Source organism: Melospiza georgiana, chromosome 33 (assembly GCF_028018845.1).
Source record: "Melospiza georgiana isolate bMelGeo1 chromosome 33, bMelGeo1.pri, whole genome shotgun sequence".
Classification (NCBI taxonomy): Eukaryota; Metazoa; Chordata; class Aves; order Passeriformes; family Passerellidae; genus Melospiza; species Melospiza georgiana.
This window is the reverse complement of record NC_080462.1, coordinates 812,028-1,017,561: the sequence shown is the minus strand read 5'-3', so window position 1 is coordinate 1,017,561 and position 205,534 is coordinate 812,028. Positions and strand designations below refer to the sequence as shown.

Below are 205,534 nucleotides of genomic sequence, written 5' to 3'. Positions count from 1 at the left end.
GCCCATGCAGTTTGGGTTCTTCTGCCACATGGTCAAATGTAGGTGACCCCGACCCCACACTCCCTTGAAGGGGCAGATCCAGTTCTGCCCCCCTGGCACGGCAGCCACAGCCACCACTGTCCCTGTGCCACCTGTGCAGTCATGAGCCACTGGTGTAAGAAGAAGATCCCCGTGGATGGCAACTTCGGGCACATGTACGACCGGGTGAACGGCTCCGTCAACAGCCTCAGCCAGGAGTTCAGCGCCAGCATTGCCTACAAGGTGGGTGCCTGGGCACCCTGTGGGTGCCCATCCCCTGTGCCCATGGCCCTGCCCTGCCCCCTGACCCCTCTGCCACAGGAGGAGCACCAGGAGATGCTGGTGGGCACCGAGGTAGCGGCGCAGATGCGGGAGGAACTGACCTCGCAGCTGCGGCAGGAAGGCGCCCGCCTGGGCCTGGCTGTCTCCTTCTTCCGCCTGCTGCTGTCCTTCACCTTCCTCTTCGTCTTCATCTCGTGAGGCTTGAGATGGAAAGGGGCACAGGGGCTAAGGGTGACACCCCTGGGATGGTCACAGCTGGCACAGGGGATGGGGGTGACACCCCTATGCCAGCTGTGGGGTGCAGAGAGGTGGGGGCCTTCTTTGGCAGCAGGTCTAGGAGGGGACATGAAGACAAGGGAGGGGTCCTGGGGGCTTCACCCAGTGCCTCCTTCACCCCAAACCTATCCTCTCTCTCCAGGGCTTTCAACTACACCAATCAGTACTGTCGCAAAATCGGCTTTGACAACTGCTACATCACCACCTATTTCCGTCAAATCGACGCCCGGCGCAGAGAGCAGGTTGGGCAGGGGGAAAGGGGTGCAGGGCAGCCCTGTCACCACCAGTGGGGTGTCCCAGAGGCTGCACTGAGACACCCTCTGCCCCTCATCCAGAACAAACAGACGTTGCTGCCCCTGCTCAAGGAGGAGGTCCCGTCTTTCGTCTTCCCGTGCAAGCTGGCCGTGCAGCGGCCTGAGCGGCGGCACATGGTGAGGGGCTGGGGGTAATCAGGGGGGTCAGAGCTGGGGACAGCAGGCTGTGACAGCTCCCCTGCTCCCTGCAGGTGATGGAGCTGCTCAGGTGCATCCCACTCCTGCTCTTCCTCCTCTTTGTCTGTGGCCTGGACCACTTCATCTTCACCGTTCTCAGCGTCATCCAGCATCATTCCTTCATCGAGTATTCCTACCAAGGTGAGCTCACAACCCTGGAAGGCCAGCTCGTGGTCCCACCATGCCCCTCAGCAATGCAGGGACCCCCTCAGCTCTCCCAGCCCCTCCTCAGCCTCCTTATCCCCCCATCCCACAGCCAGCCACCACTTGTCTGTGAACGTGATGGGCACATCCCTGATGGCAGAGCTGCTGCGGGGCACCATCGGGGCCCTCAACACCTCCTTCGAGTCCGAAATGGAGACCTCCAACCTGGGTAAGCCCCTACCAGGGATGGAAAACTCCCCCACAACTGTTCAGGGGCTGCCCTGGGGGTGCTCACAGCAGTGCCCTGTCCCCAGTTTGCCTGCCACGGCCCACGGAGATGACAAGGCAGCAGTACCTGAGCACCTGCCTGCCCCTGGGCCTGCTGGCCCTGCTCTGCGTGGCCCAGGTGTACCCGTTCCGCCTGCGCCGCGCCATCGCCGCCTTCTACTTCCCCAAGGTGAGCAGCATAAGGGCTGGGCACAACCTGGGGGTGGCTCTGGGGAGGGTTTTGCTGACCCTCACGGTCTTTACTGGCGGACCAGCAGCACATTTGGGTGACAAAATATTGGTATTACCAATATAGCCAGACGGGACGCGCCTTGGCTTGTCTGGCCCCTGTATCTGAACCAAAAAGTGGCAACTGTGGTGTTTCACCCCAGAGACACTTTTGGCCAGCTAGATGTTGCAGCTGGGCACTAGAGACATTCCAGGCCTGCAGGAGCTCTGGTGGTGCTGGGATGGAGCTTTCTCCTGTGGAGGGTTCTGCTCCTTGGGTTTACCTCTGGCAGAGAAGCTTTAAGGCGATGGTGAAGTAGTCGGTTCTGATAGAGGGTTTGGATCCAGAGCTTTATTCTCTGAATGCAGCACCAGCTCCAACAGAACTCCCTGAGCCCGTGGTTGCTGCTCCTTTGAACCCCAGGGAGAGGGACAGGGAAGGGGTAGGGAGCCACCAACCAGGTATAGGAGGGGAGGGACAAAGGGACAAAGGACACCTGGATGGCCCAGTGCCCCCCGGGGGTTAAAGGGCATCCTTTGAATCTGCCAATCACTCGATGCCCTTCTGGAATTCCAGGATTGGCAGACAGTGCTGGGAGGGGTCAGGATGGGGAAAGGAGAGGTGGTTGACACACCTGAGAGGGAATCTTCATGGGAGGGACCCGGGGTTCTGAGGTAAACCATGAAATCACACCACAACACCACCTCCCCAAGGTGAGCATCCCGAGGGCTGGGCACAGCCTGGGGGTGGCTCTGGGGTGGGTTTTGCTGACCCTCAGGGTCTCTGCTGGCACAGAGGGAGAAGGCTCGAGTGCTGTTCCTGTACAACAAACTCCTGCGCCAGAGGAAGCATTTCCTGCACCTGCAGCGCGGCCGCGTAGCCCGGCAAGCCCGGCTGCCTCCCGAGCTGGTGAGTGGGGACAGGGACACGGGGCTGCCAGGTGGGGTTGCCACTGTCCCTTGAGCCCACACAGACCTGTCCTGGCTGCAGGGGACGGTGCTGCTGCGGTGGTGCCGCCGGCGCTGGCCCTGGCTGCGCCGCTGCCTGCGCCAGAAATGCACCTTGTGTGGGACCCCCGAGACCCCCCAGCACCAGCCCTGCCCCAACCCCGACTGCTTTGCCCTGTACTGCGAGTCCTGCTGGAGGCTGATGGGGGTCACCTGCATCGCCTGTGGGCCTGCAGACCCTGACCTCGTCCAGGAGAGCAGCGAGGATGAGGAGGAGCAGGGATATGCGGGGTGAAGGTACTTGGGAATAAATGTTTTAATCCGCCGCGTGCGTGGTGTGAAGTGGGGTCTGGTGTCTGCTAGGGGGTGCTCAAGGTGGGGTCTCTGCTGCACTGGATGATGGAGGTGGAGCACCTGCTGCTCTTGGAAAAGGTCAGTTTTGAGTTAATAGCCTTTAACATTTCGGTCTCTGTGACGGTGTTCACAGGGTTCTTAGATAAGAGAAAAGGCGAAGATCTGACTCTATGTTTCAGAAGACTTGATTTATTATTTTATGATATATATTACATTAAAACTATACTAAAAGAACAGAAGAAAAAGTTTCATGAGAAGGCCAGCTAAGAATAGCAAAAGAAAGAATGATAACAAAGGCTTGTGGCTCAGACTCTCTGTCCAAGCCAGCTGACTGTGATTGGCCATTAATTAAAAACAACCACATGAGACCAATCCCAGATGCACCTGTTGCATCCCACAGCAGCAGATAATCAGTGTTTACATTTTGTTCCTTTTTCATCTCAGCTTCTCAAGAGGAAAAATCCTAAAGAAAGGATTTTTCATAAAAGATGTCTGTGACAGGTCTTTCACATCTGATCCCCACTCTGCTCCTGGGCACGGGGACAGGCACCCACAGGGTGCCCAGGCACACACCTGGTAGAGGATGCTGGCCCAGATCCTGCCCAGGGGTGCCCTGTGGGGCTGGCACTGAGGCTGGGGCAGCCCCCTCCCATGTGCTGTGACCCCACTCCCATCCAGGGGAAAAGGGAGGAGGTTGTTTTCCATCTCTGTGCAGTAATGAGAGGGATAATAATGGTTATCCTGAAGGGATAATAATGGTTATCCTGAGGTCTTTGCAGATAGAGCAGTAGTTATTGGCAACAAGTGAAGTGACTTGGGTTTGGCACTGAGTGACACTTGGAAACAACAAAAGGGAAGGAAAAGGGAAAGGAAAAAGGGAAGGAAAAAGGGAAAGGGAAAGGGAAAGGGAAAGGGAAGGGAAGGGAAGGGAAGGGAAGGGAAGGGAAGGGAAGGGAAGGGAAGGGAAGGGAAGGGAAGGGAAGGGAAGGGAAGGGAAGGGAAGGAAAAGGAAAAGGGAAAGGGAAAGGGGAGGGATGGAGGGAAAAAGAAGAGTAGAAAGAGAGAGAGAGAAAGGGAGAAAGAAAAGAGAGGGAGAAAGGAAGGAAGAAAGGAGGAAGAGAAAAAAGAAAAGAAAAGAAAAGAAAAGAAAAGAAAAGAAAAGAAAAGAAAAGAAAAGAAAAGAAAAGAAAAGAAAAGAAAAGAAAAGAAAAGAAAAAGAAAGCTTTGCCCACCCTTGGACCCCGTGATGTCCTCACCCCCTCCTGGCTGTGCTGCGCTGCTGGGATCACCCTTTCCCCTGAACTGACTCTTTTAAAGTCCCTGAGCTGCGGCCGGGCAGATCTGAGCTTTCACCGCCACACCCACGGGCTCTCCCTTTCCCTCGGGCAGAGCTGCAGCCCCGGCCCCAGCGCATCCCCTCCTGCCCTTCCCAGTGCCGAATGTTTCCCAGTCCCATTTCATCTGCCAGCCCCTCTCTGCCGTCCCCAGCCAGGCTGCCCAGCCCTGCTCTGTGCACAGAGCAGTAAATAAATCAAATACCTCGCCCTGAGCGTGAATGAACCTGCTCTGGGACAACACCACCCCCCCGTGGCTCCCAGCCTCTCAGGATCCTTCCCGAGAATTCTTCCAGCTCGGTGATTGCTGCGGCCTGAACAGAAGGAAGGGATGAGATAGAAGACAGCAAATGAGGAGTTCTGCAATGAATAACACCAACGCCAATCCTTACGGATATAACTCCCACTGACAACATCACTCCTGTTTGCATCAGCCATTTCCCCACCCTGGGATCCCCAGAGGCCACAACACCAGGACAATCCTTCGTTTCCCTTTTCCTTTCCTTTCCTTTCCTTTCCTTTCCTTTCCTTTCCTTTCCTTTCCTTTCCTTTCCTTTCCTTTCCTTTCCTTTCCTTTCCTTTCCTTTCCTTTCCTTTCCTTTCCTTTCCTTTCCTTTCCTTTCCTTTCCTTTCCTTTCCTTTCCTTTCCTTTCCTTTCCTTTCCTTTCCTTTCCTTTCCTTTCCTTCCCTTCCCTTCCCTTCCCTTCCCTTCCCTTCCCTTCCCTTCCCTTCCCTTCCCTTCCCTTTCCCTTTCCCTTTCCCTTTCCCTTTCCCTTTCCCTTTCCCTTTCCCTTTCCCTTTCCCTTTCCCTTTCCCTTTCCCTTTCCCTTTCCCTTTCCCTTTCCCTTTCCCTTTCCCTTTCCCTTTCCCTTTCCCTTTCCCTTTCCCTTTCCCTTTCCCTTTCCCTTTCCCTTTCCCTTTCCCTTTCCCTTTCCCTTTCCCTTTCCCTTTCCCTTTCCCTTTCCCTTTCCCTTTCCCTTTCCCTTTCCCTTTCCCTTTCCCTTTCCCTTTCCCTTTCCCTTTCCCTTTCCCCCTTTCCCTTTCCCCCTTTCCCTTTCCCCCTTTCCCTTTCCCCCTTTCCCTTTCCCCCTTTCCCTTTCCCCCTTTCCCTTTCCCCCTTTCCCTTTCCCCCTTTCCCTTTCCCCCTTTCCCTTTCCCCCTTTCCCTTTCCCCCTTTCCCTTTCCCCTTTTCCTTTTGTTTTTGCAAGTTTCACCCATGTTTAGGACTCCATCCATTACCAGAGCAGCCCCAAGGTTTTCTCAGCATTTTTGTTCACCTTGGCTTGGGCTCCTTCCATGGAAGCAGCAGCGTTGTGGACACAGCATTCCCCACTGGTGAATTTAATATTCCACATGTCCCTTGTTCCTTTAATCAGTGTTTCTGACTCTGATGCATTCTGCAGTGTCATCTTCACAGCCTGCTGAGCCACGGCTTTCATTCTCCAGGAGAACATCGAGTCCTGCTGCTCACAGCTTGTACTTGCCAAGCTGAATTTCCCCGAGCCTTTGGTGTCTCATTATTGCACTTCTGGCAGAGAAACCTGCTTCAAACCCCAGGGCCAAGTCATTCCCAAGGCAGAGTCACAGAATCATGGAATCATGGGATGGTTTGGGCTGGAAGGGCCCTTAAAGCTCATCTCATTCCTTCTCCTGCCATGGCAGGGACATCATTTGCTATCTCAGGTTGCTCCAAGCCCTGTCCAACCTGGCCTTGGGCACTTCCAGGGATCCAAGGGCAGCCACAGCTTCTCTGGGCAGCCTGTGCCAACCTTCACCACCCTCTCAGGGAAGGATTTCTAACCTAACCCTGCTCTCTTTTAGCCTGAAGCCTTTCCTCCTCGTCCTGTCACTCCAGTTCCCGATGAACCCTGTTGGGTGTGGGACACTGCAGGTCCCTGCTCCCACAGCTGCTCCATGGCAGGCCCAGCTGGGCTGTGCATTGTTCTCCTTCCCAGGGTGTGGGACAGGCTTTGCTGAGCTTTCTGGGACCTCTGCTCCCTCCCAAGGTGCCCAGAACTTTCCGTGGCATCACGCAGGCTCCTGCTCCTTCCCAGTGACCACACTGGGATCTGATGGAGTTTCCACAGGGCAGTGTGGACCCTGCTCCCTCCCAGGAGCACTGTGGCTTCTGCTGGGCTTTCCCCATGTCCACACAAGCCCCTGCTCCATTCTGAGTCAGCTGCAGATGTGCCCACACTCTGTCCATCCCACAGGAGCTCCTGCTCCCCCAGAATGCTCAGCGGGCTCCATCAGCAGAGCTCTGGGGGCTCTGCCAGCCTTTCTGCAGGTCAGATGGCTCGCTCTTCCTCCTGGGGCACTTCAGGGCTTCTCCTCTGCCACAGGTGAGCCCACTCTGACTCCTGGCACACCGTGGGCTCCATCAGCCTTTCCCTGTTCCATGGGCACTCCCATACTTTGAGTAGGACCCAAAATCTTTTGTGTTCCCACCTCCTGCACACCCTGGAGGGAGCTGGGGGGAACCCAGAGCCAGCCTGGGGACACCAACAGTCTCCCCCTTCCTCCCAGCACGGTGCCAGAGCCATACGGTGCCCACCACGCTGAACATCAAACACCAAACACCAAATCCACACCGAACACCAAATCCACACCAAACACCAAATCCACACCAAACACCAAATCCACACCAAACTTCCTTTATTCAGCACCCACTGGGAAGCAAGCACCACCCTCTGGAGGCTCTGCCAGCCTTTCTGCAGGCCAGATGGCTCCTTATGGCTCCTTCTGCCTCCTGGGCCACTTCAGGGCTTCTCCTCTGCCTGGGTGTCATCACGCCCACAGGTGAGTCCACTCTGACTCCTGGCACTGCCATACTTTGAGTAGGACCCAAAATCTTTTGTGTTCCCACCTCCTGCACACCCTGGAGGGAGCTGGGGGGAACCCAGAGCCAGCCTGGGGACGCCACCAGTCTCCCCCTTCCTCCCAGCACAGTGAAACACCAAACACCAAATCCACACCAAACACCAAATCCACACCAAACTTCCTTTATTCAGCACCCACTGGGAAGCAAGCACCACCCTCTGGGGGCTCTGCCAGCCTTTCTGCAGGCCAGATGGCTCCTTATGGATCCTTCTGCCTCCTGGGCCACTTCAGGGCTTCTCCCTTGCGTGGGAGTCGTGCAGGCCCACAGGTGAGCCCACCCTGACTCCTGGCACTGCCATACTTTGAGTAGGACCCAAAATCTTTTGTGTTCCCACCCTGGAGGGAGCTGGGGGGAACCCAGAGCAAGCCTGGGGACGCCACCAGTCTCCCCCTTCCTCCCAGCATGGTCAAACACCAAACACCAAATCCACACCAAACACCAAATCCACACCAAACACCCTTTATTCAGCACCCGCTGGGAAGCAGCAACAGTCCCAGGGAACTGCAGTCCCCACAGGGACCCTGTCCCCTCGTGGCTGGTCCCTCTGTGTCCCTCTGTTTGTCCCTCAGCGGTCCTTCCTGCGCAGCGGTGGGGACGGGGGGTAGTGGCGGACGGGGGGCACGTCATAGTGGCTGGGGATGTGGCTGTTCTTGGGGGAGTCGTAGTGGCTGGGGGGGTCTCTGCTGGGGGGGCCCTCAGGCACTTCAGGACAGCTCTCTGTGGGGACAGGAGAAGGCTGAAAAGGGGACACGTTGCCCCCCAGGTCACTGATGGGCACATGAGCAGTGCTCGTCCTGTGTGTGGGGACCAAGAATTCACACACTTGACCCTTGCTCAGGGCTTGGGGAAAGCATTCATGTGTCTGGGGGGAACCTGGTGCTGTAGGGGAAGTGGACAACCCCCAAACCCCCATTCTCCCACAGGAAACTCTCCCCAGGGTTGCCCAGATCCCCAGGTTGCCCCCCAAAGATGCCCTCAAAGGATGCCCAGACCCTGAAACTGCCCTCAGAGATAACCAGACCCCCAACCCATCCCTGAGAATGCCCAGACTCACCTTTTTCCCACAGGGTTGCCCAGATCCCCAGGTTGCCCCCCAAAGATGCCCCCAAAGGATGCCCAGACCCTGAAACTGCCCTCAGAGATAACCAGACCCCCAACCCATCCCTGAGCTGCTGCCACCAGGGTCATGTCCCCCCAGGGCTGTCACCAAGGCTGTTCCCTTCCTGGGGCTCTCTACTCCCCATCACTGGGATTGTGACCCCACTGAGCACCAGGGCCACCAGGGCCACCAGGGTGAGGGGATGCCCAGCCATACCCTGCTGTGGTGGCTCCTCAAGGAGCCCGATCTCGGCGTAGGACATCTCCCTCTGCACAGGGGATTTCATCTCCATGTAGCTGGCCTCGTGGGCCTTGGCAGTGGCAGGGGGCAGCTCCTTGATGGTGGCGTAGGGGTTCTCACTGGCCAGGGAGCTGGCGCTGGCCCTCAGCCCCTCCCAGGGGTGCTCTGGGGAACAAGGAGTTGGGGGTCTCCCCCATGGCAGGGAGCACAGGGGAGAAGGAGAAGATGTGTCTCAGGAAAGTCCCAGTCCCATCCCTGTCCCTTCCCCATCCCCACCCTAGTCCAGTCCTGTTCCAGCCCATCCCCAAACCATCCCTGACTCTTCACCATCCCAGCCCATCCCTGTCCCTTCCACAATGTGGCAAATTCTGTCACTTCCCCATCCCATCCCATGCCATCCCATCCCATGCCATCCCATCCCATGCCATCCCATCCCATGCCATGCCATGCCATGCCATGCCATGCCATCCCATCCCATCCCATCCCATCCCATCCCATCCCATCCCATCCCATCCCATCCCATCCCATCCCATTGATCCCATCCCATCCCATCCCATTGATCCCATCCCATCCCACTGATCCCATCCCATCCCATCCCATCCCATCCCATCCCATTGATCCCATTCCATCCCATCCCATCCCATCCCATCCCATTGATCCCATTCCATCCCATCCCATCAATCCCATCCCATCCATCCCATCCCCTCCCCTCCCATCCCATCCCATCCCATCCCATCCCATCCCATGCCATCCCATCCCATCCCATCCCATCCCATCCCATCCCATCCCATCCCATCCCATCCCATCCCATCCCATCCCATCCCATCCCATTGATCCCATCCCATCCCATCCCATTGATCCCATCCCATCCCATTGTTCCCATTCCATCCCATCCCATTGATCCTATCCCATCCCATCCCGTTGATCCCATCCCATCCCATTGATCCCACTGATCCCATCCCATCCCATCCCATCCCATCGATCCCATCCCACTGGTCCCACCCCATCTCATCCCACCCCATTGATTCCATTCCATTCCATCGATCCCATCCTATCCCATTGATCCCATCCCACTCCATCCCAATCCCAACCCCAATCCCAACCCCATCCCCATCCCCATCCCCAATCCTTTTCCCACCCCTGCCCCAGGCCCAGTTTATCCCATCCCCACCCCATCCCTGTTCCATCCCTTTCTCCATCCCACTCCCACCTTTGCTGTCCCCCTTCCTCAGGCCGTGGCTGTAGGTGTAGCTCCTGTCCAGCTGCCTCCCTGTTTAGGGGGCACATTTGGGATCCTCTCTGCCTCATCTTCCCCCCAGCATGAAGGTGACCCCATCCCAGCCCCTTCCCAGGGGACTCAGGTGCCCACCCCACTGTGGATCTGCCCCTCCACCCCCTCCTTACCCCTGGTACCCAGGGCTGATGCCCCGAGGTGTTTCCAGTCAGGAGGCAGCGTGGCATTGCCCTCGGGGCTGTAGGGTCTCTCCATGCCAGGGAACAGCTGGGTGCCAGGCACCTGGAGCCCAAAAAGGGAACGGCTTGGCCTCAAAGGAGGTGGCAGTGGTGCCCCACACTGTGCTGTGCTGTGCCACAGCCTGGCATACCTTGAGGGAGCTGCTGGCTCTGTCCTGGGCACCGGGGGCTGGCAGCGGGCACTGGGACAGCGTGTGGTAGCTGGGGTTGGAGTAGTAGTGGGCATGGTGGCTGGGGGGCACATCTGGAGGGACACGAGCGGTGCCTGAGGTGACAGCCTGCCGCCAGAGAGCCACCAGGGCTGGGGCCAAACCCCACCACGCCATGCTGACCTGGCACCATGTAGTCAGAGGTGTCCGTCTGTCCTGCTCGGTAAGCCACGGCCAGGTGCCGCCGCTCCTTGTCCTTGTGCCAGCGGTGGTAGCACAGGGCTGTGACCACCACGGCCACCAGCAGCACCACCAGGGCCACCAGGCTCAGCACCATGCCCAGGGGGCTGGAGGCTGCAGGGGGGGCTGGCTCCATGGTGTAGGGCACGTCAGGATGCCCTGGTGGGGACAAGTGTCAGTCCTGGGTGTGGGGCAGGGATAAACTGGGGCAGGGATGGGAAAAGGGTTGGGGTTGGGTTGGGGATGGGATTGGGATGGGATGGGATAACTGGGATGGGGATGGGATCAATGGGATGGGATGGGATGGGATGGGATGAGATCAATGGGATGGGGATGGGATCAATGGGATGGGATGGGATCAATGGGATGGGATCAATGGATTGGATTGGGTGGGGTTGGGTTGGGTTGGGGATGGGATTGGGATGGGATGGGATGGGATGAATGGCATGGGATGGGATCAATGGCATGGGATCAATGGATTGGGTTGGGTTGGGTTGGGTTGGGGATGGGATTGGGATTGGGATTGGGATGCGATGAGATGGGATGGGATGGGATGGGATTGGGATGGGATGGGATGGGATCAATGGCATGGGATGGGATCAGTGGGTTGGGTTGGGTTGGGGATGGGATTGGGATTGGGATGGGATTGGGATGGGATCAATGGCATGGGATTGATGGGATGGGATGGGATCAATGGGATGGGATCAATGGGATTGGGATGGGATTGGGATGGGATCAATGGGATTGGGATGGGATCAATGGCATGGGATCGATGGGATGGGATGGGATGGGATGGGATGGGATGGGATGGGATGGGATGGGATGGGATCAATGGGTTAGGTTGGGTTGGGGATGGGATGGGATGGGATTGGGATTGGGATGGGATGAGATGGGATGGGATTGGGATGGGATTGGGATAGGATCAATGGCATGGGATCGATGGGATGGGATGGGATAAATGGGATCAATGGCATGAGATGGGATGGGATCAATGGGATCAATGGGATGGGATTGGATTGCCCCAATAGCCCCATACTTGGACCACAAGGTGGTCCAACAGCCCCATACTGGGACCAGTAGCCACAGGGTGGTCCAATAACCCCTGGGGACCCCCGCCCTACTCCCACTCACCAGCCTCACAGTGGGGCCCGGTTGTGCCTGGGGCGCAGGGACACGTCCCGTTGGTGGGGTCACAGGTGGCGTTGTGGGGACAGTGGCAGAGCTGCTCACACTGGAGGCCAAAGGTGCCGGGGGGACAGGCTGGGGACACAGCGGAACCATACAGCTCATACTGGGACCACAGGGTGGAACAACAGCCCCATACTGGGAGCACTGGGTGGAACAATAGCCCTATACTGGGACCAGTCAGCCCCCAGGTGGAACAATACCCCAAACTGGGACCACAAGGTGATCCAATACCCAATACTTGGACCAATGAGCCACAAGGTGGTCCAATAACTCCATACTGGGACCAGTCAGCCACAGGGTGACCCAATAGCTCCATAGTGGGACCAGACAGCCCCAAGGTGGTCCAATAACCCCATACTGGGATCACAAGGTGGAACAATAGCCTCATACTGGAGGGATCCAACAGCCCCATACTGGGACCACAAGGTGGAACAATAGCCCCATACTGGGGCCAGTCAGCCCCAAGGTGGTCCAATAGCCCCATACTGGGACCACAATGTGGTTCAACAGCACCATACTGGGACCAGTCAGCCCCAAGGTGGCCAGGATCATGGAGGTCCACAGGGGCCTGTATGGCTCCATACTGCCCAGACCAGAACTGCCCAGGCCAGAACCACGCAGGTGACCACGGGCAGTTCTCTCTTGCTCCCCCGACCCAAACCAAGGGCACCTTGCTTCCCCCCGACCCCCCACTCACGCTGGGCACAGCGGGGCCCCCGCCAGCCCGGGCTGCAGAGGCAGGAGCCGTTGGTGGGGTGGCACCAGGAGCCGTTGGCGCAGGAGCAGCTCAGCGAGCAGCGCTTGCCGTAGCGGCCGGTGGGACAGGCTGGGGACAGAGGAACGAGCTTGGCCTGGATCCCGAAGGATCAGGAGCAGCAAGGTGGAGTTTGTGGGGTGCTGACTCACGGCGCTGGCAGCTGGGCCCGCGGAACCCCGGGGTGCAGGTGCAGGACCCGTCCTGGGGCGAGCAGGAGGCTCCGTTGCGGCACGAACAGGACATGAGGCAGCCCCGGCCCCAGGAGCCCTGGGGACAGCCCTGCTTGCACTGCTGCCCTGCAGGGAGGGGAGAGAGGGGAAATCAGGGCTGAGGGCACCATGGGCTCCTCCTGAGGAGGGGGTGGTGCAATAACCCTGTACGGGGACCACAGGGTGGTCCAACAGCACCATACTGGGACCAGTCACCCATAAGGTGGTCCAAAAATTCATACTGGGACCAGTCATCCATAAGGTGGTCCAAAAATTCATACTGGGACCAGTCAGCCACAAGGTGGTCCAAAAATTCATACTGGGACCAGTCAGCCACAAGGTGGCCCAATAATCCCATAATGGGACCACCAGCCACAGGGTGGTCCAACAGCCCCCTAATGGGACCATTCAGCCACCAGGTGGTCCAATACCCCATACTGGAACCACAAGGTGGTCCAATAGTCCCATACTGGGACCAGCCAGCCCCAAGGTGGTCCAAAAATTCATACTGGGACCAGTCAGCCCCAAGGTGGCCGAATAATCCCATAATGGGACCACCAGCCACAGGGTGGTCCAGTAATTCCATACTGGGACCAGCCAGCCCCAAGGTCGTCCAACAGCCCCGAGGTCGTTCAATAATCCACACCACAAGGTGGTCCAACAGCCCCATACTGGGACCATAAGGTGGTCCAACAGTCCCATACTGGTACCAGCCAGCCCCAAGGTGCTCCAACAGCCCTGGTGTCCCCTTTACCTGTCCAGCCAGGCTGGCAGTGGCACTCTCCTGTCTCGGGGTCACATCCGTCAGCGTGGGCACAGACGCAGCGCTGCCCACAGCCCGCGCCAAACGTCCCGTTCTGCAGCACAGGGACAGGCAGGCACTCAGCACGGGCTGGTGGCACCAACCCCGGTGCCAGCAGCACCAGCAGAGCCAGCAGCACTCACCGGGCACGGCTGCAGGCACTGAGGGCCCTGCCAGCCCGGGGGGCAGTGGCAGGTCCCGCTCTGGGGGTCGCAGGGTGCCCCATGGGCACAGTCACAGCTCCGGTTGCAGCCGGCACCCCAAGTGCCAGCGGGGCAGGGCAGGGAGCAGTCAGGTCCGTGCCAGCCTGTGGGGTGGGATGAAGGGACACGGGTGGGTGTGGGGATGGGGACAGGGACACCTCAATGCCAGCACCCAGCACATCCCTCTGGCTGTCCTGGGTGGCTGCAACCCCTGCCAGGGGGCTCAGGGACCCTGGCACAGAGCCCAAAATGCCCCTGTGGGTTTGATTATGACCTATGGAGAAAATGACCAACCTTAGATGAAGATCTGCAAGCCATGACAAATTAAGTACAATAATAGTGAAGTTATCACAGGGTGAAAAATAGATTTTTTGGGGTTTTCAGAATGGGGGTTCAGGAGGCAAGATGGAGGAATCTGGATGTGTCCAGCCTTTCTCCTTCTTCTTCTTGGCCTCCATCTTCTGCTGTGATGGTGCCACTTTTGGATTGGTTTAGAGTAGAAGCTCACTGTCTACCATAGGTGATAGGTATTGGGAAGTAATTGTAAATATTGTACACATTGGTTTTAGTATTAAAAATTAACACCACCCCAAGGGCTGGAAACAATTACCAGCTTTGTGTGAGGAGTTACAAGCCACAAGAGTTTAAGTAGAATGATAGTGAATTTATCACAGGGTGAAAAATAGACTTTTTGGGGTTTTTAGAATGGGGGTTCAGGAGGCAAGATGGAGGAATCTGAGTGTGCCCAGCCTTTCTCCTTCTTTTTCTTGGCCTCCATCTTCTGCTGTGATGGTGGCACTTTTAGATTGGTGTAGAGTAGAAGCTCACTGTCTAACACAGGTGACAGGTATTGGAAAGTAATTGTAAATATTGTAGAGGTAGTTTTTTGTATAAAGACATAACACTGCCCAGGGGCAGGCAGAGTGCCTGGACTGTCTTGCTGAGCTGACCTTGGCAGGGCAGGAGAAAATTTTTTCTAGATAAGATAAAATAAACAACCTTGAGACCGAGAAATGAAGAGCCCTGACTCCTTCTTCAAGCACCGGGCTGAGAAAAGAAACTTTGGAACTTTTCTCGGGGTCACCCTGACCAGTTTAAGACCCCGACACGCCAGGATCTGGTGAGCACCAGGACGCAGGTGCTGCTGCTGGAGGGTGGCAGATGTCCCCGTTCTGGCAGGGACAGGGGGTGGCACAGGGCATCCCCTCAGGGCAGGGGGCGAGCAGGGCCCTGGCAGAGGAGGGGAGGGCACAGAGGGAGGGGTTCTCACCTTCCTTGCAGAAGCAGGAGCCGTCGAGAGGGGAGCAGGCCAGGCTGTGCTGGCAGGAGCAGAGCCCCGAGCAGTTCACCCCGAAGGTGTTGGGGGGACACAGGGAGGAGCAGTGCTCGTCCTGGGTGTGGGGAACAAGAGTTCAGGACAAACCAGAGCCCCTGGCCAGGGCTGGGAAAGCATTCATGTGTCTGGGGGTAAGCTGGTGCTGTAGGGAAAGTGGGCAACCCCCAAACCCCCATTCTCCCGTGGGAACACCAAGCTTTCCCCAGGGTCACCCAGACCCCCAAATCGCCCTCCAAAGGATGCCCAGACCCTGAAACTGCCCTCAGAGATAACCAGACCGCCAGCCCATCCCTGAGGATGCCCAGACCCCACATTTCCCCCAGGGATGCCCAGAGTTCCATATTTCCTCCAGAGATGCCCAGACTCCCCTTTCCCCCCCAGGATTGCCCAGACCCCAAATTTCTCCCAAGAATGCCCAGACCCCCATGCTTGCCCACCCTCCAAACCATCCAGACCCCTCCATTGCCCCCAGAACTCTCCAGAGCCCAGGTGACCCCTCCAGCAGCAACCAGACCCACCTCTCCCCCACCCTCCAAACTCCCCCATTGCCCCCAGAACTCTCCAGCACCACCCAGACCCCTCCTCCAAACCATCCATTGCCCAGAGACCCCTCCATTGCCCCCAGCCCCCTCCATTGCCCCCAGCCCCTCACCGTGTAGCCGGGGGGGCAGTGGCAGTGCCCGGTGGTCCCGTCGCAGACCCCCCCGTGCAGGCAGAGGCAGCTGTGCAGGCAGCCGGGCCCGAAGGAGCCCGGGGGGCAGCTCTCGTTGCAGTAGAGCCCAGCCCAGCCCGGCAGGCAGAGGCACTCCCCGAGCATCGGGTGGCAGCTGGGGGGGCACGCTCAGAACACCAGTGCTCCCAGTATGGCACACTGGTGCACGCTCAGAACACCAGTGCTTCCAGTATGGCACACTGGTGCATGCTCAGGACACCAGTGCTCCCAGTATGGCGCACTGGTGCACGCTCAGAACACCAGTGCTCCCAGTATGGCACACTGGGGCACGCTCAGAACACCAGTGCTCCCAGTACAGGGCACATTGGTGCACGCTCAGAACACCAGTGCTCCCAGTATGGCACACTGGTGCACACTCAGAACACCAGTGCTCCCAGTATGGAGCACACTGGTGCACGCTCAGAACACCAGTGCTCCCAGTACACTGCATGCTCAGAACACCAGTGCTCCCAGTATGGCACACTGGTGCATGCTCAGAACACCAGTGCTCCCAGTATGGATCATGCTCAGAACCCCAGTGCTCCCAGTACAGGGCACACTCAGAACCCCAGTGCTCCCAGCATGGCACACTGGTGCATACTCAGAACTCCAGTGCTCCCAGTATGGCACACTGGTGCACGCACAGAACCCCAGTTCTCCCAGTATGGTGCACTGGTGCACGCTCAGAACACCAGTGCTCCCAGTACACTGCATGCTCAGAACACCAGTGCTCCCAGTATGGCACACTGGTGCACGCTCAGAACACCAGTGCTCCCAGTATGGATCATGTTCAGAACCCCAGTGCTCCCAGTATGGATCATGCTCAGAACCCCAGTTCTCCCAGCATGGCACACTGGTGCACGCTCAGAACCCCAGTGCTCCCAGTACAGGGCACACTGGTGCATGCTCAAACACCAGTGCTCCCAGTACGGTGCACAATCAGAACACCAGCGCTCCCAGTATGGAGCACACTCAGAACACCAGTGCTCCCAGTACAGGGCACACTGGTGCATGCTCAGAACCCCAGTGCTCCCAGTATGGCACACTGGTGCACGCTCAGAACCCCAGTGCTCCCAGTATGGTGCACAATCAGAACCCCAGTGCTCCCAGTATGGAGCACGCTCAGAACACCAGTGCTCCCAGTACAGTGCACGTTCAGAACCCCAGTGCTCCCAGTATGGAGCACGCTCAGAACCCCAGTGCTCCCAGTATGGTGCACACTCAGAACCCCAGTGCTCCCAGTATGGTGCACAATCAGAACCCCAGTGCTCCCAGTACAGGGCACGCTCAGAACCCCAGTGCTCCCAGTATGGATTCAGGTGCCAGGATGGGACTGAGGTGTTGGGGTGCCAGGGTGGGATTGGGATGCCAGGGTGGGATGGGGATGCCAGGGTGGGATGGGGATGCCAGGGTGGGATGAGGGTTTTGGGGTGGTATTAGGGTGTTGGGGCGGGATTCAGGTGCCAGGATGGGATTGAGGTGTTGGGGTGCCCGGGTGGGATTGGGATGCTGGGGTCGGATGGGGATGCCAGGGTGGGATGAGGGTTTTGGGGTGGCATTAGGGTGTTGGGGCGGGATTCAGGTGCCAGGATGGGATGGGGGTGTTTGGGTGGGCTGGAATGACAGGGTGGGCTGTGGGTATTGGGGTGGGCTGGAGATTCTGGGGTGGGATGGGGGTGTTTGGGTGGGATTGGGGTGCCAGGATGGGATGGGGCTGTTGGGGTGGGGTAGGATTGGGGGTTTGGGGTAGGATTGGGGTGCCAGGATGGGATGGGGGTGTTGGGGTGGGTTGGAATGACAGCGTGGGATGGGGATGCCAGGATGGCACGAGGGTGTTGGAGTGGGATTGGAGTGCCAGGGTGGGATGGGATTGGGATGCTGGGGTGGGATGGGGACGTTGGGGTAGGAAGGGGGTGTTGGGACAGGATTGGGATTTTGGGGTGGGCTGCAGATGCTGGGGTGGCATAAGGGTGCCAGGATGGAATGGGATTGGGATGCTGGGATGGGATGGGGATGTTGAGGTGGAATCAGGGTGCCAGGACAGGATGGGGATGCTGGGGTGGCATTGGGGTGCCAGGATGGGATGGGATGGGGATGCTGGGATGGGATTGGGGTCTTGGGGTGGGATGGGAATGTTCATGTGGGATTGGGGTGCCAGGATCAGATGGGGGTTTTGGGGTGGGATTGGGGTGTTGGGGTAGGGATGTTGGGGTGGGATGGGGGTGTTGGGGTGGGATGGGAATGTTCATGTGGGATTGGAGTGCCAGGATGGGATTGGGATGCTGGGGTGGGATGGGGATGTTGGGGTAGGAAGGGGGTGTTGGGATGGGATTGGGATATTGGGCTGGGCTGCAGATGCTGGGGTGGGATTGGGGTGCCAGGATGGGATGGGGGAGCTGGGCTGGGTGTCTTGGGGTGGGCTGGGGATGCCAGGGTGGGATGTGGGTGCCAGGGTGTGATAGGAATGCCAAGGTGGGATGGAGAGACCGGGATGGGCTGGGGACGCCGGGGTGGGCCGGGGATGTTGGGGTGCGATTGGGGTGTTGGGATGGGATGGCGATACCAGGTTGGGATGGGAACACCGGCATGGAGTGGAAATGCCAGGCCGGGCTCCCTGCAGTACCTGAGGCTGTGCTGCGGGTGGCAGAGGCAGCGGCTCTCGCAGTGCAGCCCGTAGAGGCCGGGCTGGCAGTGCCGCTCCTCGCAGCGGCTGCCCTGGAACCCGGCCTCGCACAGGCAGCCCCCGTCCACGTGGAAGCACTGCCCACCGTTGGCACAGTCACAGCTCTCCCGGCAGTCCTGCCCGTACCGCCCCGCCGGGCACCTCTCCTGGCACCTGCGGGGGGGGCACATGTGGTGGCACAGCCCCGCCAAGAGTTGGGGTACCCCCAGCGCTGAGCTGAGGGCATCCACATCGCTGCCTGCCACACTGGGGGTGCCTGGCACGCATGCAGGGCGTTGTGGTGGCCCTGTCCCCATGTGCCACATCCCCATCACCCATGTGCCCTGCCCTTTGATGCCCCTCCCCGTGCACCTCCATCTCCACCTGCTCCCAGAGCATGGCCCCCCTGTCCCCAAATGTCCCCTCCCCCTGCCCCCATCCCTTCGGCCTTCCAAGCCCCTGTACCCCCAATCCCCCAGCCCCTCATTCCCCTCCCCACCCCAAAATGTACCCCCAGTGCCCGCACAATCCAGGGGCCCCTCCATCCCCCATCCCCTCAGACCCCCAGCCCCATTTTCCCCATTTTCCCCCATTTTCCCATTTTTTCCCCATTTTCCCCCATTTTCCCCCATTTTTCCCCATTTCCCCATTTTTCCCCATTTTCCCCATTTTTCCCCATTTTCCCCATTTTTCCCCATTTCCCCCATTTCTCCCCATTTTCCCCCATTTTCTCCCCATTTCCCCCCGTTTTCCCCCATTTCCCCCTATTTTCCCCATTTCCCCCCATTTTTTCCCATTTCCCCCATTTTCCCCCCATTGTCCCCCCATTTCCCCCCCATTTTTCCCCATTTTTTGCCCATTTCCCCCCATTTCCCCCCATTTCTCCCCATTTTCCCCATTTTTCCCCATTCTCCTGCATTTTCCCCCCATTTTCCCCATTTCTCCCCATTTTTCCCCTATTTTCCCCATTTCCCCCCATTTTTCCCCATTTTTCCCCCATTGTCCCCCCATTCCCCCCCATTTTTCCCCCATTTCCCCCCCATTTTTTCCCCAATTTTCCCCCATTTTTTCCCATTCTCCCCCATTCTCCCCCCATTTTCTCCCCATTTTCCCCCATTTCTCCCCATTTTTCCCCTATTTTCCCCATTTCCCCCCATTTCCCCCCCATTTTTTCCCCCATTTCCCCCCATTTTCCCCCATTTTCCCCCCATTTCCCCCCATTTCACTCCCATTTTTCCCCATTTTTTCCCCATTCTCCTGCATTTTTCCCCCATTTCCCCCCATTTTTCCCCATTTTCACCCCATTTTCCCCCTGCTCACTGCTCTCCAGTGTAGCCAGGGCTGCACTGGCACTGCCCCCCGAGGGGGTCACAGTGCCCCCCATTGTGGCACCCACACCAGCCCTGGCAGCCGGGCCCAAAGCGCCCGGGTGGGCACGGCACGGAGCAGATCTCCCCCTGCAAAAGAGCGCCGGGGTCAGCGGGGGAAACTGAGGCAGAGAGCGCGTTCAGAGCGGGGGCACAGCCCACCTACCATCCATCCGTGGGGGCAGACGCAGGTGCTGCTGCTGGAGGGGTGGCAGATGCCCCCGTTCTGGCACGGACAGGAGGTGGCACAGGACATGCCCTCAGGGCAGGGCACCTCGCAGCTGTGGGGGTTCAGGGGTGAGCAGGGCCCCGCCTGGGGCTGGCAGGGGAGGGGAGGGCACAGAGGGAGGGTCCCAACTCACAGGGGGCCACTGAGCCCTGGGGGACAGAGGCAGGCGCCGGTGGAGGCGTTGCAGGGAGCCTGGTGGTGGCAGGGGCAGGACAGCTGGCAGCTCTGCCCGTAGGTGCCAGGTGGGCACGGCTGGCTGCACAGGGGGCCGGTGAAGCCGGGGGGACAGGAGCAGAGCCCGGTCAGGGGGTCACAAGGGGCTCCGTGGTGGCAGGGGCAGCGCCGAGCACAGTCGGGCCCCCAGGAATGCTCATCACACTCTGCACGGGGGAGAGAGGAGGTTCTTCCTGTTCCATCCTGTCCCATTCCATCTTGTCCCATCCCAAAACATCCCATCCCATCCCGTCCCATCCCATCCATCCCATCCCATCCCATCCCATCCCATCCCGTCCCATCCATCCCATCTCCATCCCATCCCATCCATCCCATCCCATCCCATCGATCCCATCCCATCCATCCCATCCCATCCCATCCCATCCCATTGATCCCATCCCATCCATCCCATCCCATCCATCCCATCCCATCCCATCCAGCCCATCCCATCCCATCCCCTCCCATCCCATCCCATCCCATTGATCCCATCCCATCCCATCCCATCCCATCCCATCCCATCCCATTGATCCCATCCCATCCCATCCCATCCCATCCATCCCATCCATCCCATCCCATCCCGTCCCATCTCATCCCATCCCATCGATCCCACGTCATTGCCAACCCTCCATCCATGCCCATTCAGTCCCCATCTTGTCCCCATGCCATGCCATGCCATCCTCCCCACCCCATCCTCATTCTATGTCCATTCCCATCATGTCCCTTTCTTATCTTCATCCACATTCCAATCCCATCCTCATCCCATCTCTACTCCTACCCCATTCCCATCCATCCCTACCCCATTCCCATCCTCTTTACCTCCCCATCCAAATCTCCATCCCCATCCCAACCCAGCCCATCCCGTTCTCCATCCCCATCCCAGCCCATCCCATCCCATCCCATCCCATCCCATCCCATCCCATCCCATCCCATCCCATCCCATCCCAGTCTCCATCCCCATCTCAACCCATCCCATCCTGCCCTCCATCCCCATTCCTCCCCATCCCAAATTCCATCCCCATCCCATCCCATCCCATCCCAACCCATCCCAGTCTCCATCCCCATCTCAACCCATCCCATCCTGTTCTCCATCCCCATCCCAGCCCATCCCGTTCTCCATCCCCATCCCAGCCCATCCCATCCCATCCCATCCCAACCCATCCCAGTCTCCATCCCCATCTCAACCCATCCCATCCCGTTCTCCATCCCCATTCCTCCCCATCCCATCCCATCCCATCCCATCCCATCCCATCCCATCCCATCCCATCCCATCCTATCCCATCCCATCCCATCCCATCCCATCCCATCCTCCATGCCCATCCCATTCTCTTCTCACCCAACACCATTCCCAGCCCACCCCGTCTCCATCCCATTGCCATTCCCATTCCATGCACTCCTCACCCCCATCCCATCCCCATTAACCCTTTGGGTGCCCCACCATGGCTGCCCAGCCCTACAGAGCAGCCCAGTGCCCCATCTGCAACCCCCAGCTGTGCCCACCCACCCCAGCCGTGCCCACCCACCCCAGCCGTGCCCACTCACTCCGCTGTGCCCCCCAAGCTGTGCCCAACCACCCCAGCTGTGCCCACCAACTCCAGTTGTGCCCACCCAACTGTGCCCCCCAGCAGTGCCACCCCAGCAGCGCCCACCCAGCCGTGCCCTCACCGCTGGAGCAGCTGGGCCCGCGCCAGCCCGGCTCGCACTGGCACAGCTCGGGAGCCACGCAGCGCCCGTGGACGCACTCCTGGCTGCAGTGAGCTGGGGGGACACGGCATGGAGCGTCCCCAGGGAGCTCTGGGGACACCCCGCAGCTCTGGGGACACCGCCCCAGGGCCCGCCCGAGCCCCGGCCCCACTCACGGACACACGAGTCGCGGCTCTCGTAGTAGCCCTGGCAGCACTGGTAGCGCCGCCGGTAGTCGGTGCGCACGGCCAGGCGGTACTCGGTGCGGTACTGCACCCTGTGCCACCAGGGGCCACCGTGAGAGGGCTGTCCTGGGCGCCAGGGACCGGGGACAGCCCGAGCTGGGACACCCCCAGTGTCCCTGTGCCCCTGCCCTTGGGGACAGCCTGAGCTGGGACAGCCCCCTGGCCTTGGGGACAGCCCTGATACCAGAGACTGGGGACAGCCTGAGCTGGGACAGACCCCGGTGTCCCTGTGCCCCTGGCCTTGGGGACAGCCTGCACTGGGAGAGCCCCTCTGGTCCCCTCCTGTCACCCTGGCCTTGGGGACAGCCCTCCTCCAGTCCTCCCAGGGCTTTGGGGACACCCTGTGTTGGGACAGCCCCCTTGTCCTCCCAGGGCTTGGGGACATGCTGCACTTGCACAGCCCTCTCAGACTCCCTGCCCTTGGGGACAGCCTGCACTGGGACAGCCCCCCTGGCCTTGGGGACAGCCCCCCACCCAAGGCTTGGGGACAGCCTGCTGTCCCAGACCCCCTGTCACCCTGCCCTTGGGGACACCCCACACTGGGACAGCCCCCCCAGCCCCTCTGCAGTTCTCCCAGGGCCTTGGGGACATCTGTGTTGGGATAACCCCCCTTCAGCTCCCCGTGGCCCCTTGGCACTGCCCTTGCCCAGCCCCCAGCCTTGGGGACAGACCCTCTGCAGCCCCTCCGTGAGCTTGGGGACACCGACATTGGGACAGCGCCTTGAGATTGGGGTAACCCCACTCCAGCCCCTTCCCCAGCCCCACTCCAGCCCCCTCACTGTCCTTGGGGACACCCTGGGGTGGGACAGCCCCTCCACGACCCTGGGGACACCCTGAGCTGGGACAGTCCTCCCCTCCGGCCCCTCCACGACCCTGGGGACACCCTGCACTGGGACATTCCCCCTCCAGCCTCATTGTCCTTGTCCCCTCCAGCCCCCCACGGCCCTGGGGACACCCTGCGGTCCCCGAGGGGCTCTGGGGGTGCTCCCACCTTTGCTGCGGGCAGGGCAGGGGGAGCCCCAGCCCGCCGGGGCAGGGCTGGCTGGAGGGCACCACATGCGGTTTGGTGTAGGATTCCTTCACCGGCGCCGTGAAGCTGCGGGTGGGGGGAAATTCGGGGTGACTGCAGGTTCTGGCAGACCCCAGGGCTGTCGCTGTCCCCCTCCCCTGTCCCCTCACTCCTTACCTCTCCCAGTAGCTGCACACATTGGGGTCTCCGGGCCGGAGCGCAGCCAGGAGCGCGGCGTGCAGCGCCAGCACCGCGGCCCGCAGCGGCATCCTGCACGGAGAGAGCGGCTGCACCCCGAGCCTCCGCACATTCCCGCTCCCCACCCACCGCCCCCGGGCCCAGCCCCACGTCCGAGCTCCCTGCAGGGCTGGCTTTGCATTCCTCCAGCCCAAAAACCAGCCCAAAAAACAGCCCCGCTGCTCCCCCGGCGCTGCTCTGCGCCAAAGGGAAACTGAGGCACGGCCGCTCAGCAGCCTGGGTGGCCCCTCCAGCTTCATCCCAGCATCCCGAGACACCTCGAGGCACATCTGGAGCATCACCCCGACCTGTGCCGGGCACCCCATGCTAAGGGGGGTATGCCCGGGGTGCCAGGGTGGGGCTGGGCACGGCGCCTCCAGCCCTGGCACGGCCCCGCATGGCCCCACTTCAACTCGCTCTGTGTTTATTCCCAGCTGACTTTCCTGGATCCAGCAGCTTCTTGCTCAACCCACGGAGGGTCTGGCTCTGCCGGGGCGGCTCTGGGAGCGTTTCCAGCCCGGGGCCGGGCTGGGAGGGCCGGCGACCCCCGAGGCCGCCGTGCCGGGTGTGATGTTTACCGGGATCAGCGTTTCGGGGCAGCGCTGCCGTGTGCCAAGGAGGAAACAGAGGTTTCCTGGTCAGCACAGCTGGATTTACCGGGGCTTCCTTGCTGTTCCAGCCATAGGATACCCCAAAGGTGCTCGCTGGGTTCGTCCTTCCCCCCCTCAGCAGAGCCCGCGCTGCGTTTTGGGGCCGGAGCATCCGGTTTGGGGTGGAAAAAGTGTCAGTGGGAAAGTTTCCCCCCATTTCCCTTCAGCTGCCGGCCGGGAGGAATTCATTGCTCATCCGCTGCCAGAATTGCCTCCCATGGACCCTGACAAGGGGGAAGAGCCACGGGAACCCCGAGTTTATTCCCAGCCTCATCCTCGGGGGAACCCCGAGTTCATCCTCAGGGGAATTCCGAGTTTATCCCCAGCTTCATCATCAGGGGAACCCCGAGTTCATCCCCAGGGGAACCCCGAGTTCGCCCCCATCCTCATCCCCAGGGCAACCTCGAGTTCACCCCCAGCCTCATCCTCAAGGGAGCCCCGAGTTTATCCCCAGTTTCGTCCTCAGGGGAACCCCGAGCTCAACCCCAGCCTCATCCTCGGGGGAACCCCGAGTTCATCCTCAGGGGAACCCCGAGTTCACTCCCAGCCTCATCCTTGGGGGAACCCCGAGTTCATCCTCAAGGGAACCCCGAGTTCATCCCCAGCTTCATCCTTGGGGGAACCCCGAGTTCATCCTCAGCGGAACCCCGAGTTCATCCCCAGCTTCATCCTCAGGGGAATCCCGAGTTCACCCCCAGCTTCATCCTCAGGGGAACCCCGAGTTTATCCCCAGCCTCATCCTCGGAGAAACCCCGAGTTCATTCTCAAGGGAACCCCGAGTTTATCCCCAGCCTCATCCTCAGGGGAACCCCGAGTTCATCCCCATACTCATCCTCGGGAGAACCCCGAGTTCATCCCCAGGGGAACCCCGAGTTCACCCCCATCCTCATCCTCGGAGGAACCCCGAGTTTATCCCCAGCTTCATCCTCAGGGGAACCCCGAGTTCACCCCCAGCTTCATCCTCGGGGGAACCCCCAGTTCGTCCCCAGGGGAACCCCGAGTTTATCCCCATCCTCATCCTCGGAGGAACCCCGAGTTCACCCCCATCCTCATCCTTGGGGGAACCCCGAGTTCACCCCCATCCTCATCCTCAGTGGAACCCCGAGTTCACCCCCATCCTCATCCTTGGGGGAACCCCGAGTTCACCCCCATCCTCATCCTTGAGGGAACCCCGAGTTCACCCCCAGCCTCACCCCCCTCTTCCAGCAACACGGGGGTCCCACATTGCTGGGAAAAACAGGAACCACGGGGAGATGCTGGCAGGAAAAGCAAGGAGTCCCCAAACGGGGCCGACACGTCCCATCTGCTCCTCTCCGAGGGAAAGAGCCCCCCCAAAACGCCAAAAAGCACCCCCAGACCCAGCACTCCCTCCCCACTGTGTCCCAAGAGCCCCCTGAGTGGGATGAGGAGCATCCCACGGGTGACGGGGCTGAAAGCAGCGTGTGGGGTGAGGGCAGAGGAGCTGCCCTGCCCTGTCCCTGCTGGGGACACCGTGCTGTCCCCCCGCAATGTCGCTATCTGTTCCCGGGCGCTTCCTCCGCACAGCCCCGGGGGCTGACGCGTTTCCTCCGCAGGGATGGGGCTGGGGAAGGGCGAGGCAGGGGCAGGGAAAGGGAAAGGGGCAGCTTTGGGGTCACCCGCGGGGTGTCGCGGCGCTGTGCCGCTCCCCACCCGCTGTTCTGCGCCCTCCCGTGTCCCCCAGCGCCATGGGCACCGTCCCCTCGCACAGCGCCCGGTAGGGGACAGTGGGACGGTGCCACCCACCCCGGGTGTCCCGGTGGGGACGGTGGCACTCACTCACCTGGCAGGGCCGCGGTGGCAGCAGGGGCAGGGGCAGGGCTGGCCTGGCCGGCCGGGATGGCGCAGCGCGGCCGTCGGAAGCGGAGGGAGGGCTGGAGCTGCTCTCAGGAAGTTTGGACGTGGAGTCAACTACGGAAAAGGGAAAAAAATAAAAAAAAAAAAAATCCCCTTAATTTTTTTTTCTTTTTTTTTTTTTTTTTTTTTTTTTTTTTTGGCAGAGCAGCAGCGCCGGGAGTGCTCTCACAGAGCGCTGCATGGGGAGGGGTCTGTGGGGACGTCCTGGTGCAGCCCCTCAGGGTGTCCCCTTCCCCAGGGCCTGACCCGGGCTGTGCCCCAGGGCTGGGGCAAGTGAAGGGACCCCCTGAGCAAGGGGCAGCTGCTCTGTGGTGAGGGCATGTGGGCACCAGGGCGTCCTCGGGCTTCAGGGCAGCGGCTGCGGGCAGCAGGGCAGAGCCTGGGGCTGGTGCCCAACAACCTGGGCACAGCATCCCTGCACCCCAACAACCTGGGCACAGCATCCCTGCACCCCAACAACCTGGGCACAGCACCCCTGCACCCCAACACTCCAAACATGGCATCCCTGCATCCCAGAGCATCATCCCTGCATCCCAGGGTCTCATGGTCCCTGCATCCCAACATCCCAGGATATCATTCCTTCATCCCAGGACATCATCTCTGTATCCCAGGGACAACATCCCTGCATCCCAACGCTCCAAACGTGGCATCCCTGCATCCCAGGATGTCATCCCTGCATTCCAATATCCCTGGCACATCATCCCTACATCCCAGGGACACATAATCCCTGTATCCCAGGATATTATTCCTGCATCTCAACGTCCCAGGACTTCATCCCTGAATCCCAATGTCCTGGGTACATCATCCCTGCATCCCAGGGTATTGTCCCTGCATCCCAACAACCCAGGATATCATCCCTGCATCCTGGGGACACATCATTGCTGCATCCCTGCATCCCAATACCCTGGGCACAGCATCCCTACATCCCAGGACATCATCCCTGCATCCCAATATCCCAAGAACACATCATCCCTGCATCCCAGAGCATCATCCCTGTATTCCAGGGTAACATGGTCCCTGCATCCCAACATCCCTGGCACATCATCCCAACATCCCAACATCCCTGGTACATCATCCCAACATCCCTGGTACATCATCCCAACATCCCAGGACATCATCCCTGCATCCCAGGACATCATCCCAGCATCCCAGGACATCATCCCAACATCCCAGGATATCCTCCCTTCATCCCAGGATATCCAAACATCCTTGGCACATCATCCCTGCATCCCAACACCCTGGGCACATCATCCCTGCATCCCAGGACATCCTCCCTGCATCCCAGGGTCTCATAGTCCATGCATCCCAACAACCCAGGACAGCATCCCTGCATCCCAGGGACATCATCTCTGCATCCCAATATCCTGGGCACAGCATCCCTCAATCCCAGGCACACATCATCCTTTTATCCCAACATGCCAGGACATCATCCCTGCACCCCAATATCCCAAGGACACATCATCCCAGCACCCCAGGTTCACATAAAGCCTGTATACCAGGATGTCATTCCTGTATCCCAGCATCCCAGGACATCATCCCAGCATCCCAGGACATCATCCCTGCATCCCAATGTCCTGGGCACATCATCCTTGCAACCCAGGATATCATCCCTGCATCCTGGGGACACATCATTGCTGTATCCCTGCATCCCAACACCCTGGGCACAGCATGCCTACATCCCAGGACACCATCCCTGCATCCCAATATCCCAAGAACACATCATCCCTGCATCCCAGAACATCATCCCTGTATTCCAGGGTAACATGGTCCCTGCATCCCAACATCCCTGGCACATCATCCCAACATCCCAACATGCCTGGTACATCATCCCTGCATCCCAGGACATCATCCCTGCATCCCAGGACATCATCCCTGCATCCCAGGACATCATCCAAACATCCCAGGACATCATCCCAGCATCCCAGGACATCATCCCTGCATTCCAGGACATCATCCCTGCATCCTAGGACATCATCCCTGCATCCCAGGATATCCAAACACCCTGGGCACATCATCCCTGCACCCCAGGTTCACATAAAGCCTGTATACCAGGATGTCATTCCTGTATCCCAACATCCCAGGACATCATCCCTGCATCCCAATGTCCTGGGCACATCATCCCTGCATCCCAGAGCATCATCCCTGCATCCCAGGGTCTCATAGTCCCTGCATTTCAACATCCCAGGCACAGCATCCCTGCATCCTGATATCCCTGGTACATCATCCCTGCAACCCAGGACATCATCCCAACATCCCAGGACATCATCCCAACATCCCAGGACATCATCCCTGCATCCCAATGTCCTGGGCACATCATCCCAGCATCCCAGGACATCATCCCTGCATCCAAGAATGTCACCCCTGCATCCCAGGGACATGTGGGCCCTACATCCCAATATCTGGGCACACATCCTTGCATCCCAACATCCCTGGTACATCATCCCTATATCCCAGACACAACACCCCTGCATCCCAACACTCCAGGCACAGCATCCCTACATCCCAGGGACACATAATCCCTGTATCCCAGGATATTTTTCCTGCATCCCAACATCCCAGGATTTCATCCCTGCATCCCAATGTCCTGGGTACATCATCCCTGCATCCCAGGATATTGTCCCTGCATCCCAGGATATCCCAACACCCTGGACACATCATCCCAACATCCCAGGACATCATCCCTGTATCCCAGGGACAACATCCCTGCATCCCAACACTCCTAACGTGGCATCCCTGCATCCCAGGACATCATCCCTGCATCCCAGAGCATCATCCCTGCATCCCAGGGTCTCATGGTCCCTGCATCCCACCATCCCAGGATATCATTCCTTCATCCCAGGACATCATCTCTGCACCCCAACAACCTGGGCACAGCATCCCTGCACCCCAATAACCCAGGGGCAGCATCCCTGCACCCCAGGGACAGCGTCCCTGCATCCCTGGGCACAGCATCCCTGCACCCCAACACCCTGGGCAGAGCATCCCTGCATCCCAGGACATCATCTCTGTACCCCAGGGACAACATCCCTGCATCCCAACACTCCAAACGTGGCATCCCTGCATCCCAGGATGTCATCCCTGCATTCCAATATCCCTGGCACATCATCCCTACATCCCAGGGACACATAATCCCTGTATCCCGGGATATTATTCCTGCATCCCAACATCCCAGGATTTCATCCCTGCATCCCAATGTCCTGGGTACATCATCCCTGCATCCCAGGATATCCCAACACCCTGGACACATCATCCCAACATCCCAGGACATCATCCCTGCATCCCAGGGACAACATCCCTGCATCCCAACACTCCAAACGTGGCATCCCTGCATCCCAGGATGTCATCCCAACATCCCAAGATATCCCAACATCCTGGGCACATCCTCCTTGCATCCCAGGGTCTCATAGTCCATGCATCCCAACATCCTGGGCACAGCATCCCAACATCCCAATGTCCCTGGTACATCATCCCAGCATCCCAGGACATCCTCCCTGCATCCCAATGTCCTGGGCACATCATCCCTGCATCCCAACATCCCAAGGACACATCATCCCTGCATCCCAGAGCATCATCCCTGCATCCCAGGGTCTCATAGTCCCTGCATTTCAACATCCCAGGCACAGCATCCCTGCATCCTGATATCCCTGGGAACATCATCCCTGCATCCCAATGTCCTGGGCACATCATCCCAGCATCCCAGGACATCATTCCTGCATCCCAGGATATCCAAACATCCTGGGCACATCATCCCTGCATCCCAACACCCTGGGAACATCATCCCTGCATCCCAGGACATCCTCCCTGCATCCCAGGGTCTCATAGTCCATGCATCCCAACAACCCAGGACAGCATCCCTGCATCCCAGGGACACAGCATCCCTACATCCCAACATCCCTGGGAACAGCATCCCTGCATCCCAGGACACCATCCCTGCATCCCAACAACCCAGGACATCAACCCTGCATCCCAGGACATCATCCCTGCATCCCAGCATCTCTGGCACAGCATCCCTCCATCCCAGGCACACATCATCCCTGCACCCCAATATCCCAAGGACACATCATCCCTGCACCCCACAATCCCTGCACGGCATCCCTGCATCCCAGGGACATCACATCATCCCTGTATCCCCAAATCTCAGGTGCACATCTCCCCCTCCCATTCCAGGCACAGTGTCCCCCCATCCTGGGCATGGTGTCCCCCCATCCCGGGCACACAGCATCTCCTCATTTGAGGATCCCAGAGCTGCAGGCACGAGTCACCTCTTCACCCCAGACACCCCAGGATCCCTGGCCTGTGTTCCCCTGCATCCCAGGGTCCCTGACACACACCACCCCATATCCTGGGATCACCCCCATATCCTGGGATCACCCCCACACATTACCCCCATATCCTGGGATCCCTGGCCTGTGTTCCCCTGCATCCCAGGGTCCCTGACACACACCACCCCATATCCTGGGATCACCCCCACATTACCCCCATACCCTGGGATCCCTGGCCTGTGTTCCCCTGCATCCCAGCATCTCTGAGCACACACCACCCCATATCCTGGGATCACCCCCACACACCACCCCCATATCCTGGGATCACCCCCATATCCTGGGATCACCCCCACACATCACCCCCATATCCTGGGATCCCTGGCCTGTGTTCCCCTGCATCCCAGAATCTCTGAGCACACACCACCCCATGCCCTGGGATCACCCCCACACACCACCCCATACCCTGGGATCACCCCCACACGTTACCCCCATATCCTGGGATCCCTGGCCTGTGTTTCCCTGCATCCCAGGATCTCTGACACACACCACCCCAAATCCTGGGATCACCCCCACACACCACCCCATATCCTGGGATCACCCCCACACGTTACCCCCATATCCTGGGATCACCTCCACACATCACCCCCATATCCTGGGATCACCCCCACACACCACCCCATATCCTGGGATCACCCCCACACACCACCCCCATATCCTGGGATCACCCCCACACATTACCCCCATATCCTGGGATCACCCCCACACATCACCCCCATATCCTGGGATCATCCCCACACATCACCCCCATACCCTGGGATCCCTGGCCGTGGGTTCCCCTGCATCCCAGGATCTCTGAGCACACACCACCCCATATCCTGGGATCACCCCCACACACCACCCCCATATCCTGGGATCACCCCCATATCCTGGGATCACCCCCACACATCACCCCAAATCCTGGGATCACCCCCACACATCACCCCCATATCCTGGGATCCCTGGCCTGTGTTTCCCTGCATCCCAGGATCTCTGACACACACCACCCCAAATCCTGGGATCACCCCCACACACCACCATACTCTGGGATCACCCCCACATCACCCCCATATCCTGGGATCACCCCCACACATCACCCCCATAACCTGGGATCCCAGGCCATGTGTTCCCCTGCATCCCAGGGTCCCTGACACACACCACCCCATATCCTGGGATCACCCCCATATCCTGGGATCACCCTCACACATCACCCCCATACCCTGGGATCACCCCCACATCACCCCCATACCCTGGGATCACCCCCACACCCCCTGACGGATTCTCAGCCATCCCCCACCTCTTCATCCCAAATTCCCCAATTAAATCCCCGATTCCTGACCCCCTCCCCTCATGCCCAGATCCCCGTGTCCTCCCCCCGAGCCCGGGACCCCCGCACGGGCAGCTCAGCCGCCCCCCACCCCCAGCACAACATTAGCGGCTCCCGAGGCGCCCTTAATTGCTCTGCTCGTTACAGGAACAGCTCTAATCACTCCCAACGATTTTCACATCCCAGCGAGACCCCGCTGCCCGCCCCCTCCTCGCCAGGGGGGTCTCCATTAGGATCGAGCCCACCCGCAGCTGGGGCTCCCCCAAAACGGCGCTTCCCGGAGCGGGGATGGGAATGGGGAGCGTGGGGGGCTGCGGGGCCCTGGAATGGGAGAGGATATCGGAGATGGGACGGGCTGGGGACATCCGGAGCTGAGGATCTGCCGGGGAAGTGACCCCTCCTTCCAAGGCTTTTTAAGGCGTCCCCAGGGCAAGGGGTGGGGGGAAAATATTGCTCGGGGACATTCCAGGGGCACTTCAGTGCTCAGATGCCTTTGCAGCCCCCCCGGGACCCCCAGAGGAGGAGAGGAGCGAGACCCCCGAGGGCACTTTGGTGTGGTTGGGGCTGTGCAGAGCCCATCGCTCCCAGGGCTGGGGTCCAGCTGCATCCTCAGCTCCCCCAAACCCGTCACTCATCCTCTTAGAGCAGAACTGGGGTGCCCCCAGGAGGTTTTGGGGACATTCTGAAGGGCAAACCCAACCCTGCCATGCTCAGAGCTGGTGGCACCAGGGCACGGGAGGATGGCACAGGCACTGCAGGATGTGAATGGTGATGCAGAACGAAGCAGAATCAGGCAGGAGGGGACCCCAAACCCATCACTGAGCCTTTTGGGGTGCCCTCAGGAGCTTTTGGGATGCAGTGGGACCCTCTGAAGGGCAAACCCAACCCTGCCATGCTCAAAGCTGGTGGCACCAGGGCACGGCAGGGTGGCACAGGCAGGGCAGGATGTGAGTGGTGATACAGAACAAAGCAGAATGGGGCAGGAGGGGACCCCAAACCCATCACTGAGCCTTTTGGGGTGCCCTCAGGAGCTTTTGGGGACATTCTAAAGCACAAACCCAACCCTGCCATGCTCAGAGCTGGTGGCACCAGGGCACAGGAAGGTGGCACAGGCAGGGCAGGATGCGAGTGGTGATGCAGAATGGGGCAGGAGGGGACCCCAAACCCATCACTGAGCCTTTTGGGGTCCCCTCAGGAGCTTTTGGGGACATTCTAAAGCACAAACCCAACCCTGCCATGCTCAGAGCTGGTGGCACCAGGGCGCAGGAGAGTGGCACAGGCAGGGCAGGATGCGAGTGGCAATACAGAACGAAGCAGAATCGGGCCCGGGGAGCCCCAGCCCCGCCGAAACGGGGCGAGCAGGGCCAGGCCCCGGTGCCGCTGGGGCGGCAGCCCCGCCAGGGAGCGGAGCCGTTAATTACCTCATTGCCAGAGTCCATTACCGCTCCCCCCGGAGCGCTGAAATGGAGAAACTTGGGCAGCAGGGAGGGGCTGGGGGGATCAAATCGATCGCGGGGTGAACCCTTAACCCTTCCTTGCCCGCGCTAAGGGGGAAACTGAGGCACGGCCACGCCCACGGGGGAGATTGAGGCATTGCCGTGCCATGGAGGAATCTGAGGAGCACGAACAGGGATGCCCACCCTGCTTGGCGAGGGGGTGTCACCACCACACAAGGTCCTTTTGGGGCATTGCTCTGCGGCAATCTGCAGCGCGGGGCTGGAAAAGCTCAAGGTTGTAATCTAGTTCCTTGCTCAAATTAGATAAGAGGGAGGAAAAAAGGGCCATAAATCAGCGTGGGCAGCGATTAGAGACCCCAAGGAAGCCGTGGGGGGCTCTGCCAGCAGGGCTGAGCTCCAGCAGAGCTGCCCAGGCCAGGTCCCCATTTCCCGGGGCAAAGATTTGGAGCAAAGGATTTGGAGCAAAGGATTTGGAGAAAAGATCCAGGAGAACCAGAGGGGGCCTGACCTGGGCTGAATTAAAGGCTGGCAGCTCCCATTTCCCCCAGTTGTCATCGTGCCACACCAGCGCTGGGCACAGCCTGGTGCCATGCCAGCCCCAAACCCCACCACAGCCCCCCCGACCGCTCCCAAATCGCGCCGTGCCTCAGTTTCCCCCCCGCGACCTCGCCTCCCTCGCGCTTATCTCGGGTCACGGGGGGTAACAAAGGAGCTGCCAGGGCCCTGCCCGCGCTGCCTAATGATCCAGATGGAATCAATTCAGCTCCATTATGGTCAAATCCAGGTCTCAGCCATTACCAAGGCGGCCGCAGAGCCTGAGGGGGGTGATGGAGTGGTTGCTGCAGGGCATGCGATAACCCCTGGATCCGAGGAGAGGACACGGACAAAATGGGATGTCACACTTTTGGGGGGATGGGTTCGTGCTGCCAAGCCCCATCCTCCACCTGCAGAGCCCTTGGCAAGGAGGCTCCCCGGGGCCAGGGTGTGGCACAAAATCCCTGGATTCTGCCCAAAATTATCCTCGTGGCACAGCCCCAAACCGTCCCTGTGTGTGCTGGGCATGGGGGCACCAAACACAGCGCCCCGGGCGTGTGTGAGCCTTGATGCACACCCTGAGAGGATCCCTGGCACAGCATCTCCTCTCCCCCGGCCAGGACAGCTTCCCTGATGTGAAAATCCCCCCTTTTTGCCCCCCAAAATGCCACCCCGGAGAACACAGGGGGAGTGCAGGGGTGACACAGTTTATTAGTGACTGCTTTTGCTGCAGAGCAGGTGGGCACAGGGCAATCCCAACGCCCCTGGGGTAGAACTGAGCCCCTCCAGCTCCTCCCCGTGCTGGGATCTCCCAGCTCTGCCCACCCTGAGCCAAGAGGCTCCATCCTGGCACTGCGGGAGTGCCAAGGAGCCACACAGGGGTGCCACAGCCCTCCAGGGGTGCCACAGCCCTCCAGCCCCCCTTTCCTGCGAGCGAGCTGGGAATTTGTCACTATAAATAAGATTTCAGGCTTCTCCCCCTCCTCAGGGCATCAGTCCAGGGCTGTGAGGGGCAAAGCCATGCCCTGGGCAGCAGGGCAGGCAGGGGGACAGCAGGGAGCAGAGGGTGCCAGGGGGTGCCCGCTCAGCCCAGGATGTCCAGGTACACGGGGGGTGTCTTGACGAGGGCCTGGAGGCGGCCGTGGATCTCCTTGATGGGCTGGCGCTGCTGGGGCTCGCGGTGCCAGCAGCTCTGCATGATGCCATAGACCTCGGAGGGGCACGTGCGGGGCCGCTCCAGCTGCCGGCCCTGCGTGATGCACTCGATGGCCTGCGGGGACAGGGGGGGAGATGGGAGCCCCTGCTCGGGGTACCCCTTGGGGGGGCTGTCACCATCCTCCCTGCTCTGCTTTGGGGCTGTCACCATCCTCCCTGCCCCAATCTGGGGCTGTTCCCATCCTCCTTGCCTGCTCTGGGGCTGTCACCATCCTCATTGCCCTCCTCTGGGGCTGTCACCATCCTCCCTGCCCCAATCTGGGGCTGTCACCATCCTCATTGCCTGCTCTGGGGCTCTCACCATCCTCCCTACCCCACTCTGGGGGCTGTTACCACCCTCCTTGCCCTGCTCTGGGGCTGTTACCACCCTCCTTGCCCCGCTTTGGGTGTGTCACCATCCTCTTTGCCTCACCCTGGGTACCCCAGGGGCTGTTACCATCCTCATTGCCTGCTCTGGGGCTGTCACCATCCTCCTTGCCCCACTTTGGGGGTGTCACCATCCTCCTTGCCCCACTCTGGGGGTGTCACCATCCTCCCTGCCCCAATCTGGGGCTGTCACCATCCTCCCTGCCCCAATCTGGTACCCCCAGGGGCTGTTACCATCCTCATTGCCTGCTCTGGGGCTCTCACCATCCTCATTGCCCTGCCCTGGGGTTGTGACCATCCTCCTTGCCCTGCTCTGGGGCTGTTATCATCCTCCTTCTCCCACTCTGGTACCCTCAGGGGTCTGTTACCATCCTCCCTGCCCCACTCTGGGTACCCCCAGGAGCTGTTACCCTCCTCCTTGCCCCACTTTGGGGGTGTCACCATCCTCTTTGCCCCACTCTGGGTACCCTAGAGGGACTGTTCCCATCCCATCCTCCGTGCCCCACTCTGGGTACTCCTCTTGCCCTGCTCTGGGTGCCTCTAGGGGGCTGTTCCCATCCTCATTGCCTGCTCTGGGGCTGTCACCATCCTCCCTAGCCCACTCTGGGGGCTGTTACCACCCTCCTTGCCCCACTCTGGGGCTGTCACCATCCTCCCTGCCCCACTCTGGGTACCCTCAGGAGCTGTTACCCTCCTCCTTGCCCCACTTTGGGGGTGTCACCATCCTCCCTGCCCCACTCTGGAGGTGTCACCATCCTCTTTGCCCCACTCTGGGTACCCCTAGAGGGACTGTTCCCATCCCATCCTCCTTGTCCCACTCTGAGTAGCCCCCTTGCCCTGCTCTGGGTGCCTCTAGGGGGCTGTTCCCATCCTCCTTGCCCCACTCTGGTACCCCCAGGGGCTGTTCCCATCCTCATTGCCCTGCTCTGGGGCTGTCACCATCCTCCCTACCCCACTTTGGGGGCTGTTACCACCCTCCTTGCCCTGCTCTGGGGCTGTTACCCTCCTCCTTGCCCCACTTTGGGGGTGTCACCATCCTCTTTGCCCCACCCTGGGTACCCCCAGGGGCTGTTCCCATCCTCATTGCCTGCTCTGGGGCTGTCACCATCCTCCTTGCCCCACTTTGGGGGTGTCACCATCCTCCTTGCCCCACTCTGGGTACCCTCAGGGGTCTGTTACCATCCTCCCTGCCCCACTCTGGGTACCCTCAGGGGTCTGTCACCATCCTCCCTGCCTGGTCTGGGGCTGTCACCATCCTCCTTGCCCCACTTTGGGGGTGTCACCATCCTCCTTGCCCCACTCTGGGTACCCCAGGAGCTGTCCCCATCCTCCTTGCCCCCCCAGCTCGCTCACCTCAGTGTTGGACAGCTGGTACCAGGGCTGCTTGCCGTAGGTGAAGATCTCCCAGAGCACCACGCCGAAGCTCCAGATGTCGCTCTCGGTGGTGAATTTGCGGTACAGGATGCTCTCGGGAGGCATCCAGCGGATGGGCAGCATGGTCCTGCCCCCCACCTGCCCACAGCAGGGCTGTCAGCACCCTCCTGCTTCCCTTCCCTCACCCCTCAATCCCCAGGTTTGATGTCAGGAAAGAAATTGGTCACTCTGAGGGCGGCGATGCCCCGAGAAGCTGCGGCTGCCCCATCCCCGGAGATACTCAAGGTCAGGATTTGGAGCCAGCAACCCGTTCTTTTGGAAAGCATCCCTGCCAGGCTGAGCTGGACGGCTCCCAAGCATCCTTTCCAACCCATCCCGTGGTTAAATACGGATGTGAGGAGGGAGGAAACAGCCACGAGGGAAACCGAGCGTGGCCTCCCAAGCCAAGCCAGAGCAGAGGGGAGGCGGGAGCAGCTCACCCGGTAATAGTCGGTGCTGTAGATGTCCCGGGACATGCCGAAATCCCCGATTTTCACCACCAGCTCGTGCCCCACCAGGCAGTTGCGGGTGGCCAGGTCGCGGTGCACGAAGTGGAGGGAGGCCAGGTACACCATGCCCGAGGCGATCTGCGTGGCGATGTGCAGCATGTGCCCCAGCGCCAGCGGGCCCCGCGGCTGCCCCGGGCCCTGCTCCAGGATCTTGGCATCGGGACCATGGGACCTGTGGGGCACAGGGGCTGGTTGGGGTGTGGGGAGAGAGCACAGCTTCTCCAATTTCCAAAAAATTCCCATTTTTCCAAAAAAATTCCCATTTTTTCCAAAAAAATTCCCATTTTTCCAGGGAAGGCAGCAAGCCCTGCTCCAGGATCTTGGCATCGGGGCCATGGCACCTGTGGGGCACAGGGGCTGATTGGAGTGTGGGATGGGTGGGAGAGAGCACAGCTTCTCAATTTTCCAAAAAAAAAAAATCCCATTTTTCAAAAAAAATTCCCATTTTTCCAAAAAAATTCCCATTTTTCCTGGGAAGGCAGCAAGCCCTGCTCCAGGATCTTGGCATCGGGGCCATGGGATCTGTGGGGCACAGGGGCTGGTTGGGGTGTGGGGAGAGAGCACAGCTTCTCAAATTTCCAAAAAATTCCCATTTTTCCTGGGAAGGCAGAGAGCCCCATGCCCTGCTCCAGGATCTTGGCATTGGGGCCATGGGATCTGTAGGGCACAGGGGCTGATTGGAGTGTGGGGAGAGAGCACAGCTTCCCAAATTTCAAAAAAATTCCCATTTTTCCAGGGAAGGCAGCAAGCCCTGCTCCAGGATTTTGGCGTCGGGGCCATGGGACCTGTGGGGCACAGGGGCTGATTGGAGTGTGGGGAGAGAGGTCAACTTCTCAATTTTCCAAAATATTCCCATTTTTCCAAAAAAATTCCCATTTTTCCTGGGAAGGCAGAGAGCCCCATGGCTGCCCCATGCCCTGCTCCAGGATCTTGGCATCGGGGCCGTGGGACCTGCGGGGCACAGGGGCTGATTGGAGTGTGGGATGGGTGGGAGAGAGCACAGCTTCTCAATTTTCCAAAAAAAAAACTCCCATTTTTCAAAAACAATTCCCATTTTTCCAAAAAAATTCCCATTTTTCCAGGGAAGGCAGAGAGCCCCATGGCTGCCCCATGCCCTGCTCCAAGATCTTGGCATGGGGGCCGTGGGATCTGTGGGGCAGAGAGGCTGATTGGAGTGTGGGGAGAGAACACAGCTTCTCAAATTTCCAAGAAATTCCCATTTTTCCAAAAAAATTTCCATTTTTCCTGGGAAGGCAGCAAGCCCGGCTCCAGGATCTTGGCATTGGGGCCATGGGATCTGTGGGGCACAGAGGCTGATTGGGGCGTGGAGAGAGAGCACAGCTTCTCCAATTTCCAAAAAATTCCCATTTTTCCAAAAAAATTCTCATTTTTCCAAAAAAATTCCCATTTTTCTTGGGAAGGCAGCGAGTCCTGCTCCAGGATCTTGGATCGGGGCCATGGGATCTGTGGGGCACAGGGGCTGATTGGAGTGTGGGAGAGAGCACAGCTTCTCAATTTTCCAAGAAATTCACATTTTTCCAAAAAAATTCCCGTTTTTCCTAGAAGGGCCGTGAGAAGGACAGAATCATTGGGTTGGAAGAGGCCTTCAAGATCATCAGCCCCAACACCTCAACTAAACCCTGGCACCCAGTGCCACCATCCAGGCTATAAATAAAAATAAAAATAAATATATAAAAATATATAGAAAAAATATATATTTGTATATATTTTATATCTATTTTTATATATTTTATATATCTGTGGCCACAGATTTGGTTATTAGACATGGGTGAAAGGTTTTTTGAGTGATTAGTTAATCACTCAAAGCTGTGTCTGACTGTCTGGAGATAGTATAGTAGAGAAATGTATAAAGATAAATATATAAAAATATATAGAAAAAATATATATTTATATATATTTTATATCTATTTTTATATATTTTATATATCTGTGGCCACAGACTTGGTTATTAGATATGGGTGAAAGTTGTTTTGAGTGATTAGTCAATCACTCAAAGCTGTGTCTGTCTGGAGATAGTATAGTAGAGAAATATATAAAAAGAAATATATAAAAATAAATATATAAAAATAAATATATAAAAATATATAGAAAAACTATATATTTATATATATTTTATATCTATTTTTATATATTTTATATATCTGTGGCCACAGATTTGGTTATTAGACATGGGTGAAAGTTGTTTTGAGTGATTAGTCAATCACTCAAAGCTGTGTCTGACTGTCTGGAGATAGTATAGTAGAGAAATATATAAAAATAAATATATAAAAATAAATATATAAAAATATATAGAAAAAATATATATTTTATATCTATTTTTATATATTTTATATATCTGTGGCCACAGATTTGGTTATTAGACATGGGTGAAAGTTGTTTTGAGTGATTAGTCAATCACTCAAAGCTGTGTCTGACTGTCTGGAGATAGTATAGTAGAGAAATATATAAAAATAAATATATAAAAATAAATATATAAAATATATAGAAAAATATATATTTATATATTTTTTATATCTATTTTTATATATTTTATATATCTGTGGTCACAGATTTGGTTATTAGACATGGGTGAAAATTGTTTTGAGTGATTAGTCAATCACTCAAAGCTGTGTCTGACTGTCTAGAGACAGTAATGGATTTTTCTTCAGTGTAGTAGAGAAATATATAAAAATAAATGTATAAAAATATATAAATATATAGAAAATATATAGAAAAAAATATTTAAATATATACAAATATATCTATTATATCAAAATATATAAAATATTGAAATATATAAAATATAAAAATTACAGAAATATATTTCTATATAGAAATATATAGAAATACATAGACATTTCTTTTTTCTTTTTAATATGTAATTGAGTAGGGATTAGTGTAAAACAGCTTAATAAAGCAATTGTGCACACACACAGGGAGGGAACACACACAAGGAGGGCGCACACACATGTGCACGCACAGGGGAGGGCACACACGTGTGCACATGAACAGGGGAGGGCACACACACACATGTGCACACACAGGGGAGGGCACACGTGTGTGCACACACTCAGGGAGGGCACACGTACCTGTACACACTCAGGGAGGGAACACATGCATGTGCACACGCACAGGGAGGGCACACCTGTGCACATACACATGGGGAGGGCACACACACCTGTGCACGCACATGGGAGGGCACACATGTGTGCACATGCACAGGGAGGGCACATCTGTGCACATACACATGGGGAGGGCGCACACACCTGTGCACACGCACAGGGAGGGCACGCATACCTGTACACACTCAGGGAGGGAACACATGCATGTGCACACACACAGGGAGGGCACACATACCTGTACACACTCAGGGCGGGCACACGTGTGTGCACACACGCACAGGGAGGGCACACCTGTGAACACATGTGGGGAGGGCACACACACCTGTGCACACACACAGGGAGGACACACACACCTGTGCACACACACACAGGGAGGACACACACACCTGTGCACACACATGGGAAGGACACACACCTGTGCACACACAGGGAGGATGCACACACAGGGAGGGCACTCACACCTACGCACACACAGGGAGGGCACTCACACCCGTGCACACACACAAGGAGGGCACTCACACCTGTGCACACACGCAGGGCAGAGCATTCACACCTGTGCACACACATGGGAGGGACACACACCTGTGCACACACCTGTGCACACACACAGGGAGGGCACGGACACCTGTGCACACACATGGGGATGACACGCACAGAGGAGGGCACACACACCTGTGCACACACGGGGAGGGCACACACACCTGTGCACACACATGGGAAGGACACACACCTGTGCACACACAGGGAGGATGCACACACACAGGGCAGGGCATTCACACCTGCGCACACACACAGGGAGGGCACGCACACCTGTGCACACACGGGGAGGATGCACACACAGGGAGGGCACGCACACCTGTGCACACACGGGGAGGGCACACGCGAGTGTCCACACACGCAGGCCCTGAAGAAGACAGAATGCCAGGGTGGAAGGCAGCAGGTTGGGGTGCAAGGTTGTGTCTCAGGGTGGAAGGCAGCGGGTTGGGGTGCCAGGTTGTGTCTCAGGGCACACGGCGGCGTGCCAGGGCGCACGGGCAGGGTGTGAAAGCAGCCCCGTGCGTGCAGCGGGGCGTGCAAGCGCAGCCCTCGGTGCCTTTGATGCCGAGCGCTGCTGACAGCCCGGCCGGGGCGGCCGTGGCCGGGGGCTGGGGGAGCTCTGCTCGGCAGAACCATTAATGCCAACTCCCATAACAATAATCATAAAAGCCACGTCTCAGAGCTCCTCGCGCGGCCACTAAAGCGATGCCTCTGGCAGCCCCCCCCCCCCCCGTCTAGCAGCAATACCTGGGGGGGCAATCGAAAAGTCTCTGCTTATTCCAGCTGATGGCCAATCTCTCTCTATTTAAGCCTCTCAGACAGCTAATCTAATCAATATTGCAAGGAGGGCTGCATTAGCAGGGAGCAGGCTGGCTGCGCTGATGGCGAGGCAGATGGGGGGCTCCTGTCCCCCCACCGTGTCCCACCTGAGGAAGCGGTTGAGGTCGCCGTGCTTCATGTACTCGAAGACCATGATGAGGGGCTCGCCCTCGGTGCACACGCCGTAGAACTTGACGATGTGCTCGTGCTGCAGCACCGTCAGCAGCTCGGCCTCGCGCTGGAAATCCAGCCGGGCGCTCTCCGTCACCTCCTTCAGCGCCTGCGGGGGACACGGCATCGGTGACACCCACGCCAGGGACCCCCTCACCCCATCATCGCGCCCCCTTCCTCACCTTGACGGCCACCAGCGTCTTCTCCTGCTCCGGGAGGAGGTTGTAGCACTCGGCCAAGAAAACCTTCCCGAAGGCGCCCTCGCCCAGCTCCCACTTGAGCACGATGTCCCTCCTCTGTACGTGGTGCACGCCTGGGGGGACCCCCACCCGTCAGTGTCCCCCAGCCCGGCTGTGAGCATTGAGGGGAGCACAGCGCCCAGCCCAAGCCTTACAGGCATTGCAGAAATACTGGGGGTTCTCGATGAAGTTGCTCTTGAGACCCTCCAGCTTGCTCTCAGCCGAGGACAGGGGGCTGCTGCCCAGGTTCATGAAGTGCAGGGACATGGCCAGGTCATCCTCTCGGGCCAGCACGGCTGAGCCTTGTGGGGACAAGGACAAGGCCCATCAGGGGGTCCCCCAGCTCTCCTCCTCCCTCCCCCCAGCCTGTGCAGGCAGTGCCAGGCTCTGCCGAGCATCCCCCTGCTCGCCGGGCCCCCGGGGGCCGGGCAGCCCGATCAAAACCATTTAGAGGCTGAATCCATTCCAGGAGTGAATTAGCAGCTGCTGCCCGCGCTCCCGGGGGAGCCAGCACCTCTCCACGGGTGTCCCCCCCACCCACAGCTCCTGTTCCCACGCCCGTGACCCGAGGCCGGTGCCACAGGGACGTGGGGACGGGGCTGTCCCCATGTCACAGCCCCAATACCGAGTCGCCGGGCTGGGGGCACTCACGGTTAATGCCGAACTTGGAGCGGCGCCCGCACTTGTTGAGCAGGATGAGCATGACAGAGAGGGAGAGGCAGGCGAACACGGCCAGGGCCACGGCCACTGAGACCTGCTGGCAGCGAGGACACATCAGGCCAGGTCCCACCAGGTCCCTTTTGTCACCACGTGGCATGGGGAACAAACTGTGAGATGGTGACAATCCCCAGGAGAAACTGAGGCACTGAGAGTCTGTCCTTCATCCCCATTGTATAACCCACAGACCCTGAGTGCTGGTTTGGCCACCGAGACCTGCTGGCAGCAAGGACAGATCAGGCTGGGTGCCACCAGGTCCCACAAGGTCCCACCAGGTCCCTTTTCTCAGCCTGTGGGATGGGAACAACCCCATGAGATGGTGACAATCCCCAGGGGAAACTGAGGCACTGAGAGCCTGTCCTTCATCCCCATTGTATAACCCACATCCCTGAGTGCTGGTTTGGCCACTGAGACCTGCTGGCAGCAAGGACAGAGATCAGGAGCAGATCCCACCAGGTCCCTTTTGTCACCCCATGGCATGGGGTGCAAACTGTGAGATGGTGACAGGCCCCAGGAGGTGCCACAGGGGAAACTGAGGCACTGGGAGCCTGTCCTTCATCCCCATTGTATAACCCACAGACCCTGAGAGCTGGTTTGGCCACTGAGACCTGCTGGCAGCAAGGACAGATCAGGCTGGGTGCCACCAGGTCCCACAAGGTCCCACCAGGTCCCTTTTCTCAGCCCGTGGGATGGGAACAACCCCATGAGATGGTGACAATCCCCAGGGGAAACTGAGGCACTGAGAGTCTGTCCTTCATCCCCACTGTATAACCCACATCCCCTGAGTGTTGGCTTGGCTGTCCCCAGTGGATTTGAGCCACCCTCTTGCAGGTGTCCTGGTCCCCCCATGCCACGCTGCAGAGCATCTCCTCACCCCAAACGTGTGCTCATCTGTTGTCTCCACAGGCCCCTCCAGCGAGCTGTTCCTGGTGCCTGGGGCAGGGAGAAGGTGTAGGGTGAGTGTGGGGTCCTCATCCCCCCCAAAAAATGGCCCTGGAAAGGACCTGGACACCCCAGGATGGGTGGGATGCCCAGTTTAGGGGAGCTGGGGCAGCAATCCTGGCCACTCACCCTGTGGGGACAGAGACACTGGAGCAGCCCGAAGGGAGAGAAAGGAGAAACGCTCGTTATCCCTCAGGTGGGAGCAGCCCATCCTTGGGGGAAACTGAGGCACACCAGCGTCGACAACAGGCAGGGCCGAGCACAACCCATCCTGCCCACCAGGTGTGACACGGCTCCTCGGTAGGACGGGGGGCACACCCCATGCAAGCCCTGGCACTGGCACCTACCCGGGATGGGCTCCTCGGGGCTGAAGCTGAAGGGGTTGTCCATGAAGCGCACCTGGACGCTGCGGGAGGCCCAGCCCAGGGCGTTCTCCACCACCAGGGTGTAGTTGCCGTTGTTGACGTGCGTGGGACGGTTGAGCTGGAGGCAGCCGTGGAGCACGGTGGAGTTGTGCTCGTACTCCATGATGTGGGTGTGGATGTAGGCCCCTTCCTTCAGGGTGGTGTTGTTGAAGAGCCAGCGGATGTCGGGGACGGGGTTGCCATCCACGGAGAAGGGGATGCACCAGAAATGCCGGGGGATGGCGGTGTCCAGCAGCAGGATCACGGGGGGAACTGGGACACACAAGGGCTGGGTGGGTTCCTGAGGGCAGACCCCCACCCAGCCCCCAGCCCCCAGCCCCTTCTGGGCTCCTCACAGGTGACGTTCAGCACCACGCTGTCCTCTGCCAGCCCCGCCGCGTTCTCTGCCCGGCACAGCAGCTCCTTGCGGTTGAGGTGAGAGGAGACGTTGCTGATCTCCAGGACGATCTCCCAGTCCGAGAGCTGCAGGGAACACCTGGGGTGTTGGTTGGAGCAGATGCCACCTCCCAACCCTGACCAGCATCCCCCCCGTGCCCATCCCACCAGTGAGAGGATGCTGGGGGGCCGAGCTTGCCTTGGTGACAGCGAGCAGCTCGGGTCCCACCTCGGTCACCACCCACTCTGCGGTGGCTGCTGGGCTGGCGCTGATGTGGCAGGTGAGGTTGACGCTGTCCCCTTGGCTCAGCGCCACCTCGGGGGGCTCGATGTGGACGCTCGGGGGGTCTGCGGGGACAGGAGGGTGAGCCACGAGTGTCCCTGCGTGCCCAGGCTCAGGACAGGGGACAAAGGCATGGCCAGGCACGTACCACAGGCGCGGAGAACCTGGCTGCCCAGGGCCACGGGCACGCTGCCCTCCCAGCAGAGCAGGGACTGGTTGCCCAGCTCGGCCCGGCTGCTGTTGTGCCACAGCTGCAGCCAGCGGAGCCCACAGGAGCAGTTGAAGGGATTTCCCACCACGATGCTGAGATGGAGCAGGGAAGAGAGCTCAAAAGGATTCCAGGCCCCACACGTTCGTGTGTGTCCCAGCCAAGGCTGCACTTTGAGCACTCCCAGCCTCCAGCTTTGTGTCACACGTGTCCCACGTGCCACCCTGTCCCCACGCCCGTGGATGTGAGAGCCACCATCTCACCGGGCATCTCACTGCACCCCCAGCTCTGCGTGTGTCACTGGAGGGGCACATCCCCAGTGGGAGATGCTCCACACCCACCTCCCCCTTCTCTCTCATCACTCACAGCTCCTGCAGGGGCAGATGCCAGAAGGTTTTCCAGGAAAGGCTTTGCAGAGCATTGGAGGAGAGATTCCTGTTGGGACAGCCTCCATCAGCCACCCCTTCCCGTCCAACCGAGGTGGCACGGCGCAGCCCCGGGGCTGTCACACCGTGACCAAGCAAAACCAGCTCTGCCAGGCGTGCCACCAGCCCTCAGGACCCCAGAACAGGGTCCCCATCCGTTTTTGGGGTACCCCACCCTCCCTGGTGCGGCACAGAGCTGCCGGGGGGCAGCAGCTGCCTGCTCTCCTGCCCAGATCGATGTTTTCCCACTCAGCAGCAGTGGGGAAACCGATGTGCCCGGGGGCGGTGATGGGACACCATCGATCCTGCCTGGGCACGGGGACACGGGGACACGGGCACAGGCCACCCTGCAGCGGGCACAGCCCCCGGGGCACCAACAGGGGCACGGTGTGGAGGGAGGGGACGGGGAAGGGCAAGGGGAGACTCACACGTGGCTCAGCTTGGGGGTGTCCAGGAAGGCGTCGGCAGAGATGTGCTGCAGCCCCGAGCTGGAGATGGTGCTGGAAGGAGGGGAGGGTGAGCACCTGGGAGAATCTCTGCTCTGGGGACCCTCCCCCTCCACCGGCCCTTCCCTCTTGCCATTTCCCAGTGCAGGGATCCCACAGCGGGGTATTCACAGGTTCTGCATTCTTGGAGCATCCCATGCGAGTTCTGGCAATGGGATTGAGCTCTGGGGATCCTCCTGTCCACTCCCCACATTTCCCTGTGCAGGGACCCCATCCCGGGGTGCTCACACTCTGGGAATGTCCCCTGCAACTCCTGGCAAAGGGATTGAGCTCTGGGGATCCTCCTGTCCACTCTCCACATTTCCCTGTGCAGGGACCCCATCCCCGGGGTGCTCACGAGTTCTCTGCTCTGGGAATGTCCCCTGCAACTCCTGGCAGTGGGATGGAGCTCTGGAGATCCCCCCATCCACCACAGCCCTTTCCTCTTCCCATTTCCCCTGGGGTGCTCACAGGTTCTCCATTCTTGGAGCATCCCCTGTGAATTCTGGCAATGGGATTGAGCTCTGGGGATCCTCCTGTCCACTCCCCACATTTCCTTGTGCAGGGACCCCATCCCCGGGGTGCTCACAGGCTCTTTGCTCTGGGAATATCCCCTGTGACTCCTTGCAGTGGGATGGAGCTCTGGGGATCCCCCCATCCACCACAGCCCTTCTCTCTTCCCATTTCCCCCGGGGTGCTCACAGGTTCTCCATTCTTGGAGCATCCCTGCAACTCCTGGCAATGGGATGGAGCTCTGGGGATCCCCCACTCCGTCCCACTCATTTCCCCATGCAGGGACCCCATCCCCAGGGTGCTCACACTCTGGGAATGTCCCCTGCAACTCCTGGCAGTGGGATGGAGCTCTGGGGATCCCCCCCATCCACCAAAGCCCTTCTCTCTTCCCATTTCCCCCGGGGTGCTCACAGGTTCTCCATTCTTGGAGCATCCCCTGCGAATTCTGGCAACGGGATTGAGCTCTAGGCATCCTCCTGTCCACCCCACTCATTTCCCTGTGCAGGGACACCATCCCCGGGGTGCTCACACTCTGGGAGCATCCCCTGCAACTCCTGGCAAAGGGATTGAGCTCTGGGGATCCCCCCATCCACCACAGCCCTTCTCTCTTCCCATTTCCCCCGGGGTGCTCACAGGTTCTCCATTCTTGGAGCATCCCCTGCGAATTCTGGCAGTGGGATGGAGCTCTGGGCATCCTCCTGTCCACCCCACTCATTTCCCCGTGCAGGGACCCCATCCCCGGGGTGCTCACGGGTTCTCTGCTCTGGAAGTGTCCCCTGCAACTCCTGGCAGTGGGATGGAGCTCTGGGGATCCCCCACTCCGTCCCACTCATTTCCCCATGCAGGGACCCCATCCCCGGGGTGCTCACACTCTGGGAATGTCCCCTGCAACTCCTGGCAGTGGGATGGAGCTCTGGAGATCCCCCCATCCACCACAGCCTTTCTCTCCTCTCATTTCCCTGTGCAGGGACCCCATCCCCGAGGTGCTCACGGGTTCTCTGCTCTGGGAATATCCCCTGTGACTCCTTGCAGTGGGGTTGAGCTCTGGAGATCCCCCATTCCACCAAAGCCCTTCTCTCTTCCCATTTCCCCTGGGGTGCTCACAGGTTCTCCATTCTTGGAGCATCCCTGTGACTCCTGGCAGTGGGATGGAGCTCTGGGCATCCTCCTGTCCACCCCACTCATTTCCCCATGCAGGGACCCCACCCCGGGGTGCTCACAGGCTCTTTGCTCTGGGAATGTCCCCTGTGACTCCTTGCAGTGGGATTGAGCTCTGGAGATCCCCCAATCCACCACAGCCCTTTCCTCTTCCCATTTCCCCCGGGGTGCTCACAGGTTCTCCATTCTTGGAGCATCCCTGTGACTCCTGGCAGTGGGGTTGAGCTCTGGGGATGCCCCATTCCATCCCACTCATTTCTCCATGCAGGGACCCCACCCCGAGGTGCTCACAGGTTCCTGAGGTCCCGCAGGGTCCTGGTGTCAGCTCGGCTCAGGCTCCTGAGCGCCGGCTGGTTCTCAATGACGCTGGAAGGCAAAGGAGGGGGCTCAGCGTGGCAGCCCACGAGCCCCTCATGCCCCAAAGAGCGAGGTGAGAGCTCTGCCACTCCCCAGGCTGTGCCCACAGCCGGGAATGGGGACGAGGATGGAGCTGAGCCGCCCCACCGTGCCTCAGTTTCCCCTGGGATGAGCTGGGAAGAAGGGGGGATGGCAGTGGGTGATCCCGATGGTGCTGAGCCCCCGGGCAGTGTGAACTGTGCGGGCTCAGGGCTCAGCCACCACCTGGAGCCCACACAGAACGATCTTGCTGGGTCTCAGCCCCCTAATCCTTTGGTGTCCTGCACTGTGACAGGGACACTGCTGTCACTGTCCCCCCCACCCTTTTCTCCAGGCAGGAGATGAAGAAAAGCCCCTCTGGGAGCAGGTGCAGGGCTTTTCCCTGCCCCACCCCGCCCCTGTGAACCCCAAACCACAGGGCTGGCAAATTGGGGGTTCAGATCCACACCGAGGGGGTTTTGGTGCCCTTAACCTTGGTGAGGATGGGATGAGAGCAGCTGGGATGGCTGGGGGTCTCTCGAGGACCACCATCCCCACCAGCAGCCACGCCACCCCACCCTGCGAGGCAGCGAACAAAGAGCTGGCAGCGCCTGTGGCGCAGCACGTGGGGAAACTGAGGCACGGAGACGCCGCAGCCAGGCCCCAGCAATGCGGCACAGGCAGGGCTCCGGGCTGGGGGGAACCCCAGCAATTGGGGCACCTTGGTGTCCTGCAGCACCCCGTCACCCCAGCACCCTCCTGTCTCTGCTGGCTCCAGCCCTTGCTCCCCACCACCCATCCTGCAGCAGGAGAAGGAGTGGGAGCAGAGTAGATGCCCCAAAGCAGCAAATTTGGGGTGTGCCCCCCCCCAGCATGCCCACCCACAACCCCCAGGGCACAGCAACAGCTCCAACAGGATGGGGGCAAGCGGCTCCCCACAGCCCTGCCCTGCCCAGCACAGCGTGGGTGCACCCTCAGCGTGCTGGCATCACCACAGAAGGGGTGAAGAGCTGCCCTCAGCCCCTCGTGTGCTCCCTGGGGGGATGCTGTACCCCCCCCACCCCATTTTGCAGCCCTCAGTTCCTCCCAGCAAGCAGCTGCTGTCCCCACAGCGATCCCAGCCCATCCAGGGTTCCCAGCCCATCCAGCCATCCCTGCTCCTGCCCCGGAGGAAATCACCTCCATCATCCCCATCACCACCCGGGCCACCAGCTCTGCTGCCCCCAGCCACAACCACCACCATCCCCATGGCTCCCAGCCCCTCTGCCTGCTCCCCAAAATCCGTCACTCCCGACTGATCACCTCTGTCACCCCCAGCTCCATCGCTCCCAAATCCATCACCTCCATCCCTCCAGCCTCATCAGCTCCATCACTCCCAGCCCCATCAGCTCCATCGCTCCCAAATCCATCACCTCCATCCCTCCAGCCTCATCAGCTCCATCACTCCCAGCCCCATCAGCTCCATCACTCCCGACCGATCACCTCTGTCACTCCCAGCCCCATCACCTCCATCACTCCCGACCGATCACCTCTGTCACTCCCAGCCCCATCATCTCCATCCCTCCCAGCCCCATCACCTCCATCCCTCCCAAATCCATCAGCTCCATCCCTCCCAGCCCCATCAGCTCCATCACTCCAGCCCCATCATCTCCATCCCTCCCAGCCCCATCACCTCCATCCCTCCAGCCCCATCATCTTCATCCCTCCCAGCCCCATCACCTTCATCCCTCCCAGCCCCATCACCTCCATCCCTCCCAGCCCCATCACCTCCATCACTCCCAGCCCCATCACCTCCATCGCTCCCAGCCCCATCAGCTCCGTCCCCGAGCTCTGTCACCACCAACTCCGTCGCTGCTTCAGCATCATCACCGCATCCCTCACCCTCGTCACCCCCAGTTCCTCTGCCTGCTCCCCGAGCTTTGTCACCCCCAGCCCCAGCCCGGTCACCCCCAGCTCCTCCGCCCGTTCCCCGAGCTGTGTCACCCCCAGATCGGTCCCTCCCAGCCCCACCGCGCCGTCCCATCGCTCTGCCCGCTGTCTGAGCTCCATCCCCCGACCCCCGGCCCCACTCACACGTCGGTGAAGCCGCCGCTTCCCAGCAGCGGGGCCAGGCTGCTGACGGTGTCGGGCTCCCGGCACAGCAATATCCCGGCCCCGGGGCAGCGGCAGGGCCGGGGGCAGGCACCGGCAGCGCCCGGGGCTGCCGGGGACAGCGGCAGGAGCAGCGCGGCCAGGCAGAGCCAGGCGGGCAGCGGCGGCATCGCGGGGCCGGTGCCGGTGCTGGCTCCGGTGCCGGTGCTGCCCGTCCTGGCTCCCGGTGCCGGTTCTGGTCCCGGTGCTGCCCGTCCTGGCTCCCGGTGCCGGTTCTGGTGCCGGTGCTGCCGGTGCCGCCCTCCCTCGCACTTGCCCGGCAGCCCGAGCACGGGGCCGTGCGGGGCTTTAAAAGCAACAACACGGACCGGCCTCCCGGGAGGGGCCGGCACCGGCACCGCCCCCGGCCCGGCCCGAGACACCCCCGGCCGTGATTCACCGGCACCGGGAAGGCTCCGAGCCGGGAGAGGGGGATTCCTCACGCTGGCACCGACCATGGAGCCCGTCTATGCCCTGCCCGTGCCCTGCTCATTCCCTGCCCGTTCCCTGTCTGTGCCCTGCCCGTGCCCAGCCCATGCCCTGCCGCCACCCTCCCCGCTCACTGGCACCCTACACCGGCACCCCCAGCCCCACCAAGCGGATCCATCTCTCCAAACCCCCAAAATTGCCACCAAACCCCCAAAATTCCCGTTTACACACACACACACACCACACCCGCTGCAGGACCTGGCTCAGGGCGGGCCGCAGCACAAAGGACAGAGCTTATCACCATCCCCAGGGCCACCTACTGTCCCCCGAGCTGTCACAGCCCCCAAATCTCCGGGCGTGGTGGCTTTGCCTGGATCAAGCTCTCCCCAGCACCTCGGAAGTGCAGAGATGCTGGAGGTGGGGACACGCTTGGTGGCACAGTGGCCCTGTCCCCAACTGTCCCCTCCGACCAGGACGCGCCTCATCCTCCTCCCCGAGGTGGGACAGGACAGGACACGGTTCCCCATCCCCACCCGGTCTTGTTTTGTCCCCGATCTCGCTGGGAAGCCCGTCGGGGGGTGGCTCATCCCAGCGCTGAGTTCCGCACATTCTCAGCCCCGCACCTTTCCCCCACAAGGCTCATCCCCATCAGAGGCACCCAGGGGACCCCGATTCCTTTGGGGTCACCTCCCGTGGGGCCTCGCTGGACACCCCAGCACCCCCCTCCCCGGCGGAGCTGTTGCCACATCCTCCTAAATTCCGCTGCTTTGACGTTTTTCTCTAGAAACGCCCCCGGTTTGGGCACCGCAGGGCAAAGCCACAGGACGCAGATGGGGCTGGGGATGGGGGGGGTGGGGAGTGGGAAGCCCCTTGTGCCGCCCCCCTGCGACCCCCCCAAGGCAGGCACTGCTGCAGCTGAGCTTCATCGCCTTTATTCGAGCTCCCATCGGGCAGTGATGCCCCTGCCGTGGGCCGGCGTGGCCTCTGGGAAGAGACATCAGGGCAACCTCAGGCTTGTCTGAGCGCCGTGACTCAGTTTCCCCACCCGGGAAAGGCGTGGGGATCACTGGGGTTGCTGACCTGGGGAGCAGATTGATGGGGGACCCCAAATATCAAACCCTGCTACCCATTCCCATACCCACATTATCCCACCCCCCCCCCCAAAAAAAGGAAAAATGGGTGTTCTCCTCCCAACCAGCAGCCCCCTGACTCGGAGCACCCCCAATTTATTTCCAGGGGGAAAAGCATCCCACGGAACATCCTTGCCTTGCTGCCACCCTCCTCCTCCCAAGGCACCCCCGCTCCTTGGAAGCAATAAATAATGCAGGGTGGGGGGTCCCAGCAAGCGGGGGGTGGCTGGAGAAGGGTTTGGGGTGCAGAGTCCAGCGGGGCCCGAGCACAGCCCGGGGTCAGAGCGGGGCTGTCCCGTTGGGGAGCTGCCCTGGGCTGCGGTCCCTGCGTGCGGGCAGGGGGGATGCGGGGGGCTCATCCTCCTCGGGCCACGCATCTGTCTCGGTGCTGGAGGGCTCCCCCGAGCCGTGATGGCCGTTCTCGGCGCTGTAGAAGAAGGAGAGGGTGCGGAAAGCAGGCGCCATGTGGTCCTTGATGCGCTCCAGCAGCTGGACGAAGGAGGGGCGCTGGCGCGGGTTCTGCTGCCAGCACAGGCACATCAGCTCGTGGCTGCGGAGAGAGGGGGCGCCCGCTGGCTTTGGGGGGCTCCCACAGCCTCCCCAGCGCTGCAGAGAGCAGGATTTGCCCTTGCACAGCAGGACGGGGCTGTGCCCAGCACTCACAGCTCGTCGGGGCAGTTCTCAGGCCGCTCCAGGACGCCGTTGTCCATGACAAAGCGCAGCACCTGCTCGTTGGACATGCCCTGGTAGGGCTGCTCGGCCAGCGTGGCGATCTCCCACAGCACCACCCCGAAGGACCTGCCCGGAGCGTCTCTGCTCAGCCTGGGGGATCCCCAAATATCCCACCCCCGCCCGGCTGTGCCCACCAGCCCAGCACCCACCAGACGTCAGACTGGGTGTTGAAGATGCCGTCCTTGAGCGCCTCGGGGGACATCCAGCGCACGGGGAGCAGCCCCTTGCCCCCCTTGCGGTAATAATCCGTCTCGTAGATATCCCGGGTCATGCCGAAATCTGGCGGAGGAGGAAGAGGAGGAGGAGGAGGAGGAAGGAGACAGGGCTGGCACCGCCACTGCTCGCCCACTGCTGCCCTTGGCTGAGCCAGGGATGGGGCAGCTGAGAGGTGTTTTAAAAACTTTGGTTCTATTTTGGGTGAGACAATACAGATGTTATAATTCATGCCATCACAATCAGAAAGCTAATGATTTCTTAATTACAACACACTCTAAGTGTTTCTTGGCCTATCAGCTTTAGGTACACCATGCTGTAAATGCCTTACAGCTAATCATCTAAAATTACTCTTTGTGGGTCCTGCTACAACGCATCTTTCATGATTTTATTTCTCTAAAGTATCTAGTCTTTTTTGTAAGGCTATCTTTTGAAACTTGTTTCTAGTTCAATTTTTCTCTCAACAATGTCTGTCTTATTCCATGGTATTTCTAAGTTAGTATTTTATCTTATCTCAAGATTTGTATAGAGATACACACAATACAAGTCTTCTCACGGAATTCATAGAATCACTGGGGTGGAAGAGACCTTCAAGATCATCGAGTCCAACCCAGCCCCAACACCTCAACCAGACCATGGCACCCAGTGCCACATCCAGGTTTGCTTTAAACACATCCAGGGATGGTGACTCTACCACCTCCCTGGGCAGAACATTCCAGAACTTTATCACTCTTTACATGAGAAACTTTTTCCTGATATCCAGCCCTTGGTGAAGCTCAAGGCTGTGTCCACTGGCTCCTGGAAAAGAGCCCAAGCCCACCTGGCCACAGCCACCTTTCAGGGAGTTCTAGAGAGTGACAAGGTCACCTCTGAATCTCTTTTCTCCAGGCTGAGCACCCCCAGCTCCTTCAGTGGTTGGAAGAGACCTTCAAGATCATCGAGTCCAACCCAGCCCCAACACCTCAACCAGACCATGGCACTCAGTGCCACATCCAGGCTGTGTTTAACACACCCAGAGATGGTGACTCTACCACCTCCCTGGGCAGCCATTCCAGAACTTTATCACTCTTTCTGTAAAAAACTATTTCCTGATATCCAACCCTTGGTGAAGCTTAAGGCTGTGTCCGCTGGTTCTGTCAGTTCCTGGAGAAAGAGCCCAACCCCACCTGACTACAACCATTTTTCAAGAAGTTGGAGAGAGTGATGAGGTCACTCCTGAGTCTTTTCTCCAGGCTAAACATCCCCAGCTCCCTCAGTCGTTCCTCACAGGGTTTGTGTTCCCAGCCCTTCTCCAGCCTCATCGCCTCTTCTGGTCGCACTCAAGCATCCCAACACCCTTCCCAAACTGAGGGGCCCAGAACTGGACACAAAATTTGAGAATTTTCTGCCCATTTCCAACACCCACCTCCAATCTTGACGGTGAAGTCCTCGGACACCATGCAGTTGCGGGCAGCCAGGTCCCGGTGCACGAACTTGTTGGCGCTGAGGTAGGCCATGCCGTCGGCGATCTCCCCCGCCATCTGGATCATGTCCTTCAGCGACGGTGGAGGCAGCCCGGGGTTGTTCTGCACCGTGCACACACTCAGAGATGGAGCAGAGGCACGCCAGGACCGCCCTGGACACAGGGTGAGTGTCCCTTCATCATTGTCCTGGCACCCGACCAGCTCCTCACCTCGGCTTCAGGCCTGAGTGAGCGCAGGTAGCTCTTCAGGTCACCACGCGTCATCAGCTCCATGATGACCAAAGCTGGCTGGCCCTGGGATACCACGCCGAGCAGACGGACCTGCAGGGACAAAGAGGGCTGGCGTGTCAGTGGCCAGACCCTCTGTGTCCCCTCCCTCCCCCTCAGCTGCCCACCTACCACGTGGTGGCACTTGAAGGCTTTCATGACGGAGGCCTCGTTGAGGAACTCGATGCGCTCCCGCATGGTGGCCAGCTCGTTGACTGTCTTCAGGGCCACCTTGGTCTCCTCTCCCTCCGTGACCAGCCCCAGCGCCACCCCCTCATACACCATCCCAAAGGAGCCCTGTCCCAGCTCCCGGATCACTGTGATCTTCTCCCGGGACACCTCCCACTCATCAGGCATGTACACTGTGGGGTGAGTGGGGATCGGCCCGTCCCCATCGCTGTGACTGACCCCATCTGCATCACCATCCTAGTCCCTATCCCCACTCCCATCTCCGTCCCATTCTCATCCTTGTCTCCATCTTCATCCTCATCTCCATCCATTTCTCATTCCCATCTCCAGCTCATCACCATCTTCCTCCCTGTCCCCATCCCCCTGCCATTCCCTTTCCGATCCCCATCTTGATCTTCATCCCATTCCCACTCCCATTCCCATTCCATCACCATCCTCCTCCCTGTCCCCATCCCCCTGCCATTCCCTTTCCCATTTCCATTCCCATTCCATCCCACCACCATCTTCCTCCCTGTCCCCATTCCCATCTTGATTTTCATCCCATTCTCATTCCCATTCCCATTCCATCACCATCCTCCTCCCTGTCCCCATCCCCTTGCCGTTCCCATTCCCATTCCCATTCCATCTCCATCCCATCATCTCCATTCCATCACCATCATCCTCCCTGTCCCCATCCCCATCCCATTACCATTCCCACCTCCATTCCTATCTTGATCTTCATCCCATTCTCATCGCCATCCCATCCCCATCCCCATCTCCATTCTCACCCCCATCTCCATTCCCATCATCTCCACTCCATCCCCACTCCCACACTCATCTCCATCCCATCCCATTCTCACCCCATCCCTTCCCCATCCCCTCCAGCGTGACCCCAGCACAGAAAGGGCTCAGTGGCCCTTTGGGGTGGCCCCTGTCTGTCCCCATGTCCCCACGTACTGTCCGAGGCGCTGAAGTACTCGGGGTTGACGGAGGCGTAGAGCGTCCCGCTGGGGTACCCGTCGTGGTTCCTGCCAGGGGTGGGCAGGGCTCGAAGCTGCTGCCTCCCCCCAACCCTGCCCAGGCCTGGTTTGGCCAGACCCCAGCCCAGCCCAGCCCCAAGGGGGGCAGGGGGGTCGTTATTACCTCTTCTTGTTGTAGAAGAAGACAAAGACGGCCAGGCAGGAGATGAGCACCATGAGCACCACGGGCGTGACGGTGAGCAGCACGTAGAAGCTGCTGGACTCTTCCTCGGCTGCCGGGAGCAGGTGCCCATGGATCAGGGTCCCCAGATCACATGGGACACCTGTCCCACCGCCAGGATGGAGAGGGGGAGCCTCCAGCTCCCCAGACCAGCAGCACGCTCAGACCCCTGTCCCAGAGCATCCCTCAACCTTTTTGTCCCAGTGTCCAACTCCCCAATCTCCCAAGTTCCTCAACCCAGCAGCATCCTTGGATGAAGGATGGGAAGAAGACCAGCCTGGCTGAGCAGAGGTTTTTGGCTGGAACTCAGGGAGAAAGGAGAGGTTCTGATTTTTGGAAGAGGGGGCGGAAAGTTCAGGAGGATCTGAGGGAGCTCAGGACAGGAATGAAAGTTAGAAGGGCCAAAACCCAACTAGAACTGATTCTGCCATAAGAGACAATAAAAAAATTTCTATAAATCCATTAGTACCCAAGGGAGAGCTGAGAAGAAAGTGAGTGCTGGGCACTGTTGAGGGACCTCAAATCCTGGGGTCAGTTTTGGACCCCACATGACAAGAAAGGGGGGGTGGAATGTGGCCAGAGAAGGATCAGAACTGGGGAGGGGTCTGGAGCACCAGGAGCACCTGAGAGAGATGGGGGGGCTCATCCTGGAGAAAAGGAGGCTCAGGGGGGACCTTGTGGCTCTGCACAGCTCCTGACAGGAGGGGACAGCCAGGAGGGTCAGGCTCTGCTCCCAGGGAACAGGGAGAGGAGCAGAGGAAGTGGCCTCAGGTTGTGCCAGGGGAGGTTTAGATTGGATATTGGGGGAAACTGGAAAGAATTGGAGCAGGCTGTGCAGGGCACTGGTGAAGATTTTGTCCCTGAGGGGATTTGACAGAGGTATGGATGTGGCACTTGGGGACACCAGTTAGAGACAGCCTTGGCAGTGCTGAGGGAACATTTGGACTTGGAGGCCTCTTGCAACCCAAACGATTTTGTGACTCTGTGATGCTCCAGTGTCTCAGGCCGGGATCATCCCTCAATCCCTCAGCTTCCCAGTCCAGCAACAACTCCCACCTCCAGCAGCATCCCCTGACCCCACAGGTCCATCCCAGCAGCACAGCCCAATTCCCCAGTGCGCCCCAGCTCCCCGACCCCACAGCTGCCCCCTCCCTGCCCACCAAGGTCCCTGCTGATGTCCCCGTGTCCCCTGCAGGTACCTGGCCCCAGGATGTAAAACTTGACCAGCCCTGTCCAGGAGCCGTTGCCAGCCAGTGAGGTGGCCCTGACCTTGGCTGAGTAATTCCCTGGCTGGAGCAGAGCCAGGTGGACACCCCCATACTTGGAGTAGCGGTGGCGTGAGACACAGACAACAGTGGTGACCTCCTGGAGGGGACAACGGGGGGGTGGCAAAGGGGATTGATCCCCCCCAGCCATGTGTGAGGCTTGGGAGAGGGATAGGATGGAGATGGAGATGGAGATGGAGATGGAGATGGAGATGGGGATGGGGATGGGGATGGGGATGGGGATGGGGATGGGGATGGGGATGGGGATGGGGATGGGGATGGGGATGGATGGGATGGGATGGGATGGGATGGGATGGGATGGGATGGGATGGGATGGGATGGGATGGGATGGGATGGGATGGGATGGGATGGGATGGGATGGGATGGGATGGGGATGGGATGGAGATGGGATGGGATGGAGATGGAATGGCATGGGATGGCATGGGATGGGGATGGGATCAATGGGATAGGATCAATGGAATGGGATCAATGGGATGGGATAGAGTGAGATCAATGGCATGGCATGAGATGGGATGGGATGGAGATGGAGATAGAACGGGTGCTGTGCCCCTATAACCAGACCTGGCAGGGCTGGGCAGGGGATGCCACAGGGGGTTCTCACCTCAGTCTCTCGGCTGTACTTGATCTCATACTTGAGGATGAGCCCATTGGGGTTCCTGGGCTCCTCCCAGCGCAGCAGGACACTGTTCTTGCCAGCCGGCTCCCACGTCACGTTGCCAGGAATGTTGTCAGCTTGCACTGCAGAGAGGCACAGAAGGAATCAGCTCCTGGGGGCACCCCCTGGACCCCAACCTCATCTCAACAACACCCCAGCATGGCCAGGGTGGGGTTTGGAGGGCTGGGCACGCACGCTCGGGCATGGTCCTGGCGAAGACGAAGGTGGCGGCGCTGCAGCCCACGGTGTGCGCGGCGTGGTTGCAGGCGTGGATGTCGATGCGGTACTCGGTGAAGTGGCGCAGCCGCGACAGCACCGCCCGGTCTCGCACCACCTTGTCCTCAAAGATCTGGAAGTCAGGCTTGGGCTCGCCTCCGGGGCGGCTTGGGGCCAGTGGCTCTGCTGAGGAGGTGTTGGCTGCAGGTGTGACGGCCACCACGTCCCTGCGCTGCTTTGGGGTCCTGCAGGACACGGGGACAGGATGTGATGGGGAGTTGAAGCCCTGAGGTTGTCCCCCAAAATTGGGGAGAACCCCCAGCTCACCTCTGTGGGTTCTTATTGATGGATGTCACCTTCCAGGGTGGCCTGAGACAGCGGGAAATCAGTTAAAGGGTCTGCCAGGAGCAGCCACGGGACCCCCCCACCCAGGCAGACCCACGCACCCAGCTTGAGGGAGCCCCCCAAAGCAGGGAACCCCCCCAGATGGCACCTGGGGATGGTGATGGAATTGTGGAGGAAGTTCTCAAACTTCTTCTGGAAGGACTCGGCCTCGCCCTCCATGCGCAGCTGCCCGTCAGTGGGGCGGCAGGGGCAGCACCTCTCCTCCGCGTCCTGCTCCCCCTCGGGGCCGTCCCCAAACCCGAAACGCGTGTCTGCGCTGCTGGTGGGCAGCTTCAGGCCTGTGGGCAGCAACGGGCAGGGCTGGCAGCGCCTGGCTCAGCAGCACCACCCTTGTTCTGCTGGTGTCCTCGGCTGCTGTGCTGCCCCTGGCCGGCGTGGCCTCACCTTTGTGGCAGTAGTCGTTGATGTAGAGCTCCATGTCCTCAGCCAGCTGCTGCCACAGCACCAGGTAGTAGATGATGTTGCCGTTGCGTTGCGTGGGCGGCTTCCAACGCACCACGATGTGGGAGGAAGAGTTGGACATGGAGATGACGTCCCGGGGCACCGTCGGGGCTGGGAGGACACAGGGGTGGTCAGTCATTCCTGTAGGGGTGGGGTGGGTCCACCGTGGGCATCGCCAGCCCCGTGCCAGCCCCTTACCCGCCGGCATGGTGCGGATGTAAACCACCTCGCTCTGGGCCCCGTAGTTGCGCCCTTCCTCGGCCGTGGTGAGGGTGATGGCGCGCACGAAGATGGCGTACTGGGTCCAGGGACGGAGGTTGAGCAGCGTCACCCCTGGTTCCTGCTCGCTGCTCAGCGGCAGGTCCACGTCCAGCACGTTCCAGCTCTGGGCCCCACAGGCGTCCTGCCCCACGTACTCCGACACGTTCTGGAAGGGTCTGTCCACACCGGGCATCAGGGAGGGTCCAGCAGGGACAGAGGACACCACAAGGGCATTCCCAAGTGCTCCACCAAGCGGGACAAGAGGAGCACTTACGACTCCTTGTAGTAGACGATGAAGCTGAGGAGGTCGCGGTACTCGGGGGGCCGGTACCGCTCCCACTTGAGGAAGATGCGGTCGGACTCGGTGACGTTGGAGATGAAGCGCAGGGTCTGGGTCTTGCCTGCGGGGAGGAGGCAGGGCTCAGGCAGAGGCTCGTGGCACTGCTGCTCGTCCCCATCCCCGTACTCACAGGACGCCCTGTCCCCGTTGGTGCGGGGGTTGATCTCCGCCTTGTTCTGCCGGCCCTTGGTGCCCGTCACCTCCTCCATGCGATAGATCTCGGCCAGGCACAGCTTGGGGTTGAATGCAAAGTACATCTTGCCCACGGGGATGGAGAGGATGTGGTGGCTCCAGTCCCAGAGCTGCTGCAGGTTCTGGTTGTCCAGGACGTACAGGGTGTAATTCCTGGCGGAGGAGATGTGGGTGGAGGCAGTGGGCGAGGGCACCTTCAGGGCCACAGTTACCCCCCAAACCCACACTATCCTCACCCATCCACCATGGAGTCACCACGGATCAGTTTTAGGTTCTTGAAGAAGGACAAGGAGACGAGGGCAAAGGAATGTTTGATCTTCAGGAAGCCCGTGATGGTCTCAATGAGCCCCAGGCTGCTCTGCAGCTCCGAGGCCAGGTTGTCTGGGAATGACACACTGTGTGAGCTCATGGAGAGGAGCACCTCCCCATTAACTCACCCTGCAAGGCAAAACACCCCCTGCCCTCCCCAGCAGCTCTCCCACCCAGGGTGGGTCTGGCAGGGCCAGCTCTGGCACTCACAGCCCCGGCGGATGTTGAGGATGAGGTTGCCCTCGATGAGGGTGCAGCCCCCCAGCTCCTGCGCCGCCTGCATCGAGTCGATGGTCTTGGTGCCCACCTTGCACTCCTTGGGACACAGCCCCTCGCACTTGTGGCAGAACATGCTGCGGGCAGGGCGACAGGGACAGGATGAGAGCCGGCCAGCGTGCCACCACCCCGCCAGGGCACCGGGGTGTGCCAGGGCACCGGGGACATCCCCACCTGCTCTCGTTCCTGCTGTAGCCCGAGGGACACTCGGACAGGCACTGCCGCTGGTGGATGACGAACTTGGAGGCGTCGCGGGGGTCGTGGGAGACCTTGCGCAGGCTGGCGCAGTACTCGGCCGTGACGCAGCGCCAGCCCTCGTACTCGTAGGTGCGGGGCGGGCACGAGGGCAGGCAGTGCCCGTTGAAGTGGAAGTGGCGGCAGGCGACGCAGGCCCGGCGGTCGTGGGGGCGGCCGCAGCCCCCCAGGCACTCGGGGTGGCAGCACTCGCCCGCGGCCGTGCATGCTGAGCCTGCCCCGCATGGGCACACTGAGAGGGGAGATGGGCATGTGGGCATGGGGAACGGGCTGCAGGGATTGGGATTGGGATTGGGGGGAGAGGAGAGAGGGGGAAGGGGTTGGGGGGCTGGTGGCATCCTCCAGGGGTGGGGGAAAAGGGGAGTGAGGGTGGGGTGGAGAGATGGAGGGAGGGATGGTGGGATGGATGGATGGATGGATGGATGGATGGATGGATGGATGGATGGATGCAGGGATGGATGGAGGCAGGGAGGGATGAAGGGATGTGGGGATGTGGGGATGGATGGATGGATGGATGGGATGGATGGATGGATGGATGGATGGATGGATGGATGGATGGAGGGATGAAGAGATGCAGGGAGGGATGAGGGGATGTGGGGATGGATTCAGTGATGGAGGAATGCAGGGATGGATGGATGGATGGATGGATGGATGGATGGATGGATGGATGGATGATGGATGGATGGATGCAGGGATGGTGGGATGGATGGATGGTGGGATGGATGGATGGATGGATGGATGGATGGATGGATGGATGGACGGATGGATGGATGGATGGAGGGATGCAGGGAGGGATGAGGGGATGTGGGGATGTGGGGATGGATTCAGTGATGGAGGAATGGAGGAATGCGGGAATGGAGGAATGCGGGGATGGATGGATGGATGGATGATGGATGGTGGGATGAAGGGATGGATGGATGGATGGATGGATGGATGGATGGATGGATGGATGATGGATGGTGGGATGAAGGGATGAAGAGATGCAGGGAGGGATAAGGGGACGTGGGGATGGATTCAGTGATGGAGGAATGCAGGGATGGATGGATGGATGGATGGATGGGATGGATGGATGGATGGATGGATGGATGATGGATGGATGGATGGATGGATGGATGGATGGATGATGGATGGATGGATAGATGGATGGATGGATGGATGGATGGATGGATGATGGATGATGGATGGATGGTGGGATGGTGGGATGAAGTGATATAGGGAAGGGTGTGGGGATGGATTTGGTGATGGAGGAATGCAGAGTTGGAGGGAAGGATGAAGGGATGCAGGGAGGGATGTGCAGATGGATTTAGTTATGGAGGAATGTGGGAATGGAGGGAGGGATGGTGGGATGAAGGGATGCAGGGAGGGAGGGATGTGGGGATGGATGCAGTGATGGAGGAATGCAGGGACAGAGGGAGGGATGGTGGGATGCAGGGAGGAATGTGATGCAAGGACAGAAGGAAGGATGCAGGGACAGAAGGAGGGATGCTGGGATGTGAGAATGCAAGAATGGAGGGAGCAAGGGAAGGATACAGGGATACAGGGAGGTAGGGATGGGTTGATGGAGGAGTGGATGGAGGCATGGCAGCACTGATGGAAGGGTGACCAAAGGGATGGATGGATGGATGGATGGATGGATGGATGGATGGATGGATGGATGGACGGACAGCCATGTGATGAGTGAGGCTGGCCGGGCAGGTGGGCTGATGGGTGGATGAGGGGCTGCATGGAGGGACAGCAGGACAGACAGATGGACAAGGTGGGGCTCAGCCCATGCTGAACCCCCTCTGCCCAGTGCAGCCAGGCCAGGCCCACAGCTGAGCTTGCAGCCCAGATAAGGATCTGTGTTTATAGTACATATTTCATTACCAGCTCTCCTGTTTACAGAAAACGAGCTCAGGAGGGGCCTGTATTTACCTCAGCACTGGGAAAACACAGCAGCAAGGAGCTGGCCTCTCCTCCGAGGATGATACAGCACGGATCTGGTTACCCCACCGTGCAGCCTGCACAGCACACTCCCGGCAGCAGAGGAACCACAACCACACCACCAGCACCCTCCCAGTTCACCCCACAAACCAGCACCACCCCAAAAAAGCAGCACGACCAGACCCCCGTGGCAGCGCCACCCACCTTTCTGGCAGTAGCTGGAGGTCCAGCAGCGATAATCCAGCTGTCCATTAACACTGGTCTGCACGCACGGCTTCTCCACGTCCAGGATGCCCGGGCAGACATCAGCACACTCTTCAGCCAACTTATTGCCCACGATGTAGGTGCTGTCCCCACCGTCGGGCAGCAGCAGCCCCCAGTCGATGGTGGAGAGGTGGCAGAGCTCCTGGTTGCGCTCGATGCGCACCGAGCCGCGCAGGACGTGGCCCAGGCTGTGCAGCCCCACGTCCCGCAGGTGCGGCATCTCGAAGATGACCAAGGCGTAGCTGAAGAAGAGGTTGGTGCCGCGGATGACCGAGAGGTTGGGGAAGAGGTCGCGCAGGCTCTCCAGCCCGTAGACGCGGAACAGCAGCAGGTACTCCGTGATCATCAGCAGCCGGGGGAAGCTGAGGCCGCGGAAGTCCTCGGCGCCCGTGGTGAACATCAGCAGGATCTGCAGGTTGCCCTCGATGATGGAGCAGTTCTCCAGCTTCCGCAGCTGGGACACGTCGTGGCGGATGTCCATGCTGCCGCAGACTGGGGGTGGCGAGAGGGGGGACCCCGTGGGTGGCAGCAAGGATGGGACAGATCCCCCACTCCCACACCACCACACCCCCAAACCCCCACCCATGGATCCCCCAGGGGATGCTCAGGGCGGGTTTAATATCCTGGTGCTGCCTGTCAAGCGTGGCTGGAGCTGGAGATGTGAGCAGCTCTGGCAGCAGCCGGCTCTCCAGGGCATGGCACGTCCGTCAGCAGTGATGCTAACGAGGCCTGGCAGGCTGCCCTGCCCCTTGTCAGCCCCACAGTCACGTCCCAGCCCTGGGGGAAGCTGTCTGAGGGTGCAGATGGCTTTTCCCCTTCCCCAGTTTGTGGGGAGCTGTGGGCGCTCACAGATCTCCCGACTCACAGTTACCCAGGGAGTGGCAGCTCCAGTGAGGCCTGGCAGGCTGACATGGGGCTGACATGGGGCAGGGATCATGTCCCAACCCTGGGGGAAGCTATCTGGGGGTGCAGATGGATTTTCTCCTTCCCCAAGTTGCTGGGTGCTCACCGATCTCCCCACTCACAGTTACCCAGGGAGTGGCAGCTCCAGTGAGGCCTGGCAGGCTGACATGGGGCAGGGATCACATCCCAACCCTGGGGGAAGCTGTCTGGGGGTGCAGATGGATTTTCTCCTTCCCCAAGTTGCTGGGTGCTCGTGGGTGTCCTCGCTCATGGTTACCCAGGGAGTGGCAGCTCCAGCAAGGTTGTCCCCATTAACTCGCCCTCTTGCCCAGACAGGTAATGGGGCACACAAGGCCACCACAGGTGTCCATGTGGCACGGCTCCAGCCCCACATTGGCTGTCCTGGGGCTTTTCCACCCAGAAATGGAGCCCCAGCACCTCCTGCTTCCTGATCCTGGCAGGGATGCAAGAGCCAGACCAAGCACAGAGCTTCATGGACATCATCCCCAGCCAGAAACCAGTGCCAGGTCCTGGAAGGGATCAGGTGCGTGGTTCACCCCTCATCTGCCTGCTACCAGCCCAGGCTCATGGCCATGTCCTTGTGACCTCATGCCCAGTGGTGATTTCCCCCTCATGGGCACCATGACCCCATGGGCACCGTGACCCCATGGGCACCATGGCTCTGGCAGCTGCCCCTAGCCCCTCACCCCATGTTCAGCCCCTCACTGCCAGCCCTGTCCCCTCCTCTGAGGGTCCCTCTGTCCCCCTGCAGCCCTGACCCCACTGCCACCATCACCCCCCTGACTCTGCAAATCCCCCTGTAAGGGGAGGGGGTCCCCAGTGCCACCATCACCTCCCTGACCCTTCAAAGTCCCCCCTGTAAGGTGAGGGGGTCCCCTGGGAGCACAGACAGAGGGCAGGGGTCCCAGTGGGAGCAGGCACAGCACCCTGTGTCCCTTGGGTGCTTCATCCTCTTCCTCCATCGCTCCCACAGCCCCTCGGTGACTGGGGAAACTGAGGCACGGGTGGCAGGCAGAGGGGAAGGCAGGACAAACAGACCCTGCTGCGGCCATGAGGCCCAGGACCCACGGCTGCCCCCTCCCCAACCTTTCCCACCCCAGCAGCTGCTCAGGGAGCTGTGACAATGTCCCACATCCCGCTGAGGGGCTGAGGCTCCCATCTCTGCCCAAGCCCCCCTCTCCACTCCCCTCATCCCACCCCAGCTGTAGGGAGCCCCCAAAACCGGGCGTCTGCATCATTGTGGGGCAAACCCAGACAGGGAACACCCCAAAAACTTCACCTCGGAGTTTATCCCTTGCAGACCCCCGAGCACAGGCAGCCCCCCACCCCGAAACCCCCCCCACCAAAAGCACTCACTTTCCGAGGGCGCCCACACGGGGGGCACCGGGAGGTGGCCAAGGAGCAGCAGCATCACCCCCAGCCTCGGGGCACGCAGCGGCCCCGGCCCCATCCTCGAACGGGCCCGTCCCGATCCCGCTCGCCGTGTCCGTGTCCGGTGCCCGGGGAGCGCCGGGATACCGGGGGGAGCCCTGCCCGGAGCCTGCGGCCCCTTCACTTTTGTTTTCGGCTGCCGCACACAAAATATTTAGCCTGACAACTCTCAGGGCCAGGGCCAGGGCATGTTTGGGAAATAGAGAAGGGGAGGAGGGGGAAAAAAAAAAAACAGCGCGCCCTCCCCCCCGCGCCCGAGTGGGTGGGAAGGAAGAGCTGCCTCCGTGCCTCAGTTTCCCCAGGCGGAGAGGGAGGTTCCGAGTGGTTCTGACACCGGGAAAGCAGCCAGAAACTCATGGAATAGCACAGAAGGGACAATTTAAGGGTCGCTGTGCCTGGCAGGGTGAATCGGGGGGTGCCGGGAGAATTTTGGGGTCCCCACAGAAGAGCAGCCCTGCAGTGAGGGGGGGGAAGCTGCGGGCACTCAGCACCTGCCTGGCTGCGACGAGCCGCCCTCAAGGGGAAGGAGAAGCAGGACAAGAGGAGGAGGAGGAGGAGGAGGAGGAGGAGGTGACATTTATTTTTCTCATTAGGACAAAGCAGGGAGGAGGGCAGGAGCGGGGTGCTGATGCCCCAGTGACCCCCCCAACACCACAGAACTGGAGCTGGCAGTGCCTCTGCCCCTTTGCATGGGGCGATGCGGGCACCCCAAGGCTCCTCCTGCCTTTTTTTGGAGGAGCTCAGGAGCAGCTGCTTCTCCTCCGGCGCAGCAGAGCGGTCTGGGGGCTCCTCTCCTCCTCGGGGTCGCTCTCACAGCGGCGCTGGGGGGCACAGGGGGGGCTGCAGGGCACGGCCAGGGCTTCCCCCGAGGAGAGGGCACCCCTCAGTGCACAGCACCCCACCCTGCACCATGCCCCCATCACGCTGCCCCAGCAATGGGAGGGATGCCCAAAACAGGGGGTCTGCAGCACAGGGGGCACTGCCATAGAGAGAAACGGAGGGAGACCTCCCCCAAATCCTTTCTTCCCCCAAAAACTGAAAGAGAACCTCCTCCATATCCATTCTTCCCCCTCCCCAGGCCGTGCTGGGTGGGATCTGGGGGCTCACCAGCTCCTCATCCTCCCTCCCCAGGCGGCACAGGCGGTTGCAGGCGGACACGGTGTTGTAGGAGAGCTACAAGGGGACACAGAGGGAGGGGTCTGAGGTGGGGGTCCCTGCCCAGATCTGGGGGGCTCCTCAGGGGTGCTGGGAACCCCACAACCGGGCACCTTCCACTTCCTGCGGGCGTTGAACTTGCGGAAGTTTCTCATGTTGATGGAGGAGCGGCTGCGGCTCAGCGCCTGCTTCCTGCTCAGGGGCTGCGGGGACAAGGACGTGGCACTGCCACTGCCACTGCCACTGTCCCCGTGTGCCCATCCCGCTGCCAGGGTGTCACCGTGCCCCCCAGCCCTGCCCGTGCCATTTACCTTGATCCAGGGGTGCACCAGGCACTCGGCTGCGCTCATGCGGCGCCTGCGGAACACGGGGAGGGGTTGGGGTCGGGGCTCCTGGTCCCACAGACCCACATTGGGGATGGGGAGGGGTCAGGGGCAGTGTTGGGGTCAGGATTAGGGTTAGGGTCAGGGTTAGGGTCATGGTTAGGGTTAGGGTCAGGGTTAGGGTTAGGGTTATGGTTTAGGGTTAGGGTCAGGGTCAGGGTTAGGGTTAGGGTCAGGGTCAGGGTCATGGTTAGGGTTAGGGGCAGGGTTAGGGTTAGGGTTGGGGTCAGGATTAGGGTTAGGGCCAGGGTTAGGGTCAGGGTTGGGGTTAGGGTTATGGTTTAGGGTTAGGGTCAGGGTCAGGATTAGGGTTAGGGTCAGGGTTAGGGTCAGGATTAGGGTCAGGATTAGGGTTAGGGTCAGGGTCAGGGTGATGGTTAGGGTTAGGGCCAGGGTTAGGGTCAGGGTTGGGGTTAGGGTTATGGTTTAGGGTTAGGGTTAATGGTTATGGTTTAGGGTTAGGGTCAGGGTCAGGGTTACGGTTAGGGTTATGGTTTAGGGTTAGGGTTAGGGTCAGGGTCATGGTTAGGGTTAGGGCCAGGGTTAGGGTCAGGGTTGGGGTCAGGGTTATGGTTTCGGGTTAGTGGTTATGGTTTAGGGTTAGGGTCAGGGTCAGGGTTAGGGTTAGTGGTTATGGTTTAGGGTCAGGGTCAGAGTTAGGGTCAGGGTTAAGGTCAGGGTCAGGGTCACATTAAGGTCAGGGCCATAGGGTTAGGTTTAGGGTCAGGGTCAGGGTCAGTGTTAAGGTCAGGATCAGAGTCAGGGTCAGGGTTAGGGTTAGGGTTAGGTTTTGTTTTAGGGTCAGGGTTAGGGTTAGGGCCAGAGTTAGGATCAGGGTTAGGGTCAGGGTTAGGGTCAGGTTCAGAGTTAGGATCAGGATTAGGGTCAGGGTACGGGTTAGGGTTAAGGTTAGGGTCAAGTTAGGGTCAGGGTTAGGAGTAGGGTCAGGGTCAGGGTTAGGAGTAGGGTCAGGGTCAGGGTTAGGGTTAGGTTTTATTTTAGGGTCAGGGTTAGGGTTAGGGTTAGGTTTTGGTTTAGGATCAGGGTTAAGGTTAGGGTCAGAGTTAGGGTCAGGGTTAGGGTCAGGGTACGGGTTAGGGTCAGGGTCAAGTTAGGGTCAGGGTTAGGAGCAGGGTCAGGGTTAGGGTTAGGGTTAGGTTTTGTTTTAGGGTCAGGGTTAGGGTCAGAGTCAGGGTCATGTTTAGGGTCAAGCGTAGGGTCAGGGTTAGGGTTAGGGTTAGGGTTAGGGTTAGGGTTAGGGTTAGGGTCAGGGTCAGGGTCAGGGTCAGGGTTAGGGTCAGGGTCAGGGTCAGGGTTAGGGTCAGGGTACGGGTTAGGGTTAGGGTCAGGGTCAAGTTAGGGTCAGGGATAGGCTCAGCGTCAGGATTTTGCTAGTGGGGATGGAGAAGGGAACCAGATGGAGGTGGACATGTGGGAATGGAGAGGAGGATGAGAACGAGATGGAAACAGAGATGGGATGGAGATAACGATGGCTTGGGGATGCAGATGATGGATGGGATGGGATGGGATGGGATGGGATGGGATGGGATGGGATGGGATGGGATGGGATGGGATGGGATGGGATGGGAATGGGGATGTAGATAGGGATGGGGATACCACAGAAATGGGATGGAGATGGAAAGAGAGATGGGGATGATGGAGGTGGGGATGGGGATGAAGATGAGACCAGAATGGGATGGAGATGGGCATAGGAACGATGAAGATGGGGACGGAGATTTTGGAGGTGGGGTAACAGAGGTGTAGGTGGGGGCAGAGATGGGAAGGAGATGGAAGGGATGGAGATGGGGCCTCACTGTGGCTCCTTCAGCAGCAGCTGGCGGATGAAGTCCTTGGCCAGCTCGGAGGTCTGGCTGAAGCAGCGCTCCTCAAACTCGTAGGCGCCCGCCACGACGTTGGACAGCGTCTCAGCATCCGTCTCACCCTGGAAGGGGGACAGGCCACTGAGCCTGTGGGGACACAACAGAGCCACTGAGTGCCAGGACAGCACCAGCACCCACAGCGTCCCCGTGCCTCAGTTTCCCCCAGCCGCAGAGAGCATTGCCCCATACTCACAGAATGTAGGTGATGACTCCGATGCTCCTGAAATGAAGGGGTGGGAGTCAGGCGCTGCCCTCCCTGGGGCCCCCCATGCCCTGTGGCACCCATGGGGGGGCTCTCCCCACCCACCAGCTCAGCCTGCTGCCCCCCAGGTCCTGATCCTCACCACATGTCGGTCGCAGGGCTCAGTGGTTCATAATTGATCACTTCAGGAGCTGGGGGCAAACAGAGCCAGGGTGGGACATCAGGGGGACAGGAGCATGGCTGGGTGGGTGGGTGGGTGCAGGGACCCCCAGGGATGTGCCAGCCCCCTACCAATGTACTGGGGGGTCCCACAGAGGCTCCTGTAGGTGATGCCATCCTGCAGCTGCTGGGCCAGCCCAAAGTCGATGATCTTGATCCGGGGCTTGGGGATGTCCTTGTCCTGCAGCATGATGTTCTCGGGCTGTGGGAACAGGGCAGGGCACAGCGGGGTGACCCGGGGGTTCCAGGGAGTGAGGATGGGGGGGTCCCCCACGTGTGGGAATCCACAAAATCCACAAAATCAGAGGGTTTTGGGGAAAGCTGCAAAAGGCAGGCCCCAGAGACAGCAGAACTGTGATTGGAGCTAAGCAGCAGCCATGAGATTGGTCAGCAGGAAAATGAAATAATTTTAAACTGTAGAAAAGCACAGACAAACAGAACAATGGTAGTAATGTGTGTCTAGAATAACTCTCTAAGCTGCAGAAAAGTTTATCTAGCAAGAAATGAAGGAGGTTGAAGCTTAATAATGGAGCTCTGTGCGTTGTGTTTTAAGGCTTACAAGCAGGTATTATATTTTAAATAAGCAAGCATTGTTTAACCCAAGGTATGTGTGCTTATAGTGGTTGGATGGAACTACTGTCAATATAGAATATATACTACAGAGATATAAATACTGTCAATGTGCTTTTGCTTTGTGTGATTGGTCAAAAAAAAAAAGTTGTAAACTAAGCTGTAACATTAAGTTCTTGGCCTGCTGCTGGGGATGTGAGCTGATGGCACCTTCCCATTGTTATAACCATGTGATGAGAGTGATGCTGGAGAATAAAACAGCTCAAGGGCTGTTCCCAGCAGTCCTGTCCTGTCCATGATTTGTACATAGATTTGTCAGCAGAAAAATTATCTAAGAAGTAGAAAGTGAGGGCAAATAAAACAACGATCTGTGTATTAACACTTGTCTAGAATAACTCCTCAAGCTGTAGAAAAGTATATTTAGTGAGATATTAGGAAGTTTCAGGCTTAATAATGGAGCTCTGTGTGTTGTGTTTTAAGGCTCATAAGCAGGTGTTGTATTTTAAATAAGCAAGCATTGTTTTAACCAAAGGTAAGTGTGGTTATAGTTAATAGATATAACTGCTGTCAATGCGCTTTTGCTTTGTGTGATTGGTCGAGAAGCTTATAAAGTGAGTTGTGACATTAAGTTCTTTGTCTGCTGCCTGGGATGTGAGCTGCTGGCATCTTCCCACTGTCATAACTGATGCTGGAAAATGAAACAGCTCAAGGCATGTTCCCCAGTCCCGTTTGTGGTCTGTAAATAACCCTCTCCTGCTGGCAATGCCCACCTTGAGGTCGAAGTGAGCGATGAGGCGGGCGTGCAGATATTCCACCCCGCTCAGGATCTGCGCCAGGAACTCGATGGCCTCCTCCTCCGACAGCATCTCCTTCTCAGCAATGAAGTCAAAGAGCTCCCCACCCCTGATCCTGTTGTAGGTAAAAGTTATGTTAAGTTAGGGTATAGTTCAATTATACAGTATTAATTATGTTATGTTAATTGTATTAAGAGTGGGGATTATTAGAATGTGCTAGGAGAAGGGTCCAGGGTTTGGTGGAAGGGCAGTCTGGCAGGGCAAGGTGAGGTTGAAGAGGGATTGGATGGAAGATCTGAGCAATCATTCTAAGCCCTGCAGAAACAGTTGGTCCAGAATGAACGGCGTTAAATACCAATGAGAAGCCTGGAAATGGACCATTCACCATGCAGATCCAAAATGGACCAATCCTGGACTCAAAGTGGGCTATAAATGGCGGGAGTTCAGTTGGGTCAGGGTTCTTCTTTTTGGAAACTTGTTTTGTGGGGACAACCCAGTGCACTTGGGGGTAAGCGCACTGTTCTGTTTTTGGCTGTTTGGGCCCTCAGGCTTATCCTGGGTACTCCATTCTGTTACCAGGCTTGCAGAGGTGAAGAGATAGACAAGAATCTTGACTCCATGATCAGAAGGCTGGATTTATTAATTTATGATATGTGTTACAGTATGACTATGCTAATAGGAATAGAGAGAAAAGTCTCAGAAGCTTGCTATGCTAAGAATAGAAAAGGAATGAATAAACAAAGGGGGTCTCTCTGATTCTGTCCCAGAGGGGAGCTCAGCCTTTGATTGGCCCTTAATTGTAAACATGCAACATGGGCCAATCACAGGTGCACCTGTTGCATTCCACAGCAGCAGATAACCAGTATTTACATTCCACTTCTGGGGCCTCAGCTTCCCAGAAGGGGGAAAAACCCTAAAGAAAGGATTTTTCACAAAAGACGCCTGCAACACCGTTCCCTGCAGCCATTTTAACAAACGAGAACCTCTTTCTCCACAGAAAGTTTGGCCTTTTTCATATCCACAACAATCCCGGGGACAGGGGAGCTCGGCCACCTCCAACACGCGGCACAAAAAGGGGGTCCCACCCTGCAGGACCCCACTCACAGCTCCAGGACGAGCACCACCTCTGCCGCGCTGCTGAAGAGCTCGTGGAGCCGCAGGATGTTGGGGTGCTGGAGCTGCCGGAGGATGGAGACCTCCCGCTGCACCTGAGCCCGCTCCAGCCCCGTTCGGCCCCGCCGCATCCTCAGGAACTTGGCGGCGTAGAAAGCGCCGGTGCTGCGCTCCCGGCACAGCCTGACCACGCCGAAGTGGCCGCTGCAGAGAGAGCGGGGCTGGGTTGGCACCGGGCAGGGGGAGAACCCAGAAATCCGGGTGTCCCCGGGGGTGCCATGGAGCTGGGATCCTGCCTGTGCCGCAGCGAACCTGCCCGGATCCTCACCTGCCCTGTGTTCACCTGCCCGGACCCCACTCACCTGCCTGGATCCCATTCACCTGCCTGGATCCCATTCACCCGCCTGGATCCCATTCACCTGCCCTGTGTTCACCTGCCCGGACCCCACTCACCTGCCTGGATTCCACTCACCTGCCTGGATCCCATTCACCTGCCTGGATCCCATTCACCTGCCTGGATCCCACTCACGTGCCCAGATCCCACTCCCCTGCCTGGATCCCATTCACCTGCCTGGATTCCACTCACCTGCCCTGTGTTCACCTTCCCAGACCCCACTCACCTGCCCAGACCCCACTCACCTGTCTGAATCTCATTCACCCTCCCAGACCCCACTCACCTGTCTGGATCCCATTCACCCTCCCAGACCCCACTCACCTGTCTGGATCCCATTCACCTGCCTGGACTCCACTCACGTGCCCAGACCCCACTCACCTGTCTGAATCTCATTCCCCCTCCCAGACCCCACTCACCTGCCTGGATCCCATTCACCTGCCCTGTGTTCACCTGCCTGCAACCTGCTCACCTGCCTGGATTCCACTCACCTGCCCTGTGTTCACCTGCCCAGATCCCACTCACCTGCCTAGATTCCACTCACCTGCCTGGATTCCACTCACGTGCCCAGATCCCACTCACCTGCCTGGATCCCATTCACCTGCCCTGTGTTCACCTGCCTGCAACCTGCTCATCTGCCCAGATCCCACTCTGGGCTGTCCCCACCTGCCCAGATCCCCCTCACCTGCCCTGTGTTCACCTGCCTGTGACCTGCTCACCTGCCCAGATTCCTGCTCATCTGTGGCAGATCCCACTCACCTGCCCAGATCCCCACTGAACCTGCCTGGATCCAACTCACCTGCCCAGATCCCACTCACCTGCCCAGATTCCTGCTCACCTGCCCAGATCCCCCTCACCTACCCAGATTCCTGCTCATCTGTGGTAGATCCTGCTCACCTGCCCAGATCATGTTCACCTATCTGGATCCCACTCACCTGCCTTGATCCCTGCCTGCCCTGTGTTGACCTGCCTGGATTCCTGCTCACGTGCCCAGATCTAACTCACCTGCCTGGATCCAGATCCCCCTCACCTGCCCAGATCCCACTCGCTTGTTTGGATCCCCCTCACCTGCCTGGATCCCCACCTGCCCTGTGTTCACCTGCCTGCAAGCTGCTCATCAGTGGTGGGTTCTGTTCATCTGCCCAGATCCCCCTCACCTGTTTGGATCCCACTCACCTGCCTGGATTCTTGCTCACCTTCCCAGATCCAATTCACCTGCCCAGGCCCCATTCACCTGCCCAGATTCCTGCTCATGTGCCCAGATCCTCCTCACCTGGCTGGATCCTACTCACCTGCCCAGATCCCTGTCACCTGTGGTGGGTCATGCTCACCTGCCCAGATCCCACTGAACCTGGCTGGATCCCTGCTCACCTGCCCAGATCCCCACCTGCCCTGTGTTCAGCTGCCTGTGACCTGCTCACCTGCCTGGATTCCTGCTCACCTGTGGTAGATCCCACTCACCTGCCCAGATCCCACTCACCTGCCTGGATCCCTGCCTGCCCTGTGTTCCCCTGCCTGCAACCTGCTCACCTGGGGTGGATTCTGTTCACCTGCCCAAATTCCTGCTCACTTGCCCAGATCCCACTGAACCTGCCTGGATTTCTGCTCATCTGTGGTAGATCCCACTCACCTGTTTGGACCCCCCCCTCACCTTCCCAGATCCCCTCACCTGCCCAAATTCCTGCTCACTTACCCAAATCCCCCTCACCTGCCCGTACCCCCCTCATCTGCCCAGACCCCCCTCACCTGCCCGTACCCCCCTCACCTGCCCAGCCTCTCCAGCAGCTCATACGTGTCCTCCACGCTGCCCGGGCTGGTGGTGCCTGCCAGGCCCTGGCCCTCCTCATCCTCCCTGGGCTCAGCCACGTCCTGCGGGGGAACAGCAGCAGCACCTGGGCAGGGGCTGAGCCACACCTGGGGTTGCAGGGACCCCCCCAGAACCCCCCAGAACCCCTCAGAACCCCCCAAAGGGAACCCCCAGTGCTGTGTCAGGGCTCAGCCCCTGCCCAGGGACCCCCAGAACCCCCCCAGAACCCCTCAGAACCCCCCAGGATGCTCCAAAGGGAATCCCCATCCCCATCCCCTCAGCTTCATCTGAGCTCAGCCCCTGCCCAGGGACCCCCAGAACCCCTCAGAACCCCCCAAAGGGAACCCCTAGTGCTGTGTCAGGGCTCAGCCCCTGCCCAGGGACCCCCAGAACCCCCCCAGAACCCCTCAGAACCCCCCAGGATGCTCCAAAGGGAATCCCCATCCCCATCCCCTCAGCTTCATCTGAGCTCAGCCCCTGCCCAGGGATCCCCAGAACCCCCCAGGACCCCCCCAGAACCCCCCAAAGGGAACTCCCAGTGCTGCATCTGAGCTCAGGCCCTGCCCAGGGACCCCCAGAACCCCCCAGGGACCCCCAGGATGCTCCAAGAATAATTCCCAGTGCTGTGTCGGAGCTCAGCCCCTTCCCAGGGACCCCCAGAACACCCCCAGAACCCCCCAAAGGGAATCCCCAGTGCTGCATCTGAGCTCAGCCCCTGCCCAGGGACCCCCAGAACACCCCAGGGACCCCCAGGATGCTCCAAGAATAATTCCCAGTGCTGTGTCAGAGCTCAGCCCCTTGCCAGGGACCCCCAGTATCCCCCCAGAACCCCCCAGGATGCTCCAAAGGGAATCCCCAGTGCTGCATCTGAGCTCAGCCCCTGCCCAGGGACCCCCAGAACCCCCCCAGAACCCCTCAGAACCCCCCAAAGGGAACCCCCAGTGCTGTGTCACAGCTCAGCCCCTTCCCAGGGACCCCCAGAACCCCCCAGGGACCCCCAGGATGCTCCAAGAATAATTCCCAGTGCTGTGTCGGAGCTCAGCCCCTTCCCAGGGACCCCCAGGAACCCCCCAGAACCCCCCAAAGTGAACTCCCAGTGCTGCATCTGAGCTCAGGCCCTGCCCAGGGACCCCCAGAACCCCCCAGGGACCCCCAGGATGCTCCAAGAATAATTCCCAGTGCTGTGTCACAGCTCAGCCCCTGCCGAGGGACCCCCAGAACCCCCCCAGAACCCCCCAGAACCCCCCAAAGGGAATCCCCAGTGCTGTGTCAGGGCTCAGCCCCTGCCCAGGGACCCCCAGAACCCCCCAGGGACCCCCAGGATGCTCCTAGAATAATTCCCACTGCTGTGTCAGAGCTCAGCCCCTTGCCAGGGACCCCCAGTATCCCCCCAGAACCCCCCAGGATGCTCCAAAGGGAACTCCCAGTGCTGCATCTGAGCTCAGCCCCTGCCCAGGGACCCCCAGAACCCCCCCAGAACCCCTCAGAACCCCCCAAAGGGAACCCCCAGTGCTGTGTCACGGCTCAGCCCCTGCCCAGCTCTCCCAGTTTACACCGAATTTTCCAGCAGATGGAAATCTGGAGACTTCCAGCCCTTGGGAAGGACCTGCAGGAGCTGCTCAGGGGGTTTGGAAATGGGGCAGGAGCAGGAATGGGGGGGTGGGGGGGGGGGTCACAGCAGCCTCCCCATCCCTCGGTGTGCAAGGGGTGCAAAATGCAGAGAAAACACAAAATTTGGTTTGTTTTTTGTTAAAAAAAAAAAAAAAAAAACAAACAGCAGATTAATAAGAGATGAAAGCATGGTGAGATCAGCCACTCCCTGGCAGTGCCACCCACAACAGGGGAAGTTTTGGGAAGGGAAGGTTTGGGAAGTTTTGGGAAGGGAAGTTTTGGGAAGTTTTGGGAAGGGAAGGGAGGGGAAGTTTTGGGAAGGGAAGTTTTGGGAAGGGAAGTTTTGGGAAGGGAAGTTTTGGGAAGGGAAGGGAAGTTTTGGGAAGTTTTGGGAAGTTTTGGGAAGTTTTGGGAAGTTTTGGGAAGTTTTGGGAAGGGAAGGGAAGGGAAGGGAAGGGAAGGGAAGGGAAGGGAAGGGAAGGGAAGGGAAGGGGCACAAGGGGCCCCATTCCCATCTCCTGCTCCTCTGGAAGAAGGAGGGAGAGCCTGAGGAGGGAGGGAGGGAGGGATGGTGGAAGATGTTGCTAAGGTTTTGCTTTTCATTATCCTGCTCTGATTCGATTAGTAATAAACACAATTAATTTCCCCAAGTCGAGTCTATTTTGCCCATGACGTTGAGAGGAGTGAGGGATTTGTCTTTGCAGACGAGCTGGGAGATAAAACCAGCACTGAGAGATAAAAGGAAGGATTCCGCTGATTGACGAATGGAAAAGGAGATTTGATTTTAAAAATAAACTTCAGAGGTTTGATTTTAAAAATAGACTTTGCTGACAAATGAAATTGGATATTGAAAGATGAAGGAAACAATGGGGAAAACCCCTAAATTCCATAAGAATTAAAAATTAAAAGGGAAGATTGTACATTAGAGGGGAATCATTGGTATAAGGAAGGCTGTACCTCTCAAATACCTCAGAAATGGGAAAAAAAAAGAGGGAAATTGGGACAAAAAGGAGGCTGAGTCCTCCAAAAAATTGGAGAGACCCCAGGGGAATGCCCTGTGGCCTCTGCCTTTATTCTAATAAAGTTACAGGACTCCTCTGTCTCATTTTTGGACATAAACCTCTGGTGTTTGTGGATTAATTTTCCTGACAACATTAATGGGTGAGTGACCCCTCCCTGCCATTATCCCCACCCAGGAGCCCAAAAACTGATGTAAAAATAAAGTACACAGACATTAAGTTAAAAAAAAAAAAAAAAAAAAGGAATAATAATAAACTTGTAATCATAAGTTATTAAGAAAAACCATAAACTTATGTTTCTATAGTAATAAGTAAGAATATAATTTAAGGACGAAACGGTATTGATAAGATGAAGAGTCTACAGTGTAGTAATGTGATTATATAATGTTAAAAGTTGATGTAAAAATTAAATTAAAAGTTAAAAATGGGTGTTAAAATAAAGTGCACGGACATTAGGTAGAAAAATAATAAACTTATGTTTTTATAGTTATAAGTAAGAATATAATTTAAGTTGAAGTAAGAAACTGTATTGATAAGATGGTGAGGAGTTTATGGTATAGTAATGTGATTATATAGATTTAAAATTGGTGTAAAAATTAAATTAAAAGTTAAAAATCGACGTAAAAATAAACAGACACTAAATAGAAAAATAATAAACTTATGTTTTTATAGTTATAAGTAAGAATATCATTTAAGGAAGAAACTGTATTGATAAGATGGTGAAGAGCCTACAGTATAGCAATGTGATTATATAGAGTTAAAAGTTGATGCAAAATTAAATTAAAAGTTAAAAATTGATGTAAAAATAAACAGATATTAAGTAGAAAATCATAAATTTATGTTTTTATAGGCATAAGTAAGAATTTAATTTAAGTTTAAGTAAGAAACTCGATAAGATGGTGAAGAGTCTACACTATAGCAATGTGATGATATAAAGTTAAAAGTTGATTTAAAAATTAAATTTAAAAATTGATGTTAAAAATAAAGCGCACAGACATTAAGGAGAAAATTCATAAACTCATGTTTCTATGAGTAAGAATATGCCTTAAGTAAATGAGAAACTGTGTTGGATAAGATGTTGAAGAGTCTATAGTGTAGCAATGTGATTATATAAAGTTAAAAGTTTAAAAGTTATAACAAAGCAGATGTGTATACATGCAACAGCAGCCCATTAACTAAAAATAACCACAGTGCAGTAAAAGGGAATAAAGGGGATAAGTTAGAAAAGCAAAATAAACCTTGGGCATTAAATCAGAAAGTTTTATATTGTCATGCAACAAGGAACTTGTGGCTACTTCGTGCTATGGCCAAATGTTCACTGCTCTAAAATCCCACAGCCTCTATTTGTCCAAGTGATAATATAGATATTGTTGAATAATAGCAATTATTTTATATATAATTTTACACTAAAAATATATAAATATTATATATATAATAAATATCCTATATAAGTGTAAATATATGGTTATATATTACATTATGTTATGTTATATTGAATTATTTATATAATAAATATTATTTTTATATATTTAAAGGACAATCGGTGGCCCCCAAACCCTAAAGGACAGTCAGAGGTTTCCAAAACCTTAAGGACAGTCCCCAAACCCTAAGGGACAGTTGGAGGTCCCCAAACCCTTAAGGACAGTCCCCAAATTCTAAAGGACAGTAGAATGTCCCCAGACCCTAAGGGACAGTCCCCAAACCCCAAAGGACAGCCCCCAAACCCTAAAGGACAGTTGGAGGTCCCCAAACCCTTGAGGACAGTCCCCAAACCCTAAAGAACAGTCCCAAACCCTTAAGGACAGTCCCCAAATTCTAAAGGACAGTAGAACATCCCCAAACCCTAAGGGACAGTCCCCAAACCCTAAGGGACACTCGGTGGTCCCCCGGGGATGGACACAAGGCACGGGGACGCATTGCCCCGAGCCTTGCCAGGCGTGCCCTGGCATTGAGCTGCTTTCAAAAGGAGGGAAACTGAGGCACGGGTGGGCACAGCCTGGTGAGCTCCTGTAGAGGGGGGGGCAGAGTGTCCTGTCCTGTCCTGTCCTGTCCTGTCCCCCCATGTCCTGCTGCCACTCACCAGCAAAACCCAGAAATGAGTTCCCAGCTCAGCATCCAACTGCCAAAAAGCCCCATTGGACCCCAAAGAGCCCCCTTGGACCCCAAAAAGCCCCATTGGACCCCAAAAAGCCCCGTTGGACGCCAAAAAGCCCCCTTGGACCCCAATATCCCCCCCAGCCCCCCAAACTGGGTGTGTCATGGGGAGCTGGGACCGCTCACCTCCAGCTCCAGCCTTCCTCCAGCAGCCCTGGCAGGGCCAGGATCTTCCTCAGCACCAGGATCTTCCTCAGCACCAGGACCTTCCTCAGCACCAGGCTCTTCCTCAGTGCAGGACCTTCCTCAGCACCAGGATCTTCCTCAGCACCAGGCTCTTCCTCAGTGCAGGACCTTCCTCAGCACCAGGATCTTCCTCAGCACCAGGATCTTCCTCAATACCAGGATCTTCCTCAGTGCAGGACCTTCCTCAGTACCAGGACCTTCCTCAGCACCAGGACCTTCCTCAGCACCAGAACCTTCCTCAGTGCAGGATCTTCCTCAGTGCAGGACCTTTCTTAGTACCAAGATCTTCCTCAGTGCAGGATCTTCCTCAGCACCAGAACCTTCCTCAGTGCAGGACCTTCCTCAGTACCAGGATTTCTTCAGTACCAGGGTCTTCCTCAGTACCAGAACCTTCCTCAGCACCAGGATCTTCCTCAGCACCAGGACCTTCCTCAATGCCAGGATTACCTCAGTGCAGGACCTTCCTCAGCACCAGGATCTTCCTCAGCACCAGGCTCTTCCTCAGTGCAGGACCTTCCTCAGCACCAGGATCTTCCTCAGCACCAGGATCTTCCTCAATACCAGGATCTTCCTCAGCACCAGGACCTTCCTCAGTACCAGGACCTTCCTCAGCACCAGGACCTTCCTCAGCACCAGGATCTTCCTCAGCACCAGGAATTCCTCAGCACCAGGACCTTCCTCAGCACCAGGACCTTCCTCAGTGCAGGATCTTCCTCAGTGCAGGATCTTCCTCAGTGCAGGACCTTCCTCAGTACCAGGACCTTCCTCAGCACCAGGATCTTCCTCAATACCAGGATCTTCCTCAGCACCAGGGTCTTCCTCAGTGCAGGACCTTTCTCAGTACCAAGATCTTCCTCAGTGCAGGATCTTCCTCAGCACCAGAACCTTCCTCAGTACCAGGATCTTCCTCAGTACCAGAACCTTCCTCAGCACCAGGATCTTCCTCACAGCCTCAGCAATCCCGGGAGCTGCGCCAGGCTTTGGCCACAGCAGCTCAGGACAAGGAGATCTCTTTGCATTCCTCTTGAAAACACCCCCCCAGCTGCGCAGAGCAGCCAGAAAAAAAGCCTTTTAGGAATAATTCCTGGTGGTTCCAGCCTCAGATCCCTGAGGAACAGCCGGGACAAGGCGGGATGAGCCGCTGTCCCCTTCTCACGCCGCGCTCTCCCCGTTCCGGTGAGCATCGCAAACAGGAAGCCACAGAAACGTGGGAGGCCCTGAAGGTTTTGGGGAGGTGATAAACACGAGAGCAAGCTCCCGGACTGAAGTGATTTCAGTGTTTTTTATAAAAAAGGAAAGGCCTAAATCAACGAGGTTTGTGGGCCAAGCAGGAGTGTTCCCATCGAGGATGCTGCAGCCCTGCTGTTGGGGTTTTCTTGAGCAGCTGGAGCAGCACAGCTTCCCTGGGACAGATCCCCTTTTTATCCTGTTTTTTTGCCCCTTTGGATTGTTTTTTAGTCCCTTTGGATTGGTTTCTTTTTGGATCCTTGTGAAAAATGCATGTATTTTATGACTGGCTTTTCGCAAATCTTCAAATGAATATTAGATGTGTTAGAAAGTGATGCTGTATTAATTATCTTAAGTAGTGTGTTAAATAGAGTTTTAGGTTATAAAAAGTGTTAAAATAGAAACGATGCTGTGTAGGACACTTTTTTTAAAGAAAGGACTTGCAGTGAGATAGCAGCCACAGGATACCTCAATCTTTCAGGGAAAGAGAATTTATTGCCTTCTTATCAGAAGAAACGAACTTCTTCCCACCTCAAAGGTGCTGTTAGGATTCAGAGGAAGAAACTGATGATGACCAGACAGAATCTTGTGTTTGAATGGAATTTATGCATCATGAAGAGATGTATGAATATGCAGCAGGCTGTTGTTTTTAAGGGTTAATCCTTTGTTAACGTGAGTCCTTTTTCAGGCGTATTTTGCCCAGAAAAAGGCACCCGGACATCCATAACTCTTTGTCTCTATTGTCTCATATTGTCCTAATTCAAATTGTCCAAATTATTATTGCTCTAATTGTATTACTATTTTTATAACCATTTTATTACTAGTAAACTTTTCAAATTTTAAAACCAAGTGATTGGAGTTTTTCACACCCTTCATTTGCACGAAGGTTGAAGGCCTTGATTGGCCTTTACAGTTCTGCCCAGGCTGGCTCGTGGTGCACTTCACTGAGGTGTGTTATGGTACCATGAGTACCATATTTCTTATAACTACCTTTTTAACCCCTTTTAAAATATAATAACAAAATTACCAGTACATGTTTAATGATCTATCAACTACTTTACAACGGTTTCTAACCTGTTTTTAACAGACGGACGGCAGGGATTGTGGAGTCATCACACAGCTCAGCCGTGGGAATCCTAAATTTTAAGGATTTTAATCCTTAAAATCTGAGGGGTTTGGGGAAGCTGCAAAAGGCAGGCTCAGAAGCAGCAGAACTGCGATCAGAGCTAAGCAGCAGCCATAAAATTTGTCAGGGGAAAAAAATTATACAAGAAGTAGAAAGTAACGACAAATATAGAACAATGGTTTGTGTATTAATCCTTGTTTAAAATAACTCCCTAAGCTACAGAAACGTATATCTAGCAAGATATACTTTTATACTTTTTTATGCTTTTATACTTCCTATATTAGGAAATTCTTAGCTTAATAAAGGAGCTCTGTGCATTGTGTTTTAAGGCTCACAAGCAGACATTGTATTGGAAATAAGCAAGCATTGTTTTAACCAGAGGTACGTGGGCTTATGGTGGTTGGATGGAACTACTGCCAATGTGCTTTTCTTTGTGTGATTGGTCAAAAACTTTTAAAGTGAGTTGTAGCATCGAGTTCTTTGTCTACTGCCAAAAATGTAAACTGCTAACATCTTCCCATTGTCGTAACCATGATACTAAAAAATAAAACAGCTCAAAGCAAACTCCTCAACAGTCCCATCCCATTTGTAATTTATAATTTGTAAATAAACCCCCAACAAACAACACCCCCCCATCCCTGTCATGGTGCCATGGGTGAGCCTGGCCCTGCCCTAATCCCTGCCCTAATTCCCCATCCATGGGATGCAGCACTGCCCTGGGGCTGGCACCGCCCTTGCCCTGGAACCAGCTGGGTAAGAGTGGCAGAGGACACGTGGTGGCACAGACACAGCATTGGCAGCTCGGACGCTGATGCCCCCAGAATGGCCCAGAACGGCCCAGAACAGCCCAGCTCTGGCATGCAGAGTCTGAGGAAGGGGATGGTGCAGGATTGCACCGTGCCAGGACAGAATCTGGGCTCAGGGTGTGAGCCTGGGCCCGCCGAGCCTGCTGTCCCCTCCGATCCCTGCTGTCCCCTCTGCTCCCTGCTGTCCCCTCTGATCCCTGCTGTCCCCTCCGAGCTCTGCTGTCCCCTCTGATCCCTGCTGTCCCCTCTGATCCCTGCTGTCCCCTCCAAGCTCTGCTGTCCCCTCTGATCCCTGCTGTCCCCTCCGAGCTCTGCTCTCCCTGTTCCCATCAGTGGCAAGTCCCAGGATGCAGACAGGACAAGAGTGACAATGACACCGTTGCCGGTGGCCAGGTGGCCTCAGTGCTCTCCTGGCCACAGCCCAGCCAGTGCCGAGGCTGCTGCTGTCACCTGCCTGTCACCGCAGGGCCACCATGCCACCTTCCTGTGACGTTTCCCCATCACATGAAGCCTCTTGCAGCTTTGGTCGCTGCTTCCTGCCTGTGGCCGGCAGCAGAGGCAGAGCAGGGCAGGGCGGCGGGGCTGCCTCAGCCTGCTCGTGCTCCTGCCTGTCCCCTGCCATCCCCCTGCCTGTCCCCTGCTTGTCCTGCCTGTCCCCTGCCATCCCCCTGCTTGTCCCCTGCTTGTCCTGCCTGTCCCCTGCTTGTGCTCCTGCCTGTCCCCTGCTTGTCCTGCCTGTCCCCTGCTTGTCCTCCTGCCTGTCCCCTGCTTGTCCTGCCTGTCCCCTGTCCCCTGCTTGTCCTCCTGCCTGTCCCCTGCTTGTCCTGCCTGTCCCCTGCTTGTCCTCCTGCCTGTCCCCCGCCCGTCCTGCTTGTCCCCTGCTTGTTCTCCTGCCTGTCCCCTGCCCGTCCTGCTTGTCCCCTGCTTGTCCTCCTGCCTGTCCCTTGCCTGTCCCCTGCTTGTCCTGCCCGTCCCCTGCCATCCTCCTGCCTGTCCCCTGCTTGTCCTGCCTGTCCCCTGCCATCCCCCTTCCTGTCCCCTGCTCGTCCTGCTCGTGCTCCTGCCTGTCCCCCGCCCGTCCTGCTTCTCCCCCTTCCTGTCCCCTGCCCGTCCTGCTTGTCCTCCTGCCTTTCCCCTGCTTATCCTGCCTGTCCTCCTGCCTGTCCCCTGCTTGTCCCCTGCCCATCCCCTGCTCATCTCCTGCCTATCCCCTGCTCATCTCCTGCCTGTCCCCTGCCCGTCCTACCCATCCCCCTGCCTGTCCCCCTGCCCATTCCTACTCATCCCCCTTCCTGTTCCCTTCCTGTCCTGCCTGTCCTTCTGCCCATCCTGCTCATCCTCTGCCTGTTCCCTGCTCGTCCCCTGCCTGTTCTGCCCGTCCCCCTGCCTGTTCCCTTCCTGTCCTGCCCATCCTGCTCATCCCCTGCCCATTCTGCTCGTCCCCTGCCTATCCCCCTGCCTGTGCCCTTCCTGTCCCCCTGCCTGTCCTGCCCATCCTGCTCGTCCCCTGCTCGTCCTCCTGCCTGTCCCCTGCTCATCCTGCCCATCCTGCCCGTCCCCTGCCCCTGCATCACCAGCCACGGACACTGAACAGAGGTAGGACCTTGGGCTGGGAGCTGGGGTTGGGTTTGGGGGCCTGGGGTTGGGTTTGCAGCAAAGCCAAGGAGTGAACCCGGAGCAAGAGGTGCAGGGATGCCCCCCTGCCCAAAGGCAGGACAAAAGGCACAATAATGGGGTGAAAAGAGAGGGATTGGGGTCCCCTGGCCACGTCAACCCTTCCTGCCAGATCTTACCCTCTCCAAAGGGGGAAGTTCAGCCCGGAACTGTCACACAGAGCAAAACTCCCAGCCCGTTTCAGGGCTGATCTGACTCGTTCCCACCTCAGCACTGCAGGGTTTCAGAGGCACATCCTGCCCCAGGGGGATGCACAGCGAGCTGGGGACGGTGCCATTGTCCCCAACAGCCTGACCTGGGCAGGACCTGACCCCAAATTCTCCTTCCCGGCACTCCCCAAGCTGGGTTTAGTGCAGTTTTGGGGTGTTTTGTTTCTCTTTGTCAACACCTTCCTCACCTTCCCCTGCCTGCAGGGGTGCAGGGCTGGGCTGGGCACTGCTGTGGGTTAAAAGTGGAGCTGGGGTGCCTTTGAAAAGGTGGCTGGGATCCCCTTGCTCTCAGAAAAGCCTCAACCCACTCCTCTGACAGCTTTGCCTCCCAGATCCATCCAGCCCCAGCATCTTCCACCCCCTCCAGCCTCTGCTGGGCCTTAACGTTGTTTTTGCTGCGTGTTGGCAGCTCAGGGTCAAGCTCAAGGCCCCTCAGGAGCTGCTCAGCCTCTCCCACCCCTTCCCAGGGCTGAGCTGACACACTGAGGATTCAGAGGGGATGGAGAATTCATGTGCTCCCTCCTGACACCTACATCAGTGTCCCCCTTTCTCCTCTGGGGTGCCAAGGTCACTGTCCCCCCCCATTTTGCAGCCCGGGGAGGATCAGGGTGCTGAGCCTGAGCTTGGGGAGCACAAGGTGAAGCTGATGGTGACAGCAGGGCCTGTGGGGGTGTCTTGGAGTGCTCTCCCCAAAGGACACCCCCCCTGCCCTGAGCCTTTTCCTCTCCCCTCTCCCTGGCACAGGGCACTCCATGGACGAGGACCGGCCCCTCTTCAGCACCTTCAAGCCCCTCGGTGAGGACAGCACAGCCAGAGGCAAGGCAGGATCCAGCAGCACCTCCAGGCAGGCCCAGGGGGCTTCAGAGCAGCCCCCAGGACGGCCCAGCAGACACGGCAGGGTAGGACATGGGGACAGCAGACACGGCAGGGTAGGACATGGGGACAGTAAACACGGCAGGGTAGGACATGGGGACAATAGATATGGCAGGGTAGGACATGGGGACAATAGATATGGCAGGGTAGGACATGGGGACAGCAGACATGGCAGGGTAGGACATGGGCACACCAGGGTGGACACCAACCCAGCTCACCCTCCCAGGGCTCCCTCACCCTCAGGGGGCTGCACTGGTGTCAGGGTCTCTGCTGCTCAGAGTGGCCCCAAGAAAAGTTGGAAAGTTTCTTCTCCCAGCCCAGCGCTTGAAGAAGGAGTCAGGGCTCTTCATCTCTCGGTCTCAAGGTTGTTTATTTTGTCTTATCTATAAAAAATTTTCTCCTGCCCTGCCGAGGTCCATCCAGCAGGACAGTTCCAGGCACTCTGCCTGCCCCAGGGGCAGTTTTACGTCTTTATACAAAAAACTACCTGTACAATATTTACAATTACTTTCCAACACCCATGTTAGACAGTGAGCTTCCACTCTAAACCAATCCAAAAGTGCCACCATCACAGCAGAAGATGGAGGCTATGAAGAAGAAGGAGAAAGGCTGAACACACCCAGTTCCCTCCATCTTGCCCCCTGAAAATTCATTCTGAAAACCCTAAAATCTATTTTTTCACCTTATGATAACTCCACTATTATTTCACTTAAACTGTTGTGGCTTGCTGATCTTCATACAAGGTTGGCAATTTGCTCCATGGCTCACAATCAAACCCACACATGGGCATTTTGGGCTCTGTGCCAGGGTCCCTGTGCCACCCAGGCCAGCCAGAGGCTCCTGACACATTGTGAGCAGAACGTCCTCGCTGCGTGTCCTCACCTGAGCTCCCGATGCTCTCCCAGGTGCCCCCAGGTTTCTGGGCAGCCCCAGCAGCGCCGTGCCCGCCCGAGGATGAGGAGAGGGCGGCGCTGCGTGCCCGCACCAGGCTGTGGTTCCAGCAGACCCAGGCGCACCGGCTGGGCCCCGACGGGGAGCTGCCCTCGTGGTTCCACGGCTTCACCAGCCGCAGGTGAGCCCGGCGAGGGCAGGGGGGGGTGTTCAGCTGGGTGCCCCCTCGCTGGGCACCCGGACGGGCAGCGGGATGGCAGGGAGGGGATGAGGGTGGATGGCACGGGGTCATTGTGTCGTTGGTTCCTGCAGGGAGGCAGAGGAGCGGCTGCAGGATCAGCCCCTGGGCTGCTTCCTGGTGCGCTTCAGCGAGAGCACCGTGGGCTTCGTGCTGTCCTACAGGTGAGCACAGCGGGGGCGGCCAGCTCGGGGCCCTCCGGGCTGCTGTGCCATGCTGTGCCATGCTGTGCCATGCTGTGCTGTGCCATGCTGTGCCCTGAAATGCCATTCTGTGCCATGCTGTGCTGTGCCATGCTGTGCCATGCTGTGCCATGCTGTGCCGTGCTGTGCCATGCTGTGCTGTGCCATGCCGTGCTGTGCCATGCTGTGCTGTGCCATGCTGTGCTGTGCCATGCCGTGCTGTGCCATGCTGTGCTGTGCCATGCCGTGCTGTGCCTTCCATCCTGTCCTACAGGTGAGCACAGCTGGAGTGGCCAGCTCGGGGCCCTCCTGGCTGCTGTGCCCGTGCCGTGCCATGCTGTGCCATGCCGTGCTGTGCCATGCTGTGCCCTGCTGTGCCATTCTGTGCCATGCATACCATGCTGTGCCATGCTGTGCCATGCCATTCTGTGCCATGCATACCATGCTGTGCCCGCGCCGTGCCAGGCTGTGCTGTGCCATGCATACCATGTTGTGCCATTCTACACCATGCTGTGCCATGCCATGCTGTGCTGTGCTGTGCTGTGCCATGCCGTGCTGTGCATTCCACCCTGTCCTACAGGTGAGCAAAGCTGGGGCAGAGGGTGGAGTGGCCAGCTCAGGGCCCTCCTGGCTGCTGTGCCCGTGCTGTGCTGTGCCATTCTGTGCCATGCATACCATGCCGTGCCCTGCAATGCCATTCTGTGCCATGCATACCATGCTGTGCCATGCTGTGCCGTGCTGTGCTGTGCCACGCTGTGCCATGCTGTGCTGTGCGTTCCATCCTGTCCTACAGGTGAGCAAAGCTGGAGTGGCCAGCTCAGGGCCCTCCTGGCTGCTGTGCCCGTGCTGTGCCATGCTGTGCTGTGCCATGCTGTGCTGTGCCATGCCGTGCTGTGCCATGCTGTGCCATGCCGTGCTGTGCCATGCCGTGCTGTGCCATGCTGTGCCATGCCGTGCTGTGCCATGCTGTGCTGTGCCATGCTGTGCCATGCCGTGCTGTGCCATGCTGTGCTGTGCCATGCTGTGCCATGCTGTGCCGTGCCATGCTGTGCCATGCAATGCTCTCTCCCCTCCTGGCGGCTGTGCCCATGCCATACCATACCATACCATACCATACCATACCATACCATACCATACCATACCATACCATACCATACCATGCCATGCCATACCATACCATACCATACCACGCCGTACCATACCGTGCCATGCTATGCCATGCTGTGCCATACCATACCATACCATACCATGCCATGCCATACCATACCGTGCCATGCCGTGCCATACCATACCATGCCATGCCATGCCGTGCCATACCATACCATGCCATACCATACCATACCATACCATGCCGTGCCATACCATACCATACCACGCCATGCCATGCCATGCCATGTCCCGCCAGGGGCAGGGATCGCTGCCGGCACTTTGTCCTGGACCAGCGGCCCGACGGGCACTACGGGATCCTGGGCGAGCGCAGTGCCCACCCCGAGCTGGCCCAGCTGCTGCAGCACCACAGCACGGCCCCGGTGAGCCCCTACCGAGAGCTGCTGAGCCGGGCACTGCCCTGCCCGCGGGTGAGTGCTGGGATGGCAGAGCCGGGGGGGCCTGGGGGGTGCTGGGGGTGCCTGGGGGGGCCTGGGGGGTCCTGGGAGAGCCTGGGGGGTTCTGGGGGAGCCTGGGGGGTCCTGGGGGGTCCTGGGAGAGCCTGAGGGGTTCTGGGGGGTCCTGGGAGATTCTGAGAGATCCTGAGAGATTCTGAGAGATCCTGGGAGATCCTGGGAGGTCCTGGGAGATCCTGGGAGGTCCTGGGAGAGCCAGGGAGAGCCTGGGAGAGCCTGGGGGGTCCTGGGAGATCCTGAGAGATTCTGGGAGATCCTAACAGACCCTGAGAGATCCTGAGATCCTCTGAGAGATCCTGAGAGATTCTGGGAGATCCTGGGAGATTCTGAGAGATCCCCAGAGATCCTAACAGACCCTGAGAGATCCTGAGAGATCCTGAGAGATTCTGAGAGATCCTGGGAGGTCCTGGGAGATCCTGAGAGATCCTGGGAGATTCTGAGAGACCCTGAGAGATCCTGGGAGATCCTCAGAGATCCTCAGATCCTCTGAGAGATCCTGAGAGATCCTGGGAGACCCTGAGAGATTCTGAGAGACCCTGAAAGCTCCTGAGAGCCCCTGAGATATCCTGAGAGATCCTGAGATCCACTGAGAGCCCCTGAAAGATCCTGAGAGAACCTCTGAGAGAGATCTCTCTCTCAGGAGAGATCCTGAGAGCCCCGAGAGCCTCTGAGAGATCCTGAGAGACCCTGAAAGCTCCTGAGAGACCCTGAGATATCCTGAGAGCTCCTGAGAGATCCTGAGAGTCCCTGAGAGATTCTGAGAGACCCTGAGAGCCCCTGCACATTGAAATATTACCAATCTAGCTGGACAGGACATGCCTGAGCTTGTCTGGCCCTTGGTGCAGAACCAAAAAGTGGCAACTGTGGTGTTTCACTCCACAGACACTTTGGGCTGGCTGGGTGTGTGGTGTTTCACCCCACAGACACTTTTGGCTGGTTGGATTTGTGGTGTTTCACCCCACAGACACTTTGGGCTGGTTGGATTTGTGGTGTTTCATCCCACAGACACTTTTGGCTGTGGATTTGTGGTGTTTCATCCCACAGACACTTTTGGCTGTGGATTTGTGGTGTTTGACCCCACAGACACTTTGGGCTGGCTGGGTGTGTGGTGTTTCACCCCACAGACACTTTTGGTTGGATTTGTGGTGTTTCACCCCACAGACACTTTGGGCTGGTTGGATTTGTGGTGTTTCACCCCACAGACACTTTGGGCTGGCTGGGTGTGTGGTGTTTCACCCCACAGACACTTTTGGTTGGATTTGTGGTGTTTCACCCCACAGACACTTTGGGCTGGTTGGATTTGTGGTGTTTCACCCCACAGACACTTTGGGCTGGCTGGGTGTGTGGTGTTTCACCCCACAGACACTTTGGGCTGGCTGGGTGCTGCAGTTGGATGCATGGAGACAATTCCAGGCCTGCAGGAGCTCTGGTGGTGCTGGGATGGAGCTTCCCCCCATAACAGGGGCTGCTCCTCAGGTTTCCCTCTGTGGAGAAGCTTTAAGGTGATGGTGAAGGAAAGGAGTCGGTTCTGATGGAGGGTTGGGATCCAGAGCTTTATTCTCTGAGTGCAGCACCAGCTCCAACAGAACTCCCTGAGCCCGTGGTTGCTGCTCCTTTGAACCCCAGGGAAGGGGCAGGGAGCCACCAAGCAGGGACAAAGGGACAAAGGACACCTGGATGGCCCAATGCCCCCCCAGGGGTTTGAATGTGCCAATCACTCCCTGCTCTTCTGGAATTCCAGGGCTGACAGACAGCGCTGGGAGGGGAAAGGAGAAACGATTGATAAACCTGGCAGGGAATTATCAGGGCAGGGACACACAACACCTGCAGCCATCCGGAGGATTCTCCCAAGGGAAATCCAAGCATCGCCAAAGCCGGGGTTGGAAGCCACCACGCACCCATCCCCACAGCTCTCTGCTCTCCCCGCAGAAAGAGGAGCCCCGAGGGCGGCCACAGGGTGATGCTGCTCATTCCCCAGCGAGCCAAGCAGCAACCACGCACCCAGAGCACAGCCCCGGGTCCCTGGAAACGCCCAGGGCCGAGGTAATGGGGCAGGGGGGATGGAGGCACTGCCACGGGGCAGGATGGGGCAGTGACAGCCACTGCCACCCTCACCTGTGCCAGGGAGATGAAAACGGGCAGGAGAATGGAGACAGTGCACAAGGACAGGATGGGAGGGATGGGATGCAGTGACACCCACTGCCAGCCCTCACCTGTGCCAGGGAGATAAAAACGGGCAGGGGAGGATGGAGGCACTGCCCAAGAACAGGATGGGAGGGATGGGATGCAGTGACACCCACTGCCACCCTCACCTGTGCCAGGAGGGATGGAGGCACTGCCCAAGGACAGGATGGGAGGGGGGGGGATGCAGTGACACCCACTGCCACCCTCAGCTGTGTCAGGGAGGTACCAGGGCAGGATGGAGGCACTGCCAAGGACAGGATGATGCAGTAACACCCACTCCCACCCTCACCTCCGCCCTGTCCCATCTCCCCCCAGGCTCCACCGTCCCTCCCTGCCAAGAGCAGCTCCCGGGGGGCTGCTCGGGGGCTGCAGAGCCCCTCCAGCAGCACGGCAGCCCCCGAAGCTCCCTATGCCCGGGTGCAGAGCCCCTCCAGCAGCACCGCAGCCCCCGAGGCTCCCTATGCCCGGGTGCAGAGCCCCTCCAGCAGCACGGCAGCCCCCGAGGCTCCCTACGCCCAGGTGCACAAGGAGCCCGCCCGCCCCGAGCCCCCCGAGGCCAAGTACCAGCAGCTCATGTGCTTCCACGTCTACGCTGAGCCCCGCGAGCAGATGGAGCCCAGCCCCAGCAAAGCCCAGGAGCCCATGCCAGGGGCACCCCCCAACCCTGAGGGACCCCCCAACCCCGAGGAGCCCATCCCGTTCTACGCCATGGCCCGCGGCTGGAGCCCCCGTGGCAGCCCCGAGGAGAACATCTACTCCGAGGTGGCTCTGGCTGGGCAGGGGGTGCCTGCCCGGCCCCCCAAAGCCCCCCAGAACGCTTTCTCCACGCTGCCCTCCAGAGGCCGGCCCCACCGGCCGCTGTTCCGCAGCGTTTCCAGCCAGGACTGCAGGAGGAGGCAGCACTCGGGGGCTCCCAGCAGGGACACGGAGGACAGAGGAGCTGCCAGCACGGGCACTCAGGTGGGTGCATCCCCAAGGCAGCTCCAGAGCTCAGCCCCAACACGAGTGAAAGCTCCTGGAGTCTGGGGGATGGGGGTTTGCTCCACGCCAGGAGCACAGGGAACCTGCAATGGTTTGGGTTGGAAGGAAGCCCATCCTTGTGTCCCACCCTCTGCCAGGGGCAGGGACACCTTCCAGGATGCTCCAAGCCCTGTCCAAGCTGGCCTGGAGCACTTCCAGGGATGGGGCAACCACAGCTTTTCTGGGCAACCTGTGCCAGGGCCTCATCACCCTTACAGAGAGGAATTCCTTCCCAATATCTCATCCATCCCTGCCCTCTGCACTGGGAAGAATTCCTTCCCAATATCCCACCTATCCCTGGCAGTAGGAGGCCATTCCTTCCCAATATCCCATCTAACCCTTCCCTCTGGCAGTGGGAAGAATTCCTCCCCAAAATCCCACCTATCTCTGGCACTAGGAATAATTCCTTCCCAATATCCCACCTAACCCTTTCCTCTAGCAGTAGGAAGAATTCCTTCCCAATATCCCATCCATCCCTGCCCTCTGCAGTGGGAAGAATTCCTTCCCAATATCCCACCTACCTCTGACATTGTGAAGAATTCCTTCCCAATATCCCACCTAACCCTTCCCTCTAGCAGTAGGAAGAATTCCTTCCCAATATCCCACCTATCCCTGGCACTGGGAAGAATTCCTTCCCAATATCCCACCTACCTCTGACATTGTGAAGAATTCCTTCCCAATATCCCACCTATCCCTGGCATTGTGAAGAATTCCTTCCCAACATCCCACCTACCTCTGACATTGTGAAGAATTCCTTCCCAATATCCCACCTATCCCTGGCATTGTGAAGAATTCCTTCCCAATATCCCACCTAACCCTTCCCTCTGGCACTGGGAATAATTCCTTCCCAATATCCCACCCATCTCTGACATTGTGAAGAATTCCTTCCCAATATCCCACCTAACCCTTCCCTCTGGCACTGGGAATAATTCCTTCCCAATATCCCACCTATCCCTGGCACTGGGAATAATTCCTTCCCAATATCCCACCTATCCCTGGCACTGGGAAGAATTCCTTCCCAATATCCCACCTATCTCTGACATTGTGAAGAATTCCTTCCCAATATCCCACCTACCTCTGACATTGTGAAGAATTCCTTCCCAATATCCCATCCAACCCTTCCCTCTGGCACTGGGAATAATTCCTCCCCCAAAATCCCACCTATCCCTGGCAGCAAGAACCATTCCCCCTTATCCTGTCACCCCAATTCCCTACAAAAACCGAGTCCCTGTCCCAAAGCCAAGGGCTGGCAGGGTGAAACACCAACCCTGTGCTGTTTCCTGCCTCTCAATTCCCTCTCCCTGGGAATCCCCCCAGGTTGTGCTGAGCCCAGAGCTGGAGCTGGAGCTGGATGACCCCGTGTACAGCAGGAGCAGCCCCAGGGACCTGCAGCCCACAGCTGAGAATGTGTATGAGCAGCTGCCTGGGGACTGCTCCTAAACCACCTGGATCCTTGCAGGAGCAACCCCAGCCTCCCCATCACTGCAGGAAGCCCTTAGCCCTGGGAGGAGCTCCAAAGCTGCTGTTGGCACCAGCTGGCAGTGCCAACCTGCTCCTCCAGCTTCTCAACCCCGCTGGACAGCACAGGGGGAGCCTGGCCTTACCCATGAACACATTCCAAGAGACTTCTGGTAATAAAATGAGGGGGAAAAGGCTGTTACAGGAAAAAGAGGGATGATTTTGGCACAGTTGGTGCATGCACTTGGATATTAAATTGGCCAGAAACTGGAAAAAAGGCTACAGGTAAAGCAGGGATGGGTTTGGCACTTGGATATTGAATTGGTCAGAAACTGCAGTGATGCCACACTGAACCTCCCCAAGCCCTGCCTGCTTCCTCAGCCACAAAATTTGGGATGACACCACTGTCCCAGGGCTGCCCTGTGGGGCACAAACCCTGGAGAGCCACAGTGGAGCTGGGCAGTGCCAGTGGTGCTCCCAGAACAGGGAGCCAGGATGGCCAAACCATGGCTTGGAGGGAAAAGGAGGGTTGGGGGGATTGCAGCTGTTTTATCTCTGGGAAAATTCACTTCTGACCTTTCAGAGACCTGAATTTTGTTGGTCTCAGAGGGCTGAAAGTGGAACGGGAGCCCTTGGAACTTCCCTTGGTGCTAAAGCCAAGCCATAACCCCAATGAGAAATGGAAAGGGGAACGTGGCAGCTCCAGCCCCCACAGTGCAAAATCCCCTGGTCAAGAGGGTACCTGGGTGAGGATCTGAGCCCCTGGTGATGGAAACAGGGCTGGGTGGGTTCATTTAGAAATATATTCCTTCAGCAAATCTCTTCTGGGAGGATTTCACTGTACATACAAGATAGGAATAAATTACTCAACAGTAACTTTATTCTGATCATTCAAATACTCAAAACAGGCTCTGCAAAGTACTAAACATACAGGGAGCTAAACTAAAAAATGAGATTAGTTTAAAATGTTCCTAAGAAAAGACTTCAGTCATGGGGGTTTGCCTGTTTTTAAGAGGTAACATGGGAGAAAAACCACCTCTTGGGAGTTCTTCTTACCAGAATAACAAATATTGGCCATTTGAGCCAAATAAAACCCAGATTGGTGGGAATATAAGTTAAATAACCAGGCCAGCTCTCTGCTCCCTTCAGCATCACCAAAGTGATGCCACAGATTTGGATCCATGGATTGGGCCAGCAGAGCTGCACAGGATTTGCAGTCACATCACCTTGACAGAATTCCTTAAATAAAAATAAAAAAAAAGGTTTGATTTGAAGAAATTAGGGCTGGGCAGTCTCCTCTTCCCAGCCAGGAGGGTAAAGTCAACACTTAATTGAAACAGAATTGATACAAACAAGCTGGAAAAAAAAAAAAAAAGATTACAGTTGGCAGCTCTCCTCTGTGTGTGTGCCCAGAGGAAAGTGCAGAGCTCAGCCCCAGGCAGCCACACGAGGGACATTCACTTTGATGAGTCTGAGAACAGCCTGGGGCAGGACAGGAGGCCTTGGGCTGGGGGAGAAGGAAAGAGGAGGAAAAAGGAAGGAAAATATACATGCACACGTGGCTCAGGGTAACCCAAAGCCCTGAGTGTGCCAGGCAGGAGAAGCTCCCCTCCCTCCACGTGTGGTGCAGGTCAGGGGTGCCCCCCTCAGCAGGGCTCAGCCTGTGGAGCCCAGAGCAAAAACACCCAATTAAAAACCAGGATATCAAAATTCTTCAAAATTCTTGACATGAGAGGAGTGCTGGAGCAGCCCAGACACGAGGAAACAGCTGTGAGGACACCTTAAAGGTAAGGACCAAACTAAAAATTCCAAAGCCAGGCTTGCTCTTGGAACTCACCGTGTTTTAGAAAGGAAAAACGACATTCTCAATGCACAGCAAGTCCAAGAGAGGAGCAAAGTGGGAACTGAGGGTTTATTGAGCCTCTGCTGAAGGGTCAGGAGGCCCAGCCTGTTCCCTCAGCACAAGAGCTGCAGCCTCACACCCAGCACGTTCCCCGTGGTGCCTCGGGACCGTCCTTGGAACCTTCCACATTTACAAGGAGGGAGGGGAAGGATTTACAGCTGGAGTTTCAGGACCTGCTTGCAATGCCCCTTCTTCTGCCAGGCCAGGGAGTGCAGTGTCCTCCCAGCCCCATGCTGGGGGCCTGGCTGATCTCCAGGAGCCCAGCAGAGCCCGGGCACAGCAGGTGACAGCAGCCAAAAAGCAGGCCAGATGTGTCAGAATCCGTACTTGGCTTGAGTCTGCCTTCTGCTGAGCTTGTTTTCAGACCATGTGTTTTTCAGTTCCAGCTCCCTCTCCTTGGCCTGCAGAGATGGAGAGGATGCTGTTAAACCCTCTGTGTTTCAGTGACTCAGCAGCATTCCTGCCTCGTGTGGATTAGGGAGCCCTTCAGCCCAGAAGCCTCGTTACAGGGCTCTGCACAATCATCCTGACAGAAGCCTGGATTAATTGGGATGCACAGGCATTTCATTGATGCTGAAAAGCAGCTTCTCGTGGGGACAGGGGTTTGCACAATCATCCTGACACAGGCCTGGATTAATTGGGATGCACTGGCATTTCATTGATGCTGAAAAGCAGCTTCTCGTGGGGATGGGCTCAGCAGCCAAGCCCGGGGCAGAATCCAGGACAGGATCCCAGGGCCTCAGAACGTGCAGGGAGGGAAAAGCAAAGCTGAAATCTCAGGATGGGAGCCCCTCCGATGAAATCTCAGGATTGGGATCCCCTCAGATGAAAGCTCAGGACTGGGAGCCCTCAGCTGAAATCTCAGGATGGGAGCCCCTCAGATGAAATCTCAGTACTGGGAGCCCCTCAGCTGAAATCTCAGGACTGGGATCCCCTCAAATGAAATCTCAGGACTGGGATCCCCTCAGATGAAATCTCAGGACTGGGATCCACTCAGCCCAAAGCTCAGGACTGGGAGCCCCTCAGATTCAGCCCCGGGCCAGAATCCAGGGCAGGATCCCAGGGCCTCAGAACGTGCAGGGAGGGAAAAGCAAAGGTGAAATCTCAGGATTAGGAGCCCCTCAAATGAAATCTCAGGATGGGAGCCCCTCAGATGAAATCTCAGGACAGGATCCCCTCAGATTCAGCCCCGGGGCAGAATCCAGAACAGGATCCCAAGGCCTCAGAACATGCAGGAAGGGAAAAGCAAAGCTGTAATCTCAGGACTGGGAGACCCTCAGATGAAATCTCAGGACTGGGAGCCCCTCAGATGGAAGATCAGGACTGGGAGCCCTTCAGATAAAAGCTCAGGACTGGGAGCCCCTCAGATTCAGTCCCGGGCCAGAATCCAGAACAGGATCCAAGAGCCTCAGAACGTGCAGGAAGGGCAAAGCAAAGCTGAAATCTCAGGACTGGAAGACCCTCAGATGAAATCTCAGGACTGGGATCCCCTCAGATGAAATCTCAGGACTGGGATCCCCTCAGATGAAATCTCAGGATGGGAGCCCCTCAGATGAAATCCCCTCAGCCCAAAGCTCAGAACAGGATCCCCTCAGATTCAGCCCCGGGGCAGAATCCAGAACAGGATCCCAAGGCCTCAGAACGTGCAGGAAGGGCAAAGCAAAGCTGAAAGCTCAGGACTGGGATCCCCTCAGCTGAAATCTCAGGAGGGGAGCCCCTCAGCCCAAAGCTCAGGACTAGGAGCCCCTCAGCTGAAATCTCAGGACTGGGAGCCCCTCCAATGAAATCTCAGGACTGGGATCCCCTCAGATGAAATCTCAGGACTGGGATGCCCTCAGATGAAAGCTCAGGACTGGGATGCCCTCAGCTGAAAGCTCAGGACTGGGATCCCCTCAGATGAAATCTCAGGACTGGGATGCCCTCAGATGAAAGCTCAGGACTGGGATGCCCTCAGCTGAAATCTCAGGACTGGGAGACCCTCAGATGAAAGCTCAGGACTGGGAGCCCCTCAGATGAAAGCTCAGGACTGGGAGCCCCTCAGATTCAGTCCCGGGCCAGAATCCAGGGCAGGATCCTAAGGCCTCAGAACGTGCAGGAAGGGCAAAGCAAAGCTGAAATCTCAGGATTGGGATCCCCTCAGGGCCAGGACTCACTTCTGACCCCATTGGGTCTCACCAGGGGGTTCTCAGGGCCAGCCCCTGGTCCCCAGCCTTGTGCTGCCCTGCAGTGCTGCTGGATCAGCTCACACACCACAGGGAGGTCACTCACCTGGTGGATCAGGTATGTGATCTGGTGTTTTCTCCTCTGCTGTCCTGTGGGCTGATCTCCTTTTTTCTGGAAAAAGCAGGAAGAGGTGAATTGTTCAGCCTGGAGAGGTGCCTGCACAGAGCCATCCCAAGCATTTGTTCCCCATTAAACTGCAGATTCCTGAGGCTGAAACACTTCCTGGCTGGCCCTCCCCACCCACACGCTGTGTTCTGAGGAACTCCTCTGCTCTCACATGTCATCATTTACCCTCCCTGGTGAGTGCCCAGCACCCAGCACTGCTCCAGCAGGATTTGGGCACTGAGCAGAGGCTCCCTCACCCTCACCTTGCTGAATGACTTCATGGTCTTCTCCTCTGTCAAGGATTTGGTCAGCCACTGCTGGGCCCCGCTCAGCTGGTCGTCACCTTTGATGTCCACAAAGTTGATCTCCTCCCTCCCACGATTCCTCTTGCCCTGCAGACGTTTGAACTGGAGGAAGAACACAAGAGCTGCAATTACACCCAGCACTGTCCTGACACCAGGCACAGCAAAAACACTTTTCCAGCCGGGGTTTTGATCTTTTGGAGATTTTCAGCGTTGTTGTACATGAGAGTATCTAAAACCACTCAGCATCAAGGTTATAATTTCATTTTCCTCTGCAGAAAGCAGCATTTGCTGCTGTTTCCAGACAGTGCCCATCCCTTGTGCTGGCATCTCCAAGCCTAGGGTTGGTTTGGGGCCTCTCATGACAAGAGATTGAGGAGCTGGAGCATGTCCAGAGAAGCAAGCAAAGCTGGGGAAGGGGCTGGAGCACCAGGAGAGGCTCAGCCTGGAGAAAAGGAGGCTCAGGGGGGACATTTCTGGCTCTGCACAATTCCCTGACAGGAGAGGACAACCAGTGAGCTCTGCTCCCAGGGAACAGGGACAGGACAAGGGAAAATGGCCTCAAGTTGTGCCAGGGTTAGGTGAGGTTGGATATAGGGAAAATTGCTCCACCCTGAGGGTTGTGCAGGCTGCAGTGGTGAAGTCCCCACCTCCAGAAGGATTTAAAAGCCACGTGGATGTGGCACTTGGGGACATGGTTTAGTGCTGGGTGATTGTCTTGGAGGCCTTTTCCAACCTCAACAATTGATTCTATTCTGTATTGATGGGCCTGCAGACCCAGCTGGAGCAGGACCCACACATGCCCACAACACAGCACGAGCCCCCCCCAGAAAAAACCACCCAGCCCAAAGCCCTGGAAACCCAGGCAGTGCTGGGGGGCAGGAGTGGGGCTGCCAAGAGGCTCCTGAGTTCTGGCAGAGCTCAAAGCCAAACTGCAGAGGATTTGGGGACAGAAAATGGGGTGCCAACCGCTTCGTCGTCGATGAAGGAGGAGTCAGTGCTGCTCTCCTGTGGTGAGGCCTGGGCTGGTTCCACCTCAGGGTAGTACCCACTGCTGTAGTAATCCTGGCAGGGAAACAGGGAAATGGAAAGCAGTTTGGCATGAGAGCAATCCTGCAGTGGCACCAGGCACAGACTGCCCCAGTGGGCTGATTCCATCAAGAGGGGACAAAGCAACAAACACCCTGAGGGGCTTCTCACAAGGAGTGACAGGACAAGGGGAATGGCTTCCCACTGCCAGGATGGGATATTGGGAAGGAATTCTTCCCAATTCTGCCCTTGCACTGAGGTCCTGGCACAAGCTGCCCAGAGAAGCTGTGGCTGCCCCATCCCTGGCAGTGCTCAATGCCAGGTCGGACAGGGCTTGGAGCAACCTGGGATAGTGGAAGGTTGGAACCCTGGGACTGGATGGGCTTTAAGGTCCTTTCCAACCCAAACTAGTCTGGGATTTGTTAGAATTTATTAGAATTCTATTTACTATAATTCTAGAAACTATAATTTTATTTATTAGAATTATTAGAAACAAGCAGAGCTCAGACACCAGCTCCAGTGAGCCCTGACTATGCACCCTCACATGCAGGGCGTTTTCACAGGAGTGCAGCTGTCAAACATCTGTCCAGCAAAGAACATCTGCAGCTCTCATGCTGGAGGAATCCCCTTGTGCTCAGTGCTGTGGCTCCCTGTGCCAGATAGCTTGGGCTGCATTCCCTGCCCTGAGCCCCAGGCAGCTCACACAGGCTGCATTCCCTGCTCAGGTACCTCACACAGGCTGGATTCCCTGCCCAGGTACCTCACACAGGCTGGATTACCTGCTCTGTGTCCCAGGTATCTCACACAGCCTGCATTCCCTGCCCCATGTATTTCACAAAAGCTGCATTTCCTGCTCCATGTCCCAGGTACCTCACACAGGCTTCATTCCCTGCTCAGGTACCTCACACAGGCTGGATTCCCTGCCCTGTGCCCCAGGTATCTCCCAAGGGCTGCATTCCCTGCTCAGGTACCTCACACAGGCTGCATTCCCTGCTCAGGTACCTCACATAGGCTGGATTACCTGCTCTGTGTTCCAGGTATCTCCCAAGGGCTGCATTTCCTGCTCAGGTACCTCACACAGGCTGCATTTCCTGCCCTGTGCTCCAAGCACCTCACACAGGCTGCATTCCCTGCCCCATGTATTTCACAAAAGCTGCATTCCCTGCCCTGTGCCCCAGGTACCTCACACAGGCTGCATTCCCTGCCCAGGTAGTTCTAAGGACTGCATTTCCTGCCCCAAGCACCTCACACAGCCTGCATTCCCTGCCCCATGTATTTCACAAAAGCTGCATTCCCTGCACTGTGCCCCAGGTACCTCACACAGCCTGCATTCCCTGCCATGTGCCCCAAGCACCTCACACAGGCTGCATTCCCTGCCCCAAGCACCTCACACAGGCTGCATTCCCTGCCCTGAGCCCCAGGCACCCCACACAGGCTGCATTCCCTGCCCAGGCACCCCACACAGGCTGCATTCCCTGCCCAGGCACCCCACACAGGCTGCATTCCCTGCCCTGTGCCCCAGGCACCCCACACAGGCTGCATTCCCTGCCCAGGCACCCCACACAGGCCGCACTCCCAGCAGCAGCACCCAGCACCCAACCGGAGCCACCCAATCACCTCCTCAGAGCCCTCCCCTCCCCTCTGGCCAACAAACCCACCTGGTAGTACCCCCCAGGCTCTCCATAGGCAGAGGGGAACTGCCCATAGGGCTGGCTGCTGTAGTCCTCAGTGGCTTTGGGTGCCCAGCTGTGCTGAACTCCACTGGAGCCCACCCCTGTCTTGAACTCCAGCGGGGCGTTCGCGGCCGCGTCCTGGAACTGCGGCTGCGGCTCCGTGCCAGGGGGAGGCTCCTCCGAGCCCGGGTACAGGTAGGGCTCGGTGCCCACGGTGCCAGGCTCGCTCCTGTCCGACAAGGAGAAGTAGTTCTCTGGCTGCAGCTCCTCGTCGCTGTCCTCCTCCTCCTCCTGCGTGATCTGCTTGGTCACCTGCAGCGCCGCGCTCTTGGCCGCCGCCTTGATGGCCGACGGGGATGGGGTGGTGGGCACGGCCGGCTTGGGCACGGCTTTGGGCTTGGAGGAAGAGCTGGGGGGCTTGGCAGGCTTGGAGTCAGAGGAGTTTTCTCCTGCTTTCCTGGAGAAGGCGTAGGGCAGGAGCAAGCGGTTGGTCTCTTTCACCGGTGTGTTTTTGGGCTGAGGGAGCAGGGCGGACAAGCCGGAGCCCTCGCTGCGTCCCTGGTGATGTCCGTGCAGGACAAATGGATCAGAGAAAGGAGAGAGGGAGATTATTCACTCTTCATGACTTCCTGACAGTTATCCCACTCAATTCTAACACTTCTTGTGTGTTTCTCACTGCTTGGCCACTCTGAGTACACGGCACAAAAAGCCAGGGGGATTCTGAGGGGAATTGTTGCAAATATCGGTCCAATTCAATTATCTGCCCAAGGAAATCAGTGTGGATGATTTACACAAGGTGATCAGTTTGGACAAATGGATCCCAGAAAGAAAAGAAGGAGATTATTCACTTTTCATGACTTCCTGACAGTTATCCCACTCAATTCTAACACTTCTTGTGCGTTTCTCACTGCTTGGCCACTCTGAGTACACTGCACAAAAAGCCAGGGGAATTCTGAGGGGAATTGTTGCAAATATCTGCCCAAGGTGATCAGTGTGGACAAATGGATACCAGTAAGAAAAGAGGGAGATTATTCACTTTTCATGACTTCCTGACAGTTATCCCACTCAATTCTAACACTTCTTGTGGGTTTCCCACTGCTTGATCACTCTGAATACACTGTATAAAAAGCTAGGGAGATTCTGAAGGGAAATGTGAATGTTGCAAATATCTGCTCAATTCAAGTATCTGCCCAAGGTGATCAGTGTGGACAAATGGATCCCAGCAAGATAAGAGGCAGATTATTGACTTTTCATGACTAACTGCCAATTATCTCCCCCAGTTCTAACACCTCTTGTGGGTTTCTCACTGCTTGGCCACTCTGAGTACACTGCACAAAAAGCCAGGGGGATTCTGAGGGGAATTGTTGCAAATATCTGCCCAATTCCCAAATTAATGCCTCTTTCACCAAGACTTAAATAGGTGAAAGTGCTCAAAAGCAAGGACTTGAAAACCCACAGGATTTCAGGAATATCCCTAAAGCCATGAGATGATCAGAGTGGATGATTTGCACAAGCAGTCAAACACTTTTTCCCATGACAATTGTTTAACCAAGTGCCCTTGTTATTTACCTGAAGAGTATTTTTTTTCTTTGCTGGTTCATCTTCCTCTGAATCTGACTGAGAGAGAAAAACCAGAGCTCAGCATAACTTGAGACATCAAACTAAACAAGTCATGCTAATAAATCCCAGGAAAATAAACCCAAAGGGAGGGAAGAACTGCACAGCTACAGGTCAGGGACAAACAACAACAGAGTTACTGGAGGGGAAGCACAAACCACAAAAAGGATGCAAAGTTCCCTGCAGGGATACAGAGAATTGTTCCCAAAAATGCTGAAATTGCTAAATATCTGGTTAAAACTTGCATGGAAAGCCTGGTTGGCAGCAGAAAAGCTATCTTTATCCTCTCCTCCTCTTTCTGTGACCCCCCCCAAACACAGCACTGAGTTCATCTGGGCTCCCCCAAACGCTGCCAGGCCACTTTTCATGGACAATGTTTATAAATCCACCAGTCCCCATGGAAATTACCCCAGTTCAGCTCTTCCCACAGGCACAGGCACTCCTGCCACACCAAAACCAGCGACACAACCATCACCTCCACATGGCAACAGGCTGGGCTATGAAAGCTGTCCCTGCCTGTGGGCACTGTGAACAGGGTGAGTTTTAAGGGTTTCTTCCAACCCAAACCACTCCAGGACTCCAAATGCTGGTTTAGGTGAGATATTAGAGAAAAATTATTCTGTGAGGGTGGTGAGGGTGCACAGAGAAGCTGTGGCTGCCCCTGGATCCCTAGAAGGGTTCCAGGCCAGGCTGGACAGGGCTTGGAGCAACCTGGGATAGTGGGAGGTGTCCCTGCCCATGGCAAGGGAGTGGGGCAAGACGGGAATTAAGGTCCCTTCCAACCAAACCATTCCATGATTCTGTGACAGTGCTGTCCCAAAGGAAATTCATCCTCTGTCCTCAGCAGTGGGGAGAGGATGAAACCTCATCAGCAGGGATCCCAACTTAAAAACCAGATGGAAATAGACCTGCCTTCCCCTGCTCTCACTGTCTGGGTTCACAAGCCTGCAAGGCACAGTAATTACAAAAAAAAAAAAAAATCCCACAAAATAAGAGGGAAATGGTCACCAAAAAGTTTAGAAGACGCCTGAAAGCCTTTAGACAAATAAGCAATAAACTGGCTGAAAAATCCACCACCTGCACAGGAAACAAAAGATGGTTTTGGGCTACAACGCCCTTGCAGCTCCACATCATCAACTCGTTAACTCCAGGAATAAGAAGGGGTGCAGATAATCTGGGTTTGGCTGCATTCTGATTATAAATAAGGTTTCTATATCAGTTTAATTCTGCAAAGCGCTTTAGCATTAGGGCAGGCAGCCAGGACAAATCTCCCCGAGGATGACACAACAATAGATCCCGGTACACCTCGGTGTGACAGAGCGAGGGAAGAGCCCCGCTGGGGGGGAAGTTTCATCCCCGAAGGGAAGGGCTCGGGTTCGATCCATACTCACATCCCCCTTGTGCAGCTCGGGCGCCGCGATCCGCACCGGCTCCGTCCTCTTCTTTGGCTTGGGGAGGCCCAAACCCGCCCCGGGGGAGGCAGCGGGGGGCGGGCCGAGGGGGGAGGCGGCGGTGCCCGCGTTCCTGGGGGGCGGCAGGAGGAGCCCCCTGGCCCGGGGGGGCTCCGTGGCCCCGTCCCCGCTGGCAGCCGGTTCTGGGGCGCTCTCGGTGCCGGCCTGGCCCGGCGGGGCGCTGCCGAAGCCGCTCAGGGTGGCCGGGGGGCCCATGAGGAAGGCCGGGGGTACCGCGGGGGCTCTGGGCGGGGGCAGCGCGGCGAAAAGCCCTCGGGATGAAGGCTGCTCGGCTGTGGATGGAGGAGAGTCGGCGGCTTCCTCCTCCTCGCCCGCAGGCTCCTCGGCATCGCTGTCCTCCTCGCTGCTGGCGTAGGCCACGAGGGACATGGCCCCGGGGAGGGCGGCCCTTGGCGGGCAGCAGCCGCTACGCGAAGCCGGGGATCCACCCTCCGCGCTAGGCCGCGCCGCCGCCGCGCCTTCAGCGCCCGCAGCGGGGAAGAAGGGGCGGGCGGGGGCGAGGCTACGCCGCCATGGCGGCCCCTCCCCGTGCGGCAGCGGGGCCGCGGAGCGAGGCAAAGCGACGGCGGCGGCTCCGCGCTCCCGGTAATGGCTGCCGGCAGCGCCCCGCTGCCCGCGCTGCAGCCGCGCAGGACTACAACTCCCAGCGTGCACCGCGAGCAGAGCTGTGCCCGCCTCCCCGTGTGCCCCGCCGCAAGGCATCACGGGAAATGTAGTCTGTGCTGCCACGCGGCGGGACCGGGACAAGGCCGCGTTGCCATCCTCCCCTCTTGGCACGGTTTGGGCACGATCGGTGCTGCCAGCCCCAGCAAAAGCCTGGCCAGGAGCTGGGTTATCCCCCTGGCACTTTGCTGATTTTTGGTTTGATGCTTTTGGCCTCCTTCTAGCTCGTTCTGGCCTTAATAAAGCAATAAACCAGGCTGGAATTTGGGTCCCCAACACCCAGCAGAGCGACTGTAAAGTAGCAGCACCAAATAATTGTTACAGGTAATAAATGAAAAAGCTGAATTAATAGTAATAATAATGGTGAAAGCCAAACGGAGATAAACGAGGAGTGTAGCCTGAACCCTGCGTGGTTTGGAGCACTGTGAAATCCAGCCCCGTCCCACCCCTCCTGGCCTGAGGAGTGTTAAAAATACAGAATTAAAAATAGTCATGGAGGCCTTGGGGAGCACGGGAGGATTCCAGGAGCTGGGACACACGAGTTCCGTTTTCCTCCATGTAAAAAATGTGTATTTTGATTGGCTTTTCTCAAATATTAACATGAATTTGTATGTGTTATGTTAGAAAGTTGTGCTGTATTAATTTGCTTAAGTAGTGTGTTAAATATAGTTTTAGGTTATAACATAATGTTAAAATAGAAACTATGCTATGTAAAATACTTTTTGAAAGAGAAAAATAAAGTACACCAAAATAACAGCCACAAAACACCTAAATCTTTAAAAAAATATATTTATTGCTCCATTATTAGAAAAAACTAACTTCTTCCTACCTTGCTCAGCCCTAAAGACACTGTCAAGATTAAGAAGAAGTTAACACTGACCAAACAAAATCCTTTGTTTAAATAGAATTTATATATCATGTATGAAATGTATGAATATGCAACAAACCATTACTTTTAAAAGTTGATCCTCTGTTAACATGTGTCCTTTTTCAGGCTTACTTTACCCAAAAAAGGTACCTGAACCGTCCATAACTCTTTATTTTTATTGTCTCATCATAACCCTAATTGTCCAAATTTTTATTACTCTAATTATATTACTATTTTTATAACCCCTTTATTAAACTTTTCATATTTTAAAAACAAGTGCCTGGTGCTTTGCACAAATCCTCGTTTCCCTGGGCCTTTGTCCATTTTTCCATAGCAGGTGGAGATTCCTGGGTTCTGTTCTCACCCCCAGAACAGGATCCTGCTGTCAGCCCTGACCCTGTGGATTGTTTATTTGTTTTATTTGCAGCTCGTTAGGAGAAATTAAGCCAAGGAAAGCACAAGGAGATGGAAAAAAAAAAGAGCCCAGCCCAGGAACCCCGACTGCCAGGGCAGGGTGGAGGTTCTGGTTTTAGAAAATTTAATCTGAGTTTAAACTCAGGTTTGGTTGGGACAGCAGCACCCAGGTTTGGTCTGAAACGGGGACTAAAATGACAATTTAATCCAAATTTATTGGGACTAAGGTGACAATTTAATCCCAAATTATTGAGACTAAAGTGACAATTTAATCCCAATTTACTGGGACTAAAGTGACAATTTATTTAATCCAAATTGATTGAGATTAAGGTGAAAATTTATTTAATCCAAATTTATTGGGACTGAAGGTGATAATTTATTTAATCCAAATGTACTGGAACTAAAGTGACAATTTATTTAATCCAAATTTATTGAGATTAAGGTGACAATTTATTTAATCCAAATTGATTGGGATTAAGGTGACAATTTATTTATTTATTCACAATTTATTGGGACTATGGTGACAATTTATTTAATCCCAAATGATTGAGACTAAAGTGACAATTTAATCCCAATTTATTGGGACTAAAGTGACAATTTATTTAATCCCATTTATTGAGATTAAGGTGAAAATTGATTTAATCCTAATTTATTGGGACTGAAGGTGACAATTTATTTACTCCAAATTTTAGGGATGCTGCTACACCAGGTTTACATCATTTTATGCTGGGTTTACACTGGTTTTGCACATTTTGCACTGTTTTACACGGTTTCACCATGTATGTTGTTTTTTTACAGCAAATTTGACATCTTTACACTGTTTTTTTACTGTGTCACATAGAGTTTGCACTGTTTTGCATTGGTTTAAAACCAGTTTTGAGCTGTTTTATATATCTGTATGCCAATTTTGCACTGTTTAATGCATAAATTTACACCATTTTATGCCAGTTTTGCACTGTTTAACACCATTTTATGCCAATTTTGCACTGTTTTACATGGTTTTTACACCATTTTTGTGCTGTTTTACACTGGTTATTTACAGTGTTTTACGCTCTTTTACACCTGTTTTTCACATTATAGTTTTACACTGTTTTACATATTTTTTTACACCATTTTTTGTGCTGTTTTACAATGGTTATTTACACTGGTTATTTACAGTATTTTACACTGTTTTACACCTGTTTTTCACATTCTAGTTTTTCACTGCTTTACACATTTTTACACCATTTTTGTGCTGTTTTACACTGGTTATTTACAATGTTTTACACTGTTTGACACCTGCCTTTCACATTCCAGTTTTGCACTGTTTTACACATTTTTTACACCATTTTTGTGCTGTTTTACACACTTTTTGAACTGTTTTACACCTTTTTTTCCCATTACCATTTTACACTGTTTTACATGTTTTTTACACCATTTTTGTGCTGTTTTACACTGCTTATTTACAGTGTTTTACACTGTTTTACACCTGTTTTCCCCATTATAATTTTGCACTCTTTTACATGTTTTTTACACCATTTTGGTGCTGTTTTGCACTGCTTTTGCATTCTTACACTGGTTTTGCATGAGTTTAAAACCACTTTTGCACTGTTTTACACAATTGTATGCCAGTTTTGCACTCTTTTACATGTCTTTTACACCATTTTGCTGTTTTAAACTGGTTATTTACAGTGTTTTACACCTGTTTTTCCCATTATAGTTTTGCACTGCTTTAGGTGTTTTTACACAATTTTTGTGCTGTTTTACAATGATTATTTACAGTGTTTTACACTGTTTTACAGCTGCTTTTCACATTATAGTTTTGCACTGTTTTACATGTTTCTTACACCATTTTGGTGCTGTTTTACACTGGTTATGCACTGTTTTACACCTGCTTTTCACCTTATGGTTTTACACTGGTTTACATGTTTCTTACATCATTTTTGTGCTGTTTTACTAGTTGTTTTGTGCTAGTTATTTACAGTGTTTTACACCTATTTTTCCCATTGCAGTTTTGCACTGCTCTACACATTATTTACACCATTTTTTGTCCTATTTCACCCTCTTTTTGCATGTCTTTACCCCCTTTTTCCTCTGTTTTCCATCCATTCTGCCTGCTCCAACACCCAACTCCCCTCGGTTCCACACCGAGCCCTGCTGTCCCTCCCCGTCCCCTGGTGACACACCGCGGTTGGTGCCACCCGCAGCGGGCACATTTTGGGTATTTTGAGGTATTTTTGGGGCACCTTGAGGTATTTTTGGGGCATTTTGAGGTATTTTTTCGGGTATTTCGAGGTATTTTTTGGGGTGCCGGGAGCGCGCACGGCGCTGTGGGCGGGCGGTGCGTGAGCGCGCCCAGGCAGCGCTGCGAGCTCCGAGCGCATCCACCGGCAGCGGGAGGAGGAGGAGGAGGAGGAGGCGGAGGAGGAGGAGGAGGAGGAGGAAGGGGAAGGGTGGCCGGGGGGGTGGGGGGGGGGGGGGGTGGCCGAGGGAGGGAGCAATTGAATTTCAAACACAAACAACCGCATGGGGCTCGGGCCCTCCGCCGCTGCGCCGCGCCGCCGCTGACCCCGGCCCGGGGAGGGCAGAGCAGCCGCTGCCTCTCCCCCTTCGCATTTGGGAGGGGTTTTTTTTTGCTGTTGTTGATTTTTTTTTTTAGATTTTTTTTTTTATATTTATTTGGCTAATCCCCTGCCTGGCCGGGTTTTGCCTCCCAAAGTTCATCCGTAACCCCCCCCTCCTCCCCTCCCCCACCCCCCCTTCCCCCCGCCCGCTCCCCCGGTCCCGGGAGGAGCCGCCAGCCCAGCCAAGATGTCCCGGTCCAACCGGCAGAAGGAATACAAATGCGGGGACCTGGTTTTCGCCAAGATGAAGGGTTACCCGCACTGGCCTGCCCGGGTAAGGAGCTGGGCATGGGGTGGGAGGGCGGTGGGACCCCTCGGTGCTCTCCCGGTTCTCTCCCGGTGCTCCCCGTTGCATAACGCGGGGGGGATGGGGCGCACCGGGGTCAGGCTGCCCCGGTGGAGCGGAGCGGCGCGGGGAGAGGGGGTGTGTGTGTCCGTACCGTGGGTCAGGCTCTGATTTCCCCCCGGATCTTCCACCGGGGCCGGGGTCCAACTTTGCCGGCTCCTTATGTAAGGCCGGGCCCGGCGGACTCGGGGGTTATTCGGTACCGAGGCTTGCGGAGGCGCTTTGGGACATTTCTTTGGGTTTTAAGGGGGGTTTCATGTGTTGGAAACAACATCCCGGGCTCCCCCAGGGCCCTTTTTGTGCTGTTTATTCATTTCTCTCCCGGTGGAACGGAACGGGAGGGGGGGGATCACGGGTGGAGACCGCGTGGCTTCTGGCACCGCGTGGGAGCGGGGACCCCCCCCGGTACCGGCAGCGAAGCACGAGGCTGGGCCAGCCCGGGGTGACCCCTCCATCCCCCGGTGCCGGTACCGGGGGGGTCCCTGCTCCACGTGGGGCCGCTCCATGAACCCTTCCCGCTCATGGGAAGGCCGAGCTCGCCCCCCTTTGCGCTTCACGGATGATTTTGGGGGGGTTTCAACCAAACCGGCAGAGCCTCGAGCTTGTCCCCCCCGGCTCTCGGTGGCCTCAGGGGTGCCACAGAGGTGGCAGTGCTTACGCCGGGAGTTTGGCTTTAGAAAATCGATAGAATTATTGAGGACTTAGGACGGGGGGAAGGGACCGGGGGGGGGGTGCAGGCCCCACCATGTGCCAGCCCCGCCGGTGTCCCTGAGGGTCCTGGGTGTCCCTAAAGGGGGGCCATGAGCCCGGGACCCCCGCGATAAACCCCAAACCATGGGGCCCGTGGGCAGCTCTGGCTGCACAACACGGCGCTGGTTATTTTTAAGCGGTTGATGATGCAGTTTAAAATTTCCTTGGAGTGTTTTTCACCCCAACCCCCCCCCCCCCCCCCCCCCCACACCACACACACTCTCTCTCCCCTCACGGCCTTGCTGCAAAGGGCACCGGGGGCTGCCTGCAAACCCTAAAATGAGCGGAAAAAAAAAGACGGAATGGGGGCGATAGGGCTTTAAAGGCCGAGGATCCCTCCCCAGTGCCCCCCTTCCCCTGGCGGATTTGAATAACTTTTGTTTGGTTTGTCGGGTTCTGGCGGGGAGGCCGGGAGGGGGTTGGGAGCCGCTCGGATTTGGCACCGGCCCTCCCAACGCGCATTTGAAAGCGGCTTTGGGCGAGGAGGAGCCACAGGAGAGGATCCCTGGGAGCTTCCACCCCGCCTGCTCTTCCTTCCCTCCCTCGGGAGGGAAAAGCGATGCTGCCCCGGCTGATCCATCCTCCTGCAGCCCTCATCCTCCTGCAGCCCTCATCCATCCCAATGGGGTCCGGGGTGATGCCAGGTCGGGGCTTCAAAGCCTCGTGGGCTCTGCTCACACTCATCTCATTTCACACCCCACTCATCTCATCCTTTGACCCCCACCATCATTTTTAGGGCAGGCAGGGAATGGGTTTTTTTTGTTTTTTTTTTTTCCCCTCTCTCTCTGGTTGGGCTCCCCAAAGCCGAGGGGGTTTAGAAGCAGAGCCCTCCCCACCGTGACTAATCAGGCAGGGCTTGCCCGTGACTAATCAGGTGCTGTGATGAAACCTTAAGCCAGCCACGCGTGGCGTTCCATGGGGTGTTTGTTTCCAACCCAGGTGTGGCTGGAGCTCAGAGATAGGGCGAGAAATGGACGGGGGAGGGGTTGTTCCCTCCCTTTCTTCCCCTGGGATGGCACCTGGTGCCGTTCTCCAGCACCAGCAGCTCGGTGGAAAGCTCTCCCTGAGAAGGGGCAGTGTTAAACAGGGGGGAAACTGAGGCACCGGAGTGGGAGATGAGGCGCTGGCACTGGAGGATGATGCTTGCCACGCTTTTCCCCTCACCCCTTCTCTGCAGGGTCCCTCATGCCAGGCTCATTTTTGGTGCTTCCCTGCCAGATCTGCAGCCCCTTTTCATACAGAGCGCTGGGACAGCAGGGGAGCAGGGCAGGGGATCCTGGCACCCTTGACACCCCCCTGGCACCCCTGACATCTCCCCTGACACCCCCCTGAAACCTCTGACATCCCCCTGGCACCTCTAGCACCTCCCTGGTACCCCTGACATCCTCCCTGGTACCTCTGACATCCCCCCAACACCCCTCTGACACCCTCCTTGGTACCCCTGGCACCCTCCTGACATCCCCCCTGGCACCCATTTCCTGAGCATCTCGGTTCCCCTGGCTGTGCCATGGGGTCAGGATCCTTCTGGGCCATTCCCTCTGGAATTTGGTGCCCATTGCCAGCCTGGTGCTGCTGGGATGGGGCCCAGTGGTGCCCCCAGGGCTGAGGGGAGCACCTGGGTGGCACCCATGGGACTCAGGGGTGCCACCCATTGCATGTGCCCCCCCCTCCCCCACGTGCTTCCTGGACCGTGTGTGACCCACATGAGTTAATTCCATTAATTAATTAATTAATTAACTCCTGTGCCAGCCTTGTCCTGCGGGGGGGAAACTGAGGCAGGGAGGGCAGGGCAGGCTGATGCAGTGGAGCAGTGGCAAAGGTGAAGAAGAGCAGAGGTTGGGGGCAGAGTCCAGCTCAGGGCTTTGTGCCCGTCCCTCCCTCCCTCCCTTTGTGCCACGCTCCAGAGCTTGGGGACATTCCCAGCCCCTTTCAGACCCCTGGGCCGTGGCACCATTGGCATGGGGACAGCAATGGGCACCTGGACTTTACCCTGGCACTGCAGCCGTGTGTCCGTCTGCTGCCGCTGTCCCAGACAGACAGACAGACACAGGCTGTGACAAAGCCTGTCATGGAGCAGTTTGGGCAGTGAGGGTTTTTTTTTTTGGGTGGGTTTGCACTGTCTGCGTTATCAGTGTCCCCAAAGGGGTGCCACCCTCCTGCCCTGTGTGCCCGCACCCCAAAATCCCTGCCTGGCCCTGCAGATAGAGCCAGCACACGCTGTGGGGGTGCAGGAGGGGCTGATAAAGGGCTGGGAGGGGTGGGCAGGGCTGGAATCCCAGTGCCAGGGGGGTCCCATGGGGGGCTGGCAGGGAATCCCAGTGCCAGGGGGGTCCCAGGTGTCCCATGGGGGGCTGGGCAGGGATGGGCTGGCAGGGAATCCCAGTGCCAGGGGGTCTCATTGCCAGGGAATCCCAGTGCCAGGGGGTCCCAGGTGTCCCATGGGGGGCTGGGCAGGGAATCCCAGTGCCAGGGGGGGTGCCAGGTGTCCCATGGGGGGCTGGGCTGGAATCCCAGTGCCAGGGGGGTCCCATGGGGAGCTGGGCAAGGGGTCCCAGGTGTCCCATGGGGGGCTGGCAGAGAATCCCAGTGCCAGGGGGTCCCAGGTGTCCCTTGGGGGGCTGGGCAGGGATGGGCTGGGCAGGGATCCCCACTGCCAGGGAGTCTCATTGCCAGGGGGGTCCTGTGTGTCCCTTTGGGGGGCTGGCAGGGCTGGGCTGGGGATCCCATTGCCAGGGGGTCCCATTTGTTCCCTGGGGGGCTGGCAGGGCTGGGTTGTGCAGGAAATCCCACTGCCAGGGATTCCCAGTGCCAGGGGGTCCCAGTGGGCAGGGATTCCCAGTGCCAGGGGCTCCCAGTGGGCAGGGATTCCCAGTGCCAGGGGGTCCCAGCTCCATGGAGCCCCTCGGTTCCTGAGCTGGGCACACGGTGACACAGCGCAGCCATCCCGGAGCTGCTGCCTTTCCTTGGGCAAGGAGATTTGGGAACTTGCTGGGGGATCTCCAGCAGGGTGCTGCCACTGTGGGTCCCTGTCCAGGCCTGGCATGGGGAGGGGCTGTGTGCCAAGGCTGCTGGCACCTTTGGCACACTGTGACCTGCAGGAACGTGGCCTGGGGGAAGCTTCCCTGAGGGCTGGGCTGGGCTGGGCCGGGCTGGTGGCCACCCCTGTGAGTCACATCATCCCCTCCTCCACCTTCGGTGCCACGCAGGGATGGAGCTGCTGCTCCCAGCTGCCACCATGGGCAAGGGACCCTCTGGGAAGTGTCCCTGCTCCTGGAGTGTCCCCTGGTGGCACCGGGGCATGGCAGTGCCAGGAGCCCCGGGGCTGTGGGTGGGAGCGCTTCAATAACCCCGAAACACCCCCTGGATCCTGGTGCGGGACCTGCGGGCTCCAAACCGTGCTGGGGCACTGGGGATGGCACAAAGGCACGTGCCACCCGGGAGTGGGCATCACACTGACCCTCCGCCACATCCTGGTGCCCCTCCTAGTGCCCCATGCCCTCCGTGTGCCCCAGGGCTGTGCCAGCTGTGCCCCTCAGCGCAGGGACCAGTGTCAGTGCCATCCCCAGCTCTGTGGAGGAAATCAGGACAAACCCTTGGCCATTTCCACCCTGGTCAGGAATGGGACATCACGCTGACCCTCCACCACATCCTGGTGCCCCTCCCAGTGCCCCATGCCCTCCGTGTGCCCCGGGGCTGTGCCAGCTGTGCCCCTCAGCACAGGAACCAGTGTCAGTGCCATCCCCAGCTCTGTGGAGGAAATCAGGACAAACCCTTGGCCAGGTCCACCCTGGCCAGGAGTGGGACATCACACTGACCCTCCACCACATCCTGGTGCCCTTCCCAGTGCCCCATGCCCTCCGTGTGCCCCAGGGCTGTGCCAGCACTGCCCCTCAGCACAGGGACAACCATCAGTGCCATTCCCAGCTCTGTGTAGGAAACCAGGGCAAACCCTTCGCCATGTCCACCCTGGCCAGGAGTGGGACATCACACTGACCCTCCACCACATCCTGGTGCCCCATGCCCTCCGTGTGCCCCAGGGCTGTGCCAGCTGTGCCCCTCAGCACAGCGTCAGTGCCATTCCCAGCTCTGTGTAGGAAGCCAGGACACACTCTTGGCCAGGTCCACCCTGTGACAGCACCCTGGCCTTGCTGGCTGGGGAAACTGAGGCTGGGCAAGCTGTGGGGGTCACGGTGCCTGAGGGAAGGTTGTGCCATGAGTCAGCAGAGCACTGGCACAGGAGCTGGCACCCCGGTGACAGTGACGTGCTGGCGCCTGCTCCGAGACCCCCCACCCGCATCCTCCTTCAGCTCCTTGCACCTCCCTTGGAGGTTTTCTCGGGGAATTTATGGCTGCTGGCTGCAGGGGGGGTTATTTTTAGCTGCTATAAAAAGCAGCCGGAGTTGCTGTCGCTCCCTTCCCGCTCGGCGCCTTGGGATTATCCACGCTCGGTGCAGCAGCACCTGCCCGGGGCTGGCACCGGCTGCTGCCTGAGCCCAGAGCCCTGCCAGGCTGTGCCCTCGTCTGCTGACCCCCTTTGGGCCAGGCTGTGCCCCCCTGGCACCCCAATCCCCACCCCAATCCCCGGGGCTGGCCCAGGATGGGGGCGATGCCCGTGGCACTGCCTGAATTTGCTGAGTGTGTCTGAGCTGAGTGTGTCTGAGCTGGTCTAGATAAGAGATTAGGGAGGGGAAAGGGTGGGAGAAGGGGAGCCCTGCTGGCCCCCACACCTGTGGGCACCCCTTGTTCTGCAAAACAGTTTAATTGGGGAAATTCCCAATTAATTTTCTTTCCCTGAGCCGTGCCCATCCATAGGTCTAGATAAGAGATTAGAGGGGGAAAGGGTGGGAGAAGGGGAGTCCTGCTGGCCCCCACACCTGTGGGCACCCCTTGTTCTGCAGAACAGTTTAATTGGGGAAATTCCCAATTAATTTTCTTTTCCTGAGCTGTGCCCATCCATAGGACGCTGGGGACATCTGAGGGGCTGTGGCATCGCTGGCAGCACCTGGATTTGCTGAGTGTGTCTGAGCTGGTCTAGAGTAGAGCTTGTGGGAGAAGGGGAGCCCTGCTGTCTCCCACCCCACCCCTGTGGGCACCCCTTGTTCTGCTGAGCGCTTCCTGCCAGCTCTGTGTCCAGACTGTGGGGGAAATTCCCAATTAATTTTCCTTTCCTGAGCTGTGCCCATCCATAGGACGCTGGAGGGGATGTCCTGGGGACATCTGAGGAGCACCAGGGGATGTCCTGGGGACATCTGAGGAGCCCCAGGGGATGTCCTGGGGACATCTGAGGAGCCCCAGGGGTCTCTGCCCTCTCCTCTCACCCCATCCTTCGTGTCCCACAGATTGATGAGATGCCAGAAGCTGCAGTCAAATCCTCCTCCAATAAGTACCAAGTCTTCTTCTTCGGGACCCACGAAACGTGAGTGGGAGCTGGGGCTCACGGTGAGTTTGGGAGGGGTGAGACCCCCCTCTACTCCCACCCCTCACCCTTTTCCCCTGGCACAGAGCATTCCTGGGCCCCAAAGACCTCTTCCCCTACGAGGAGTGCAAGGAGAAGTTTGGCAAACCCAACAAGCGGAAAGGCTTCAGCGAAGGTTTGTGGGAGATCGAGAACAACCCCACGGTCAAAGCCTCCGGTTACCAGGTGGGTCACCAGTTTGGGGGGGCTCCATCCCAGCTCCCCCCCACCTTTCCTCCCTCCTGTGGAGCTCCCTGTGAACCCCTCCTTGCCCACAGCCCACCCAGAAGAAGAGCTGCCCCGAGGCGGCCGAGCGGGAGCCCGAGGGGGACAGCGACAAGAAGGGCAACGCCGAGGGCAGCAGTGACGAGGAGGGGAAGCTGGTGATCGACGAGCAGAGCAAGGAGAAGAACGAGAAAGGAGGCAGCAAGAGGAAAGCTGAGGATGCTTTGGAGGTACTGGGGGCGCTGGGCAGGGCTGGGGATGTTTGGGGACAAGGGTGGGGATGTTGGGGACAGAGGATGGGAATGTTTGGGACAGGGGATAGGGATGTTGGGGACCAAGGCTGGAGATGTTGGGGACAGGGGTGGGGATGTTGGGGACAGGAGACAGAGGATGGGAATGTTTGGGATAGGGGCTGGGGATGTTTGGGGCTGGGGATAGGGATGTTTGGGACCAAGGCTGGAGATGTTGGGGACAGGGGTGGGGATGTTTGGGGCTGGGGATGTTTGGGACAGGGGATGGGGATGTTGGGGACAAGGGATAGAGGATGGGGATGTTTGGGATAGGGGTTGGGGATGTTTGGGGCTGGGGATGTTTGGGACAGGGGATGGGATGTTGGGGACAGGGGATGTTTGGGACAGGGGATAGGGATGTTGGGGACCAAGACTGGAGATGTTGGGGACAGGGCTGGGGATGTTTGGGGCTGGGGATGTTGGGGACAGGGGATAGGGTTATTTGGGGACAGGAGACAGAGGATGGGAATGTTTGGGATAGGGGCTGGGGATGTTTGGGGCTGGGGATAGGGATGTTGGGGACCAAGGCTGGAGATGTTGGGGACAGGGGTGGGGATGTTTGGGGCTGGGGATGTTTGGGACAGGGGTTAGGGATGTTGGGGACAGGGGACAGAGGATGGGAGTGTTTGGGATAGGGGCTGGGGATGTTTGGGACAGGGGATGGGGATGTTGGGGACAAGGGACAGAGGATGAGAATGTTTGGGGCTGGAGATGTTGGGGACAGGGGTGGGGATGTTGGGGATAGGGAATGTTGGGGACAGGTGATGGGGATGTTGGGGACAGGGGATGGGGATGTTGGGGACAGGAGACAGAGGATGGGAATGTTTGGGATAGGGGCTGGGGATGTTTGGGGCTGGGGATGTTTGGGACAGGGGATGGGATGTTGGGGACTGGGGCTAGAGATGTTGGGGATTGGGATGTTTGGGACCAGGGATGGCTGGGACAGGGGATGGGGTTATTTGGGGACAGGGGATGGGGATGTTGGGGACAGGGGATGGGGGTGTTTGGGACAAGGACTGGGGATGTTTGGAATAAGGGCTGGGCATGTTGGGAACGGGACTGGGGATGTTGGGGACAGGGGATGGGGATGGGGACAGGAGTGGGGATGTTGGGGACAGGGGATGTTTGGGACAGGGATTGGGATGGGATGGTTGGGAGAGGGAATGGGGGTGTTGGGGATGGAGGGTAGGGATGTCTGGGATGGGAAAAGGGATATTTGGGAATGGGGATGTTTTGGGACAGGGCCTGGGGATGTTTGGGATGGGGGATGTTTGGGACAGGGCTGGGGATGTTGGGGACAGGGCTGGGGATGTTTGGGACAGGGGACGGAGATTTTTTGGGACAGGGCCTGGGGATGTTTGGGACAGTGGCTGGGCTGACCTGATTTCCCCCCCCAGGACTCCCCCAAACGCCCCAAGGATGCAGAGGGGCAGGAAGGGGACAAGAAGGTGGCCAACGAAGAGGCCCCCAAGGAGGAGCCCAAAGCCAACCCAGGAGAGGGGGACAAGAACAGCGACGCCGCCGACACACCGGCCACCAACGAGGCCAAGCAGGAGGGCAAGGAGGAGGTCAGAGACCACAAGGAGAGGTGAGGGGGGTGCTCTGAGCCCTGTCCCCACAGCCCCCAGGTTTTGGGGGGGGTTCTGACAAGAGCCTGGCTCTGTTCTTGGCCCCTCACAGCCTGTAGTGGCTTCCCTGGCGAGCTGATCCTTCCCCCTGGCTCCTGGTGCTGCCCCACGCCGCCTCGTCGCGTCCGGAGCTCCAGACAAGGAAATTTCCAAAAGAAAACAAAAAAAAACTACAAAAAAAAAGAGAAGAGAGGAATGCAGAGCAGCTGGGTCCTGCCCCCGAGCACTCTGTGCCTGCCCTGCTGTGGGCACACGCTTTTGTGTTGGCGATTCCTCGGGGCTGAGCTGTTGATTTGAAATAAAAGCGAATCTTGCCTTTTTAAAAGTGCTCGTGGCACCTGGGTGAGCCCTTGGAACCCCTGAATTGAGGGGGTTTGGGACCCTTTGGGGCTGCCAGAAGCCTCTCTGGCAACACACGGATCACGGGGAGAGATGGGGAAGGGTTTGGAGGGAGCTGAAATAGGAATTGCAGAATCACAGAATGCCCTGAGCTGGGTGAGATACAAAAGGATCAACTCTTACTGCTGCCCTCAAAATCCCAGCATTGTCTAAACACTCCTTGACCTTTAGGATCATGGAATATTCTGGGCTGGGAGGGACCCACAGGGCTCAGTGAGCTCTGGCCTTGCACAGGACACCCCAAAATGTTGCCAATCCCAACCTGCTAGAGACTTGGCCAAGCACTCAGTTTCTGCTGGAATAGTGGAATATCCTGAGCAGGAATAATCAGGATAATTGAGTCCTTTGCTCTGGGCCCTGCACAGGACACCCAAAAATCCTAGGGCCTTGTCCAAGCACTCATATTTTGTGCTGGAATACTGGAATATCCTGAGCAGGAAGGGACTCATCAGGATAATCAAGTCCTGCTCTGGCCTTGCACAGGATACCCCCAAATGCTCCCAATCCCAACCTGCTAGAGACTTGTCCAAGCACTCATATTTTATGCTGGAATAGTGGAATATCCTGAGCAGGAAGGGACTCATCAGGATAATCAAGTCCTGCTCTGGCCTTGCACAGGATACCCCAAAATTCTCCCAATCCCAGTGTCTTAGAGCATTGTCCAAGCACTCAGCTTTTATGCTGGAATAGTGGAATATCCTGAGCTGGGAGAGACCCACAGGGCTCAGTGAGCTCTGACCTTCCGCAGGACACCCCAAAATGCTCCCAATCCCAATGTCCCAGAGCCTTGTCCAAACACTCATATTTTATGCTGGAATAGTGGAATATCCTGAGCAGGCATAATCAGGATGTTCAAGTCTGGCTCTGGACACCCCAGAATCCCATCCTGTGCCCGAGGGCTGTGTCCAATTGCTCCGTGAGCTGTGTCAGGCTCGGGCCGTGACCGTCCTTGGCCGCTCTGTCCCACACGCACAGCCCGGCCTGGAGAGGCCGAACCGGGCCAACTAGGCCGTGCCTGGCTCCCTGCACAGAGGACAGCACTGACCGTCCCCTGCTCCTGAACCAACGCCGAGGGCAGCGGCAGAAGATGGAGCCGTGACCGGACTACAGCTCCCGGCAGCCGCTCACCGTGGGCCGGGGCTGAGGGCCGGAGGGACATTGGGACTACAGCTCCCGGCGTGCCCCGCGCTAGGACCACAACTCCCGGCGTGCCTCGCGCCAGGACTACAACTCCCGGTGTGCCTCGCGCCTCCGCAGCGCCGCGTCTTGGCCACGCCCCCGGAGCGCGGGAGCGGCGCGGCCCCTCAGGTGAGGGAGGTCGGCACCGGGAGCCCCGAGGGGGCTCTGCGGGGCTGTGCTGGGGGGGTTTGATGGGGTTCGGGGCACTTTGGGGGCGGCCGGGGCTCAGCGGGTGTAGTTCCCGGCGGGGGGGGATGGGGTGTGTGCTCTACGGGTCCCCTTTGGGTGGTGGGGGGGGCTTTGGGAGCCAGAGGGGTCATTGGGAGTCAGGGGGGGCTCTGAGAGTCAGGGGGGTCTTTGGGGTATCCATGGGGCCCTTCGGGTGTGGGGGAGACTCTGCCCGTGTCCCTCTCTGGGGGAATGAGCTCTGTGGGACCCCTAGGGGCTCCTCGCTGGGGTCTCTCCCCGTGTGTGGGGTGCCCGTGTTCCCCCCTCATCCTCACCGGGGCCAGGTGTGACCCCTCGGTTCTCCTCGGGGCGTGGGGGGCTCTGCAGGTCCCCTTTGGAAGGAGAAGGTGCTTTGCAGGACACTGGGGTCCCCTTTGGCTGTGGGGTGCCCTGTGGGATCCCTGGGTCCCTCCATGGGTGAGGGATGGCTGTCCAGCACCTGGATCCCCTTAGGGGTGTGGGGTGTGTGAGTCTGTGGGATCCCTGGGTCCCTCCATAGTTAAGGGATGGCTGTCCAGCACCTGGGTCCCCTTTGGGCTATGGGGATCTGTTTTGGGGGGGTGAGAATCTGTGGGATCCCATTTGTGGGGGGCTGCTCTGCCAGACGCTTCCCTCCCTTCAGAGGGTGCTCTGGGTGGGTTGGGGTGACTCTGCCGGACACATTGACCCCGGTGAGGATGAGGGGTGTCCCCAGAGCTCCCTGCCCTCCCAGCCCGCAGCACCATGCGTCTGTCGGTCCTGCTGAGCGCGGCGCGGCCGCGGCTGCCCCCGGGCTACCGGCACGGCACATGGCCCCCGGACTCCACCACCGCCCGGCTCCGCAACCCGCCGGGGCAGCGCCGCCGCAAGGTCTTCGTGGAACCCATCGCCAAGGACGACTGGAAGGTGTTCAAGGGTGACACGGTGAGGCCCCGCCCTGTGAAAAATGCATGTATTTTATGATTAGCTTTTTGCAAATATTCAAATGAATATTGTAGGTGTTGTGTTAGAAAGTAATGCTGTAGTCGTTCTCTTAAGTACTGTGTTAAATAGAGTTTTAGGTTATAAAAAATAAAATGTTAAAATAGAAACGATGCTGTGTAGGATACTTTTTTTAAAGAAGAGACTTGCAGTGAGATAGCAGCCACAGGACACTTAAATCTTTCAGAGAAAGAGAATTTATTGCCCTCTTATCAGCAGAAACGAACTTCTTCCCACCTCAAAGGCACTGTCGGGATTCAGAGGAAGAAGTTGGCAATGACCAGACAGAATCCTGTGTTTGAATGGAATTTATGCATCATGCATGAAGTGTATGAATATGCAACAGGCTGTTGTTTTTAAGAGTTAATCCTTTGTTAACGTGGCTCCTTTTTCAGGCTGGTGCTGCCCAGAAAAAGGTACCAGGTCATCCATAACTCTTTGTATTTATTGTCTCATATTGCCCTAATTCATTTTGTCCAAATTATTATTACTCTAATTGCATTACTATTTTTTTATAACCATTTTTATTACTGTTCAACTTTTCAAATTTTAAAAAAAACAAGTGACTGGCGTTTTTCACACACCTGTGCCCCTCTCCCCACCCGCAGGTGCAGGTGCTGGCCGGGAAGGACGCGGGCAAGCAGGGCTTGGTCAGCCAGGTGGTGCAAGCCCGCAACTGGGTGGTGGTGGAAGGACTGAACACGGTGAGGCCACAGCAGGGAAGCCTGCAGGAGGCCCTGGGGAGGCTGAGGTGGCCACAGGGCCATCAGTGACCCCACGGCGTTGTCCCCTCGCAGCACTACCGCTACGTCAACCGCACCGCCAAGTACTCGAGCACCTACATCGCCAGCGAGGCACCTCTGCTGCTCAGCCAGATCAGCCTGGTGGACCCTGAGGACCGGTAAAACCTGGGTGAGGGGGTGCTGAGGGGTGCCCTGCTTGGCTCCTGCCTGTCACCAACGCCGTGTGCCCGCAGGAAACCCACGGAGGTGGAGTGGAGGTTCACGGAGGAGGGCGAGCGCGTCCGCGTGTCGCTGCGCAGCGGCCGCATCCTGCCCGTGCCCCCGCAGCCACGCAAGGATGGCGTCGTGCCCGAGCAGTGGATCGGTGAGAGGGGTGCCACAGGGGGCTGGGGGCACGGGGAAAGGCACACAGAAGGGGACAGGAGGGTCAGCTTTGTCCCCCCTGCCCGCACAGATGGCCCCAAGGACACGTCGAAGGAAGACGCGCTGGCCAAGACGTACCGGCCGTCGTTGAAGACCTTTGAGGAGGAGATCATGGATGCCATGGGCATTGTGGAGACACGAAGGGCCAAGAAATCCTACTGGTATTAACTGGGGGAGCTGGGAGCCCACTGAGGAAGGCCAAGAAATCCTCCTGGTATTAACTGGGAGAGCTAGGAGCCTGGAAATCCTTCTGGTATTAACTGGGAGAGCTGGGAGCCTGGAAATCCTACTGGTATTAATTGGGAGAGCTGGGAGCCTGGAAATCCTTCTGGTATTAACTGGGAGAGCTGGGAGCCTGGAAATCCTACTGGTATCAACTGGGAGAGCTGGGAGCCCCCTGAGGAAGGCCTAGAAACCCTCCTGGTATTAACTGGGGGAGCTGGGAACCTAGAAATCCTCCTGGTATTAACTGGGGGAGCTGGGAGCCCCCCAAGGTGGGCTCTGCAATAAACACCCCCTGCATTTGTTGTGTTTGCAGCGTGCAGTGCTTTCAGTGTGGCACCAACTCACAGCCAGCCCTGGAGTGTAAAAAATCCTGGGTTTATTGGTGGTTCTGCCCCTCCCTGGGGCTCTCTGCTTCCTCCACATCCTCATCCTCACTGCTGTGCCCATCCTCAGTGGCCCTGGCCAGCCCAGCCAGCGCTGTGGCCAGCGGGGTCCGTGCAGCCACCAGCACCAGGTTCCGTGGGGAGAACCTGGGGTTGAACAGGGGCACGAGGGCACAGTGGAAACCTGGCAAAAAGGGGAAAAGGAGAGCTGGGAGAAGAGAGAGAGAGAGAGAGGAAACAGCAGGGGGAGGATCTGTGCCCGTGCCCACCTTGCTCCCGCAGGTAGAGCAGCCGGTCCAGCAGGATCAGGGTCTCCACAAGGGGTGCCAGGAGCTGCCCCAGGGTGCAGAATGCCACCACCTTGTGCTGCTGCTCCAGCATGGCCCCCACAGCCACCGAGTCCAGTGGGACCCCCTCTGGGTCCAGTCCTGCCAGGGGCAGCCCCAGCTGGGCGTATCTGTCATGGAAAGGGGGCAGGGGAGTGCCAGGCAGGGCTCCCCCAGCCCCAAACTCATGAGCAGGGGCCCAAAAGGAGGTTCCCCCCCTCCCCAAACTCACTGCAGGGCCAGGAGAGGACACAGGAGGTTGATCCCACTCATTAAGAGGGTCCCAAAATGGGGTTCCCCCCTCCCCAATCTCACTGTAGGGTCAGGAGAGGACACAGGAGGTTGATCCCACTCCCCACTCATGAAGAGGGTCCCAAAAAGGGGATTCTCCCTCCCCAAACTCACAAGGAAAATTCCAGAAATGGGTCCTGCATCTCCCAACTCAGGGAGGCCCAGATCTCCTAGAAGGGGCTCATTGGTGCCCACCAGGGGATGCACAAGGAGATCTCCGTGCCCAGACTCACTGGTGCCCACCAGGGGATGGATGCAGAAGGGGGTCCCCATGCCCAGACCCACTGGTGCCCACCAGGGGATGCACAAGGAGCATTCCCCATGCCCAGACTCACTGGTGCCCACCAGGGGATGCACAAGGAGCATTCCCCATGCCCAGACTCGGTGGTGCCCACCAGGGGATGGATGCAGAAGGGGGTCCCCATGCCCAGACCCACTGGTGCCCACCAGGGGATGCACAAGGAGCATTCCCCATGCCCAAACTCAGTGGTGCCCACCAGGGGATGCACAAGGAGCATTCCCCATGCCCAAACTCAGTGGTGCCCACCAGGAATGCACAAGGAGCATGCCCCATGCCCAAACTGTGGTGCCCACCAGGGGATGGATGCAGAAGGGGGTCCCATGCCCAGACCCACTGGTGCCCACCAGGGGATGCACAAGGAGCATTCCCCATGCCCAGACTCACTGGTGCCCAGCAGGGGATGCACAAGGACATGCCCATGCCCAGACTCACTGTGTGAAGCTCAGGCTGTGTGCCCTCCTGCCAGGCTGCAGCCCCAGGTGCCTCTTGCCGGGCTCAGCGGCGCGGATCACGCTCTCCAGCACGGCGCGGTAGCAGTGGGCACGCAGGTGGGCACTGCCCTCTCTCAGCCGTGCCTGGTACTCCTCCAGAGCGTGGCACGCCGCCTCCCGTGCCCGGTAGGACAGCTGGTGGCCTGGCAGCGCTGCCACCGAGGTGCTCAGCGGGTACCCAAGGTGCTGCTGCTGCTGCTCTGGGGCGCTCGACAGCTTCATGTAGCAGCAGCCCACCAATGCCACGGCAGCCACGGCGGGGCTGCGGGCAAAGTGGCACAGCAGGGCAGGCCCGAGGTCCCCGCAGGCGTGCAGCCCTGTCACCAGCACCCTGTGCCCGTCCTCGGAGCCCCCCGGGCCCCCCAAAGGGTTGCGGGCAGCAGGGCCGGCTCCCGGCGGGTCGGGGGGGCAGCAGGAGCTCCCCCCAGGGGGCTGTGGGGTCCAGGCGGCCGGGGATGTGCTGGGGGGCACGGGGTGGGCACGGGGGGGCTCCCCTGTGTGCCAGGGCTCTGGGTTTGGCCAGCTCCTGCAGCAGCTCCTGGTCAAAGCGCTCGGCCAGGGCCGACAGGCGGGCATCGCTCTCCACGGCGGTGACCCTGAGCCCCAGGGCGAAGGACAGGAACCGGGACAGGTGGCCCTGGGGGGGACATGGGGGGGGGGGAACAAGGGTCAGCTGGGCTGGGGGACCCCCAGGACCCCCTCCCTGTCCCCCTGCTCTCACCTGCCCCGCTCCAACATCCACCACGTGCTCGCAGCCGGTGGCGCGGCTCAGCCTCCGCAGCAGCTGTGGGGAGAGCAGCTCTTGGGGGGGCTCTTAGGGGGCTCTTTGTGGGGCTGGGGGCTCAGGGCACGGCTCGGGGCACCCACCTTGCCCAGGCGCTGGATCTCGTGCTGCTTTTTGGGTTTGACGTGGCGGCGCAGCAGCGGGGGCAGGCGGCAGCTCTGGCACGGCGGGCGCGGGGCCGGTCCCGGGCAGCCCCGGGGGAAGGCCAGGGCACGGGCAGCGGCCCCAAATGCCAGCAGGGACAGCGGCCAGGCTGCCCCCGGGCTCCCCCGGCCCCCCAGGAACCCGGCCAGCTGCTCTGGGGTGGCACCGGCCAGGGCAGGCTGCCAGGATGGGGGCAGCTGGGACCACAGGTCCTCCGTGAAGAAATCCTGTGGGGACAGGGGGCAGCGTGGGGGGCACAGATTGGGGGTCACAGGCTGGGGGGACACAGCTTGGAGAGGGCGCAGCCTAAGGGGACAGTTCAGGGGTCAGAGCTCAGGGGTCACAGCCTGAGGGACACAGCCCTGGGGGTCAGAATGGGGGGCACAGCTCAGTGGGCACAGCCCGGGCACAGCTCAGCGGGCACAGCCCGGGCACAGCTCCGGGACACTCACAATGACGAAGGCGTCGAGCAGGGGCCGGTAGAGGCTCAGCAGGCGGATGATGTCGGCGGCTCTGCGCTGCTCCAGGCTCTGCCATGGCGGCTCTGGGGGCGTGGCCGCCATGGCGGCTCCTGAGGGACATCAGCAATGGCACCCTGGCACCCTGAGGGCACCCTGGCACTCTCACCCTCAGCCCTGGCACCGTGAGCCCACCCTGGCACTCTCACCCCTCCCCGGCTATGCCCACGCCATTCGGCACCCATATGACGTCATTGGGCAGTGACGTCACGCAGCAGTGACACTACACCCCCTCCCACACCGAGTCGCCATGACATCACTCACCCCCGAGCACCCGTGACGTCACCGGCCCGGCCGCCACACCGGGCATGTCGTCGCCGATGCTCTGTGACGTCGATATGACGTCATCACACGCGTCACGCAGACGCCGCGCGGCCGCGCGCGCGTCCCTCAGCGCCCGGCGCCGCCGAGTTCCCGCCGCGGCGCGCGCGGATGGCGTCACTGCCGGGACCGGGCCGGCCGCGTGTTTCCCGGGAACTTCCGGTTCCGGGGGGCGGAGGTGAGCGGGGGTACGGGTGAAACCGGGGGGCTCCGGTACCGGGGGCGGGGATTGCCGGGGCCGGGAGTCCCGGGGGTCGGTGATTGTCGGTATCGGGAGTCCCGGGGGTTCCCGCTGCCGGGAGTCCCGGGGCTCAGAGGTTCCCGGTACCGGGGATCCCAGAGTTCGGCGATTGCCGGTACCGGGAATCCGGGTGTCGGGGGTTCCCGGTGCCGAGAGTCCCGGGGGTACCGGGGGTCGGAGATTCTCGGTACCAGGAGCTCCGGGGGTCGGGGTTTCCCGGTACCGGCGGTCCGGGAGTTCCCAGTGCCAGAAGTCCCGGCGGTGGGGTGTTCCCGGTCCCGGGGTTTCCCGGTGCCCAGGGCCCCGCCGCTGACCCCCCTCTCCACCCCGCAGCGTCCCCGCCATGGACGATCTGATCCTCAACGTTGACTTCTCTGCCCCGGAGCGCCGCTCCAAGAAAGAACCGGGGAACCGAAAGCACCAGAGCTTCGTGCGGCGGCGCCGGGAGCTGGAGCGCCGCGGGGTCCTGCGGCAGAAACAGCTCCCGGCAGCGGCACCGGGAGCGCCCCGGCCGGGCCGGGCACGGCGTGGAGGGGCCAAACGCTGCCCCAAGGAGAACGGTGCTGCCACCACCTCCCGGTGCCCTCCGGTATCACAGAACGGCCCCAAGCACAAGGCTCGGGGAGCAGCTCTTGCAGCACCCCCGGTGTCCCAGAATGGCCCCACCGGTACCGGAGCCCCCACTCAGAGCAAGGCCAAGGCTCGGGGGGCGGCCCAGAACGGCCCCACCGGTACCGGAGGCAAGGCCAAGGCTCGGGGCGCTGGCAGTGCCCCCCCGGCGCCCTCCAAGCTGGTGGCCCTGGACTGTGAGATGGTGGGCACGGGCCCCGGCGGGCGCACCAGCGCCCTGGCACGCTGCAGCATCGTCACCTACGAGGGGGACGTGGTGTACGACCGGTACGTGCGGCCCGAGGCCGCCATCGTGGATTACCGGACCCGCTGGAGCGGCATCCGCCCGCGGCACATGGCACAGGCCGTGCCCTTCCGCCGGGCACAGCAGCAGGTCGGCCTGCGTGGCACGCGGAGAGGGATGGGCACAGAGCGGGGGGGACATGTGGGGCTGGGCTTGGGGGACACGGGGATGTGGGGTGTGGGGTGTGGGGGAGAACCCCTGTGCCCCTGGGGACAATTTCTGTGCCCCACAGGGCAGGAGGGGACAATCCCTGTGCCCCTGGGGACAATTTCTGTGTCCCACATGGCAGGAGGGGACAATCCCTGTGCCCTTGGGGACAATCCCTGTGCCCCACATGGCAGGAGGGGACAATCCCTGTGCCCCTGGGGACAATCCCTGTGCCCCACATGGCAGGAGGGACAATCCCTGTGCCCCTGGGGACAATCCCTGTGCCCCTGGGGACAATTTCTGTGTCCCACAGGGCAGGAGGGGACAATCCCTGTGCCCCTGGGGACAATCCCTGTGCCCCACAGGGCAGGTGGGGACAATCCCTGTGCCCCTGGGGACAATCCCTGTGTCCCACAGGGCAGAAGGGGACAATCCCTGTGCCCCTGGGACAATCCCTGTGCCCCACAGTTCAGGAGGGGACAATCCCTGTGCCCCACAGGGCAGGAGGGGACAATCCCTGTGCCCTTGGGGACAATCCCTGTGCCCCACAGGGCAGGAGGGGACAATCCCTGTGCCTCAGGGACAATCCCTGTGCCCCACAAGGCAGGAGGGGACAATCCCTGTGCCCCTGGGGATAATTTCTGTGCCCCACAGGGCAGGAGGGGACAATCCCTGTGCTCCAGGGACAATGGGGGGAACTCATGGGCTGGGGCAGGGAGTGAGGGGTTGCAGTGCCACGGGTGGAGGGCACAGGGTTGAGATCTGCAGCCCAGGGGGCACAGAGATTGTCCCTCCTGCCCTCTGGGGCACAGGGATTGTCCACGGGCCACAGGGATTGTCACCCCCAAGCCTGTGGGGGGAACAAGGATTGTCCCAGGGCCACAGGGTTTGTCCCATCCTGCCCTGTGGGGCACAGGGATTGTCCCTGGGGCACAAGGATTGTCACCCCCTGCCCTGTGGGGCACAGGGATTGTCCCAGGGCCACAGGGTTTGTCCCATCCTGCCCTGTGGGGCACAGGGATTGTCCCTCCATTGCTCTGTGGGGCACAGGGATTGTCCCAGGGGCACAGGGATTGTCCCTCCATTGCCCTGTGGGGCACAGGGATTGTCTCAGGGGTACAAGGATTGTCCCCACACTGCCCTGTGGGGCACAGGGATTGTCCCTGGGGCACAAGGATTGTCCCTTCCTGCCCTGTGGGGCACAGGGATTGTTCCTGCCCTGCCCTATGGGGCACAGGGATTGTCCCTGGGGCACAAGGATTGTCTTCTCCTGCACTGTGGGGCACAGAGATTGTTCCAGGGGTACAGGGATTGTCACCTCCTGCCCTGTGGGGCACAGGGATTGTCCCTCCATTGCTCTGTGGGGCACAGGGATTGTCCCTGGAGCACAGGGATTGTCCCTCCATTGCTCTGTGGGGCACAGGGATTGTCCCTGGAGCACAAGGATTGTCACCCCTGCCCTGTGGGGGGAACAAGGATTGTCCCAGGGCCACAGGGTTTGTCCCATCCTGCCCTGTGGGGCACAGGGATTGTCCCTCCATTGCTCTCTGGGGCACAGAGATTGTCCCTGGAGCACAGGGATTGTCCCTGGGGCACAAGGATTGTCCCTTCCTGCCCTGTAGGGCACAGGGATTGTCCATGGGGCACAAGGATTGTCTTCTCCTGCACTGTGGGGCACAGGGATTGTCCCAGGGGTACAGGGTTTGTCCCATCCTGCCCTGTGGGGCACAGGGTTTGTCCTCCCTTGCCCCGTGAGGGGCACAGAGATTGTCCCAGGGGCACAGGGATTGTCCCCACACTGCCCTATGGGGCACAGGGCCTGTCCCCACACTGCACCACCCCCACTCATCCCCACAGCTCTGCCCCCTGGGGCCGCCCCCATCCCTGGGGGAGTAGAAACTTCCCCCAGAGCGGGGCTGGCCCTGCTGGGCTCTCACCCCCCTCTCTCCTGCAGGTCCTGCAGATCCTCGCTGGCAAGGTGGTGGTGGGCCACGCCATCCACAACGACTTCAAGGCTCTGCACTACTGCCACCCCAAAGCCCTGACCAGGGACACGTCGCAGATCCCGCTGCTGAACCGCAGGGCCGGCTTCCCTGAGAACGTCAACATCTCCCTGAAACGCCTCACCAAGGCCCTGCTCAACCAGGACATCCAGGTAGCCTGGGCAGCCCCTCGCCACGCCAGGGGACAGTGGGGAGGGAGGGGGGCAGATCTGAGGCACCCTGAGGTCAGCCATGGCTGCCAGTCCTGCAGTGAGGCTGCCTCAGTTTCCCTTTCCCTGTCAGCTCAACCCCTGCAGCCTTGGGAGGTTTTTTTTCCCCTTTATGCACATCCCACAGCTTTGTCTGCACCTCCCCAATTTTCTTTGTATCCCCAAATCTCCCTGTACCCCCCTAAGCCCCCTGCACCCCCCAGAGCTTCCTGTACCCCCTTAAGCTCCTTACATCCCCCCAGAGCTTCCCGTACCCCCAAATCTTCCTGCACTCCTTAATCTCTGTACATCCCCCCCCAGTCTCTCCCAGTTGTGGCTGCCCCCCCCCCCCCAAACTGGGAGCTGTGGCCACTTTGTGTCTGTGCCCACAGGTGGGGAAAAGCGGCCACTCCTCGGTGGAAGATGCCCGAGCCACCATGGAGCTCTACAAGGTGGTGGAGCAGGAGTGGGAGCAGCACCTGCAGCAGAACCCCGAGCAGAAGTGACACCCTGGGGGGCTCAGTGACACCTGGGGGGCTCAGAGTGACACCCTGGGGGGCTCAGAGTGACACCTTGGAGGGCTCAGTAACACCCTGGGAGCTCAGAGTGAAACCCTGGGGGGCTCAGTGACACCCTGGGGGGCTCAGAGTGACACCTTGGAGGGCTCAGTGACACCCTGGGGGGCTCAGAGTGACACCCCCGGCCTCTGGGGGGGCTCAGAGTGACACCCCCAGTTTGGTGCTGCCTTTGGGGGGTCCCACAGTGACACCCCCAGCCTGGTCCTGCCTCTGGGGGGGGGCTTAGAGTGACACCCCCAGCCTCTGGGGGGACCCAGAGTGACACCCCCAGCCTGGTCCTGCTTTTAGGGGTCCCAGAGTGATGCCAACAGGGCTGGTCCTGCCCTGGGGGTGGCTCAGAGTGACACCCCCAGCATGGTCCTGCCTCTGGGGGGGCTCAGAGTGACACCCCCAGCATGGTCCTGCCTTTTGGGGGTACCCACAGTGATGCCAACAGGGCTGGTCCTGCCTCTGAGGGGTCCCACAGTGACATCCCCAGCCTGGTCCTGCTTCTTGGGGGGCCCACGGAGACACCCTGGGGGCCTCAGAGTGACACCCCCAGCCCGGTCCTGCCTCTGGGGGGTCCCACAGTGACACCCCCAGCCCGGTCCTGCCTTTAGGAGGACCCTGAGTGATGCCAACAGGGCTGGTCATGCCTCTTGGGTGGGCTCAGAGTGACACCTGCAGCCTTTGGGGAGTCCCACAGTGACACCCCCAGCCCGGCCCTGCTTTTGGGAGGACCCACAATGATGGCCTAGGCCTGGTCCTGCCTCTGGGGGGGCTCAGAGTGACACCCTGGGGGTCCCACAGTGACACCCCCGGCCCGGCCCTGCCCCTCGAGGCTCCCCTGAGGCTGAGGAGGAGCCCGGTGCGATGTCCCTGCCTGTCCCCAGGCCTGTTGTGCCTTGTGCCGCTGTCCCCATGGCGAGGGCAGGGTCCCCATGGCCGGTGCCTTCCCCTCAAGGGGGATCTCTGGGATTCTGCACCCCCAAAACGCTTCGGGGGCTGCTGGAGAGACTTTGGGGCATGCTGAGCACACCGCCCCCATTGCTGGGGCGTGGGGAGTGGAGCAGGCTCCTTCCTCCTCCCCAAACTACCTCTGTGAGCGCTGGGGGCTGCAGCTGGGATCGCATCCCTGTGCAAAATCCCTGCTGCTCTGGGAGGTGGGATCGCATCCCTGTGCAAAATCCCTGCTCCGGGAGGTGGGGTCACATCCCTGTGCAAAATCCCTGCTGCTCTGGGAGGTGGGATCCATCCCTCTGCAAAATCCCTGCTCCGGGAGGTGGGGTCACATCCCTCTGCAAAAAGTCCCGTTCCGGAGTTGGGATCGCATCCCTGTGCAAAATCCCTGCTCTGTTCCGGGAGGTGGGATCCATCCCTCTGCAAAATCCCTGCTCTGCTCCGGGAGGTGGGATCCATCCCTCTGCAAAATCCCTGCTCTGCTCCGGGAGGTGGGATCGCATCCCTGTGCAAAATCCCTGCTCCGGGAGGTGGGGTCACATCCCTCTGCAAAATCCCTGCTGCTCTGGGAGGTGGGATCGCATCCCTCTGCAAAATTCCTGCTCCGGGAGCTGGGATCGCATCCCTGTGCAAAATCCCTGCTCAGGGAGCTGGGATCACATCCCTGTGCAAAATCCCTGCTCTGCTCCGGGAGGTGGGATCACATCCCTCTGCAAAATCCCTGCTCCGGGAGGTGGGATCCATCCCTCTGCAAAATCCCTGCTCTGCTCCGGGAGCTGGGATCGCATCCCTCTGCAAAATCCCTGCTCTGCTCCGGGAGGTGGGATCGCATCCCTGTGGAAAATCCCTGCTCCGGGAGGTGGGATCCATCCCTCTGCAAAATCCCTGCTCTGGGAGGTGGGGTCACATCCCTGTGCAAAATCCCTGCTCTGGGAGGTGGGATCGCATCCCTGTGCAAAATCCCTGCTCTGCTCTGGGAGGTGGGATCCATCCCTCTGCAGAATCCCTGCTCCTGGAGGTGGGGTCACAGCCCTGTGCAAAATCCCTGCTCTGGGAGGTGGGATCACATCCCTCTGCAAAATCCCTGCTCTGGGAGGTGGGGTCACATCCCTCTGCAAAATCCCTGCTGCTCCGGGAGGTGGGATCGCATCCCTCTGCAAAATCCCTGCTCTGTTCCGGGAGGTGGGATCCATCCCTCTGCAAAATCCCTGCTCCGGGAGCTGGGATCATATCCCTGTGCAAAATCCCTGCTCCAGGAGGTGGGATCGCATCCCTGTGCAAAATCCCTGCTCTGCTCCGGGAGGTGGGATCGCATCCCTGTGCAAAAAGTCCCGTTCCGGAGTTGGGATCCATCCCTCTGCAAAATCCCTGCTCCGCTCCGGGAGGTGGGATCGCATCCCTCTGCAAAATCCCTGCTCTGCTCCGGGAGGTGGGATCGCATCCCTGTGCAAAATCCCTGCTCCGGGAGGTGGGATCCATCCCTCTGCAAAGTCCCTGCTCCGGGAGCCGCTTTAATTGGTGAAATTCCACTCTCCTCATCATCATGCAAGGCGCGGGATGAAGCCGGGCAGGGCGAGCAGCATCGCCCCATCCTGCCCGAGCCCCCCGCGCTGCCCCGGGGGTGACCTTGGGGGTCCCGGGGTTGAATTCCCCCAGCGCTGCCCCGGGAACACCCCCGGAGGGCAGCCCGATCCTTGTCGGGAACCGCTTTGAACTGAAAGCTTTATGTGCAAAACCCTAATTAAAAAGAAATGATTGAAGAGCTCTTCCCTTGGCTGGCGGCGGTGGGCGGGAGCGGGGGGTCCCTTACCGGGCCATCACCCGGCACCCTCCGCCATCTGCTCTTCCTCCACCTCCTCTTCCTGCCGGAGCCGAGCTGGCCCCTTCCCGACCCCCTCCCCGAGCCCCGTTTTCTCCCCGGTGCCGCCCTTACCGGGAGCGGTGCCGGTGCCGAGCCCGCAGCCGCCCCCGCCGGGCTGGCCGCGGCCCCGAGCCCCCGCCGTGCGTCATTTTTTCCAGCTTTTCCTCGTGTTTACGTGGCTGAGCTTGGCTCGGGGCGCTGGAACCCGAGGGAGGCTTTTGGGGTACAGCAGGAGAGGCCATTCCTCTTTTAATTTTTTTTTTTTGGGATTTTCCTCCCCCCGCAATGCTGGAGGCCGAGCATCCCACGTTGCTTGCGGGGTTTTGGGGGTTCATCTCACACCCGTAGGGGTGGGAAAAGCTGTGCGAGCCCCAAAATGCGGCGGAAGGTGGGAGGGCGGAGGGGCAGGCGGGAGCCTTTGTGTCTGCGCTGGCTCTGGCGGTGATTAGGGGTTTTACTGCGGTCGTTAAATGCCTTTATGGCCCTGGAAATGAGAAGCAGCCGGGCGGGCCCCAGCCCCCGGAGGGTGCGGGATGCGGGGCAGGGTCCGGGGGACGGCTGTGATATCACCTTGGGGTCCCTCCGGATGCGGCTGGAACGGGCTGGGGGCTGCCGGGGCTGAGGAAGGGTCCCGGGGCTGAGGAAGGGTCCCGGGGCTAGGCTGGATCAGGGGCTGGGGCCAGGGCAGGGTCCTGGAGCTGAGGAAGGGTCCAGAATCAGGGCAGGGTCCTGGAGTTGGGTAAGGGTCCAGTGCCAGGGCAGGGTCCTGGAACTGAGGGTCCCAGACCAGGGCAGAGTCCTGGAGCTGAATAAGGGTCCTGGAGCTGAATAAGGGTCCTGGAGCTGAATAAGGGTCCTGGGGTTAAGGGTTTGGAACTGGGGCAGGGTCCTGGAGCTGAGGAGGGGTCCTGAAGCTGAATAAGGGTCCAAAACCAGGCCAGGGTCCTGGAGCTGAGTGAGGGTCCTGGAGCTGAGTGAGGGTCCAGAACCAGGGCAGGGTCCTGGAGCTGGGTAGGGGTCCCAGGGTTGGGCTGGATCAGGATCTGGGGTCTGGGTGGGGTCCTGGAGCTGAGGAAAGGTCCAGAACCAGGGCAGGGTCCTGGAGCTGGGTAGGGGTCCTCGACCAGGGCAGGGTCCTGGAGCTGAGGAGGGGTCCTGGAGCCGAATAAGGGTTCTGGAGTTAAGGGTTTGGAACTGGGGCAGGGTCCTGGAGCTGGGTGGGGGTCCTGAAGCTGAATAAGGGTCCAAAAGCAGGCCAGGGTCCTGGAGCTGAGTGAGGGTCCTGGAGCTGGGTAGGGGTCCCAGGGTTGGGCTGGATCAGGATCTGGGGCCTGGGTGGGGTCCTGGAGCTGAGGAAAGGTCCAGAACCAGGGCAGGGTCCTGGAGCTGGGTAGGGGTCCTCGACCAGGGCAGGGTCCTGGAGCTGGGGAGGGGTCCTGGAGCCAAATAAGGGTTCTGGAGTTAAGGGTTTGGAACTGGGGCAGGGTCCTGGAGCTGAGGAGGGGTCCTGAAGCTGAATAAGGGTCCAAAACCAGGCCAAGGTCCTGGAGCTGAGTGAGGGTCCTGGAGCTGAGTAAGGGTCCCGAACCAGGGCAGGGTCCTGGAGCTGAATAAAGGTCCTGGAGTTGAGTAAGGGTCTGGAACCAGGGCAGAGTCCTGGAGCTGAGAAAGGGTTTGGGGCCAGGGAAGTCCTAGAGCTGAGTAAAGGTCCTGGAATTAAGGGTCTGGAATCAGGGCAGGGTCCTGGAGCTGAGTGAGGGTCCAGAGGCAGGGCAGGGTCCTGGAGCTGAGGAGGGGTCCTGGAGCTGAGCACACCTCCCAGCCCAGGGCAGGGTTTGGAACCAGGGCAGGGTCCTGGAACTGAGGAGAGGCCCTGGAGCTGAGCAGGGCTCCCAGCCCAGGGCAGGGTTTGGAACCAGGGCAGGGTCCTGGAGCTGAGGAGGGGTCCCAGCCCAGGCCAGGGTGGGGTCCTGGAGCTGAGGAGGGGTCCTGGAGCTGAGCACGGCTCCCAGCCTGGGTCAAGATTTGGAACCAGGGCAGGGTCCTGGAGCTGAGCATGGCTCCCAGCCCAGGGCAGGGTTCTGGCTCAGGGCGGTGTCCTGTAGCTGAGTGAGGGTCCCAGCCCAGCGCAGGGTCTGGAACCAGGGCAGGGTCCTGGAGCTGAGCACGGCTCCCAGCCCAGGGCAGGTCCTGGATCTGCGGAGGGGTCCTGGAGCTGAGCACGGCTCCCAGCCCAGGTCAGGGTCCCAGCCCAGGGCAGGGTCTGGAACCAGGGCAGGGTCCTGGAGCTGAGCACGGCTCCCAGCCCAGGGCAGGTCCTGGATCTGAGGAGGGGTCCTGGAACTGAGCAGGGCTCCCAGCCCGGGTCAGGGTTTGGAACCAGGGCAGGGTCCTGGAGCTGAGCACGGCTCCCAGCCCGGGTCAGGGTTTGGAACCGGGGCAGGGTCCTGGAGCTGAGGAGGGGTCCTGGAGCTGAGCACGGCTCCCAGCCCAGGGCAGGTCCTGGATCTGAGGAGGGGTCCTGGAGCTGAGCACGGCTCCCAGCCCGGGTCAAGCTCCCAGCCCGGGTCAGGGTTGGAACCAGGGCAGGGTCCTGGAGCTGAGCACGGCTCCCAGCCCGGGCCAGGCTCCCATCCCGTGTCAGGCTCCCAGCCCGGGTCAGGGTTGGAACCAGGGCAGTGTCCTGGAGCTGAGCACGGCTCCCAGCCCGGGTCAGGCTCCCAGCCCGGGTCAGGCTCCCAGCCCGGGCCAGGCTCCCAGCCCGAGGCAGGGTCCTGGATCTGAGGAGGAGTCCTGGAGCTGAGCACCGCTCCCAGCCCGGGTCAGGCTCCCAGCCGGGGTCAGGATTTGGAACCAGGGCAGGGTCCTGGAGCTGAGCACGGCTCCCAGCCCGGGTCAGGGTTGGAACCAGGGCAGGGTCCTGGAGCTGAGCACGGCTCCCAGCCCAGGGCAGGTCCTGGATCTGAGGAGGGGTCCTGGAGCTGAGCACGGCTCCCAGCCCAGGGCAGGGTTCTAGGCCAGGGCAGTGTCCTGTAGCTGAGTGAGGGTCCAGAACCAGGGCAGAGTCCTGGAGCTGAGGAGGGGTCCTGGAGCTGAGGAGGGGTCCTGGAGCTGAGGAGGGGTCCTGGAGCTGAGCACGGCTCCCAGCCCAGGGCAGGGTTCTGGCTCAGGGCAGGGTCCTGAAGCTGAGAAGGGGTCCTGGAGCTGAGCACAGCTCCCAGCCCAGGGCAGGGTTTGGAACCAGGGCAGGGTCCTGGAGCTGAGCACGGCTCCCAGCCCAGGGCAGGTCCTGGATCTGAGGAGGGGTCCTGGAGCTGAGCATGGGTCCCAGCCCGGGTCAGGCTCCTGGAGCTGAGCACGGCTCCCATCCCGGGCCAAGCTCCCAGCCCGGGTCAGGGTTTGGAACCAGGGCAGGGTCCTGGAGCTGAGGAGGGGTCCTGGAGCTGAGCACCGCTCCCAGCCCAGGCCAGGCTCCCAGCTCGGATCAGGGTTTGGAACCAGGGCAAGGTCCTGGATCTGAGGAGGGGTCCTGGAGCTGAGCACGGCTCCCAGCCCAGAGCAGGTCCTGGAGCTGAGGAGGGGTCCTGGAGCTGAGCACGGCTCCCAGCCCAGGGCAGGGTCTGGAACCAGGGCAGTGTCCTGGAGCTGAGCACGGCTCCCAGCCCGGGTCAGGCTCTCAGCCCGGGCCAGCCCCCGCTGCCGCCGCCCCGCAGAGCTCCCTCCGTGCCGCGTGTGCTCCGTCCCGCCGCCCAGCCGGGGCTCGCAGCGGCCGCGGGGCCGGGCCGGGCCCGCTCTCGCCGTCCAGCTGTGTTTCCAGCTGTGTCTCATTTCCGCAGCGGCCGTGGCCGTGGCCAGGGCCGGGGGGTGGGGGCCGCGTCCCGCCAGCTGCCGAACATTTGTGGGGCCGGCGGTGACAGAGGAGCCCCCCGCGTTCTCCCCCAAACTGGGGTGACCCCAAACAGCTTCGGCTCCTTTATGGGGTGGGGGCACCGACAGCGTTTTGGGGTGGGGGGGTCCCAGAGCAGCGATGGAGCCCTGCCCGTGTTAGGAGGGGTTGCGCTGGGGATTTCTGCGGTTTGCGAGGATTTCTGCCGGGAAAAGGGAGGGTGGACGGTGCCGGATGTTTCCGCAGGCCGAGCCAGCAGCAGCAGCCCTCAAAAATTTCGTTTATTGGTAAATTCTTTAACTTTACCTGCATTTAGTATTACCTCTTGTACTGTAATATCAAGCTCACTGCCTGACTGATATAAGAATGAAGAGCAATTTATTACCTTTGAATTATTTATGATCAGTAAAAATATGGACGTTTGAGGAAAACAACCAAAATATTTTGATATTTGAAGAAATATCAAAATAAGGCAAAGTGATTAAATCAAAGTGATTAAAGGGATTTGCATATGCTGCACTCTGTCAAAATGAAATTTAAAAGCTAAACAACAAAACTTGATGTTTAGCAATCTTTTCTGTTTCAGAATGAAAAAAATAAGATTAAAAACAGCTTCTTGAACTGATGGTGCAGCACTACTCTGCTGACTGGTCGAGAGTCTCAAGATCCAGCAAATATGCAGCTAAGACTGAAACTTGTGACCCTCTTACTTGTAAATGTAGTAATTTTTTAACTTGTAAATGTAGACATTTTTAACTTGTAAATGTAGAAATTTTTGAGGGCTGCTTCTCCGCCCTTCCCCGCACAATCCCTTCCAGATGTGGGGCTGGCGCTCCCACCCCGCTGGGTGATGGCACCCAGTAGATCCCACCCCAAACCCGCCACCCACTTACCCCGCAATGGAGATGATTTATGATTTTATTTTCCACCCCTAAAATAAAGATGATTTTTCCCCCCCCCGCTGGAATGGAGATGATTTTTTCCCCCCTCCAGAATAGACATGATTATTTTTCCCCCCTAGAATGTAGATGATTTTTTCCCCCTCCAGAATAGACATGATTATTTCCCCCCCCTAAAATGGAGATGATTTCTCCCCCTCCCCCGGAATGGAGATGATTTTTCCTCCTGGAATAGAGATGATTTTTTCCCCCCTTGAAATGGAGATGATTTTTTCCCCCCCTGGAATAGAGATGATTTTTCCCCCCTGAAATGGAGATGATTTTCCCCCCACCCCTAGAATGGAGATGAATTTTTTCCCCCTGAAATGGAGATGATTTTTCCCCCCTCTGAAATGGAGATGATTTTTTCCCCCCTTGAAATGGAGATGATTTTTTTTCCCTCTGGAATACAGATGATTTTTTTCCCCCCCCCTAGAATGGAAATTATTATTTTTCTTCCCCCCTGAAATGGAGATGATTTTCCCCCCACCCCTAGAATGGAGATTATTTTTTCCCCCCTGAAGGAAATTATTTTTTCCCCCCGCTGGAATAGAGATGACATTTTCCCCCATGGAATGGAGATGATTTTTGTTCCCCCCCTAGAACAGAGATAATTTCCCCCCCCTGGAATGGAGATGATTTTTTCCCCTTGGAATGGAGATGATTTTTCCCCCCTAAAATGGAGATGATTTTCGTTCCCCCCCTAGAATAGAGATAATTTCCCCCCCCTGGAATGATTTTTTTTCCCCTGGAATGGAGATGACTTTTTTCCCCCTGGAATGGAGATTATTTCCCCCCACTCCTGAAATAGAAAAGATTTTTTCTCCCCCTTGGAATAGAGATTAATTTTCCCCCCCTTGAAATGGAGATTATTTTTTTTCCCCCATGGAATGGAGATGATTTTTGTTCCCCCCCTAGAATACAGATTATTTTTTCCCCCTTGAAATGGAGATTATTTTTTTTTTCCTCTACAATGGAGATGATTTTTGTTCCCCCCCTAGAATACAGATTATTTTTCCCCCCCTTGAAATGGAGATGACATTTTCCCCCATGGAATGGAGATGATTTTTCCCCCCTTGAAATGGAGATTATTTTTTTTTCCTCTACAATGGAGATGATTTTTGTTCCCCCCCTAGAATAGAGATTATTTTTCCCCCCTTGAAATGGAGATGATTTTCTTTTTCTCCTACAATGGAGATGATTTTTGTTCCCCCCCCTTAGAATACAGATTATTTTTCCCCCCATGGAATGGAGATTATTTTCCCCCCCTTGAAATGGAGATGACATTTTTCCCCCATGGAATGGAGATGATTTTCCCCCCTTGAAATGGAGATTATTTTTTTTCCCCCATAGAATGGAGATGATTTTTGTTCCCCCCCCTAGAATAGAGATAATTTCCCCCCCCTGGAATGGAGATGACTTTTTTGCCCCTGGAATGGAGATGATTTCCCCCCACTCCTGAAACAGAGAAGATTTTTTTTCTCCCCCTTGGAATAGAGATTATTTTTCCCCCCTTGAAATGGAGATTATTTTTTTTCCCCCATGGAATGGAGATGATTTTTGTTCCCCCCCTAGAATACAGATTATTTTTCCCCCCCTTGAAATGGAGATGACATTTTCCCCCCATGGAATGGAGATGACATTTTCCCCCCTTAAAATGGAGATTATTTTTTTTTTTTTCCCCCATGGAATGGAGATGATTTTTGTTTCCCCCCTAGAAAAGAGATAATTTTCCCCCCCTGGAATGGAGATTATATTTTTCCCCCCCCTGAAATGGAGATGATTTTTCCCCCTAGAATACAGATGATTTTTCCCCCCTTGAAATGGAGATTATTTTCTTTTTCCTCTACAATGGAGATGATTTTTGTTCCCCCCCTAGAATACAGATTATTTTTTCCCCCCTTGAAATGGAGATTATTTTTTTTCCCCCATGGAATGGAGATGATTTTTGTTCCCCCCCTAGAATACAGATTATTTTTCCCCCCTTGAAATGGAGATGATTTTTGTTCCCCCCCCCAGAATAGAGATTATTTTTCCCCCCTTGAGATGGAGATGACATTTTTCCCCCTTGGAATGGAGATGATTTTTTCCCTCTTGGAATAAAGATGATTTTTCCCCCCCTTGAAATGGAGATGATTTTTTCCCCCCTCTGAAATAGAGATGACATTTTTCCCCCATGGAATGGAGATGATTTTTGTTCCTCCCCTAGAATAGAGATTATTTTTATGATTTCCCCCAGATTTTGAGCAAACCCCAGCCACTCCACACGGTGGGGAGGCCTCTCCTGCACCTCCGGAGTGGCAGATTTGGGGTGACCCCTCCCCAGCCCGTCCCTCTGTCTGTCCGTGCCCTGCTCTAGCTGAGCAATCCTGTTCTTCAGGGGATTAGGGATGAGCAAGCCGGGACTTGGCCCCATCCGGAGCTTCTGGGGGGGCTCTGTGAAACCTTTTCACCCTAAATCACAGAAAATTCCTCTCTCCTTCCATCCCGGAGCTCCGGCTCAACCAGAAACGCCGTTTCTGGCTTTTCTTGCCCAGAAGGGGCCCCGAGGCACAGCCGGCCCTTCCCAGGGCTGAGAAAACTCCAAAATTCCCTCGGAGGGAGAGAGAGGAGGATCCACCTGCCCCCGGCAGCTCCAGCGAGCACTGACCCGGCTGGGACTGCGGAGTGAGGTTTGGTGTGAGCTCTGAATTTTTGTGTGAGTTTTGGTGTGAGTTCGTGAGTTTATATGTGAATTTTTGTGTGAGTTTTTGCGTGAGTTTGTGAGTTTTGGTGTGAGTTTTGGTGTGAGTTTTGGTGTGAGTTTTGAATTTTTGTGTGAGTTTTTGCGTGAGTTTATGAGTTTATATGTGAATTTTTTGTGTGAGTTTGTGAGTTTATATGTGAATTTTTGTGTGAGTTTTTGTGTGAGTTTGTGAGTTTTGGTGTGAGTTTTTGTGTGAGTTTTGGTGTGAGTTCTGAATTTTTGTGTGAGTTTTTGTGTGAGTTTGTGAGTTTATGTGTGAATTTTGGTGTGAGTTTTGGTGTGAGTTTTTGTGTGAGTTTTGAATTTTTGTGTGAGTTTTTGTGTGAGTTTGTGAGTTTATATATGAATTTTTGTGTGAGTTTTTGCGTGAGTTTTTGAGTTTTTGTGTGAACTTTTGTGTGAGTTTTTGTGTGAATTTTTGTGTGAGTTTTTGAGGTTTTGTGTGAGTTTTTGCGTGAGTTTTTGAGCTTTTATGTGAATTTTGGTGTGAGTTTTGAATTTTATATGTGAATTTTTGTGTGAGTTTTTGCGTGAGTTTGTGAGTTTTGGTGTGAGTTCTGAATTTTTGTGTGAGTTTTTGTGTGAGTTTTTGAGTTTTTGTGTGAGTTTTTCCGTGAGTTTGTGAGTTTTATGTGAATTTGTGTGTGAGTTTTTGTGTGAGTTTGTGAGTTTATATGAGAATTTTTGTGTGAGTTTTTGCGTGAGTTTTTGAGTTTTTGTGTGAATTTTTGTGCGAGGTTTTGCGTGAGTTTGTGAGTTTATGTGTGAATTTTTGTGTGAGTTTTTCTGTGAGTTTGTGTGTGAATTTTGTGTGAGTTTGCGTATGAATTTTTGTGTGAGTTTATGAGTTTATGTGTGAATTTTGGTGTGAGTTTTGGTGTGAGTTTTGAATTTTTGTGTGAGTTTTTGCATGAGTTTGTGAGTTTATATGTGAATTTTTGTGTGAGTTTATATGTGAATTTTTTGTGTGAGTTTTTGCGTGTTTGTGAGTTTATATGTGAATTTTTGTGTGAGTTTTTGATTTTATGTGTGAATTTTTGTGTGAATTTTTGTGTGAGTTTTTGAGCTTGTGTGTGAATTTTGTGTGAATTTTTGTGTGAGTTTTGTGAGTTTGTGTCTGAATTTTTCTGTGAGTTTGGGAGTGTTTCTGTGAGTTTTTGTGTGAATTTTTGTGTGAGTTTTTGTGTGAGTTTATATGTGACATTTTCTGTGAGTTTGGGAGTGTTTGTGTGAGTTTGTGTGTGAATTTTTGTGTGAGTGTTTTGTGAGTTTGTGACTTCATATGTGAATTTTTGCGTGAGTTTGTGAGTTTATATGTGACTTTTATGTGAGTTTGTGTGTGAATTTTTGCATCTTTTGTGTGAGTTTATGTGTGAATTTTTGTGTGAGTTTTTGAGTTTCGCGTGTGATTTTTTTCGGTGAGCTTTTGAGTTTGTGTCTGGGTTTTTCCGTGAGTTCGTGTGTGAATTTTTGTGTGAATTTTTTGGTGAGTTTTTGAGTTTGTGTCTGAATTTTTCTGCGAGTTTGGGAGTGTTTTTGTGCGAGTTCGTGCGTGACGTTGAGGCTGGCAAAGCCGAGGATCAAACCCACGTGTGCACAAGTGAGCACAGGCACCCACACGTGCCCGTGCCAGCGTCACACAGCTGTGCAAACACGTGTGCCCTGGGCACACTCGGGGGGTACAGACAGATTTTGGGGGTACAGACAGATTTTGGGGTACAGGCAGATTTGGGGGGTACAGGCACATTTGGGGATACAGACAGATTTTGGGGGTACAAACACATTTGGGGGGTACAGACACATTTGGGGGGTACAGACAGATTTGGGGATACAGACAGATTTTGGGGTACAGACATACTTGGGGGGGATACAAGCAGGTTTGGGGGGTCCTGACAGATTTGAGGGGGTACAGAGAGATTTGGGGGGGTACAAGCAGATTTGGGGGGGGTAGAGGCAAATTTGGGGGGTAGAGGCAGATTTGGGGGGGGGCGCAGGACGTTTTGGAGGGTCCAGACAGATTTGAGGGGTACAGGCAGATTTTGGGGGGTACAGGCAGATTTGTAGGGGTACAGACAGATTTTTGGGGGTACAGACAGATTTGGGGGGTACAGACAGATTTGGGGGTGCAGCACATGTGGCGTGCAGACAGATTCGGGGGGATACAGGCAGATTTGGGGGTTATGGGCAGATTTGGGGGTGCAGACAGCTTTGGGGGGGATGCTGGCGATCAGGGGGCACAGGGTACGGATCTCGGGGGGGATTTTGGGGGGCACGCACAGAGCTCCAGCCAGCACCTACACCCCCAAACCGGGGCGGGGGGCTCGGCCTGGGCTCTCCCCCCTGCTCAGGTGAGCGCGGAGCCCCCCAAAGCGGGGCCGGGGCCGAACGGGGGTGGGACCAGCCCGGCCATAAAACGGCGCGGGCGGGACGGCACGGACGGACAGACAGACAGACGGAGCGAGCGAGCGGCCGTGCCGGTACCGAGGGAGCCCTCGGAGCGCTCATTCCCCTCCCTGTGCCCACCCTGTGCCCACCCTGTGCCCACCCTGTGCCCCCCAAGCTTGGCAGCCGCGATGCCCAACTTCTCCGGCAACTGGAAGATGAAGAGCTCGGAGAACTTCGAGGAGCTGCTGAAGGCTCTGGGTGAGTGGAACCCCCAATCCTCGGGGCTTATTTAGGGCTGAGCTCCGGGGGGTTCCCCCCATTTCCCCCATTTTCCCCTCATTTCCCCATTTCCCCCCATTTCCCCCATTTTCCCCCCCATTTCCCCCCATTTTCCCCCCATTTCCCCCCCCATTTTCCCCACTTTCCCCCATTTCCCCCCCATTTCCCCCCATTTCCTCCATTTCCCCCATTTTCCCCCCATTTCCCCCCATTTTCCCCCATTTTCCCCCATTTTCCCCCCATTTTCTCCCCTTTCCCCCCCATTTTCTCCTCATTTCCCCCCATTTTTCCCCCATTTTCCCCCCATTTCCCCCCATTTTCGCCCCATTTTCGCCTCATTTTCCCCCCATTTTCGCCCCATTTTCCCCCCATTTTCCCCCATTTCCCCCCCATTCCCCCCGTTTTTCCCCATTCCCCCCCACTCCCCCCCATTTTCCCCATCTTCCCCCATTTCCCCCATTTCCCCCCATTTTTCCCCCATTTCCCCCCATTTCCTCCCCATTTTCCCCCCATTTTCCCCCCCCATTTCCCCCCCCTTTTCCCCCCTTTTCCCCCCATTTCCCCCCATTTTCCCCCATTTTCCCCCATTTTCCCCCCTTTTTCCCAATTTTCCCCATCTCCAAACCCTTTTCGCAGCCCGGCGGTGCCCGGAGCCGCCGTGTGCCGCGGGGATCCCTTTTGCTCCCCCGTTTTCCCCAAGCTCTGACGCTCGGGTGCCCGCTGAGGAGTCACGGGCACCACCCCGAGGGATTCCCCCCCCTCACCCCTTTCCTGCCTCAGTTTCCCCACCTTGGTGCTCCCCCCACCCCAAAATCTCACCTGTGCTCCCCCCCATTTTGTGGACAACCAAGCAGGACCCGTTTTGTGGGGGTTTTGTGAGGATTTTGTGGGGTTTTTGGGGTCCCACTCTCTCTTTTCTCATCGCAGAGCCGAGTGTGGGTGGGGAGAGCCAGAACTCACTTTGGGGGCTGGAATTTTTGGGGGGGTCCCCGGGGGTTTTGAGCACGATCAAATCCATCTCCCCCCTCCTCCTCCTCCTCCTCCTCCTGACCCCGCTCCTCGCCAGCCCCGGAGCAGAAATATTTTCCAGGTTAGGGGATACGGAACGAATATTTCAGGATAATTATCACTTTCTTGGGTTTCACTCCCGATCCACCCCCCCCACGGCTCTGCCCCCTGGCCCCGCTGATGGAACCGGCTCGGGGGAAACCTCGGCAGGAAAATAAATCTGCCAAAAAAAAAAAAAAAACCAAAAAATAAAAACCTCACCCGGAACCCTCCTGCTTTCCCACGGCGCAAATAGGGGCTCCCATTGGGGTGCAGGCAGATTTGGGGCGGGGTAGAGGCAGATTTGGAGGGGGTACAGGCAGATTTGGGGGGGGTAGAGGCAGATTTGGGGGGGTAGAGGCAGATTTGGGGGGGTAGAGGCAGATTTAGGGGGGGTAGAGGCAGATTTGGGGTGATAAAGGCAGATTTAGGGGGGTAGAGGCAGATTTGGGGGGGGTACAGGAAGATTTAGGGGGGCACAGGCAGATTTGTGGGGGTAGAGGCAGATTTAGGGGGGGTAGAGGCAGATTTAGGGGGGGTAGAGGCAGATTTGGAGGGGTACAGGCAGATTTGGGGTGATAAAGGCAGATTTGGGGGGAATAAAGGCAGATTTGAGAAGGTACAGACAGATTTGGTGGGGTAGAGGCAGATTTAGGGGGGCACAGGCAGATTTGGGGGGGGGTAGAAGCAGATTTGGAGGGGGTACAGACAGATTTGGGGGGTACAGACAGATTTGGGGGGGGTACAGGCAGATTTGGGGGGGGTGCAGACAGATTTAGGGAGGATACAGGCAAATTTCGGGAGGATAAAGGCAGATTTGGGGGGTACAGGCAGATTTGGGGGGGGTGCAGACAGATTTAGGGAGGATACAGGCAAATTTTGGGAGGATAAAGGCAGATTTGGGGGGGATAGAGGCAGATTTACGGGGGGTACAGACAGATTTGGGGGGGTACAGACAGATTTGGGGGGGTACAGACCCCAGCCGCCCCCCCAGCCGTGCTTTTGCTCCCTTTGGGGGCTGTTTGTGCCCCCCCAGCCCCATCCCCATCATTTTGGGGGGGCCGTGTTTGGGGTCTCCGCTGTGAACCCACCCTGGGGGTGTTGTGGGGGGATGATTTGTCCCATCCCATTTTGGGGGGGTCCAGCTCCCTCACCCCCCCCCTTTGTGCGGGGAGCCTCTCAGGGAGGTGACACGGGAACAATGTCCCCAAAGAGCCCCCTGGTGACAGCAGGGCCGTGATGGATGAGCGGGGACAAAGGCGCAGCTGCCGAGGGGGGGTGGCGGGAGCCCCGGGGGGGTGACACGGGTCACACCGAGCGCAGGGGCCCCTGTCCCCGCTGTCACCCCCGGTGCCTTCCCCGGGGCGCCCCCTCGGCAGGTAACGAGAGCCAGATGTGGCCAGATGTGAGGGGGGGGGCTCGGCTGTGCCTCCCCTCCCTCCTTGGGCTGCCTGGAGCCACCTGCGGCCCTCGCTGTGCCCTCGCTGTGCCCTCGCTGTGCCCTCGCTGTGCCCTGGGGAGGTGACACTGCAGAGTGCGGGGCTGACCCACGGGCACCAGGTGCTGCTGTGCCCGCCGGGGTCACTGGGCACGATCGGTGCCACTCCCCGGGTAACTGGGCGCTCTCGGTGCCGCCGTGCCCTCCCCCTGGGTCACTGGGTACCACCGTGTCCCCCTTGGTCACCGGGCACTGTCAGTGGCACCGCATCCCCTGATCAGCGGGCACCACCGTGTTCCCCTGGTCACCGGGCACCACCATGTTCCCCTGGTCACTGGGCACCACTGTGTTCCCCTCAGGTCACTGGGCACCACCGTGTTCCCCTGGTCACTGGGCACCACCATGTCCCCCTCGGGTCACCGGGCACCACCGTGTTCCCCTGGTCACTGGGCACCACTGTGTTCCCCTCGGGTCACTGGGCACCACTGTGTTCCCCTCGGGTCACTGGGCACTGTCAGTGGCACCGCATCCCCTGATCAGCGGGCACCACCGTGTTCCCCTCAGGTCACTGGGCACCACTGTGTTCCCCTGGTCACTGGGCACCACTGCTCCCCTTGGGTCACTGGGCACTGCTCAGTGCCACCACTCTCCTTGGCTCACCGGGCACCACCATGCCTCCCCCGGGTCACTGGGCACACTCGGTGACTCTTGGTCACTGCGCACCAGCCTGCCCTCCAGGTCACTGGGCACGCTCGGTGCCACCCCTCGCGCTTCCCCCGGGTGACCGTGCCCTCTCAGTGCCACCGTGCCCCCTCAGTCACTGTGCCCTCTCGGTGGCACCGTGCTCCCTCAGTCACTGTGACCTCTTGGTGCCACCATGCCCCCTCAGTCACCATGCCCTCTCGGTGGCACCGTGACCCCGGGTGACTGTGCCCCCGGTCACCGTGCCCTCTTGGTGTCACGGTGCCCCCGGTCATTGTGCCCTCTCAGTGGCACTGTGCCCCCGGGTGACTGTGCCCCTGGTCACCGTGCCCTCTCGGTGCCACCCCACAGGTGACCGTGCCCTCTTGGTGGCACCATGCCCCCTGGTCACTGTGCCCTCTTGGTGTCACCGTGCCCCCTTGGTGTCACCATGCCCTTGGTCACTGTGCCCTCTCGGTGTCACTGTGCCCTCTCAGTGTCACCGTGCCCCCTCAGTCACCGTGCCCTCTCGGTGCCACCCCACGGGTGACTGTGCCCTCTCAGTGTCACCATGCCCCTGGGTCACCGTGCCCTCTCGGTGTCACCGTGCCCCTGGTCACCGTGCCCTCTCAGTGTCACCGTGCCCTCTCAGTGTCACCATGCCCCTGGTCACTGTGCCCTCTCAGTGTCACCGTGCCCACTCAGTCACCGTGCCCCCTCGGTGTCACCGTGCCCCCAGGCGTGAACGTGATGCTGAGGAAGATCGCGGTGGCGGCGGCGGCCAAGCCGGCGGTGGAGATCCGGCAGGACGGGGACGGCGAGAGCTTCTACATCCGCACGTCCACCCCCGTGCGCACCACCGAGATCCGCTTCAGGGTCGGGGAGGAGTTCGAGGAGCAGACGGTGGATGGGCGGCCCTGCAAGGTGGGGCTGGCACGGGGGCACAGCGGGCAGAGGGGGAAAGTGTGAGTGGGTGTGAGCATGAGTGTGAGAGTGAGAGTGGGAGAGTGGGAGAGTGGGTGTGAGCATGGGTGTGAGAGGGTGAAAGTGTGTGTGTGAGTGTGAGAGTGTGTATGAGTGTGTGAGAGTGAGTGCAGGTGTGTGAGAGTGGGAGACAGTGTGTGAGTGTGAGATTGTGTCACTGTGTGTGAGAGAGTGAAAGTGTGTGTGAGTGTGAGAGTGTATATGAGTGTGTGAGAGTGTGTGAGAGTGGGAGACAGTGTGTGAGTGTGAGATTGTGTCACTGTGAGAGTGTGAAAGTGTGTGTGTGAGTGTGAGAGTGAGTGTGTGAGTGTGAGAGTGAAAGTATGTGTGTGAGTGTGAGAGTGTGTGAGAGTGAGAGTGGGAGACAGTGTGTGAGTGTGAGATTTTGTGATGTGTCACTGTGAGAGTGAGTGTGAGAGTGTGAGCGAGAGTGAGTGTGAGAGCAGGTGTGAGAGTGAGAGTGTGAAAGTGTGTGTGAGTGTGAGAGTGTGTGAGAGTGTGAGAGTGAGTGCAGGTGTGTGAGAATGTGTGAGAGTGAGAGTGGGAGACAGTGTGAGAGTGTGTGATGTGTCACTGGGTGAGTGAGAGTGAGTGTGAGAGTGTGAGTGTGTGCATGAGAGAGTGTGAAAGTGTGTGTGAGTGTGAGAGTGTGTATGAGTGTGTGAGAGTGAGTGCAGGTGTGTGAGAGTGGGAGACAGTGTGAGTGTGAGATTGTGTCACTGTGAGAGTGAGTGTGTGAGTGTGAAAGTGTGTGTGTGAGTGTGAGAGTGTGTGTGTGAGAGTGAGTGTGTGAAAGTGTGTGTGTGAGTGTGAGAGTGAGTGCAGGTGTGTGAGAGTGGGAGACTGTGAGTGTGAGATTGTGTGATGTGTCACTGTGAGAGTGTGAGTGGCTGTGAGAGAGAGTGAGTGTGAGTGTGAGATTGTGTCACTGTGTGAGTGTGTGTGTGAGTGTGAGAGTGTGTGATGTGTCACTGGGTAAGTGAGAGTGAGTGTGTGAGTGTGAGAGTGTGAGTGTGTGCATGACAGAGTGTGACTGAGAGTGTGAAAGTGTGTGTGTGAGTGTGAGAGTGTGTATGAGTGTGTGAGAGTGAGTGCAGGTGTGTGAGAGTGGGAGACAGTGTGAGTGTGAGATTGTGTCACTGTGTGAGTGAGTGTGTGAGTGTGTGTGTGTGAGAGTGAGTGTGTGAGTGTGAGAGTGTGTGTGTGAGAGTGAGTGTGTGAAAATGTGTGTGTGAGTGTGAGAGTGAGTGCAGGTGTGTGAGAGTGGGAGACTGTGTGAGTGTGAGATTGTGTGATGTGTCACTGTGTGAGTGAGAGTGAGTGTGAGAGTGTGAGTGGCTGTGAGAGTGAGTGAGTGTGAGTGTGTGAGTGTGAGATTGTGTCACTGTGTGAGTGTGTGAGTGTGAGAGTGAAAGTATGTGAGTGAGAGTGGGAGACAGTGTGTGTGTGAGAGTGTGTGATGTGTCACTGGGTGAGTGAGAGTGAGTGTGTGAGAGTGTGTGTGTGAGTGTGAGAGTGTGTGTGTGAGAGTGTGTCAGTGTGGGTGTGTCTGTGAGTGTGAGAGTGTCTCTGTGTGTCTGTGCATGTGTGAGACTGTGTGTGTGAGTGTGAGAGTGAGTGTGTGTCAGTGTGGGTGTGTCAGTGTGGGTGTGTCTGTGAGTGTGAGAGTGTCTCTGTGTGTCTGTGTGTAAGTATGTGTGTGAGACTGTGAGTGTGACTGGGTGTGCATGTGTGAGTGTGGGTGTGACAGAGTGTGACTGTGTGTGATTGTGATTGTGTGTCTGCATGTGTGTGTGGGTGCGTCTGAGTGACTGTGTGTGACTGTGTGTGTGAATCTGAGTGTGTGTGAATGAGGGTGTGTCTGTGTGTGACTGTGTGTGACTGTGTGTGTCAGTGTGTGTGTGAATGAGGGTGTGACTGTGTGTGTCTGTGTGTGTCTGTTGTGTCAGTGTGTGTGTGAATGAGGGTGTGTCTGTGTGTGACTGTGTGTGTCAGTGTGTGTGAATGAGGGTGTGTCTGTGTGTGAATGTGGGTGTGACTGTGTGTGTCTGTGTGTGCCTGTGTATGACTGTGTGTGACTGTGTGTGAGTGTGTGTGTGTCTGTGTGAGTGACTGTGTGTGTCCGTGTGTGTGTGTGTGTGTGTGTGTGTGACTGTGTCTGTCTGTGTGAGTGTGAGAGTTTGTGTGTGTGACTGTGTGTGTGAATGTGACTCTGTGTGTGTGCATGTCAGTGTGTCAGTCTGAGTGTCAGTGTGATTGTGTGACTGTGACTGTGTGTGACTCTGTGTGTGTTAGTGTCAGTGTGACTGTGTCTGTCTGTCTGTCTGTGTGTCTGTCTGTGCACATACTCCCTTCTCCCCGCAGCTGCTTCCCCTGCTCCTGCACCCCAACCTCTCCTTGTGCCCCCCAGCCCTTTCCTGGGTCCCCCAATCCCCTCCTGCACCCCCATCCTGCCCTGGGTCCCCCAACCCCTCATGGTGCCCTCCATCCCCTCCCTGTGCCCCCCAATGCCTTCCCCGTGCCCCCAACCCCGTTCCCTGTGCCATCACCCCCTTGTTGTGCCCCTCAACCCTTCTCTGTGCCCCCAATCCCTCGTTGTACCCCTCAACCTCTCCCCATGCCCCTCAACCCCTTCCTTGTGCCATCAACCCCCTCCCTGTGCCATCATCCCCTCGTTGTGCCCCTCAACCCCTTCCCTGTGCCCCCTAACCCCTATTGTGCCCCCATCCCCTTCCCTGTTCCCCCAACCCTTTCCCTGTGCCCCCAACCCCCCATTGTGCCCCTCATCCCCTTCCCTGTGCCCCCCTCCATGCCATCAACCCCTTTCCTGTGCCATCATCCTCTCGTTGTGCCCCTCAACCCCTTCCATGCCAACCCCTGTTGTGCCCCCAACCCCTGTTGTGCCCCCATCCCCTCTCTGTGCCCCCAATCCCTCATTGTGCCCCTTAACCTCTCCCCATGCCCCCCATCCCCTTCCCTGTGCCATCAACCCCCTCATGGTGCCCCTCATCCCCTCACTGTGCCACTCAACCCTTCCCTGTGCCCCCAACCCCTGTTGTGCCCTCATCTCCTTCCCCGTGCCCCCAACCCCTTCCCTGCCAACCTCTCACTGTGCCCCTCAATTTCTCCCTGTGCCCCCAACCCCTGTTGTGCCCCTCAATCTCTCCCTGTGCCCCCAACCCCCTTTCCTGTGCCAGCATCCCCTCGCTGTGCCCCCAACATCCTCGTGCCCTCCAGCCCCACTTGTGCCCCCAAACCCTCCTTGTGCCCCCATCCCCTCTTTGTGCCCCCAACCCTTTCCCTGCCAACCTCTTCCCTGTGCCCCCAACCTCTCCCTGTGCCTCCAACCCCTTATTGTGCCCCCAACCCCTCATTGTGCCCCCCAACCTCTCCCTGTGCCCCCCAACCTCTCCCTGTGCCCCCCAACCCCTTCCTGTGCCCCCAACCCCTTCCTGTGCCCCCAACCTCTCCCTGTGCCCCCAACCCCGTCCTGTGCCCCCAACCCCTCTTTGTGCCCCCAACCCTTTCCCTGCCAACCTCTTCCCTGTGCCATCAACCTCTCCCTGTGCCCCCAACCCCTTATTGTGCCCCCCAACCCCTCATTGTGCCCCCAACCCCTCATTGTGCCCCCAACCCCTCACTGTGCCCCCAACCCCTCACTGTGCCCCCAACCCCTCTTTGTGCCCCCAACCCTTTCCCTGCCAACCTCTTCCCTGTGCCATCAACCTCTCCCTGTGCCCCTCAGCCCCCCGTTGTGCCCCTCAACCCCTTCCTGTGGCCCCAACCCCTTCCTGTGCCCCTCAACCTCTCCCTGTGCCCCCAACCCCTCCCTGTGCCCCCCAACCCCTTCCTGTGCCCCCAACCCCTCATTGTACCCCTCATTGTGCCCCCATCCCCTCCCTGTACCCCCCTGATGCCCAGTGCCCCCACACCCCCCTGGCACAGGCACAAATGCCCCGTTCTGCCCCCGGGGTGGGCAGGAGGTGCCCGGGGGTGCCCGCACGCCCCCCCAATCGCTGCCCCCCGTGCCCGCAGAGCCTGGCCAGGTGGGAGGATGAGAACAAGAACAAGATGGTGTGCGAGCAGCGCCTGCTCAAGGGAGACGGGCCCAGGACGGGCTGGTCCCGGGAGATGAGCAACGACGGGGAGCTCATCCTGGTGAGGGGAACGGTGGGGAACGACGGGGAACAACGGGGAACAACGGGGAACGACGGGGAACGACGGGGAACAACGGGGAACAACGGGGAACGACGGGGAACGACGGGGAACGACGGGGAACAACGGGGAACAACGGGGCCAAACGGGGCCAAACGGGGCTTGGGGGCAGCGCTGCCTGTTGGGAATTCCTTCGGAGCTGGGATGGGGACAGGAGGGGGAGGATGGGGACAGGAGAGGGGGAAAGGGGACAAGAGGGGATAGATGGGGACAGGAGTGTGTTGGGATGGGGGCAGGAGGGGATGGATGGGACAGGACGGGGGGGGAAAGGGGACAGGAGGGGCAGATGGGGACAAGAGGGCGTGGATGGGACAGGAGGAGCTGGGATGGGGACGGGAAGGGGTGGAAAGGGGACAGGAGGAGGGGAATGGGGCAGGAGGGAGGGAATGGGGACAGGAGAAGGTGGATGGGGACAGAGGGGGGGAAAGGGGACAGGACTGGGTGGATGGGGTCAGGAAGGGGTGGAGGGGGAAAGGAGAGGGCAAATGGGGACAAGAGGGGATAGATGGGGACAGGAGGAGCTGGGATGGGGACAGGAGGGGGGGAAAAGGGGACAGTAGAAGGTGGATGGGGACAGAGGGGGAAAAGGGGACAGGAATGCACTGGGATGGGACAGGAGGGGGGGAATGGGGACAGGACTGGGTGGATGGGGACAGGAAGGGGTGGAGGGGGACAGGAGAGGGGGAAAGGGGACAAGAGGGGATAGATGGGGACAGGAATGTGTTGGGATGGGGGCAGGAGGGGATGGATGGGACAGGAGGGGAGGAATGGGGACAGGAACCCACTGGGATGGGGACAGGAGGGGACAGGAGAGGGTGGATGGGGACAGGAGGGGACAAGAGGGGGCAGATGGGACAGGAGGAGCTGGGATGGGGACAGGAAGGGGTGGAAAGGGGACAGGAGGAGGGAAATGGGGACAGGAGGGGGCAAATGGGATAGGAGGGGGAGAATGGGGACAGGAGGGGCTGGGATGGGGACAGGAGAGGGGGAGAGGGGGAAAGGGGACAGGAGGGGAAGAATGGGGGCAAGAGCAGGGGAAAGGGGACAGGAAGGGCTGAGATGGGGACAGGAGAGGATGGATGGGGACAGGAGCGGGTGGATGGGACAGGAACCCACTGGGATGGGGACAGGAGGGGAGGGATGGGACAGGAAAGGGGAAAGGGGACAAGAGGGGATAGATGGGACAGGAACCCACTGGGATGGGGACAGGGTGGGTGGATGGGGACAGGAATGCACTGGGATGGGGACAGGAGAGGGGGAAAGGGGACAAGAGGGGATAGATGGGGACAGGAATGTGTTGGGATGGGGGCAGGAGGGGCTAGGATGGGGACAGGAACCCACTGGGATGGGGACAGGAGGGGATGGATGGGACAGGAACGCACTGGGATGGGGACAAGAGGGGATAGATGGGGACAGGAATGTGTTGGGATGGGGGCAGGAGGGGATGGATGGGACAGGAAAGGGGGAAAGGGGACAGGAGGGGCAGATGGGGACAAGAGGGGGTGGATGGGACAGGAGGAGCTGGGATGGGGACAGGAAGGGGTGGAAAGGGGACAGGAGGAGGGGAATGGGGACGGGAGGGGGGAATGGGATAGGAGGGGGAGAATGGGGACAGGAGGGGCTGGGATGGGGACAGGAGGGGATGGATGGGGACAGGAGAAGGTGGATGGGGACAGAGGGGGGGAAAGGGGACAGGAACGCACTGGGATGGGACAGGAGGGGATGGATGGGGACAGGAAGGGGTGGAGGGGGACGGGAAAGGGGGAAAGGGGACAAGAGGGGATAGATGGGACAGGAGGGGATGGATGGGACTGGAAAGGGGGAAAGGGGACAGGAGGGGCAGATGGGATAGGAGGGGGAGAATGGGGACAGGAGGGGCTGGGATGGGGACAGGAGAGGGGGAAAGGGGGAAAGGGGACAGGAGGGGAAGAATGGGGGCAAGAGCAGGGGAAAGGGGACAGGAAGGGCTGAGATGGGGACAGGAGAGGATGGATGGGACAGGAACGCACTGGGATGGGGACAGAAGGGGATGGATGGGACAGGAAAGGGGAAAGGGGACAAGAGGGGATAGATGGGACAGGAACCCACTGGGATGGGGACAGGAAGGGGTGGATGGGACAGGAGGAGCTGGGATGGGGACGGGAGAAGGTGGATGGGGACAGAGGGGGGAAAGGGGACAGGAATGCACTGGGATGGGACAGGAGGGGGGGAATGGGGACAGGAAGGGGTGGATGGGGACAGGAAAGGGGGAAAGGGGACAGGAGGGGCTGGGATGGGGACAGGAGGGGATGGGTGGGAACAGGAGAGGGGGAAAGGGGACAAGAGGGGATAGATGGGACAGGAGGGGATAGATGGGGACAGGAATGTGTTGGGATGGGGGCAGGAGGGGGCTGGAATGGGACAGGACGGGGGGGGAAAGGGGACAGGAGGGGCTGGGATGGGGACAGGAGAGGGTGGATGGGGACAGAGGGGGGGAAAGGGGACAGGAATGTGTTGGGATGGGGGCAGGAGGGGATGGATGGGACAGGAAAGGGGGAAAGGGGACAAGAGGGGCAGATGGGGACAAGAGGGGGTGGATGGGACAGGAGGAGCTGGGATGGGGACAGGAGAGGGGGAAAGGGGACAAGAGGGGATAGATGGGACAGGAGGGGATAGATGGGGACAGGAATGTGTTGGGATGGGGACAGGAGGGGATGGATGGGACAGGAAAGGGGGAAAGGGGACAAGAGGGGATAGATGGGACAGGAACCCACTGGGATGGGGACAGGAGGGGAGGGATGGGGACAGGAGAAGGTGGATGGGGACAGAGGGGGGGAAAGGGGACAGGAATGCACTGGGATGGGACAGGAGGGGGGGAATGGGGACAGGACTGGGTGGATGGGGACAGGAAGGGGTGGATGGGGACGGGAAAGGGGGAAAGGGGACAAGAGGGGATAGATGGGGACAGGAACCCACTGGGATGGGGACAGGAGGGGATAGATGGGGACAGGAATGTGTTGAGATGGGGACAGGAGGGGGCTGGAATGGGACAGGACGGGGAGAAAGGGAACAGGAGGGGGTGGATGGGGACAGGAGGGGATGGATGGGGACAGGAATGTGATGGGATGGGGACAGGAGGGGGAGGATGGGGACAGGAGGGGTTGGGATGGGGACAGAGGGGGGGAAAGGGGACGGGAATGCACTGGGATGGGACAGGAGGGGGGGAATGGGGACAGGACTGGGTGGATGGGGACAGGAGGGGTTGGGATGGGGACAGGAGAAGGTGGATGGGGACAGAGGGGGGGAAAGGGGACAGGAATGCACTGGGATGGGACAGGAGGGGGGGGAATGGGGACAGGAGGGGACAGGAATGCACTGGGCTGGGGACAGGAAGGGAAGAATGGGGACAGAACTGGGTGGATGGGGACGGGAAAGGGGGAAAGGGGACAAGAGGGGATAGATGGGACAGGAGGGGATGGATGGGACAGGAAAGGGGGAAAGGGGACAGGAGAGGGCAAATGGGATAGGAGGGGGAGAATGGGGACAGGAGGGGGAGGATGGGGACAGGAGAAGGTGGATGGGGACAGAGGGGGTGAAAGGGGACAGGACTGGGTGGAGGGGGACAGGAGAGGGGGAAAGGGGACAAGAGGGGATAGATGGGGACAGGAATGCGTTGGAATGGGGACACGAGGGGATGGATGGGACAGGAGAAGGGGAAAGGGGACAGGAGGGGGTGGATGGGACAGGAACCCCCTGGGATGGGGACAGGAGGGGACAAGAGGGGGCAGATGGGACAGGAGGAGCTGGGATGGGGACAGGAGGGGGGAATGGGGACAGGAGGAGCTGGGATGGGGACAGGAGGAGGGGAAAGGGGACAGGAGGGGGTAGATGGGACAGGAGGGGGGAAAGGGGACAATGGGGGCAGGAGGGGCTGGATGGGGACAGGATGGGGACACGGGGGGTCCCATCCACACCTGTGACCGCCCCCCTCTCTCCCCGCAGACCATGACGGCCGATGACGTTGTGTGCACCCGGGTGTACATTCGGGAGTGACCCCCCCCCTGCTCAGTGACCCCTCCCCACATCCCCCCTGCCCTCCCTTGCCCCCCACCGCCCCCTGCGCTGCTCCCCCGCCACAGGGCGGGTGTTGCACCCCCGAACCCCCTTTTCTGGGGGCTCACACACACCCGGGTTCCCCTCCCCGTGCAGGGCGGGGCTCTCGGGGCCAGCAGAAGCTCCCGGCCCGTCCTGGCCCCGCTCTGCTGCTCGGGGCTGGCTCGGTGCCGGCTGCGGCGGGGGGTAACGCGGCCCCTCCCTGCCTTTGGGGCTGCTTCCAGCTGCTTCGGCTTCTGCTGGGCTGCTCTTGCTTCCCGCAGCCCCCGGCCCTGCCCCGCCACCCCTCCCCAGTATTTATTTGTGAATATGGTACAGATGGGGACAGCGAACCCCCCCAGGCCGGGGCAGCGCCGGCTCCCAGCCCCCTCCCCTTCCCTCTGTTGTCTCCTCCATTTTTCCATTTTTCAATAAATGTCCTGTGACCCCAACCCCAGGGGCGTCCCTGACTCTCCTCCTGCCCCATTGGCACAGAGATCCCACACCCTGGGGGCTCTGGATGCCACATCCCAAATTCTGCACTCCAGATCCCACAGTCTGAATCTGACACCCCAGATTCTGCACCCCAGATCCCACAGCCTGAATCTGACACCTCGGATTCTGCACCCCAGATTCCACTACCTGCATCCTGCACCCCAAATCCTGCAGTCCGAATCTGACACCTTGGATTCTGCACCCCAAATCCCACATTCCAGATTCCACACCCTGCATCCTGCACCCCAAATCCCACATTCCAGATTCCACATCCCGGACTGTGCACCCCAAATCCCACAGTCTGAGTCTGACACCTCGGATTCTGCACCCCAGATTCCACTACCCTGGATTCTGCACCCCAGATTCCACAGTCTGAGTCTGACACCTCGGATTTTGCACCCCAAATCCTGCGGTCTGAATCTCACATGCTGGATTGCACACCCCAGATTTCTACACACCAGATACCACACCCCAGATCTTTCACCCTGGATTCTGCACCCCAAATCCCTGTACAGTCTGAATCCTGTACCCCAAATCCTGCAGTCTGAGTCCCACACGCTGGATTCCACACCCCAGATTTCCACACCCCAGATTTCCACACCCCAGATTTCTACACACCAGATACCACACCCCAGATCTTTCACCTCGGATTCTGCACCCCAAATCCCACATCCCACATTCTGTGCTCTAGATCTGCAGCCCGCATCCAACATCCTAGATTCTACACCCCAAATCCTGCAGTCTGAGTCCCACATCCCGGATTATGCGCCCCAAATCCCACAGTCTGAATCTGACACCCCAGATTCTGCATCCCAAATCCCACACTCCAGATCCCACACCCCAAATCTCACACTCCAAATCCCACATCCCAAATTCTGCACCCCAGATCCCACAGTCTGAATCTGACACCTTGGATTCTGCACCCCAAATCCCACACTCCAGATTCTGCATCCTGCACCCCAAATCCCACATTCCAGATTCCACACCCTGGATTCTGCACCCCAGATCCCACAGTCTGAATCTGACACCTTGGATTCTGCATCCCAAATCCCACACCCCAAATCTCACACTCCAAATCCCACACTCCAGATTCCACACCCTGGATTCTGCACCCCAAATCCCACAGTCTGAATCTGACACCTCGGATTTTGCACCCCAAATCCTGCGGTCTGAATCTCACATGCTGGATTGCACACCCCAGATTTCTACACACCAGATACCACACCCCAGATCTTTCACCCTGGATTCTGCACCCCAAATCCCTGTACAGTCTGAATCCTGTACCCCAAATCCTGCAGTCTGAGTCCCACACGCTGGATTCCACACCCCAGATTTCCACACCCCGCATTTCCACACCCCAGATTTCTACACACCAGATACCACACCCCAGATCTTTCACCTCGGATTCTGCACCCCAAATCCCACATCCCACATTCGGTGCTCTAGATCTGCAGCCCGCATCCAACATCCTAGATTCTGCACCCCAAATCCTGCAGTCTGAGTCCTACACCCCGGATTATGCACCCCAAATCCCACAGTCTGAATCCGACACCTCGGATTTTGCACCCCAAATCCTGCTGTCTGAGTCCCACACCCCAGATTTCCACACCCCGGATTTCTACACACCAGATACCACACCCCAGATCTTTCACCTCGGATTCTGCACCCCAAATCCCACACTCCAGATCTCACACCCCAAATCCCACACCCAGGATTCTGCACCCCAGATTTCCACACCCCAGATCCTTCCCCCTGGATCCCACACCCCAAATCCCACAGCTCAGATCCCAAACCCTGGATCCTTCTCCCTGGATCCCACACTCCAGATCCCACACCTCAGATTCTGCACCCCTGATTTCCTCACTCCAGATCCCACACATTGGATCTTTCACCCCAGATTCTGCACCCCAAATCCCACACCCCAAATCTCGCACCCCAAATCCCACACTCTAGATCCCACATCCCAAATCCCACACCCCAGATTCTTCCCCCTGGATCCCACACCCCAAATCCCACAGCTCAGATCCCACAGCCTGGATCCTTCCCTCCGGATCCCACACCCAAAATCCCACACTCCAGATCCCACACCTCAGATTCTGCACCCCAGATTTCCTCACTCCAGATCCCACACCCCGGATCTTTCACCCCAGATTCTGCACCCCAAATCCCACACCCCAAATCCCACACTTCAGATCGTTCTCCCACATCACACACCCCGGATTCTGCACCCAAGATCCTACACCCCAAATCCCACACTCCAGATCCTACACCTCAGATTCTGCACCCCAGATTTCCTCACTCCAGATCCCACACACTGGATCTTTCACCCCAGATTCTGCACCCCAAATCTCACACTCCAGATCCTTCTTCCCACATCACACACGCCGGATTCTGCACCCAAGATCCTACACCCCATATCCCACACTCCATAGCTCGCACTCCAAATCTCACACCCCAAATCCCACACCCCAAATCCTACACTTCAGATCCCACACTCCAGATCCTACACCCCAGATCCCACGCCCCAAATCTCACTCCCCAAATACCACACCCCAAATCCCACACTCCACATCTCGCACCCCAAATCCCACACTCCACATCTCTCATCCCAAATCCCACACCCCAGATCCTTCCCCCTGGATCCCACACCCCAAATCCCACACCCAGATCCTGCCCCCCACAACCTCTGTGGGGCCGTTGCGCAAGGGGCCGGGGGCGAGGGCGGCAGCGGGGTTGGCACATCCCGCGTGGGAAGCGGGTGGTGGCACCGGGGTGACCCTGGGGTGACTGTGGGGTGACCCTGGGGTGACTGTGGGGTGACTGTGGGGTGACCGTGGGGCAGGGAGGGCGGTGTGGGGCCGGGGCTTTGTGCTCTACCCCAGCTCTCAGCATGAGACCCCAATCCGGGCTGGGGTGGGGGAGCCGGGGGCACCCCCTGGGTTTGTTCTGTGCTTTGTTCATTACCGGGCTGGCCGCTAATTGCTCTGCATGGGATTGGCGTTAATTAGCCCGGGATACCGGGGCTGAGCTGGGGGGTTCAGGGTCGGGATTCAGGGAGGATCGGGGTGCAGCATTGCCCTGCCTCGAGCTTTGGGGTGCTGCTCCTGCCCCCCGATCTCCTGCCCGGGCCGGGACCCCTCTGGGGCACTGCCCCCTTCTCGAGGGGCAGTTGGGGGGCACCGCCCCACCGAGCGCTGATGGGGGGAAGGAGAAAGGAGCCGCGGCTCGGTGTTGTGATCTGGGGAAGGAGAAAGGAGCCGGGGCTCGGTGTTGTGATGGGGGGATGGAGAAGGGAACCAGGGCTCGGTGTTGTGATCTGGGGATGGAGAAAGGAGCCGGGGCTCGGTGTTGTGATGTGGGGATGGAGAAAGGAGCCGGGGCTCCGTGCTGTGATGGGGGGATGGAGAAAGGAGCCGGGGCTCGGTGTTGTGATCTGGGGATGGAGAAGGGAGCCGGGGCTCGGTGTTGTGATCTGGGGAAGGAGAAGGGAACCAGGGCTCGGTGTTGTGATCTGGGGAAGGAGAAAGGAGCCGGGGCTCGGTGTTGTGATGGGGTAAAGGAGAAAGGAGCCGGGGCTCGGTGTTGTGATGGGGGGAAGGAGAAAGGAGCCGGGGCTCGGTGTTGTGATCTGGGGAAGGAGAAAGGAGCCGGGGCTCGGTGTTGTGATGGGGTAAAGGAGAAAGGAGCCGGGGCTCGGTGTTGTGATGGGGGGAAGGAGAAAGGAGCCGGGGCTCGGGGTTGTGATGGGGTAAAGGAGAAAGGAGCCGGGGCTCGGTGTTGTGATGGGGGGATGGAGAAGGGAACCAGGGCTCGGTGTTGAGATGGGGTAAAGGAGAAGGGAGCCGGGGCTCGGTGTTGTCATGGGGGGAAGGAGAAAGGAGCCGGGGCTCGGTGTTGTGATCTGGGGATGGAGAAGGGAACCAGGGCTCGCTGTTGGCCTCACCCCCACGGCCGGGCTGTGCTCCCGCAGCCCGGGAGCCCGTCCAGGAGCAGCGAGGGTGGAATTACACCTTCCCTGGGGAGGAGGAGGAGGAGGAGGAGGGGGAGGAAGGCTCCGGTATCTCCAGGTGGACGCTTGGCAGGCGCCCATCACCCCTGGCGCCGTTCCCAGGGCCGTGTCCCGCCTCTGCCGGGGGTCCCGGCCCCCTCCCCACTTCACCCCCCGAGACCCCGGGAGCCGCCGGTAATGGAATCCAGCCGTGCCCCCCGCCCCCGCCGGAGGAATCTCCGCTTTGCCCGGAGCCCTGGGGACGGCTCCGCTTCGCCTCGGCCTGGGGGAGCTCTGGGGGGGCTCCGGGACTCCCACAAACGGGGGGAGACGGGGGCTGGGGCTCCACAGCGGCCCGGGGGTCCCGGAGGGAGGCGCCCCCTCCCCGGAGCTCGGCTGCTCTCGGAACAAAAGCGAATTGCGGAGCTGGGGCGGAGGGGCGGCCGTGGGTGAGTGACCCCAAAAGTGCTCCGGGGGGCTGAGCCCCCCCTCCCGCAGCTCTGCCTGGGTGGTGCCGCGCTCCCGGCGCCGCTAATCCGGCACTAATCCCGCCCGGTGACCCCGCTGCCCCCCCGGGCCGGGCAGGGGGCCGGGCTGGCCCCTCGCCTTTCATGTGCGGAGACAAAGCGGGCGATGAATGCGCGACCCTGGGGGGCCCCCGCCCCTCACCCCGGAATTTTTCACCGGGCATTTTTCTGGAAGTTGAGCTTGGGATGGGTGTGGGGGAAGCGCGTTTGTCTCATCCGTGCGGGGAGGGAGCGGGGAGGGGGCTTCGGTCTGCCTGAATACGGGGGGGGGGGCGCTGGGATGTCCCTAAAGGGGACAGGGGGACAGGACAGGGGTCCCTATGGGGAACAGAGGGACAGGGGGACAGGATAGGGGTGTCCCTAAAGGGGACAGGGGGACAGAGGGACAGGACAGGGGTCCCTATAGGGGACAGGGGGACAGGGGTGTCCTTAAAGGGGACAAGGGGACAGGGGTGTCCCTAAAAGGGACAAGGGGACAGGGGGACAGGATAGGGGTGTCCCTAAAGGGGACAGAGGGACAGGGGTGTCCCTAAAGGGGACAGAGGGACAGGGGGACAGGGGTGTCCTTAAAGGGGACAGAGGGACAGGACAGGGGTGTCCCTAAAGGGGACAGAGGGACAGGGGGACAGGACAAGGGTGTCCCAAAAAGGGACAAGGGGACAGGACAGGGGTGTCCCTAAAGGAAACAAGGGGACAGGACAGAAGTGTCCCTAAAGGGGACAAGGGGACAGGACAGGGGTGTCGCTACAGGGGACAGAGGAACAGGACAGGGGTGTCCCTAAAAGGGACAAGGGGACAGGACAGAAGTGTCCCTAAAGGGGACAGAGGGACAGGACAGGGGTGTCCCTACAGGGGACAGGACAGAAGTGTCCCTAAAGGGGACAGAGGAACAGGACAGAGGTTTCTCTAAAGGGGACAGAGGGACAGGACAGGGGTCCCTATAGGGGACAGAGGGACAGGACAGGGGTGTCGCTATAGGGGACAGAGGGACAGGACAAGGGTGTCCCTATAGGGGACAGAGGGACAGGACAGGGGTGTCCCTATAGGGGACAGGACAGGGGTGTCCCTAAAGGAGACAAGGGGACAGGACAGGGGTGTCCCTAAAGGGCACAGGACAAGGGTGTCCCTAAAGGGGACAGAGGGACAGGACAGGGGTGTCCTTACAGGGCACAGGGGGACAGGACAAGGGTGTCCCTAAAAGGGACAAGGGGACAGAAGTGTCACTAAAGGGGACAGAGGAACAGGACAGGTGTGTCCCTAAAAGGGACAAGGGGACCCTGCTCGGTGCCTGGCACGGCTGGGGCACCACGCAGCCATGGTGCCAGGTGGGCTCTGACACACGGGCATCCCTGTGCCCAGCGTGGCAGGAGGGCAGACAATGCTGCCTGGGTGGCTCAGGGAGGAGCCCCGGGGGACAGGGACTGTCACTGTCACTGTCACCGCCCGCGCTCAGCCCTCCCTGTGCCCGCCGGGCCGGGGGCTGGGCAGGAGCTCCCCCCTTCTCCCCTCGGCTGGCGGCCGGCCAGCATTGTTCTCCTTGCCTCCTCCTCCTCCTCCTCCTCCTCCTCCTCCTCCTCCTCCTCCTCCTCCCCTGCAGCTGCAGCTGCCGCCGGAGCTTTCCTGGGTTCCAGGGAGGGAGGGAGGGAGCTCCGACCCCAACCCCACAGAGCCCCCCGGCCTGGGCTCTCCTGGGCAGGGCTGGGGGGGTTTCACCCCCATCCCACTGCGGAGGGGAGCCTGGGCCAGCACGTGGAGGGGGCAGGGGGGGTGTGGGATGCAGGTGCCCCCCACAGCAGGGTAATTTTTGGGGGGGTCCTCCTTATCAGCTCAGCAACCCAGCTCTGTGCCGTGGCTGGAATCACCCATGGGGTGAGTGCAGGGTTGAAGCTTTTTGGGGTGAATCTGCCTCTGTTTGGGGTCTCCAGGGACGCTGGGATGGTGCAGAGGGTGCTGGAAGTGACAAGGATAGGGAGAGGGACTGGGGGGACCCACAGGGTCAAGATCCAGACAGGGGAGGAGAGCAGAGGAACAAGGTTCTGGGATGCAGCTGCCCCCCATAGCAGGGTAATTTTTGGGGGGTGGTCCCCCTTATCAGCTCAGCAGCCCAGCTCTGTGCCGTGGCTGGAATCACCCATGGGGTGAGTGTAGGGTTGAAGTTTTTTGGGGTGAATCTGCCTCTGTTTGGGGTTTCCAGGGACGCTGGGATGATGCAGAGGGTCCTGAAGTGACAAGGATAGGGAGAGGGGTACCCACAGGGTCAAGATTGTGTCCAGACAGGAGAGAAGAGGAACAAGGTTCTGGGATGCAGTTGCCCCCCATAGCAGGGTAATTTTTGGGGGGTCCTCCTTATCAGCTTAGTAACCCAGCTCTGTGCCGTGGTGGAATCACTCATGGGGTGAGTGTAGGGTTGAAGTTTTTTGGGGTGAATCTGCCTCTGTTTGGGGTCTCCAGGGACGCTGGGATGATGCAGAGGGTGCTGGAAGTGACAAGGACAGGGAGAGGGACTGGGGGGACCCACAGGGTCAAGATCCAGACAGGGGAGGAGAGCAGAGGAACAAGGTTCTGGGATGCAGCTGCCCCCCATAGCAGGGTAATTTTTGAGGGGTCCCCCTTATCAGCTCAGTAACCCAGCTCTGTGCCGTGGCTGCAATCACCCATGGGGTGAGTGCAGGGTTGAAGCTTTTTGGGGTGAATCTGCCTCTGTTTGGGGTTTCCAGGGGTGCTGGGATGGTGCAGAGGGTCCAGAAGGGCTCTGGAAGGGACAAGGACACAGAGAGGGACTGGGGTGTGCACACAGGGGACAAGGGGGGCTGCAGGGCTGGCACGGGGGGGAGGGAACGGGACAGACCCCTCCCTAGGCAGGCCTGGGGTCTGCAGCACGAGGAGCAGCCGGGGCAGGGATGGCAGCAGCCGGAGCCGGTTGGGTAAGGATGGATGGGGAAACTGAGGCACGCCCGAGATCAAAGCGGGGCAGAGTCACTGCCCTGGGGCTAATGCTGCCCCACGCTCAACCCCACACCCTGCCCCATACACAGCCCCACACCCTGCCCCACAGCCTGCCCCATATACAGCCCCATGTTCAATCCACACTCAACCCCACACCTTGCCCCAAACTCTGCCCCAGGCTCAACCCCATAACCTGCCCCACACCCTGTCCCAGGCTTAACCCCACACCCTGCCCCATGTTCAATCCCACAGCCTGCCCCATACACAGCCCCATGTTCAACCCCACACCCTGCCCCACAATCAACCCCATACCCTTCCCCAGGCTCAACCCCATAACCTGCCCCACACACTGTCCCACAGTATGCCCCAGGCTAAACCCCATAACCTGCCCCATGTTCAACACCACAGCCTGTCCCACACCCAACCCCACACCTGCCCCATGCTCAACCCCATAACCTGCCCCATACACTGTCCCATGTTCAACCCCACACCCTGCCCCACATGTTCAACCCCACACCTGCCCCACACTCTGTCCCATGTTCAACCCCATAACCTGCCCCACACACTGTCCCAGGCTCTGTCCCATATTCAACCCCACACCCTGCCCCACAGTGTGCCCCAGGCTCAACCCCATAGCCTGCCCCACACCCTGCCCCAGGCTCAACCCCATAACCTGCCCCACACCCTGCCCCACACCATGCCCATGTTCAACCCCACACACCGAGTTGGGATTCGCATTTAATGCCAAGTATACAAAGTCACCACCCCCCTCATCTCTGCCCCACCCCGCAAAAAAAAAAAAAAAAAAAAAAAGAATAACTTCTAAAATTCTTCCAAAAATAAATTAAAGGAAAGGGACGGGTCCCCCCCAACCCCTCCTGTCCTGTGCAAAGAGAAAAGAGCCACCCCCTCTGCATCCCAGGCCTACAGCCAGGCTCCAGTAAGGAAAGAAACGGGCAAAGCAAGGAGCTGGGGGCCCGGGCAGCAGCTCCCCAGGGCGGGGGTGGGACTGGGGCACTTCCCCTGCTCCCCACGCTGCAGATGGGGAAACTGAGGCAGGGGCGGCGGGTACCCCCTGTGTTACTGCTCCAATCCAGCAGTGGCAGCTGGAGCCCACGCCGTGCCCCCCGTGGCAGGGCAGGGGGCTCACCGGGCAGGGGGCTCACCGGGCAGGGGGCTCACCCGGCAGGGCAGGGGGGCTCTGCCGGCTCTGTGGGGCCGGGGAAGGTGCAGTGCTGTCGGAAAGGCGCCCTATATACATCCCTGAAGGTGGCAGCCCCTCCCCTGCCCCGCCTGCGCCCCGCCTGCTGCCGGGCCCCATCCCGCTATGAGGTCTGGCACTGCACATGCTGCCTCATGCCATCCTCGAAATCATCCTCGTGATAAGCTTCCCCCGCGTAGGGCCGCCGGCCCGGCCCGCTGTGAGCCGTGTAATCGCTGAGCTCCACCTCCTCCGTGTCCTCCGTGGCCATCACCTCCTCCTGCGGCGGGAAGAAGCCCTGCAGCTGCCGCAGGCGGTCGGTAGGGAGCCAGCCCGGCTCGGGGAACTTCACCTGAGGGCACACACAGAGGAGCAACTTCACCTCGGGAAGGTGGCAGGTGGGAGATGTGGAGTCTCAGCATGCTGGCCCAGCTCACCTCGAACTGCAGGATGAGTTTTCCTTTCTGGAAGGGGCTCCTGTAGACGGGCATGCCCTCGTTGGGGATGCACTTGAGGTCCCCGGGTCGGATCACATCACCTGAGAGACAGAGATGAGGGTGACCCCGCTGGTGTGATGTATTGGTCTCCTTGAGCTAGGTCTTAGAAATTCTTGGAGATTTATCACACCCAAGATAGCTCAGCTACTTTAGAAGGCATAAAATCAGCCAAGATGGTTTCTGTGGTAGTGTTGGGAAGGCAAAACAACAAAACTCTTTACATAGAAAAGCAGAGTCAGGTGCAAGAGATCCTAAAACACTTCACAAAAGCGATTATTTCCCTTGCTCTCTCCTTTTTCTACTAAATTGCTTAGGTGGGACTTTTAGCTCCTGTCCAACTGGCCATGGTTAAGTTTGAGGTGAAATCCCCCACGGAGGTGGGCACACCTCTTATGAGCTGTCTTTTTACCCAACTGAGGAGATAAACTGGGCTTTTCTCCTTTTCAAGGAGACAAAGGACAGTTGTTTTGTCACTCCCATCAACAGGGGGCACATCCCTATGGTGCTGTGCCCCTCCCAGGTGCCCAGTGCCCCTCACCTGGCGGGGAGGACACGAGCAGGGTGCGGTTGTCCAGGGTGTGGATCACCTGCCTGCACCCACACAGGGCGTCTGCCAGGCTGATCTCCCTCCTGACAATCAGGTCGTCGCCGCTGCGCCGGAAAACAGGATGTTCCTTCTGATCCAGCACGATGATGATGTCCCCGGGCTCCAGGCCGGGCACCTGGTCCCCTTCCTCGTGGAAGGTGATTTTCTGCCCGTCCTTCATGCCTGTGAGGGGGAGGTGAAGGAGGCTCAGAGCCCGTGTGGTGTGGGATCTCAGCACCTCAGGATGGAGGTGCAGAGTGGCCGAGACCACCCTTGGGGGGCTTGGGAGTCCTGGAATGTTGCCAGAAGTGTCTGGTGGCTGGACTGTGATCCTGCACAGGAGACGACACCTGTATGAGGATGGGAGGATTTCACTGGGTAAATGGTGAAGGGATAAGTTAATTAGAGTGTAAAACACAGGGTTTAGGATTTCTGTACAGGGGGGGCTAAAGAAGTAAGATGGAGGAATTGGGGCGTGTCCTGTCGTTCTTCTTCTTCTTCTTGGCCTCCATCTTCTGTGGTGATGATGGCACTTTGGGATTGGTTATTACTAGAAGTGCACCGGTTAATAAGGGTAGAAGGTATTGGGGAAAAATTATAAATATTGTACACGTAACTTCGGGTATAAAGATAAGTGACCGCCCCGGGGGCTCTCAGTGTGCTCATGGCTGGCTTGCTGAGCAGACCTCTGTTGGGCTGAAAGAAAATCTTTTAGATAAACAATTAATAAACACCGAGACTGAGACAAGATCAGAAGTCTCTCCTCGTCCTTTGAAGCGCCGGGCTGTCCAAGGCCACCCTGGGCCTTTCCAGGCCACCTAAACAGCCGAGAAACCGACAGTGTGGCGCTTTGGGGTGACGCCCCCCATGCAGGCAGCAGTGCCTCACCTTTATCCAGGTGCACGCTGAGGATTTTCTTCTCTCGCACCACCTTGCGGCCGTTGCAGGTGAGGCAGCAGTCGCGGGGCCGGATCCACTCGCCCTGGCCCTGGCACTGCGAGCACACGGTCTGGATCTGCTGGATCATGCTGGGCCCCAGCTGGTGGATGCGAACCTCCATGCCCGAGCCGTGGCACTTGGGGCACCTCCTCTGCGCGCCCTCCCGCACCCCGCAGCCTGTGCCAGGGAGGGGAGCAGGGGGTCAGATGTTGGGTTAGGGGGTGCTGGGGCGGCCCCTCAGCCCCTCACTCACCTCCACACTTGCGGCAGATGATGTTTTTCTGCAGGGACAGCTTCCGTGTGGAGCCGTTGTACAGATCCTCCAGCGACACAGACAGCTGGTGCACCACCGTCTTCCCTGGGCACGGGGAGAGCCTGGCTCAGCACCAGCCTTGTGCCAGCCCCAGACAGGCACTGGGTGAGCCTGCCCTGCTCCTTCCTCAAGGACACAGCAGGGACAGCTTCACTCCAAGCCTGGATGCCACCCTGGGGCAGTGGCGGGTCCCCAGCGTGGGCAGGGCACGGCTCCCACCCCGGGGCTCTCAGCCACCCCCAGCTGCTCCAGATGACTCCCTCGGCCTCCTAATTGCCCTGCAATTAACTCCTGCCATCTCAGCAAGAAGCCGGCAGAGTCACCGTGTCCCTGTGAGCCGGGCCCGAGTCACCGGGCTGGCCCCGCGTCCTTGCTGCCACCCCGGGGCTGCTGCGGGGACTCAGCCCAGCCCCGGGGCCGGGGACGGCGGGGGAAAGCCGGGACAGGCACAGGGAAGGGCCCTTTGAAGAGAAAGTAATGAGGGTGGTGAGGAGCTGAGCGGGCTGTGCCGCAGGGGCAGAGACGGCCTGGGGAGCCTGGCTGGATCCCTGAGCCAGTGCCATGCTGGGCACCAGGCTCCTGCCACCCCTGAGCCAGTGCCATGCTGGGCATCAGGCTCTGTGACCCCCTGAGCCAGTGCCATGCTGGGCACCAGCCTCCTGTCACCCTGAGCCAGTGCCATACTGGGCACCAGGCTCCTGTCACCCTGAACCAGTGCCATGCTGGGCACCAGCCTCTGTGACTCCCTGAGCCAGCTCTGTGCTGGGCACCACCCTCTGTGACCCCCTGAGCCAGTGCCATGCTGGGGACCAGCCTCCTGCCACCCTGAGCCAGTGCCATGCTGGGCACCAGCCTCGTGTCACCCTGAGCCTGTGCCATGCTGGGGACCAGCCTCCTGCCACCCCTGAGCCAGTGCCATGCTGGGGACCAGGCTCTGTGACCCCCTGAGCCAGTGCCATGCTGGGCACCAGGCTCTGTGACCCCCTGAGCCAGTGCCATGCTGGGCACCAGCTTCCTGCCACCCCTGAGCCAGTGCCATGCTGGGCACCAGGCTCCTGCCACCCCTGAGCCAGTGCCATGCTGGGGACCAGCCTCTGTGACCCCCTGAGCCAGTGCCATGCTGGGCACCAACCTCCTGCCACCCTGAGCCAGTGCCATGCTGGGCACCAGGCTCCTGCCACCCCTGAGCCAGTGCCATGCTGGGCACCAGCCTCTGTGACCCCCTGAATCAATGTCACACTGCATTTGGGTGCCAGTCCTTTCCCAGTCATGCTTCCCAGCAGTCCCTTGTCCTCCAAACCAGTGCTGTGGTGGGCACCAGCCCCATCCCACCAAAAGGTCCCAGCAAGTTTGTCACCTCCTGTCACCTCACAGTGCTCCCACCAAGAGGTGCCAGCAGGTTTGTCACCTCCTTATGGCGCTGATCACCAACCCCCTGCCACCAAAACGTCCCAGCAAGTTTGTCACCTCTTCATGGTGCTGGGCACCAGCCCCCTCCCACCAAACGGGTTGTCACCTTTTGAGTGACCATCATGCTCCAGACCCAAAAGCTCCCAGCAGGCTGTCACCTCCTATCATCTCCTCCCATCAAGCGGCGCCAGCAGAATTGTCACCTCCTCACGGCGCTGGCCACCCTCCCACCCACCCCAAGGTCACCAGCAAGTCCCTCACCCCTCACCCCTCACCTCTCCTGTCTGCCCGGCCTCGCATCCTCACTCCCCCTCCGAAGAAGAGGTCGAAGATGTCCATGGGGGAGCCGAAGCCGCCGCCTCCCCCGCGGCCCCCCAGGCCTCCCTCCTTCATGGCTCGCTCTCCTCCGCGGTCGTACAGCGCCCGTTTGTGGGCGTCCGACAGCACCTCGTAGGCCTGCGAGATCTGCTTGAACTGGGGAGGGCACAGAAGGGTCAGCTGGGCATGGAGGGGCTCGGGGAGGGGCTGGGGGGGCCGCACGTACCCGCTCGCCCTCGCTGGGGTTCTTGTCGGGGTGGTAGCGCAGTGCCAGGCGCCGGTATGCCCGCTTGATCTCGTCCAGGCTGGCGGCCGGCCGCACGCCCAGCAGGTCGTAGTAACCCGTCTCCTTCACCATCTTCCCGGCTGCTGTGGTGTGCTGGGAGGGGACAGGGCTGTGAGCGTGGCACTGCCAGCTCACGGTGAGCTCTGAGTGACCCTCAAACCCTGCTGGGTGAGCCCTGCTGGCTCCTTGCCTCAGTTTCCCCGCAGCGGGACAGGGGGGTGGTGACAACAACGCGACAGGCAGACCCCACGCAGGGCTCCTGCAAACGGACCCCAAATCCCGTCCCCCCCAAAATGCTTTGATCCCTGCTCTCCCTCTACGCAGCCCTGCCTCAGTTTCCCCACAGTGTAACAGAGTGGGGACAACAACCCCACACAGAACTGCTGCAAGCGGACCCCAAATCCCGTCCCCCAAAATGCTTTGATCCCTGGTGTCCCTCACGCACAGCGGGTGACACGGGATGTCCGAACCGGCGCCACCGGGGACAGCCGGGCACCGCACGGTGGTCCGGCAGTGAGGGGCGGGCTCGGGGGTGCCCGGTGCCCCCCGGGGCCGTGTGTCACAGCCGATAAGCCCCGCGTGGGGTGGGGACACGTTTATCTTGCGACACGGGGAGCGCTCGGATAAATAACCCCGGCTTCCCACTCCGGACCGGGTCCCCGGGACCGCAGCGGGATCTATTCACCGGAGCCGGTCCGGTCCAAGGCGGGATCCCCTTGGCTGGAGCGGGATCTGTCCCCCGTGTCCCCCCGGGCCGGTCCGGTCCAAGGCGGGATCCCCTTGGCTGGAGCGGGGCCTGTCCCCCGTGTCCCCCGGGGCCGGGCCCCTCAGGCCGGGTCGCTCCAGCCCAGCAGCCCCGTGAGGGGCGGTTCGGCCCCTCAGGTGGCGCACCGGGGGTACCGGGCAGAGGTGACACGGTGACAACCCGTCCAGAGCCGCGGAGATCCCCACACCTCACACCGGAGCGGCGGAGCGGACCCGAACCCGGTACTCCCGGAGGAGGGGTCGCCTCAGAGCCCCCGCGGAGCCCTGCAGGCCCTCAGGGCACCGCGAGCAGCCGCCTCAGGGCTGTGCGGGCCGGGCTCGCCGCTGACACGGGCGGGCCGGGGGTCGCAGGGAGGTTGGGGAGGTCCCGGGGGGCTCCGGGGGTCGCGGCGGGGTCCCGGGGCCGCCCCCCCCTCACTCACCGCCGCCGCCGCTCCGCCGCCGTCTCCGAACTCTCTGGAAGCCGCCGCGCTGACCCCGCCCCCTCCGCGCCGCACGCCGCGCCCATTGGTGGAAACGCCCTCCTGCGCCCGCCCATCACCCTGCGGGCGCGGCGCTGATTGGCTGTAGGGGCGGTGCTTGCCCGCTCGGGAGGCGGGGCGCCGCTTCGCGTTGCGATTGGCTGAGACAGCGGCTGGGTGTTGACTCCTGGTCTCTCATTGGCTGGGAGCGGGTGGCCAATCAGAGGGGAGAGTGGGGAATGCAGGTGCGGCGCGCGTCCGGCAGGGGGCGCGCGGGGCTCGCGGAGGGCGGGGCAGTGGGCGGGGCCAACGCAGTGGGCGGAGCTAAGAGGGCATGACGTCATGCTGGGCGTGGCAATGGGCGTGGCCTGTGTGGGGGGACATGGGGGTGACCCTGGGAGAGTTTTGGGGTGCTGGGGTGGGGACACCGGGAGTTCTGGGGGCGCTCAGGGGTCTCAGTGGAGGCTGGAGGGGCTCCCAGGGCTTTTGGGGGTCCCAGGGGCTGTTCTGGGAGTCCTGGATGGTCCCAGGGGGGTCCTGAGGAGGATCCTGGGGGTCCCGGATGGTCCCAGGGGGGTCCTGAGGAGGATCCTGGGGGTCCCAGTGAGTGTAACCAGGGGAAGGAATCACAGGGGGTGTCCCTGGCAGTCCCAGGTTCCTTCTTGGGGTGGTCCCAGGGGGGTCCCCGCATCTCTGGGGGGTCCTAAATGGGTGATGGGGGAGCCTGGGGAGCTCCCAGCGAGGGTGGGGGGCCATGGGGGTCTCTGCCCTCCCCCCCCCCCAGTGCCCTGGGGGTGCCCAGCAGAGCCTTTCTGGGGGTTCCTGGTTGTGCTCCCCTTCCCCAAATGGGGTTTGTTGGCAGGAGGAGGGGGGGCAAGAATGGGGAGGGGTCTGAGGGATGAACTGAGGGGGTGAAGGGGGCAGAACTGGGGGCTGGGGTCTCTTAAGGGGTCAGAACTGGGGGTCTGGGGTCTGAACTGGGGGCTGGGGTCTGAACCAGGGGGTGGGGTTTGAACCAGGGGTCAGTAATGGGGTCTGGGCTCTCTCCAGGAGTCACAATTGGAGGTCTGGGGTCTTTCCAGGGGACAGAATTGGGGCTGGGGTCCGTACAGAGGGCAGAACTGGGGGCTGGCCAGGGGTCAGAAGTGGGGGTGTAACTAGGGGGCAGAATTGGGGGCTGGGGTCTCTCCAGGGCTCAGAATTGGGGGGCTGAGGTCTAACCAGGGGGCAAAACTGGGGGCTGGGGTCTTGCCAGGGATCAGAACTGGGGTCTGGGCTTGGAACTGGGGGGCTGGGGTATGTCCAGGGGGTCTCTCCAGCGTTTGGGACCCCCTGTTCCCTTTGTCCCCACACAGAGGGGACAGTGTGGGGGGTCAGGGTCTCTCCTCCAGCCCCCCCCTCCCCCAAAGGCTGCTCAGGCATTTCTGGAGCCCCCTGAGCCCCCACTGTGGCCTCAGGGTCTGACCAGGGACCCTGGGGAGGAGGAGGAGGAGGAGGAAGAGGAGGAAGGTTCCAGAGGTTCTGCTGGGCTTTGGGGGTGCTGGCATCCCCTCCCCACGCTCCAGCCCAGCCCTGCTGCCCCCCCCCCAGCCAGGCTGGGCCCCTCTGGGCTCCGGGGGGGTTCAGGGTGGGCTGGGGGGTCCTGCAGGGATCAATCCCCCCCTCCCCTCGGTGTAACCCAAGCCCTGCAGCAGCTGCTGCCCCACAGGAGCCCCCCGGGGCAGCTGGGCCCGGAATGCCGGAGAATTCCAGCCCGAGGAGGAGCCCCGGGGCACTGGGAGGGGCTCTGAACTGGGAATGAGGGGTCTGGACTGGGAATGGGGGCTCTGAACTGGGAGTGGGGATTCTAAACTGGGAGTGGGGGGTCTGAACTGGGAATGGCGGGTCTGGACTGGGAATGGGGGCCTTGAACTGGGAATGGGGGCTCTGGACTGGGATTGGGGTCTCTGGACTGGGAATGGGGGCTCTGAACTGGGAATGAGGGGTCTGAACTGGGAATGGGGGCCCTGAACTGGGAATGGGGCTCTGAGCTGGGAGTGGGGGCTCTGAACTGGGAATGGGGGCTCTGAACTGGGAGTGGGGGCTCTGGACTGGGAATGGGCTCCCCAAACTGGGAATGGGGCCCTGAACTGGGAATGGGGGTCTGGACTGGGAATGGGGGCTCTGAACTGGGAATGGGGCTCTGGACTGGGAATGGGGGCTCTGAACTGGGAATGGGGGATCTGAACTGGGAATGGGGGCTGTGAACTGGGAATGGGGGCTCTGAACTGGGAATGGGGGTTCTGAACTGGGAATGGGGGATCTGAACTGGGAATGGGGGCTCTGAGCTGGGAATGGGGGCTCTGAACTGGGAATGGGGGGCCTGGACTGGGAGTGGAGGCTCTGAACTGGGAATGGGGGCTCTGGACTGGGAATGGGGGGTCTGAAATGGGAATGGGGCTCTGAACTGGGAATGGGGCTCTGAGCTGGGAATGGGGGCTCTGAACTGGGAATGGGGGCTCTGAACTGGGAATGGGGGCTCTGAACTGGGAATGGGGGTTATGAACTGGGAATGGGGCCCTGAACTGGGAATGGGGGCTCTGAACTGGGAAGGGGGCCTCTGGATTGGGAATGGGCTCCCCAAACTGGGAATGGGGGTTCTGAACTGGGAATGAGGGGTCTGGACTGGGAATGGGGGCTCTGGAGTGGGAATGGGGGTTCTGAACTGGGAATGGGGGCCCTGAACTGGGAGTGGAGGCTCTGAACTGGGAATGGGGGGTCTGGACTGGGAATGGGGCCCTGAACTGGGAATGGGGCTCTGAACTGGGAATGGGGCTCTGAACTGGGAATGGGGGCTCTGAACTGGGAATGGGGGCCCCGAACTGGGAATGGGGGCTTTGAACTGGGAATGGAGTTTCTAAACTGGGAATGGGGGTTCTGGACTGGGAATGGGAGGTCTGAACTGGGAATGGGGTCCCTAAACTGGGAATGGAGTTTCTAAACTGGAAATGGGGTTTTGAAAGTGGGAATGGGGTTTCTAAACTGGGAAGGGGGTTTCTAACTTGGGAATGGAGTTCCTAAACTGGGCACATGGTTCCCAAATGGGGAGTGGGCTCTCTGAACTGGGAGTGGGGTTTCATAACTGGGAATGGGGATTCTAAACTGGGAATGGGGTTTGTAAACTGGGAGTGGGGTCTCTGGAGTGGGAATGGGGATTCTAAACTGAGAATGGGGTTTCTAAATTGGGAGTGGGGTCCTTAAACTGGGAATGGGGTCTCTGAACTGGGAATTGAGTCCTCAAACTGGGAATGGAGGCTCCAAACTGGGAATGAGCCCCAAAGTGGGAATGAGCCCCAAACTGGGAATGAGCCCCAAACTGGGAATGGAGCCCAAACTGGGAATGAGCCCCAAACTGGGAATGAGCCCCAAAGTGGGAATGAGCCCCCAGCCCCGCTGCTGGGCATGAGGGGCTGGAGCCAAGGGCCCTTCCTGTCCCCTGCCTGGCACCCTTCCTGTCCCCTCTTGTCCCTTCCTGTCCCTCCCAGCTGGATCCGGTGGCCAGCGGTGACTCAGGGCTGGCTGCTGTCACATCCTGTCCCCAGCACGTGCCCCTGCCTGGCACCGTGCCCCCCAAACCTCCCCTGGGCACCGGGAGCGGGTTTGGCACAGGGCTCAGGCCAGCCCTGGGTGTGGGGACACAGCCCCACTGTCCCCGTGCCACCTGTGCTTGTCCAGCTGTGCCGAGTCACCCCCACGCTCGCTGTGCCCACCCCTGATGTGGCCCAAAATCAGGGGGGGCTCTGGGGGGGGGCTCCTCTGCCCCCCCTCGGCTGTGGCTGGGCCTTGGCAGGCTGGGTAAGAAGGGAAACTGAGGCACGGTGCTGGTGTGTGGGAGCTGGATGGGGTTTCTCCCTAGCCCGTGTGCCCGTGTGCCACACCCCATATGCTCCTGTGCCACACCCATGTGCCACACCCCATGTGCCACACCCCATGTGCCACACCCCATGTGCCACACCCCATATAATCCTGTGCCACACCCATGTGCCACACCCCATGTGATCCTGTGCCACACCATGTGCCACACCCCATGTGCCACACCCCATGTGCCACACCCCATATGCTCCTGTGCCACACCCATGTGCCACACCCCATATAATCCTGTGCCACACCCATGTGCCACACCCCATGTGATCCTGTGCCACACCATGTGCCACACCCCATGTGCCACACCCCATATGATCCTGTGCCACACCCATGTGCCACACCCCATGTGATCCTGTGCCACACCCATGTGCCACACCCCATGTGCCACACCCCATGTGATCCTGTGCCACACCCCATGTGCCACACCCTATATGCCACACCCCATGTGATCCTGTGCCACACCCCATGTGCCACACGCCATGTGATCCTGTGCCACACCCATGTGCCACACCCCATGTGCCACACCCCCGTGCCACAACCGTGTCCCTGTGCCACATCCCGTGTGTACCTGTGTCACACCTCACGCCCCGTGTGCCACACCCAGTGTGTCCCTGTGCCATCCCCCCCGTGTGCTCCTGTGCCACACCCGTGCGCCATCCCCCTTGTCCCTGTGTGCCACACCCCTGTGCCACACCCAGTGCCCATGTGCCCATCCCGTGTGTCCCACATTCCGTGTCCCTGTGCCACCCCAGGGGCAATCATCACTCCAGGATCTGGGCAACGTTGCCCCAGGGGGAATTTGTGCCCCAAGGAATGGAAACACCAACCTGGGAATGGGAAGGCACCCTCAGGAATTGGGGGGTGTCACTCTGGGGGTGCATCCCCCCTCAATCGGGGTGCCCTGTGCCATCAATCGGGGTCCATCCCCACCAATCGGGGTACATCCCCCATCAGTCAGGGTCCATCCCCATCAATCGGGGTGCATCCCCATCAATCGGGGTCCATCCCCACCAATCGGGGTGCCCTGTCCCACCAATCGGGGTCCATCCCCATCAGTCAGGGTCCATCCCCATCAATCGGGGTGCATCCCCCATCAATCGGGGTCCATCCCCATCAACTGGGGTGCAACCCCATCAATCGGGGTGCCCTGTCCGAGGTATGCCCTGTCCCACCAATCGGGGTGCATCTCCATCAATCGGGGTCCATCCCCACCAATCGGGGTGCATCCCCCATCAATCGGGGTGCATCCCCATCAATCCTGGTCCATCCCCATCAGTCGGGGTGCATCCCCCATCAATCGGGGTGCATCTCCATCAATCGGGGTCCATCCCCATCAATCGGGGTGCATCCCCACCAATCGGGGTCCATCCCCCAGCAATCGGGGTGCATCCCCATCAGTCGGGGTGCATCCCCATCAATCGGGGTACATCCCCATTTATCGGGGTGCATCCCCCATCAGTCGGGGTGCCCTCTCCCACCAATCGGGGTCCATCCCCACCAATCGGGGTCCATCCCCATTTATCGGGGTACATCCCCATTTATCGGGGTGCATCCCCATCAGTCAGGGTCCATCCCCACCAATCGGGGTCCATCCCCATTTATCGGGGTGCATCCCCATCAGTCGGGGTCCATCCCAATCAATCGAGGTGCATCCCCATTTATCGGGGTCCATCCCCCATCAATCGGGGTGCCCTGTCCCATCAATCGGGGTCCATCCCCATCAATCGGGGTACATCCCCCATCAATCGGGGTGCATCCCCCACCCATCGGGGTGCATCCCCATCAGTCAGGGTGCATCCCCATCAATCGGGGTGCATCCCCATCAATCAGGGTGCATCCCCACCAATCGGGGTCCATCCCCATCAATCGGGGTCCATCCCCCATCAATCGGGGTCCATCCCCATCAATCGGGGTACATCCCCCATCAATCGGGGTGCATCCCCATCAATCGGGGTCCATCCCCACCAATCGGGGTCCATCCCCCATCAATCGGGGTGCATCCCCCATCAATCGGGGTACATCCCCATCAATCGGGGTGCATCCCCCATCAATCGGGGTGCATCCCCATCAATCGGGGTCCATCCCCCATCAATCGGGGTCCATCCCCATCAATCGGGGTCCATCCCCCACCAATCGGGGTACATCCCCATCAATCGGGGTCCATCCCCCACCAATCGGGGTCCATCCCCATCAATCGGGGTGCATCCCCATCAATCGGGGTCCATCCCCATCAATCGGGGTGCCTCCCCCATCAATCGGGGTCCATCCCCCATCAGTCAGGGTCCATCCCCACCAATCGGGGTCCATCCCCATTTATCGGGGTGCATCCCCATCAGTCGGGGTCCATCCCAATCAATCGGGGTGCATCCCCATTTATCGGGGTACATCCCCATCAATCGGGGTGCCCTGTCCCATCAATCGGGGTCCATCCCCATCAATCGGGGTGCATCCCCATCAATCGGGGTACATCCCCATCAATCGGGGTACATCCCCATCAATCGGGGTACATCCCCATTTATCGGGGTCCATCCCCATCAATCAGGGTCCATCCCTCATCAATCGGGGTACATCCCCATCAGTCGGGGTGCATCCCCATCAATCGGGGTGCATCCCCATCAATCGGGGTGCCCTGTCCCATCAATCGGGGTGCATCCCCATCCATCGGGGTCCATCCCCATCAATCGGGGTCCATCCCCATCAATCGGGGTGCATCCCCCATCAATCGGGGTACATCCCCATTTATCGGGGTGCATCCCCATCCATCGGGGTCCATCCCCATCAATCGGGGTCCATCCCCATCAATCGGGGTGCATCCCCATCAATCGGGTTCCATCCCCCATCAATCGGGGTCCATCCCCCATCAATCGGGGTGCATCCCCATCAATCGGTGTGCATCCCCATTTATTGGCGTCCATCCCCATCAATCGGGGTGCATCCCCATCAATCGGGGTGCATCCCCATCAATCGGGGTGCATCCCCCATCAGTCAGGGTGCATCCCCATCAATCGGGGTCCATCCCCATCAATCGGGGTCCATCCCCATCAATCGGGGTGCATCCCCATCAATCGGGGTCCATCCCCCATCAATCGTGGTGCATCCCCCATCAATCGGGGTGCCTCCCCCATCAATCGGGGTGCCCTGTCCCATCAATCGGGGTACATCCCCCATCAATCGGGGTGCATCCCCATCAATCGGGGTGCATCCCCATCAATCGGGGTCCATCCCCCATCAGTCGGGGTCCATCCCCACCAATCGGGGTACATCCCCCATCAATCGGGGTCCATCCCCCATCAATCGGGGTCCATCCCCCATCAATCAGGGTCCATCCCCATCAATCGGGGTGCATCCCCCATCAATCCTGGTCCATCCCCCATCAATCGGGGTGCATCCCCCATCAATCAGGGTGCATCCCCATCAGTCAGGGTCCATCCCCATCAATCGGGGTACATCCCCATCAATCGGGGTCCATCCCCACCAATCGGGGTCCATCCCCCACCAATCGGGGTGCATCCCCACCAATCGGGGTGCATCCCCACCAATCGGGGTCCATCCCCATCAATCGGGGTGCATCCCCATCAATCGGGGTCCATCCCCACCAATCGGGGTGCATCCCCCATCAATCGGGGTACATCCCCCATCAATCAGGGTACATCCCCACCAATCGGGGTCCATCCCCCAGCAATCGGGGTACATCCCCATCAGTCGGGGTCCATCCCCCATCAATCGGGGTCCATCCCCATTTATCGGGGTCCATCCCCATCAATCGGGGTGCATCCCCCATCAATCGGGGTCCATCCCCATCAATCGGGGTCCATCCCCATCAATCGGGGTGCATCCCCATCAATCGGGGTCCATCCCCACCAATCGGGGTGCATCTCCATCAATCGGGGTACATCCCCAACAATCGGGGTCCATCCCCACCAATCGGGGTCCATCCCCATCAATCGGGGTCCATCCCCCATGAATCAGGGTACATCCCCACCAATCGGGGTGCATCCCCCACCCACCCCGGTGCCCTGTCCCGTCTCCATCCCCCTCCCGCCGCTGACGGACGGCTCCAGACGCGCATTCCCGGCGCGGTTGCCCCGGGCAGCACCGGCCCCACCCGGGGCTGGCAGCAGCTGCCGCCGATCGGGGGCACGGCCGGGGCTGCGGGGTCACGGCCCGGCAGCTGGGCCGGCCCCCCGAGCCCCCCGAGCCCCCCGAGGCGATGGCAGCCGCCCGGAGCTATTCCCGGCTCTGACCCGGTGAAGGGCGGGCAGGGAGGGGACCCAGCCGGCTCTCGGTGTGGCACGGGAGGGGACAGTGCTGTGGGAGTGGGGATGTCACCCTGGGGTCACACACAGAGCCCTGCTCTGCTCTCCAGTTGGGATTTTGGGGTGCTGTCACTAACACGAGCACACACATTGCTGTTTTCAAGGTAAAAAAAAGAGAGAAATTTAATGCTAACTCCAGCATTTATAGAATTCTAAAAGTGACAGTGGACTGGAGGGTGACACTGGGTTGGAGGGTGACAGTGCCACCTCTCCAATGACACTGGACAATCCAACAGTTCATTAAATTTCTCTTCTATAAAAGAATACAAAACAGTTATTTACAGAAGTTGTGTGAGAGAGTTCATTACAAGAATGTAAACATCAGAAAGCTTAGAAAATGTTAAAAAATCAGAGCAACAGGAGGTGGCACGGGAGGGGACAATGCTGTGGGAGTGGGGATGTCACCCTGGGGTCACACACAGAGCCCTGCTCTGCTCTCCAGTTGGGATTTTGGGGTTCTGTCACTATAGGATGTGAAACGAGTGCACACATTGCTGTTTTCAAGGCAAAAAAGAGAGAATTTTAATGCTAACTCCAGCATTTATAGATTTCCAAAAGTGACAGTAGATTGGAGGGTGACAGTGCCACAAAATCCGACAGTCCATCAAGTTCCTCTCCTTCTATAAAAGAATGCAAAACAACAATTTATTTACAGAAAGTGTGTGAGAGAGTTCATTAGAAGAATGTAAACGTCCAAAAGCTCAGAAAATCTTAAAAAAATCAGAGCAACAGGGTCCCTGTTATAAGGATTGTGTTTATTAACATTGTCCCTATTAACAGGATTGTCCCTGTTACAGCAGCTTCTTCAAGCCAGGTCTAATGAGCTCTTGGAGGTTTAAAACACACCCAAGATAGCTCAGCTACCCTTGGAGGCATAAAAATCAGCAGGATGGCTTCAGCTGCAGTGCTGGAAACAAAAATGTTTAATAAAAAGCAAAGTAACAAACAGAAAAATCAAGCTGAGCGCCAGAGGTTCTTGCTCTCAGTGAAACACCTTACAGAAGTCATTAATTTCTTTGTTCACATCCTTTTCTAGTTAATTGAGATTTATTTCATCCAGGCGAGAGTATTTGGCTTCTGTTTAATTAGCTGTCTTTAAATTTGAACAAAAATTTATGTAAGTTTTAATTTATTAAAAAAAATTTATAAACTTGAAGAAAAATTTGAAGTCCCCTAAGTCCTACGGAGGTGCCTTTTCACTCGAACGGAAGAGAGAAACTTCTGAGCTTCTTTCAAACGCTCAAATCTCAGCCCTGATTGGTTCGACCGCAAAAAAAAACTCACTTCCTTTTCAAACCAGCACATTTTTTTTTATTTTTTTGTGAAGGAACAAAGGATAATTTCATCCCTTCATCCACCAGGAGCTCACTCCCACCGCGCATCCCCCCTCGCCTCTGGCAGCCCCAATTTTCGGGGAGGGGGCAGCCCGAGCCCCCTCCCGCTGTATTTTTAGCCCTTCCCTTATAAGGTTCCCACGAATTTTGGGAGCTGGGAGAGGGATGAAGTCATGGCTGAGGTCATCCCTCTCGCTCACCCCACAGGGAGCTTTTTGTGCGGGCTCCATTGAAACCGCGCGGCCCAGGCGGGCAGGGAACAAAGCCCAGCCCTGGCTGCCGGGGGGGCTCCAGGGGGTCTCAGAGCAGCAATTGGCGGCTCAGCCCCCTCGGGACCCCCCCTTTGCACGCTGCTGTTCGCTGGCTGTGAGCGAGGTTTGAGCGCAGGGCGATTGTATTGCTCTTTTCAGCCCCCCCCTGAAATCAGCGTGGTCCCCAAAATCGGCCTGTGTGCACCCAGTGGGTGCTGCCCTGATGGGGTCTGATGGGATTTGGGGACAGGGGATTGAGTCATGGGGTGACCCAGGCACCCGTGTCCCCCCCAGAGTCATGTTTGGTACCCTCAGGGTTGTGTTTGGTCCCCCCAGGGTTGATTTTGGTCCCCCCAGGGTTGAGTTTGGTCCCTCAGAGTTGTGTTTTGTCCCCCCAGGGTCACATTTTGTCCCCTCAGGGTCGTGTCTGGTCCCCCCAGGGTCACACTTGGTCTCCCCAGGGTTGTGTTTGGTCCCCCCAGGGTTGAGTTTGGTCCCTCAGAGTTGTGTTTTGTCCCCCAAGGATCGTGTTTGGTCTCCCCAGGATTGTGTTTGGTCCCCCCAGGGTCACATTGGGCCCCCCAAGGTCACATTTGATCCCCCCAGGTTTGTGTTTTGTCCCCCCAGGGTTGTGTTTGGTTCCCCAGGATTGTGTTTGGTCCCCCCAGGGTCATGTTTGGTCCCCCCAGGGTTGAGTTTGGTCCCCCAGAGTTGTGTTTTGTCCCCCAAGGGTCATGTTTGGTATCCCCAGGGTCACATTTTGTCCCCCCAGAGTCATGTTTGGTACCCCAGGGTTGTGCTTGGTCCCCCCAGGATTGTGTTTGGTCCCCCCAGGATTGTGTTTTGTCCCCCAGGGTCACATTTTGGTCCCCCCAGGGTTGAGTTTGGTCTCCCCAGGGTTGTGTTTGGTCCCCCCAGGGTTGTGTTTTGTCCCCCAAGGGTCATGTTTGGTCCCCCCAGGGTCGTGTTTGGTCCCCCCAAGGTCACATTTGGTCCCCCAGGGTTGAGTTTGGTCCCCCCAGGGTCATCTTGGTCCCCCCAAGGTCACATTTGGTCTCCCCAGGGTTGTGTTTGGTCCCTCCAGGATCGTGTGTGGTCCCCCCAAGATCACATTTGGTCCCCCCAGGGTCATGTTTGGTCCCCCAGGGTTGAGTTTGGTCCCCCCAGGGTTGAGTTTGATCCCCCCAGGGTTGTGTTTGGTCTCCCAGGGTTGAGTTTGATCCCCCCAGGGTTGTGTTTGGTCTCCCAGGGTTGAGTTTGATCCCCCCAGGGTTGTGTTTGGTCCCCCAAGGGTCGTGTTTGGTACCCCTTGGATCATGTTTGATCCCCCCAGGGTTGAGTTTGGTCCCCCCAGGGTTGAGTTTGGTCCCCCCAGGGTCACATTTGGTCTCCCCAGGGTTGTGTTTGGTCCCCCAGAGTTGTGTTTTGTCCCCCAAGGGTCATGTTTGGTATCCCCAGGGTCACATTTTGTCCCCCCAGGGTCATGTTTTGTCCCCTCAGGGTTGTGTTTGGTCCCCCCAGAATTGTGTTTTGTCCCCCAGGGTCATTTTGGTCCCCCCAGGGTTGAGTTTGGTCTCCCCAGGGTTGAGTTTGGTCCCCCAGAGTTGTGTTTTGTCCCCCAAGGGTCGTGTTTGGTACCCCCAGGGTTGTGTTTGGTACCCCTTGGATCATGCTTGGTCTCCCAGGGTTGTATTTGGTCCCCCCGGGGTCGTGTTTGGTGCCCCCATGGTTGTGTTTGGTGCCCCCATGGTTGTGTTTGGTCTCCCAGGGTCACATTTGGTCCCTCCAGGGTCACATTTGGTCTCCCAGGGTTGAGTTTGGTCCCCCCAGGGTCACGTTTGGTCCCCCCAGCGTCATTTTGGTCCCCCCAGGGTTGTGTTTGGTGCCCCCAGGGTTGTGTTTGGTGCCCTCAGGGTCGTGCTTGGTCTCCCAGGGTCGTTTTGGTCCCCCCAGAGTTGTGTTTGGTCCCCCCAGGGTCACATTTGGTCCCCCCAGGGTCATTTTGGTCTACCCAGGTTCACATTTGGTCACCCCAGGGTCGTGTTTGGTCCCCCCAGGGTCACATTTGGTTCCCCCAGAGTCATGTTTGGTCCCCCCAGGGTTGTGTTTTGTCTCCCCAGGGTCGTGTTTGGTCCCTCCAGGGTCATTTTGGTCACCCCAGGGTTGTGTTTGGTCCCCCCAGGGTCACATTTGGTCCCCCCAAGGTCACGTTCGGTCCCCCCAGGGTTTTGTTTAGTCCCCCGGGGTGGTATTTGGTGCCCACAGGTATTTGGTCACCCCAGGGTCACCTTTGGTCCTGTTGTGGTCACACAGGGCTGTGGGACAGCCCAGGTCCCACTGGGAACACTCCTGATCCCACCAAGGACACGCTTGAACCCATGAGGGACATCCTTCACCTCACAGGGAACAGCTTGGGTCACATCAGGGACACCCTCTGTCCTGTTGGGGACACCCTCTGTCCTGTTGGGCACATTTTTGCTCCTGTTGGGGACACTCTTGGTGCTTTTGGGGACACCTCTGTCCTGCTGGGGACACATTTGGTCCCACCAGTGACACCTTGCTTCTGCTGGGACACTTTCAGTCCCTTTGGGGACACCCTCTGTCCTGCTGGGGACACTCTCGGTGCTGTTGGGGACATTTTTGCTCCTGTTGGGGACACTCTCTGTCCTGTTGGGGACACTCTCAGCCCCTTTGGGGACATTCTTGGTCCTTTGGGGACACTTTGTCTCTTATTGGGGATATTTTTGGTCCTGTTGGGGACACCTCTGTCCTGTTGGGGACACTCTTGGTGCTTTTGGGGACACCTCTGTCCTGTTGGGGACACTCTCAATCCCTTTGGGGACATTCTCAGTCCTGTTGGGGACACCTCTGTCCTGCTGGGGACACTCTCAATCCCTTTGGGGACACTCTTGGCCCCTTTGGGGACATTCTCGGTCCTGTTGGGGACACTTTCACTCCTGTTGGGGACATTTTTGCTCCTGTTGGGGACACTCTCAGTCCTGCTGGGGACATTCTCGGTCCTGTTGTGGACACTCTCTGTCCTGTTGGGGACACTCTCAGCCCCTTTGGGGACATTCTTGGTCCTTTGGGGACACTTTGTCTCTTATTGGGGGTGTTTTTGGTCCCGTTGGGGACACCTCTGTTCTGCTGGGGCCACTCTCAATCCCTTTGGGGACACTCTCTGTCCTGTTGTGGAGACTCTTGGCCCTTTTGGGGACATTCTCGGTCCTGTTGTGGACACTCTCTGTCCTGTTGGGGACACTCTCAGTCCTGCTGGGGACATTCTTGGTCCCATTGGGGACACCTCTGTCCTGTTGGGGACACTCTCAGTCCTGTTGGGGACACTCTTGGTCCCGTTGGGGACACCTCTGTCCTGTTGGGGACACTCTCAGTCCTGTTGGGGACACTCTTGGTGCTTTTGGGGACACCTCTGTCCTGTTGGGGCCACTCTCAATCCCTTTGGGGACACTCTCGGCCCCTTTGGGGACATTCTTGGTCTTGTTGGGGACACTCTTGGTGCTTTTGGGGACACTCTCGGTCCCGTTGGGGACACTCTTGGTCCCGTTGGGGACACCTCTGTCCTATTGGGGACACTCTCAGTCCTGCTGGGGACATTCTCGGTGCTGTTGGGGACACTCTCAGTCTCGTTGGGGACACTCTCAATCCCTTTGGGGACACCTCTGTCCTGTTGGGGACACTTTCGGTCCCTTTGGGGACATCTCTGTCCTGTTGGGGCCACTCTCAATCCCTTTGGGGACACTCTCTGTCCTGTTGTGGACACTCTCGGCCCCTTTGGAGACACTCTCGGTCTTGTTGGGGACACTCTCGGTCCTGTTGGGGACACTCTCGGTCCTGTTGGGGACACTCTCGGTGCCGTTGGGGACATTCTCGGGGCCGTTCCCTCAAAGACCCGGGCAATGTCCCCCATCCCCCCGGCTGCCTCCGAGCCTTCACCGCTTCCTCCCCTCCTCCTCCTCCTCCTCCTCCTCCCGCCGTGGGAGGAAGGCTCTCCCCTCCCCCGCCATCCGCGCCCCCCGGTCGCTGTCAGCGCCGCAGGAATGCGGATTCATTTCGCCAGGAATGTCACCCCCCGCACGGCCCGAGCCCTCTCCGTCTCCTCCTCCTCCTCCTCCTCCTCCTCCGCCCCCTCCCCGGGACCCCCCCAGCTTTGGGGACCCCTCGGGGGGCGCTCGGGCCGTGTGATGGAACGCAGGCTCGGCGCCTGATTAAACTCATCAGAAGGGGATTTTAATTTATTTATTTTTTTTTATTTTTTATCTTAGGGTGTTTGGATCCGTTGGAGTTTCACCTTAAAAGGAATCTGTCGCCTTCAGCAGAGGAGGGGGCCGGGGGTTTTTTTCGGGGGTTTCTCGGAGGAAGGCAGCTCGATGTCGGCTTCTTATCGCTCCTGCCTCTGAGCATCCCTGGGAAGCCCCGAGCTAAATCGGGCACAGGGCGATGCCGAGCACCCCCGTGGGTGCCAACCATGCCAGGGCCAGCCGAGTCACCGTGTGCCCTGTCCGGCTGTGACTCAGCCCTTTGCCAGGCACAAAGGAGCTCGTTCTTCCAGCCCAGCGCTGATTTATGCGCCTCTCCCCACGCCCGGCCGCACAACGGGGCGATTGAGCCCCTCGCAGCCCCCCTGTGCCCACCGCCCTCCGGTTCGGGGGGTGCCCGCGGGGTTCTGGTGGCTCCCAGGGCTGGGATGTGCTGGTGGTTCAGTGGGCACGGTGCCCACATCGAGCTCGGGGCACTGCCAGGCTGGGCTGGGTTGGCATCCCGGCCGCTGCTGTTGGCAGGCCAGGAGGAAAGCGGGGGAATTCATGGGCAGCAGCGAGACTTGAGGGGTGGCTGAGGAGCTCCGGGGTGGGGGAGCAGCCCCTCGAGGGGTGACGGGGTCTGGGGGTCGGGGAGCATCGCAGGGGGATGGGGTCTGTGAGCCCAGGGGGCTGCATCACCATGAGAATGGGTGGAAATCCTTCTGGGGGCTGCATCAGCCTGGGATGGGGGAGAATCACCCTGGGAATGGGGGAGAATCACCCTGGGAATGGGGGAGAATCCTCCTGGGAATGGGGGAGAATCACCCCGGGAATGGGGGAGAATCACCCTGGGAATGGGGGAGAATCCTCCTGGGAATGGGGGAATCTCCTCCTGGGGTGTCACCCTGGGATGGGGGAGAATCCTCCTGAGGTGTCACCATGAGAATGGGTGAAAATCCTTCTGGGGGCTGCATCAGCCTGGGATGGGGGAGAATCACCCTGGGAATGGGGGAGAATCACCCTGGGAATGGGGGAGAATCCTCCTGGGAATGGGGGAGAATCACCCCGGGAATGGGGGAGAATCACCCTGGGAATGGGGGAGAATCCTCCTGGGAATGGGGGAGAATCCTCCTGGGAATGGGGGAATCTCGTCCTGGAAATGGGGGAGAATCCTCCTTGGGTGTCACCCTGGGAATAGGGGAGAATCCTCCTGGGAATGTGGGAGAATCCTCCTGGGAATGGGGGAGAATCACCCTGGGAATGGGGGAGAATCACCCTGGGAATGGGGGAGAATCCTCCTGGAAATGGGGGAGAATCCTTCTGGGGTGTCACCCTGGGATGGGGGAGAATCCTCCTGGGAATGGGGGAGAATCACCCCGGGAATGGGGGAGAATCACCCTGGGAATGGGAGAGAATCCTCCTGGGGTGTCACCCCGGGAATGGGGGAGAATCCTCCTGGGAATGGGGGAATCTCGTCCTGGGAATGGGGGAGAATCCTCCTTGGGTGTCACCCTGGGAATAGGGGAGAATCCTCCTGGGGGCATTGCCTTGAGGACTGAATTGTCCCTGGGGGCTGCACCACCCTGGGAATGGGGGAAAACCCTCCTGAGGGCATTGCCCTGGGGGGCTGCATCACCCTGGAAATGGAGGAACACCCCACTGAGGGCATCGTCCTGGGGGCTGCAGCACCCTGGGAATGGAGGAGAAACATCTTGGGGCCTGCAGCACTCTGGGAATGGGGGAAGACCCTCCTGGGGCCATTGCCCTGGGGGGCTGCATCATCCTGGGGGCTCCATCACCCTGAGAATGGGGGAACATCCCCCTTGGGGTATCACCCTGGGAATGGGGGAACATCCCCCTGGGGATTGCATCAGCCTGGGAATGGGGGAATCTCTTCCTGGGGGTGTCACCAGGAGAATTGGTGAAAATCCTTCTGGGGGCTGCATCAGCCTGGGAATTGGGGAGAATCCTCCTGGGAATGGGGGAAGCTCCTCCTGGGGTGTCACCCTGGGAATGGGGGAAGCTCCTCCTGGGGGTGTCACCCTGGGAATGGGGGAGAATCCTCCTGGGGTGTCACCCTGGGAATGGGGGAGCATCCCCCTTGGGGTATCACCTTGGGAATGGGGGAAAATCCTCGTGGGGGCATCACCCTGGGAATGGGGGAGAATCCTCCTGGGGTGTCACCCTGGGAATGGGGGAGAATCCTGGGGTGTCACCCTGGGAATGGGGGAAGCTCCTCCTGCAGGCATTGCCTTGGGGGCTGCATCATCCTGGGGGCTCCATCGCCCTGGGAATGGGGGAACCTTCTCCTGGGGGCATTGCCTTGAGGGCTGAATTGTCCCTGGGGGCTGCATCACCCTGGGAATGGGGGAAAACCCTCCTGAGGGCATTGCCCTGGGGGGCTGCATCTTCCTGGAGGCTCCATCACCACCCTGGGAATGGGGGAACATCCCCCTTGGGGTATCACCCTGGGAATGGGGGAGAATCCTCCTGAGGTGTCACCCTGGGAATGGGGGAGAATCCTCCTGGGAATGGGGGAGAATCCTCCTGGGGTGTCACCCTGGGAATGGGGGAAGCTCCTCCTGCAGGCATTGCCTTGGGGGCTGCATCATCCTGGGGGCTCCATCGCCCTGGGAATGGGGGAACCTTCTCCTGGGGGCATTGCCTTGAGGGCTGAATTGTCCCTGGGGGCTGCAACAGCCTGGGAATGGGGGGAAAACCCTCCTGAGGGCATTGCCCTGGGGGGCTGCATCATCCTGGGGGCTCCATCACCCTGAGAATGGGGGAACATCCCCCTTGGGGTATCACCCTGAGAATGGGAACATCCCCCTTGGGGTATCACCTTGGGAATGGAGGAAAATCCTCGTGGGGGCATCACCCTGGGAATGGGGGAACATGCCCTGGAGGCATTGTCCTGGGGGGCTGCATTGTCCTGGGGGCTGCAGCACCCTGGGAATGGAGCAACATCTCCCGGGGGCATTGTCCTGGGGGGCTGCACCATCCTGGCACTGGGGTGGCAAACCGGTTACAAACCCTGCCCACCCTCTGCCACCCTCCCTCCATCAGCTCCTGGTTGAGCTCCAGCACCTGCTCAACCAATTCCATAGCCCTGGGGGGCTGCACCACCCCAGGGATGGTGGCCACGAAGCTGCAGGGCTGTGCATTGTCCCAGAGATGGGGCAGCACCATCCCACCCACCCTGCACCCACACCCTGCCCCCGGGATCCCCACCAGGGCACCATCCCAGCCCCAACCAGCCCCCATCAGTGCCCTGCCCTGGCCCAGAGTGAGGAGAGCCAGCCCTGAGGGGAGGATGAGGCTTTATTAAATTAATTTTGGGTACATCCAGCGTGGCTCAGCCCCCAGGGTCAGGTTGGGGAGCCTGGGGTGATGTAGCCCAAAATGCCGAGTCCCAAGGTGCAGTTTGGGAGTTTGGGGGGGTCCCTAAGCTCCAGCTGGACGTCCTGGAGGAATTGGAGAGGGAATCTTGCAGGGAATGAGGAAACACAGAGTTTAAATTAAATACAACAGAGCAACCCACCCAGGAGGAAACTCAAAACGAAGCAAGGATCCCAGAGCAAACGTGAGAATTTGGGTGGGCTGTGAGACAACAGAACTTGGTGGTTCTTCACTCTGAAAAAGGGGTGCAAAAAATCCACACAAACATGTAAAAAACCCAGGGTCAGCCTGGGGTGATGTAGCCCAAAATGCCGAGTCCCAGGGTGCAGTTTGGGAGTTTGGGAGGGACCCTAAGGTCCAGCTGGACATCCTGGAGGAATTGGAGAGGGAAAGTTGCAGGGAATGGGGAAACACCGAGTTTAAATTAAATAGCAGGTGGGTTCCTGCAGTCAAGCCACCCAGAAGGAAACTCAAAACGAAGCAAGGATCCCAGAGCAAACGTGAGAATTTGGGTGGGCCATGAGGGTGCAACAGAACTTGGTGGTTCTTCACTCTGAAAAAGGGGCGCAAAAAATCCACACAAACACGTGAAAAACCCACGGGGAGACGGGGATAAGGGGTGGGATAAGGGGGAACAATGGGGTCCTGGCAGGAAGGAGCCACCAGAAGGTTCTGTCACTCGTCCCCTGAGGAGCAGGGCTGCTGCTGGGACACGGGGCTCAGCTGCTTCCCCCTGAGGCTGCCATCCCCCTGAGGCTTGGTGGCACTGCCATCCCCAGGGCTGGCTATCTGCGCTGGCACCATCCCCGAGGGCTCCCAGGGTGTTTCCTGCGCCGGGGCCGTGCTGGAGGTGCCGTTCAGCAGCTCCTCGGTGAACTCGGGCAGCTCCTCCGGGCTGGGCAGCCCGTTGTGAGCCCGGGGCTCGCCCTCCGGGGCCTCCTGCACCGTGGGCTCCTCCTCGCTGGAGGAGGACAAGGAGGAGCCTTCCTCCTCATGCCGGGACAGCTCGGGGTCTTCCTCTGCATGTCGGGAGAGTTTGGGGTGTTCTGCTGCATCCCGGCAGAACTCGGGGTGTTCCTCTGCATCCTGGGGGAGTTTGGAGCCTTCTTCTGCATCCCTGGGGAGTTTGGGGTGTTCCTCTGCATCCCGGGGGAGCTCGGGGTGTTCCTCTGCATCCTGGGAGAGTTTGGAGCCTTCTTCTGCATCCCGGGACAGCTCAGAGCCTTCCTCTCCATCCTGGGAGAACTCGGGGTGTTCCTCTGCATCCCTGGGGAGTTTGAGGTGTTCCTCTGCATCCTGGGAGAACTCGGGGTGTTCCTCTGCATCCCGGGAGAGTTTGGAGCCTTCTTCTGCATCCCGGGACAGCTCGGCGTGTTTTCCTGCATCCCGGGACAGCTCTGAGCCTTCCTCCTCATCTCGGGACAGCTCGGGGCCTTCCTCTGCATCTTGAGAGTGTTTGGAGTCTTCTGCATCCTGTGAGAACTCGGGGTGTTCCTCTGCATCCTGGGAGAACTTGGGGTGTTCTCCTTCACCCTGGTAGAGCTCAGAGTCTTCCTCTGCATCCCGGGAGAGTTTGGAGCCTTCCTCTGCATCCCGGGACAGATCAGAGCCTTCCTCTGCATCCTTGGAGAGCTGAGAACCTTCCCGAGCATCCCGGGAGAGTTTGGAGTCTTCTTCTGCATCCCGGGAGAGCTTGGGGTGTTCCTCTGCATCCCGGGACACCTCAGGGTCTTCCTCTTCATCCCAGGAGGGTTCAGGGCGTTCTCCTCCATCCCAGGAGGGTTCAGAGCGTTCTCCTCCATCCCAGGAGGGTTCAGAGCGTTCTCCTCCATCCCAGGAGGGTTCAGAGCGTTCTCCTCCATCCCAGGAGGGTTCAGAGCGTTCTCCTCCATCCCAGGAGGGTTCAGAGCGTTCTCCTCCATCCCAGGACAGCTCCCTCGTGCCAGGACCCTGCCCAGCCTCTGCCAGCCTCTCCCCCATCAGCTCCTGGTTGAACTCCAGCGCCTGCTCAACGATCTCCAGAATCCCCGAGGCTTCCATGACCTCCACGGGCAGCTGGGCTGTGTCAGGGATGTCTGGGGTCACCTCTGGAGAACCTCCCTGCCCCAGGCTCCCGCCGCTGCCCAGGGCTGCCTCCTCCTCCGTGCCCGGCTGCTCTGCTCCACCAGGCCCTGCCTGGGCCTGGAGCTCTGCTCTGGCCTTGCTCGGGTCATGGGGAGCCGTGCTGGGCTCATCCTCATCCTCATCTTCCTCCTGCTCCTGCCCTGCCAGCCCCGGGGTCCTGGCATCCCCCTCCAGCTCAGCTGTGCTGTGGAGCTCCTCATGTGGATCTTCTGGGTGCTCTGGTCCCTGCCACGCTGTTGGCTCACCAGAACCTCCTGATGATGGTCCCACCACCCCCACAGAGCTGGGGTCTTCTTCTGGGCCTTCCTCCAGCTCAGCAGTGCCCTCCTCATCCTCTGGCACCTCAGGTTCCTCAGTGGGCACCTCCACATCTGCTTCAGCAGCCAGATCTTCTGGGTGCTCTTCTGCAGAGCCTGTGGCACCCTGGGTTGGCTCACCAGAACCTCCTGATGATGGTCCCACCACCCCAAGGCAGTTTGGATCTTCTTCTGGGCCTTCCTCTAGCTCAGCTGTGCTGTGGAGCTCCTCATGTGGATCTTCTGGGTTCTCTGGTCCTTGCCATGCTGTGGCATCCTGGGCTGGCTCATCAGAACCTTCTGATGATGGTCCCACCACCCCCACAGAGCTGGGGTCTTCTTCTGGGCCTTCCTCCAGCTCAGCAGTGCCCTCCTCATCCTCTGGCACCTCAGGTTCCTCAGTGGGCACCTCCATACCATCATCTAGATCAGCAGCCAGATCTTCTGGGTGCTCTTCTGCAGAACCTGTGGCACCCTGGGTTGGCTCACCAGAACCTCGTGATGATGGTCCCACCACCCCAAAGCACTTTGGATCTTCTTCTGGGCCTTCCTCCAGCTCAGCAGTGCCCTCCTCATCCTCGGGCACCTCAGTGGGCACCTCCATACCATCATCTACATCAGCAGCCAGATCTTCTGGGTGCCCTCCTGCAGAGCCTGTGGCACCCTGAGTTGGCTCACCAGAACCTCCTGATGATGGTCCCACCACCCCAAAGCAGTTTGGATCTTCTTCTGGGCCTTCCTCCAGCTCAGCTGTGCTGTGGAGCTCCTCATGTGGATCTTCTGGGTTCTCTGGTCCTTGCCATGCTGTGGCATCCTGGGCTGGCTCATCAGAACCTCCTGATGATGGTCCCACCACCCCAAAGCCGTTTGGGTCTTCTTCTGGGCCTTCCTCCAGCTCAGCAGTGCCCTCCTCATCCTCGGGCTCCTCAGTGGGCACCTCCATACTCTCATCTGCCCCTGCAGCCAGCAGCTCCAGGTGCTCTGTGCCCTCCTCTAGCCCTGCAGATGCTTCCCCAGGAGCCCCCAGAGCATCTTGGCCGCCTTCAGCTGCGTCCACTTGAATTTCTTCAAAGTCCTCGGGGATCTCGGCTTCCTCTGAGCTGGACACCTCTTGGCCGGGAGCAGAGACCATGAAATAGCCTTCCTCTTCTTCTTCAGCCTCCTCTTCCTCCTCCTCTGGCGCGCTGGCAGCTGGTGGCCGGTGCCTCCCTTGGCCCTGCTGGGCTGTGGCACACACAGGAGCTGTGCCCGTGGTGTCCTTGCCCTCTGGAGGGTCTGGGCTGGGTGTGCCCATCGGCATCTCCTCCTGGTAGAGGTGCAGGGGGGTGCTGTCAGGCAGGGTGTCCTCCAGCTCCACCCTCCTGCCCGTGCCCACTGCCAGCTCTGGGCTTCTTGGGGTCTCCTCCAGTGCCCACTCACCTGGCACCTGCCCCGGTGCCACCAGCCCTGAGCTCTCCAGTTGTGTGGGTTCTGTCTCTCTGGTGGCTTCCTCCAGTGCCCACTCATTGTTCTCACCTGGCACCTGCCCCGGTGCCACCAGCCCTGAGCTCTCCAATTCTGGGGGTTCTGTGTCTCTGGGGGTCTCCTCCAGTGTCCACTCACCTGGCACCTGCCCAGGTGCCACCAGCCCTGAGCTCTCCAATTCTGGGGGCTCTGTGTCTCCGGGGGTCTCCTCCAGTGCCCACTCAGCACTGGCACCTGGCACTTGCCCCAGTGCCACCAGCTCTGGATCTCTGGTGGCTTCATCCAATGCCCACTCGCTGTTCTCACCTGGCACCTGCCCCAGTGCCACCAGCCCTGAGCTCTCCAGCTCTGCCAGCTCTGTGTCTCCGGGGGTCTCCTCTAATGCCCACTCAGTGCTGGCACCTGGCACCTGCCCCAGCTCCCCTGGAGCCTCTGCCAGCTCCTGGCTGTGCCCAGGGGCACCAGGAGAGGTTGGCACAGGCTGTGCCACGCTGCCCAGCTGTGCCAGCTCAGCCTGTGCCAGCGCCTGCTGCTGCCTTATCTCCTGCCTCCTGGCATCTCCTTCGTCATCCTCCTGGGCCTCCTCCAGCTCTGCTGGCCCTGTGCCACCTCTCTGCTCCCTTTCCAGCGTGCCACCCGCCCAGGCTGGCTGTCCTGGTCCCTCCGTGTCCCCTGCTGTCACCTCCCAGGGCTCTCGGGCACTGCCATGGTCACCCTCCTGTGCCCAGGGCTCCTCTGCTGGCTCCAGCTCCTCCTGTTCCTCCTCCTCTCCTTCCTGCAGCTCCTCTGGGGCTCTGCTGTCCCCCTCCAGGGTCTCACCTGCCTCTCCTGCCCCATGGTCTTCTCCTGCCCCATGGTCCTCTCCTATCTTGGAGCCTTCTCCTGCCCCAAGATCTTCTCCTGCCCCAAGAAATTCTGGCCCAAGATCTTCTCCTGCCTCAGAGCATTCTCCTAACTTGGAGCTTTCTTCTGCCCCAAGATCTTCTCCTACCCCATGCTCTTCTCCTGGCTTGGAGTCTTCTCGTGCCTCATGGTCTCCTGCCCCAAGAACTTCTGCCTCAGAGCCTTCTCCTGCCCCAAGATCTTCTGCCCCAATAACTTCTCCTGCCCCAAAATCTTCTCCTGTCCCAGAGTCTTCTCCTGCCCCAAGATATTCTGCCTCAAGATCTTCTCCTGCCTCATGGTCTCCTGCCCCATGGTCTTCTCCTAACTTGGAGCCTTCTCCTGCCCCAAGATCTTCTCCTGCCCCAAGATCTTCTCCTGCTCCACGGTCTTCTCCTGCCCCAAGATCTTCTCCTGTCCCAGAGCCTTCTCCTGCCCCAAGATATTCTGCCCCAAGATCTTCTCCTGCCTCATGGTCTCCTGCCCCAAGATCTTCTCCTGCTCCACGGCCTTCTCCTGCCCCAAGGTCTTCTCCTGCCATGGGGTCCTGTCCCACCCCGTGATCCTCCTCTCCCAGCAGCTCCCTGCTGACCTCTCCCTTCTCCCCCTCCCCTGCCCCAGCATCTCCTCCAGCTCCTGTGGGAGGCTCCTCTGCTGGGATGGCCTCAGGGGCACCCGAGGGCTCCTGCTCTGGGCACAGCTCCTGCTCCCTTCGCTGCTCTGCAGCCAGGTCCACCTCACACCTGGGCATTTTGTGCTGCTCAGCCCTTTCCTGCCCTGCATCAGCAAAGTCCTGCTCCAGGTGACCTTCTGTGGGCAGAGCCTGGTGGCTTTGAACGAGGACAGCACCAGCAGCTTCCACTTCTCTGTGGGGACATTTCTCCACTTCTCTGTGGGGACATTTCTCCACTTCTGTGTGGGGACATTTCTCCACTTCTGTGTGGGGACATTTCTCCTCTTGCCCATCTGTTCCTTCCTGCTGGACATCTCCCTGCTCCTCCTCCTCATCCTCCGTGCTGGGGGTTTGTGTCCTTTGCTCCTCTGGCTTTTCCCAGCTGCTCTCTGGCTGCCCAGGCAGATCCTCATCCCCTTCCTGGGCCTCCATTTCTGCACCCCTTGGGCTCAGCACAGCAGGGACCTCTTCCTCTTCTTCCTCTTCCTCCCATGCTCCCAGATCTTCCTGGCTCCCCAAGGGAGGGTGCACGCTTGGTGGGGATGGAGCTGTGTCCTGCAGGGTGCTGCTCTCCTTCGCCAGCCCCTGGAGCATCACCTCCCCAACCTTCTCCTCATCCTCACATCCCTCCTGCCCTTCCCCAGGCCCCTCTGGCACAGCCTTGGTGGGGAAAACGGGGCTGGGGGCACGGACATCCCACGTGGAGCTGGGCGTGGGCTCCTCTTGGGGCTGAGCATCATCTCCCATCTCCTTGAGGGCGTCCTCCAGCGCCTCGCTGACCAGCTGCGCCGGGTACTGCAGCCTGTGGGCATCTCCCAGGGGCTGCAGGCTGGCACTGCCACTGTCCCCAGAGGCTCTGGGCAGGGCACACTCCATCCCTGGGCTCATTGCTGCCTCATCTCCTCCTGGCCAGGCTGGACCTTCCACCCCACAGCTCTCCTGCTCGGGGGAGAGGGCGAGGGAGGCTCTGCCTGCCTGGGGTGGGCTGGGTGGGAGAGCCCCCAGCCCCCCAACCCTGCTGGCGGCACTGCCACGGAGGGCTGGGGTGATTTTCTGGAGCTCCCTGGCGCTTTGGGGTGTCAGGGTGGCACTTTGGGCGTGTTTGGTCACCCTGGGCAAGGGGGTGCAGGGCAGCACCCGCCTGGCCTCGGGGCTCGCTGGCGATGCTTTGCTGCTGCCCAGCTCCAGTTTGAGATCTGAAAAGAGCAAGGAGGAACCCGTGAGCCTCTCCCAGCCCTGCCCTGGCTCCCTCTCAATGCCCCCTCTCCTATTTTTATTTTTATTTTTATTTTTATTTTTATTTTTAACCAGCTCCTTCTTGGAAAGTGGGAAATTCCTCCCTCTTGATGCTGCTGCTCCCGGGGGATTCGTACCCAGCTGTCGCAGACATCTTTTATGGAAAATCCTTTCCTTAGGATTTTTTCTCCTGAGAAGCTGGGAGGCCTCAGGAACAAAATGTGAACAATGGTTATCTGCTGCTGTGGAATGCAACAGGTGCATCTGTGATTAGCCCACGTTGATTGTTTCTAATTAATGGCCAATCACAGCCAGCTGGCTCAGACTCTCTGTCCCAGCCACAAACCTTTGTTATCCATTCTTTCTTTTTCTATCCTTAGCCAGCCTGCTGATGAAATCCTTTCTTCTATTCTTTTAGTACAGTTTTAATATAAAATATATCATAAAATAATAAATCAAGCCTTCTGAAACATGGAGTCAGCTCCTCATCTCTTCCCTCATCCTCTATGAACTCCATCACACCCAGCTGCAGCCACAAGCGTGCAGGTGACAAAGCTTTCCTTGGGATTTTCATTTTTTTTTTTTTTTTTGTTTGGTTTGTTTGGAGGAAAAAGGAAATGCTCAGCTTGTTAGCACAGCCCTCCCGTCCTGTGCTGCCCTTCCCATGAAAGGAAGGGAATTAAAAACGAGGCAAAGGAGCAGATAAGGCTGGTGAAGGAGCAGATAAGGCTGGTGAAGGAGCAGATAAGGCTTATCTGGGCTGTGAGCCCCGTGCCAAGAGCCCCCTGGACGCTGTTCACACCTTCCTATGGCTGCCAGGAAAATGCAGGGAAATGTGTCTGAATCCACATTTAACCACATCTAACCTCCCCAGGAAAATGTGTCGGAATCCACATTTAATCACATGCAAACTTCCCCAGGAAAATGCAGGGAAATGTGTCCGAATCCACATTTAAACACATTTAAACTCCCCCCAGGAAAATGCAGGGAAATGTGTCTGAATCCACATTTAAACACATCTAACCTCCCCAGGAAAATGTGTCTAAATCCACATTTAATCACATGCAAACTTCCCCAGGAAAATGCAGGGAAATGTGTCTGAATCCACATTTAAACACATTTAAACTCCCCCCAGGAAAATGCAGGGAAATGTGTCCCAATCCACATTTAAAAATATCTAACCTCTCCAGGAAAATGTGTCTGAATCCACATTTAATCACATGCAAACTTCCCCAGGAAAAGGCAGGGAAATGTGTCCGAATCCACATTTAAACCCATTTAACCCCCCCAGGAAAAGGTGTCTAAATCCACATTTAAAACCATTTAACCCTTCAGGAAAAGGTGCCTAAATCCACATTTAAACCCATTTAACCCCCCCAGGAAAAGGTGCCTAAATCCACATTTAAACCCATTTAACCCTTCAGGAAAAGGTGCCTAAATCCACATTTAAACACATTTAACCACCCCAGGAAAAGGTGCCTAAATCCACATTTAAACACATCTGACCCCCACCAGGAAAATTTGTCTGAATCCACATTTAAACACATTTAACTCCCCCGAAAAAGGTGTCTAAATCCACATTTAAAGACATTTAACCCCCCCAGGAAAAGGTGCCTAAATCCACATTTTAAACCCATGTAACCCTTCAGGAAAATTTGTCTAAATCCACATTTAAACCCATTTAACCCTTCAGGAAAAGCTGCCTAAATCCACATTTTAACCCATTTAACCCTTCAGGAAAAGGTGCCTAAATCCACATTTAAACACATCTGACCCCCACCAGGAAAATTTGTCTGAATCCACATTTAAAGCCATTTAACCCCCCCAGGAAAAGGTGCCTAAATCCACATTTAAACCCATTTAAACCTTCAGGAAAAGGTGCATAAATCCACATTTAAACCCATTTAACTCCCCAGGAAAAGGTGCCTAAATCCACATTTAAACCCATTTAAGCCCCCAAGGAAAAGGTTCCTAAATCCACATTTAAACCCATTTAACCCTTCAGGAAAAGGTGCCTAAATCCACATTTTAACCCATTTAACCCTTCAGGAAAAGGTGCCTAAATCCACATTTTAACCCATTTAACCCCCCCGGGGGTGGCACCGGGGGTCCCTTACCTCTCAGCCCGTTTGTCACCCTGAATTCCCCGGCGGGCACCTGCAGGCGGCTGCTCTCGGCTTCCAGCAGGGTCCTGGGGGAGAGCAGAGGGGCTGGGGGTGCTGCAGGGGGCTCCCCGGGCACCCCGGCGTGGGGAAACTGAGGCACGGCTGCCCCCGTGATGCTATGGACACAGGGCGGGTAAACTGAGGCACGGCTGGTTCCGCTGCTCTGGGCACAGAGGGCATCAGGGTGGGTAAACTGAGGCACAGGTGCTTGTGGCATCAGGGCAGGTAAACTGAGGCACAGCTGGATGTGTTTCTATGGACACAGGGTGGGGAAACTGAGGCACAGCTGGATGTGTTTCTATGGACACAGGGTGGGTAAACTGAGGCACGGCTGCCTGTGGTGTTCTGGACAGTGTCAGAACGGGTAAACTGAGGCACGGCTGCTTTCCTGCTCTGGACACAGAGGGCATCAGGGTGGGTAAACTGAGGCACGGCTGGATGTGCTGCTCTGGTGCTCTGGACACAGGGGGTCAGGGCAGGTAAACTGAGGCACGGGAGCTTGGGGTGCTCTGGACACAGTGTCAGGGTGGGTAAACTGAGGCACAGCTGCTTCTGCTGCTATGGACACAGAGGGCATCAGGGTGGGTAAACTGAGGCACGGCTGGATGTGCTGCTCTGGTGCTCTGAACACAGGGTGTGAGGGTGGGTAAACTGAGGCACGGCTGGATGTGCTTCTATGGGCACAGGGCATCAGGGTGGGTAAACTGAGGCACGGGAGTTGTGCTGCTCTGGACACAGGGCGGGGAAACTGAGGCACGGCTGCTTCTGCTGGACACAGGGCGGGTAAACTGAGGCACGGCTGGATGTCCTGCTCTGGACAGTGTCAGGGCAGGTAAACTGAGGCACGGCTGGATGTCCTGCTCTGGACACAGGGCAGGTAAACTGAGGCACGGCTGGTTCTGCTGGACACAGGGCGGGTAAACTGAGGCACGGCTGCTTCTGCTGGACACAGGGCGGGTAAACTGAGGCACGGCTGGATGTGCTGCTCTGGACACAGGGCAGGTAAACTGAGGCACGGCTGCTTCTGCTGGACACAGGGCGGGTAAACTGAGGCACGGCCGGTCCCGCCGCCCTGGCACGGCTCGCTGCAGAGCCCGAAGGAGCCCCCCTGGCTGCCGTGCCCCCTCCCCTGCCCTGCCCTCCCCCCGCGGCCCGGATTCGTGTCCCCGCACGGTGACATCACGCTCGGCCGCGCAGGGCCAGCCCCATTCTCATGCTAATCGTGCCCACGGCCCCTCCGTGCGGGGCCATCTGGAAGGAAGGGCCCGCTCGGGGGGCACGGGGCCGTCCCTGCGGTGCCCACCTGTGCCCACCTGTGCCCAGCCGGGGCTCACCTGTAGGTCGCCACTTCCAGGCTCAGGGACATCTTGAGGTGCATCAGCTGCTGCCTGTCCTCCAGCACCCGCGCGATCTGCACCCGCAGGCTCTGCTGCTCCTGCTCCAGGGCCTCCATGGCCAGCTGTGGGCACCACAGGGGGGGTCAGGGTCACCCCCAGCCCTGGCAGAGCCCCCCTGGTCCCCGCGGGGTTCGGGATCCCCGCAGGATGCTCAGGGATGAGGAGCCCGGAGCTCAATTTAGCACCGGGGGCTGAGGGTGGGGGAGAAAAGGGAGGAAAGGCCGAGCTGATTCATGGCCAGGTGGAAAAGAAACAACTTCATGGGCAGCTGCAGGCACCACAGGGGGGTCAGGGTCACCCCCAGCCCTGGCGGAGCCCCCCTGGTCCCTGCGGGGTTCGGGATCCCCGGAGGATGCTCAGGGATGAGCCCGGAGCTCATTTTAGCACCAGGGGCTGAGGATGAGGGAAATGAGCAGGGCTGAAAGGGGACTGGAAGAGGGAGGAAAGGCCGGGCTGATTGATTCACAGCGAGGGAAAGAACCAACTCCATGAGCATGGTCACCCCTAGCCCTGCCCGAACCCCGCGGACCTGGGCAGGGCTTGGTGGCTCCGCTGATGCCCGCAGGATGCTCAGGAATGAGCCCCGGAGCTCATTTTAGCCCCGGGGGCTGAGGATGGGGGAAATGAGCAGGGCTGAAAGGGAACTGGAAGAGGGAGGAAAGGCCGGGCTGATTCACAGCCGGCGTGGGAAAGAAAAGAAATAACTTTCATTAGAGCAGCGGAGGCGGCGGCATCCTCTGCCCCGGGACACCCAGGGCTGCTCCCAGCAGCTGGAACAAAGGGAGACCCTTCCCCGGGCGGTGCTGACGCCGCTCCCGGTATTTCCAGCCCGTTCCGCCTCCTCCTCCCTGCGCTGAATGGCTTTTGCAGCTGTCGGGTCGCAGCTGCAGCGAACTCGGAGGGAGTTTTTGGGAGTTTGTCCTTCCCGCACACCAGGGGCTGCGGCTGCCCCGGGATCCGCACCCCGAACGCGGGCAGGGGTTCTGGTGGAGCCCCCGGTGGCTGCTGCTGCTCCGCTGCAGTTTGGTGACCCCGGGTCTCTGTTGTCCCCAGGGACAGAGATGTCCCCGAGCCGCTTTGCTCTTCCTCTGAGCTCATCCTCCCTCCCTTCCCTGGGCTTTGCTCGCTCTGTTCGCCTCCCCCCATCCATCTCTCGCATCTCTTTGCTCAGGGTCGTGCCCTGCGTGCCCACCCAGCACCCCCAGCCCCTCTGCTGTCCCCTCCCCTGGGGATTTTTCACTCGCCTGGAACTTTTCCGCCTCCCCGCGCTGCTCCTGCCACTGCCGGGCCAGGCTCTCCTCCAGCATCTCCTTGCGAGCTTTGAGCCCCGCCAGGTCCTTCTCCAGGTGCTGCAGCTGCAGCTGGCTCTGCTGGTTGTCCTCCACCGCCTTCCACAGGTTCTCCTTGGCCTGGCACAGGGAACCTTCCAGCTGAGCCACCTCTGCCTTGTAGGTCTCCACCGCCCCTTTCCAGATCTCCGAGAGCCTCTTGGAGTAATCCTCCACCTCCACGGGCTGCAGGGCCACGGGGGCACAGCGGAAACTCTCCAGGCTGTGCGAGAAAGTGGCGATCTCCTGGTCCAGCCCCGCTTTCTCCTCCTCGTGCACCTCCAGCAGGGCTTCCACCTCCTTCTCCAGCTGCGCCGCTCTCTCCTTGAGCCAGATCTGCGCTCTCCTCTCCTCCTCCAGCTCCTTCCTGCTCAAGGACAGCTCCTTCTTGGCTGCTTCTCGGGCTGCCTGCTCCTTCTGGCACCTGCTCCTCACCTGCTGCACCTCCTCGTAGAGGTTGTCCCTGGCCAGCTCGGCCGTGCATTTGTCCCTGAAGGCGACATCCAGCGCATCCCGCAGCGCTCGCAGCTCCTCCTCGTACTTGGCCCTCCACGATTCCCCCGCCCGGCCGCTCTTGCTGCTCTGGATTTCGGCTCGCAGCACCTCGTTCTCCTCCTCCAGGAACTTCACGCGGGCCAGGTAGGCCTCCAGGCGCTTGTTGAGGTCCCACATCTGCAGCGATTCCTCTCCCAGGGCTCTGGGCGCCGCCAAACTCTCCGCGCTCAGCATGGCCATCGTGGGAGGATGAGGAGGGGAAGGCGGGGAGGGAAGCAGAGAGTGCCGGCGAGCAGAGGGGAGCGCAGCTATTCATACCCTGCCTGCCGAGTGGGAGGCCCCCGAGACCCGGACGAGCAGCTGCGTTTAACCCTTGCACAGCCGAGCCCACGTGGGCTCCACGCTGGGCTCGGATTTCCCGGCCGTGAGGAAGAGCATGGTGCCGCTTCCCACTTCCAAGCCCTCAATCAGGAGGGTGATTTGAGGGCTTGGATCCTCTCCCTAAAGCCCGAGGGCCGTGCCAGGGAGCTGGAGGGCTGCCCTGGGGCTCGGCGAGGAGTTTGGGAGGTGTCCAAGGGCGCTTGGCAGATGCCCAGCCCGGCTGCATCATCCCTGTGTTGGGGAAGATGGAACAGGAAAGCCTTATAAATATGATTGTCTGGCAAAAAAAATAATATTTTGAAAATATAGAAACTGTAAGTGAGATTGAAATTAAAGCAAGTTTTGAGATCCTTTAGTTACTGAACACCTGGAAAACAATGGCGTGGCTGGACTGAAGGTGATCCCCTTTTGATGGAACAACACCCTCTGCTTGCAGACAGCTCCAAGGCTCAGAGCAGACCCTGCCAGCTTGGCAGAAGGGGCCCAAAGAGGAGTTTTTAGGGTTTAAAACTATTCCAAAGAGGAGTTTTTGGGGTTTCCACAGAGCAGTTTTTAGGCTTAGCAGAAGAGGTGCAAAGAGGAGTTTTTAGGGTTTTAAATGCAACACAGTATGGTGATGTAATGATTCTTATAGGCTGTATGTAAATGCTACAGGATTTGTACATTGTACTGGATTGGTTAGTGAGAATTAGAATATTCAGCACTGAAGATTTATGGTATTGTAACGGGAACTTCACTCTCTTATCCTTTTTACTCTCTTACCCTTTTACTCTTGTGTGCTTTTACACTCTTACCCTCTTATCCTCTCACCCTCTCTACCCCTCTCTTCTCTCAGGCCTGCTCTGAGCTGTGGCTGGGCCCTGCACTTGGCCCTTTGCAATAAACCCCAAATCCCAGCAGGGCCCTGCACTTGGCCCTTTGCAATAAACCCCAAATCCCAGCAGGGCCCTGCACCCAGGCCTTGTTCAATAAACCCCAAATCCCAGCAGGGCCCTGTGCAATGAACCCCAAATCCCAGCAGGGCCCTGCACCCAGGCCCTTTGCAATGAACCCCAAATCCCAGCTGGGCCCTGCACCCAGGCCCTATGCAATAAACCCCAAATCCCAGCAGGGCCCTGCACCCAGGCCCTGTGCAATAAACCCCAAATCCCAGCAGGGCCCTGCACCCAGGCCCTTTGCAATAAACCCCAAATCCCAGCAGGGCCCTGCACCCAGGCCCTGTGCAATAAACCCCAAATCCCAGCAGGGCCCTGCACCCAGGCCCTGTGCAATAAACCCCAAATTCCAAAAGGTCCCTGCACCCAGGCCCTGTGCAATAAACCCCAAATCCCAGCAGGGCCCTACACCCAGGCCCTGTGCAATAAACCCCAAATCCCAGCAGGGCCCTGCACCCAGGCCCTGTGCAATAAACCCTAAATTCCACGCCCTGGCTTCAGAGATCTCTCATCTTTGTCCATCCTACAGGCTTGTGAGCCCTGTGCTCTCCCAAAACTCAGGGGGCTCGGAGCCCCAGAGGAGCCCCCCAGGGGTCTCACAGCCCCTTGATATAGATATATATCAAAGTTCGTGTTGGGTCTGATAAATCTTTGTCTGAGAAATGTTCCATTTGAACTTTGTCTTTCAATAAATAAACTACTTTTTTTTTTTTTGTGGAAAATGACAGAGAAAAAATGTAGAAAGGATAAAGTTGAGTTCTAATTCCAAACGTCTGTATTAATTCAGACGCTTTGGATTTACAGATAAATCAGGTGGTTCCACCATCGTCTTCAAGTAAGAAATAAGAGACAATAAATAAGAAATAAAGAGACAATAAAGAGACAATAAAGAGACAATAAAGAAATAAAGAGACAAAGAGACAATAACAATATAAATAACGTAAAAAGAAATCATTAAAAACCACCCCTTTTGAGTTCCTGTTCAAATCAATAATCAAAAATGTTGGTTCCCTGTCCTAACTTCAGAGAACCTGGTAATTTTTGTTAGGATTTGCATTTTTGATTCTATGACAAGTTAAAAGACCAGATTCCTTAAAAGTCTCTGAAGCTTCATGAAACACAGAGAACATTCATTTCTTTGATCCATTGGCACATTTCTCTCACAGCCCTGGCGAGGTGATGGCTGCACCGAGGACATCTCTGGGCAGGTCCCTGCATCCATCCTATGGAAATCCCTCTGCAGAGCATCCAGCTGTGCCCAGCTGTGTCCAGCTGTGATCTTCCCTCTTTCCAGATGTGCAAGAGCCCAACGGGAGCAGCTTCTCCGAAACTTGGTTTCCGTCAGAGCTTCCACTGCCGGTGTCCAGCAGTCCCGGTTGGATATTTTTAATATTTATATTTTTTTTTGTTTTGTTTTTCTCTCTTTATTTACCCCAGATGACTTCTCTGGGGGAAGGGCAGCGCGCTGGCGAGGGGCGGAGATTCACAATTTCAAACTCGGAAGTTTTTGGCGAACAAAAGGAGCAGGAAAACGAGGAGAATATTGCTGGGGGAAGAGACTTGCCAGCATTTTCTCCCTGGAGACGGTGATTTTTCCCACCAGGAGGGTCCTCAGCAGGGCAAGGAGGACAGGAACGTCTCTTTCCTACGGGGATAGGCTTCTGGAAAAACAAGCAACAAGACAAGCAACAGTCCCCTCTGCTGGCAAAGCATCTCCAGCATCATCCAGGGGCTGCTGGGGACAGGAGAGCAGCAGCAGCAGCCCCAGGAGGGTCATGGTTGTCCCCTGCGAGGGTCAGGGTTATCCCTGGTGCCTGGAGCGGGGATGGAAAGGGGATGAGCCGGCTCGGGGGTCCCCAAGGGCATCATCATCATCATCATCTTTCCGGCTCATCTCCGGCCAGACATCCTGTCTGGCTCCTCAGCCCGGCTCTGGTTTGCCTCTCACAGCCAAGATTGGAACGCTGTTAAGGAGCCCAGGGAGGGCTGAGGTTGGAGGATCGATCTGGGGTCTCGCTGAGGTGATGCCGTGTGCTTGTCACAGATGTCTTTTATGGAAAATCCTTTCTTTGGGATTTTTCCTCCTGAGAAGCTGAGAGGCCTCAGGAACAAAATGTAAATAATTATTGTCTGCTGCCGTGGAATGCAACGGGTGCATCTGGGATTGGTCTCATGTGGTTGTTTCTAATTAATGGCCAATCACAGTCAGCTGGCTTGGACAGAGAGCCCGAGACACAAGCCTTTGTTATTCATTCTTTCTTTTTCTATTCTTACCCAGCCTTCTGATGAAATCTTTTCTTCTATTCTTTTATTAGAGTTTTAATATAATATATATAATAAATTAATAAATCAAGCCTTCTGAAACATGGAGTCAGATCCTCGTCTCTTCCCCAATCTGAAAACCCCAGTGAACACTGTCACACGTGTTTTTATCTTCCTCCTCCTCATTTCCATAGCACATCTGCTGCAGGGCTGCCCTTCCTCACTGCCTGCCTGCTCCCACTTTCCTCCTCTTCCCACCTGGCATGTCCAGGAGCCCCCAGAACTGCTGCAAAAAGGCCCCCAGTGCTCATGGCGGGGAAGGAGTGAGAAATTCCTTCCTCCCTGGCCTTGTCACCCTCTTCCTCCTCCTCCTGCCTTTTGGGGTGCCTGGCCCCTCTGTCTGAGCCAGCAGCAGGGATCAGCAGGATGGGACAAACCCTGCAGCCCAAGGAGGGCTCAGGATACCCCAGGATGGGGATTTTGGTGTCCCTGGGGGATGTTTGAGTTCAGGATGCCCCAGGATGGAGATGTTGGTGCCCCTGAGGATGTTTGAGCTCAGGATGCCTCAGCATGGGGTTTTTTGTGTCACTGGGGGATGTCTGAGCTCAGGATGCCCCAGGGTGCAGATGTTGGTGTCCCTGGGGTATGCTGGGGATCAGGATGACCCAGGGTGGGTTTTTTTGGGTCACTGGAGGATGTTTGAACTCAGCATGCCCCAGAATGAGGATTTTGGTGTTATTGGGGAATGTTTGAATTCAGGATACCCCAGGGTGGGGATTTTGGTGTTACTGGGGGATGTTTGAGCTCAGGATGCCCCAGGATGGGGATGTCTGGACCTCTGGGGGATGTTTGAGTTCAGGATGCCCCAAGATGGGGATGTTGGTGTCCCTGGGAGATGCTGGGGATCAGGATGCCCCTGGATGAGTTTTTTTGTGTCACTGGGGGATGTCTGAGCTCAGGATGCCCCAGGATGGAGATGTTGGTGTTACTGGGGGATGTTTGAGCACAAGATGCCCCAGGGTGTAGATGTTAGTGTTACTGGGGGATGTTTGAGTTCAGGATGCCCCAGGATGGGGATGTCTGGACCTTGGGGGGATGTTTGAGTTCAGGATGCCCCAGGATGGAGATGTTGGTGCCCCTGAGGATGTTTGAGCTCAGGATGCCTCAGCATGGGGTTTTTTGTGTCACTGGGGGATGTTTGAGCTCAGGATGCCACAGGATGGAGATGCTGGTGCCCTTGGGGGATATTTGAGTTCAGGATACCCCAGGATGGGGATTTTGGTGTCCCTGGGGGATGTTTGAGCTCAGGATGCCCCAGGATGGGGATGACTGGATCCCTGGGGGATGTCTGAGCTCAGGATGCCACAGGATGGAGATGTTGGTGTTACTGGGGGATGCTGGGGATCAGGATGACCCAGGATGAGTTTTTTTGGGTCACTGAAGGATGTTTGAGCTCAGGATGCCTCAGCATGGGGTTTTTTGTGTCACTGGGGGATGTCTGAGCTCAGGATGCCCCAGGGTGCAGATGTTGGTGTCCCTGGGGTATGCTGGGGATCAGGATGACCCAGGGTGGGTTTTTTTGGGTCACTGGAGGATGTTTGAACTCAGCATGCCCCAGAATGAGGATTTTGGTGTTATTGGGGAATGTTTGAATTCAGGATACCCCAGGGTGGGGATTTTGGTGTTACTGGGGGATGTTTGAGCTCAGGATGCCCCAGGATGGGGATGTCTGGACCTCTGGGGGATGTTTGAGTTCAGGATGCCCCAAGATGGGGATGTTGGTGTCCCTGGGAGATGCTGGGGATCAGGATGCCCCAGGATGGGAATGTCCCTGTCCCTGGGGAATATTTGAGCTCAGGATACCCCAGGATGAGGATGTTGGTTGTCCCTGGGGAATGGGATGTCTGTTCCCCTGAGAGATTCTTGGGGTCAGAACCCCCTGGGATGGCACCACTGGGGGGTTCTTGGCATCAGAACCCCCTGGGAACAGGATGTTTGTCCCTGTGGGGTGCTCAGGTGGCCGTTCAGCAGTGGCACAGCTTTGTAGGAATGTGCTCTTTGTTGACAGAGTGACAAAATTAACTTTTGTTCCTTTTTGTTCCTTGTTTTTGTTCTTTTTGCTCCTTTAAAAAGGAAAGAAGCCCAGACGTTTCTATTTTTGATTAGGTGAAAAAAGCATCTCATAGGACTGGGGGACTTCAAACTTCAGGATAGCTAATTGGACAGGAGCTAAAAAGTTTTGTTTGGGCAATTTATTAGAAAAAGAAGAGAACAAAGAAACTAATTGCCTTTGTGAGGTGTTTTACTAGGGGCAGGACGGCTTCTTGTACTTGGATCGGTTTTTCTCTGTAAAGAGTTTGTTATTTTGCCTTTTCAATAAAACCTTTTTGTTTCCAGCACTGCCATAGAAGCCATTTGATGCCTCCTAAGGTAGCTGAGCTGTCTTGGGCGTGAAATAGATCTCCAAGAGATTATGAGACTCCTGTTCCTGGACTTTGTGGGGGTGGCAGTCTGAGGGTGCCCTGCAGTCCCAGGGTGGAAGATGGCACGTGCCTGGCACAGGGTGCATGGCACAGGGTGCATGGCACGGGCTGGGACGTGACTCCGAGCAGGGCTGGAGGAGCAGGGGGAGGAGGAGGAAGCACAGCTGGGCACTGAGGTCCTTCCAGCCTGAACACAGCTGGGGCTGGGGGGGCTGGGGGTGCCTGGGGGGGTCCCCCGTGCCTTTCCATGCCCTGGCTGATGGAGAGGGCTGAGCCAGAGCACTTCCAGAGCTGCAGGAAAGGATGGGGATCCTCTGGGGGGTCTAACAGGGGCTGTGCCCTGCTCCTGCCCACTCCTCTCCTGTAAGAGCCAAAATGAGAGATGCAGGACTCCAGGCAGCTCTCCAAAATGCAGTTTATTGTATCCAAGGTGTTACAGCAGTCCAGGGTCGTGGGTGACAGAGCTGTGCCTACAACTGTGAGCTCCAAAAGACCCGTGTCCCTCATTCAGGCTCTTACTGATGGTGCCCCACGTTGGGCGCCACTGTAAGAGCTGAAATGAGAGATGTGGGACTCCAGGGGCTCTTCAAAATGCAGTTTATTGCACACAAAATGCAGTTTCTTGTATCCAAGAATCACAGCAGTCAGGTCATGGGTGACAGAGCTGTGCCTACAACTGTGAGCTCCAAAAGACCCATGTCCCTCATTCAGGCTCTTGCTGATGATGCCCCACGTTGGGCGCCACTGTTTGAGCCAAAATGAGAGATGTGGGACTCCAGGCAGCTCTCCAAAATGCAGTTTATTGTATCCAATACATCACAGCAGTCCAGGGTCGTGGGTGACAGAGCTGTGCCTACAACTGTCAGATCCAGAAGACCCGTGTCCCTCATTCAGGCTCTTACTGAGGGTGCCCCACGTTGGGTGCCACTGTTTGAGCCAAAATGAGAGATGCAGGACTCCAGGGGCTCTTCAAAATGCAGTTTATTGTATTCAAGGTGTCACAGCAGTCCAGGGTCGTGGGTGACAGAGCTGTGCCTACAACTGTCAGCTCCAAAAGACCCGTGTCCCTCATTCAGGCTCTTGCTGATGGTGCCCCACGTTGGGTGCCACTGTAAGAGCTGAAATGAGAGATGTGGGACTCCAGGGGCTCTTCAAAATGCAGTTTATTGTATCCAAGAATCACAGCAGTCCAGGGTCATGGGTGACAGAGCTGTGCCTACAGCTGTCAGCTGCAGAAGACCCGTGTCCCTCATTCAGGCTCTTACTGATGGTGCCCCACGTTGGGCACCTCCTGGGCTGGGACTGGGGAGTTCTGCCCCACAAAGTGCAGTTCTGTGGGTGGTGCCCATTGGGGGCAGGATGGCACCCCATGGGCTGGGACTGGAGAGCCCTGTGCCACAGCCCTGTGCCACACAGTTCTGTGGGTGGTGCCCATCTGGAGCGGGATGACACCTCATGGGCTGGGATTGGGGAGATAGAGCTGGGGCAGCCCTGGGGGTTCAGCCCTGAATGTCCCAGTGCCCGTCCTGGCATGGCTGTGGGCACCGTGTGTGAGTGTGAGAGTGAGAGTGAGTGTCCAGCCCTGTGGTGTGAGAGTGAGTGTGAGTGAGTGAGTGAGTGAGTGTGTCCAGCACTGTGAGTGTGTGAGTGTCCAAGCAGTGCGGTGTGAGAGTGAGTGTGAGTGTGATTGTCCAGCCCTGTGAGTGTGAGTGTCCAACCCCATGGTGTGAGTGTGAATGCCCACCCCGTGCTGTGAGTGTGAGTGTGAGTGTGTCAATGTCCAGACCCATGCTGCGAGTGTGAGTGTGTGTGTGTGAGTGTGTGAGTGTGATTGTCCAGCCCTGTGCTGTGAGTGTGAGTTCTCAGCCCCGTGTTGTGAGTGTGAGTGTGAGTGTGAGTGTGTCAATGTCCAGACCCATGCTGCGAGTGTGAGTGTGTGTGTGCGAGTGTGTGAGTTTGAGTGTCCAGCCCTATGCTGTGAGTGTGAGTTCTCAGCCCCGTGTTGTGAGTGTGAGTGTGTCAGTGTCTAGCCCCATGCTGAGTGTGAGTGTGAGTGCCCAGCCCCATGCTGTGAGTGTGTGAATATGAGTGTGAGATTCCCATCCCCATGCTGTGAGTGTGAATGTGAGTGTGATTCCCACCCGGTGCTGTGAGAGTGTGAGTGTGAGTGTGAGTGTGAGTGTGAGTGTGAGTGTGAGTGTGAGTGTGAGTGTGAGTGTGTGTGTGAGTGTGAGTGATTCCCATCCCTATGCTGTGAGTGTGAGTGTGATTCCCATCCCGTGCTGTGAGTGTGAGTGTGTGATTCCCATCTCTGTGCTGTGAGTGTGACTGTGAATGTGAGTGTGAGTGTAATTCCCATCCCCGTGCTGTGAGTGTGAGAGTGTGTGAGTGTGATTCCCACCCCCTGCTGTGAGTGTGAGTGTGAGCGTGAGTGTGTGAGTGTGAGTGTGAGTGCAATTCCCATCCCGCGCTGTGAGTGTGAGTGTGTGAGTGTGAGTGTGTGAGTGTGAGTGTGTGAGTGTGAGCATGAGTGTGAGCGTGAGTGTGAGCGTGAGTGTGTGAGTGTGATTCCCATCCTATGCTGTGAGTGTGAGTGTGTGATTCCCACCCCCTGCTGTGAGTGTGAGTGTGAGCGTGAGTGTGTGAGTGTGATTCCCATCCCTGTGCTATCAGTGTGAGTGTGACTATGAGTGTGATTCCCATCCCGTGCTGTGAATGTGACTGTGAGTGTGAGTGAATGTGATTCCCATCCCATGCTGTGAGTGTGAGTGTGAGTGTGATTG

At 58.3% G+C, this 205,534-nt stretch overlaps 13 protein-coding genes across 15 annotated transcripts in view; 5 read left to right on the top strand and 8 right to left on the bottom strand.

The window, feature by feature from the left end:
* The window catches only part of DCST1 (DC-STAMP domain containing 1), a 4,183-nt gene extending 1,234 nt beyond the window's left edge, over nt 1-2,949 (top strand). Inside the window, exons 6-15 of the mRNA XM_058042634.1 lie at nt 1-38; nt 140-261; nt 340-494; nt 719-818; nt 912-1,007; nt 1,082-1,208; nt 1,324-1,440; nt 1,526-1,668; nt 2,503-2,616; nt 2,698-2,949. Coding sequence (XP_057898617.1) covers nt 1-38; nt 140-261; nt 340-494; nt 719-818; nt 912-1,007; nt 1,082-1,208; nt 1,324-1,440; nt 1,526-1,668; nt 2,503-2,616; nt 2,698-2,949 — 1,264 coding nt within the window. The remainder of the gene's footprint in view (nt 39-139; nt 262-339; nt 495-718; nt 819-911; nt 1,008-1,081; nt 1,209-1,323; nt 1,441-1,525; nt 1,669-2,502; nt 2,617-2,697) is intronic.
* A 4,791-nt stretch (nt 2,950-7,740) lies between these two features.
* PEAR1 (platelet endothelial aggregation receptor 1) lies at nt 7,741-23,305 on the bottom strand. Its single transcript, XM_058043004.1, has 21 exons — nt 23,214-23,305; nt 23,019-23,123; nt 21,959-22,059; nt 21,765-21,857; nt 20,023-20,269; nt 19,827-19,941; nt 19,614-19,750; nt 18,255-18,467; nt 15,572-15,746; nt 14,854-14,974; nt 13,524-13,687; nt 13,333-13,435; nt 12,519-12,665; nt 12,310-12,438; nt 11,556-11,684; nt 10,368-10,583; nt 10,167-10,279; nt 9,967-10,078; nt 9,773-9,832; nt 8,539-8,727; nt 7,741-7,940 (listed from the first exon to the last, which is right to left on the bottom strand). The coding sequence occupies exons 1-21, from the start codon at nt 23,303-23,305 to the stop codon at nt 7,789-7,791; spliced, it is 2,913 nt and encodes a 970-aa protein (XP_057898987.1). The 3' UTR covers nt 7,741-7,788.
* Nucleotides 23,306-34,498: 11,193 nt separating this feature from the next.
* NTRK1 (neurotrophic receptor tyrosine kinase 1) lies at nt 34,499-49,972 on the bottom strand. Its single transcript, XM_058043009.1, has 17 exons — nt 49,785-49,972; nt 47,628-47,702; nt 45,609-45,680; nt 45,122-45,190; nt 44,696-44,850; nt 44,464-44,612; nt 44,225-44,351; nt 43,812-44,141; nt 43,594-43,611; nt 43,397-43,455; nt 42,457-42,559; nt 41,961-42,107; nt 41,749-41,879; nt 41,503-41,675; nt 36,849-37,089; nt 36,349-36,507; nt 34,499-34,684 (listed from the first exon to the last, which is right to left on the bottom strand). The coding sequence occupies exons 1-17, from the start codon at nt 49,970-49,972 to the stop codon at nt 34,499-34,501; spliced, it is 2,382 nt and encodes a 793-aa protein (XP_057898992.1).
* A 1,707-nt stretch (nt 49,973-51,679) lies between these two features.
* INSRR (insulin receptor related receptor) lies at nt 51,680-64,639 on the bottom strand. The gene is made up of 22 exons (XM_058042737.1): nt 64,546-64,639; nt 62,206-62,757; nt 59,998-60,310; nt 59,758-59,900; nt 59,475-59,619; nt 59,177-59,391; nt 58,981-59,107; nt 58,644-58,882; nt 58,389-58,556; nt 58,093-58,282; nt 57,927-57,968; nt 57,579-57,844; nt 57,330-57,466; nt 56,642-56,807; nt 55,386-55,494; nt 55,200-55,270; nt 54,207-54,436; nt 54,018-54,128; nt 53,751-53,910; nt 52,282-52,411; nt 52,064-52,198; nt 51,680-51,950 (listed from the first exon to the last, which is right to left on the bottom strand). The coding sequence occupies exons 1-22, from the start codon at nt 64,637-64,639 to the stop codon at nt 51,680-51,682; spliced, it is 4,014 nt and encodes a 1,337-aa protein (XP_057898720.1).
* A 721-nt stretch (nt 64,640-65,360) lies between these two features.
* LOC131095042 (death-associated protein kinase 2-like) lies at nt 65,361-80,978 on the bottom strand. The gene is made up of 14 exons (XM_058042633.1): nt 80,969-80,978; nt 78,618-78,778; nt 78,045-78,146; nt 73,093-73,196; nt 70,928-71,140; nt 69,800-69,938; nt 68,532-68,661; nt 68,383-68,431; nt 68,232-68,258; nt 67,973-68,125; nt 66,087-66,132; nt 65,889-65,978; nt 65,728-65,793; nt 65,361-65,441 (listed from the first exon to the last, which is right to left on the bottom strand). The coding sequence occupies exons 1-14, from the start codon at nt 80,976-80,978 to the stop codon at nt 65,361-65,363; spliced, it is 1,371 nt and encodes a 456-aa protein (XP_057898616.1).
* An 11,494-nt stretch (nt 80,979-92,472) lies between these two features.
* Nucleotides 92,473-102,421, bottom strand: PRCC (proline rich mitotic checkpoint control factor). Its single transcript, XM_058042990.1, has 7 exons — nt 101,858-102,421; nt 100,419-100,466; nt 98,835-99,407; nt 97,117-97,212; nt 96,109-96,252; nt 95,786-95,851; nt 92,473-93,918 (listed from the first exon to the last, which is right to left on the bottom strand). The coding sequence occupies exons 1-7, from the start codon at nt 102,305-102,307 to the stop codon at nt 93,832-93,834; spliced, it is 1,464 nt and encodes a 487-aa protein (XP_057898973.1). The 5' UTR covers nt 102,308-102,421; the 3' UTR covers nt 92,473-93,831.
* A 4,197-nt stretch (nt 102,422-106,618) lies between these two features.
* HDGF (heparin binding growth factor) lies at nt 106,619-115,505 on the top strand. Of its 2 annotated transcripts, none has more exons than XM_058042999.1 (6): nt 106,619-106,760; nt 112,922-112,998; nt 113,085-113,223; nt 113,316-113,492; nt 114,950-115,120; nt 115,233-115,505. In XM_058042999.1, exons 1-6 carry the CDS (start codon nt 106,674-106,676, stop codon nt 115,257-115,259), a joined length of 678 nt encoding a protein of 225 aa, XP_057898982.1. In that variant the 5' UTR covers nt 106,619-106,673; the 3' UTR covers nt 115,260-115,505. The 2 variants fall into 2 exon arrangements, with proteins under 2 accessions (XP_057898982.1, XP_057898981.1); XM_058042998.1 differs by having other exon boundaries at nt 114,950-115,140.
* A 1,324-nt stretch (nt 115,506-116,829) lies between these two features.
* MRPL24 (mitochondrial ribosomal protein L24) lies at nt 116,830-119,639 on the top strand. Its single transcript, XM_058043040.1, has 6 exons — nt 116,830-116,887; nt 117,699-117,889; nt 118,555-118,650; nt 118,744-118,847; nt 118,923-119,053; nt 119,144-119,639. Exons 2-6 carry the CDS (start codon nt 117,710-117,712, stop codon nt 119,278-119,280), a joined length of 648 nt encoding a protein of 215 aa, XP_057899023.1. The 5' UTR covers nt 116,830-116,887; nt 117,699-117,709; the 3' UTR covers nt 119,281-119,639.
* A 57-nt stretch (nt 119,640-119,696) lies between these two features.
* On the bottom strand, nt 119,697-122,971 carry METTL25B (methyltransferase like 25B). Its single transcript, XM_058043037.1, is given in 8 exon segments — nt 119,697-119,904; nt 119,990-120,177; nt 121,071-121,531; nt 121,533-121,766; nt 121,851-121,913; nt 121,997-122,284; nt 122,510-122,628; nt 122,840-122,971. Coding segments are annotated over 8 exon segments (1,590 nt in total). The 5' UTR covers nt 122,886-122,971; the 3' UTR covers nt 119,697-119,713.
* A 23-nt stretch (nt 122,972-122,994) lies between these two features.
* ISG20L2 (interferon stimulated exonuclease gene 20 like 2) lies at nt 122,995-127,350 on the top strand. Of its 2 annotated transcripts, none has more exons than XM_058043038.1 (4): nt 122,995-123,074; nt 123,471-124,140; nt 126,152-126,352; nt 126,781-126,940. In XM_058043038.1, exons 2-4 carry the CDS (start codon nt 123,481-123,483, stop codon nt 126,892-126,894), a joined length of 975 nt encoding a protein of 324 aa, XP_057899021.1. In that variant the 5' UTR covers nt 122,995-123,074; nt 123,471-123,480; the 3' UTR covers nt 126,895-126,940. The 2 variants fall into 2 exon arrangements, with proteins under 2 accessions (XP_057899021.1, XP_057899022.1); XM_058043039.1 differs by lacking the exon at nt 122,995-123,074 and adding an exon at nt 127,058-127,350 and having other exon boundaries at nt 123,399-124,140; nt 126,781-126,910.
* A 12,547-nt stretch (nt 127,351-139,897) lies between these two features.
* On the top strand, nt 139,898-152,434 carry CRABP2 (cellular retinoic acid binding protein 2). The gene is made up of 4 exons (XM_058043028.1): nt 139,898-139,979; nt 143,906-144,090; nt 148,186-148,308; nt 152,347-152,434. The coding sequence occupies exons 1-4, from the start codon at nt 139,910-139,912 to the stop codon at nt 152,395-152,397; spliced, it is 429 nt and encodes a 142-aa protein (XP_057899011.1). The 5' UTR covers nt 139,898-139,909; the 3' UTR covers nt 152,398-152,434.
* An 8,713-nt stretch (nt 152,435-161,147) lies between these two features.
* Nucleotides 161,148-167,183, bottom strand: LOC131095314 (dnaJ homolog subfamily A member 1-like). The gene is made up of 8 exons (XM_058042991.1): nt 167,130-167,183; nt 165,883-166,035; nt 165,614-165,812; nt 163,869-163,973; nt 163,565-163,792; nt 162,629-162,859; nt 162,031-162,131; nt 161,148-161,945 (listed from the first exon to the last, which is right to left on the bottom strand). The coding sequence occupies exons 2-8, from the start codon at nt 166,012-166,014 to the stop codon at nt 161,718-161,720; spliced, it is 1,224 nt and encodes a 407-aa protein (XP_057898974.1). The 5' UTR covers nt 166,015-166,035; nt 167,130-167,183; the 3' UTR covers nt 161,148-161,717.
* A 17,371-nt stretch (nt 167,184-184,554) lies between these two features.
* On the bottom strand, nt 184,555-196,960 carry NES (nestin). Its single transcript, XM_058043044.1, has 6 exons — nt 196,112-196,960; nt 194,805-194,929; nt 193,423-193,496; nt 187,118-191,265; nt 186,541-186,946; nt 184,555-185,613 (listed from the first exon to the last, which is right to left on the bottom strand). The coding sequence occupies exons 1-6, from the start codon at nt 196,928-196,930 to the stop codon at nt 185,306-185,308; spliced, it is 5,880 nt and encodes a 1,959-aa protein (XP_057899027.1). The 5' UTR covers nt 196,931-196,960; the 3' UTR covers nt 184,555-185,305.
* Between the last annotated feature and the right edge of the window lie 8,574 nt (nt 196,961-205,534).

What these genes read in the sequence shown, in the direction of transcription:
- PEAR1 (XM_058043004.1), bottom strand. Translation starts at nt 23,305, where the DNA reads ATGCCGCTGCGGGCCGCGGTGCTGGCGCTGCACGCCGCGCTCCTGGCT. An exon ending in CTGCCCTGCCCGCAGCAAAG is followed by an intron (nt 22,060 to 23,018) that starts GTGGGAGCACCC and finishes CTGGTGGCACAG; the next exon opens with GGTGCAGTACCGCACCGAGT. An exon ending in CCAGGGCTCAGTGGCCCCCT is followed by an intron (nt 19,942 to 20,022) that starts GTGAGTTGGGAC and finishes GAACCCCCACAG; the next exon opens with CTGCGAGGTGCCCTGCCCTG.
- NTRK1 (XM_058043009.1), bottom strand. Translation starts at nt 49,972, where the DNA reads ATGCCGCCGCTGCCCGCCTGGCTCTGCCTGGCCGCGCTGCTCCTGCCG. An exon ending in CTGCGGGACCTCAGGAACCT is followed by an intron (nt 45,681 to 47,627) that starts GTGAGCACCTCG and finishes CCCTCCTTCCAG; the next exon opens with CACCATCTCCAGCTCGGGGC. An exon ending in AGACGCTGGTGGCCGTCAAG is followed by an intron (nt 41,676 to 41,748) that starts GTGAGGAAGGGG and finishes TGTCCCCCGCAG; the next exon opens with GCGCTGAAGGAGGTGACGGA.
- INSRR (XM_058042737.1), bottom strand. Translation starts at nt 64,639, where the DNA reads ATGGGGCCGGGGCCGCTGCGTGCCCCGAGGCTGGGGGTGATGCTGCTG. An exon ending in GGTGACTCCATGGTGGATGG is followed by an intron (nt 59,392 to 59,474) that starts GTGAGGATAGTG and finishes CTCCTCCGCCAG; the next exon opens with GAATTACACCCTGTACGTCC. An exon ending in GTTTTACATCCTGGGGCCAG is followed by an intron (nt 55,495 to 56,641) that starts GTACCTGCAGGG and finishes TGCTCCCGGCAG; the next exon opens with CCGAGGAAGAGTCCAGCAGC.
- LOC131095042 (XM_058042633.1), bottom strand. An exon ending in TCGCTCACTTCGACCTCAAG is followed by an intron (nt 68,662 to 69,799) that starts GTGGGCATTGCC and finishes CTGTTCCCACAG; the next exon opens with CCCGAGAACATCATGCTGCA. An exon ending in TGGTGCACCCCTGGATCAAG is followed by an intron (nt 65,979 to 66,086) that starts GTAAATGGCACG and finishes TTGTCCCCGCAG; the next exon opens with CCCCTGAGCAGGAAGCAGGC.
- PRCC (XM_058042990.1), bottom strand. Translation starts at nt 102,307, where the DNA reads ATGTCCCTCGTGGCCTACGCCAGCAGCGAGGAGGACAGCGATGCCGAG. An exon ending in AGAAAAAAAATACTCTTCAG is followed by an intron (nt 99,408 to 100,418) that starts GTAAATAACAAG and finishes GGACATCACCAG; the next exon opens with GGACGCAGCGAGGGCTCCGG. An exon ending in AGCCTGGGGGGTACTACCAG is followed by an intron (nt 97,213 to 98,834) that starts GTGGGTTTGTTG and finishes TTTCCCTGCCAG; the next exon opens with GATTACTACAGCAGTGGGTA.
- HDGF (XM_058042999.1), top strand. Translation starts at nt 106,674, where the DNA reads ATGTCCCGGTCCAACCGGCAGAAGGAATACAAATGCGGGGACCTGGTT. An exon ending in TTCTTCGGGACCCACGAAAC is followed by an intron (nt 112,999 to 113,084) that starts GTGAGTGGGAGC and finishes CCCCTGGCACAG; the next exon opens with AGCATTCCTGGGCCCCAAAG. An exon ending in AAGCTGAGGATGCTTTGGAG is followed by an intron (nt 113,493 to 114,949) that starts GTACTGGGGGCG and finishes TTCCCCCCCCAG; the next exon opens with GACTCCCCCAAACGCCCCAA.
- MRPL24 (XM_058043040.1), top strand. Translation starts at nt 117,710, where the DNA reads ATGCGTCTGTCGGTCCTGCTGAGCGCGGCGCGGCCGCGGCTGCCCCCG. An exon ending in AGGTGTTCAAGGGTGACACG is followed by an intron (nt 117,890 to 118,554) that starts GTGAGGCCCCGC and finishes CCCCACCCGCAG; the next exon opens with GTGCAGGTGCTGGCCGGGAA. An exon ending in TGGTGGAAGGACTGAACACG is followed by an intron (nt 118,651 to 118,743) that starts GTGAGGCCACAG and finishes GTCCCCTCGCAG; the next exon opens with CACTACCGCTACGTCAACCG.
- ISG20L2 (XM_058043039.1), top strand. Translation starts at nt 123,481, where the DNA reads ATGGACGATCTGATCCTCAACGTTGACTTCTCTGCCCCGGAGCGCCGC. An exon ending in TCCGCCGGGCACAGCAGCAG is followed by an intron (nt 124,141 to 126,151) that starts GTCGGCCTGCGT and finishes TCTCTCCTGCAG; the next exon opens with GTCCTGCAGATCCTCGCTGG. An exon ending in TGCTCAACCAGGACATCCAG is followed by an intron (nt 126,353 to 126,780) that starts GTAGCCTGGGCA and finishes CTGTGCCCACAG; the next exon opens with GTGGGGAAAAGCGGCCACTC.
- CRABP2 (XM_058043028.1), top strand. Translation starts at nt 139,910, where the DNA reads ATGCCCAACTTCTCCGGCAACTGGAAGATGAAGAGCTCGGAGAACTTC. An exon ending in TGGATGGGCGGCCCTGCAAG is followed by an intron (nt 144,091 to 148,185) that starts GTGGGGCTGGCA and finishes CCGTGCCCGCAG; the next exon opens with AGCCTGGCCAGGTGGGAGGA. An exon ending in ACGACGGGGAGCTCATCCTG is followed by an intron (nt 148,309 to 152,346) that starts GTGAGGGGAACG and finishes CTCTCCCCGCAG; the next exon opens with ACCATGACGGCCGATGACGT.
- LOC131095314 (XM_058042991.1), bottom strand. Translation starts at nt 166,014, where the DNA reads ATGGTGAAGGAGACGGGTTACTACGACCTGCTGGGCGTGCGGCCGGCC. An exon ending in ACCCCAGCGAGGGCGAGCGG is followed by an intron (nt 165,813 to 165,882) that starts GTACGTGCGGCC and finishes TGCCCTCCCCAG; the next exon opens with TTCAAGCAGATCTCGCAGGC. An exon ending in AGGCCGGGCAGACAGGAGAG is followed by an intron (nt 163,974 to 165,613) that starts GTGAGGGGTGAG and finishes CCCCGTGCCCAG; the next exon opens with GGAAGACGGTGGTGCACCAG.
- NES (XM_058043044.1), bottom strand. Translation starts at nt 196,930, where the DNA reads ATGGCCATGCTGAGCGCGGAGAGTTTGGCGGCGCCCAGAGCCCTGGGA. An exon ending in GGGAGGCGGAAAAGTTCCAG is followed by an intron (nt 194,930 to 196,111) that starts GCGAGTGAAAAA and finishes TGGTGCCCACAG; the next exon opens with CTGGCCATGGAGGCCCTGGA. An exon ending in CTGCTGAAGCAGATGTGGAG is followed by an intron (nt 186,947 to 187,117) that starts GTGCCCACTGAG and finishes CCACATGAGGAG; the next exon opens with CTCCACAGCACAGCTGAGCT.